Source organism: Enhydra lutris, unplaced genomic scaffold, assembly GCF_002288905.1.
Source record: "Enhydra lutris kenyoni isolate GAN:26980312 unplaced genomic scaffold, ASM228890v2 scaffoldscaffold98, whole genome shotgun sequence".
In the NCBI taxonomy this organism is placed as follows: domain Eukaryota; kingdom Metazoa; phylum Chordata; class Mammalia; order Carnivora; family Mustelidae; genus Enhydra; species Enhydra lutris.
In genome coordinates, this window is record NW_019154182.1 from 751,844 (window position 1) to 1,040,201 (window position 288,358).

The following is a 288,358-nucleotide window of genomic DNA, read 5'->3' on the forward strand; positions in this document are numbered from 1 at the left end:
CCCTCCTTGACAGGCTAGTGTGAACCACACCGTCCTCTCGGCCACCTGGCTGGCCTCTCCGGGACCAGTTCTCCTTCCTGGCTGAGTGGACGGGGACAGCTGCTGACGCAGGAACGAGAGGAGATCCCAGGTGAAGCTTGCTTGGGCAATGGCGGAGCCAGCTGTAAGCAGAGAATTCACGGGGGAAGTTTTCAGAAAGAAATCATTGTTCTGCCTGTGAGAAAGGCCAGGTGTGTCCACTGAGGCCAGTCGCACAAGCCTCTCAGCCAGGAGCCCTCAGAGGCTACTGCTTCGTTTTCTCAGGCGTTGAGGAAAAGAGTCTTCTCTCCACTCCCGCTTGGCTCTGCGTCTAAGGGAGGGCTCAGTGGTACAGGTATTGGAACTTTTCTCCCGTTCCCTTGATGGACCGACAGTGCTCCTGTAATCTTACCATTTACCTTTCCAGTTGGTCTCCTTCCCAATCAGATATCATACAGCCCCTTTGAGAAGGAAAGGCATAAGCACCTACTATGTGCCAGGCACTGTGTTAGGCACTTTTAGAAATATACCCTCTTTACGATGAGACTAAGGGATGAGGGTATCCCCTATTTGAGGCCCCCATGTAATGGACAAACAAAAACACTTGAAGGTGAGAAAGTCTTTCTTCAAAGATCTGAGGCAAGATTGCCTTCAGTCCGAGGTTTGTTCGCAAAGACCCATCACCCACAGTATCCTCCCACCTCCAAACTTTTTATCCCTCTCCCTCGTGATGTGCTCCTTTGCACTCCTCAGACGGTAGGAGGGGTAACCTGAGTCCTTATAGAATTTGTGGACCAATAGGATAGGTGATGTGTGTAACTTTCTTTTTAAAAACTTAAGTAAAGGGGTCTTGCTACTTTCTGCTTGTTGAGTCCTCTTGGCATTCATTTAAAAAGCCAGCATCTCACTATTTATTGACAGGTTGGGTGTGTGTGTATGTGTGTGTGTGTGTGTGCGCCCTCGTGTGTGTGTGTGTGTGTGTGTACATTTCCAAGTGTGCCTCCTGTAGCTTTTAAAAAGGAAACTCAGTTGTCCCACTACTAATTTGACATCTTCTCACGGTTCTAGTGTTTTGGCCATACATCAACAGAGGGATTTCATTTTCCAATGCTGATGTGTTCAGGAAAGGCTGGGTCAAATTCTGAGCGGGGGATGGATGGGGAGGGAGAGAAGAAATCGACATTTATTTTATTATTTATTTAAAATGTTTACATCTTTGTGTTGTACCAAGCCTGATGAGAAACAGCATTAAAATACTCAGTTCCTCTCTCCCTCTCTTTCTTCATTTTTTTTTTAATTTAGGCTAATGATGCTTTTTTTGTTTCTAAAATGATTTGTGACATGTGTTGTATAAACTGTATAAAAAAGGTTCTGTTTTTAAAGACGGATGGTCATTCCTCTGGGGACAGTGGTCACCAAGAAAGTTCTACATTGTAAGACAATACAACGAAAAGATCCTGCCCTGTTCCTCAAAAATCATTTTCTCTGTATGATTAAAAGTTTATTCCATTTATTTTAGTTTGTGGTTACTTGATGTTGAGGAAAAAATACTCGCCTTTGTATAAAGAATAGGTATCAGGGTGTCTTTTCTGCAGTGAGAGATGTATATATCGTATTTTGGTATATAGTGGAAAAGCCCAGGCTTTGTGCATCTGTATTTGAGATATGTCAATGATGTGGAGTAAAGTCTGCTATAAGATCCTGGAGGCAATTATAGCTCTATGGGGGAATTGAACTACCTTTCTGAGAATCTTCTTTTTCTTCTCTCTCTCTCTCTATCTCTCTCTCTCTTTTTGTAAGTATTGGTGAAATGGTCCCGTTGGGAAGGTTACTAAATAGACCTCTCCTGGCAGGACCCATGAGCTCAAAAATCTTTGTATAGCTTTGAAAATTGAGGAGTAGCTCTGCTCTGAAGCATTTCTGGTGGTGTTTTCCGTTGTTTGTTATTTTACTGTAAAATAAGCCTACAGTATTTGCACTAAAGAAAGCTTGTTAGAAAAAGCTTGCTGCTATGGAAGAAAGAACATATTAAAACTTTTTTTTTTTTTTTTGGTTAGCTTTTCCACTTTCAATTGAGTAGTTTTTGTAGAATAAAATGAATTAAGATTGAAGAGGCTCTGATGGTTGGTTTATTCCATCCTTTTCTTCCCACCTCTCCTGTCCCTTCTCTCTTTCTTCTAGACTTTTCTACCTTTAGCCTTGGCGGTGGGGTTGGTCTCTCTGGTGGGTGGACAGAGCAGGGAATGGCCTCTTTCTGCAAAACGGTGCAGTGGGCTGCTGGCTGGGGTGTAGAGCTGCTCCATTTCCTTCCCCTCCCTTCTCCTGCTTGTCCTCCTGCCCCTCTCTCAACTCCCCCGAGTCCTGTTCCCTCTTCTCAGGGCCTGACTCTCAGCTAGCTACCAACTACTGCCACGGTGTGAGCCAATAAAAGTTCAGGGTCCTGTCCTTCCCTGGGGCTATTTTGTTTGAACAGGTTGGCTCTGGAAACCCTGGAATCTTCAAAGAACCAATTAAATGCATTGCTAAGATTGTCCAGGTGAGCAAATGAGATCTCGGGCGGGAGAGGCCTCCGTGGACGATCACATCTTCAGATTTTCTTTCCGAAAAGACACAGGTTGTTAGGTGTGGAACTGAGAGGTGTCAGCCCAGATCCCATGGCCCTGGGTAAAGTGGGCACATCTGTTTGGGCTGCTTTTCCTTTGCAGCATAAATGGTAGGGGGGCAAACCCGTCCTGAGTGCATGCTTGATGTGATTGGCAGCTGGCTGAGAATTAGCCCCTGAAATTGCACCGGTCGCCGCAGATCTGCATCAGACCAGTTTGGTGTGCAGGCCTCATTCTCTGGAGGACCCAAGAGCGCTGGACTGAATCAGAAGGGCCCTAAATTCCCCACCTGCCCCCACTGCTCAGTGGCTGTCGAGCTCCAGGAGAAAGCCATTTAACTGCTCCGAGCCTTCCTCCTTTGGAAAGGGGGAGGGTAACGGCGGCAGTACCATGAGAGCACCCGCCCCAGGAGGATTAGGGGAGCTCTTCCTTTCCTTTCTAAGAGGGTTTGGAGCCTTTGGGGACGGAGCACTCAGAAATCTCTGTGCCGGGTCTCCTAGGAGCCTCTTAGCAGACACCACAGAAGAGATGTCTGATTTCCTGGGTGCTGGATGTGTCCCCTTGTTGTGTTAAGTGTCGAGGCTTGCTGGGAAAGTTTGTGTGGACTTCTGTTGGCTTCGGGGACTATGCTGCCTGGAGACAGGCCTGTGCTCACGTGTCTCTGCGTGCTTCTCATGCCTAGGCCCTTCTAGAACAACTTTCATCTTCCACTAATACTTCGAAACCTACTTTGTTTAAATTTCCACCTCTTTGTCCACACGGCAATTAGAGAGCCCGATGACAGGCACTTAGGAGGCAGAGTCAGAAGCCTCTTTGGGCAGCTGTAAATGCCTTAAACATATGGGCAGATTTTCAGTCTTTTTATTTTTTTAGTTTTTTTTCTTTTTTTTTTAAGATTTTTTTAAATTTATTGGAGAGAGAAAGAGAAAGGGCAAGAGGAGGGGCAGAGGGAGAGGGAGAGAGAGTCTCAAGCAGATTCTGCGGATACAGGGCTCCATCTCACGACCCTGAGATCACGACCTGAGCGGAAACCAAGAGTTGAATGCTTAACTAACTGCCACCCAGGCGTCCCCCTACCCAGTTTTTTGAGAAAACCAGTAAGGGGCTGCCACCATTGGGTCCCTAGACCTACCAGGCTCTGTCAGGGAATTTTGCTGTCACTGCTAAATCCAGGCTGTCCTGGTCCGAACCCCATTGAGTGGCCCGGGTTGACGGTAAACCGTATTGTTGACATGCCCAGCAAAGTTGGAGTTTCCAGGATTAGGTGGAGTCCTCTCCCCTCAGAAAGATGTGTTGGTGACAGATTCTTGGGACCCTCCTCTGCTGCAGGACCGAGAGTCCCCAGGTGCACAGAACTTTGTCACCAGGCTTTCTCTGTTCATGGAACTGCCACCACGTGAAGGAAAAGAAATCCCAGAGCCGGTATTTTCCAAGATGTTGAGCAGCATTTGTGTCTTGGGCTACTGAATGGTGCCACGTGTATGAAGGCATATGAGGGGCTAAAATCATGAGGTTAAAACCCATAGACCTTGGTTAGAAAGCTGACTGATGCATCCTGCTTGTGATAGCCCCTGGGCCCTGGGCTCCAGAGCCATGTTTGAAGCAGAAGGTGCGAGTTCCCTTTGGGCCCCACGTGTTTAAAGGCTGGAGGGTCTGTCTGTTCACCAGCAGCCCAGCCTCGGTTGGCCCCGGGCCCTCCCCCAGGCCCCAGCAAGGAGGAGGGCGGATGACCTCCCATCCCGGTCAGCCTCGCTCCTGATCCACGATGCCGGGCTTGCTTCCCGACAGAGAGTCTGTTCCTCCCTGGACAAGACAACGAAGGACTGTTTCCTGAGAAGCTGTGAGCTGTTAGGACAAGTCCAGCCACCCTTTCTACAGTCAGCCCTTGCCTTTGTAGAAGCTGTGGCAAGTGGCCACGGACGAGGAGCCCAGACCTCTGCCCTGGGGGCAGGCTCCTCCTGCTTCCTCTGCAAGGGGGCCTTGGGGGACCGCTGGCCCCGTGAAGTGTCCCAGGGGTTCTATCCACAGTCTGTGGGTTGTTGTCCCTGGAAAATTCCACTCATGTAAAGGAAAAAATGAAATCCACCGCAGGCTCTACCTCTGAAACTAGGAAAGTCCTTAATCAGACAGACTAAACACACCTTACCACGTCCTGGTGTCAGAAGGAAAACACAAATGCTCAGCAGCGTGGTGCCTGGTTTGTGATGGGACTCAACTGGGTGTCTCCAAGGACGCTTGGAGGACATGGACCTGCTTAGACGTGGGCGGTGGAGGGCGGTGGCGGGGGGGCGGGCGGGAATCTTGTTCCTCATCCAAAGGTGAAGTGCAGGGGGCTGTGGGGCCTTCAATCTAGGGCTGTCCCAGAATGCAGCACTGCCTTGCCTTGTAGGACATTCAGAAAGGTACTGTTATTTATCATATGTAACATTTTAAATTTAGGTGAAGTTCACATAACCTAAAAGCAACCCTTTCCGAGGGAACAATTCTGTGAGATTTAGTACCTCCACAGTGTCATACGGCACACGCTCCTGCCTACTTCCAAAACGTTTCCTCACCCCAAAAGGAACCCCGATGCATTAAGCAAATGCTCCCCATTTCCTCCTGCCCCCCCCCATTCCTGGCAACCACTGATGTGCTTCTGTCTCCATGGATTTATAGTTAGGCAGTATTCTTTCAGAATCCCAATGACTCTATTTTCTGGACTAGAAAACAATCGGGAAACATCAGCATGGAAAATAAACTAATTAGTATGAATAGCAATATAGTCGCCCCCTCGTTGAAGTGTTTCATAGGTTTCAGGTGGCTCCACGTTCATGGTCTTGTTCAGAAGCCCAAGAGACAAATGTTACTGAACGTGTTGGAAATTATCAGCTGCAGGAGAAATTCCTTTTCCCTTACGCAGTGGCGTGTCTGGTACACTGGCAAATACAGTCCCTACCTTGATGGGTTGCATAAGGCACGCATTTGTTCCTCAAGTAAAGATGGAATAAACCTGAAAAGACAGACTCTGTTCACTGGGGCAAACAGATGTCTTTTTCATGTGAACACAGGACAATGGCATCTAAATTAATTTCCAAAACTGGTGTGTAGACAGAGACTGTCATCACCATATTCCTATGGATACGAGGGAGAAAATAGCTTACTCGTTGAAAAATATTTTTGTGTCCCTACTAAGTGCATGACACCATGAAAGTCACCACTGGGGACACAATTGTATCAGGCGCTATTTCTACAAGTGTTCCAAAAGGTCGTTCTTTGCTCCAAGATCAAACATTTTCATTTGATGTATCAGTTAACTACAAACTGGAAGTTTACCTTGAGGTTCTAGTCTGATGGGACTGAAAGGATGGGGGAAGGCAGGCGTTCTGGAAGCAGATGCTCTGGGGTTTGGCATGTGGCAGGTGGAGGTTTCAGAGAAGAGTCCGCAGCAGAAGGGCCCTGGGCTAGAGCGGGGGGTGGTTCACATCTGCAGGAGAGGGACTGGAGCACAAGGACATGAGCAGAGGGAACTGTTGGAGCCAAGACCCTGGTGCGACAGGAGAGTTGGGGGGCAGCTTTGGAGCTGGAGAAGGAGTCCCCAGGATCTGAAGCATGGGCTGATTAGGGGGTGATGGAAATTTAACCTGAGATCCAGAGGGCTTGACAGGCTTGTCATTAGTTGGTCAGGCGGACAATGTCCTCATGCTGGGGAGATGGGCGTGATAAGGAAGCATGTGCCTGCGCGTGCGCGTGCGCGCACACACACACTCCCTGCCCTTGTTAATGATGGGGGATCGAGTAATTACGGAGAGTCTCAGGGAAGACTTGTAAGGTGTCACGGATACAGGTCCCACTGGGACTTCCCCTAACCTCAGGAAGCTGCCCAGAACTGGTGGCATTTAAACCAAGATCCTGAAGGTAAACAGAAAGGAGAGCTTTTTTTTTTTTTTTTGAGGTCCTGGGAGTGGATTTGAATGTGGAGTGACACAGTGACAGTCTCATTCAGGGGAGCTGAAGGCACCAGATGTGCAGGACAGGAGTGGGTGGTGAGAGGAAGGAAGGAGGCCAGGACGACCAGGGAGGAGGCCCTGCCTACAGCCCAGGAGACAGCTAGAGCTTGCAGTAGGGTCCGAATGGAAAGGAGGTGTTCCTGGGGAGTCCAAGATAATCTGGTTCCAGGAATCAAATGCAGAGGAGCAAGAGGACAAGAGGAGGAGTTGGGTGGGGGGGGGGAGGTATGTGAGCACAAAGGTGGGCCTGCGGCTTGGAGTTCAGGTGGGCCGGGAGACCCAGACGAGGAATTTCCTTCTGGAGAAAACCACATAGCCTTGCAGATGGGTGCTGCCACCCGCGCACACTTCCAGCCCAGTTTGAGTCTCACACTTTCTGCTTCCCTGGCCAGTTCTCTCTTGTGTTCCTCAGAAAGGGGGTACTCAAACTGCCTCCTCTCTCTCGCGGATCTTCTCCAACCCCCTCACTTACCACAGATGACGTCATGGCCACTTCGCAGAAAACAGAGGCCATCGGAAGGGGATCTCCTCATCCTGTCATCGCTAAATCTACAACCCTATCAGCTTGTCTGCTGCCTTCTTTCCTTCTGCTGCTATAAGAGAGAAGCTCCCTCCCGCTCCCCCAGGCTTGCCCCACCGTCCAGTTCTGGGTACCATGGGGTCCTTGTTCTCAGAGAGCCTCGGAGCCTGTGTTCTCTTCCCACCCCGTCATGGACTTTTGCCTCTCCAAGGTCCCTTGCTTTCCCACAAGCATGAAACAAGGTGAAGTCTCAACCATCCTAAAAATGCCAAGAACCTCCCTGGATCCCTCCTCTCGGAGCAGCTTCCCAGCCGAGGGGGGCCTTGGTGGCAATCTCTTTCCTTGATGGGCTGCTTCCTACCTCCTCTGCCCTCACCCCGCAGCAGTTGGCTGCCCCCGCCATGGCTCCAGCACTGTGTCCCTGTGTCCAAATCACAGCCAGCGCAGCCCACATGCCCTTGACCCCAAGACAGCCACAGTCCTGCTCCCCACTCCTTGGGTCTGCCATTTTCTCTGCCTCCCTCTTCCTGCCCATGACCCTGGACTCTTCCTCATTGCCCATCTTAGGGCAGCACACTGCCCCGCCCTCCTCATCTGCTAGGCAGGTTTCAAATCTGAATGTTCTAGCCAGGCCCCCTGTCGCCGTGCTTGTCCACGGCCCACCCCTCTTCCCCGGGACACCTACAGCCATATCCACTCCGCACACTGCTGTCTAAACTGATTTTGTGTGTTCATACTCTGTTTCCCGCTGCTGCAGGATCTGGGGACCCTATCACCCAGCTAATTACGTAAGTCTCCGGCTCAAAGCCTAGCCTAGAGATCTATCAGTTAGGATTCCTTTCAGCTGCCTGGGAATGAAAACCCGGATGAACAGAACCTGGAACACGAAGGGTTTTATTCTCTCCTACAACAGTCTGGAGCCAGAGGTGAAGGACTGGTCTGAGGGTTTCATGAAGTCATCAGGGGCCAAAGTCCTCCAGCTGTTTTTTCTTATTTATTCCCACGGTTGGACCCTAATTCCCATGACCCAATTTCCAGCAAACTCCGGCCGTTGTATTTGTTTTCCACAATGCAGTATAGAAGAATGGGAGAGGGGCACCCCCTACCTCCTTTATTTTATCTCCCCCCCTCTTTTTTTTTTGAGAGAGAGATGGCACAGGCAGGGGTGGGGCAGGCAGAGGGAGAGGGAGAGAGAAAATCCTAAGAAGGCTCCATGCCCAGCTAAGATCATGACCTGAACAAAATCAAGAGTCAGATGCTTAATTGACTGAGCCACCCAGCTACTGCCCCCACCCCCACTTTTGCTTTGACTCCTTCCCTGAGAAATAACACTTCTGTTTATATTTTATTAGCTAGAACTTACTCCTAAGGCCAGAGCTCACTGCAAGGGAGTCTGAGATGTACAATCTTAAATATAATCATAGTCATAAAACTGGGGGTTATATTCATAAGGAAGAAGGGCAGAATGGATCCTGGAGGAAGAAACCAGAAGTCTGTCATTGTTGGCCCTTTGGTCACCCGAACATTCATTATGCTCCCCTCTTCCCATGTATTGAATTAGCCCCTTCCCTCTCCGGGGGGGCAAACCCCAAAACCTCATGCAGATCAAGGCCCAGGATTATCAGGCAATGTGCAGTCCTCTCCATGGGCTTCAGGTGTAGCTGTACCAGGTGGACTGGAAATGTGGTATTTGTGATGAAGACCCCCCCATTCGGGAAAGGGAGCATGTCAGGCACTGGTTCATTAAAATCATCCAGTGCTGGACGCCTGGGTGGCTCAGTGGGTTAAGCCTCTGCCTTCAGCTCAGGTCATGGTCTCAGGATCCTGGGATCGAGCCCCGCATCGGGCTCTCTGCTCAGCAGGGAGCCTGCTTCCTCCTCTCTCTCTGCCTGCCTCTCTGCCTACTTGTGATCTCTCTCTCTCTCTGTCAAATAAATAAATAAAATCTTAAAAAAAAATCATCCAGTGCTAAAAGGCTGGTGGAGTAAAGTCCTCCCTCCTGGGCAGTGAAGTAAAATGCTTGGCTCCCCCCCACCCCGGCAGCCCCTGTTCTGTTCTCTGGGAAGAATTCTTCTGTCCGTTGTCTATGTCTCTGGGCTTTTCCTTCCGGAAGGTTCTTCCTGGTCCATCGTCCCCCCGCAGCTATGCTTGATTGAAATGGACATTAGGAGCTTCAGAGAGTTCCCAGTCTCCTTGCTGTTGCTGTAGGTTCTGGGGCTCAGGGATTGTACTAGAACTAGCTGTTAAATGACCAGCCATAGTCAGTACTTGTTTGATGCATTTTTTTTTTTTTTTTTAAAGCTTAGGCTTTCAAACTATCTGCTTCTGGTTAGTTTCTTATACAAAACCCACAGCTAAAGATCTAGTGTAGCCATCATTGTAACATGGGTGGCTCGAGAAGGTTAAATTCACCCTAAGTGGGGCTTGAATGCACAACCACAACAGATAAAGTTGAATTCAAACCTTCCCCGTGCCTAACCACACGGAAGTTTACTTTGATGTGAAGACCTCTAGATAGATACGTACAGAAATCTCCTCCCCTTGTCACCCATCGAACACACATCTGCTTGGGACTTCAAAGGGAAGATGGGTGATTAGGACACACACCTGACTTCCTTCCACACTTGTTTCCTCTCTCACCTCCTCCCCAGGACCCTCCAGACCTAGGAGCAGCGCTCTCTCCTCTGTTCGCTTCCTGAAGTAAAGCTCTACCATCAGTTCTGCTGGGCTTGCTTCTTGATATCTTAAAGAGGAAGTTAAAGACATCCAGAACCCCCTATTTCTTAACCAACGACTGTCTTTCAAGACTACTGTCTGACTGAAAAAATTCTGTTTTGTTTGTCCGAAGCTAAATAGTACATATCTCCTTCGCATTTTTTTTTCTTTGCTAATCCTAACTTCACCTCCGGAGCAAGCATATGGTTGTGGTGACCAGGAAGAAAGTCACATGCGCAGCCGCACAAAAAAGGAATGCATTTATCCCATTCTTCAAAATCGGATCCTGCTTACGTCATTCAAGACTTCCTATTTGACTTAGGGTAAGTCCAAAATGTGTAAGAATGTTCTTTGGGGTCTGAGCCCCATGTATCTCCTAGCCCCATCTGATCAAACTCCCAGCCTCACACTGTGCATAACAGTCACACCAGACTTTTCTCAGTTCCTTTAGCACGTTTTGCTCCGGACCTTTCTGAAAGTTTTTGCGCAGTCTGGAAAGCTCTTTGTCTCTCTTTAATTGACCAAATCTGGTTCATTTCTCAGGTTTCCATCTTTTTTTTTTTTTTTAAAGATTTTATTTATTTATTTGACAGAGAGAAATCACAAGCAGATGGAGAGGCAGGCAGAGAGAGAGAGAAAGAGAAGGAGAGAGAGGGAAGCAGGCTCCCTGCTGAGCAGAGAGCCCGATGCGGGACTCGATCCCAGGACCCTGAGATCATGACCTGAGCCGAAGGCAGCGGCTTAACCCACTGAGCCACCCAGGCGCCCCTCAGGTTTCCATCTTAAAGTCACTGTCTTCAGGGCATCCCTCAGAACACCTCGTGCTCTTGTGACTATTGAATTAATTATTTTAATTAATATTAAAGTATAATATACCTTAATATATATAAATATTAAGTATATTATCATATTAAGTAAAATATTAAAATACATTTAATACATTAAGTACCTCTGTTTCCCATCGAAACATCAGCCGGTGGAGGACAAGAAGGATGCCTGTTCTGTCCGTCTGGCCCAGCATCAGATCATTATAATCTCTAATCCGGATTAGAAAGATGCGTTTCTAGAATGCAAATCTGCGTAAAACCCTTCCTCTTCACAATCAGGTGAAAGTCAAGCTCCTTCATGTAGCTTCCAAGGCTCTGCGTGCTCTGGCCTCACCCCCCAACCTGCCTCCCTCCTCCCTTCCATATTCATCTAGACGAAGATGTCTTTCAGTGCACTAGAGCAGGGAAACCTTCGCCTATGAGATTTCAGAAATTCCAATCAGATTTCTTTTTATCCTGCAGCTCTTAGCTGAGAGCTGCATTAATTGGTTAATTGACTTTTCTGCTTATCCTGTTCTATGTGCCAGGAACTGTACTAAGTCCCGAGGAAACAGGTGAACAAGACAGGCGGGGGCAGTGTTCCCTTCGCTGACCACCCTCATCCTGAGGATGGGTAACGTACGGGCTTCCCTGCCTCTCTGAAAAATCCGTAGCATTGCCCGATCACACCGTGTTAATGACTGTCTCCCGTCTCCCTTGCTCGCTCGTGAACGGTTCGTTGACTGCATTTAGGAACCGTCAAAGTCCTTTGCTCATGACAAACAAAAGAAACAGAAGTAGAATGGACAAACTGGATCACAGACAAGGTGGGCAGGGAAGGGCAGGGTCCGAGGCAAAGGCAACAAGGGAGGTCTCTGCTTCTCCTCCTTCCCCAGGAAGTTACAGGAAGTATGGTCTGAGAAGTGTGTGTGGAACCGGACACGGATTCTGTTTATTCCGTGACTGGAATAGGTAAACCCAAAGAGGCAAATGGCTGGTGGTTGCCAGGGGCTGGGGAGAAGGAAGAAGGGGGAGTGATGACTTGTGGGTGTGGGGTTTTCTTTGGAGGGCATGATGAAAATGTTTGAAAACAAAGTAGAGGTGGTGGTTGCACAGCATCGTGAATATTCTGAATGCTGCTGAACTGTATGCTTTTAAAATGATCACTTTCTTTTTTAAAAATTTTTTTTAAACTTTATTTATGTGACAGAGATCACAAGTAGGCAGAGAGGCAGGCAGAGAGAAGGAGGGGGAAGCAGGCTCCCTGCTGAGCAGAAAGCCTGATGCTGGGCTGGATCCCAGGACCCTGAGACCTGAGCCGAAGACAGAGGCTTAACCCACTGAGCCACCCAGGCACCCCAAAATGATCACTTTCATTATGTGAATTTCACCTCAGGAAGGGAGAACAGGAAGACCTGGAGTTGGACTGAGGGGTGGGTGTGGGGGCCATTTCTTTTCCTCTGCGTGTCCCTGGTAAGGGCACAGTGACTCCTAGGACTCTGGGGCTGGCTGGGTTGGCTCTGAAAGGAGGAGGCGCTTCCCAGAGCCGCCTGGTTCTCCTCTAGGTACAGATGAGCTTGGCACACCTGGACGCTGGCCTCTGGATGCACTGGGCACAGTGCAGGAGCCTCACAGGCGTCTCAGGTACAGGGACCAGAAAGACAGTGGGCTTCCCTGGATGGGGCAGAAGAGGAATCCTTTGGGATACATCCACACCAAGATTCGGGTTTCAAAAGCAACAGTGAGTAAGCTTGAATGTGTTTGTGAGGACAGGAGATGGGCTTGTCTAGCTGACGGGCAACGTGGTCAGAGAAACCGCCCATAGTGTGGAACCAGAAGGATTGCTTTTTGGTCCCTGTTCTGCCAGCTAATGGCTGTGTAATCTCAAGCAAGGCACTTTTTATTTCTGAATAAAAATAAAAGCCACAGTCATTGGTGGTGGGAATGCAAAACGGCACGGCCACTTTGGAAGACAGTTTGACAGTCTCTCACAAAACTAAACATAACTTTTATGAACGCACAATGGTGCTCTTAGGTATTTTTACCCAAACGAGTTGAAAACCCTAAACACAGATGTTTGTAGCTGCTTTGTTCGTAATTGCCAACCAAGGTATCCTTCGGTTGATGGATGGAAAAATAAACCGTGGTCCATCCAGACAATGGAATATCATTCAGCGCTAAGGAAATGAGCTACCAAGCCATGAAGAGACGTGGAGGAAACTTAAATGCCTCTTACTATGTGAAGAAAGCCAAACTGAAAATCACACAGCTATGATACTGTGTGATTCCCACTACATGACTTTCTGGAAAAGGCAAAACTATGGAGTCAGTAGAAAGATCAAGACTTGCCCGGGGTTAGAGGGGAGGGAGGACTGGCTAGGCGGAGCTCAGAGGCTTTCTAGGCAATGCAGTTACTCTGTGTGATGCCGTCACGATGGAGAGATTGCATCATACCTTCACGCAAACCCACAGAACGTACCCCACCAAGAGTGCACCCTGATGTGAACTCTGGGCTTTGGGTGACAATGACGTGTCATTGGTGGGCTGATGTGACTGATGCAGGTTCATGTCAGCTGTGCTGCTTTGGTCGAGGAGGTTGTGCATGTGTGGGGTTGTGAGCTAGATGGGAAATCTCTGCATATTCCTCTCAGTTTCGCTGTGAGCGTAAAACTGCTCTAAAAAAAAAGTTTATTTTAAAAAAGGACCTAGGGGGTGGGGAAGCTCTCATTGTTGAGTGTTTGCTCTGCCCATCCACTCTGTGTTTCATCCTTCTAAGCATCCCAGGCTATAGGTGGGTAAGCTCAGGTGGACAGGTGGGTGACTTGTCCAAGGCCACCCAGCTGATCTTTGCAGAGCAGTGACACTACAGACCCTGCTCTTGGCCACCTGTCTGCCTCAGTGGACTATGAAAATGATGATGGTGGTGATGTTATCCGCTGGCTGAGACAGTCCTGAGCCCTGACTGGAAAGGTCCTTTGGAGAGGTTTCTATGGAAGTTATTATCGTCTTAAGTGGAAGAGTAAGGAGCCACTGTGTAAAGGATACGTGTGAGCTCTTGGAGAGAGAAGCTCAGGGTAAACTCAAGGCAGTCCCCTTTCTCAGGCCAGTGAGGACAGAGCAAAGTGTGCCTGTTGTGAAAGTGTGGGGGTTCTCGCCTCTGCCCCTCACACTCTGGGGGCCTGGTGGCGGGCCAGGGCCATCCCCGCCTGGTCCCTGCCCTCCTGGCGCAGAGCCTGGCTCTCGTGGCCTCTGCAGCCGGCTCTGAGTTGGAGCTCAATGACACCCAGGTGGCTTCCCTGATTTTTCAGGCAGAGGATGGAGTGCAGAGCTGACCTGCAGGGGTGCAGCGTAGTGTTAGCGGCCATTGAAGGCTCTCAGCCCGCACCGGGTCTCTCATTAGCTGAATGGCCTTGGAAAAGTTACATAACCTTTGCATCCGCAAGAGGAGGACTCAGATACCTCCTGCCCAGGGTTGTTGGAAGGCTTATGTGAGATAGCGCGTAGAAGGTCACCCCGCCGTAGTACGCCCGCGTCATGAGTAATGCTCTCATTCTGCAGCCGTCCTTCCTGCACGAGGGAGGGGGAGCCCAGAGAGGAGCATGTCAGTCGAGGCCACGCAGCTAGTCTGAGGCAGGCCCGAGCTTCCTCTGCACTCATTTCCACCCCTGCCTCAGTCAAGCCTTTTCTGAGAATCCCTGACCCGTGGGTGAACTGATAGCCTGCCCTTCACACCTGAACGACATTGGGCAATGGAATTAGAAAACCACAGCCTGGCACTGTTTCCCAGGTCTGGTTTTGCTGAGCTCCTCTGTACTGAGGCTCTACACCACTTCGTGTGAGATGGGCCTCCCGGGGCAGATGGTTGGGCTCCAGGCCATCAACATGCCTCTCCTCTCCTTGAGTGGTTTTAATACTCCAAAGCCAGAGCCCTCCCACCAGCCTCTCCGGAGGGGAACCCAGACTCCTCAGCATTTCCCTGACCTGGTGACACTTCTCAAAAGGGCGGCCTGGCGTACAGATCTTCGGTCCGGTTAAAGTGGCTTAAGAATAATTCTATTTGGGAATGTTGGCAACAGCCCCCAGAGATAGTGACAGACACCTCTGGCTCCCGTAAAGCTGTCCCTGACACCGCAGAGCTAGCCATCTGCTGACCAACGGCCTTTGCCCTGGGCAAACCTCCACACTGGGGTCTCCACTACTTTGGAATCCTGGCTCCCTCCTTCCCCCGCCCCCCACTCCCACCCGCAGGGCCCATGGCTACCGTCATCCCCACCCCCAGAGCCAGCACTCCTTTCCCTTCCCAGGACCTCCCCATGGGCCCCAGGAGCAGGTGTGAGCGAGTGGCTGGTGGAGGGTAGGATCTGGTACCGTGACCCCAAAGGGGCCCTTTGCCTGCTAGGCGCAGCTGGGACCTCATGGGGAGTCCACAGGAATGACCATCAGCACTAAGCAGCAGGCCTCCGTAGGCTCCCGCTCTTCCAAACACTTACCAGACAGTCATCCAGGAGGCAGTTACTATCATTGCCCCACTGTAGAGATGGGGAGACTGAGACCCAGAAAGGTTTAGTAACTTGTTCAAGTCACACAGCTTGAAACTGGCAGAGCAGAGTTTTGAGCCAATCATCTGGGCCAGCATGCCCCTGGGCACCGCCTCATCTGATCTCACGCACCCCATCACCTCCTCCCTCTGCCACGGGTGGGTGCCTTCTGTCATGTCCACAGTGACATCCTCAGGACACAGCTGCAAATCAGGACAAGCACACGGGGTAGAAGGCTGTAGTCAAGGCCCCTCTGCCCGCAGACCCAGCCTCATTCCCACCTGGGAACCCTGCAGGGGTGCCATGATCTGAATGTTGGTTCCCCGCCAACTCATATGCTGAGGTCTAAGCCCCGAGGTGTGGTATTATGAAGTGAAGCTGTTGAGAGTGACTAGGTCATGAATGGGATTTGTGCCTTTATAAAAGGGGCAGCACAGATCCCAGTCACCCCCCTCCCACCACGTGAAGACACAATAAGAAGCCAGCAGTCTGCAACCCCGAGGGGGACCGTCACCCAAGCATGCCAGCACCCAGATCTTAGACTTCCAGCCTCTAAAAATCTGAGAAAGAAATTCTGTTGTTCATAAGCCACCTACCTGGGATAACTCTGTTAGAGCAGCCCCAAAGGACTACGAGAAATGGTCTAGTCCTGTCACCTTACTGCCGGGATGACCTGGGCCAGGTCTGTGGCCAGCTGCCTTGAGGGGACCTAGAGGCAGCAGGTCTGGGGTCAGGCCTGGAGGCACCCTCAGCCCCTTAGAGAGGCTGCCTGAGATCTTGACCGGCAACTGCACCTGCCTGGGGGCTGAGGATGTGAATGGGGCACCCAGAAGTGGGATGTGGGGCGAGGGAAGGTATTGCCTCCAGCACTGGCCCCCTGGTCCCTTCTTTACTCCTCCTTATCTGCATCAGCCGCTCCAGGAGCAGACCCTGCCCAGCTGCCTGCCACCTTCTCCTGTGCCTTTCCATCCAGGGCAAACCCCCTCTTCCATCAACATGCACAGCCTTGGTTCCCTTCCATCCAAGGAGGACATGCCCACAGCACCACCGAGCACAGGACCCAGCAGCTAGAGACTCAGCAGCTGCAAGCTTCCTTGCCTTCTACCCATCGCCTCTCCATGGGCCTAGCCTCAGCCATGGGCCGAGACAAGCACCTTTCGGCCTGTTGTCATGGGCGATACTCCTCTCCCTCCTCTCTGCCCCGGGAAACTCCTTCTCTTTCTTCAGAACTCAGCAAAGATGTCACTTCAGGCAGAGAGGGGCCCCCTCCCCAGCTGCCATCGTGCTCTGCTCCTGCTTCTCAGAACGCTTACCGAGAGGTTTTGATGCTGTTGATTTGTCTGATGTCTCTAGACCCACCTCCGCAAGCATGAGTGCACATCCCTTCCTTTTCTTCTCTGGATTATTTAAAATTTCTAAAAATTCCACAAGTAATTCATGAATATGTGCATACTGTAAAAAAAGAAAGAAAGAAAGAAAGAAAGAAAGAAAGAAAGAAAGAAAGAAAGAAAGAAAGAAAACAATACCCCAAAGGGAGAAGCCTCAAGTCCTTCCCCAGAAAAATCTCACAGTTAATAGTTTGAGTTTCTCTCTGCATACATTGATTTGGTATCTTCTCACATAAATGAGATTAACCTCTTACTCATTGTTCTGTGGCTTCCTTTGTCACTTGATAATTGATTGTATGTGTGGTAGGCAGGATAATGCCTCTTCCCCGAAAGAGGTACGTGTTCAGATCCTCCAGATCTGCGAGTATACGACCTTCTATGGTAAAAGGGACTTTGCTGATGTGGTTAAGTTAAGGACCTTGAGACTAGAAGGTTATCCTGGACCAGCTGGGCTGTCCCCATGTGATTATAAGGGTCTTTATAAGAGGGAAGCAGGAGGATCAGAGAAAGATAGATTTGAAGACGCTCCACTGTTGGCGTTAAAGTGGAGGAAAAGCACCAAGACAAGGAAGCCAGGTGTCTTCTAGAAGCTGGAGAAGGCAAGGAAATGGATTCTTCTCTGGCGCCTCTAGAAGGAACGCAGCTCTGTAGAACCCTTGATTTAGGCCCAGTGGGATTTTGGCCCCACAGAACTATACGATAATACACGTGTGCTGTCATGAGCCAATAAGTTTGTAATTTCTTACAGAAGCAGGAGGAAATTAATGTGGTGTGCATACAGCTGAGATAAACAATAATATTTATGGGAGTAATTAGTACTTATTGAGTGTGGACTTGGCCAGACACCGATCTAGTGCTTGAGGCACTGTATTAGTCGGCGAGGGCTGCTGGGGGGGCTTCACTGACAGAAATGGATTTTCTCACAGTTCTGGAGGCTGAGCGTCCAAGATCAAGGTGCCCATAGTGTTACTTTCTCCTGAAGCCTCTCTCCTTAGCCGGCAGATGGCCATCTTCTTGTTACCACCTCACACCGTCTTCTCTCGGTGTGCCTGTCTTTTTGTGTCTTCCTCTTTTTCTAAGGTTACAAGTCAGATTGGATTAGGGTCCTACCCTAATGGCCTCATTTTAACTTACTCACCCCTGTAAAAGCTCTGCCTCCAAATAAATTCAAATTCTGAGGGACTGGGGGTTAGGCTTCAACGTATGAATTTGTGAGGGACACAATTCCACCCATAATGGGCGGATGATCTTATTCACTAGCCACAGTAACCCAGTGAATTAGAATCATTTTAATCCTAATTTTACAGATAAGGGAACAGTCACAGAATGGTTACGTTACTTGCCCAAATTGACCCAGCAAATCAGGTATAAGGCCTGGCATGGGAATTGCCTGTTCACGTACTTTGTCCATTTTCCTATGAGGTGATTGTTCTTTTTGGTTTGTAGGTGCATGGGTTTTCAGTAAACACTGATTGATTGAAGGAATGAATCCAGAACTCCTAGAAGAACATAGACCAGACTGGGCCAAGTCTGGGTGCCCCGATCCCTAACCTCTCCAGGTTGGCAATACACACCTCCAGGGAAAAAAACAAAAACCAGGCAGGAGGTGAGTGTCCACAGAGGATGGTGGGGGTGGGGAGGTATACTGCCTTCTATTCATCAACTGAATACAATCCTGGGAGACTTTCTGGAGGAGGGGGATGGTCTGGTATCTTAACCCTCAGGGAACCGTGGCAGACAGTTCTGTAGCTTGGGGTATCCCCTGGATGTTCCTGGGCTGCTAGTGCCGGATCTTTCCACCTGAAATTCCGCATTCTGGATTCCAGGTGCACAAGTGTCCAAGCTCTTCCTCAGTGTGAAAGATCCAAGCCAGCTGCAAAGAAATGGCTGATGACTCAGCTAGCTATCTCCTGGACATAGGTAGCTGGCCAATGCTCATGGCCAAGGCGGGGCTTGTCTTGACCTAGTCTGATAACTCATTTTGGTCACTGTGGCAAAGGGGACAGCTGTTATGGGCTTAGGCAGACCTGTGGCTTCCTGCCCAAATCAATGGGAATACCCCAGTTACCTCTAGGAAGGGCAAATAATGGTGGCCTTAACACACTCTGCCCGCAGAGCATGGAGCTCCAGAAGGACCTTCCCATGTCAGACTTTGCTATGGATTGGCGGCTACTATACTCATCCCCATCCCTGCTTTCTGACCCTTTCCCTCCATTCCAGTCTGTCGCAGCAGGCAATAGAGACACTTAGCAGAAGCTTTGTCTTGATCCAATATGGTGCTCATAGCAGGGAGTCTGAGAAGCTGAAATAGAATAGAAATAGAAATAGAAGCTGAAATAATTCCCATTTTGTCATAGGCTCTTGGTATGAAGAAGTGTCAATATCATGTAGTTCATTCTTCCCACTTAGCATTCTAGGGCTTGAGTTTCCTATAGAACATTTTCAGGGCGGAATGGTTACTTAGTCTTTGTGTGAACTCCTCCACTGACGGGGACCTTACCACCTTACAAAGCGGCCAGTTACATCCCCAGACACTTCTCACGGCCTGAGAGTTCATCTTTATGCTGTCCTTCCTTACACTGTGTTCCATCTCTTTCCTGATCCTTCTGTCCACAGTCCCCACAGAAGATGGCCATTCCCTGTCCCTCATGGCTTTTCAGAGATTTGAAGGCAGCTACTGGGTCACTTCCTCTAAGAAAGAACATTATGGGGTTTAGCAGGAGGAAAATCCAATCCTTTCAAGCCTGGGGGAAGGCTTGCCCTGAGTTTCATATCTGCTACAGAGAAACTGCATTAATGTCCTTCGTTTGGACCCGGGCATGGGCCCTGGGCAACAGTAGGGTGGTTCTCTAAGCCTTTGGACTACAGACACATAGCAGACACATAGCCTTGCTAGCTGGGAGATCCCCAGCCTATTGTCTGAGTTCCAGTGGAATCTTTCTGGGTCCCTGGAGCCTGGAGACAAGTACATGGTGTCCCAGAAAAAGCACTGTTCTTACAGTTCCTGACCACCAGGTTCCCAGTCCTGGTTCTTCCACTTCCTGGTTGAGATCCTTTAAGCAAGTTGCTTAAACTCTGGGCTTTTGTTTTGCCTTCTATAAAATAGGAAATATCTCATCGTGTTGCTCTGAGGATCAAGTGATATCACATATAGAAAAATGCTTTGTCAATCAAAATACAGTCTACTAATGATTAGCCAATTCAAGTGGTAGGTAAAGGGGTTCCAGAACCTGGAGGTTCTTTGGTCTGGGCCTTCCTCGGGAAAGACTTTCAGGAGCAGAGTTGGTTTTAAGAGAACTTCTGACTCCTTCTCAAGCCCTGTGGCTGGTCCTTGGCACCTCGAGGGGGCTCTCTACTGAGGGCTCCTGGCCCCCAACCTGCATGAACCATGCGGAGCCTCTGTGCTCACATCTCCACGGGGAGAGGGGAGGGGGACTCTGGCCCAACTGCCTTAGCCCAGGCTTTAGAGACCTGGGGAGAGTGGGTAAGCCTCACAAAGTCAAGGTTTGGGGCCAGGACTGGGCAGGAAGTGCAAGCCAGGTTTCCTTGGCTCGCAGTCGGCTCTCCACTCTTCTCAGGAAGCCCCAGGGCTGCCTGCCCAGGGCTACACCTGCCCAACCTCTGCCATCACTCCCTGCCTGGCCTTTAATTTAGACAGAGGTTAATTCTAATTTCCCAACCTGAATGGGTTTTATTGAGAGATGCAGTAGAGGGACTAAGAGTCAGGGAACCCAGCCTAATGACAGTGGAGGATCTCATTTACTCCAACCCCCTCATTGGACAGATGAGGCCCCAGGAGGGGAAGGCTGACCCAGGCAGGTAGTGGCCGGGTTGGGTTTTCTGCATTTGTTGTGTTGGGGTTTTTTGAGTCCCAGGCCAGGGCTCGCTCCCGGCACCTTCTGCGTCTCCGTGCCGACTCTGTGCCTCCAGCCTGTGGCCTGTGAGTGACTCCATCCGGGCTCCCCGGCCAGCTGGAGTCTGACTGGGCAGAGATGGCCACTGCCCTCACCCTCCCGGTGTCATGGGAGCATAAAGGCCAGGAGCCTCCACAAATAGCAGCATGTTGCCACCTGCCTAACCCCAATCCGGTTTAGCCTGAGTTAGCAGAAGCACCCGTGAGATGTACTTCCCAGGCGGGGCCGGGCTGGGCAGCCCCCGTCCTTCCTCATGCCGCTCTGTGCCCTGAGGGCGTCTGGGCTGCCAAAAAGGCGGTGGGGTGGTGGGGGACACTGGAGGAAGGGGAGCCAGATCTGGGTTATCTGAGTGGGGCCAGCTGAGGTGGGGCTGGGACACAGTCAACCTGTTTCAGCCTACCCCACCCCTATAGGGCAGCACCTATCTCAGGGGCAGGAAGTTGGGCCAACAGGGACATTTGTCTGGCTGGGTCCACATTCCGGGCAGGCTGGGCTGTGCCAGGGAGGGTGCCTCTCTCTTCCTGCCTATCCTCTCTGCTTGGGCTCCCCACCTATAAAGCAGGAACAAGTCCCATCCCTTACCCGCCTGGGGGGACATTGAGCAGGAGTGAGATAATGTCTGCAGGCTCGGCCCTCCACTGAGGGAGGCAGCCTCAACACACACGTCTATTTTCACTGCCTAGAGCTCTGCCTGGCTTCCTCTGGGGGCCCCTGCTGCTCCCTGGTCCCCAAGGAGACGGGAGCCTGGCCAGTGGGAAGGCCTCACGGACCCGTCCCGGGCATAACGAAGGGAGCCCCTGAGCTCCAGCACCCAGCTCTCAGGCAGTGGGCCTGGATTAACTCCTGGCAGTCCATTGTTCAGGGTTCAAGGAGCCCCCGCCCGCTCCTGGCATTCCGGCTCAACCAGGAGTCTGGGTGGCTGGGCGTGGCTGGGGCCTAACGAGCAGGGTGTGCCCCGAGGAGTTGTTAGGAGCTGGGTGACAGCTGTAGGCAGGTCCCCACCCACGGCCAGTGGGCGGGCCGGCTTGCACAACAGTCACCTGTGTCAGGGGCCCCTCATGACATCTTCGCCAAATGTTTATTTTTAAAAAACAAATATTCATCTTTGGGGGTAGGGGTGGGGAAAATTTCTAAATACTTAAAAGACAATGTGCTCGCACTTTTTAACCCCCAAATCTATTGTATTAGGAAAGGTGATGCAAGTCTGTAGGGTTTCCAGCCCATGATAGAGGGGGTAGAAAAGGCCCAAACCGTAACGGGCTTCTTGTCTTCTCCCCAGTTAACACCCTTCCCCGGGATTTTCAAAAGCAAAGGGCTTCTGCAGTCCCCGGGGAGTCGTGGGTAGCCGGGCCTCACGCCTTGGCCATTCCCCATACCCCTGGTTCTCTGTGTGCAAACGCGACTGTGGCTCAGGCCCCCCCACCCCCCCGCCCCGTCCGCTCAGGGATTGAGCCCCGGTGGCAGGAGCCCTTGAGGGCCGCCCAGGGCTGCCTGGTTTCCCCGCACAGGGCTGTCACCCAAGCTCTCTGGCAGCCCACGGACTTCTTCTTTTTAATATTTTATTTATTTGACAGAAATAAATAAATAAATTTATTTATTTAATTTATTTGACAGATAAATAAAATATTTTTAATATTTTATTTATTTATTTGACAAATAAAATAAATATTTTATTTATTTATTTTTTATTATTTGACACAGCGGGAGAGGGAACACAAGCAGGGGAAGCAGGAGAGGTAGAAACAGGCTCCCGCTGAGCAGGGAGCCCATGGACTTCTGCACCAAATCAGTCCTCCAAGGAACGGCCAGGCGGACTCAAGGAGCTGTCCATTTGCCATCGAGCGTCTTCAGGAGACACTTGGCTGTTTCCAAGCTGCTGATACCCTGGGCCTTTCAGCACAGGCCAGTTTGGTGGGCGTGTGGGAGAAGGTCCGCGGAGAACTGCGGCTGAGCTACCTCTATGTGCACCTGCAGTCTTGCCTTCCGGGTCCTGCTGTGCACTGGGAGGCCTCCAGTTTAGAAATGGGCTTGGGGAATCAGAGTTCTTGATGGGAGGGCTGCGGGGAAGACAAGGGCAGGCCAGCCTGAGGAGCTCCGGAATCTCAGGAGGATGCTGCCGGGTCCAGCAGCCCAGGGTGAGACTCCGGAACCACCAGGCTTCTGTGTGGCACTGGGCAGGGCCCAGAAGAGAGGTTGTTCCTCTGGACTCTCTTCCCCATATCACAAGCTCCCAGGCCCCAGCGAGTGCATCTGCTAAAATTTCCTTCATCAAACAGCTTTGCACCTCGCTGTGGTGGGCTCTGCGGTGCTGAGACCCAACCTTCCTTGGGGGAGCTCTTGTCAGAACGACTTGCATCTAGCTCCAGCCCAGATCTCTCTTTGGAGCACTAGACCCTGCTGAGCTGCTCCCCTGACCCAGCGCAGTGGCTGGACACCATCGCCCCAGCTGAAAATGCCTCTTCCCTGTCCCCCACCACCCTCTCCCTCAGTCCCTAGACTCCAGACATAATGCACCCCCACCCTGCCCAGACTCTAGAGCATTCTAAGCTCAGCCTTCCATCTGTCTCTGCAACACACTATAGTTGCTGTTCTTACTTCTCTTTTTCTCATTATTTCAGAAAGATGAAAATCCCACCTTCCCTCTTCTGGGGAGCAGTCTTCAGCCAAGCTCTGGAAATCTGTCTCTGTGGAGGGAGTTTCCATCCCCAGCAAGGGAAGGGGTTTGTCAGAAGGACCTGGAGGTTAATTGCTAGGGCAGGCGACAGCCGTAACTGGAGGGGTCAGAATAGAAAATCTAGAAGTATCTTCAGTCTTATTTGTAAGACTGCCTTCAGTGCGGTGAGGGAGGCAGAGGCTATGCCTAATTTAGTAGGAGAACTTGGGCAAGTCCACGCCCCGTTCTGAGCCTCAATTTTCCCATCTCCAAAATGGGAATGATGAATCTCCCTTCCCAGGGTATTGAGGACCAAATGACCCAACCATTGCGAAAGCTTTAACACAGACCTGGCACATGGGAGATGTTTCATACATGCCAGCTCTCTTTCCCTCTCCCACAGGACAGCTGTCCCCTCCAGGTGTCCCCAAAGCATGTACTCACCCCAGGGCAGTCAGGACTGAGGAGGAGGTGGGGGCACCATCCACAGACCTGGCAGGGACTATAGAAATGGGGGTTAAGCAAATTGCCCAGCGCAGTGGCCCTCATGCTCGCCTCCTAATTAGCTCAAGTTAATGAACAACATGATTTGTGACTCGCTGCTTCTCAAGGGTGCCCTTCCTCCCATCTGGGCCCCACAGCTGCACCGCCATTCTACCAACTGCACAGTCCTCAGCTGCACGGTGGGCCTGGACATTGGCTATGCATGGGGATTGGCTCTCTCAGTCCCCTGGGCCCTCAGCTCTGCCCCAGGCTGGTTCCTAAACAGGCAGGGCCAGTGGGGAGTCCCAGCCAGTGCTGAGGAACTCAGTGTAGAAGGCTCTGAGCTAGTTTCTGCACTACACACTTTTTTTTTTTTTTAAAACAGATGATAGACTTGGCATAGACCATGTAGGGTATTGTCTGTGGAGTCCAGGCTAGAGGCTGAGGCCTCCCCAGGGCAGGGGCTTCTCATGTCCCCTCACCTTCTTCCTTCCGTGGGCCCCTCCACAGCAGACACACAGCGGAGGCAGGGCCTTCTCTTGGTCTGAGCAAACCTCTAGGGTACTGGCTAGGCTTGCAGGGCCCTGTTCTCAGAAAATGGGTCCATGGGAGAGGCTTCCTGAAACTTCCAGCTCCATCTCTCTCTCTCTCTCTGTCTGCGAGGTGGGCAGAGACTGAAATGAGAAGGGTCCACAGTGTTGCTCAGCCCCAGAGCCAGGCCGCCCTACAGTGAGCCTTCGTGGCCCCAGTGGCGCTCCCTCCCTTCTCCACTCCACCAGGGCCACCTCCCACGCCTGCCACCATGACTCCGGGCTGGGGCAGGAGGAGAAGATTCACACTGAGTGCACAGCTATAGCCGTGATGGAAGTAGAGAACAAGGCCACAGTCTCCGGAAAATTCAAGACCCTCTCCCCCAACTGCACATTCTCCTGAGACAGAGGGGAGGATGGGCTGGACCCAGCATCCTTGTCGGGGATGATGTCAAGTGTGTCCCATGGCAAGCACGGATCCCAGTGCTTCAGGGCTCAGGGTGCCCACAAGCCAGCCCCATCCCTGAGCGGCCCACAGGGCCCAGAAGGCGGAATGTGGGAGGAGTCCAGTCACCTTCACCAACACTCCTTGACTGTGGGAGGTGGGAGTGGGGTGGAATTTGGGAAGAGCAAGGGTGGAAAAGACCCAATACAGAGACACAAGAAACCAGGCTCTTTAGGGTGAAATTCACCAGGAAGTCCTTCTGGAACTTCTCTCCCCTAGTAGTACAAGCTGTACCAGCATCTGAAAACTTCCCTTCAAAACCCACCGTGGTGCAGCCTGGAAAGCCAGCACACTGCGGAGCGACACTAACTGCCAACACTCAGCCAGCCAGGGATTGGGGGCCCCAAGAGTGGGATCATGGCAGTACTCACATGTTTTATTTTATTTCCTGTCATACTGTATTGGGGTCAAATATAACCTACAATTTACCTTGTCTCTTCTGTTTCAAGAGACGACATAAATATTACATTAAGAAATTAGGCTGTTTGTGTTCGAATCTTCATGAATAAGGTTTGTTAGGTTGTTCGTGGTAGCATATATTGTTTGACTGTAAAATACACATTATGTAAAATTTACCTTATTAACCACTTTAAATGTACAGTTCAGCAGTGTTAAGTATATCCACATTGCTATATGATCGATCTCCGTATTTTTTTCATTTTACAAAACTGAAACTCCGTATCCATTCAACAACTCCCCATTTCCCCCATTACCCAGCCCATGGCTACATTTTTTTTTTTTAATTGAGGAATACTCTATATACAGTGAGATGCATAGATCTTAAGGGTAAAATCTGACAAATTTTGACAGACGCATACACCTGTGTAAATGTATCTCCAATCAAGTTACAACACCTTCCCATCCCCAATGAAGTTGCTGTATTTCCCTTTTTTTATTTTTCATCTTAACTAGAATTATAGTCACCATGTGATGATGATTTCCAGAATATTAGATCCCCAGAACTTTTTTGTCTGTCTCCCCATCCCAAGGCAACCAATGTCCTGATTTCTATTATCATGGATTGGTTTTGCCTGTTCTAGATCTTCATAAAAATGGAATCATCCCATTGGTACTCCCTTCCTGCTTCTCCTTCTTTCAACATGATACTGAAATTTAGCCATGTAGCATCTATTAATAGTATATTGATTTCCATTGCTGAGTAGTATTTCATTATATGAAGATAACAGAGTTTTTTTTTTTAATTTTATTTAGTTACTTGACAGAGAGAGAGAGAGAGAGAGAGATCACAAGCTGGCAGTGTAGCAGGCAGAGAGAGAGGGAGAAGCAGGCTCCCTGCTGAGCAAACAGCCTGACATGGGGCTTGATCCCAAGCCCTGGGATCATGACCTGAGTCGAAGGCAATCGCTGAACCGACTGAGCCACCCAGGCTCCCCGACAACATAGTTTTTTATGTACCCGCCTACAGATGGACATTTGGGTTGTTTCTAGTTTTCTTGCTATTATCAATAAAACTGCTGTGATGATTGGATTTTTGGATGATTATTCTTGTGGATATGTGTTTTCATGATTCTTAGATAAGTACTTAGGAATGGAGTTGGTATATCATAAGGTAGGGTATATTTCGCTTTATAAGAAACTGCTAAACAGTTTTCCAATATGGTTGTACCATTTTAAGCTTCCGCCAACAAAGTATGAGTTCCAGTTGCTCCACATCCTCACCAGCATTTGGTATTGTTGCTCTTTTTTTTTTTTTTTTTAAGATTTTATTTATTCATTCGACAGAGAGATCACAAGCAGGCAGAGAGGCAGGCAGAGAGAGCGGGGAAGCAGGCTCCCCTAGAGAGCAGAGAGCCCGATGCAGGGCTCGATCCCAGGACTCTGAGATCATGACCTGAGCCGAAGGCAGCGGCTTAACCCACTGAGCCACCCAGGCGCCCTTATTGTTGCTCTTTTTAAGTTTAACCTTCCAGTGGGTGTGAAATGTTATTGCACAATTCCCAACACAAAGATGTTGAGCAATTTTCATTTGGTTACTGGCCACTTGTAATCTTTCGTGACATGTCTGGTCAAGTCTTTTGCTTGCTTGCATTTATTATTTATTTATTGTCTTTCTGTTATTGATTTGTTGGTATTCTTTATATATTCTAGATACCAGAACTTTGTCAGATACATATTTTGCAAATATTTCTTTGTGGACTGGCTTGTCCATTTTTTTTTTGTAACAGTGTCTTTGATTTTAAAAAAATTTTTTATGAAATCCAATGTATCCATTTTTTTAATAGTCTGTAATTTTGTGACCAGTTCAAGAAAACTTTGCCTTCTTCGAGGTCATGAAAAATTTCTCCTCTGTTCCCTGTTAGAAGTTACATAGTTTTAGGTTGTGTGTTTAGGTCTGTAATCCACTTCAAAATAACTTTTGAGTATGATGAGGGATAAGAGGCAGTGCTCATTTTAAAATATATGAATATCCAGTTGTTTCAGCACCATGTAAAATTAAAGAAGACTTTCCTTTCCCTACCAAATGACCTTGATGTCTTTGTTGACAATCAGTTGACCACATGCGTGTGGATCTACTTCTGGACTCATCCCTGATTGCATTGTCCATTCTTATACCAATATAGAATGATCTTTTTCTTTTTTTTTTTTTTAAGATTTTATTTATTTATTTGACAGACAAGAGATCACAAGTAGGCAGAGAGGCAGGCAGAGAGAGAGGAGGAGGCAGTCTCCCTGCTGAGCAGAGAGCCCAATGCGGGGCTCGATCCCAGGACCCTGGGATCATGACCTGAGCCAAAGGCAGAGGCTTTAACCCACTGAGCCACCCAGGCGCCCCCCAGAATGATCTTGATTACTGTAGCTTTCCTGCAAGCCCGAAATCAGGCAGTGAAAATCCTCCATGGGGAGCAAGTATTTGAAATACCAACCCATCCCCTCCAGTATTTATCCTTTGCCCTTAACACCAGCACTTAAGCAATCATTTGCTGATTGGGAAGGGACGTGAGCACAATCCCAAGATGCAGGGCAGAAAAGAAAGGGGGGGGCCTTTCTGGCTTTGGTTTTGAAAACCTAAGTTTTTAGGGGAATGGAGACATAAAGTTGGGCAAAAATAGCATCCTAGAGAACACCCCCCCCACTTGCCACCCTCTACTTCCAGTTAACAGCACTTCTAAAACTAGAGAAAAATCCCCTAGGCAGTGTAGAAGGAATTAGAGCAACTATGCACCCCTAACTCTGGGGTCAGGACCTCAGGAGCCATGGAGACCTCAGGGAGGCATGGGGCAGCTTGCCGAGCCCCACTGTCTCCGATGGCCCAGGAATCTCAGAGTGAATGCTGGGCACTCCCAGTGGCCTGGGGAGAGAGCTGAATCTTGAAGCTGCGGCCAAAACAATGGCTGTCCCAGCAGAGGCTAGGCCAGGTGGCCTTGAGGAAGGTCACCTCAGTGTCTTGGCTTCAGAAAACCAGTCACAATGCTAAGGAGGAGGGGGTCATGAATCAACTGTGATTAACGTTCTGCCACTCTGGCGGCGGCAAAGGTGTCTCAGCAGAGTTCCGGGAGAAGAAAGAAATCTCCCTTAAAACCATCTCTGAGGGGGCACCTGGGTGGCTCAGTGGGTTAAGCCTCTGCCTTCGGCTCAGGTCATGATCTCAGGGTCCTGGGATCGAGCCCCGCATCGGGCTCTCTGCTCAGCAGTGAGCCTGCTTCCCTCTCTCTCTGCCTGCCTCTCTGCCTACCTGTGATCTCTCTCTCTCTGTCAAATGAATAAAAAAAAAAAAAAAAATTAAAAAAAAACAAAAACCCATCTCTGAGTTTACTGCTTAACACATATTTTGCCTTCATATGGATCTTCTAACAAACTACATTTAAATGACTAAGTCTAAGGGTGGGGGGTGCCTGGGTGGCTCAGCTGGTGAAGCGTCCAGACTCTTGATTTCGGCTCAGGTCATGATCTCAGGGTCGTGAGATCGAGCCCCAGGCAGGGTTCAACCTCTGTAGTGTAGAGTCTGCTTGAGATTCTCTCCCTCCCTCCCCCTCTGCCCCCCCACCTCCCACCTCTCAAATACATAAATAAATAAAATCTTTTAAAAAAATAAATAAAGGACTAAGTCTAATGTTAAAAAAGAGTTGGGGGGATGGGTAGAGGACCCATCCTTTCTAATGGAGAAGACTGTCCCCCCTTCCCCCCGGGAAGGATGGGGTGGGGTGTGGCCAGTCAGGCTGTCTGCATTGCTTGTGTTCCAGCCCCCGCCTTCAGGACCTCAGACTTCACTAAACAAGTCATCCTCACCGTATGTTCTTCGGAATTCTGGTTCCTCCATCCTAAAGCACCTTAATGAAGTCCTCACATGTCAGGCATGGCTCTTGTCTTGAGCATTTAGAAGGATGCCATGGTGGGCCCCCAGCAACACTTCAGTATCCTCCTGGAGCAGAGCTCGGGGGTGAGGCCTGTCCCCCATACAGGAGTGATTGTCTGGGGATCTGAGGCTCAGATCGAGGACAGAGGACACGAAGGTGGGGCTGCCTGGGGCTCCAGATCCTGGCGTTACTCTCTGTGCCGTCCGTGTCCTGACCACGCCCGTGTTAGGCATGGGGAAACCGATGCTTCAGCCCTGTTTATTAAGAGCCAGGACGGTCTCTTCTAATAGCATGTTCAGCCTGTACCTTAACTCCAAGAACATAAAAATAGGCATTCCGAAACGCATTGAATTCATACACACCTTTGCTGTGATCCCATTTCCGCCAAACGCTCAGAAATGTGACACATGGGAAATAGAAGACAGACCGAAAATATTTGCTTGACTGGCACCACAGGTTAGGGTGGACAAGGGAGGGTAAACACACACACCTTCCACACACACACACGCACCCTGCAGGTCGGGCCCTGGACTGGGGCCCTTTCAAGGCCGTTGAGGCTAGGCTGCCAAGTTCAGGGTTGCCCTGGGCCATGCTGTGCTGGGGTGAGGCCAGGGGTGCTCAGGTCAGAGAAACACAGCGTCCTGGAGCTCTGTGACAGCCCCTGCCCCCACTGTCCAGGCCTCCCAGAGAGGCCCTGGGGCGGTCACCCTGAGCTGAGAAGGCCATCGCCATTCTGGGGTTGGAAAAGGGGGAACGGTCGGAGGACTTCTAGCTCATTGCTAAATAAAGCCTAGCTCCTCTCTAGGGTCCCACGGCCCCTTCCCCCAGAGCCCACTCCCAGCACACGTCGCAGCAGCCTGGCTCCGGGGAGCACTGAACCCGCTCACCCTGCCAGCAGTTAGGCTGTGACGTGCCAGGCCTCTTACTCATCCTGGAGTCATCAGTCATGTTTCCAGGAGTGTGAGTAATTCGGGGAGGGTGGGAGGGGGGAGGGCTCCCAGGTTGGGGCAGGAGATGTTGAAGTGGCAATGGGGGCCTCGATGAGCCCTCATCCCTCTTGCTGCAAAGCTGGAAAGGCTCCTCCTTTGGAGAAGGGATGCATCCTTAGTCTGCTTTTGTGTGTGGACTGTGTGTGTGTAAATGCAGGAGGTTTAAGGAAATTGGAAGCCAGAGCGTCAGGGACTTCCCCCTTCAGCCTCAGGCAGCTGAGAAAGTGTGGTAGCCCAGACGAGGGATGCTGGTACGGCGGCTCTGGGACTTATTAGTAATCTACGAACTCACATGTGTCTGACATGTTTCGTGTGTCCCTCTGAGGGGCTTGAAGGGCAGAGAGGTCAAGTGAATGCTAATGCCCCAGCCCTGGGAAATAGCAGGGATGAGAGTAGAACCCAGGTGCCTTGGCTAGTCCAGAACTTAAACCTCTGGACCAGGAGGGCTTTCTGTGACCAGACGGCTTTGCTAGCCTTTGGACTTGGTTTTTTCTGCAAGATCCGCTTTCCACAGCTGGGCTTGGCCTGGCCCAGACAGTTACCTCCCAGCTTTCTCACAGCACACTCTCACAGAGGTCCCAGCAGTGGCGGCTCCCGGGAGGTCCCGGACCATGTTTCCCTCCTCCAGTTCTGAAGCTTGGCTGCCTTTGGGGATGGGGGGAGATAAATTCCAGGGGACTGATGGGGGTGGGGAGGGGAAGGCACCCTGGGTTGGAGTGTCATCCATCTCCGGGCGCACTCCCGCCACCAGAGAACAGTTGTGATACAGCCTTCCTTTCCTGAAAGAAGAAACCCTGCAGAGAACACACCTGGAGAAGAAACTTCTATTTTGGGAGCACCTACTGTGCTGCCGGACATCGTGCTCTGTCTGAGCTTTGTGGTTCTTTACAAAAATTCCCCGTGAGGCAGGCAGTATTATCTTCACTACACAGACAAGGAGACTGAGACCTCAGAGGCTTTATAACATGGGCAACATCACTCGACTTGTGACTCAAGGAGGCAAACTTTAATCCAGATGGGACGGCTCAGCACTCAGTCCACAGAATCATCCTGCCTTCAGTAAACCTCCAGCATCCGGGGATTACATCCTAAACCATCCTAAACCTCCTCTCTCCGATGCCAACCTCAGATAGAGATCAAAGAGACATTGTCATGGGAGAACGACTTTTTGAGATCAGAGCCTCTTATCAGGTGAATTGTGTGCCCCTCCCCCAAATATGCTGAAGTCCTGATGGGCCTGAATTTGGAGATAGGGTCTTTAAAGCAGTCATTAAGTTAAAACAAAGTCAAAGGGGCCCCAGTCCAATGGGACTGGTGTCCTCGTAAAAGAGGAGGACACAGACACAAACATGGGGAAGACCACAGCAAGACACAGGGAGAAGGCAGCCACCTGGAAGCCTTCAAAAACAAACCAACCAACAAACCCAACCCTGCAGGCCCCTTGATTCTGGACGTCTCTCTCCAGAACTGTGAGAAAATAAATATCCACGTTTAAGCCATCTGGCCTGTTACGGAAGCCCTTCAAATGAATACAGAGCCCCTTTTAAAAATCCCGGTTGTGTTCCTAGCTTCTGCATACAGTAGGCGCCAAATCCATGTGGGTCAGTGGGCTGAAGGAAGAAAATACCAGGAACACCGAGCCTCTCCGACAGGCAGAGAGAATTCAGATTTTGATTTTTATGACCAGCCTCCGTCCTCCTGTTGAAACTTCCTGTTTCTGAGGAACAGAGATTTTTACAGATCCCAGAGGACATCCAGTAAACCCAACAGCTATTACCAAATAATTCTGGTTTTGATGAGCTCAGCGGGTATGAATCAGAAGCAGGCAGAGTGGCGTTTCCTTTGAAATAGACCCAAGGTTAAACGTTAGAGGGAGAAGCAAAAATACATTTGGGGATTTATTACTGGCGAGGAAATAATGGCAATGTTGGCACCTGAGGCCAGGTGGAAATGGTCTTTCCTTCCCTCTGTGGGGGCAGGAACCGCCGCAGGCCCAAATGAGGGGGACGCTGCCTTTGCTCACACAGAAGCCATCTCCTGGTCTCCAGGGGCCCATCCTCAAGGGTCTCACCTGGGTCTCCTATTTGTAAAGGAGAATTCCAGGGGGGGAGGGTCCTTCCTGGGAGCCCTCGTCATCTTGGTGGGCTATGGCCTACAGGAGGACCTGACTTCAATTCCCTCAGGAGGAGCCCCGGTAGCGTCACCCAGGTTGTGGGGGTTGGAGGCAGGGAGCTGCGCAGCCCTTGGCTTGGGGAGCGGGGCTCTTGGACCAGCAGTGGGATCAGAGAGGCATGGCCGAGAGGGCCGCACTGCACAGTGAAGCCTGGCTGTTTTTAAGGGCACCCTGTGCCACTGGCTTTGGCAGAGAGGAGCTGCTAAGTCCTGCGGAAGGGGAGTTCAAGCAGGAGGCCCACAAGAGCCTGGGTGCCTGAGGGCTTTGGGAGCTCGGACAGCCCCGGCTTCTGATTCTGGCTCTGCCACGTGTTGGCTGAGAAGCCGGGGCACCCTCGATTGCCTCCTGTCCCCTGCCTTTCCATCCATCCGCTGGTCCTCTGCGGGTCACTGGAGGGTGGCATGGGGGATGTGTGGCAGCACTTTCAGCACAGGTCGGACCCCTCTGGAGCGCCGTCGCTGAAACCCGTCCTGTGTCCTGAGCAAACCTGGCGTCTGTCTGTCAGCCCTTTGCTTAACCACAGGAGACTCTCCTCAGCTGCGGTGGGGGGCTGGGTGGGGGGGTTCTGACCACACTCTCCAGGGCTTTCCCCTTCAGGGGGCCTCACTGCCTGGAAACAGCCTTTGAACTCCTTTAGGACCTGCCTCCTTTACCCCCCCGCAAGCTCCTTTCTCCCCCACCTCTCCCTTCACCCTCTCAGGAACTACTTACAGTTCCCCAAACCTCCCCTCCCACCCTCCCTGCCTTGAAGCACGGATCTTCTTCCGTGGCCTGAAACTCCCTACCCCTCCCTCCTTCCCCTCCCTCTGCCTGGCTTCGGCCTACTCCTCCCCCAGGGGACTTATCCCACACATCCCTTCCCCACCTTCCGCTTCCCTCACCGGGCATCTTTCCTGACAGCTCCCTCTGAAAGGAGCCTTGCCTCCCTCCCCCAGTCCCTTGCACACCTACCCCCTGTCCTCTCTCTCCCTCCCTGCTGCCTAGTCCAGGGTCTGAAACATAATAACACCTCAATAAACACGTGTTGACGGAATTAGTGACTTACTAAATGAATGACTTCTGGTTACAGGGGCCAGGCTCGTCACTGAGTCACAGGGCCCCAGTCACCATGCTTTGCTCCCACCCACTGACCTGGGTGAAACACTCCCCATGATGACATCGCTAGCTACCCTCAATTCTCAGAATCACCCATGCCTTTTTCTTCTCCTTTTGCTCCTGTCTGCTTCGCAGCCCCTCCTCCTCCTTCCTTTTCGTCCTTCTCTAGGTTGGCACATCTAAATAAGGCAACACTCCCCCAGGACCTGGGTATTGTCATGATTTTCACCCAGTTATGAATCCTGGGTAATGGTGATCTAGAACCATGAGATCTGTCCCCGGGTGGGAGGTGGGACGGATGTGATTCCTGTGGGACACTTAGGGCTGGACAGACACAGGGACCGTTGTAGACGTGGGACTGTCCGGCTCTCCAGCTAACAGAGGGGGACCTGGGAGGACACAGGTGGGGGAAGGAGGAGGATGTGTGGTATGGGGTGCAGAACCTGGCAGATGGTTTCAGCCATATTCCAAGGCATCTCTGGTCCTGGCATGGGTGTGGAGGAGGCACAACCCTCGCCCACACCCTCACGCCTGGCTGCCTACCATCCCTTGGGGAGGGCAATCACTGTCCCCCAGGAGCCTGAAGGTGACTACTCCAGCCATGAGCCCCAGCCAACCCCAGGGACATCACTGCCTCTTTCATTTCCTTTTGTCTTCGTTTGCCCCTCCTTTCCTTTTCCCCAAGACTCCCCCCCATTTCATGAACTGCCTGGTTGTGTTTTAGCATAAATAATGAGGGGCTGGCCGTTCAGAGCATGCCTCTAGATCACTGCTATTTCCCCGTCATGCACTTTTCCAGGAGAATGAAAAAATAAATTAGGAAAATTTCTGGAAAATTGAGGTTTATAGGATCATAGAGAAGACAGGGTATTTGTAACTGTTTTTTTTGTTGTTGTTGTTGTTGTTGTTGTTGTTGTTTTTGTTGTTTTTGTTTTTAAATACCACAAGTATTTGAATAGAAAGTAGCTTCTGAGACTGGAGAAAAGTAATATTATGACAAATAAAAAGACTGCGACTTCATGTATCTGGTGGCAAGAATTGACCCCAAAAGGTTAGTTTGTAAATAAGTAAAACTACCTAAACCCAAGAAGGTAGATAAATCAAAGGATGGTTCTTTGTAGGTTCTTTTTTTTTTTTTAAGATTGTATTTATTTATTTGTTCACTTATTTATTTATTGAAAGAGAGGTGCAGGGTGCCTGGGTGGCTCAGCACGTTAAAGCCTCTGCCTTCGGCTCAGGTCATGATCCCAGGGTCCTGGGATGGAGCCCCGCATCGGGTTCTCTGCTCAGCGGGGAGCCTGCTTCCCCCTCTCTCTCTGCCTGCCTCTCTGCCTACTTGTGATCTCTGTCTGTCAAATAAATAAAATCAAGAAAGAGAGGTGCATGCACAGATGGGGGGAGGGGCAGACAGAAAGACAGAAAGAATCTCAAGCAGGATCCCCACTGAGCATAAAGCCCAATGTGGGGCTCAATCCCATGACCCTGAGATCATGACCTGAGCTGAAACCAAGAGTCAGATGCTCAACCAACAGAGCCATCCAGGTGCCCCGTTTCTTGGTAAGTCCTTAAGGGGCAGGGGGACACTAGTTGGTCACGCCGCAGGACCCCAGCCCCGCCTTGTCACTCTGCATTCCTGTGCCGCCTTGGAGGGGAGCCCTGGAGGGCAGGGGCTGTGTGCATCCCCAGCGCCTGGCACAGGACCTGGCACAGTAAGTAGGGTGACCATATAATCCATCACCCAAACTGGGACACTTCAAGAGTGAAAGGAGGTGATTAATAATGACGTCAGGACAACAGTTGTAATTTGGGATGAATGAATGAATGAATGAATGAATGATTCTTTAAAAGGTAGAAGCTGTTGGCACCACAGCTGCCTACATCTATTGGTGTTACTATCCGATAGAAGATTCCACTGTGAGGACCACGTTGCATTTTCAAGCCTATCTCTGTCTCCTGCAGGTAAGAACTCCTGTGATGGGGGGAGCTGAGCTGGGGCAGAAGGCCCGGGCTGGTGCCTCTCTGAGCCTTCTCCACGGCTCGCCTGGGCGCCAGGCGCTGAGCTGGGCGCTTTCTGTTCTTTATTGCCTGGAATCGCCACACCGGCCTTACGAAATGGATACTCTTATTACCTTTTGCAGATGAGTCATCTGAGGCTTAGAGAAGTTAAATGATGGGCCACACGTCACACAGCTACCGATGCCAGAGCTGCAACTGGGCCCAAGTCTGTTGGACACCTGAGCACTTAGAATACTTCCTAGTCCTGCCCTCAGTACAGCCTTCAGGAGGCCTGAAGACAGACGTCTGGGGCCTCCTGTTCCAGGAAGCAGGCCTGCGTGCCCCTGCTCTGTGCCTTGGCGCCCCACTCATCTCAGGTCCACGGCTGGAGCCATTGGGGCCAGGAGCAGGGTTCTGTCTGAATGGGAACAGTGTGCCCCCTCCCCGCCTCCCGGAGGCGATCCTGTGTCCAACTGTGATAGCAGGGCAGTGTGCTGGTGGGGACAGTGGCCGGGCCAGGATAGTGAGAAGTGGGCTCTTCGTGGGACGCAGACTTCTGGTCCCTCCAAGGACACTGAAGGCAGAGCGTTGTGCCTGAGTTCTCAGGGTGAAGGAGGGCGGGTCAAGGACAAGGCAGATACCCACCCCTGGCCCAGTTCTCTATCAGCCCTTCCACTGGCTGCCTCCTACCCTCCTCATTCTCACACCGGGCTCTTATTGGGCTGTGGAGTTTCCTTCACACCTGGCCTGATCGCTTCCTCCAGAACAGCCACCTACATACAGCCCAGTCCCCACCCATTGGGACAGCACGCCCCGTGGTCTGAGAGGTGTCCAGCCCGGGGTGAACCACACTGCGCTCGAGATCCTGGGGGAGAGATTGGCAGCGGCCTGGCCAGGCCAAAAGGGAGGAGAAGAGAACAGTGTCAAGACCCCTCTTCCCTAATAGGATTCCCAGGTCCCTGGAGGGCTCTGCCTGCTTAGGAGCTCTGGGAGGTGGGTGGGGGACACGAGAGGAGGTGGGCCAGGCTACGTCTAGGCCAGGAAAGGCCTCAGCCAGGGCTCTGTCGGGCACTCTACCCCCTCACCGCACCTCCCCCTTCCCCAACCTGTGGCCTCTGCTCCCCCAGATGGCAGCCGCGCACTCTGGAGACTCGGAGGCGAAGCACAACTGACTGGCGCCCTCTAGTGTCTGCCTCTCAAGGCCCAGGTGCCCTTCTGGGGAGCAGGGCGCAGCGCACCCCACTCCCCCGTGCCAGGCTGGGGAGAATCCCCCGGACCCGTCCTTCATCTTCCACGCCAGGTCACTTCTGAGAGTGACAGGGGGCTCTGCAGACACATAATGGGACTGCCCGGGGCAAGTCAGGGCGCTGGGTCAGAATCGCCCCCTCACCACAGTAGCCACCAGAATCATCTCTGGGAGTCAGCCCGTGGAGTAAATGAAAGCACTCGTGAAGTCCCGAGCCCAAGGCCTGGGAGAGGAGGCAATCAACACGCATGGGATAGATAAAGAACTATGAGCTCCACTTGGCGGTAACCATGTTTGGTCTGGCTCTGGGGCCCATTTCCAGCGGGGTAAACGGGGAAAGCTGCATCCTAAGCTCCTTCTGAAGCAGGAAGGCAGAGTCTAAGTTCTAGAGTCTGGCACAGAGCAGGAGGGCAGGTCGTAGGGCTCAGCGCGCGACGATGGATGGAGCAAACCCAGAAGGTCGCGCGCGCGGGATCAAGACCGCCCTCCTCTCGCTATTTCCGGTCTTGCCGGGGAGTCCGGAAGGAAAATCGCCCCTCCAGCAAGAGAAGGACATCCTGACCCAGTGCCTCTTCCCACTGGTTTTGCAGATGGGCCCTCCCTCTTCCCACCTGTCCCGCTCGCGCCAGCCCTAGAGACGACTTCTGCTCCGCTGGGCGCTCTCGGTGACTAACACAGGCAAGTGTGTGGGCCGCCACTTGTCCTGGCCTCGACCCCACCTCCTTGCCCTATGTCCTCATCGCTGCCTTGTGGCTTCTGGGGGAAGGCCTCCGGGTGTTGTGATGGTCCCCCCCCCCCCACCAGATCTCCCTGCAGTGGGCGTGGGCTAATGCAAGCTGGCAGCTTCTCTGACCCCTGCACTGGGTCGGCCCAGCACCGGGCTTGAGCTTAGCCCCAGGGAGTTGGCAGCTTCTGGGGAAGCAGTCATATATGCATAAACAGGGTGGAAGTCTCCAGTGGTCGGAGCCGGGGCAGAGGGCCCACAGCAGGCTCTGGAGCGTGGGAGAGGGAAGGCACCTTAGGCCCAGAAAGAGGAAGAGATTCTGCAGGATGAGTACAAAAGATTTCCACAGGTGGAGGTGGGTGAGGGCAGGACAGGGCTCCGCTTGGGGGCTCCCAAGGGGAGGAATCTGGGGGGGCGCTTCTGGTGTGTGTGTGTGTGTGTGTGTGCACGTGCGTGCATGTGTAGGTATGATTTGGGGTGGCATGTAAGTGACTTTGTTCAAGTCCGTGAGATTTCGAGCTGGGAAAATGTCATTTGGAAGATCTCTCCTTGACGTAGGGGTGAGGGGCAGGTACGTGCCTTGTGCGGGAAAGGAAGCCTTGAGTTGGCTTTTGTATTCCTGAAACCAGTTTGCCCAGATCCTTGGCTTCTGTGCCCCATGAAGGACCCGTGTGGAGCCCTGCGTGTCTGGGCCTGTGGGGCAGTGGTGCCTATGTGAGGTTAGCTGTCTCCCCAGGAGCTCTCTGCGCGGGGTCCCCCGCCACTGTTGGAGTGGCGGGGCATCTCTGCCCCATCCCCCTGCTGCTCACGTAGCCCCCACCCCCAGCCAGCAGGCACGGGCTCAGCCCCAGGCAGCCCCCAGCGCAGACAGTGCTTCTCTCTATTGCCCCCTTTCTCTCCTCAGGGCCTGGCTCTTACACAAGGTTTCCTTCTCCTGCTCACACTCAAGAGTTTGCATGACCGGCAACACACACAAGCACGGGGTGGAATGAAAGAGGTCAGCTTCCGCCCTCTACCAGCTATGTGGCCTTGAGCAGGTCAAATGCCTTGAGCCTCAGTTAGCTCATCTGTAAATTGGGGATAATAACATTTAATGGGACTTATCTCATGGGGTTGTCATGAGGAGCACTTGAGATGACGCATGTGCAGACATTTCGTGGAGGGCTCCGCTGATGGAAGGGATGATTATTGCTGTGTCCATGCCACTCATGACCCAAGCAACACTCACCGGAGAAGGAAAACACGTGTGCTCAGTGTGTTCGCTTCACTCCCTCAATAACTATGAAGCCTACTGCCTGCCGGGCACTGTTCTCAGCAGGTGGGATGCACAAATAAATAAAACCCAAGATCCTTGCTGTCTTGGAGTTTGCTTTCTAGGGGAGGGATCCCCCACACCTCAATCTACCCAGCACACATCGGGACCTCTTGCCCACACCCACAAACCCAGCCAAGAAGGTCAAGCAATGTGGGGTCGCTAGGAATTCTCTCCCTGAGTGCCTTGCAGCCACCCAGTGGCCTGGGCAGAAAAGCGCTTGAGTGGACTATCAAGGTCCTTCGGACGCTGGCTGGGACATTCAGAGCCCTGCAGCAAGAAGAGAGTTCCATCATGAAGTCTGATCGCCCATCTTACAGATGGGGAAACTGGGGTCCAGAGAAGTTTAACCGCCTTGCCCCAGGTTCAGCAGCTGGCCAGGAATGAGATTACTTAGTCGGTCAAGAAGCGTTTGTTCAGCTCCTGCCCTGGGCCACCCAGTGTTGTGAGCGCTAGGGACAGTCTCCACCTTGGTGGGGCTTACATTCCACTGGGCGGCAGTGTAAACGAGATGATGTCAGCAAGGAGCTAAGTTCAGGTAGTGACGAGTGCTGGGCAGAAAGCCAGACGGGATGATGGGCAGGACAGAGGCTGGGGGTTAGGGTGGTCAGGGAAGACCTCATCGGGAGGTGACATTTAAGCTGGAGGGGAAGGGAGGACTTGTAGGACTCCAGAGTGCTTCTCTCTGCTTTACCCAAAGGCAAAGGAATGCCTGTTGTTCCTGCCCGCGGGAGAAAAAGAAACATCAGAAGAGAGAAAGGGGCTGGGAGCTCTCCTGTGGGAGAGCTGGGCTTTCTGAGCCTGGGAACCGCATAGCTGGTGTGAAGAGCCAGCGGGCAACTCTGGGGGTGCTCTTGTTTTGTTCTGTTTTTATTTATTTATTTATTTATTTATTTAGTAGACTTTTTATTTTGGAGTGTCTTTAGGTTCACAGCAAAATTGAACAGCGAGTGCGGAGTTCCCATGTACCCTCTGGTCCCACCTATACCCCCCTTTCCCCCCTGCAAGCACAGCCTCCCCCACCATCAACACCCCCACCCCACCCCCGCCAGAGTGGCGCATCTGTCCCAGTGCAGGAACCTGGTCTGACACATTGTGATCACCCCGCATCCACGGGTTTCATTATGGTTCCCTCCTTGGGCTGTGCGTTCCATGGGTTCTGACACATGTCTGACAACACCTATAGAGTCGTCTCACTGCTCTGAAAATGCCCTGTGCTCACCCTATGCATCCTTTTCTCTCCCTGCCCCCCCCCCCGCGCCCCATCCCTGGCAACAATTAATCTTTCTCCAGAAGGTCTTATCCCTGGAAACCTACAGTAGGGAGCCTCTTTAGATAGGTGGCTTTCACTTGCTAATTTGCATTTAAGGTTCCTCCATGAATTTTTACAGCTTGATCACTCATTTCTTTGACGCCCTGGATAAAATTCCATCGCCCGGATGTAGGGGCTGCTTTTGGTTTGATTTGGTTTTTTGTGGGGGCTTCTGTCTAACTTCTCCTGAAGTGATCTCAGCCAGCAAGCCCTTTTCTTCCCCCCCGCAAGGCTGCACCACCCCCAGTGCCCAACAGGTGGCCACACCACCCTGCTTCGGCTTTGAGCTGTCAATGGCTACGCAGGACACGGGATTCTTGGGAGACTGTGTGAGGGAATGAAGGAGAAACTGGATGCTCCTCACGGGCCACCTCTGTCTCACTCCCCTGCCCAGGCAACTGGGAACAGCTGAGCTACACTTCTGGGTTTGGGGAAGGAAGAGGACATGGAACATTTTGCCATTTCTGTTCTTCAAGGAAAGAGAAATTCTAGTGCCTGGCCCTCACACCGTTCTGTCTTCTAGAAGACTAGAAATTTCTAGAAAGTCTGGTCCTCATAATGGGATCTGATCCCAAGTAGGTAGTTCTCTGTGAAGGCAGCCCTGTTTGTACAGGGTGTTTGGGGCGGGGCGGGGGGGCTCCCTGGGGTAAGGAGAAAGGATGCTGGTGTATTTTGATCTTGGGGCTGACAGCCTAAAAGGAAAAATATTTCTGATGAAGGAGGCTGGTGTCTTTTGCCAGCAGGTTTGAACCACGGCAACAATGAATAGATACACAGAATGTAGTGTGTGTGTGTGTGTGTATACATACACATATACATACACACACACAATGAATATTATTCAGCCTTAAAAAGGAGTAAAATTCTGTTAAATGTTACAGTGTGAATGAACCTTGAAAACATTTTGCCAAGTGAAATAATCCAGACACAGAAGGACAAATATTGTGTGATTCCACTCATGATGTATCTGGAGTAGTTAAATTCAAGGAGACAGAAAGTAGCATGGTGGTTTTCAGGGACTTGGAATGGAGAATGGGGAGTTATTGTTTAATGGGCACAGAGTTTTAGTTTGGGATGACAAACAAGTTTTTGGAAAATAGACAGTAGTAATGGTTGTACAGTCTTGTGAATGCATTTCATGCCACTGAATTGTACATTTAAAAATGATTAAAATATTAAATGTCATGTTATACAGATCTTCCTCCATATATGATGGGATTATGTCCTGATAAACTCATCATAAACGGAGAATGCCTGAAGTCAAGGGGTGCCTGTGCGGCTCAGTTGGTTGAGCCTCTGACTCTTGGTTTTGGCTCAGATCCTGGTCTCTGGGTTGCGAAATTGAGACCCAGGTCAGGCTTCATGCTCAGCATGGAGTCTGCTTGAGATTCTCTTCCCCTGTCCCTCCCCACTCTCATGCGTTCTCACTCTCCCTCTCAAATGAATAAACAAATCTTGGGGGGCGGGGGGGGGGAGAAAATATCCTAAATAGAAAATGCTGAACATCATAGCTTAGTGTAGCTGAACTTAAATGTGTTCAGAACACTTACATCAGCCTGTGGTTGGGCTAATCACTGGAGGAAAAGCCTATTTCATAATAAAGTCTTGAGTATCTTATCTAATTTATTGAACACTGTACTGAAAGTAAAAAAAAAAGCAACTCAGAGCATGCATATGGTTACAGAGGGTTGTGAGTGCGTTGATTGCTGGCGCTCATGATGGTGTGGCTGACTGGGAGATAAGGCTCGCTGCCAGTGCTCAGCATCACGAGAGGTTATCTGTGTATCACTGACCTGAGGAAAGACCAATAGTCAAAATTTGAAGTATAATTTCTACTAACTGTGTATCACTTTCACACTCTCATACAATAGGAAAATCATAAATCAAATTATAAGTCTGGGACTGTTTATATATATTTGATCAAAAAACGCTTTTTTGTAAAGCTGATTAAACCAGGATTACAAAGTCCACAGAATTTATCTTGTTCTTTCACCATTGTTCATACACACGCGCACGCACGCGTGTGCGCGCGCACACACAGACACACACACACACACCAATCTGACATGGAGTTCTGTGTTTGCCATCAAACACTTCAAGGCTGGACATCTCACTACCTTGAAAGAGCACTGATCCACAGGTGGAAAGTCCTGTATTGGTGTCTAATAACTGAGCCTTTTCTTCCTCATATGTAAATGGGGGAACTAATACTTGTCCCATCCTAGTTAGAACTGTTCAGGATCCATGAGGTCATATATATGAAAGTACTTTGTAAACTCTAAACCCCTCCATACCAATAAAAGATCATTAGGTTATCATCCTGTTGACCTTACAACAGCCAGGTTTTCTTCCCAGCAAAATGAGTTTATTCAGAAATCAAAAAGGAATTGCAATTCGGGACAGGCAAGCTAAATAAAAAGCCCTAGGCAAGTGGGAGAACAAAGGAGAGGAGCCCTCTTGTATTGAATAAAAGGGGGAAGTTGGGAGGGGCTTCTTATAAATGAAAAGTCCACTGGAGTAAACTGGGAGTTTGAAATGTAATGCCTTTTCATTGGCTGAGTTGTGAGTCTCTCATTGGCTGGGCCGTTGCTGGTCAAAGAGAAAATCTTCCTTCCTCTTCCCTCAGTGGTCAAGTAGGCTTCTTCTAGTTCAGAAGTTAAGGTCCATCTCTTCCTGTTGGGTCTGCAAAGCAGTATGTGTAGTCTAGCCTGAGAGCTCCCCCTTCTGGCCTCCCAACTCCATTTTTAATGAGGTGCCCTTGACTCCGTTCACAGTCCAGGTCATTGCCTCCAGCTGGGGACAACTCAAATTGTTGGGAAGTTCAGGCAGAATTGTGAAACAGAAGACGTTGCTCTTGGTATCACTTCACCTCTTACATAATATGTCTTAGAATGTTCCTTTCCTTTTAGCAACTTCATACTGCATCCAACCACTTATAATCGTGAGCAGTGCTAACCTGCCTATATCTTATCTCTTGGAACTAAATGTCTCCTTTATTCATGCTGCTATCACACTTGAAACACTTCTGATATTGGCTGTGTGGTTCCCCCCTACACACAAAGCAATTCTATAACACCAGTGGGGTGTCCTGTAATTTAACACAATTCTACATTGTCTACCTGGAGGTAGCATCAGGTCCCATAGGTTAAGGGCTCAGTCCTACAAGACTGCCCCACCCCCTCACTTCAGATGCCAAAAGAAAGTCCAGGTTGTCCTCCACGCTTCTTACTGATTAGCTGTAATTCGGAGGTTCCCACGACCACCTCTTCAGGTTTGATTTATTTGCTAGAGCAGACCACAGAGCTCAGGAGAACAGTTTACTTACTATTTGCTGGTTTGTTTTATTTATTTTTTAAAAGAGTTTATTTATTTATTTGAGAGAGAGAGAGAGACAGTGAGAGAGAGCATGAGCGAGGAGAAGGTCAGAGGGAGAAGCAGACTCCCTCTGGAGCTGTGATCCCGATGCAGGACTCAATTCTGGCACTCTGGGATCATGACCTGAGCTGAAGGCAGTCACCCAACCAGCTGAGCCACCAGGCACTCCTGCTGGTTTTTTTTAAAAGGATATGATAAAGGATACAGATGAACATCCAGATGGAAGAGATGCATAGGGCAAGACATGTGGGAAAGGGTGAGGAGCTTCCATGCCCTCTCTGAGCACTCCACTCTCCCAGCACCTCCATGTGTTCACCAACCTGGAAGTTCTCCAAACCCAATACTATTGGGATTTTATGGAGGCTTCATCAGGTATAATCAGTTATTAATGCCATTTCCAGCCTTTCTCCCCTCTCTGGAGAATGGGGTGTAAGGTTGAAAATTCCAAGCTTTTCCATCATGGCTTGGTCTTTCTAGTGGCTAGCCCCCATCCAGGAGCCCACCAAGAGTCACCTCAATAGAACAAAAGACACAGCTGTCACCCAGGAAATTCCAAGGGATTTAGGAACCCTGTGTCAGGAACGAGGGTCAAAGACCAAATATTAGAAAAAAGATGTTCCTAGAGCTCTTATCACTTAGCAAATTATAAGGGTTTTAAGAGTTCTGTCCTAGGAACCAAGGGTAGAGACTAATATATACATTTTTTATTATTTTACAGAAACCAAGGTGCCACATACTCCAGAAAGCCTTTCCAGGTATTCCCTCCCTCTTCCTTCACCTGAGCCAGATGGAGTTTGAGAATCTGTGTGATGAAATGAATATACAAATGAAATTATAATGACCCAGGTTTGAAATCTGCCATCATTTGCTATGCACATAACCTTGACAATCACTAAACCTCTCTGAGCCTCAACATCTTTCTGTAAATTAATGGCAGCAAATTATTTAAGAGAATGGTCACGAGGATTAAATGATATAGCATAGCCAACAGTGCTAGAAATAGTTGATGCTCAGTAAATACTAGTTTCCTTCTTTGAGCTCTCATAGACCTTTATCTGAGATTCCAGCCCTGTATTATAGGTATTTGTATCATTCATTCATTCAACAAACATTTAAATATGAAGGCAATCGTGTTATGAAGAAAACTAACATAAGATGATGGAGGAAGACAATGGGTATTGTGCTGTTAGCTTATTTAGGATGGTTAGGAAAGACTTCACAGACAAGGCATCCTGTAGAGAGAGAACTGAGCAAGTGAACCCTGTGGATATCAGAGTATTGGGGTGAGAGGTAAGTCCCTGGGGCAGGAGCATGCTGATATGTTTGGGAAACAGCAAGGAAGCTAAGGTAGCCGGATCAGAGTGAGCAACAGAGGGAGGGAGGAAGGGCAGAGAAGTAGCAGGAGCCACACCACACAGTACCTTTTTAGACTGTGACAAAGACTCTTCTTTGTTTTGGGTGAGGTGGGAAGCCAATGGAGAGTGTTGACCAGCAGAGTGAAAGAACGGACATAGGTTGTCGAGGGTCTCTTGGCTGCTGTGTAGTGTTGCTATTGACTACATGGTAGCAAGGGTTAAAATAGAGAAGACTGATTGGCAGCCCTATTGCATTAACCTGGGTGAGAGATAGTGGCTTGGACCAGGAAGGCAAATAGAGGTAGAAAGAATGGTAGAATTCTGAATATATATTGATTTGAATGTAGAGCCAAAAGTACTTGCTGGGTGTGAGAGAAAGAGCTAATGCCAAGGGTTTTTTTGTTTTTTGTTTTTTGTTTTGCCTGGGGAAGTGTGAAAATGGATTTCTATCACTGCGATAAGCAAATCTACTGGAAAAGCAGGCTTGGGTGGGACAAAGTGGTCTGAGAAATTTGGTTTTGTATTCACCTCGTTGTTACCATTTCCTATGCTCTTCATTTGTTTCTAATGATCCAAATTTCCCTCCTATATTATTTGCCTTCAGCCTGAGAACTTTCTTTAGCATCTTTTGTGTGCATATTTGCAAATGGTGAATTTTTTTTTCTTTAGTTTCCCTTGATCTGGAAATATATTTATTTTACCTTCATTTTTGAAGGATATTTTCGCTGGATATAGAAATCTGGTTTGAAAGTTTTTACTTTCAGTTGTTTAAAGATGGTGGTCCACAGTTTCTGGCCTCAAATGTTATTTTGCTTTTTTTTTTCCAGCTTTATTGAGATATAATTGACAAAATTATAAGATATTTAAAGTATACAACATGTTGATTTGATATCTATATACCTTGTGAAAGGATTCCCCCGTGGAGTTTATAATTAACACATCCATCACCTCACCTCTTTACCTTTTTGGGAGTGCAGTGGTGAGACCATTTAAATTCTATTCTCTTAGATAAGTTCAATTATACAGTACAGTGTTATCCACTGTGACTAGAGTCACCATGCTAAGATCCTGAGATCTTAATCATCTCACAGCTGAAGCTTGTAGTCTTTTGCCAACCTATTTCCCCTATCCTCCAGCCCCCTGGCAACCACTTTTCTTCTCTGTTTCTATGAGTTTGATTTTTTTTTTTAAGATTCCACATGTAAATGATACCATACAATATTTATCTTTCTCTGTCTGGTTTACTTCACTCAGCATAATGCCCTCCAGTTTCATCCATGTTGTTGCAAGTAACTGGATTTCCTTTTTAAGACTGAATGATATCTCATTGTATAAATATATCACATTTTCTTTTCTTTTCTTTTTTTTTTTTAAGATTTATTTGACAGAGAGAGAGAGATCACAGGTAGGCAGAGAGGCAGGCACAGAGAGAGGGGGAAGCAGGCTCCCCGCTGAGCAGAGAGCCCGATGTGGGGCTCGATGCTAGGACCCTGAGATCATGAAGGCAGAGGCTTAACCCACTGAGCCACCCAGGCGCCCCTATCACATTTTCTTGATTCATCTGTTGTCAAACATTTAGGTTGTTTCCATGCCATGGCTATTATGAATAGTGCTACAACAAACATGGGGGTATAGATATCATTATAGATAATGGTTTTACTTCCTTTGGATATACACCCAGAAGTGGGATTGACAGATCATATGGTAGTTCTATTTTAAATTTCTTGAGAAAACTTCGTATTGTTCTCCATAGTGGTTTTCCCAGTTTGCATTTCCACTAGTGGTGTATGAGCATTCCCTTTTCTCTACATTCTCACTAGCATTTTTCTCTTGTCTTTTAGACAATAGCCACTCTAACAAGAATGAGGTGATATCTCATTGTGGTCTTGATTTGCATTTCCTTGATGATCAATTTTTTTGAATACCTTTCCATGTACCTATTGGCTATTTGTATGTCTTTTTTGGAAAAAATATCTATTTAGGTACTTCACCCGTTTTTAAAATTGGGTTGTTTTTCTGCTATTGAGTTGTAGGACTTTCTTGTGTAGTTTGAATATCACTTTTATCAGATATTGGTCTCCATTGTTTGATGAGAAGTTGGGATCATTTGAGTTGTTCCCCCTGCCCCCATAGGAAATGTAATTTTTTTCTGGCTACCTTCAAGATTTTCCCTTTATCTTTGATTTTCAGCAGTTTGACTAGTGTGCTTAAAGGAAGTTTTCTTTGTATTTATCCTACTTAAGATATACTGGTCTTCTTGGATCTGTAAATGCATGCATGTCTTTCACCAAATTTGGGCTATTATTTCTTCAAAAAATATTTTCTGTTTGTTAGCCTCTCCCTTTCCAAAGGATTCAGTTACATGCGTTAGACATTTTGGGGTTGTTTCTGAGTCTGGGTTCATTTTTTTCCCCCCAAGCTTTTTTTCCTCCTTCTTCAGACTGGATATTTCCTACTGATCTAACTTCAAGGGCTTTGACTCTCTCTGAATTTTTTATTTCAAATATTGGGGTTTTTTTGGGTTTTTTTTTTTTTTGTTCTAGAATTTTCACATAGTTTTTTTTTTAATAGAATTTATTTCTCTACTGAGGTTCTCTGTCATTTCATTTGTTATAAACATGTAATCCCTTACCTCATGAAGCGTAGTTATAACAGCTACTTTAAAATTATGATCTGCTAATTCTAACATCTGAGTCATCTCAAGGTCAATCTCTCTTGATTGTCTTTTTCCTTGAGAATTGGTCACAAATTCCATTTTCTTCATATGTTGAGTAGTTTGGGGTATTCTTGACATTGTGATAATTAATTTGTAGAGACTCTGGATTCTCTTATATAGTTTTCCCCTCAAATGCTGACTTGGGGGTTGTTTGAGTAGGCAACTAACTCGGTTGGATCAAACTGTAAATTGTCTCTTGGGCCACAGTTCAAATCTCAGTTCAGCACTTTTATTTTTATCTGGGCCACTTAAGCCTGACTCATGCATGCATGGTTCAGAAATTGGCCAGAGATCTGTACCGAGTTTATATACAGAATGGTTCTTCCTTTCTGGGTCTCTTTTCCTGGATTCCTCCCCTCACTTTCCAAAGGCTGTGGTTGCCTCAAACTCTATCCTTTGATTCTTCAGGTCAGAAGTACTGCAGGTTTTCTGTCACTTTATCTGTCCTGTGTGAATCTACTGTGGCCTGCCTTTAGGTTAATAGCCATAAAAAAAACCATGGAAAGTCATCCCATGCATTCATTTTTCCAAGTTTTGACTCCTCTCCAGAAACTCCATGTTTTTGTTCACTCTCCAGAGTCTTCAGGTAGTTATTTTTGTGTATTTTGTTCAGAGTTCATCATTTTTACTTGTAGGAGTTTGTCTACTAGGAGCTTACTGAGCTACCCTGGAACCAGAACTATCAGTATTTTTATTTTGGACATATTAAGTTTGAGATTTCCATTAGACATCCAAGTAGAAATGTTTACTAGCCAGTTGGATATGCCCTGGAGTTCCAGGGAGAAATAACTTAACATTTGGCAGGATATAGTAGAGTATAGTCATGGAAATGGATAAAACCAATCAAGATATTTGTATACATGTAGAAGAGAAACAAGCCCAGAACCAAAGTCAGGGGCATTCCAGGGTGCATGATAAGGAAGAATTAGCAAAGCAGATCAAGAAAGAGTGGACAGTGAGCGAGGGGCAAAACTCCAAGAGAGTGTTGTCTTGAAGTCCAACTGAAGAAAGTACTTCAAAAAAAGGCAAAGTAGTCAACTGTATAAAAGCTGCTAATAGGTTAAAATAAAGATTGAAAACTGACTCCTGGATTTAGCAATATGAAGGTCACTGGTAAACCTAAAAATAGTTGTTTTGTTCAAATGGTAGAGTGAGAACTCACTGAAATGAAGTGAAGAGTTGGAGTCCAGGAACCTGGAGAATTCTTTCAAGGAATTTTACCACCAAAGAGAGGAGAAAAATGGGATTGAAGCTGGAGGAGGCTCTGAAGTCAAGGGAAATTTTGTTTTAATCTTGGAGACTGGGAAAAATCATACCATGTTGGTAGGTAAAATAGGGCATAGTTGAGAGGGAATAACTGGTGTGTGGAGAGAGAGAGAGGAAACAGGAACCTGTGCACAACTATCTTTAGATAGAATTATGAAAGCATGTAGAGATGCTGTTGCACACTGGATGTGATGAGGGTGAGGAAGGGACCATGGGGGTACTAGCCTAGGGGGCACTCGAAAGAAACAGCGGGCCAAAAAGAAATCTTTTTTATTTCTTTTCTTTTTTTTTTTGAGAGAGAGTGTACATATGGTGTGGGGTTGAGGGGACGGTGATGGAGGGAGAAGAGGGAGGAGCTGAGGGTGGGGGAGGGAATCTTAAGTAGGCTTCATGCCCAGCACAGAATCCAATGCTGGGCTTGATCTCTTGATCTCAAAAGCCTGAGATCATGACCTGAGCCAAAATCTAGAATCAGATCCTTAATCACCTGAGCTACCCAGACACCCCTCCTTTATTTCTTAAGCCAGTTTGTACTGGATTTTATGTGGCTTAGAACCAAAATCTTCCTAAATGATAAATGTGGATTTTATACCTATTCCAAAAATGATTTATCATAGAACAGAGTGCTATTATTTATAAGAAATGACTACAAAGTAATGAACCTTCGTTCTAATAGACCAGAAAATCTGAGTCTGAATGGGTATCTGCCATTCTTTCAATTAGTTCTGGGGAGCTGTTCCAAAGACTATTGCCACAATCAAAATATTTTTGGACGGTTTTGCTTTGAATTCTTTCTAAAATCTGAGTTACATGTTTTGAATATCTTCAAAGACAACAAATCATGGTCTTTCATTGGTGCATTTGCTGTTTGATACAGACAAAACTAGCTAGAGTTGAGTCTAGCAAATACCCATTTTAGATGAAATTCTAAAGTACTCCAATGTACTTTAAAAAGTCCAGTGTACTCCATAGCCCGAGCATAGAAGAGAAAACAGCATGCATCCTTTGGAACAAAAAGTCGCCTCTTAGATTCCTCTTGGTAAACCTGACTGTTCAACCTTGTGGAATATTTTCAGTAGAAACCGTATTACTGATGTCAAGGAAAATAATCAATGTGCAATGTTTCTGATGTGCAAGAAGTTAAATTTTCTTCTTTGAGGCTATATGTCAAAGTCTCAGTGAAGACACTGATAATCACTCAACCGTGTGTGAGCCAAGAGAGCCACGGAAGGGCCTCACTTCCCTGACTTTCCACAGTGAGTCTGCATCTTTAACTAAATTAAAACCACAGCAGGCATTTGGACTGCCAATTTCCCCCAAAACTTTGCATTCTTCTGAAGAAACTACAGCATCTAGAAGGATGGGATGAAAATTAGACTAGGGTCAGAAACATACAGGCTTAGTTTCAGTTCTTCTGTTCATTGGCCCTGGAACCCTGGACGAGAAACACGTTTGAACCTCAGTTTCCTCATCTGTAGACATTAGTAACTAATATTCTACCCAACAAGATTAAAAGGGGAAAAGTTCACAAAAGTACCTCATCAAGGGGTTGTAGTAGTAGTCAAGGGCTTGGTTGGGCGAGAAAGGGGAAGGAGCGAGACTTGGGCGTTTCACTTGCAGTGAGGAGGTCTCCATCCTTTTGTTCTCTGAATTTTGTCATGTGTCTATATATTACCTATTACAAAAAATTATAGAAAATTTTAAGAGTTTTTGAAGCATTTGCTGATTTATTATTGGCATTTGACTATAAGACAAGCCCATCCTAGGGTCAAGCTACATGAGCTATACAGCATCCTGCTTTTTAATGCCCATTCAGGGAACTTGCTACAAAGCAGAGTGGGTAGAAATGGGCTTTTGATGGAAAAAATTCCATCAAAAGGCTTTGGCCAGCTCCAGTGTTTCTAAAATGGAACTTAAACAACCTGTTCCAGCACTTAGGTGAACCACAACAGGGTACTGCTGCCATACAAATATTGATGGTCAGGGTGTCTTCCAGAAGGGTCCCTGTGGAGCAGCTACTCCTGGTAAGACCATTACTGCAGGGAGAACAGCTCAGCATGGCTCTGCCACAGATCACACCATTGTTCCTTTTTGGGGGGTCAGTTTGTTCAGTCTGCAGATAATAGAAAAAAAAATAAGCCTATTCAACAGGTTAAGTAATTCAGCAAGCTGGAGGGAGGGGTATGAGTTATGCAGCCAATTCATTGACATAACTCGGGGATTTAGGCAGTCTGGGGCAAAAGGCATCAAGGGGTTGAGATGGAAGGGTCAATGACACAGATCTGGTTATGGGGCAGACTCTGTAGTTACAATGAGCATAGAAGCTTCTGGTTTAATCCTGGGATAAGGCAGGGAGTGTGGTCAATATGAAAGCACCAAGATGGTAGCTGTCATGGCACTGTATATCTATCAATTGGCAAGACTCTCAGGGAAATGATCTTATTCAAGAAGATTGGCAGCTTCTTCCTGAGGGAAGTCAGGGATCTTCCCCCTGTGTCTGCCACTGCCTCCTCAATTGGGAACATAACCCATCAGAGGCTGGTCCTGGACCTGGCTGTCACCTTGCTCCAGTCAGGACTGCCCTTGGTGGCCATCTTGCTCTGAGCCTGGCCTGATGAAATTAATCTGGGATAGGATTTGGCCCCCAGAACAGGGATGCTCCCATTCTGTTTCTAATATAGTAGCTTTCACCCTTTTTTTCCCCCCAATTTTACATCAGTGCCCACACACCTCTGATATTTATACTCACCCATCATTGAAACCAAACTTTAATGAAAGTTTGTACCAATTACTTGTGATGAATGCAGATATTTTTCTAGTGTGTGTGTTAACTCTAGTTATAATCAACCAAACTGATTGCATAATTCACCAATGAGTTCTAACCAACAATTTGGAAAACACCACTTTAACCGTATAAGCTAGTTAGCTTTGGTCTGTCTGATTCTCACATGGTGGTGAGCCATGTAAGGGCCCCAAGAAGCCTCACTCACGATTGACTATCGCAGCCTACCTGTCCGTTCCCAAAAGTCTGCATATCCAAACTTCAGAGTGTGTCTGCATAAATGTGTACTTCGTCCTCCTGGAGCTGACCTCAAACACATGCACTCTTCTGCCCACTGACGGCCATGGAGCTGAGCTCACTTCTTCATTCTCTTGGTTCTCTGTCTGGTAGAACCCGGCATTCCAACTTCGCCAGTTGGTCCCTGGGGGAGGGGGAGGGTCCCTGAAGTTAACATATTTGGAACAAAGAATGTCAGGGGGAAAGACCTTAAGAATCTTAATTAATTTAATAATTAATTCAAAAATTAATTAAGAATCTTAATTAATTTAATAATTCAAAATTAATCAAGAATCTCAATTAATTTAATAATTGATTTAATAATTATTAAATATTTAATGATTTAATAATTTATACAATACAATAATTTAATAATTAATTTAATACAACCACCCTTGTGATGACATTCAGTCTGTCGAATCTGCTTGCATTCCTCCAGAGACAGAGAGCTCACTACTTACTGTGACAATCCATTCCAACTTTGGACAACAACTAAAATTTTTCTTCCTATGGCTTCCATTTCTTAGTTTTTATGTCAGAATTACTCATCATGTATACCTGGAACAATGCCTGACACATAGGAGGCACGAAAGATTTCTCACTAGTATTATTAGTGATAGTCACGTTAGTGCCATTAACAGTGGTAACTAGTATCACTCTTTTCTCACATAACTGCCTTTCATGTTGAAAAGAAAGAATCCTATCTCTTGGGGCTCCTTTTCATCTTCTAAACATCCTGAATTCCATCCTGTTGTACTGTGGTTTCCTGGCCCTTCCCACCTAGCTCAGGGTCCCCCCTCCAGATTCAGGCAGGTGTCTAACAGGTTTGACATTTCTCTGAAAACACCAGCCCTCAGAATTAGATACGAGACTTCTCATGCAGGGCATCAGGACCGAGAAGGGAGGTTCTTACCTCTCGTGACCTGAGTGCTTGGGAGGCTAATAATGCTGCCAAAGATTATTAACAGTCCACATCAGAGCAGAATGAGAGAAACCTGTAAGCACAATTAAAGGAGAGAGGGAGGGGTGGTGTCCCTCCCTTCAGAGCGCATCCCTTACAGGAAATTAACTGGCATCCGGGGAGGACTTAGACCTGCAGGAACGTGGACAGCCCTCCAGGAAGAGCCGGCTATCTGATGGCTGCACCACGTTATCTCAGACTCAAGCAGTTACGGGCAAAGAGAGGAAATAAAGTGGCTCTGATGACCCTGGGCGGCCCATGTTCCAGCTAAGGCAGGAAGCATTTACTCTGCTCAAGCCAGTTGTTGCCATACAGGAATGCGGGCCCCTGAATGCTTTGAGATCATCTACATTTTCCAAAAAGAGGAGCCAGAATTGTGAAGTTTTAAATATAGAATCATCGGGGCGCCTGGGTGGCTCAGTTGGTTAAGCCTCTGCCTTTGGCTCAGGTCATGGTCTCAGGGTCCTGGAATCAAGCCCCACGTCGGGCTCCCTGCTCAGCCGGGAGCCTGCTTCTCCCTCTGCCTGCTGCTCCCCCTGCTTGTGCTCTCTCTCTCCCTCTCTCCCTCCCTCTCTCTCTGTCAAATAAATAAATACAATCTTTAAATAAATAACATGTAGAATCATGCCATTTTTAAATGTCAAATAATTTAAATTTTTTCCAAAATATTGTGTGAGGCATCAGTGTCCAGGCTAAGCCAAGCCACTGGGACCCTCGGTTCTCCTTCTGAACCCTGTTCTCTACCTGCAGAGCTGGGGGGCTGGGGCCAGGTAGAGCCTGGTGACTGGCCCAACGCATCTTTTACTCCATTCTTTCCAGACATTTCTCAAGTCACTGGGCCAGCCAGAGGCCACATTCAGGAAGACAACTACATTAACTGAGCGGCCAGAGCAAGCTTGCCTGCGTCTCACGCCTAGTGTTTTCTGGGCAGGTGGAAGGAGCAATCGAACCTACAATGCCCTGTGGAAGAAAGCTTTGAGCGGAATCTGTTCTGCCACCCCCTACGGGGCAGGAACATTACCACTGGTAAAGTATACCAGCTTGTTGGGAGAAGGAAGAAATCAGGCCCTTCTTGGTCTCTGGCTTCCTGGGTGACTTCATAGTCTCCTTCCCAAAGTCTCTGTTTATCTCTTTGCAAAGTAGTGAACCTGTAAACGCTTTGTGTGTTTTCAGATGCAAAACGTGCGAGGACATGGTAAAATGTGGCTGCTTATAAGATTTACACTCCTCATGGGATCCATAGAATCAGACTTCTAGAACAAGAAGGAAGCTTTCACCCAGCAAGCTGGCCAAATCAGGGACACTGAGGCAGAGTAATTCACCTGGAGTCTTGCTGTTGGTTCACTGGTTTCTCCATTTCAGATAATCCTCCCAGCACCTTGGGAAAATGAGCCACAACAGCCCCTCACCCCAACCCACCCACTCGCACACTTGCATACGCCTGATCAACTCACTTCAGAGATAGTATCGCATTTCGTGCACAGTGGAGGTGTCGCATAAACTATTAATGAAAATTTTAAGCTTTTATTTCAAAATAACAGTGAAAGTATTAATGAAGCCTCCATTTCTTTTTTTTTTTAAATAAAGATTTTATTTATTTATTTGACAGAGAGAGAGAGAGAGAGCGAGATCACGAGTAGGCAGAGAAACAGGCAGAGAGAGGGGGGGAAGCAGGCTCCCTACTGCGCAGAGAGCCCATGTGGGGCTTGATCCCAGGACGCTGGGATCATGACCTGAGCTGAAGGCTTTAACCCACTGAGCCACCCAGGCGCCCTGAAGCCTCCATTTCTAAGCAATCATGAAATAATGTGAGTCCTCAAAAGTTTTGAAAATTCATCACAAATTGGGTAATTTGAAGCCTCTGGCGGGCCAATGGAATTGTCAGCTGTGTCTGCTAATGTCACACGGTTGACACAACTTTAGCCGGGAAACAGAAACTACTACCCTACGTTGTCAGGATCGGTTTCGGTTTATACTGAGTTTTAAAATGTACAGGTTTTCACAATGTATCTTTTACATGCAGTGAACTGCCTAAAACTTCACTGAACAGGTTTCATTGTTCTCCCCATGACAAAGCCTGATCTGGCTTGAGAGCTCATGGTGATGTGGGAGACTGGCTGTCTTCCCCGAAGGTGTCCCTCCTTCCTACCTTATGAGCAGAATCTCGGTCTTGTTTAGATATTGATCAACCATATGCCCAAGGAAGGTGGTATCAGCCCTTGGGGGTGAGTCATGAGAGGTCTAGGCCAGTGATGATAATCCCTTGCCAATGATTAGTTGAGGAGTGGTGATAATGTGACCCAGTTCTCTGGTGAGACTTAGTGCCAAAGTGTTGGCTGGAGAACTTTGGGAATGATTTCCTCTGGCAAAACCAGAAAGACACACACACACACAGAGGCATACAAAGTTGCATTTTCTTCCTACCTTTGGACATAAAGGTATATTGCTATATAAAAATGTGATGCTGGTATGGCACCTGGGTGGCTCAGCGGGGAGCCTGTTTCCCTTCCTCTCTCTCTGCCTGCCTCTCTGACTACTTGTGATCTGTCTGTCAAATAAATAAATAAAATATTTTTTAAAAAATGTGATGCTGAAGGTGTGGCAGTCATTTTGCAACCATGAGGGAAAGCAAAGAAAATCATTGAGAACACCTACTACATGCCAGACTGAAACATGTGTTCCATAGAGACAATAAAAGGGACAAAGGAAAAGGTCTAGACACAGGAAGGTGAGGCATATCGAGACAAACCTCCCAGCAAGCCAAGACATAATCTGACATAATATCAGGCTCCTACTCTTAGGGCTTGAGCTCTTTGTCCTATGCTAGATTATGAAAGAATGCACTTGGAGTGGGAGCAGAGGGCACTCAGAAGGTGTGGGGGTGGAGACTCAGCGGGTCGTGTGTAAGCAGAGAGGTGTGTGGGGAATACGGCATACATTGTGCCCCATGTGCTATAGCAAGAAACTCGTGGTGCCCCACAGTTTTGAGTGCAGTTGTGTGATAATGTGGAACGCCCTTCGGAAATTAAGCATTCGTAAATTCACTCCGTCACTTTACTAATTTGTAAAATGCTGATTGAGGACCACACCCCGTGCTATTTCTCTTGGGGATGCAAAGAATCAGAACACAGGCTTGTTGCCTTTTTGGAGCCTGCAGTCCTCCACAAGGAGAGGACTCATGCCTGCAAATAATTAGGAACCAAGACAGGACAGATCAAATGCCAGGTGAAGGGACCAAGCAGTTAGGCCCCCCAGGGAATGGTACCTGGGACTGGGGTAGTCAGGAAGGGCTTCATGGAGGAGAAGGACAAGAAGATGAAGGAGTTGGATGGTGGAGATCTGGGGTCTGGAATACAGGGAGAATGAAAGACAGAGTTTGGGATGTCAGGGAAAGGAGACTTCGTATTACTTCTTCCTTGCACCAATGGGAGAAGTTTAAATTCTAAGCCTCATTCTACATTCTAATCCATGGCCTCATTCAATCCAACACATTTTTATTGAGTGGCTGCTGTGTGTGCAGGTAGGTACAGGCCGCTGGGCCTGTTGAGAGGCAAATTCGTTAAGGAGCTCTGCCTCCATGTTGAGACAGACCTGTGCCAGCCAAGGACTGGCGCTAAGTGCTGTCACAGGGGAAGACACAGGGTGCCACTCTGGGACACCAAGGAAGGTCAGGGGAATGACAGGATGGTTTTATAGGGACATAGACTGAAATTTATCTCGGGGTTCTAGGGAATCGTCTAGGCTGGGGAGGTTGCTGGCCTCATCCCCAACTCAACTTTCTATCACAATCCCATTCCCTTGGACAAGGGCTCACCCTTGCCTCTGTGTGGTTGACACCCCTGATCAGTGTGGTTATTTTGGTCTCTTATCTCAGAGGAAGGGGGCTGAATGAGGAGAGACTCTGCGTCTCCACCCCGAGTAGACTCTCTTTGCTTTGAGTTGTGTGGACGTCTGTAAATAGACACCCACTGTCCTGGAATGAGAAGGGATGTGACCGGATGGGGTGGGCCCATCCTTCTCACACCTTCCTTTGTAGGCAGAGCTTGAAGGCTGCTGGGAGGAGGTGGGCAGTGGGCAGCGACCCTGTGCTGCCTTCAGAGCCTGCCCCCTGCTTGTTGGGGATTATCAATGCTAACAGCTCTAGAGGATAGAGGTGGCTCAGTGAGAGGTCAGCTGGTAGAAAAGAATGTCAGGGGTCTTAAGAAGGAAACTCTTAGAGCGTGGCATTCTGTTTGCAGAGTGTAAAGAGATGAGGCCATGTTGAGTGGTCAAGCTGGTGAGCGGTCAAGCCCGTCCACGATCAAGTTGAGAAGTAACCTTTGGTCAGTGTCATTGGAGGGATGAGGAAGGGACAGGGTCTGGGGAGAACCATGCCATCGATCCTCAGGATCTACCAGGACACAGCTTCTTCTCTGGACATTGTTGGAGGCCATCTCTGCTCAGCCAGGCACAGTCCTGCCCAAGGTCATTGCACTGGACCGATAGGAGGAACCAGGAAGTGGCTGAAGTGGTCTGATTCTCCGAGATAAGGTGTGGGATGAGTTGGTGAGCTGGTCTGGGGATCGGAGGGCAGGTGCTGGCCTTTGTTTTCTGGGCATCTTTTGCCACAGGGAAGTATTTGCTCTTCCCAGGACAAATCATTACAGGTCCACCAACAATTTCCATTTCCATTCAACAAATATCTTCTGCGTAAGACTCAAAAAAAGAGCTCTGGCTTTAGAGGAGTTTGCTGCCGGTTGGGTGCTGATGGAGAGACCCAAAATGTTCTAGAACTTCAAAGGAGAGTGAGATCATAGCTGGTAGGAGTGGACTGGAAACCAGCTCCGATAGTAAGCATTTCTGAGTCCCTGCCAGGAGCCAGGTGCCATGCTGAGCGCCTCACGTACAGGATTTCATTTTCTCCTCACCTCTCTAGGGAACAGATCGTTCTCCTCCTGTTATAGATTGGGAAACAGGCTCAGGAGACATGAAGTGACTTGCCCAGGGATACGGGGCTGGAAAACGGCCAAACAGAGATTAAGTTCAGATATCTCTGACTCCAAAATGCATTTCCTCCTTCTGCATTTTGCAGTCAGATATCTCTGACTCCAAAATGCATTTTCTCCTTCTGCATTTTGCTTGGCTGCCACAGGAGACAGGTGGGTTTGACATGAACCTGGAGGATTGGAAGGAACTTGTGATGAAGACAGGAGGAAGGTGCAGCTTGGGAAAAGATGCAGAGGCCGGTGTGGTACCAGACATGTGTGGTGTGGCTCAAAGGGAGTCCTTGCAGATCAGGCCAGAGGGAAGGTCTAGGGTCACTGTGGAGGGCCTTGAGGGCCTGGGCCAGGGGCTTGTGCCCTTTCCAGAGGCCACAGGAACAGGTGGAGGGAACAGGCCTGAGGATGAAAAGAGGAAGTGAGGGCAGAGAAGGGAAGAAGCAAACCAAGACTAGAGGAAGGAGAGCATTCTGGAGATGTGGGCTGGAGTCCGGAGAAAAGGGGCGGAGCTGCCCCCTCCTGTGGGCAGCGGAGTCTCTGAGAGCCACCCAGAGAAGCTTGTCCTGGCTGGGAGGTGCAGCAGGCTGACCTCAGGGAGGAGCCCGCAGCACCCACTACCTTGGCGAGGAGACTGAGAGGCCCGACGTGAGGCGGAGGAGAAGAGGAAGAAGGGTCTATTGGTGGTCAAGGTGAGAAATGATTTTCTGTGTGTTTGGTTGGAGGGATGACGAAAGGATGGGGTCTGGGAAGAACCATTCTATTGATACTCAGGTATTTCCCTCAGACCCAGCCCTGCCTAGGGATGTGTCTGTGAGTCTGCATTTCTTGGTCAGAGCAGAAGTGACGCTGGGGAAACAGGTTCCTACAGAAGGAGATCTGCAGTTGCTTGTCCCGAGTGGCATGGGTCCTGCAGTGTTGGGGCTGCACCGGGCCAGAGCCCTGGACCCCCACGGAAGTAGCCATGCCCACACTACCATCTCTGGGAATCCCCATCCCACCCAGTCACACCTGCCAGGCCAGCACCTTATCTGTCCACTGGTGGCTGACCTCCGTGCCTGTGCTCACCCTCCTCCGGTCGGCAAACATGGCTTTTTCCAGACCCGCCTCAAGGTCTGCCTGCTCCCAGCGGCTTTCCCTCATGGGTCTGCTGCCTCCTTTTCCCTTGGTGGCTTTGTGTGCATCTATATATTCTTTCCTCTGAGTTGAAGTTTCTTGATTTTATTTTTCGTGTCATGTTTGTCTTATTTCCCCAAAGAGATGACGAGGTCTTTGGAGTCAGGGATCACATCTTAGGTTTTCCTGCCTCTCACATAACAACTAAAATGGGTTCACAGAAGGCCCAACACTTGTGGAAAAATGGGAATTCCCTTCCACCTGCACACGAGCCCTGTGACTCTTGGGGGATGACCTGTAAACCTACTGGGAGGACAGGCTGAGATGAGGCAGGAGTCAGGCCTGGGAGATGCTGAAGTGTGAACCGCCCTGATACTTCTCTGGAACGAGGCTTGGCTGGGGGACTGTGGTGCTGATCCAACCCCTTGACCCCACAGGTGGGCAGACAGCAGTCCCAGGTGGGGCACACATGCCCCAGGGGCTCTGAGAAACAGCACTAGGATCAGTGATGACCTGCTTTGCTACCACTCTGTTTCCCGGGCCTCAGACCCTGAAATGTAACAGCATCCCCCATTTTATTATTTTATTTTTAAATATTTTATTTATTTATTTGACAGAAAGAGCGAGCACAAGCAGAGGGAATGGCAAGGGGGAGAGAGAGAAGCAGATTCCCCTCTGAGCAGGGAGCCCAACGCAGAGCTCAATCCCAGGACCCTGGGATCATGACCTGAGCTAAAGGCAGAGGCTTAACCGACGGAGCCCGCCAGGCGCCGCTAGCATTCCCCATTTTAGAAAGGCCTCTCTCTAAGACGCAAACCTACTTCTCCGGCCAGTTTTCCTTGTCTCCTTTGCAGGTGTTTTTCTTCTCTATCCAACTGTTTTATCTCAAAGTTCCTCGGGATGCGGTCCCTGGATTTTTCTTGGTCGACCTCTCTCCTCCCTCCTCAGCAGATGCAGCCCAGGGCCGCATTCGACGCCTGCGGAGCTCTGGCTCAGGGTTCCCTTCTGGGTCTCCCATCCATCCCTCTTTCTGCCTCTTGGGCACCTCACACTGAGGATGTCCAAACCCGCACCTTCCACTCCGCATTCTTCCCCAGACCCCGACCCAGCGCAGCGATCCCCGCAAACCGCTGTCCCATGCTGGAAATCCAGCATCATCTTTCCTCCCCTCCTGCACCAACCATCAGTTTTACGACCTGAGCACCTCCTTACCCCCGTCCCCGCACCTCCACTGCCGCCAGTGTGCTCCAAGTCCCCTCCGCCTCCTGCTGGGGGGAAGCAGGGACTGGAACCTGGCTGGGACCCCGGCTCCGTCCATTTCTCCCCCGCATCCATTCTCCACACAACATCAGGCACCTTTTTAAAACATCAGGCAGATCCCACACACCTTTCTCCCCCATCCATTAAAACCCTTTATTGGCTTCTGGTTTCTCTTAGGATAAAGGCCCAGATGTTACCAAGGCCTACCTCTCCCGCCTACACCTGTCTTCACTGTGCATTTCGGCCACCTGGCCTTACCCTTGCTGGAATTCCCCGAGATCCCGCCAGCGGGAGCCCTGACCTGAGCCTTGACCTGAGCACAGAGGGCGCCTGGGCACACTTTCCATGCTGGCATTTCATATGCATTTGTGACACTAATGTTTCTTGCCCTGCCTGTCTTTAGAATTATAAGCTTCTAGAAGTCAGGGGCCTCACCTGGAAAGGAGCTCAGGACATATGCGCTGAGCCTTAGGCCTTTCTCAGGGACTACACTCCCGGGTTCCCGTCAGCAAGCTACGCAGAACAGGTGCGTGTTGTTCCTGTGATGGGCAAGGTGTGCGCACCTGGACCCAGCATCTGGGGCAAAGCAGGGGGAGCGAGACGGCCTGGAACACAAGGCTCCCGGGAAGCTGATGGTCCCAGAGAAAGAAGGTGATGGTCTAGGGACTTGGCCTTGAATTGAGGAAAGAATTATTTCCTGGCAAAATGAGAAAGGAAGAGAGGAAGTCTTCTTTGACCCTGTCACAAGGTGGGTAGCCCTTGTTCCCTCTAAATCATTGCCACACATCAGTCGCACCTTCTTTTAAGGCACCTGACTGCTAGGACAACCACGGGGACCCTCCAAGGCTTTCGGCAGGTGGGGTCTCCCTGGTGAAAGAGGCCAAGAGGGGCTCAAGGAATGAAGGCTCAGCACGGCCCGGGCAGGGAAGGGAAAGGCCCGCAGGTCCTGTTATCCCAGAGGCTGGCCGGGCTCTTGGGCGGCCTGCAGCACACGGGGTCTGGTACCTGGAAGGTTTGGGGAGCTGGGGAAGCCCTTTCCTGATACCGGCGTTTTAAAATCTTCAAAGGGACAGGGAACATGTTCAGATCACGCCAGCTGGGCTGCAGCATGAAACCACAAGAGGCACAGATAAGGCCCAGGTTTGACGCCGGGAGGAGGCTCCGTTCACGTGTGTAGAACGCAGGCTGCTAAGGCCAGCGAGCCAGTGAAAAGCCCCCGGAGCCTGCTTTGCTGAATGAGCCAGACTCATGGCTCCAGCGGAAAGTACCTTCATTCTCTCAAGCCAGCCCCAGCAAGCCCTTCTCTGGTCCGCTCTTCCTACAGGGAAACTCAGGCAGCCTCCCCCCGCTGTTCTGGTCATTCTCTGGTGATTAATCCCTTGCCTGAGGTTATCACAACTGCAGGCTCCATTCTGTTGAAAGCTTCTCCCTCAGCAAGCCTGGCAGGGGAAGTGGCAGGCACAGAGACAGTCTAGTTCTCAGGCTTTGCCCTCCAGCCCCTACGCCACCCTCCCACCCCCACCTCTCGGAGGGGGAGGCTGTTCCTGGGGGAAGGGGGGGTGCAAGGAAGGCCAGCCTGATGTTTCACAGCTGTGTGCCCTTTTAGCGCCGAAGATCCGGCCCCAACTGCACAGCTCTTTGGCTCTTTTATCTATGGTCCCCACTGCACGTCCCCCCCCCCCCCCATCCCCATCTCTCTGGCTCCACCTGTCCTGGCCTCATCCCTTCGTGGCCCTCTTCTGCAGGGTCCGATCTGCTCCCCACACCCATCCTTACTGTGATTCATAAGAAATACAGAGTTACAAAATCATAAGAAATAATGAGTGAACAACATATTTCTAAAAATGAAAGAGATATATGACACTCTCATCCGGTTATTCAACAGTAAGGATTTTATCACAAAGTATTTTGTGACATGAATCTGTATTATAATGTGTCAATGTACTATTTGATTATTTGATTTTTATGTTGCTCATGCATCGAAATTTACCTAATAAGATTTTTAAGGGGACAAATGCTGAAGACAAGTGTGATGATTAATTTTATATGTCAATTTCACCATGGAGTTATTCAATCAAACATTAATCTGTGTATTGCTGTGAAGGTGTTTTGTAGATGCAGTTAACATCCACCATTATTTGACTTTAAATAAGAGATTATCTTCAGTAATCTGGTTGGCCACTTCAAATTAGTTGAATGAGTTTAAAAGCAAAACTGAAGTTTCTATGGCAAGAAATTACCACAGTCTCAGATTCTGCCAGACTAGCCTTTCCAGACTGCCTTCCCTGACAGCCAGTCCTACAAATTTTAGACTCGCCAAGCCAGGTCCTACAGTTGCGTAAACACGTTTAAAATAAATTTCTATCTCTCTCTTATGCATGTATGCATGCATATATGATATATCATTTCTTATACATATAAGTATATAGATGTATATATTATAAATATGTAGATATAAAACTATATATAATTTATATATGCATATAAAATTTTATTTTACATAATTTATATATTTTATATAGAAAGAATCAAACCTTAACTAACACAGATGTATATAAAAAGTTAATTAAGAAATGGTTATAAGAAAAAGAAAAAAACCTGATTAGAAATTTAAAAGTACACCTATTGGTCATTTAATTTGATATTTATAAACCTAAATGTGAAAATCTTTTGCAATTATAGACCAAAAGTGACGGTCAACATGTCTACAACAAAGCAATTAACTTTTAAATTGTCAAAAGCCTTGCATTTTGATGACTCAAGAGCATGAAGAAGAACCAGAAGTAATGATTAGTGGAATCTATTTGAATATTTGAAATCAGGATGCAGTATTTATAAGATTAGGTGCTTCAGGTTCATTCGTGTGAATTATAATCAGAGGATATTGCCTATTTCAGGCATATACCTTTGTTTTACCACCAGGAAATTATGGAATAAAAACAAGGGTGTGCTATGTTTAAATTACCAAATTACCAAATTTTTAATAAAAAAAAAAAGTACAGAGTTAGCGTTCAGCTCAGCTCTGTTCCTGGCACAGGGCTCCTAAACCCCTTGGAATTTCCTAAGTGTTGGGAGCCAGACTCGTTATCTTTTATTATGTTAATGAGGGATGTTTTGAAAGTCCCCTAGGTCACCTCTGGCTGGGGCTGGCTGCCTGGGGAACCAACCACGTGATCAGAAGGGTGGACCTCTCCCTCCCTGCCCTACCCACCTGCTGGGAGAGGAGCCCGGCTAGAGACTGAGTTCCATCACCAATGACCAATGATCTCATCAACCTTGCCGGTATCACAAAGCCTCCAGAAAAAAGCCAAAAGGATGGGGTGTGGTGAGCTTCCAGGTTGGTGAACACCTGGAAATTTGGGGAAAGTGGTGCGTCCAGAGAGAGCACAGAAGCTCCCGTACCCTTTCCCCAAACATTGCCCTTCACATCTTTTCCCTCTGGCTGTCCCTGAGTTCTATCCTTTTATAACTGGTAATCTAGTAGGTAAAATGTTTCTCTGAGTCCTGTGAGCCACTCTAGAAAATTAATTGAACCCAGGGAGGGAGTTGTTGGAACCCGTAATCTATAGCTGATGGGGTCAGAAACGTAGCTGACACGGTACTTTCTGGCACGTGACGCGGGTCTTATACATGTAAGGAGGCAGTGCTGTGGGACGGAGACCTTAACCTGTGGAATCTGATGCCATCTCCAGGCAGATAGTGTGGGAACTGAATTGGATTGTGGGACACCTAGACGGTGTCATGGAATTGCCCCTGCCCCACAACTGGTTTTGGTAGTGTGGGAAAGTCACGTTGACAATAAAGGAAACACAGGGAGAGGTGAGGTTTTCCAATACTTTGGAAGCTCACACCCTTCCAAGCCAGCACTTGTTCTCTCAGTCACTCCTGTTCACTCTGAGGCTCTGGGAGTTGGGGTGATGCCCAACACAGGGATAACTTCCCATTGGGGAAAGCCTGGCGCATGTCCCATCAGTCACTGGAGGACCTGGAGGTGGGGTGTGGGCTGAGAGTGGCCTGATTGATTCCAGACTCTTTCTCCAATAGCAGAGGTAGTCCAGTGTCCCAGGCTAGGAAGTGGCATGCTTGGATCCTGCTGAGTGGTTCTTGGCTACTGGGTACTCTGCCCAAATGTGAAGACAAAAGGAAGGGTCACCAGTACCCTCCTATTTCATGAACATCATAAAAGGCAAGGATGTGCCTTGCCAAAAAGTGGAGGCAGGAGGTAAGGAGAGTACAGAGAGCCCAAAGCATGAGAGGTGCAAGCAGAGGTTGAGGAGGGAGAAGACATGGATGGAAGCCATGAAGAAGACCTGAACCTAACACGTACAACCTAACCAACTGCTCCTGCCTTGTGCTCCCTCGTAAAGTGTTCTACCAACCCTGGGGGAAGATGGTCCCATTTTACAGATGAGGTGGGAAAATTGCCATTCCCCGAAGGCCGCTGACTCACGGTGTAAGTAGCAGAATTTGGGTGTTTAGGCCAATATATCTCTTAGAAGGTGCCAGTTGTTCTCTTTCCCCCTTAAGAACAATTTCTAGTTACACAAGTAATACTGGAATACGTTATTCATGTTAAAAAGGTAAATAAAACTGTACTGGTAAAGACCCCTGGGACCACCACGACTCAAGTATCACTACTGTGATCATATGGTATGACTTTTTAAAATAGCCTTATAGGCCTTTTTCTCTATATTTAACACACAGACACACTCACATACATACACACATGTAGTTTTCCGTAGGAAAAATATACTATTTTTATTGGTTGGGTTTTTGTTATTCTTTTTACAAGAAAGATCTCTTACTGTGCATAGCTTTTGGCTGCTTCTTCGTTTCTTCCCTCAACATTATACCCTGAAAAGCTTTGTTGGTAGGTGTGGCTCAGCCCTTTCTTTCCAATATTCTATTGTATGGATGTCCCACTGCTCATTCAACCCCTACTGAGGGACCATTTAAACATCTCCAGTATTTTAACAAGGGATAAAAGACAGGAATTCCGGCTGGGGAATTCCTGGGTCAGGAGCCCTGGGTCTGACTGCAGATGTGCTCTCTGAGGGCAAGCCCGCTTCCCTCCTCTAAGTTTCTGTTTCCCCTTCTCTAAGACAAAGGGGTAGGATGACAGTATGGTTCTCAACCCTGGCTGCTCATTGGAATCACCCGGGGAACTCTCAATAAAACAAAAAAAAAGATAAACCCTAACAACACAAACATACCTGGGCCCCACTCCTGCAGCTCCTGATTCCTTTGGTCTGGGACCGGGCTCTTCCATGTGTATTTCTTTTCTTTTTTTTTTTTTTTTTTAAATTCTGAGTATGTAACACAGGTTGAGAACCAGTGTTCCAGACCAGGGTTTCTCAAACTCCACTGTGCATACAAAACTGATTCAGACGGTCTGGGCAAGCCTGAGATTCTGCCTTTCGAACAAGTTCCCAGATGACTCCAGTATTCCTGGTCTGTATCATGAGCACTGGATCCTTTCTGGTCTCTTTCAATTCTAATGTCCTTTCTCACCGCCCTAATTCCATACTGAGCTTCAGCCAACTAGAGGATGCCTGAGAACTCAGGGGCAAAGCAGTTTGGTGCCCCAGGGCCAAGCAGGGCAGCTAGGAAGGCCCAGGGGGTTGGTCCCAGGTGACAGCGTATAGAGCCCAGAAGACAGCGGGCAGAGGGCTGGCAGGGCGCCTATCTCAGCCACAATTTCGGCAACAGTTGGCCCAAGGGCTTCCAACAAGAGGCTGCAGTTCCAAGTCTGCCTCCAGACCTGTTCCAGGTCTGAGCCAAACTACAAGGAATTTACAGCAGGAAGCTCTCACCTGGGAGGACACCTGAATCTAGGCAACTGAATTAATACCAGGAAGAGGATTTCCCCTAACAACACTGTGTAGATAAGCTCAGTCTTTTTTTTTTTTTTTTTTTTTTTTAAACCAGTGCCCCTGCTGTTTACAATATTTACAGCCATCTTCATCACTGGGGTGGGGGGTGTCAATTAGAATTAAGACCACCTAATTGTTTTATCTGCAAAATCGTGCATTTTTTTTGTATGTTTTATGTTGTTTCTGTTCTGAACCAGTGTTCTGAAGTCCTTTCCAAGTATTCAGCTGGATGTTTTAATTTAGACAGTGGTACTCTCCCCCCATTCTGCTTTCTGCTTGCACACCAGAGCTCTGATTTCAGGTTTAACCTGTTTAAAAATTGAGATGAGAGGCTTGCTTTTGCATCAGCTCTGAAACAGACTGCTGAACCTTGTTGGAAGGTCATTTCCTGTCTCCAAAAATCTCCTCTTGATTCATCTTTTCTCTGCTTACAAGACTGAATCAAGATCCGATTATTTTTATGTTATTTTTTAATAGACTTTATTTTTTAGAGTGTTTTTGGGTTTACAGCAAAATTGAGAAGAAAATACAGAGAGATTCCATCCCCTCCCTGGCTCCCCCATGCACAGCCTCCCCCACCATCAACACCCCCCACCAAAGTGACACATGTGTTCCAGTCCACGAACCTGCCCTGACACATCATGATCACCCCCGCATCCACAGCTTTCATTAGGATTCACTCTTGGTGTACCTTCTGTGGGTTTTGACAGATGGATAATGACATGTACCCACCATTATAGTAGCACTACCCTAAACACCTGTGCTCTGCCTATTCGTCCCTCCCTTCCCCCTCCCCCTGGCAACCACTGATTTTTTTTTTTTTTTTTTTTTTTTTACTGTGCCCATCATTTTGCCTTTTCCAGAATGTCATAAAGCTGGAATCATACAGTGCATGGCCTTTTCAGATAGGCTTCTTTCACTTAGTAATACGCATTTAAGTTTCCTCTGTGTCTTTTCATAGCTTCTTTATTTTTAGTGCAGAATAATATTCCATTGTCTGGATGGACCACGATTTAGATCTCCACCCACCTACAGAAGGACATCTTGGTTGCTTCCAAATTTGGGTAATTATGAATAAAGCTGCTGTAAACATCCATGTGCAGGTTATTGTGTGGATATAAGTTTTCACCTCTTTTACGTAAATACTAAGGAGGGTGATTGCAGGAATGAATGGTAAGAACATGTTTAGTTCTGTAAGAAACTGTCTTCCAAAGTGGCTGGGCCATGTTGCGTTCCCACCAGCAATGACTGAGAGTTCCTGGGCTTCACATCCTGTCCAGCATTCGGTGTTGTCAGTGTCTTGGATTTTGGCTGTTCTAATACGTGTGTAGTGATCTCTTACTATTGTCTTAGTTTTCATTTCCCTAATAACATGATGGTGAGCATCTTTTCATCTGCTTATTTGCCATTATTTGTGTTTCTTTGGTGTGGTAACTGTTCAGTTCTTTGCCCATTTTTATATCAGGTGTTCATTTACTTCTGAGTTTTAAGGGTTCTTTGTATATTTTGGATAATGGTCCTCTAGCAGAGATGTCTTTTGTAAATATTTTCTCCCTGTCTGTGGCTTGTCTTCTCATGCTCTTGATTCCAATCAGTTTTTTACAGAGAAGTCCCAGAAGTCACTTTTAATAAACTCTGACCTGTTTTTTGGGTCCTACATGCTGCTGGTTTTATATGCATGTGGGACCCCTTAAGTCTGACCCTGGATTGGTCTATCCAGCTTTTCTCATTGATAATCTAGCATTTGGTCTTCCTACTAACATGCCAGTTAGTTGGCAGAGATTGGATTATAGGCCCCTGGGAGATTCTGAATTCATCAGTAAAGAGGTATCTATCTTAATCAAGGTTTGGGAAAATCTCAGATAATAGCTCTTAGTTCTGCTGAGACCAGGGTTTAAACTCTATGGTTAAAGGCATCTGTGATTCTCAATTAGGATTTTTTTTTTTAAAGGAAACTGATGTTCTAAAGTGTCGGGGGCGGGGGGCTTGTTAAGGAAAGGCAAGGGATCCAGGCAAGGGGAAGAGAGAGATGGAGGGGTTAGAGGGATTGAGGTTAGATCCACGTGGAAGTGGAAGAGAGGGCATGATAAAGTGGGGGGGTGCTCTTGGTCACTGTCAGTTGGAAGTTAGTCAGCTGAAACTCTTCCTACAACCTTGTGTCTTGGGGCCTGACCTAATGGCCAGCCACCTCTGAACACCAACAACCCAAGTCCCCAACAGGTGGGAGATATCAGAGAGAGAGAAAGAGAGAATGTCCCTTCTGAATCAAAACCAGACTCTCAGAACAAATGGCCAGGATGAGAGGACAGTCTCATCTGGTTTTATTGGCGACCCACAGCCAAGTTTGTCCTCAGAGGGCGCTGGTCTGGGGAGAACTGCCAACTCTGCAGTGTATGAGGTCAGCTTCAATAGCCAGTTTATAGGTATGATGTTTGTATGCCACTATGTGATTCTCCTCCTTGTGACAAAGCAACACTTAAGGACACAGGACAAAACAAAGGGAGAGGTGGAAGCAAATCACCAAGGACACAAACCTCGAAGGAAACATTAATTAAACATGTATGCCCAGGATTTGGCAAGTTCATGAAATAACCAAGGAACTCAGCGTAAAGAGAGTGGACGGAGTTGAAGTGCAGTGGAGACTTACTCGCTGATGTGGACGGTGTTCCATGGGCACAGTGAGGCCAGAGAGACCTTGGTGGGCACCATACCTGGACAAGAGCCAAGGTCCACATCAACAAGCAGGTCAGGCTGCATGTGAGCCACAGCACCAAGATTACAGCTCCAAATCCAACAAGACCAGAGACAAAATTAGCTATGGCTATTTATTTATAAACTCGCAGCCACAAGGAAACCATCCGCAACCACTTACATTTCAGCAGGGGTTCAAAGGTGTCTGAAAGGAGAAAAAAAGAGGAAATATGGACAGTCTCTGATTGGCAAGCAAGCATTTTACTGATGTGTGGGAGGGGACGTTTGGAAACAGGGGGACTCTAATTGACCTTCAAGCACACTTGGCAGTCCTTGATTGGTTTGCTATCTGTAATTTACAAGACTTGGGAAATTTTCAGGCTTTCCTGTTTTTGTTTTGTTTTGTTTTTTTAGGAGGACTATTTTAAGAGATTTCTTAACTCTGGGGGGCATAGAAGGATATCTGGGCCAGGTAGAGGCCAAGCAGGAGCCCCTTCCTTTATAGCAATGTGTTGATCTCTTGGGACAGTTTCCTACTGTGCGCAAAGCCACTATGTTAGGAACCATGCAGGTGTAACAAAGAAAATGAAGCATGGGTCATCTCTTTCTAGCAAAAGAGACAGCTCCCACTGGCCCATGTTTGGTTACTAGACAAGATGAAGTCAGTGGTATGATGGACCTACAGAGAGGGCAGGAGCAGTTCATCTACTGTGAGGTAGGACTTGATTCTGTACCCTGGGGGCCCCAGAGGAGTGACTGGAAGGAGACTGGGCATCTTCATACATGCAGCAACTGTTGAGTGCCTGCTGCTGTCAGGTCCTGTGCTAAGGGCTGGGGACACCGCAGGAAACCATTTGGTCCTTGCCCTCCCAGGGAGCTCATGGTCAGACAGGATAGACTCAGCACACTTGTAATTGCTTGTTCAGAGTTGGAGGAGCAGCACTGGAGGCCAGGGGAGCATGAGACAGGACCTTACATGGACTAGACTTGAGAAAGACTTTTGGGAAGAAATATTTACATTGAGCCTGAAAGGGGAATCAGTGAGGCCAAGAGATGGGGAGAACATTGACGTGAACTGACTTCCAGGCAGAGGGACCAGCCTGTGTTAAGGCTTTGAGGTGGCAAAAGATGTCATGTTCAAAGAGGTGAAAGGAGCCCAGTGGGTCTGGAGTCAGAGAGAAAGGGGGGAGTGGGGCTTGAGGCTAGAGAAGAGGAGGAAATCAGGGCCTTCTAAAACATTCCAAGATGGTTGGAATCTGTCCGAAGGGCTGTGGGATGCTATTAAAGGGATTTATGCAAGGTTGTGACAATTGGGCTCGCACTTTGAAAAGATCATCAGGCTGCTATGTGGGGAAAAAAGAATAGACTTGGGAACAGCTCTTGTAGCCACTTGGGGGGCAGAGATGGGCCCAGGATGGAGCAGAGAAGATGGAGAGTGGTAAATGGGCTCACAAGGTAGTTTAGGATATAGAATTGACAGGACTCAGCAACTGATGATCTGTTGGGGCTGAAAAGAGGGAGTTTTCAAGGATTGTTCAAGGGTCTATCTAAGATCACTGTTGCCCTTTCCTGTAGGAGTGCAGATGGGCAGAGAAGAATCATACATTCAGCTCTCAACTCCTCGAGTTTGAGGTGCATATGAAACAGCAAAGTGAAGATGTTGAGTCAGTGAATGAGTTTGCAGGGTTTGAAGGTTAGAAAAGAGGGATGGCTGGAAATTGAAATGTAGGAATTATGGGCACATAGATTTCAAATGAAGCCATGGGGTGTATGTGTGTGAGATCACCTTGAGAGATGGAGAGAGGAGGATCCAGGACAGAGTTCTGAGGAGCTCCAGCAGCAGAGCAGAGGCTGGCAAAGGAAGCTGAGAAGGCACAGCTGGAAAGAAGAAACCAGGAAAGCAGACAATGAGAGATCAAGGGAAGTTTTCTGAGAACAGAGGCAGAGGTCAGCTGTCAAATGTCTCTGAGATGTCAAGTAAAATGAAACTGAGGACCTTGCTATCCATGGGATTGAACAAACTGTTGACTGTAGAACATTTCTGGCAAAGCAGTGGGAAGGGAAGCCACACTGAAGAGAGGGATGGAGACCAGACAGTGGAAGGCGTTTTGAAGGGTCACCTCAGGGATGGGATGGGTGGAGGCTTGGGGTGGCCAGCCTCCAGGGATTGGTCCCGGAAGAGATGTTAAATTTCAAGAGTGTGGAACCTCATTCAGGTTCAGGAAACATGGCTCTCAACGTCAACAGAGAGGAATACTTGGAAACTTGGCTCAAGGAAGCTCCCAGAAGCAAAGAAGGAAGGGAATGGGAGGTAGAAAGAGCCATCCGGGATTCCCACAGAGACCACGCCAAGATTCCAGCTACCCATGGGAGAGCCTGCGATCAAGGCCCACATCACTGCATGTTCCTGGTCATACGTGCCCCTAGGAGGCCTCTCAGGTCAATGGAGGAACAAACTGAAATGAACAAAGGTGAAGAAGCATCTCAGGTTAAGCGAACTGGCCTTTGGAACGGAAACACCGGTATTAAAAATCTGCCTTGCTGGCTGCTCTCTGTGTGACCTGGGGTGAGTTTCTAAACATTACTGTGGATTATAAGAACTATGGAATGTGAAAATTCCTTTTCCTCATGTTTTCTCTTTTGGGTGCTAACCCTCGAAGGCCCTTCCTGAACCGGAGAAGGAACCCTTGGAACAATAGGCTGGCCCGCCTCAGCCAGCAGTGCCCAGAGGCAGAGGCACAAAGGTATTCCCTCAGGATGGAGGAGTTGGGAAACAGAACCTACTGAACCAGTCTGGCTGTCCTGACAGCTGGAGCACTCTAGAGATTCCACCTTGAACCCAGCCCAGCCTAGCCAGCTCAACTGCAAGAGGGTCCTGGGAGGGAAGGCCAGTCTTCCTTTCTCCCCTACTGAGGTCCTCTCCCCAGGTGGTGCCATCAAAGGTAAACAGTGGGCCTGTCCAGGGAGCTGGCACAGCAGGCACACTGTGCATCACCATCATTACTGAACCTATTAACACCAGGTGCAGCGTGGGTGTCAGGGCTGAAAGCCCAGCGTGGTAGCAAGCAGGTGACGCCATGCCTCAGCAGTCCCCTGCCCAAAGTCAAAGGCCCAGAGGGACCCATTCTGGAGAGGCAGTGTGGTTGGAGGGACATCCCCAGATGGTAAGTTGCCCTGGCAGGTGGTAGAGAGGCTGTCTTCCTTCCCTGGACCCCCAGTTCAGGAGAAGTCTTCCTAAGCAGGTACTCTGCTCTGAACATGGGCCAGGGAGGCATGTGGGGTCAGTGCATGGTGGTTGGGGCTGCAGGAGCCAGGAGCCTCCCAGCAGGGTCTGGAACATGTGAGATTCCTGGGAATTCTGGGAGACTTTAGTTGTTCCCTTTGGATTTGGAGAACTGGTCACCGCTCTCATGGACGGGATACAAAGGGAATTGAGTAAGGGAAAGATTAGCCATAGCAGAAGTTCCTTGGGATCCTTGGGATCCTCCTGGATCCCCCTGAGAGGACTCCACCAGCTCTGTCACCTGGGGTCTTAGCTCTAGAAGATCCAGGGAAGAGCTTCTCCTGCATGCCAGTGTCTACACCATGATGGCCAGCCCATTTCCATGGAACCTTTCTTCCCAGAATGGAGATGCAGACTCTGGGCTTTATGTGGTATCTGCTAGGGTAAGGTCTGTGCTGAGTTCCTCTGGCTTGAACTTAGCCACTGCTGGGCTGTGATGGGGAGGGCAAACTTCCCTCAGCAGTTGAACAACCTTGGGCAAGTTACTAATCCTCTCTGGGTTTTTAGTCTCTTACCTGTGAAACTGAACTAAAAATTCCATTGCTAAAAGTCAGGGTGATTCAGTGCTACATGATGAGTGGGAATGAATCAGGAAATCCAGAACTATCTCAGGCTCCTGTCACAGACTGGCCCTGCCTCTTTCTTTGTCTCAGTTTCCTCTTCTGTGCAATGGGGATGAGAGAGGACTGACGGTGTGGCTGTTAAGGTCCAGGTGCCCTCTGACTAGTTCTGACCTCATCCCTATTGTTTTCCTGCCTCTGGGTGGGATTCTTCCCATGAAGGGAGAGGAGGTCACAGCAGGCCTGAGATTCACCAGCTGGGATGGAGCAGAACATCCCTGTTTGGTTCTCTGGTCTTCTTGAGGTGGGACCAAGGAGGACAATGCCTCTGGTGCCTCCACCAAGAGAAACCACATTTCCTCTGCATGTTAGTGCAGGCCCTGGCTGGGTGGTGGTCCGGCTGAGTGGTCCACTCATACTTCTCTCCCAGGAGGGAATAGTCACACCACTAGACTCCCCTGCCCAACTGAGTGCATGAGTCATAGGCTGCCCTCCACCAATGCAGAATGCAGAGCCTTACCTGGGTTTCTCTCCGGAAGGGACTCTTAAGGCCATTTCACCAGGAGCATCTCTCAGTCATGCAGAGAGAAACTAACAGGTATAAAGGGAGAAGACTTGGATCAGAAACTCCTTTTTACAACCTACTAGTTGAGTGACCTTAGCTGAGACTTTTAACCCCCTGAGGAATGTGGCTAGTATTAAATAAGATAACGTTATGAGTTCAAGTAGCAAGCACCTAGTGGGTGCTCAACAAATGCTATTTAAGTCTTCGCCTAGAGATAAGTGCACTAAAGGGTAGAGATGGGCAAAGACATTGATCCCCCTAGAGGCCCACCAGGAGCAGGGCTTGGGGCTGTCCCAGACTCCCAGCTGATCATCTCAGGCCACAAATTGCCCTGTCTGCTCACCCTGTGTGCTGCGTGAACAACACCATCATCCATGTGTTGGGGGACATAAAGGTTGGGAAGCACTGGGGGGCTGAGTCTGAAGATGGCAGAAGGGAGAAGAGAGAGAGGGAGCAATGCAGTATAACTGTGTGACTTAGAGGATGTCAGGGCTCAAGCTGTGAATGGTGGTCAGCTGGGGCGGTACCATTTCTATAGTAATGGCTGGTGCAAGAAGGGGAGTACACCGTATGCTTGTGGTAGAGAGCTCCTCCTACCCTTTCCCCACTCTCCATGGCCCTATTCTTCACACTGCACATCAATGAATGGAATTTCTGTGTCAACCTCCCAGATCAGGAAACTAACACATGAGGAAGAGGAAATGGCTGTAGATAATAATGGGTCATATTGTTGATCCGGGACTTTGATCCACATATCCTGGTGATTGGGGACTGACCCTCTCCAGGCCCCAGAGTCTGGCCGTTTCCCCATTTACTCCCCGACCTCTGAGACGTAAGTCCCAGCACTCCCCTCCCCCCCTATTTCTATGGGGCTTCTCCCTAGACAGGCCACCAGTCAGTCCGACTTTGTTAGCTCTCGGTAGACTTTTGAGGCATTGTCATGTGGACCTCTGGCTTGTCTGCAGCAGGAGAGATGGAACCCTCTCCATCCTTCAGTGCTGGGCACCAGGCAGCCCTGGCTCCACTGAGTCCTAGCCCTCAGCCCTGGCTACACACTGGGATCCATCAGGGAATTTTAAAAATGACCCATGACCAAGTCCTACCCTAGACCAATTAATTCAGAATGTCTGTAGGGTATTTGCACAGGCAGGGGTATTTGTCTTAAAATCTTCTCAGGTGATTCCAATCTGCAGCCAGAATGGAGAACCACTGTGCAGGAGAATAACCGTGTGACCTTGGGGAAGAGCCAAGAGCTGGGAGCCTCCATGTTGCTTCTCTGTTGTTTTCCGATCACACTTCATGGGATTGGGGCCACAGGCCTCTCTTTTTCCTCAGTTTTCTATCCTAAGCCATAATGTTTACCCCTTTCATCTTTTCTATTCTGTTCCATTGAGCTGATCTTTTTATAGGAGTCTTGGTGTCTTCCCTTTTATTCCACTCTTCATTTATTTATTCATCCAACATCTAGTGAATGCCTGCTACCTCAGGCACAGTACTAGCTCCTGGGATATAGCAAAGAACAAGTCTCATGGAGCGTATGTTCTCCTGAGATTTGCCCTGGTGTTCTTTCTCTTTTTATTAATAAGGCTGGGATATTTGAAAATGGTATTTTTTGGTAGATGTATGTTACTAGTCCCTTCTCAATTTTGTCTGTTATTTTTACTCCTTAATTAAACTTCTTGTTTGATTATAAGCAAAGCCTCTGCCCAAAGGAAGCTAAATAAGCTCAGTTACTTGCATGGGACAATGTTTTACATGTGTGTGTACACACAGGTCTTGAGTTGTGTAAACACACGAACACTGGCTTCTGGATGATGTTTGTGTTTAGAGATTCCTAAGCCAAGGCACCTTGAACTTCTGTGACTGGGAAGGGTCTTGGAGAACACAGGCTTGGTCAAACTAGTTGTCTTCTTACCTCTGAAGACTACTCAACCAATGAATGAAGATTTGGTGAGGGCCTCTTGTACATAGGGCATTGAGCTAGATGCTCTAGTAGGAAGAGTTCTAGAAGTGCCCAAATGGCAAGAAGGAAAAGGCCCAGCTTCTCCCTCAGGAAGCCCACCAGGGATATAGGACTCTTTCCACCCAGAAGGTGTGAGTGATACAAGGCTATCATGGTGAGGGCAAGTAGGTACTTCAGAAAAGTCATCATTTGGGGCAGACAATTCTCAGGGCATTACTGGACCAGTGCAGATTATTCGAGACAGGTCGTCCCACCCCTCCCAAAATTCTGATGTGTACCTTCCTCTTCAACCTGCAGGTCTTCCGTAAAACAGGCATCAGTGGGAACTGGTGCTTTCCTAGATGATAGGTTGCTGACACATACTTCCATCACAACAGCAGAGCTCACCGTGGAGTTAGGGGCTAGGTTTCCTTATTGAAAAAAGAACAGTTTCACTTAGTCTCTTCTCACAACTGCTAAAAAGTTTGACTTGTGCTTTCTTCCCAAGTCACAGTGTCACTCACAGGCACTGTTTTTAGCTGCCAGCACAGGGAATTTGGTGTAGTTGCATCTTTAATCAGAGAGAAGAACAAAACTGTTTTCTTTTTCTTGAAGCCTAGGGATTTCTTTGTGGAACTGATCTACTGCTGTCTGAGGGAGTGATATTCAATTTCTTCTTTACTGACCCATATTAAGAAACACATTTCCTATCACCACCTATGAGTACAAGTTTCCCAAAAACATCAATTACCCTTACTATAGACAGTGCCCTTAGATATTTCATGTTCTGTTTAATTTTTTAAATGGACTGATCAGTTCACCAAATTAAAATCATGGGATAATAAAAGGTTGTACCCAGGTTGAAAAGAGGAACGCTTCAACAGCCAGGGCCGCTTTAATCCCCATGGGCCCTGTGGCTGAGGCTTAGTCTAGCACCCCCTTGTGGATTTCTGAACAACAGCAAGTGCTCAGCTCTCTTCAGTCACCAAGATGCCTCCTGAGGGAGGCTGGAAGATTTTAATCCATGGGCCTGTGCCTATGATGAGTACTGGTCCCCAAGTTTTCACAGCTGCTAATAGATCACACAGATACTCTATGCTTATTAAGCTGATGCAGGTGAAGTGCACCCACAGTGCCTGGTAAGGATGCCTGAGACACTTTATTCCCCCTCTGCCTCACAGCTGATGAGGACTCAATGTGTTGACAGGATTCCAACATTTCTTTTACCTAAGTCTGGCCTATACCAAATGCCTCACAAAGGCTGAAAGTATTTTAAGTCACGTCTCAATGTTTCTAAATGTAGAAGAGGTTAAAGGTTGGTGTGTTTGCCAACACAGCTGGGCCATGGTGGTTGTGCAAAGAAGCATTAAGAGGTAGAAGCAGATGTACGGATTGTAAAGCTGGGCTATTTTTCTTTTCTTTTCTTTTTTTAAAAGATCTTATTTATTTATTTGACAGAGAGAGAGAGTACAAGCAGTGGGAGCAGCAGGCAGCAAGAGAAGCAGGCTCCCCATAGAGCAGGCAGCCCAATGTGGGGCTCGATCCCAGGACACTGGGATCATGACCTGAGCCCAATGCAGATGCTTAACCATCTGAGCCACCTGGGTGCCTCAAGACAGCCTAATTCTGCCCAGTTCCCATGATGTGTCCTACCCTACCTCTAACAGGCCCAAGCTGAGTGGTGAACATTGACCTTTCATTCCATCCATGTAGGTTCAGGGATACTCCTCAAAGCTGCTGGTGGCATGGAGGGACTCCTGCCATCCTTAGTAGTGGGACAGTAGCTTTGAGCTTTGGGTCTCTTGTTGAGCTAATGAGCAGCTGGTAAAGATAACGAGTGTCCTATGTTCAGGAGCTTCATGCCCGAATGGCCCTTGCAAGCCCCTCCGTGGGTATATCTCCCTCTTCCTCCTCTGCATGTATTGCTCTCTTCCAGGCTCTGGACCCAGCCCATAGCCAGCCGGGCCCATCGAGGCAGTGCCCACACACGTCTGGTGTGACCCAAGCCCTCCGCGCAGCTCTGAGGCTGGAGGTTTTGGCATGGCTCAATCAGTGGTTACCCACAAGTCACATTTTATTGAGCAGATGACAAAGGAGGGCAACATCTTAATGTCACAGAGCCAGGAACGAAGAAGCTGCCCACTTAGATTTCACTTTGTACTCAACACAGCCAACCTCTAACTGTGATTTGAAACATACTGAAAAAATGTCAGCAGATCGAGACCCGAGGTTGAACAATAGAAACCAGCTCCAGACTCCTAGCTGGAGCTCAGAAGTCTGGCTCTTGGCCTTGCTGCCATTAACAGTGGCCAAAACGCAAGGATGATTTAAATATATTTGTCCATATTATCCAAAGGCAAATGTTACTTGATATTTGTGGAAAATATTTGAATTTCACCCCCGAGGTATTTTGGCACCCAGGCTCTAAATTCCAACTCTGCCTGACTGGTTTAGACCCTGCCCGGCATTTCAAATTCGATTGCCTGAAGCAAAATGCTAATACTGTCAGATGAGTTCCAGTGGCTCACCTCTCTGGCTTGCATCTCTCCATTCAATGTGCAGACAATGGATGTGTGACATGCACGTCTGTCCAACACTCCCGCCACTCATGGATTTGGAGGCGGGGCCAGAAACCTCTGGATCATGCAGACCAGGGAACCCAGCTGTGCTCCTCAGACACCGCGGGAACACATTTCACACCAAGAGATGTCACATTCGAGGGGACTTTATGGTTTACAGTTGTTACCAAGTACTTTCACTCCATTTATGGCTTTTATTTCCCTAGCTTACAGCTGAGAAGCTAAAGCCCCCATTAAGGGACTCACTCAAGCTATTGTCAATCTGGGATTCCAGCCCTGTATTTCCAATCCCAGGCTCATCTCAGCAGGCCAGAGCCCCAACCCTGGAGAGTTTTGGACATCTACGATCCTGGGAGGCCATACAAAGGGGAGCTATGGGGTCCTAGCCTTTTGGTGCCTTTGTCTAGGACATGCTACCCATCCTTGACCTATCTACTTTGAGAAATCTGCCTAAATGATAATATTTATCATTTACAGCTGGCCACTGCCCCTTTCAAAGGTGAACACGGTAAAATTTATGACAGGCACGTTATCAGACCACAGAGGAGCATAAAACACTGGGACGAGGGGCAGTCTCCATCTGTGCAAGTGATCTATCCAAGGCTGGGACACAGGATCCTGGCATGGGGCTGCAGCCACGCATCTTCCTCCTGGGGCTGCTATTGCTTCTGGGCCAAGGTAAGTCTGCCTTTTGCTCAGAGGGCAACCGATGGGTCAGCCTGCTGGTGTCCCATATTGCTTGGGCACAGAGCTTGAGAGAAGAGTAGATCTTTTTCATGAGCACAAAACACAGTTTAGAAGCAGGCAGGCTGGAGTGCTGAGGTTCAAGTGCCCATGGCTGTGGGGCAAGAGGCATGTCTGGGGCTAGGGGAGGAGTGCTGATGGCCTAGAGCTCTGTGGTGCAGGAAAAAGCCATAGGTGCAGGGAGCCACAAAGAACTGGGTTCTAGTTCTCCATGCTATGTGGCCTTGGGCAAGCTCTAGCTTCCTGGACCTTGATTTCATCTCATCCTTAAAAAGAGGACACTACTATTTATGGGCTTTACGTTGTTTTTGCTAAAAGGCAGGTTTCAGGATGATGAACTGGAAAGGATGGCCCACATTCTTTAGTGTTCCTGACCCTGATTGAATGAGGGGGCTCCCAGTCAGAGCTCTGGGTTCCTTCTGAGCTAATGACTCAGGGAAGAGTCTGCCTCTGTCGCATTCTTCTCTGCCTCTCTTCTCCTGACCCATACCTAGCCCATCCTTCTTTGTTTGGAAAGCCATAAAGATGATTTTTCACCATCTCCAAATGAGACATCTGGGCCCAGAGTGGGAGAGCACTTGCTCTCAAGCCCCCAGAAGCCTGGCTGGGGTCCTCGCACCCTCTCTGATTGGGGGTGAGGTGAGGTGAGGTGGGAGGGGTGTGTAAAGGTCAGTGAATGACGTGCAGGGGTGTGGAGTGCCAGGCTGGGTGGGGGGGTGCTTGGTAGGGAGAATGATAAGGCCTGTTATGCTCAATAAACAGGCTGATTGTATTTTTCTGGTTGCTAAACGAGGCCGAGCTTTTTTTGATCATTTAAATTCCTCTTTTGTGAAGTGCCTGTTCAGGCGTGTTTCCTATTTTCCTCTGGGTTTTTCTTTCTTCCCATTGATTTTTTTGGGTTTTTCATCCAGGTTGTGCACTTGCTCTTTGAGGGCGATGTGTACAGTAAACATATTCTGAAACTTGTCTTTCTGCTCTCTTTATGGAGACTTTAGATGAGCAAAATTCTGAATTTGGAGGAGGTTAATGATGATGACCCAAATAAGAACAAATGGAGAGGATTCAGAGGTTGCTGAAGCAGCGGAGATAACCACCATCACTCAAGTCTGGCGGAGACTTTAAGGCAGGCAGGGGAGTGGGAAAGCTTATAGTGAAAAAGGGAAGACCTCGGGTGTGTTCTGATTAGAAGCTGTGGCCGTGGGGAAGCTGGAAGTAGGATGAGAAGTCAGGCATCTTATGTGATTGATTTGGGAAATGTATTTGGCTTCCTCTGGTCCTGATTTGGAAGCAGGGACAAAAAGGAGGGAAACTGGGATCACTGTGCTAGCCTGCTGGCTATAGGGATGGCCGTTGGTCTGCTTGGTATTCAGTCTCTCTGTTTCTAAAGTTTTTAATCTTCTGCTCTGGTTTCACTTCAGATCCATAAATCTTTCACATTTTACTAAAAGCTTTTCATCTTTTCCTTCATGGTTTGTACCCTTTTTGTCTTATTTAGGAACTCCTTTCCTTCCTTGCAGCTCTGACGATATTATCCTATATTTCCTTCTAAAACTTTGCAAATTTGCTTTTCTCGTTTAGGTCTTTAGTACATCTGGGGTTGGTTTTTGTGACTAGTAGAAGAGAGGAACCTAATTTTACAGTTTTCTTCCCATGAAAGTATGTAGTTGTCCCAGGGCCATTTATGGAGAAGTCCATTGTTTCCTTACTGCTGTGAGGAGACCCCTCTGTTTCTATACAGGGAGCTTGGATTTGCTTGCATCTGTATCAAAACTTGGCTTTATCTGTCCATCTGTCCATCCCTGTGCCGATAGCAGGTTGTCGTAATTCTACAGCTTTATAGTAAGTTCTGTTATTTGGGAAAACAGGTCTTTCTAGTTTTTTCTTCTTAGAAATGACTTTGACCTTTCATATAAATTTTACTATCTGTCACTTTTTACCCCCCAAAAAACCTGTTGGGCTTTTGATCGAAATTGCTTTGCATTCCATGAATCAGGTTGGAGAAAGCAAACATCTAAACAAGAACATGTTTAGATCAGTCTTCTTTATTGCGTCTCAAAGTTTTGTAGTTTCTTTGGTGAGATCTTGTATTCATTTGGTTTAATTTATTCTTAGGCATATGATATTTTGTTGTGTGATAGGTAGATTTTTAAATTTTTATTTTGCAAATGTTTATTATTGGCATACAGAAGTGATTTTTTTATGTATTAATTTTGAACCTGATTAAATTTTTATAGATTCTAACAAGTTATCTGTATATTCTTTTGGATTTTCCCTATAGTTGGTCCTGCCAGGAATGACAGTTTTGTTGCTCTCTTTTCTATCTATGTAACTTTTTCTTTCCTTCCTGTGCTGCCTCCACTACAACTTTTCATGGAAGTGATGCTAATTCCCAAGTTCAAAATGAAAGTGTTTAATGTTTTGTCAGTACGTGTAAATGTCTGTTATCAGCTTTTCTGTAGATACTCTTTATGAGATTAAGAAGATCTATTTTATTACTAATTTGTTAAGAGGTTTTTTTAAAAAATCATGATTGGGTATTGATTTTATCTAATACTTTTTTCTGCACTTTTTCTGAGATGATTATGTGATTGACTCCTTTAAACTTGTTAATGTGATAAGTTAATTGACTTTTTTATTATTTTGTTGATGTTTTCTGTCATTACTTATGAGATTCACTGTGAAGAACACAGATTGCATTTACTTGTCCTGCCTTTTCCACCTCTTTTAATCTAGAACAGTTCTTTAGCCTTTGGTTGGTTTGTTCTTTTGTGTCACTGAAAATTATAGGCTGGCTTTTTGTGTATGTGCATTTCAATTTGGATTTATCCAAGTTATTTCTTTATTGCTGGGATCAGATTAAACTCTTTGGGCAGAAATACAAAATAAGTCATGTTGTGTCCTTGATACCACTGGGAGATACATGTGATATTGGTAAATGCCCTACTTGGGTGACATTAAGTTTGGTAATTTAGTTCAGGTGTGTTTGCCTCATTTCTGCCTTGTAAAGGTGCCTTCCTTCATGTGATTTATAAGTTATTTGTAAGGAGATACTGTGATACTCTGTGACTGTTCTTATATTCCATGGTTTTCCCATCACTGATGATTCTTGCCTGAATTGATTACTGCCAGGGTGATTATAGAATGGTGATTTACGAATATCTCTCATTCCTCCTAATATTGTTAGTTGGCACTCCCCGATTTAAAAAAAAAATTCTCTTCTCCATCCCACTCTTTTTATCTTTTCAAAATAGAAGATAAAATTTTATCTTTTTAATATGAAATGCATTTATGGATTCTCTTATTAATCAGAGTACTATGGCCAGCAAGTCCCCTTCACATGGCCTCCTCTTCCCCCATTCATTTTTTTTTAAAGCACGTTTTAGCTTTATGAAACAAACTAGTCCAATGAATCCTATATTTTTCCTTTCTCAGCCACATAATTAGTCATTTCTTCAAGGTTCCGGTAGTTGGGGATTTTATTTAGAAACCAAGATCTAGGTGGTAGGGGTATTCATTGCTGCTGGAATGTCATTATGTCCAAGCTCACTCAGTGAACATAGCTAGAAAGTACAGTTTTCTTTTTAAAATATGTATACACCAAAAATACAAAGGGGTGCCTGCACCCCAATGTTTATTGCAACAATGTCCACAATAGCCAAACTATAGAAAGAGCCCAGATGTCCATTGACAGATGAATGGATAAAGATGTGGTGTATATATAACTACATATGTATATGTATATATACACATATATATATCTGTACATAAAGATATATACACACACACAATGGAGTACTACTCAGCCATCAAAAAATGAAATCTTGCCATTTGCAATGATGTGGATAGAACTAGAGGGTATTATGCTAAGTGAAATAAGTCAGTCAGAGAAAGATAATTATCATATGATCTCATTGATATGTGGAATTTAAGAAACAAAACAGGATTGTAGGGGAAGAGAGGAAAAAAATACAAGATGAAACCAGAGAGGGAGACAAACCAGAGATTAAGATTAAGAGAGACTCTTAATCATAGGAAACAAACTGAGGGTTGTGAGAGGGGAGGGGGTGGGGGATGGGATAATTAGGTGATAGACATTAAGAAGGTCATGTGATATAATGGGCACTGGGTATTATGTAAGACTGATGAATCATTGACCTCTGAAACCAATAATATATTATATGTTAATTAATTGAATTTAAACTTTTAAGAAAGGAAAAAAAAATAAATGTGTATAGATTATCTCTAACTTCAGTTAGAGTTGGACTTTCATCTCCTTCCCCCATTTCAGAGTGGTTTTGTCCTTCTCCCACAGTGCAAACCAAGGTTTCAAAAACATCAATAAATCTATTCATTTACTGAGTCCTATGATACATACAGCATAACATATGAATCACTCTAGCAATAGGGGCACCTGGGTGGGTCAGTCAGTTGGGTGTCCAACTCTTGATTTCAGCCTAGATCTTAATCTCAGGATCATGAGTTCAAAGCCCCACATTGGGCTCCAAACTGGGCATGGAGCCTACTTTAAGGAAAAAAAAAAAAAAAAAGAATTGCTCTAACAATAGCACCACCACAATTTCTTTACCATTCTTTCGTCCTTTGAATACATCCCATTCAGGGTGTATAATCAAAATACTTGCTCAAAATCACTTGGATTAATTCTTTTTCTTTTGTTCTCTCAGTATGGTTATGCTATCTCTTTGACATATAGTTAGGTTTGTCCCCGTTTATATTCAGTTAAAGGTTTTCTCCCATTTTCATTGATTTTACCTTATTTTTTTTGAATATATAAAGCATTGTTCTGACTTTTGAACCATGTTAATGTAAAAAAAATACTTGAAGTCTCATCCCTTTCTCTAGCCCTTCCCTCTACCTCATTTCCACCTATTCTTGTAAGTAAGCAATTTCATTATTTTCATATTCTTTCTATATTTTTTGCAAATAAACTTTCTTATTTTTTTTCCTTCTTGCACAAATGATAACCTATTATACACTTTCTTGCATCTTAATTTTCTTCACTTAATGTATTCTGAAATTCTATCATATTAATTCAGATATTTTTCATTTTTTTCCAAGTGTAGAATATTCCATTATTACCATATAGTCAATGAGCCTCCTAATGTAGGCATTAGGTTGTTTCCAATATTGTGTTATTATAAGTAGTGTTGTCATGAACAATTGTGTGCATGTCTTTTTCATGTTGTTGGTGGTATAGTTTAGTTTAAGTTCCTAGAACTGGGATTTCTGGGTCAAAGGGTAAATACACATAGTTTTGTTAGATATCATCAAATTTCTCTCCATAAGGATTGTACCATTTTTACATTCACATCAGCAATATCTGTGAAAATGCCTTCTTCCCCAATAGTTTGACAATGAAGTATATAACCAAGCTTTAGAATTTTTGCTAAGGTCACAGGTAAAAATGGTATTTTAATTTAAATTTCTCTGTTAACAAATGAAGTTGAATATCTTTTCATATTTTTATTTTTAAAAAAGATTTTATTTATTTATTTGTCAGAGAGAAAGAGCACAAGCAGGGGGAGAGAGGGCACAGGGAGAAGCAGACTCCTCACTGAGCAAGGACACCTCCCCCCCCCCAATGCAGGGCTCAATTCCATGACCCTGGGATCATGACCTGAGCTGAAGGCAGATGCTTAACTGACTGAGGCACCCAAGTGTCCCTCTTTTCATATTTTTAAAGTTCACATGGTTTCGGGTTAAAAAAAAAACCACAAAACAATGAAAAAGGGTAAGTCCCAGTGAGCTAACACTTTTCAAGACTGGGTGTTGAAATGGACACCTGGGTGTCCTGGGTGGCTCACTCAGTTAACATTACCAATCTTGATTTCAGCTCAGGTCATGAGCTCAAGATCCCAGGACTGAGCCCAGTCTACGGCTCTGTGATGAGTGCGGAACCTGCTCAAGATTCTCCCTCCTTCTGTCTCTGCCCCATTCCACCCCTGCTTGCTTCCACACGTGTGTGCTCGTGTTCTCCCTCAATAAATTAATTACTTAAATACAATATATAAATAAAATAAAGTACTATTTGATAATGTCCCATTGACTAAAGCGATGCATGTGGCCAATCCCAGATTTAAGTAGGGGAGAAACAGACTTTCCCTCTTGTTGGAAACAGCAGCAAGGTTACATTGCAAAGCGACATGCATTCAAGGATAGGAGGAATTTATGGCCATTTTGCAATCTAGTTCACTTACCTTCTTTGCTCTTTTCTTCAGGGTTTTTAATAGCTGTTTTTACATGTTTATTTTTCCAAATGAACTCTAGATTCAATTTGCCTAACTTTAGAAAAAAAAATCCATTGGTATTTTTATTGAAATTGCCTTAAATTTGTAAAGTGGAACTAAGCTTATTCAGAAGTACTTAATTTTTTCATTATTTTTTTTCTCTTCCACTATACTTCTGACTGGGCCAGCTCATTTGTTGATATATACAAAGGCTTTTACTTTTTGTATATTAATTTTATACTTTCTATCTTGCTAAATTATTATACTGTTGAATTAGTTTTATCATTAATTCTCTGGAGCAGGTATACACCCATATCATCAACAGTAGAGATAGTTTTCCTTCTCTTCCAATTCTTCTGCCTTTATTTATTTTTTCCTGATTGTACTGGCTTATATTTCAATACAGTGTTAAGTAGCAATGGTGATGGGGGGATTCTCACCTTGTTCCTAACCTTAGTAGGAGGCAAATGTTTCCCTATTCAGTTGGATGGTGGCCTTTGGGAAACAGACATACATACATAAAGACATATACACGTATATGTGTTTGTGTGTGTTCACATTAACAAAGTGTCCATAAATTTCCTTGAGTATTTATTTATGTCAGGAAAGGAAAGAATGTTAAAGTTTGTTGAAAGTCTTTTCAATGTTTATGGAAATAATCATATTTCCTCCCTTAGATTTATTATTATTTTTAATTATATTACTAGATTTGCTAATATTGAGCCGTTCGTGCTTTCCTGAAATAAAATCAAGTTGGTCACGGTGTATTTTGTTTTTATGTACCATTGACCCTAGAGTAACATGAATTTGAACCACGTGGGTCCACTTATTAAAATTTCTTTAGATACACTTTTGGGAAAATTTTTGGAGATTTGCAACAATTTGAAAAAACAGACAAAGCACACAGCCTAGAAATATCAAAGACATTAGGAATAAGTTCAGAATGTCATGAATGCATGAATTATATGTAGATACTAGTCTATTTTATCACTTACTACCATTAAAATATATATAAATCTATTATAAAAAGTTAAAAATTATCAAAACTTACAGACAATACATTATCTTTTCATTCTTGATGTCTGTTATTTGTAAGACCTACACCATCTGCAGTGTTTCGTATCCTCTAAGCCAATATTGATGAAGGTATTGCCAGATGGTTCATCTTATAAACAGATGATGTCAACTTATGGTATTGATAAACACTGTACAGTTCTATAAACTTATTTTCCCTTCCTTATTTTAACATTTGCTTTTTCAAATTTTTTTTTAAGATTTTATTTTTATTTGACAGAGAGAGAAAGCACAAGCAGGGGGTAGGGGGGAGGGAGAGGGAGATACAGCCTCCTCACTGAGCAGGGAGCCGGATGCAGGACTTGATCCCAGGATCCTCGGATCATGACCTGAGCCAAAGGTGGACACTTAAATAACTGAGCCAAGCAGGCACCCCTTAACATTTGCTTTTCTCAAGCTTACTTTATTACAAAAATACAGTATAGAATACATATAAAATATGTTAGTTGATTATATTTTTGGTAGGACTTCTGGTCAATAGTAAGCGATTAGTAGTAAATTTGGGGGGGAATCAAAAATTATACATGGATTTCTATCAGTGTGGAGGGTCCTTTTCCCAACCCCCACATTGCACACAGGTCAACTATAATGTTGGATTTAATGTGCTAACATTTGTGTAGGATTTTTTTTTTTCTTACATGTTCATGAGTGAAATTGAAGCATCATTTCTTTTCTCCCTCTTCCTTTGTTGATTTTGGTACCAGTGTTGTACATTTTCATAAAATACTTTGGGAGTGTTCCTATTTTTCTGTCTTGAATAGATTTAATATGAATGGAATGAGGGGCACCTGGGTTCCTCAGTTGGGAGATCATGTGACTCCTGATCTCCAGGTTGTGAGTTTGACCCTATGTTGAGGGTAGAGTTTACTTAAAAAATTTATTCCTTAAGAATTTCTTTTTCTTGGCAGTAGAACTCACCAATAAGGCCGTCTGGGCCTGGAATATTATTTTTTGCTCGATTTTTGACGACTGACTCAATTTTTAAATGGTTATAGAATTCATATCTTTTATTTCTTATAAATATGTTTTGGAAAGTTTTGATTTTCTAGGACTGTGTCCATTTCAAGTAAATTTTCAAGTTTTTTGCATGAATTGATGGAGGATTTCTGTTGTTATCTCTTTGATACCTGTAGCTTCTGTTGTCATACCCTCTTTTTGTTTCCAATACTGGCTATTTGTGACTTCTTCCTTTTTCTTTAATTCATCTTGTCATAGGCTTGTCTGCCTTATTCGTTTTTTCAGAGAACTAATTTTTGGCTTTGTTGATCTTCTATGTCATAGTTGTCCAGTGCTACGGAGCAAATTACCTTAAATCTTATTGACTAATGGCAACCATTTTATTTGCTCACATTTCAGTGGATCTACAATTTGGGAAGACCTCAGCTGGGGTGTCTTGTCCCTGTTTCATATGGTATTGTGTGGGACTGACATGGAGGGTCTAAAACGACATGTCTGAGGACTTGGTACTGGAATGTCCTTGTGCTCCCCCACACAGCCTTCCTATAAGGACAGCTGGGCTTCTGTACCTGGTGACTCAGGGCCTCAGATGAGCAAAAAGAGAAGCCACAGGACCTCTTCATGCCTAGGCCCTAGAGTCATTGCTACTGATTCTATTGGTCAGTCAGGTTTCAGGGTCAGCCTAGATACAGGGGGAAGGAAATAGACTTCACCTCTTGGGAGGAATGGCGAAAGTCACATTGCCAAGGGGCATGCAGGATGGGAGGAAATGTCATGGCCATCTTTGGAAAAGTAGACCACAGTCTAGACTGCATGTTTCCTATGTCATTAATTTCTGTGAATTAATCTTGCTTGGAATTTATAATATATTTTGAGTCTATGGCTTGATATCTTTTATAAATTTTAAAAATTCTCAGCGGGTATCTCTTAAAATATTGCTTCTACACCATTATTTCTGTCTTCTGTAATGTCAATTAAATGTTTGGTTTTCTGTATATACCATGTCTCTTAGCCCCTTGTCCAACTATACCATCTTTTTTTCTTTCTGTGTTGCATTCTAAATAATTTGTTCTGACACATGCCCTAATTTATTCATTCTCTCAGTGGTGTCCAATTTGCCATTAAGCCCGGTCATTGAAGATTTTGAAAACTGATTTTATTTTTCAAATTTAATTTACATTTAGTTCTGTGCCAAATTTACAATGTTACTTTTAAAAATAATTTTGTATTCCCCTAAATATCAAGTTTTCTTTCTTTTTTTTTTTTTTTTAAATAGTAGTTTTATAATTTTGGTCTGATAATTTCAGTATCCAAAGTTTTGGATCTGTTTCTGCTCTTTTTTTTTTTTTTTTTCTCTTGCTAAATCTTGCTCCTGAATACCTTGTTTCTTTCTGTGTTTAGTTATTTTTTATTGTGTGCTGCTCAGACTCCTCCAAAAGTTATTTGTGAGACTCTCTGGGGCCTCAGATGAAGACAAGACGCCTATCTCCAGAAACTATGTAAATGTCATTCTGGTGGGCAATGGAGACATTGACTTTTGAGGATCCCTTCAAACTAAACTCCTAGTGTGAGTTTCCCTAGAAGAGCCAGTCAAGCCCCACTCTAACCACTGTCTATATATAACAGCTTTCCTATAAGAGGGATAGACTATGGTCCTTATTTTACAGATGAGACAACTGAGACTCAGAAATTAACTAACTTCCCCAAGGTCATCTAACTGTAAGTACAGGAGCCGGAATTCAGTCCTAAGCCAGGGCTTCTCCCCACCACCCTGCATTACAGGCCAGCCCAAGGGAGGGAAGAATCATAATTTGGCTTTTATTTAAGCTTTGAATGGGCTAGACCAGCAACACACATGGAAATAGGTTCCTGTTCTGAAAGTTCGGGTGTATAAAACTGAAACAAGATTATCTCAAAACTGTAGTTGGCAAGAAATCACTGTAGCTAATAAAGCACGATTTTTGCTAGAATTTCATTTTCCTGGAATGGGTCAGCAGTTCCCGGGGAGACTGTCAGGCTGGGGAATGAAAACTCACTGCCTTGGTGTGCACCCACGCCAGGCCTGTTGCCGTCAAGCCGAAGGTGGGAGCTGGGTGAACCCATCATGTGAGGAGAGGAACACCTCTTCCCTTATTAGAACAGGTAAAGCCTGTTTGTTTTACAGGGGCCTGGAGTCCTTCCTGGAGGTTGTCAGTCCAGCCTTCTAGAAATACTCTCTCCAAATAAGAGTAGAAAGCAACACTGGAGAAATTTCTGGTAGCCAGATTCTTTGGTTATTGAGGAGAGAGGGTAGAGACTTGCTAGAGTCCCTTACCGAGATGGTGACCCAGCCATCCCCAGAACTCAGGCGTCAGACTCTCTCCTACAGCAGACACCTCAGTCCCCATCCCTATCCCCCCGCCCCAAACCCCACTCACTTTCCTCTAAATTCCTGCTCTGAGCAGCATGCCTGGCTTAGGCATTTTCTGGGGGCGGGGGGCATCTCAGGAGTCCTCCTTTCCCAGGATGTCATCTGTACCTTGTAGATTTTTAGGACTTTATTGTCAGTCATCCTTTTCATCAAGTTGCATTCTTGCTACTGTCAGCGAGGCGCGTGAGTAGCCTTCCAGGAACCTGAGCTGAGCTAAGCCAGGCTGGTAGTTGATAAACCAAAGGAAGGAGACAGAGAGAACTGATTTGCATAAAATCACTGGAGAAGAATTAAGCACCAAAATAGGTGAAGTAGCTGTACTAAAAGCAACAGACTTCAGAAAACGGAGAGGTGAACGTGGGCTGGGGAAGTTTTCACGTGGGCGGGAAACTCGGTGCTGCTCTGGAGGCTGCCTGAGATCAAGATAAACACTGTGCAGGGAGGGCAGGCAAGTCCCAGAGCAGCTTGCTCACAGTGGGAGTCTGGGCTCAGCAGGCCTAGTGCCAGGAGCAGGGAGCAGGTCCCCTGAGGGCAGGGCAGGGTAGGTGTTGGGGGAGGATTTTGAAATCCGAAAATGATCAAGGTTCTCCTAGCCCCTTTTGTCTTAAAGAGATTTCTAAAAGGATTAGAACCAATCTTTTTTTTTTTTTTTTTTTTTAAACAAAAACTGAACCCTTGGGCCAGGTTAAGTGACCTGCCCAAAGTCACACAGCAAGCCTGGAATTTGGATTCACTATCATGGGAAGTGGGGAGCTATTAAAGTTTCTTCAGCAGGGGATAGCCTAATGCAAGTGGTGTTTTGGGCAAGTTGAGTCTGCCAGCTTCAGACATAAACGACCATGTATGGTAAGACGCGGCACCTTGGTGAATTCGTGTGCCTGGCTCCAAGAAAGAGGCCTGCGAGGGAGTTTGCTTGGCTCTGGCAAGGCCAAGTGCTTTTCTCTTGCCTTAGGGAACCATCTCCTCCTGTGTTCTTGTCTTTCAGTGAGAACAGTGTTCCTCAGGCCACGCTCTCTTCTTTGCACCAGGACCTCTGAGTTGTCTCTGGGAGGAGACCTTCCTGAATGGGGGTGGGGTGGGGACCATGGGGCCCCCCCCCTCAGCTCCCAGAGATTCCCTTCCTGTTGGAGCTCACTAATGACCGCTAGCTACCCTGGCATCGAGCTTTGAGGGTCCCTGGTCCCCTTTAAAGCTCTAGCAGGGGTTGCTGGAGCTGGGAGTGATCATGGAGGAGATTAGTGTGGGAGAAGGAGTCCGGGCTCGGGCTGCCAAGCGACCACTTGTTCACCTTCACTATGGGACTCTCTTCTTTGGATTGTCCCTTCTGGCTCTGGGCCTGCCTCAACGGTTACCCAGAGGAAGCCGGGAAAAATAGCCTACAAGCCAAACATTCCTCATCTGAGAGGTCATAAAATGAGCCAGGGGCAAAACCTCAAGTCAGCTGTGAATCCGCTCTCTCCTGTTTAGAACTGCTCCCTAGAAACTTCTTCCCTCTCCTGTAGCGCAGGGTGTGTGATGTTGGATACTGGGTGGGCCTGGGGAGATGGAGACAGGAGGGTGCACTGGCCTCTGCCTGGAATGGACTCTGTCCTGGGTGGTGCTCTCTCCCTGGGGTCATCAGCTCAGGACAGGGAGTATTTAGAGAATGCTGGTTTGGGACTTTCCAGATCATCTGTAATGTGTTTTGTAACAATCATCAGACTAGAGGATGTGTCTACTCAGAGGTTGTGACGGCGTTAATCCTATACCATTCTCTGGCGCCCTCATGATGAGTTAGGGCAGCTGAAAAAACTGGTCTTAAAGACAGGACAGAAGAATACAATTTCCATATACCGGGAACTCAGGCTACAGAACAACACACACAATAAGCCTTTTTTAGAACTTTCTTTCAAAAAGACTTTGGTCCCAAGGAAAGCATATCAGACAAGGTTAGGGAAAAGTCATGTCACACCATGACCTTTTTAGTAACTTGCTGAGGGATCTTGGCCAAGTTTGCTAACGTCTCTGGGTCTTAGTTTCCTGAGACATTAAACGTGATGGTATCAGAGATCTGGCCACCTTGGCCCTTCTAAGACAAACATTCAGAGGTCAGTCTAGCTATCCTAGAAAGCTTCTCTGGTCTTCCATGTCACCTTCCACAGATTATGGCATGGGACCACCAAAGCACCACACCGAGGGAAGGACACTGACATCCTGTGAACCTCAGAGCACAGGAAATTTTGGTGTTGGAGCAGCAGCCAAGCATGGCTTGTGGTTTTGAACCCAGGACCCCCAGGTGGTCATGTGGGGTGCTGGTGGACAAGAGACCACACCATTCCATGGGCCCTGTGGTGTGAGTGGGAATGAGGTGCTACTTGCGGTGACAGACATAGCCCAGAAGAGCTGCTTACAGTCCACACAGTATAGGGGGCGAATACTGGCTCACAATGATCACCAGGACAGCTCACTGCTCCAAGGGTGGAGGGCGGTGCTGGCCTGAGGCCTGTGTGCCCTGCCTTGCCAGTGTTGTCTCCGTGAGCTGGTAGAAGTCACCTAGCTTCTCTGAGCTTGTAAACATGTTAACAGGGTTATAAATCCTGCCACTACTTACCCTTTAGGGGTGCTGTGAGGACATTACACTTTTCAAAGGGCCCGAGAATGTCACGTACACTAAAGAGTGGCCTTAATTCCATAAGTATTGGCCTTGAAAGTCCTCCCCAGCTGCCTAGGGCAAGCACCTTCCTTTCATCCAGGGAGACAAGTCGCCTCTAGCTTGGGTACAGCCCTCTCCTATTCACACGGTGGTTTCTGTTCTTTGATCCTTAAGACAAGCTCAAGAAGAAGGCCAGGAAACTAGCTATATCCCCATTTTATAGGTGAGGAAGTTGAGGTTCAGAGAGATTGATTCTTTTTTTTTCTTTTTAAAGATTTTATTTATTTATTTGACAAACAGAGATCACAGGTAAGCAGAGAGGCAGGCAGAGAAAGAGGAAGGGCAGCAGGCTCCCCGCTGACAGAGAGCCCGATGCGGGGCTCGATCCCAGGACACTGGGATCACGACCTGAGTCAAAGCCAGAGGCTTTAACCCACTGAGCCACCCAGGCGCCCCCAGAGAGATTAATTCTTGGTCAAGGTCACAAAATGACTGACTTTCCTCTAGTCAGGGATGGGGGTGGAAAATGGTGCTCCAGACACAATGTGAGTGGAAAAACATAAAGGAACTGTATTAATAAGGAGAGCATAAGCTGTTTCACTTTTGTTTTTGAAATCACCCTGCTTACCCTGGCCAGCTGTTGGGCTAACACACTTTGGGTTTCCCTGAAGAGTTGGGGCTCTCAATCTCGAAGGCACATCACTCAAATGATCTTTAAAAACTGCTAGTGCCCAGGATACCCAGACTCTACCCCAGGCCCATCAAACCTGAGCGTCTGTCTTGAGGTGGGTGTGGGGGGCTAGGCAGCAGGTGCTGGGTAGAGAACATCTGCTTCAGAAGGTGCTTCCCTCAGGAGACTCAATTGCGACCTTACTTAGCCCGGTCTGACGTTCCAATGGCTCCTTGTTGCTTCCAGAACCCCAGTGGTCGTGGCTCTTCCTACTTGGATGACTAATTTCAGCCGAACCTGTTTCTCCCAGTGTGCACAGATGTCTTTCTCTTTCATTCCCATCAGGGTGGAAAAGTACATGGTTTTTTCCCTTCCTGACTTTATTGAGATGGGAGTTTTTCAGGGAGCTCAAAGCCCTTTGTAGAACCAGGAGCTTGAGGCTAAGACAGCCTTCCAAATGAGGAAAAAACCATGGGCTTCAGTCATGCCACAAGAGCTTTGATCATTTCTTCCACAATACCTCCGGGTGCTGTGGGAATAGGCAAGAATTGTTCTCCCCATTTAGCTGGTGGGAAGCAGAGGACTGGAACGAGGGCAAAGTCACTCCAGGGTCTGTGGGTATAGCACCCCAGGGAGTTCTGAGTTTCCCCCTGGGTCTTGTGATCTGAACACCTAGTGTTTAAATTCTAGACAGTTACCCCTGCAGTTACCACAGACGATTGATTCCGATCAGCAAGTTAAAACATGGCCTCTCTAGTTCTATGAGGAAATGCGAGAATGTTGAGGTTGAAAGGTTCTGGAAAAATGGTCTGTGCTAACCATCTCTCTGATATAGAAATGATAATACTGACAACTACCACTTACTGGACCTTTGCCAGCCTCAGATTACCGTGTTTTATGTTTGCATGCATTTAATCCTTCCAGCAGTCCCACGAGGCAAGTAGTATCAAACCTCATCTTTAGGTGAGGAAACAGAGGCACAGAGAGACTGATCAGAGCAGGAGTGACCAAGCTCCTAATGTCTGCCTGGTGTGTGTGCCCCCTGCCTGCCCTGATCCCTCACCTCTGCTTGGACCACTGTCCCGAGGGGCCCATTCTTGTTCCAGAAGCTCTGGCTTTTCTACCAAAGATGACCTGTCTCCATGGGTCCACTCTGGCCTTGGAGATCACATGGAACAAGGCCAGCCCCCCTTTCGAAGCTGAAAGAAGTTCTCCTACACCCCTCTTCAGCTTTTCTTCTCTGGTCTTCCCAAGTGTGTTTAAATAGGATATCTAGGGGCACCTGGGTGGCTCAGTCGATAAGCATCTGCCTTCGGCTCAGGTCATGATCTCAGGGTCCTGGGATCAAGCCCCACATCAGGCTCCCTGCTCAGCCTCTCCCACTCCCACTGCTTGTGTTCCTTCTCTCGCTGAGTCTCTGTCAAATAAAATCTTTAAAAAAATTAATTAAAAATATATACATATAATAAAAATAAATAGGATATCTAACTATTTAGGTTCCAATGTGTCCTATGTTCTTTTATGACCTTTTCTCCTTTCTTGCCTTCTTTGGATTACGTAATTTCATGGTCTGCCCCACCCCGCCCCCCATGAGCTTGCTGATCATATGTGGTTTTGTTGTTATTGTGGCATTTACGATCTCAACATGCATCCTTGATTTATTCAAATCTAATTAAATGAGTACTTTCATCATTTCCCAGATGAAGGGAAACCTTGTCAGTGTGACTCCGTTTACTCTGTCCAAATCTGCCCACACAGCAAGATGTTACATATGCTTTAAACTCCACACTACATTATTTTTATTGGGGGGCAGCAAATTTTTTCTATAAATGGCCAAACGGTAAATAGTTTAGGGTTTGTGGCTCATGCGTGGTTTCTACCACATACTCTTCTTTGTTTTTTTAACTTTTAAAAATGTAGAAGCTGTTCTTCTCTAGAGAGCCATATAAAAACATGCTGTGGGCAGATTTGACCCATGGGCCATAGTTTGCTTTCTTCCATTTCATACGGTCGATATTATTTTGGATTTATCTACATATTCACTCTCTCTGTACTTCATTCGTTCGTACATCACTATGCTTCTGTGTGGGATCATTTTCCTTGTAACATTTGGAATGTGTCATTCCACCATCTTCTGGCCTCCATTGTTTCGTATAAGTTGACTGTGAGCCATATGACGTTGGTTTCCCATATGTGATTTTCTTCTGCTGTTCTTGAAATTTTTTCCTTGGCTTTGGAGCTACACCTCGACACATCAGTTATTACAGTTTATTACAGTTAAAGGATCTAGATAGAATTCTCTTTGTGTTTTTCCTACCCAGAAGCTTTTTGTTTGTTGTTGTTGTTGTTTCCAGCTTCTTTGATCTGTGGCTCAAAGTTTTTCTTCAAATGTGAGAAGTTTTTAGCCATAATCTCTTCAGATCCCTTTCTGCCTCTTTCTCTGCTGCTTCTGGGACTCATTACCTCTATGTTTATGTGTTTGGCAGTAGCCACAGATCTCTGAGGCTCTGTTTATTTTTCTTCAATCTTTTTTTCTGTACTTTTTAGAAATGTACCTTCTATTGATCTATTGATCTGTCTTGAAGTTTACAAATTCTTGTTCCTACCTTCTTAAGTCTGGGGCTGAGCCAGTCTAGTAAATCTTTCAGTCTTGTATTTTTCAACTCTAGATTTCCTTTATTTTGATAATTTCTATTTGTTGAGTCTTTAGTCTTTATTTTTTCTTTAATTCCTTGAACATTGATATAATAGCTGCTTTGAAAACTTTGCCTGCATCTGGGCCTACTCAGAACTGATTTTCATTGACTACTTTTTTTTTTTTCCTGTACAAGTCTCACTTTTCAGTTTCACAGCATGTCTAGTAATTTTTGGTTGCAAATTAGACATATTTAATAAAATGTCAAAAGTCTGGATTCGTTTGATTTTTCTGAGGATGTTGGGTTTTTAGAAACTTGCCTAGACTTAAACTTTGGAATGGGTCTCTTTCATGGTATGTAGCCACTGATGTTTTGATCAGGTTTATATTTCTTATTTTTTTATTTTTATTTTTTAAAATTTAATTTAATTTAATTTTTTGTGTGTGTTCCAAAAGTCATTATTTATGCACCACACCCAGTGTTCCATGCAATACGTGCTCTCCTTAATACCCACCACAAGGCTCACCCAAGCCCCCACCCCTCTCCCCTCCAAAACCCTCAGTTTATTTCTCAGAGTCCACAGTCTCTCATGGTTTGTCTCCCCCTCTGATTTTCCCCAACTCACTTCTCCTCTCCATCTCCCAATGTCCTCTGTGTTATTCCTTATGCTCCACAAGTAAGTGAAACCATATGATGATTGACTTTCTCTGCTTGACTTATTTCACTCAGCATAATCTCCTCCAGTCCTGTCCATGTTGATACAAAAGTTGGGTATTGGATAAAGAAGATATGGTCCATATATACTATGGAGTATTATGCCTCCATCAAAAAGGATGAATACCCAACTTTTGTATATTTCTTATTTTTATCTCTTTAACCTGGCATCCTAGTAGCCATCCCTGGGTCTGCACACTTGAGTGATCAGTCAGTGACTCAGACACAAGTCATGCTTGGACACCTGGGGTTTGTAAGGCTCTGTTTATGGTCTGTGTGTAGGTTGGGGAAGTAACACAAAGATTCAAAATTAATGCCCAGAAGATTCCACAGTGGTTGCAGGAAAAGATGTAGGGATTCATCTATTGTCTTCGAAAACAGGCTCCTCTGAGCCCTTTAAACCCTATTAGATCTAGAGTTAGCAGATGGAAGCTCGCAATCCAGTTCTACTTCTTGAAAGAAAAAATTTAACTTTTGCTACTATAAAATGATGCTAAGAATGACATATTTCTCTCTGGACTGGTTTGATAACAAAAAGCACTTTTCATCAAAATGAACATATTTCTGTGTGTATTTGTGCAGGCACTGGGCTAGATTTTTCTGCTTCTATTATTTGATTTAAAAGTTTGTTTTTTGGTTTTTGTTTTTTTAGAAATTATAGAGTGCTGAGTGTATTTACAGTCATAAAAATCTTGTTTATTTTTATAAAAAATCTTTTTTTTAAGGAAACTACTTTTTTTTTTTTTTAAAGATTTTTTATTTATTTGTCAGAGAGAGACAGAGCACACATAAGCAGGCAGAGTGGCAGGCAGAGGCAGAGAGAGAAGCAGGCTCCCTGTGGGGCAAGGAGCCAGATGTGGGACTCGATCCCAGGACTCTGGGATCATGACCTGAGCCGAAGGCTGTGGCTTAACCAACTGAGCCACCCAGGTGTCCCAGGAAACTACTTTTTATGGCAGGGAACTGAAGGTTTTCTTTAGGGAGAGATTTTTGTGTGTCTCAGGCTTGGCGCCTGGAGGACTGGGAGATGTCCAGAATAGGATGTTTCTCAAAGGCTAGAGGATACTTGGCTCTGGCATCAGCTCTCCTTTACCTGGCAATCTGCAGGTAGGTCCCAGGCTCTTACCTGGAGCTCTTGGGGCTACAGGCTTTTGCCGATCACCAGAGACGCCATTTTCCTGTTTAACCTTGCTGATCTCTTTACAGTAAGCAGAACAGATCAGGCATTGGTTGGCAAATAACAGCCAATGGGCTGAATCCAACCTTATGCCTGTTTTTATATGACCTGTGAGCTAAGAATGGATTTTACATTTTTAGATTCTTTTTTTTTTTTAATGTGGATGTCCAGTTATTCTGACACCATTTGTTGAAAAGACTATCTTTTCTCCATTGTACTGCCTTTGTTTCTTTGTCAAAGATCAGTTCACTTTATTTACGTGGGTCTATTTCTGGACTCTCTATTCTGGCCCATGGATTTATTTGTCTGCTCTTCTGCCAATATCACATTGTAGCTTTATAGTAGATCTTGAGGTTGGATTGTGTCGGTTCTCTGACTTTTTTCTCCTTTGGTATTCTGTTGGCTATTCTGGGTCTTTTTGCCTTTTCATATAAACTTTAAAATCAGTCCATTGAGGGACACCTGGGTGGCTTGGTCGGTTAGGCATCTGCCTTTGGCTCCTGTCATGATCCCAGACTCCTGGGATCGAGTCCCGCCCATGTCCGGCTCCCTGCTCAGCAGGGAACCTGCCTTTCCCTCTGCCTGCCATTTCCCCCCACTTGACTTCACATTTTCTCTTTCTGACAAATAAATGAATAAAATCTTTAAAAAAAAATTAGTTCATTGAAACCTGCAAAGGTTTTTAAAAGTGTAAATGATTGGGAAAAATGGAAGGGTAATTCATGACATATGAAAATTATATGAAATTCAAATTTCAGTCTCCATAAAGTTAATTTGTTTATATCTTGTCTGTGGCTGCTTTTGCGCTCCTCCAGAGCTGAGCAGCGACAGACAGTATGGTCTGTAAAACCTAAAATACAGACGGTGAGGCTGATCCCTGATCTGGATCTTAGGCTGTGACTTAGACTTAGCTTGCTGGCCGTGACCACAGCCGACAGAGCCAGGCTGCCCATTTTCAAATCCTGCTATTGCCATTATTAACTGTGTCACCTTTAAAATGTCACTTAATCTTTCCGAGCCTATTTTATCTACAAAGTGGAGATAATGGCGTTTATCTCCTAGAGCTGTGGTAGGGATTAAATGAATTATTTCATGTAAGGATTTAGAAGGCCCGGCACAGAGAGGCTATATATTAGTGTTAGCTCTCATATACATGTTTAGCCTAGCTTAAAAAAAATATTACAACCATAATCTCACCTCTCTGCCCTGAGAATTCATTAACTTCACTACTCCCAGAGCAATGATCATCTTGAAATACATGTTAACACTCATCTTTCTAGAGAGCAGCCTGACTCCCTGTTGCTCATAGAGAAGCCTGGTATTTGCAGCTCCACAGCCCAGCTGCCCTCCTCTACCCCCCTTTCCCTGCCTCCACTTCCCTTCCCTCCCGTTACAAACCTGCTCCAGGCTTTGCTAGCTCTCCGAGTTTATCCGCAGCTCTGTGCCTTCCCATCATGTGACTCTTTCTGCTCAGAAAGCTTTCTTCTGGGAATTATAATTTGCCACTGAGATCTGGGGGCAAGTTATAGCCATCCTTCCCGCTAGGAGCTCCAACATGGAAATCAGCATCTGATCTCACAGTGGGCAGTCAATGAAATATACTCCTACTGCTTGTGAAACTCCAGATAAATTCTTTTCAGGGTCAAAAAGGAAAGCTGCACATCAAAAGAAATGAAATCTTGCCATTTGCGATGACGTGGATGGAACTAGAGGGTATTATGCTTAGCGAAATAAGTCAGTCAGAGAAAGACAACTATCATATGATCTCCCTGATATGAGGAAGGGGAGATGCAACATGGGGGGTTTGGGGGGTAGGAAAAGAATAAATGAAACAAGATGGGATCAGGAGGGAGACAAACCATAAGAGACTCTTAATCTCACAAAACAAACTGAGGGTTGCCTGGGGCAGGGGACGGGAGGGGGGAAGGGGGTCGGGAGAGGGTGGTTGGGTTATGGACATTGGGGAGGGTATGTGCTATGGTGAGTGCTGTGAAGTGTGTAAACCTGGTGATTCACAGACCTGTACTCCTGGGGCTAATAATACATTATATGTTGATAAAAAAAAGAAAAAAAAATGGAAAGCTGCAGAAGGTTGAGGTAGAAAAGAAATCAAGCCCTCTCCCCGCAAGTCAGCCCCCCCCCCTGCTTTGGGCACTCATGCCGTTTGGGAGTTCTCACAAGGTATAACCTGACCAAGAGTGTGTGCCCTGGGCAGAGAACTGGGTGGGGAGAAGTCCGAGGTCACCAGGGACGGGGATGTGCGATTACATATCAGTATCATAAACGTATCACGAAGTGGTTAAACAATCAAGATGACCTAGCAACATGAAAAATGCTCAGGATGTAATATTAAGGGGAGCTTGCTGGATACAAGATTGCATCCACATTGATTACAACTAAATGGACAGTGTGCCCATTCTGGAGCCTGATGATAGACCTGAGAGTGTGAACAAATCCCTTTTGGTTATTGGGGTAGTAGCCCTGTGGGTGAATTGGTTTTCCTTTACTTAGAGCGCTGTTAATTGTACTACACTGTTTTTTTGTGTGTATTTAAGATGTTTGTTGGGAAAACTTATTGGCTTAGACACTTAAGACGAGTCTTTTATCATACATAAATTGTATCTTTAAAAGGTAAAGAAAATGCAAATATTTTTAAAAGACTGGCCCAAAATAAGCTGGGATGAGTATAGCATCTTTGCTGTTTCTCTATCTGCCTTTTCTTCCCCTTCACCTCACCCTCAATAAGACCACTCCAGGCAGCCCCTATCCAGCCGTGGTGTACAGTCACAGCCCCTGGGAACCCCACAATTAGCTCTTAAATTCACAAAACCCTTCAGACAATTCCAGAAGGTCGTTTGCCTTCCCTGCTTTGTCCCGGATTCCCAAACAACAGCAGGTGTTTGTTCAACATGATCTTCCTCAAGAGTTCTGCCCTTTGCTAAGGAACCAATAAAGGTATCTGGGATAACATGCTAGATAATAACGTGATACAGGGTTATTACTGACCCCTCCCAGATAACACTTTTGCTCTTCATCCTGGGGGTTCTCCCTTCATAGGCTGCATTAGTAGAAGCATGTGTCCCAGACAAAGGAGGTGATAGTTGGAGGAATGAATTGAAATGGATGAATGTTGGACTTTCTGAACACAAGAGAATTTACTGAGCTGGGCACATAGGTAGGGCTAAGCGGAAGGTCAGGAAAGCTACAAATCTAGGTGGGTATTAATTCTAGCTAAATAATTTGAGCTATATTTGCTTTCTTCTAGGACCCACCAGGTCCCATACCTCTCCTGGAGAGAACACATTGGAAGAGCAAGGATTGCCAGAGGTGAGGGCTTTGTCCTGATGGAAGAAGTTGAGGGGAGTGGTTTTCCTTTCTAGTGGGTAAATCCCATTCTTGAGGCAAACTGGCAGGTCCCTTCCTGAAGCCTGGAGGGAATGGGCTGGAGGAATGGCTTCCCCCAGGGATAGTTGGGTGGGCTGGCACAGCAGAGGGGACACAACTGTATCTCTGAATTTGGGGCTCAACTGCAGACTAAGCTGGTGGTTCCCAGAAATGTCCAGAAAGAGTTATAAGTGGGCTTGTTATCTCTATGAACTTTGAAGCAGATGCTATAAATTATCTGAAGGCATCTGGGTGAAGTCTTCCCAGAACATCCACAAGATAAGAGTTGAGAATAAATTCTTTATCTCTTACGGAAATTAGTAATTCAAGAGAAATTAGCTTGTGTCTTGTGACAGAGAGATGTGGTCAAGCACCTTATTTACTGCTCGTTTTTCCCTGTTGGAATAGTTCCCCTTTCTTCTCTTGATTCTTGGGAGAAAACATGATCTCCCTTCCCAAAGCCTTTTGTGGGATTCACAGAAGCAGAGGCCGCTCTGGGCATGCATGTCACCCAGTCCCTCCTTGGCTCTCAGCAGCTCCTCTGGGCTTGGGACACACCAGCCTGGTGGGCACTCGAGAGTTCCCATTTTCAGCAGTAAATAAACATAATGCCTGCTGTACCTGCTCTTGTGTATATCATCAAATTAAAAGAGGGAAAGTAGAAAACTTTAAAAACATATGATAGCGAAGAATGGATCTGTTTAACTTTTTAGTCTATATACCTGGGTCTCTTAATTATATTTTTTATTGTGGGCAAATACACATAACATAAAATTTACCAATTTTTACCATTTCTGAGCATACAATTCAGTGGCATTAAGACAATCCCATTGTTGGGCAACCGTCGCCACTGTCTCCAGATCTTTTTCATCAGCCCCGAAAATTGATTTTTTTCTTTTTTTAAATCTTTCCTCCCTGCCCCCACCACACCCCAACCATTCTGACACATCCTCGCCTGCCACTTGCTAAGATCGTTGTCGAAAGACACACATCCCCTTTCACCGTGAACCCGGTGTGGAGTCAGATGGACTTGACTATGGAGAATCGTGGTCGCTTCTGGATTTTGAGCCTAGAGGGAAAAGTACGTGGTGAAAGTACACCGAGCTTTCGGGACCTGCGATATTTCTGTACAAGGCAGTTGATGTTTCTGACATTTGGTTTCATCTGCAGACCCGGAAGAGTTTTCCATTCCCATGCAACTCAGAGACGTCAGGATCCAGCGTGCCACCCAAGTCAGGTACGGGGCCCTGAGCCATGAGCTTGGAAGGCTGGCATCTTCTCCCTGGTGTGGCCAGCAGAGGCTCCAGCCCTCCTCCTCTTGCATCCTTCGGCCATTCAGGCCTCTTCTCCAGCCCCCACCCTTCACACCCCCTCTCCCCTCAGCCGTTTCTGTAGAGGGCCACCAGAGATCTCACCAACATGGCGGCACAGGTGATGGGGGCCCCGGGAGCTCACCTCCAGGGCTGTGGTCGGTGCCTCAGGAGCTGGGGCTTGGAGCTTCGTCCTTCAGCTGCCCTCCTGGACGTAAGCTGCACTGTCTGCCGTGGACATTTTTCTCCTATGATGGGCTAGATTTGCCTGACGCCTGGGTGATATGAGCGTGGCTCTGGACCCGGCTGTCTTCTCTGGCTTTACCCTGTCAAATGGCCTCGTGACAGCCCGTGTTTCGTGGCTCTGCTTATGTTTGCATTTCCAGTTAGCACGCCATTCTTACCCTTCCATTATATAAGGAATGTAGCTAGAAAAAGAAATCGATATACCTCTTAGGAAACAGTTTATTTAGGAGGTTTCCTTTTAAAAGCCCTGTAACATGATCAGGAGGTCTGTGGTTTCTAGAAAGACTTAATCCTCAAAGAGTTGGTGGTCCAGGAGGGGGCGGGGGGGCGGTCAGGGAGGCTTCCTGGTGTACAGTTTACATACAGTTTACATCTGCTGCTTATGGGTGTTCACAGACTTTGAGTGATGTTCTCTGGCTCTCTTCAAGCTAACATTATCCCTTTTGTACCCAGGTAGTTTTCATTTTAACTTGTTACCCTTTACCTATTAATGGGGGTTCAGAAATGCAGAGCCAAGGGATAGAGGGAAGCAAGGGGCAGAAAGAAGTCCAGGCAGGAGGGAAAAGGAGGGCCACGAGCGACCTGCCCTGGGACACCTGTGGCTTGCGGAGAATAGTGAGCCTCTTTCCACTGGGGTTCCTATGGGTCGCAGTGACCTCTTAATCTTCTGCCTTTCACCTCAGGCTGGGGGATGTGGGTCTGTCCCTCCCAATTGGCATCTTTGGCTCATATCTTCAGGAAGGTGGACCTGACCTTCTTCAATGGGCTCTTGTCTTTGCAGTCCACTCGGTGAGACCTTCTGATATTAAATTTGTGGCCGCCATCAGCAATGTGGAAACTGTGAGTATTTCAAGGAGACAGAGGTGGGAGTCAGGGTTTGGGACGGGGAGTCTCAGAATGAACTCCTGGTGGCCAGGCAGGAGAAGGAAACATTCATTATGGGAGAGGGGAACATTCTCCGAGTTGAGGATATTCTAAAATCTAGAGGGCCTGTGTCCCTTTTTTTTTTTTTTTTTTTAAGTCACATGAATGCCTCCCGTTCCATTAGGATGAGGAAACTTTCAGAGGGTCTCATTAATAAATTAAATCGATTGATCAATTAAGTCAAAGATCACACAGAATTTTAAAAATTGTTTCCTGAGCTTTATTTATGAGATAAAGGAAAAAACGTCCTCACCTGCTTGGTTAATTTTTTTAAAATCGACCCAGCTTTGCTAATAGATTCTAAGTGGTCTATTTTATACGGTTGGGTAAAGAAGAATGAAAGCAAGGAGAGAGGTGGGAAGAATGAGGAGAGAGGGATAAGCAGAGAGAGAGGATATGGAGGGCTTTGGTTGGAGAGCAGTGTGGATGCCAGCGTGATTCCCTAGTCCGTGCTGGCCTCCCACAGCCCTGCCTGGCCTGGTCACAGGAAGGGTCTGTGTCCCTGCTGCCCCCCAGGGCCAGCAGCCCTGGCTAAACAGAACACCCATCGGGCCAGCATTCGCTCTGCCTCACAGCCCCGCAGCTGCACCCCTGCACCAGACCAGAGATATCCCCACCCCACGCCCCCTCCCGCCATCCCCTTCAGTGCCTTCCTCCCTCCCTCAGCTACCAGGCTCCTTCCCAGTGGCCCTCCCCTGTCCCTGTTGCAGGCTGTCCTCCCTGTAACCTCAACCCTTTCCCTTGGGCCCCTGCCAGCCACCTCGGTCACCTCGCTGCAAGCCCCGACCCCCTCCCCAGGCACCATGCCACCCCTCCAGAAAGAACCAGGCTTGACATTAGCAAACAGATCAGGGGCCAGTGGAACCTGGCAGCAGGGACTCCCACCCTCGCCCTCCTTCTTGGTGCTGGGTGTGACTGTCACGGTGTGTGGATGGGCACAAAGGCGAGGTCTACCGGCAGGAGAGAGGTGGAAGGGGAAGCAAAGGAGAAAAGATGCTTCGTGTCACGGAGAGCACCTGGCGTTTGTTGGGCCCCTATGCCAGGGATGTAGGTGACACTAGCTGGAGGTCTGGAGCACGTTCCCTTCTGGGTCGGGAATTCACTGAAGGAAACGTGTCAGGCTTCTAGAGTTCCAGCTGTTTACCCTTGGTGACTTCCCTTCTTTGCTGGCAGCTCGCAAGAGCTCTCTCGCTCATGAATTACACTGTGAGTTGAATTACACAGAATTCATGTGTAATGAATTACACATGACACCAGAGCTCCTGCCTATGACTCTGCTCCCCTTTCTCCTCCTGTGCACTGGCCTGGCACCCCATCCCAGATCACTACCCTCACACGATGGGCACCCCAGCCTCCAGGGTAAAACCTGAGAACGCGGTTCCCTGGAGTCAGTTTTCCTGTGTGCCCAGAGCCCGCAACGGTGAACTTACCCTGGTCTATAGAAAGTATCAGGCTGGGGAAAAATCCAGGAAAGCAGTGAACTTAGAAAGAAGAAAGTTCATAATTCTGGTGCCTTTCCCCCCACCATGTTCCTGGAGCTTTCTGTCACCAAGGCACAATCTTCCTTACCTGTGCCTGTAGCTTGTGTTTGTTGAATTGCTCCAGACAACTTTTCCTCACTGAATGTCAAAGATCAGATTTGCAAATGCTTGTAAAAATTATTTGCAAACTAACATGCACGATACGTGTTCAGTATAAGAAAAAAATCAAAGCATACGTATACAGAATAAAAAGTTGAAGATTTCCTTTGATTACCTATTCTGCTTCAACACACACACACACAAGCACATGCCCCTATATATACAGTGAGACAGAGGGAGAGTAACCAAAATCGGGTTATACGGCAATATACTATCTGTGACTTGTTTTTTGTTTTGCATCGTTTGCTTAGCTAAGAGTTCAGACATTTTCCATGCCAGGGAGGTTATAATCCACTGTATCAACTTCCTTGAAGACAGGCTTTGTGTCTTAATTAGGTTTGTATCTCTAGCACCATCATGCATTCAGCCAAGGAAGAATATGGCTCCCGCAGGCAAGATGGAGGCACAGGAGCTTCCTGGGTTTGTCCCAGGTTCCCTTGCTGGGACTCCTCCCTGGGCTCTTCCCCCACCTCCGCACCTTGTTCCTCTTGTTCTCTCCCTTTCCTTCCCCTCAGCAGCCCCAACAAGCTTATCGTAGGCAAGAACTCTGCCATCATTCAGATCCCCTGTGGTTGGGCACAGGCTGTCCGCTTTGCCTCAGCCCAGGAGCTGCCTTCCCTCCTGACTTCCCCTGCCTGCCCTCCTGGTTTATGGGTCCTGACTAGCACTGGAGTGTGATTTTTGTTTAACTTGCTGCCTTTCCCTGGAAATTTTGCCTTTCAAACTCCTTATTGAGGAGTAAAAGTCTCCATCGCACTTGGAGGAAGGTTGTGGTCAGCCTACCTCCCAAGAATGCTCCAGAGGGGTGACCCAGTTCTATAGACTGTTTGTCATTCGAGCTGGAAGGTGAAGGACAGACCCTTTAAAGAGAAGTAGCAGAGGACTGCGTGTAGGCAGTGCGGGTACAGTTGTCACCTGTCACCACCAAACCTGGAGACACTGTCTTCGAGGAATTTTGAAGAGAAAATTTGTGTCAGAACTCAGGAAGCTACTATGACTGCCAATAGCTAATATTTACCAAGTACTTTCTACACGTTGGGCGCAATTCTGAAGTTCCGGAGGACTCTGCAGAGGACACAGTTCCCACGTGACTTACCAGGGTCCCGCCTCAGTCTTCCAGCCAGGGAACCTCTTCGGCAGTCCGTGTCGTGTGTTGTCCGGCATTTTACTGGGACGAGAATCAGGAACTTACTTTGTTCGTTCAAAAAATATTTAACCAACAAATATTTATTGAATACTCAGAATGTGTCAGGCACTGCCCTCAGTCCAAGGAATACAGTCCAGAACAAAACAGACACGAACTCCTGCCTCGTGGCACTTACATCTGAGTCGGAGAGACAAACAAGAAACGAAATTTCAGATTAGAACGGTCACACAACAAAACAGCCCCTCGTGCATCCATGGAGAGGTCAACGGTCTACAGGGCCGCATTTCAATCCAAGCTCTCCTGTCCCTGTCTTCTGTCCTGAAGAAAACATTCCCACCTGCTCAGCCACCTTCCTCGCTCATGCCTCTCATCTTTTCCATCTTTTCCAGCTTCCAGACTCAGGAACCGTCACCCTGAACAAGCAGAAATGGTAATTGCCCTGGCACCACACTCTCGAGCTGAGAGGGGCCTCGCACAGGATCTGCTCTCCGCTCTTGGCTTCACTGATGGGGAAACCCAAGGGTTGGGGAGGAGGTGTTTGTTCCAGGTGCCCTCCGGAGCAGGTGGCCGCACGAGGACAAGAATCCAGCCTCCTGCCTGCCAGCCCAACACCCTTCTGCCCACAGATCCCCCTGGGTCCTTTGGGTGACTAGGGAGGAAACGTGGGAAGGGCTGACTACTAAGTTCTTGCTTCCCAACACCTGTCTCCTTGCTTTGCTCAGGGCCCACGGGTGGGCCAGGATCTTGTCTCCGTCTACACCAGGGGCTGCACCCCCTTCTAGTTTTGAACCAGACTAGAGGAAGATCCAACAAAGCTGTCCCCCTCCTATTTTGGGGGCTGCATAGCCATCTGCAGTGTGTCTAGCTCTGGGAAGGATAAATCCAGAACCAGAGCAAGGCTGAGCCGCAGCTTGTTATGAACGAGACCACACCGGTCAAGGGAAAAGGTTGACAAACACAGTCTGTTGCTTATGTGTCTGCTTCTACCTGCAGGACTGACCAAAGGCCACAGCAGGTATGCATGGAAGTGGTGACAGGTGAGTCCTGTGGCTTCCAGGCCAGTTTCCAGATTGTCCCCATCCCTCCCAACACAGCCATGTTTTGGTTAGTGAAGACAGAGTATCCTAGTGGCCACTTCCTCATAGAGCCTGAGGAGAAGTAGGGAAGCATTTTGAGAAGACTGATAAGAAGCAAGGGTAGGACAAGTCACATGCCCTAGAAGGTGGGGGGTGTGAGAAATGTGTCCGAGGGTCTCTGAGTGACAAGAGGCCAGGAGGCATTAGGGTAAGGGATCCTGGGGTGGAAGGGACATCAGGGGCAGCAGAGTCCTGAAGCTCCTTCTCCCCCAAGACCACAGGGCTGGGCTGGTAGCACTTCCTCGACGGAAACCACCCACCATTCTCCCCTTTCCCCGCACCAAGAAGACCCAGGTCTCATGCTCAGTCCATTTCATTTCACAATAACTCCCTTACTTGTAGAATAAACACATCAATCAGGTTCAGGAAAATGAAAAGAAGAAAATAAAAATTAACTGCAATCCCACTACCCAGAGATGATCCTTGTTAACATGTTGGTCTTTTTACATATGCATGTGCTTATGAATATGCAATTGGTGGCCTGGTTCTTTGCATTTACTCTCTGAGACCCCTTACGACTTTATTAAGTCATTCAGAAGCCCCCAAGTCCCTCATGCCAGCCGAATTAGCCTTGCGGGATGTTAGTCGCCTCTGCTTGCTGCTCACTAGGCAAGAATGAGGAAAGCACCTTTCACTTCCTAATTAGAGCGGGAAGCCTCTGGAGTTGATACCCCAGCGGGCACAATGACAAGTAAGGTAGATAGGGCCCTGTCAATCCAGCCAGCGACTTTCTCCAAGAGCCTGGGAATTATTAGGTTCTCTGCAAAGGACAGGGAGGCATAAGATACTACCCATCCTTTCAGTCGCCACCCTCTAGCGGGGAAGGTTGAGGCCAGGTGTCTATCCCACCAGGATCTGATTGACAGCTGAGGGGATACTGGGGACCAAAATGGCAGGCGGGTCCCCTTGCAGAAGGTCAAAGCATTCCAAAAGAGGAGTCCTCCGCTGACTTAGTGATTGTCACAGCTCTGCCTCGGTTTGGCCATGTTTACCTTTAAATGGCAAAAAATAAATAAATAAATAAAAAGATATACTGGTGTATTTTGGGGGGTTGGGAAGATGGGATGTAGGTTTGACTCTGAAGCACAAATACAGCTGCTGCTTTGCCTGATTTCTCAACTTGTCACCACTGTTTGGTCCCTCCCCCACGTGGTAACAAGTCCCTACTGCCCTTCATTCGGCACAGAGTGCCCAGGAGTCCCACCGGCCAGAGCTGCCGTGGAAGGCAGGGCGGCAAGGGCAGATTTTGCACCTGAATGTCCCCAGAGGCAGAACTCTCCCATAGCTACTGGTGGATCCAGACCCCCTACTGCACAGGGAAAGTGGGGGGGAGCAGAGTGCCAGACCCGGGAGTTCAGTGGGGCGGCCAAGCCAGCCGAGGAGCAGTGGGTCCGCCGAGGGGAAGGAATTCCAGAGACACCCAGGCCAGTGCAGTGGTATGTTGGGCTCGGCCCCAACTACATCTGGTTCAGCCCACCTGTCCTTTAATCCCCAAACCACCGAATTCTTCAAATCCAGCCATGTCCTCTCCCACATGGCCATTTTGCAGATGGGGAAACTGAGTCTCGGGGGGGTACACAGACGTTCCCAGGGTTACAGGATCAGTATATGGTGCAGTGCCCACAGCCTGGGCCTTTTGTTCTGACCCCACTGGAAAGCAAGAGAGGTGGCAAAGACAGACAAGGCTCACAGCAGACTTAAAGCAAAATGACAGAAGGATTTGTGTGAAAAGCTCCACGGTCTCATCTGATCACAAAGCAGCAATGCAGGGCAAGTGCGTTTCTGGAAGGCTCTTTCAAACACCTAGCACCAGGTATCATGTTTGACCGTTCGCTCTCGCAGACTCTCCTGCGGGGAGGGAGGGACGGCGTCCTCCATCCCCAGCACCCCCTCACCCGCAGGGGCACACACTGGCCGCGTTGTCTGCAGCTGGCCTCCGAGCTTCCTGTTTTGTCCCCACGTGTGGGAAGGGGCTCTTCCTTCAAGTCGCCAGGACTTAGAGAAGGAAGTTCATTAGCTGGGGTCGAGGATGAAGCCTGAGTCACCCATGACCTAGGCGGCCGCCCAGGCAGACCAGTCCAAGAGACTGGTCTCCTGACTCCCTGCCCGGCTCTGCCACCACCTCGCCATCTGCAGCTGCCACAGGGCCAGCCCCCTTCCACCCCCGCAAAGCCCAGGCGCATCTGCACAGAGGCAACAGGGAAGGAGGACCGGGTGCTGCGGGGACGTGTCTCCTTCCCATGACACTCTCCGGGCTCTGCCCTCTCCTCTCTCGGGAGCAAGGCACGACTTAACTGCTCCTGACAGCGCTATTTTTAGCGGTCCTCTGGCTGTCAGCTCTGGGACGTGCGTTCCCTGGAGCTTTCCCGCCCTGCTGTCACTCACAGGAGGAGGAAGGGGGCGCTGGGAGGCAAGCTTCCCCCGGGGTCCCTGTCCCAGCACACTTTCCCTAACGAGTTGATGGCGCACGACAGCAAAAAGCTTGGTGATTGAAAGCTCTGGTTCCAATCCCAGCAGCTTCTGTTTACTGTGCAACCTTGAGTAGCTTGCTTGGCTTCTCCCAGACTTAGTTTCCCCTTCACACGTGGAAGGCCCTTAGCCTTGATGCTAGCTTTTAGTTCCATTCACGTCCAGGGGCGCACTTGGAGGCTGACCCCACAGCCGATGGTGGCTGTGAAGGGCGTGCTTTGGAATCGTGGCAGCCACCCTCGCGGCTCAGCCCACGGGAGTCCGCCTTTATGGGTCCCCTCCAGCCGGCCGGGCCACAGCCTCAAAGCAGCTCTCTCTTCAGTCCTTTCAGACATCATCAGATATTTCAACCCCTCTGTTCTGAGGCCTCTGTGCACCCCTGGGAAGAAAGCGGTACCCCATATTGGTGTCAAGTAAGTCTCATTCCTGGCATTTTCTGGGCCGTGTTCTCCTGTCTGTCTCAGGCACCTGGGCAGGTGGTGGGGCAGCTGTGGGCAAAGGCAAAGAGAAAGGTCTGCATTAAATCAAAGTCCAAATGTGTCTCTGGCATGGATTTCTGGTCCATCATGCCTGATGGGCCTCGTTTTAAAAATCAGGTCAATGTCTGCCCTGCAGAAGAGGGCAGGGCGGGGGGGGCGGAGCCATGTGGCCTCAGGCTCTGAGACCCCCCCCCCCCCCACACAGGCCGGAGCAAGCTTCCGGCCCTCGGAGACGTTCTAGCCACCTGATTTTTCTCTGCCCTCCCTCTGTGCAGAGACTGGCGGGCACAGGCAGAGGAACTGGTGAGGAGCATGAAGGAGGACCAGGTGAGGACCCGTCTCATTGAGGTAGGGGCTGCCCATGTCTGCTCGAGGTGGAGGTGGGGGGGCTGCTGAACCCAGCAAGCAGTGCAGCTGGGACCCCCCCCCCCAAAGATGCCCTTCCCTTGGCGAGTCTCTGGGGTCCATTAAAACCCAGGGCCACTCCTTATGTTCACAACACAGTGCTGCCCAATGTCAGCAGATAAAAGTGACTTTGCACTTGGGAGATAGTGGAGAGCTTGGGTGCCAGGGGGTACGGTTTGAGTGTGAATCCTGAAGTCTCGACATGTTAGCTGTGTGATGTTGGGTGAGGCCCTTAACCCCTCCAAGCCTCAGTTTCCCCATTTATGAAATGGGCAAAATTACAGAGCCTGCAGCACAGGATCAGGGAGGATTCAGTAGGGTGTCAGATGTGTCCGGCACAGACACGTTGCTCAGTGAAAGCCTGTTATTGTCAAAGTCATTGGGGTGATGATTGCTGTCATTACCATATTCTTCTTAGTTCTTGGGTGGAAGTCATGTAACGGACAGGCTGCGGTCTTGGTACCTGCTCTCCTAGCAGTTCAGACACTCTTTACTGGGTAACTCATATGAGTTTGTAATAAGCACCCTCTGATCTTTTGTGTCCTCCTTATGGGCAAGGACCAAATCAAGGCAAGCCTTAGCTATCCAGCTGGCTGTCACTAGGCCCTGAGCCTAGACCCCTAGAACCAGGGGAAGATGCCGTCTCAGCCAGCTGTACATTCATCACAGAGTTCGGGGATTAAAACTACAGGAACAGTGACAGGTACAGGAGATATGCATCCTCCTACTGGGAGAATTCCAGAATTTCCAGAATAGTCATAACCTTCTGGAGAATGGCTAGGCGATCCTAAACCCAATCCCGTAATTTTACAGATGAAGAGACTGAAATCCCAAGAAGTCCTGGGACCTGCCCAAGTCCACACAGCTAGTTACAGCTAAAATCTAAAGTGCCTGAGCCACACTCCAAGGTTCCTCGAGTGCACTGTGTTGCCTCTTAAAAAACAAAATGGGGGCTGCCTGGGTGGCTCAGTGGGTTGGGCCTCTGCCTTCGGCTCAGGTCATGATCTCAGGGTCCTGAGATCAAGTCCCACATCGGGCTCTCTGCTAGGCAGGGAGCCTGCTTCCTCCTCTCTCTCTCTCTACTTGTGATCTCTCTCTCTGTCAAATAAATAAAATCTTAAAAAAAAAAATGAAGGTTTATTTGTTTGTTCTGCAAATAATACATGTTCATTAGAGAAAAATCGGAAAACACATATAAACAAAAGGAATATTAAAGCCATCCTTCAACCTGATACTCAGAAATCATAACTGGGAACAAATTGGTGTGTATTCCCTTCCATGTTTTTTCTAAGCATGTATATCTGCATATATCTGTATATGTTTTATTAAACAGGCATGTTACTAGATGTAGATACTTTTTATAACCTGCTTTGTCTCCGTGTAACATTTCCCATGACAATAAATACATTTTCTAGCATCCTTTTTTTTTTTTAAGATTTTATTTATTTATTTGACAGAGAAAGAGAGATCACAAGTAAGCAGAGAGGCAGGCAGAAGGAGGGGGAAGCAGGCTCCCCACTGAGTAGAGAGCCCAATGCGAGGCTTGATCCCAGTACCCTGAGATCATGACCTGGACAAAAGGCAGAGGCTTAACCCACTGAGCCACCTAGGTGCCCCTCTAGCATCCTTTTAACAGCTACATCTTACAAGCTTTCCACAATTTACACAACAATCCCCTAATTTAGACACGTATGTTGTTTATAATTTTTCACGCTTAGAAACAAGACTTCATCATTGCAACTAAATCTCTCCCTGTATCCTTGTTTCCTTAAAATACATGTCAGGAAATGGAATTATTAGATCGAGGGGTATGCCCTTAAAAAATAGTTTTGATATATTTTGCCAAATTGCCTTCTAGGGAAGTTATACAACTTTAGATTCCTATCATGTACTTCTTTTGAAACAAAATCATAAATATGATTGTATGGGTGTGGGTCATAAAATTGAACAACTTGAAAAGAAAACAGTTCTTCTGATGCCAGTTATCACTCTGTCTTTTCATGTTCTTGCCCTTTTTTTCAGCAACTTGACTTTCAAAATGACTGGAAGCTCATCAACGTGTTTTTCAGTAACTCAAGCCAGGATCACCTCTGTCCTTCCACCCAACAGGTGAACCACAGGCTGGGAGGCAGAGGGTGGCTGGTGTAGGCATGAAGGCAGTGGACTGGCCCAAAGCCCACCTGGTCTGTGACCTGTCAGCCTGGGCCTGATGGTAGCTATTTCAGAACATGGGCAAACAGATGGATAATGAGTGGGTGTTGGTATCTAAGGGCTCAAGGAGCCATATACAGGAGGAGTGTTTTTAACATACCGCCCTTCGTATCAGGAAAAGGAAATCGAGGTGTAGAGTGGCTTGAATCAATGTTCAGCCTGTGACTAAAGCAAATCAGCATCCTAGTTAAAAATCATTTGCTTCTTGTGGCTCTGACTGTATGTTAGCACCGAATTTGGGAAATAAAACAGAATATGTGTGCTCTTGTGGCATGTTGGCCCATGGCCTCTGGTAATAAGGGAGAGCTGGTGTTTGTGTAGGTAGACTGTAACTTCCAGGCTCTTTGGCATGCCTGGGAACAGGACATGAAATGTGTGACTTTGCTTTATATTTATGTAGGTGACTATCTATGACTTAAGTCTTTACTGGAGATTAGTCCCAATTAGGATCAGTTGAAAGTATAAGGGGTGGCTTAGATACCCAGGCTCTGGTGACATAAATGGCACACAGACTCCTCCTCAGGAACTGACACCTTAGGCACATAAGCCCCTTGTGGCAGACCAACTCCCTGCCCACTGTGCAATCAGCCACCACCCAGGGCCACCACCGGGCCATGGCCCAGGCGTGGGTGGGGTTTCTTGAGGTGCTGTCCTCCTTCCTGCGGCCCCTGTCCCACAATACCTGCTCTTGCCTTCCTCCAAATTCCCCGTGCTCCCACGGACTCCTGGCCCACCATTAACCCCTTCCATTACTGATGTTGGGCCCTGGGAGGATGCTGACAGAGGCCCACCTTCCCTGACCAGCTTTGGTGGAACAGTATTCCTGCAGATCTCCTGGGTTTGTAGCATACAGATCTTGAAGCCTTATTTTTCTGCTTTACTCCCTGTTTTCTCCAGCACCAAGTGCCTTGTTTATTCTCTGCTCTGGTCATTATATACACCAATATTTATTCATGAATTTACACATCCACACATTGAAGTGCTCCAATGAGCACCTAGGCATTGTTGCATTCCTCTGCGTATCCACTCATCCACCCATCTGTCCATCCGTCCGTCCGTCCGTCACCTCGTCATGCACAGATCCTTCCTCTCTTCCTACATGCATGCTGTTGTATTTATACTGAGTTTGCATATGCTAGCATTTGTTTGATTTGTTTTAAATGTTTGAATGCATTCATTGGTGCTTCCACTCATTCATGACTCCTTAAAGATAAACACACATTCCTTGCACTCCAGCCTTCCTATGACACGGACTCTGGAGTTCTTTCATGTGTGTGTGCCTTTAAGCATTCTTGCCTACACAGCGCCTTTCCATGTGTACGCATCCGTTACGCACTATTCACTTTTATTTTTAGTTGGACAAACACTGCACACGTTCTTCTGCCTTTAAAAAAACTGAAACATTCAAGTCCAAGCTAAAATATCCTTTTGCCACCACCTCGACTAAGGAGTTGCTATAGCAGGGCTTGCCGTCAGGGTCAAACCAGGCGGGGATGCCCCAGGGTCCCTAGGAAAGACGGAGGCCCCGAGTGTGGAAAAGATGGGCAGCAAGGACCTTTCTAGGCAGAGTTCCCAAGACTCCTCCGAAGGGAAAGTGCACTGCTCCATGTCATGTTCAGGAAGACCCTCACTTAGCCTGCAGGGAGCAGACAAAATCTTGCTGGCTGTGGCAACAGAGCAGGCTGAAGGGCCTTGACAGGACACCTTTGCATCAAAGCAGGGAGGCGGGAGTAGGAGCTGCCCTTCAGGGCTCCTCCAGCCCTAGTGATTGACAGCTGTCTCCAGAGTGCCTGCCTGCGTCCCCCCAGGAGACAGAGAGGGAACTCGGCCTCCCATGTCTTCCTGTCTGAACCAAGTCGCCCCAGGGGACAGCTGGTTTGCAGGCTGCTTAGGAGTTTGCCTTGTTGTAGAATTTATTAATTTATTATTAGTTTCTTTCTTTCTTTCTTTCTTTTTTTTAACCCTGAAAAGGTAAACTAGGGTGATTTTTGAAGTCCTCTCCTTTGTTTATTTATTTTCATGACCAACAAAGAATTGGAGAGGTAGGAGGTGTCTTTAAATATTCAGAAACAGGGGCTGGCTAGGATTCTTTCCCTGAGCCCTTTTCTCCCTGGGGGCCCATGTGGCAGCAGGGGCGGGGTGGAGGGGCTGTGATAAAAGGGTACCATATAGAAGTTTTGAGAACCAGCTGGGTCCTTAAGTCCAGGGATAAATTTGTTCCTTCTTTGTAGTCTGGGGCCCCCTCCCTCCTTGTGAGCTTTAGAATGGCCCTCACCTTGGTTTGCCCTTCTTTGGCATGGAACTTCCCATTGGGAGAGTCTGGATTTTCCTTAGTGAATAATGGGTTGGGGAAGTCAGAGAATGGACAAAAATCTGGGACCAGACTCACTCCCAAAGCCTAATGGAATCACTTTTCTCTGAAGAAAATCGGGTCCAAAGGGGGAACCCTTTGGAACTCCTGGATTTAAGGACTCTCATAGGATAGGGGGTGGGGAGAGAAAGGGACAGGCCGGCTGGAGCCTGCTTGTCCTTGGCCCCACATGCCCATCCCCCCTGTGCTCAGCCCGTTTCTCCTCCCCCAGCAGAGGCTTGCGGAGGGACGCCTGGACACTCTAGCTGGGGCTCTGGACTACCTGCACCAGAAGGTAAGACGTGCAGCCCGTCTGGGCCCGGCGGCCGCAGGCCCTGAGCTGCCGTTCCTCGCGGACATCTTGGGCTGGGAGGAGGAGACCGCCCTTCCAAGGGTTGATGGGCCAGGTGCCACTTTATTCCCAAGTGGCCTCCACTGAGCTGGGGAAAATGGACTCGGGAGGGAAGCCAACACCCAGGGGGAAAGCAGAGGCTGTGGGGGAGCCTGTCTTCTCACCTTTTAAGGAAAACCGGGTCTGGTATAGAGCTCTTGATATCAAATATTTCTGAGCCAGACTTCTGGGGAAGAAGAAGGGATAGAGCACAGTTCCTCCCTGGGGTCTCAGTGACCTTCCTCTTTCCTGAGGCCTCTAAGTCTAGGGCAGGGACAGCCAAGACCATTCCCTTTCTAAAGTGACCTTTATAAGCTCTGCAGTTCTGAGAACAAGGGGACCTCCCACCACACACTTTGCTCCCCAGGGAGCCAGCTTTTCCATTAGTGCCACTGCCACCAACGTCTCTCTCCCTGTTGACGTGCCGGGGATGGGTGGTGAATGACGCCTTTCTTGTATGGCAGAGCTGGCTGTGCCTGCAGCTTTGGACAGCCCCCAACCAAATGCCTCCCAAAGGACGTTTTTAACCAAGGAAAGGCCCCCCACCGTGTTTGACCAGACACCAAAGAGTCCCCAACCCAGGATTCCAGAGAAGCCCCTGGGTAGCCGTGGTGACCTTGCCAGTGCTCATCATTTCCCTCGTCCCCTCCTAGGTCCCCAAAGCATTCGTGAACCTGGTGGATCTCTCTGAGACTCTGGTGGTCTCTCACTGGGACCAAGGGACTCAGCTCAGGTAAAAAGGGAGGTGAAATGAAACCAGCATCTGTTCATTGATGGCCGTGTATCAGCTGCAGTGTGGGACGTAGGCATCTGTCCTGTGAGGGCGACCCTACCCTTTATTCTCCTCCAACGTGTGTCTCCTTCCTTCTCCGGCACCTCTAAGACTTCCAACTTCTCCTTCCACACTCCTTAAGCAACTCGCAGGATGTCCCCCCTGTCCCTGGCCCCATCCTTCCCCTACAAGCAGCCTGAATGGCCGACACAGCACCCACGCTCTCATTTCTCGTTCGTTTTCACTGGCAGTCCTGCGGCAGAGCCCTGCAGAGACTCAGGAGAGACCTCAAAGCTTTCCAAGATGGTGACACAATGGTCCTATCAGGTGAGCCCTCCCTGGGAGGCTGGCTGTGGTTCCCCAGGGGCAGGTGGTCCTGGAGGAGAACAGGGATGACAGGAACAAGGAGGGAGCAAGCTTCTTAATGTCCGACTTCTTCCACTGAACCCAGCACTGAGAGTCAGGGACCAAAGAGAGCTGCTCTGCATTCTCTTCCTAGCAATGCTCTGGTGTTCCCTTGTGTGAAGTGGGGACAGTTGGGGGGTGGGGGTCGGTGGTGGTACCTGAAGTCAAAGATCAAGAACTCTGCTGATTCATTCTGAAATGCTTTTGGTTCTTCTAACCACCTGTATCATGCAGCGGTGGCTGGTGAGCTGGTTTGCCCAGGTGGGGCTTGCTTCCCAGACCGCAGCCCCTGACCAAGTCAGGATTCTGGAAGGTGAGCCGTTCTAGCTTAGAGAAAGGATTCAAGGGAGCATGGAGGGCTCAGTGGACACCATCATCCCTGTCGGCAAACAGCTCACAGCACAGGTTCCTCCTGACCTGTGCTACCATGATGGTTTTGATTTAAGAAGCAAGTCCTACGTGAAGCTGCTTATGGCTCTTCTCACTTGGGAAATGACATGTTTGGTTTTTGTTTGTTTGTTTGTTTTTTATACTTAAACACATACATATTTGCACTTTCTTTTTTTTAAATTAACATATAATGTATTATTAGCCCCAGGGGTACAGGTCTGTGACTCGTCAGGCTTACACACTTCACAGCACTCACCATAGCACATACCCTCCCCAATGTCCATAACCCCACCACCCTCCCCCTATCCCCCTCCCCCCAGCAACCTTCAGTTTGTTTTCTGAGATTAAGAGTCTCTTACGATTTGTCTCCCTCCCCGGTCTCATCTTGTTTCATTTTTTCCCTCCCTTCCCTCCATGAGCACCCCCACCCCCGCCCTGCCTCTCAAATTCCTCATATCAGAGAGGTCCCATGATAATTGTCTTTCTCTGATCGACGTATTTTACTCAGCATAATACCCTCTAGTTCCATCCACGTCCTTGCAAATGGCAAGATTTCAGGGTTTTTTTTTTGATGGCTGCATAGTATTCCATTGCGTATATATACCCCATCTTCTTTATCTGGAAATGACATCTTTGGAGTGGCAACTAGCACCCCCCTCGACAGAAGCCAGCCCTGGAGGAGAGCATGGGGCCCTAGCACGAGCTGGCCTGGCGTGTGCTTCTCGAGCTCCCAAAGAATATATTTCAGGTCCATCTCGCGTATCGCCTATTGCTGGGGCCTCAGAGGAAAATGAAAACCTGGTTTAGTTCATCAAAGGGCCCCAATATGTGAGACGATGGGGAGCGTCCGAATAGCGTTTAATTCTGAACAGCGCAGATCAGTGATCTGGGCCTCGGGGCCGCTCAGAGCTCCCTGGTCAGAGGACGGGCAGACTGGTTCTTGCTCAGGCTCTGGGTGCCCACCTCCTCACTCCCTTCTTCAGGAGACCTGGGACCATCTCCTGGCCACCAGCAAGTACAACGAGCAGGAGTCCTTCGTGGTGGTTTTCCAGCCTGCCTTCTACGAGACCCCACCTTCGGTGAGTGAGGGCTGCCGTGAGGAGCAGGGACCAAGCCTCCCCCCGTCACTGTCTCCTTCACAGGAGACCCAGCCCGGCAGGGCTTCCCCAAGCCCAGCATATGCAGTGTTGGGGGAGAAGGGCTGTGCTACCCTCTTATACTTTCTTGACAATGTCCCCCACAGGCTTGGGTAGCCCCAGGAGACGGGCTCCTAGACGCACAGCAGCCCAAAGGTAGAGCTTCTCTCTCCCTGGGAGGGACAGTGCTTGGATTGCCCCCACTCACCCTGTAGTCACTGGGCGAATGCCTCTTGCCCCACTGGGGCGCCCAGACCACGAGCACTTTGGTGGGTTCACATGTGCTCCCCAAGTTCTCTCAGAGGATGTAGCACTGGGCATCTGGGACGGTCCCTCCCTTCAGGCTCCGATCCTGCCTGTTGGAGTCCTGGTGTCCCCTCTAGGACCCCCAGGATGTTCCGATAGTGGTTTAAAAGGAGAAGGAGGAATATTAGCTCCCATCCTCCCCACCCCCACTCAGACCAGCCCTGAGCACCTTCCCTGTCACCCGCTCCTTCTGTCTCGCTCAGTATGTACAGACTTCTGACAACAAAGGGCAGCCAGGCATCTGACCTCCCCCTGTGGGCCCCCACCTCTGAGCCCTGTCCCCAGACAGGGTCCTGGAACTACGCACCACTATTGGTGGGGTTGGGGCTGAAAGAGAGTCTGGGCAGGTGAGGTCCACCCCGTCTCTGCCAGGGAGAACTTCAAGGTGCACATCAGGTCACCCCATCCTCAGGGGAGCACAGGGGTTCTCATCTGGTTCTCTTTCAGGGGGAGCGATCACTCCAGGACCCCAGCACACTCGCCTTGAATCTCTGGAACATCATGGTGAGTGGCTGGGGGTCCCGGGGGGCCACTGTGCCAGCTGGGGGGTTGGCACACTGGAAGAGAGGCAGGACCTCCACCGCCACACCCACTGTGCCCACTGCTCTGATGGAGGGGCTGCAGGGTGCCCGCAGGACCCCAGGACAATGATTCGGGGCCACCAGGGGCCCTTCCCATACCCGGTGACAGCCCAGCTCTGATCTGGGGGAGTTCACCTTATCTCAGCTCTGGGCCACCGCATTCCTGTTCTTCCCAGAGGCGGGGTGTCTCCTCCCAGTCTCTGCGGTGATGTCAGTTGGAGTGAGGCACTGGGGATCAGGTTCACTTAACATTTCCACGATCGTGTGGCTCAGAGGCCCAGGGTGGTACCCATGATGAGCACAGACTTGGAATGACGGAGACCTGGGTTCAAGTCCTAATTCCCCCTCCTCATTAGCTGTGTGAATGTAAGTCCTCAGCATTCCTTCTGCAAACTCCTGGTCATGACCCCTGACCCGGCCCTCAGTGAGTACTCCCCACGTGTGGACCCTTCTTACTGTACCTATGACAGGCTTTCCCCAGACTATGGGGTCCCTCAGGGCCAGCTGGGATCAGTCTGTGGATGGGACAGAACATCAAAACCGAACATTTCCGGGGCACTGGACAGAGACCTGATTTTGTCATTTTTCCCCCCATTCAGATTGCCCTATTTTTAGAATTCCAGTGATAGAAACTTGGTTTTCTTCCTCCTTGGTTCGAAAAAATTCATCTCCTCAGCTAATGTGCTGGGCTGAGAACCATGAGCAGCAGCAGTCAGCATGCATTAGTCAGGAATAAGAGGCACAGGCAGGGTCCCCAGATGGGTCATGGCAATGGGTTCACACCATCCCTTGGAGAAGACAGGGATTCGTTTTTTGATTTCTTTGAACAAGAACCCTCTTGTGGGTCTGACCCTTGGGTAGGCTATTTCCTCAGAAAACCACTCTGCTGCTGGGATGGTCAGAGAAAAGGAATGTGGCCCTTCCTACAGGGGCTGCCCTCCCTCTGCCCTCTCTCCTGAATGGGGGTATAGAAGGGCTGATTCCAGTTCAGCCAAACCTCTCTCCTCCTCCTTCTATGTCCTCTTTCTTCCAAGCAATGGAAAGGCCCCTACAACATGCCCTGCCCTGCGCTGGGTCCAAGGAGGATAACAGAAGACAAGCCAAATGGCCTCTGCCCTTGTTGAACCCAGGGTGTGGCTGGAGGGGTCAGACAACCCAGAAGGACAAGAGTAAACTTGAACTCAGTGGGCAGTGATGTGCTAGACCATGCACCCAAAAATGCTGTGGGCGAGAGAGCCCCACAGGGATGGGATTCCAGTTGGCTTTGTAGGATGTGTTGGATGAGGTCAGGGTGGGCGTTCCCAGGCACGAGGACTTTCAGGAACAAAGAGCATGGAGAAAAGAAACAGCTAATGCATTAGCAAGAGGCGGTATGAGGGTGGTCTGCTGAGAGAGGAAACATGGGGATCAAGAGCCCTGGGAACAAATGAAGACCCTCAAATGCCAGAGAGAGCAGATCCAGGGAAAAGGCTCCTCTCCCTCCTCTCCCTCCCCCTCCCACCCCTCACCCCTCTCCCCTTCCCTCTCCCCTCTAGCCCTCCATCTTGCTGTCGATCATCATGGGTGACCATGGCCTCAGTGATATAATGAACCACCGTGACGGAGGGCGAGCTCTGACCTTCACATTCACATGGGCATGCAGCACCATGGTGCCCTATGGCCCACTTGAGCGTGAGAACGAGGATGGCCTGAGCAGGCACACAGATGGGAATGGAAAGGTTCACACTCAAGGCCAAAGGGCTAGGACACAGTAGGTGTCAACAGGGCTCAGAGGAGGAGGAGGAGGCAGCTTTCCTGGGTGGGCTGTTACCCCCACAGTCTCCAGACCCATCCAACCAACCTCCAGTCATTTCCCAGTGAGAGCTCACGAGATCCCTGCCGCCGGGCCCTGGGAGACGGAGGGCTTCCCCGGTGTGTCTGTCCGCTGGGTTCCTTGTGGGGGAAAGGCAGACCATCCAGGGCTCCCAGAGAAGACACAGCAGCTAGAGCACATGGGCCGCTCCTGCAAGCCTGGCTTAGTCCGTAAGAAATGGTGAGCACAAAGGGTTCTGGGTAAAGAGCCAGCAAACCTAAGTTCTGGTTCCAGCCATGTTTTGGGCTATTGCTTGAGCTGTGTGGTCTTTCTGGGCCTCCATTTTCTCTACTGGGCCAAGGGGGTGTAATATCCCTCAGGCAGCCTCAGAGGGCCATGGCAAAATACATGAGTGGTTCCCCCTTGGGTTCCCTCTTGTGTCTTCCTAGGGACACGAGGAGGGCAAGGAGTGTCTCTGCCTCTACCTCCCTGAGTCTCTGCTGGGTTGGGCTCCACTGAGACCATCTCAGACCACTGAGATGAAAGTGAGCTATGTCCCTCCAAGCCCACGTTCACATTCACAGACAGCCCTGAATGAGGGCACCCCCTCCGTGGGGAGAACTGAGGGGCCAATACAGTCACTGTGACCACAGGGGCTCAAGTCCCCAGGACACCACAGAGGGGACAGTTGTGCGGGCTACACCCGTATCTGCTTCCCCCAGCCGAGCCCCAGCAGACATGTAAGCTCTGTGGGCCGGCAGAGGAAAGGACCACATGCCTGCAGGAGAGGGGGTGCACAGGTCTGCCCCTGAAACACCCCTGGGACTGCCCCAGCCTGACACACCCACAGACGGAAGCTGGGCTCCTGGCACAAAGCTGCAGGATTCTGTGTGGGAGACATCATTCATTCCCTTGGCCCTTCCTGCGACCGCCTCAATAATTTCTGATAATTCTTATGCAATGCTAGTTCTGAAGAAACCCACACTTGGGGAGCTCGATTCCCAGATCCTTCCAGCAATCACCGACAGCCCCCCACCACCACCACACACACTGTACTCCAAGCCCCATGCGAGGCATTGGAGCTATGGGGCCGGGTGGGAACCCTCAGGAATTCTCCTGGGAGAGAATGTCTAAGGTCATCCCTCCCACATTCCAGTTAGTTCCTGTGTGGCAGGGAGGCCATGGGGAGGAAAGGTGGGTGATTCTGGGACTGAGAAGCAGAGTGAGAGCACAGAGAGCAGCCCCCTGCCGGTCCCTGGGGCGGACATGCACTTGTGCAGGGCACAGAGCTGGGGGAGGAAGGACAGTGGGAGGGGACTTTTGGATGGGCCACGTCATTCTCCATGGTCTCTGAGCACTGAGGAGGGTAGAGGGTCCAAGCCCACGTGAAGGGCATTAGAGGAGCAGAAGGATATAGGAGACTAATGAAGAGATTTTAGGGAAAGACTCTTAAAGGAAAATATTGAATCAATCCTCTGAATTTCCCTTTTGAAGGCTCTTTAAAAAAAAGGGGGGGGCTCTGCTATGTCCATTCCACCAGAATTAGTAAGATGTGATTAAATTCTTAGAAGATGGGAGGCGAGAAGAAGGCAGGCCACGGCACACTCCCTTGCAGAGCACAGCCTTGAACGTTCCAGGTAGGACCACCTATTTCTAGGTGTGTCCACCTTCAGAATAAAACTGAAAGAAGATGGGAACCCCAGTTCCTTCTCCAGACTTTGAGCTAAAGGGTTGCCATTCCTTTTCCAAAAGGTCAAGCTAATTACCCTCTCTTATCTGACTTTGTCCATTTGGGTGAAGAGCTAATCCCAGGAAGGATAAAGTTCTCTCCTCGCTTCTTGTTTATGGGGCACAGATGCCGGGATAAGATATTGCTGAAGAATCTAAAATCTTCATGGAGCCTGAGCCAGACAGGGCACTCCATCTGGTAGCCTCTGGCCTTTTGTGTCCTTTGTCAAGTCATTGGAAGGGAGATGAGGGACAAAGAGCCTAGTACCTGTGGGCAGAAGGGCTGACAGCAAACATGAGTTTCCCAAATGGCAAAATAGCTGGTACAAGAGGAAATCTGTGTTCTCTCAAATCTACCTCCTCCTTCAAGTGTTCACGTATGTGTGTAATGACCATTTAAAGAGAACAAAAGGAACTTGAGGGGTGCCTGGGTGGCTCAGTTGGTTGAGTGGCTGACTCTCGATTTCAACTCAGGTCATGATCTCAGGGTCCTGGGATCAAGCCCTGTGTTGGGCTCCAAGCTCAGTGGGGGGGGGGGGTCTGCTTAAGGATCTCTCTCCCACACCCTTTCTCCTGCTAGTGCATGGTCTCTCTCTCTCTCTAAAATAAATATTTAATAAAAACTAAAATAAAAAAGGAACTTTAAAAAAAAAAAAAAAGCCTGGGACACCTGGGTGGCTCAGTGGGTTAAAGCCTCTGCCTTCCGTTCAGGTCATGGTCTCAGGGTCCTGGGATCGAGCCCCTCATCGGGCTCAGTGAGGAGCCTGCTTCCTCCTCTCTCTCTCTCTCTGCCTGCCTGTCTGCCTACTTGTGATCTCTGTCTGTCAAATAAATAAATAAAATCTTAAAAAAAAAAAAAAACCCATGGGGCACCTGGGTGGCTCAGTCAGTTAAGTATCCGTCTGTATTTTGGCTCAGGTCATGACCTCAGGGTCGTGGGATCAAGCCCTGTGTCAGACTCTGTACTCAGCAGAGTCTGCTAGAGATTCTCTCTCTCTCTTTCTCTCTACCCCTCCCCCTCCCTCTCTCCCCCTCTTTTTCTCCCTCTCTCTCTCTTACCCTCTCTTTTTCAAAAAACAAGCCCTCTCTCCACTGTCCCCACTGAATTCTTTAAAAAAATTTTTTATTGTGTTCTGTTAGTCACCATACAGGGCATCATTAGTTTTTGATGTAGTGTTCCATGATTCATTGTCCGTGTGTAATACCCAGGGCTCCATGAAATTCATGCCCTCCTTAATACCCATCACCAGGCTCACCCATCTCCCACCCCTCCCCTCTAAAACCCTCAGTTTGTTTATCAGAGTCCATAGTCTCTCATGGTTCATCTCCCCCTCTGATTCCCCCCCGCTTCATTTTTCCCTTCCTTCTCCTAATGTCCTCCATGCTATGCCTTAAGTTTCACATGTAAGTGAAACCATATGATAATTGACTTTCTCTGTTTGACTTATTTCACTCAGCACAATCTCCTCCAGTCCCATCCAAGCTGATGCAAAAGTTGAGTATTCATCCTTTCTGATGGCTGAGTCATCTCCCCACTGAATCCTTCCGCTGCCTTCCTTTTCCCATCTGCCTCTCAATGCTTGAACCTGAGTGTGTCTCGTGCTGCGCCCCCTGCTGGTGCACCAGGCACGTCAGTCTGTGTTCCATGGGCTTTGGTAATCAAGAAGTTGCCTAGATCAACCCTGAGCCCACCATCACTCATTCCAGAACCTCTAGACACTCAAGTTGCTTGGGAGTGGGGGGCTGTGCTGTGCCTCATGTCTGTGTCTCTGGGCCCCGGTTAAAGACATGGGACTTGAGGCAGAGCCCATAGCTGGCCTCACTCACAGCCACGAAAGCCGTCTTCAGGTAGCAGAGGCTTTCCTTCCCTACTGGATGTGGGGGTTCATGAACATAAAGGGAGGGGGAGCCCTGGGGAGAGGTTGCATGCCTTACACATAAGCCAAGTGTTTGGCCTTCCTTCCCATGTCTGCTCTCCTCTCTGAGGGAAGTTTCATCAGTGATGGTGTTCCCGTCCCAGCTCACTGTCTCTGGCATTCTGTGTCTCCTTCTGGAACATCAGGAGGAGAGGGGTAGGAATCACTGACTTCTCTCCTCTGGGCACTTCAGCAGGAGCATGCCCTGGGATCTCCTGGAGGGCTTGTTAAAACGCTTAGAGCTGAACTGTAGCCCAAAGTTTCTGACTTCTGTAGGTCTGGGATGGAGCTGGAGATCTGCATTTCTAACATGTCCCTAGGTGATGCCAGTGCTGCCTGTGGGCCCAGGTCACACTCAGAGAAGTGCTGGGCAAGTGAGCCTGTCAGTGCTACCCCAGGAGGTGGCCCCCTATGCAAGACTTCTCTGTTCTAAAGATCACCTCCTTTTCCAGATGAAGCCTGTGGGACAGAAAGATGAGCCATTTGGTACAAGAGAGAGAAGGCCAGTGACCTGTCCCTCTCAGGTAGGTCAGAACTCGGGTGGGGGGGAAAATCCCTGGCTGAGTTGGGAAGAGAGATAGGGCCACGAAGAAGTGGGCTTTTCTGTGACAAGGGGTCTTCCCTGACTGAGACATGAGCCCCATTAGAGTTTTGGCTTGGCTCTTCTAGGCTGGGCACAGCTTTGCGTACCAAACACACCTAAAGTTTACACCTATGGGTCAGGGAGTCATGATGCCAGAATGGAGGCCCACACCTGTGGAGGGCATAGGACCAAAACCACAGCTTATCCGGTCCCAAATGTGAGGATGGGTGTCTTAAATAACATGCCTAAAATATAGCAGGTATAGAATTAATGCTACTGAATAAATGAACGAGAAAAGAAAAAAAACTGAGCACAAATCAGAATTCCTTTTTATCCTTTGACGCTGGTTAAATGTTTGGCTTGCTGCATTAGTTTTTATTACGAGGCTATAAGAGCTATATAATTCACCCATTTCCCTCTTTGCTTTGGCTGCCAGGAAGCTTACAATTAAGTTCTCTTTTTGTGGAAATACATGTACTTTGGTAGCGTGAAGCTTGGGTAGCAAGAGATGCTGACAGTTGGAAACCGGAAACTTCAAAGTATTAATAAGCTCCTTCAGAGAACTAATGAGCAGAGAAGAAAAGCCAGAGAATGGTTTTGGCATCATTTCAAGGGGGGTATGAAATTTTTTTCAAATTGGCCAAAGGCAAGGCTGGATGACACAGCTGTGATGAAGGAACCATAATGATTTCCAGGTCATGGTTACAATGTATCCCCTTCCTCTGCAGGAGAATCCCTATCTGTTCACCTACAAGAACAGCAACTACCTGCCCAGGCTGCCAAAATCTCAAGAGAAGCATGAGGTAGGCTGAGGTTTTCTGTGACCGACAAACATGCAGATGAACCAGGGGCGGGACTCCTTGCTGCGTCTTTGGAAACTTCCCCATGGTCCTCTAGGTTCTGGAACCCCGTGAACAGGCTGGAAAGCGTGAAGGGTCAAGTGTGTGGCCACTTCACCCCCCTCCCCCCCGGTGGTTGAAGCTGGTCTGCGGGGTCCGCAGAAAGCTCTCCCTGAGGCTTCAGGGAGGCCTTGGGGTGCAAATCTCTGGCAACAAGTCCTTTTAGACTCATCTGAGCCCTGAATCTGAGGAGAAAATTAAGAAAAAAGCAGAGAAGTGTGGTAAAGTCTGAAACCAGACGGCACGGAGACCCAAATGCCTGCAAAGTTGGCGCACACCTGCGGGGGCCGCCTCACACTTACTCCTCTCACGGGCTGCCTGTCTCAGGAGTCTCTCTGATATTTCCTGTCAAGATTGGATAGGGCAGCCCGCGAGCCTCTGAGGAGTCGGAAAACACTTGAAGGCCAACGTGCTCATTCATTCTCAGAGGACTGGGGGCCAATACGAGCTGAGACCAGTTTAGTACTTGTGCCTCCCTGTCTCCCTGTTGTGTAAAAGAGGGTGAGACTTACTCCAGGCGGCACAGGCAGAGCTGACCCACCACAGAGCTTGAGAGATGGAGTGCGAAGGACCCTTGATTTAGCAACACGTCCCACACTTTCTAACAAATACCTCAGCCATGAGGAAACATCCGGGAGGCAGCATGGTACTGTGAGGTGAGAAGACCGGCTGTGGGTTCAAATCCAGACTCTTCCACTTACTGGCTCTGTGTCACTGGGCAAGGCACTTACCATCTCTGTGCCTTGGTGTTTTTTAAATCTGTGAAATGATAGTCACAGCCCAATCTCATAGAGTTGTTAATCAATTATAATACGTTAGTAAGTATAAAGCCCGTCTGCTGGTATCTGGTATGCCCTGAGTTCTATATGACTGTTGCTATTATCATCATCTGATAAGGGGGAGCAACACATTCTCTCGGGATACATTTATTGAATACCTTCTGTGTACGCCTAGAATGTGGGGCCTCAGAGCAGGTGCCCAGTCACTAGTTGTCAAATGACAAAATGGGTGGGTGGATGGGGGAATAGCAGGCGTAAGAGAGAAAGCCATGAATAAAATACATCACACATCACAAGGAGCTCAGCCCAGTGGAACCAACCAGCAATTGTAGCATGGTGGAGTGAGTCCTATAATTAAAGTTTCCATGGGTATTCTGGAACACAGAGGAAGCAACCAACCAGAGAGGGTTGGCAAGGCTTCCCAAAGAGTACAAATGATCCCAGCCTTGAGGGATGACCAAGGGTGGTGACCAGGTGGATGGGAGTGTGGGAGCCCAGAGGGAGGGAAAGGTAAAGGGGGGATGGAGGTAGACTTGGGCAGAGGCACAGAGAACATGAGAACTGAGCCAAGAGCTGATGGTTTAGAATGTCACATCCTCTTGGGATGTGCTAAGGAGGACGGACTTCATGCTGATGTCAGTGCAACAGAAATGTAGTTTTTTCAATGAACACATATTCATTGAGCATCTACTATACCCTGTTTGGGGCTGTAAGGATACAGTACATGAAACAGACAAAAATCCCTGCTCTCACTGAGAATGTGGGCAGGGGGGTGACAGAGTTCTGTTATGTTGGGAGAGAGAGCAGGCCATCTGTCTGGGCTCTGGGGCTGGGGAGGAAGCCCACGGGACCGAAGGCTGTGGATCCTGCAGTATTCCAGGAAGGAGTCACACAGGCCTGGGCACAGGCCTTGGTGGAGGGACTAGAGTAGAGGGGACAGGATGGGGAGCATTTAGGAAAGGGTGTCAGGGGCACGTGGAGAGGCGTGTTGAAGGAGAGGGAGGATCTTAAGCCATACCTAGGTTTCTCCATTGACTAGTGTTTTCCAAATAAAGGCCTTGCTTCTCATCTGATTTTCTACGTCGCAAGATCCATTTCTCCTTCTCTGTGCTCTCATTGCAGGTGAGAGACGGGATGGAAATCACCTGCCCAGACAAGGACCCCTCCAGCACAATTCCCACCTCAGGTACGTGGCTCGTCAAGTGGTTTTTAACCTCTGTGGAGGCCTGAAATCATTGACAGAAGGACAACCTTAACGGGCCTTCCACGCGGTCTGAGGCCTGCCTGAGAGGTTTTCCCCAAGGGCAGTAGAAAGAGAGCTCTGGCTGTACATTTGTAAGTTCATGCTTGTGTTTGATTCCTCTTTAACTAAAAGAGGAGAACACCATTATCAGAAAGCCCTTATTAAGCATTAACTGGCGGCCAGGTCTTACTCTGCAGAGAGCCCAGTGTGAGCTGAGTGAGCTGCTGTCATTGTCCCGGCCTTTAAGCCTCGATGAAGTGAATCTGTTCTCCAAAGAGCAAAACTATCATTAAGCGGGAAGCAAAAATAACCAGTCCATCCTGCGTGTCAGAGCCATATGCAGGATGCACTCAAACATTGCACAGAACAGGAAAGCACTCCGTCTTATAAACATGCTGTTCTCGTTGCTTCTCAGTATTTCCAAAGTGACTACTGCTGGGCCAGTAAAATGAGACTCATGGAATGTTCCAGGCAGACACCCTCCCCAAAAAGAGATGTCTTAGGGCCCTTTCCCTCCAGGTGAGGCAGCCTGAGAGTGAAGGCTGTGAGCCCATGACCATGGTGGTCATGGGGAAGTGAGGGGAGGCTGTGTGTTGGCCTACAGGACTCAAAACATCAGCTCAGGAACGTTCCCGCGATAGTGCAATAGGTTCCTGTGCTTGCTTGGTCCTAGAGGGTGACTCATCTGTTCACTGACTTGTTCGTGTGTTCATTCATTTATTTGATGATTGTTGAATGCCTCCTAGCTGCCTTCCAAGGTAGGAAATCAGATTTGGGGATGTCACTGTGCCTAGCAGGATTCTTTTGGGGACATAGATCTTTGTAGTCTGTTCCCTTTTGCTGAGCACTAGAACAATGAGCTGTCAGCCTGACCCTTCCTGGGTGTCTGAGCTCTCCGTGCACAAATTAAGTCATAGGACTAGCAAGCTAGTTAAAAATGCTTGTACCAAATCTTCAGTGTATAGCCAACTCTTGTTCTAAGTTGCAGAGGTTGGAATAGGTGAGAAGGCGCTCGTGCACACATCCATTTAGTCTTTAGAATTTTCCCTCCTTCCTACCTGGTGACGACTCTTCCCTATTGGCTAGTTTACTAGCAAAACTTTAGCAGCAGAGACAAATTATTAGCTTCCAACATAGACTGTCCTACAGCAAAACCCCAAAGATGTACTTATATATGTACGTACGGATGTAGGCAGGAATAGGAAGGCAGAATTTGAATGTTGCAATCACTGTAGTCTTTATAGAGAAATGATATCCATCTCCTTTTTAATCTTATCACTCTGAGAGGATGAGCTATAAAACATTTTGCAATCTGCCTAGATTATGTTCCTGTCACGTCGATGATAACCAACCCATCCCGTAGAACATATCTCAACATCAAAACCCAAATAAAAATGTGAACCTCTTCTTTATTCCCTGACCCCAGAGATTATTGTGCTCATTGGCATTTGAAGATATATGCACAAGAAATCTTAAGACCTTGAGATTGAAGATACTCTGGTGATAGGGACCATCTGAATAAGCAAATGGATAGATTTCGGTCTCCTTGATCTAAGCAAGTGGGCATGGAACCAAAACGCTGGCTCGCTCCAGCTGGGGAGCAGCCCTCCTGAATGAGAGCAGGTTCTGCCCTTCTGAGTCCTGCCTGAAAGCTGTCATTTAAGAAAATGGCCACAGCTAGCTGGACAATAATGAAAAACACGTTTCATCACTGCACGTGATATCTGATTAGACATTTTAGCCATCCTTGGGATTGCCGGGGTAGTTAAAAAGACTTTGCATGGGGCCACATCATTAGTTTTCCTTGATAATTGTCATATTTCTGGTAAGATCGTTCACTGCCCTGGAGATCATGTTTGCAATCTCTAATTGAGATGGTAGCCTCTGATGCGTACTTACGAGACCAGGCCATCTCATCTTTACACCTCCAATGACTCAGCACATACAGGAGCCCAGCAGATGTTCATGGAATTAATCTAAATGAGTATTTTTATTTTAGCAAATCTACAGTTCTGAGTTGAAAAAGATCTTTCCAACTGACCAGATCTAAGTGCCTTCCATTAAGGCAGTTTTTCAATAAGATTCTATATAAAATAACTGTTGTGTTTCAGAGTTCTTTTCAAAAGCCTCCCTTGTCACCTCCTTCCCTAGTGTTTCTCTCCAACCACCCACAGATACCCCGAGCTAACCAAAAGTGATGTCTCAACATTGGGGACTGCCTTCATCAACAGGCCACAGTCCCAGCAACCTGGGGGCCTTACTCATTCCCTGTGGGACCCACAGGGGATGAACCCCTTCCACCAATCAATGAGGCTTTGGGATGAGATATATAAAGTTGATGTAATTTTTTATGACCAGTTGGTATTTGGCAGCTAGAGGAATCAATAAAAGCCACCCATTTTTCCTCCCAGTCAGTGTATATGTGCATTTTGTGGAGGTCTATCTCCTGTGGGCTTTCTTTGTACATGCTTGCGTCATTTGATTTTTTTTAAAGATTTTATTTATTTATTTGACAGACAGAGATCACAAGTAGGCAGAGAGGCAGGCAGAGAGAGAGGGAGGGAAGCAGGCACCCTGCTGAGCAGAGAGCCCGATGCCCAGGACCCTGGGATCATGACCTGAGCCGAAGGCAGAGGCTTTAACCCACTGAGCCACCCAGGCACCCCTTGCTTCATTTGATATTACCCCATGGCCTGCCCCTAGTGTAGTTGGGATGAATAAGAAAAATACCTTGCGCCTTGCAGCTGACCTGAGGCTTTCCCAGGGAGAAAAAGAGTAGCCTTTTGCAAACAAAAGAATTGCAATCAGGAGCCTGGAGGACAGTGGCTCTTGGCTCGCTGCTAAAGTTGGCCATCTTGAAGTCAAGGGGCTAATTCCACGCAGAGGGAAAACTTCATAGGATTTGAAAATAGAGATCCACAAATAGAGATGCCACTGTCACCAACAGTACAAAGTCAGAACAGTTCATTTACATTCATTGAATACATCGATTCCTTTCTAAGTCCTTGACGTCATTCATTGTACCCATTTGACTAAAACCAACGATTCAAAAGCTGGTAGGAAAAATGCCCAAGTTACAGCACCGGCTGAGTGCTAAGGGTTTTGCTTTGCTGTGAGCCTACCGTGTAACATGCAGCGTAGGCCCTGGAAATGTTTCTCTCATCACACCACCTGCTCATGGGTCTTGGGGCTTAACCTGGAACTAGGAAGGAAGGAACGATGCCCCGCAGGGATCGAGAGCCTGCTTGCCTCCCAGCGGGACCAGTCAGCTGAGCATATCCAAAATCAGCTGGAGACACTTGGATGAATAAGTATTTCCTCTCCCTGTAGTTTCCATCATTTAAAGCTTTGAGAGCTGCAAAGTCTCTGACACAGAGCCAGTAATTAAGCCTGTAACTCAACTGAGCGCATTTCTTGAGCTCCTGTGTGCAATGTGCGTATTTCTTCAGATAAGTCCACAGTGAAGCACTTCCAAGGCAGAAGCAAGGTTCTAACCTTGTCCCAGCAGTTTACCACCATTGCAGGAGTCTTCACGTAGGTCCCTAAAATCAGAGAGCCGTGGGTAAGGCAGCCCTTAGCTAAAAATTAAGAGAAGGCTGGTTTTATCGGATGATGGCCCCAGGTGGTTTAAACTGTTGGGTTGTACAAGACAAAACTCCAAAGTGTCCAGTCTTTTCCCCATTCTATCATCTGCCATTTCCTCATTATTCAGGACATTCCATCATAGCTTGGATGGCCTTCTGATAAGAGGCCCCCCCTCTGTAGAAATCTTGATGTGTTATTGATGTATTTATCAGCTCTTTTCAGGGTGGTGGACAGTTTGTACCAGATAATGTTAAGCTAATCAGACCATATAAATTTAATCTTATCTCTAAATAGTTCTTGGTCCAAGGAGAGCAATTGCTAAAGCACTTTTCTGGGTTTGCAGGCTGTGTCTTTGTCATACATGATGATATTAGCAAAGCTCAAATCAAGGTCTACAGGATAGTAAACAAATGAAACATGTGGGACTCTGTCTTAATAAAATCCCAGATAAGTCAGACTCCTCCCATGTAGGCTTGGCTCATTTGGTTTCTTATCTCTCAAAGGAATCCTTCATGGCCAACAGGAGGACCCCCCACCCCGCCCCCCACCCCTGCCATTGATCGATCTACACACACACACACACACACATAGAGGTGGACATACATGCACGCATGTATGTGTGTATGTTTCCTTTGTCTGCTACAAATTTAGGTGATGGGATGACCGGTTTCAGCTGCCTCTTTAGCAAACTGTAATGTGCTTTTGAAGCAAATCTGTCCATCTCCTCCGCATTTTACCAGCTTCAAAGAGTTCCCCGAGCCTTTGCCCACTAACAAGTGCTCACAGTATTCACTGTGTATGTCACACGTTATGGCAACAAGAACAGAGTGATTGACTGTCATCACCAGAAACTAAAATAAGCCCTCCGGAGTTGAGGGAAGGAGGTCTTATTTTCTGTTTTGTTGCCTTTTTTACCCATAGCCCAATTTCTCTGAGAAGAGGTCATTTTCAAGTTCTCAGGCTCAACCCCATGGATGTGTGCTAATGTGTGCAGCTGGCTTTGTGATTTGATATTGTTCTTCTAACCACATATCCTTAGCCCACCCCCTCCCACGACCTACTAAAGCAGAACTCTGGGGGTAAGAAGACCATCTGTGTTTTAACAACCTCTCCAGATGATTCTGATGCATGCTCAAATTTGAGACCACTGATCTATATGTTTTGCACACACACATTCACAATTACGCGTGTGTCGGTTTGCATGCTGTCATAGGAAGAGGCAGGGACTTTTACTTTTCCAGTGAGCGTATCCTCCATGGGAGCAACAGCTCCCCATCTGCAGATGGTATAGAAGTCAGGTAGAAAAGATGACTCTCGGGAAGGAGATAAGACTTGGAGATCCCTTTGAACATTGTTTCCACTGAGTGTTAATACGGCTTCTGGTGCAGATAGAATTCTACAACCATGATCGGATATTGATGGGTGAAGCAGGCTCCGTGTAGTCCCGTGGGTCAAAAGCAATGGGTCAAAACCATCTGGTGCTCTGTGTTTCATTGGATGCCTTACTGAGAGTGTAGGAATTTAAGTTGTGGCCCCCAACATGCGTTTGTGTTCATGTTCATCTCTGTATTAGGTCAAGGGGTAGATAGATACAGTACAAGTGTATATATGCAAGTAATTATACATGTAGCAATAGTCTTGTTACTGGGCCTTTAGCTGGGCATAAAAGGCCTTGGCCCTAACCTACCTTTCCAATGTTATCTTGTGCTAGGTTCCTTTACAGACCCTCCACTTAAGCCAAACTGTACGACTGTCTGTTCCTTACAGACATCTCTCACTTTACCATACCACAGGCATTCCTGATGCTTGTCCCTCCAAACCCCGAACTCCCTCTCCCCCATCCTTATCTCGTCACGTCATGAGTTCAAACACTACCTTCTCCATGAAGCCTGTTCTGAACCACCCCCCTCATACACCCCCCACCACGAGGGTAAATAATTCTTGCAAGTCCAGAACTTCATGTCACTCTCCGTCTCCCACAGGGTTTGTCAGCTTATAGATAATTATAACTGGACGGTTCTTACTTCTTCCTTAGCCTGTGAGTTCCTGGAGGGCTTTCCCCATTTCTGATCCCTCTGTCATCTCCAGAGCACCCGGCCACTGACTGGTGGTCAGCATGTTTGTCAGATGAGTAAATGGCTGCTGGGCTACATTACAGTATGTGCTCAAACTCCAAAGATGAACAAGATAGAGTTGGGCTGCCGAAAACAGTTTGGTGGTTCCTCACGAAGCTAAGCCCAGGCTTATCTTAGGATCGCCAATTCCACTCCTCAGTATATACCCTAACTAATTGGAGACAGACATTTATAAATAAATGTTTGTATTTATTTATAATGTGAATGTTCATAGTAACATAGCTACAAGACCCAAAAGACGGGAACGACCCAAATGTCCATCAGCAGGTGAATGGATAAGCAAAATGTGGTTATATCAGTACAATAGGATATTATTCAGCCAAAAAAAAGGAACGAAATTCTGGCATGTGCTGTAACACGGATGGACCTCAGAATCATTATAGAAAGGGGAAGAAGCCAGGACGAGAGGGGTCAGATGGTGTGTAATTCCATTTATATGAAATACCCAGAATAGGAAAATCCACAGAGCACCGACTCATGATTCTCGAGGGCATGGAGAGTGAGGGCTTAATAAGTACAGGTCTCCGTTGGGGTGAAATGAAAGTGTTTTGGAGCCAGATGGAGGTCAGGGTCATACACCCATTGCAGGTGGGCTAACCACCCCTGAATCGTTGATTTTTAAAATGGTTAATTTTATGTTACATGAACTTCACCTTGATTTTTAAAAAAAAAAAATCAGTCACTGGTATAAAAGCATGTTCCTTTTCACTTTAGAAAAACCGAGCTGATTCTGTTCATCAATATATGGATGATATAAAATTTGATCCCAATTATCAGTAGATCCTAGAATAGATGAAGGGTTAGTTGCATCTCTGCCACAATTCCTGCCTCATCCTCAGACCGAGTGGCCAGGGGCAGCTTCAGGCCCCAACGGGATCTGCTCACCTGGTGGCATCAGCTCTCGCCAAAGGCCCCGGACACCATGCCCCGCCCCCACCCCCAGCCCAAAGATGGGTCCGCCGTCCAGCTCCCAAGCCTCTGAGGGCGTCCTCAGGCGGAGAGGGCAGGTGGACCCTGCGGCTGCTACCGTGGAGCCTTATGACAAGGATGGGCTCTTAGACTCTCTGTCCAACTGAGTTGCTATTACAATTGGACTTCCTCTCAGTCTTCTGGGAAGGTCTTCATTCATTTTCATTCATTCATTTTCTCTCTGCCATTCACGGGTGTGTGTTTTCAGTTCATAGGCTGAAGCCAGCTGACATCAAGGTCATAGGCGCCCTGGGTGACTCTCTCACGGTGAGTTACCCCCACTGTGGAAGGCAGTCTTGACTCCTAGGAGACCCCGGAGAGAGGAACTCTCCACTACGGCCGTCTCTAGCCCTTCTCCAGCCCACCTGCCCTGGACCCAGCATTCCTCGCCCCTCACGTTCCCCCACGTCCAGCCTAACCTCGTGTTCCTCTCCCAACACTGGAATGAAGGAGCGAGTAGGAAGTGGGGGGACCTCAGAGGAAGCAGCTGGGACAGATCTCACAGCCTGGCAGGGGTGGGCAGATCGGACTAGGTCTCCCCTGTGGTGTGAGGCTCCTTCAAAGCCCTGGCACTTGTCCTGGAGGAATTTAAAGGAGGGAGAAGAGAGGAGGACACAGGAGCAGGTGCTGGTGGGGCGGGGGTGGGGGGGTGGGAGAGAGGGAGGTACAGAAAATGGTCCCCGCCCATTCCTGCAGCCACTCCAAGGTGACCCTTCAGGCCTGCAAAGTGCTATCCAGGAAAAGCAAAATCGGGCCCTAGAGAAACGGGGTGGAGGGTCCCAGAGGCTCCCAGACGCGCGCTTCTGCTCAGTAGTGACTCATTACAAATGTTTCCAACCACTGCTCTCTGGGTCAGTAGAGTTCAGGGCCTCCAGCGGAATCTTCCAGAAAGGCCAGCAGGCACTGTTCAGATCTGTGGCCGCCCAACCTTTGACCTGTCTCATTTCGCCTCACCCACACAATCCTGTGAAAGGCGATTAAACTTAACCCATAAGGGAGGTGAAGCCGGGCAGGTGAACTAAGTGCCCACGGCCACATAGCTCCCAGATGCTGGACTCGCACCAGCCCGACTCCAAGTCCAGATCCTCTCCCTGTACTGCAGCTGTGTCCCCACGACCCCTCAATGACTCTTCACCCCCAACCCCTTGCTGCTCCTAACTTTCTGGAAGGATAGGCAGACTGGTCCTTAGCATGGCTTATCCCAACCACTTCCTGCTGGGCATGGCCTGGTATTGCTACCCTCCAACCCCTGGTCCCCTCCAAGTTCTCTCAGGATAAGGACTCATCAAGAATCCGGCACAGTTCTTCGGGACTTCCTGGGAGGCACCATTTGGAGGGTAACATACATGGCACGTGGCAGAGGAATGGGGCCCCAGAGAGCAGCAGTCCCCACCATGGGCTGGGGGAGGTCCTGTCATGGAGGCCAGCCTCTCCCCATGCTGTCCGAGAGACCAGTCTTCAGCATGACCTTTGCCATGGCCCTGCTTAGAAGTAACACGCTTTAGGCCAGGGACACGCTCCTGCAGAGTGTGTCCAGGCTGAGGTTTTAAAAGACCAGGCTCTCTCTCCAACTGAGGGGTAGGGACATGACATTTTATTTTCTTCTATTTTTTAAATTGTGTGTACATGAGCTATATTGATATAAAAGGACTGCGATGGGCTTTTGTTTCACAACTTTGAAGAATGAGGCAAATGGGACCCTGAAATGTGTCCTTTGGAAAAACGGACACCGCTGTCTAATTTCCAAAGCAGTTCTGCTAGCCTGGTGCACCTGATCTGGGTCCGGGCAGGGTTTCTTAGGGTGAGGCCACGCTGTGGTTGGCGCCAGGATTTCCAGTGGGAGCTCTTGCTCACTCGTGTGAGGCAGGAGGCACATCAGGACTGGGGCCTGTCTCGACTCTGGACTCTAGGGGGTGCCCAGGCATTCCCAACCAGACCCAGAATGGGGGAGTTTCTGGCCAGCAGGCAAGGAAACTCACCCTTCCATGTTCCCTGTCAGGCAGGTAATGGGGCCGGATCCAAGCCTGGGGACATCTTAGATGTCTTGACTCAGTACCGAGGCCTGTCCTGGAGGTGAGTAAGAATGTGGTAAGACCCTGAATGACCCCTTCATTGCAGCGGGGGGAGGGGGGAACCTGGAGCATCCCAGAAAACCATTCCTCTAGCAGGCACATGAACCACCCGATTAGTGATTTTCAATGAGACACTTCTGGTTTACTTGGAGGAAGGAAAGCAAAGCTTCCCCAAACCACTACATCTCCCAGGACAGGAACTGAGACCTGAGCAGGAGGAGTTTGGGGGAGAAACTGCACAAATGTTTGGTTTGAAAATCTTCCCTAGCTTTCATTTCTCCCTCTGGGGCATAAGCTCAGAAGGGGCAGTGGCCTTTGAAACCAGAGTTGTGCCTGAATCCTAGCTGCCCAGCTCTGTGCAACCCTGGGCAAGTTACTTAACCTCTCTGAGCATGTCTCCTTACCTTCGGTGCTGGGATGCTAATACTGCCTGAGTACTGTCATGAGGATTAGAGTTTAAGCCTCCAGCATGGTGCCTGACACAAAGTAGATCGAAATGGTAGCAGGCATCATTATTAAAGGGGCTTCATTTTCCAGATGAGAAAGCGAGGCTCAGAGATGGCAAGTAACCTGTCTGTGGTCACACAGCCAGATGGCAAAAGAACAGAAAGTAGAGCAGATGGTTCCTGACCCCTAATCTGGCACATTCCCCCATCATGACTGCCTCATGCTTCTCCTGCTTTGGCTGTAATCAAATCCAGGCTGCAGGGAGCTGGACTTGTGCTTTGAACACCCGGCTCCTGCCAAGCGTGAGAGGGCAGGTTTGCTGTTTCCTCAGCCTGGAATCTGGCATCTCTGGCCCCAGACTGAACCGGAGTGTTGAATCCCTGGCATCCTCCCTTGTGACGTTGCACAGAAATAAACCCCAAACATTTTGAGACCCTTTTAAATGTTCCCAGACATACTTGGCAGAGAATGAGGGGATATGGAAAAGCAGGGAATCCAATAAACTTTGGAATGTTCCATATTTTCATGCCTAGAAACCCATCCAACTCTGATTTCCTTGGAATTTTAGAAGCAGCTTGGAAGATGGGTTGCACCCTAGAAAACACCCTTTTACAGCAGGTTTTCCCAAGCCAAATAGAGAGGATGAGAGGGCAAACCTCTCCACTCTGTTGTCAGTGGTAATAGCCATGCCCAGCAGCTGTGGCTAGTGGGGCACCACAGGGCTCGGCATCCAGGGAAGGGTCGTTTTGCCTTTAAAAATGGGGTGAAGAGGCCCACTTGGTTCCCCGACCCCAATGTCAACACTCAGAGTTAAAAATCAACAAAGTCTGTCGTGCCCTGTAAATCCATTCCTGGGCTGGATGTTCCGGTTTGTGGGGACAAGGCAGAGGAGTTGCTGTGTCCTGGTTTGTTTTTCCACTGCAATAATAAGGAAACGACAAGCCCAAGCCCCCGGGTGTCTCCCAGAAGGAGAAAGGCCTGTCTTGGCAGTGTCTGAGCCGTTCTGGCGTCGCCGGCATTCTCATCCCTTTTCTTTTCTGTTCCCCCCACCACAGTGGCGGAGGCGATCACAACCTCAGCAGCGTCACCACCCTGCCAAGTGAGTACGCGCTGCCCCGGGTTGGGGGCTAGCAGGCGGGCAGCGCCTCCTGGTGGCGGCCGTGGGCTCGGCAGGGAGCCGGGCGGTGCCACTCTGCCGCGTTCGCCAGGGGGCGCTGCGTCCCCGAGGCAGGGGGGCCCTGCTCCACTTGGTGAGCGTGGGGAAAGCCTCAGAGAGATGTTTTTTAGAAGAAATACTATTTGTCCAAGGAAGGAAGACAGTCAGAGAGAAGAAGAGAGTTCAGGCCAAATCTTAGTGCAAGTCATCAGGAAATGAGTCTAGAAAGCAGGAAAGGGCACCCGCTTTGCCTGTCATTCTGAGCAGAGCAACTTTGTGGGAGGCGTTGACCTGGGTCCGGGCAGCATGGAGCACCACTGCAGGCAAAGATGGTGAATTCCTGTGTGTGGCTCTAGCAAACGCCTCTATTGCCACCGTGAGGGCTAAAGCGACCTTGTGCAGGCTATGCAAACACACTGGGGTTCGGGGCCCGAAAAGTTTCCCTTAAGTCACTTCAGCGACGGCCTGCTAGGAACTTTTTTTTTTTTAGGCCTGAGCCACATTCTCTGAATGGTCTTTTTAGGCGTCCTTTTCTTCTCCTTAGCGCACACACATCACAGTGTGTGTTCCTAAAGCGTGCGCGCTTATCGGTACATTACTTTCCCTTTACATCTTCTACCTAATAATCTTGCCTAAGAAACTTAACTGGTCCCAATATCATTGACTTTTCTTGTAATTACCCCTTTGCAATATGTGAGAGTCTGGAATATATCTTGGTTTGTAATGCAACTGAGAAGTTATCTGAGGTTTAAGGCTCTGAGACTTTGATGGTAGACTTTGATGGCTTAATCTCCACATGGAGGGGGGGCTACTGATCGGGCCTCATGTAGTGTTATTGGTTTTGCTCTTGCAAGGGGAGGTGGTCTGGGCTGCTTTTGTGACTGTGATCAACTGGGCAGGAGCTGGCCCAGCATGGGCCCACCAATTCCCACTCTATTATCCCACTCTATTATCCCACCCAATATCCCACTCTATTCCCACTCTATTATCATGGAGAAAATAACTAGAAATGGCTAATGGCTCAAGACCTTTCGCTACAGTGATTCAAGAAGGACTGAGAGGGTCCTCCCCCCCCCATCCCCCAGGTGGACCCCCCGATGCACTTGGCCCAGCAATGGATCATTGCCTGTTCAGATTCTTCCTTACTAGAGCTTTGAGGACAGTTTGACTGTAGGGGCCAGATAATCCCCACAGAGATAACTGCTTTAAAATGGGTTAGAAAAATTCTGAGAACATAGGGTCAGAATAGAAGCTCAGTTTGACTCCCTCTTCAGTTTAATCCAACAAAGAATCCAGTTCTGGCTGCTTGGGAAGTAGGAGCATGAACCAAGGTCCCTGCCCTCATGCCATCATCACAGTTTCTTTGGGGTGCGTCTCCCTAAAGACAGGCCCGTGTACCAACAATTAGAGCTACGTACATGTTTAAGGGAAAATAAATAGGAAGGTGGTTAAAGCTGCCTTCTGGAAAGCTGTTTTAAGAACTAGAATTCGTCAAGAAAGGAAAGGTAATGGAACATTCTTGGCATAGATAACCACATAAACCAGCAAGTTCTCACTCTAAACAATGTGGAGTGCCTTTCTATGGTTTTCCTGATAGGTAGCTAGCTGGCCTGTGCTGGTTTCCTCCAGTAAAGGGGAACCTAGGATAATCCTTTCTATTTCCAGATGGCTTTAGTGACTTCACAGCTCTTCCTTCTACTGAGTTGAAATCAGAGTAATTTCTATCCATTGAGCACAATGTCCCCAAAGCCACAAGGAAGGAGTCCAATGCCTCTGTGTTGTGTAGGTCCTATTGCAGGACTTGGTCCTAGAGAAGACTCTGCTGCCTGGCCTGATGCCTGGATGGCTGGTGCCTTGCCCATTCCTTTCCCATATCCTAGCTGATTGAGAGACCAGGGCAAAATGCCCCGTATTGGAGCTGAGAGAGTAGAGTTCTGGCCTGGAATCCTTTCTCAGTAACCCCATGACTTGTAGCACACCTCCCAGGCTTCATCAGCTTTGCGTCATCCTTCATTCAGTCCACAGGCGTTTGCTGAGCGTATGTGAGAGTCTGGGGTGTATATGGAGCCTGCTCTCAGGAGTTCTCAGCAAAGCTGGAGAGATGGAAAAGTGACAATCAAGTGCAGATCCAGTGTGGTAAAGACGTTAGAGTACATGAGATTGAACAGATCATGCACTCAAATGACAAGTCTTTAACCAGACTGATCAAGGGAGATGAGAGGAGGAGAGCGTCAGAATTGGGAACAGAAGAGGAGACATTACTGTGGAAATAAAAAGGATTATGAGAGTATTTTGAATAATTGTATGCCCATAAATGAGATAACTTAGAGAAAATGGTAAAATTCCTAGAAAGACGCAAATTACTGAAACCGATTCAAGACAAAAATAGAAAATCTGAATAGATACATAACAAAGTGATTGAATTTTGAAATTGCCCAACAAAGAAAGCCCAGGCTTTTTTGGTTTCACTACTGAATTCTATCAAACACTGAAAGAAGAATTTACATCAGTTCTTCATGAACTCCTCCCAAAAATGGAAAGGGAAGGAATACTGCCCAGTTCATTCTATGAGACTTAATAACAAAATAAGACAAAGATATTACTATCTTAATAATAAAAATTATTATCTTAAAAACAAGAATAAGACAAAGATATTACATATTCCTAAGTATTTTTTATCTTAATATCTTAACTTATTAACATTATTATCTTAATAACAAAAATAAGACCAAGCTAGTACAGGGAAAGAGAACTACAGACCAATATCTCTTTTGAATGTACATGCAGAAATCCTCAACAAAATACTAGCAAGCAAAGTACAACAATATATAAAAAGGATTACACCCCATGACTAAATGGGAATGCAAAATTAGTTTCAAATAAAAAATCAATTAATATAATACATTATATCAAAAGCATAAAGGACAAAAACTACATGATTATTTCGATAGATAAGAAAAGGTATTTTATAAAAACTAATATCCTCTCATAAAAAATATTCTACATGCTAAAAATAGAAGGAAATTTTCTCACTCTGATAACGGGCATCTACAAAAGCCCACGGTTAACATTATACTTGATGAGGAAAGGCAAGATGCTTTCCTTCTGAAATCAAGATATATATCCTTGCCACTTTTATTCAACATTATGCTGGAGGTTCTAGTCAGGAACATTAAGCAAGAAAATGCAAGAAAAAGCATCAAGATTAGAAATGGAGTAAAGCTATTTGCATTTGCAGGTGATACAGCCTTATATATAGGACCCAAAGGAATCCACTAAAAATTATTAGAACTAATAAATGGGTTCAGCAAGATTGCAGGATACAACATCAATATGCAAAAATTAATTGTATTTCCCTACACTAGCAATTAACAACCTCAAAATGAAATTAAAAGGTAACATTCCATTTACAATGGAATAAAAAAATACATAAGAATAAGTTTGACAAATTTCATTTTTATACTTTTAAGATTTCAAAACATTGCTGAAAGAAGTTTAATCAGAGCTAAATAAATGGAAAGACATCCTATGTTCATGAATCATAAGATTTAATATTGATAAGATGACAGCATCCCCCAAATTAATCTGCAGATTCAATATAATCCTTATCAAAATTCCAGCAGGCTTCTTTGCAGAAATTGACAAGCTGACCCTAAAATTCATGTGAAAATGCAAGAGACCCAGAATAGGCAAGATAATGTTGCAAAGAACAAATTCAGTGGACTCACAGTCCCCGATTTCAAAACTTAATAAAACTCCAATAATCAAGACAGTGTGGTACTAGCATAAGGATAGCCATATAGATTAATGGAATGGAATCAAGAGTCCATAAATAAACCTTCATACGTATGGTTACTTTATTTTCAACATGAGTACCAAGACTAATGGGGAAAGAATAGTCTTTTCAATTAATGGTGTTGGGATAATTATACAGCCATATGCAAAAGATGAAGTTGGACTCCTACCTCATACCGTATACAAAATTAACTCAAAATGGATCATAGGCTTAAGAGCTAAGAGCTTAAGAGCTACCCTTAGAAGAAAATATAGAAGCAAATCTTCATGACCTTGGGCTAAAAAAGCCTCCTTAGATATAACACCAAAAGGACAAGTGACAAAACTAAAAATAGATTGGACAAAATGAAATACTTCTGAGCTTCAAAGGATACCATCAAGAAAATAAAAAGAAGGGTGCCTGGGAGGCTCAGTGGGTTAAAGCCTCTGCCTTCGGCTCAGGTCATGATCTTGGGGTCCTGGGAACGAGCCCCGCATTGGACCCTCTGCTCAGCAAGGAGCCCGCTTCCCCCCGCCCCCAGCCTGCCTCTTTGCCTACTTGTGATCTCTGTCTGTCAAATAAATAAATAAAATCTTTTAAAAAAATAAAGTAAAAAGAAAACCCAGACTGAAAGAAAATGTTTGCAAATCATATCTGATAAGAAACTTGTATCTAGAATATACAAAGAACTCTTATAACTCAATAAAAAGACAATTTGATTTGGGCCAATTAAAAATGGCCAAAGAATCTGAATAAACATTTCTCCAAAGAAGATACACAAGTGACCACCAGACACATAAAAAGATGCCCGACAGGAGTAACCATCAATGCAAACCAAACCATAATGAGATACTCTCTCACATCCACTAGAATGGTTATTTTTTTTAAAAAAGATAAAGGTCGGTGAGGATATCCAGACATTAAAACCCTCATACGCTCTTGATGGGAAGGTAAATTGGCACAGCTCCCTTGGAAAAAAGGTCTGAAAGTTTTTCAGAAGGTTAAACAGAGTTGCCAGGTGATCCAACATTTCCACTCCTAGATATATATCCAAGAGAAATGCACGCAGAATCAGGTACAAAAGCGTTCACAGCAGCACTATTCATAATAATCCAAAAAAGTGGGAACAGTCTAAATCCTTCAACTGATGAATGGGTAAATGTGGTAGATCCGTGCGATGGGATGTTATTAGGTGAAGAAAGGTATGCAGCACAGATCTCTGCTATAACTTGGAAGAACACTGAGAACACGGAGTGAAAGAAGCCGGCCCCAAAAGACATGTCGTGTGATCCCATTTATGTGAAATGTCTAGAATAAGCAAGCCTATAGAGAGATATGGTAGATTAGTGATCACCACAGGGTTGGAAGGAAGGGGGAGGGACCGCTCCTGGCCACAGGGTTTCTTTTTGGGGTGATGAAAATGTCCTAAAGTTGGTTATGGTGACGCTTGCACAACTCTGAACATACCAAGAGCCATTGAAATGCACTTTAAGTTGTAGATTTTATGGTATGGGAATTCTATCTCCAAAAACTATTGTATACATAGAAAACAAAAAGAGGGGCCCCTGGCTCAGTCGGTTGAGTGTCTGCCTTCAGCTCAGGTCATGATCTCGGGGTCCTGGAATTGAGCCCCAAATCAAGCTCTGTACTCAGCAGGGAGCCTCCTTCTCCCTCTCTCCCTGCTCATGTTCGCTTGCTCACTGTTTCTCTCTCTTAAATAAATAAATTAAATATTTATTTTTTAAAAAGAAGAAGAAAACAAAAAGAAAAATGCATGAGAGGAGCACCAAACCCAGACTCACGTTTATTCAGCAATAATTTGTTAAGCCCTGGTTAAGCATCAGCCTACTGGACACTTTCTTTCCAAGCTGAGAGAACAGTAAGGTTAAGGGCTTTAAGGGTGAGGGTCCCTTGTCCCTGACATGCACTGGCACTTATCAAAGGAATCTGAAGACTATTTGGGGATAGTTACTAAATGTGTCTCTTCTTTGTGTTTCCAGACATCCTCCGGGAATTCAACCCTTCCCTGAGGGGCTTCTCTGTTGGCACCGGGAAAGAAAACAGCCCTGGAGCCTTCCTAAATCAGGCCGTGGCAGGAGACCGAGCCGAGTGAGCAGGGGAGCCTGGGGGGGAACCACACAGATCCTCTGGGGACCTAGTCAGAGGCTTTGCCTGGACTGGGGTGTATGGCTGAAGGCTAGGGAGGGGGCCTTGGTCCACGGGAGAGCTCTGGGGGTCAAAGACTGGACTGGGTGGGCTCTCCTGGGGTGTCCCTCACTGTGGGACACAGAAACCTATTAGCCCACCCCCAATACCACCCCAGGAACTAGTCACAGTTTACTCTGATGCCCGGCATATGCTTAGAGCAAATTACTTTACTCTTGTCCACAGAAGATGGCAGTGTAAGAGGGCCGACTCTCAGACTCTCAGTTCCAGTTTTTATGACTCTGTTAATGCTCCATCTATCCTGTCCCTCCCTTCCCGGGGCTGGGTAGGCGGGGGGACATGCTTTCCAGGCAGTCTTTGCAGGCTCTACATTTTGCATCTTTGCTGGGTCATTGAGAGAGCCCTCCCAGGAGGGAAGCCATGCATCTGAGTCCTGGCACACACGTCCCACCCCTGCCCCAGCCTCTGAAGCCTTAGCCTTCGAGATAGGGCTGGCGGTGAACCTGTCCCAGGGGTGGTTATGAGGCCAGATGCCGTGTTGAAGCTGGAAGTTCTGGGGGGTGTAAGTCACACACACACTAGCATAGTCGTGCTAGTAACGATGCAGTGGGGCTGTGGGACCTGCCTGGGGAAACTGTTGGGGAGCAAGGGGACCATTATCGTGGTCCATGCACCCTGAATGGCAGGTTCCTGAGAGCAGGAGAGCAGGGCCAGCTTTCCTGGGTCCTGCACCTCCATTTCTCTCCCTGATCCCCAAGCCTAGGGTGCTTTTTCGGATTTGCCACCTGGTCAGACAAAAGCAAATACCGCACCCAATCTAGGAAAAATATGGAAAGATCCTCTCTGTTTTATAATCTATTTTTCTTCCAGAATAATCGCAAACCTCTTTGCCATGTAGTTCCTCGGGATTCTGTGCTTAGTTCCCAGATTCCCTGACATCATTTAACCAGCTTTCAACACCATCCCGAATCTACAGTTCACCTGAATAACTCCCATTTATTCAGGACGGGAGTCATCCAAATCAGAGATTTTTCCAAAACCTAATCTGTTTCATAATAAGTTCTGTGGCTTCGCCTTCCTTTTGGTGGGAGAAGGGTGAAAGGCTATCCAATTGACTGCCCCCAAATTTTGGCATTAATATTACCATAATTTTGGGTTTTTTCCAAGCATATGTCAGCTAGTGGTATCCGGAGAGGCGTTTGTAAGCTTGATTAGGTCAGGGAGGCGTCCAAGAAGGAGTCCTTGGTGGAGAACATAAAGTTCATGATTCATATGACCATGGATCTCTCTCCTGCTCTCCTCAAGGCCGTGGGGCCCTTTTGTACAAGTAATCCACCCGTCCGAGCACTTCCTGAGTCATAGGGAGGGGTTAGTGACGATTGCTCCCATATTACAGATGAAGAAACTGTAGCACAAAGAGGCAAAGTGGCCTGAACAAATGTGTCACCTCGACCACATGACCTGTAGTCCTTGTGCCCGGCAGGCCCTAGCCCAGGTCTGGTAATAACCCGTCATACATACCTGCCGTGCCCAACCTAGCAGGCACCCTCACGTTTACTAGCCCCGTGTTCTGTGCAGGTCACACACCCAGTTTTTCTTAACGGTGATATTGAGGCTCAGAGAGGTCAAGTAATCATCCAGCTCTGGTCCTCAGAGTCCATCAGGCGTCCTGATGGCTTCCAGTGACGAGGGAACCAAGACGCAAGGAGATCCCCACCCAGGAGATCTGATACCTGCCTAGTCCCCTGTGACGAAGACCAGGCCAGCTGAGCTAATAATGAAGACATGACAACCACTGTTTCCTGCTGGGGTGGTGCCAGAGACCGGGGATGGTGGTAGTGATAGGAGATGGGATTCAGTGGATCGTTGCTAATATGGAGGCTTACCACGTGCTATTCTAAATTCTCTATTTAATGCATCCGACAACTCAGTGAGAAGGCGTGCTTCCCGTGCACAGCTTACACAGGACCAAACTAAGGGTTTGCAAGGTTAAGCACTCTGTCAAGCTCTCCCGGCTGGTTGGGGCTGGGCCCAGGATTCAGCCCCGTGCTGCCTGGCTCCAAAAGGGGGGTCTTAGTCCATGAGGCTTCTTTGCTTGCCTCATGTGCTTCTCCTCAGGACCCTTGAAGATACAGGGTTTTATCTCCATGTTTGCAGTCTTTGGGAACGGCACACTTAGGTTATATTCCCTCAGTTAGCAGGAGGTGACTAAATGTCAAACCTGGGTATGTCTGACTTGACCTTGATGGTGCGGGTGCCCTGCAGGCAAAGCTCACGGCACCCACATAGGCAGGCTCATACCAAGCCATGCGTGACATGAAATGCACATGCAGCCTTCTGTCTGCCCTGAGTGAGCCTGGCCTGGAAAAGAAACATGCCGCTAAGTCCCCCGCTCACATGTTGAGTGCTCTGCCTGTTCCGAAGCGAGGTCATAATGCCCCCCTCTCCCCCGCCCTCCACCTCCAGAGGAGGCTGGATGGAAAAGGTGCTCTGGGATGGGAGGGTGGCCTTCGGTCCAACTCTTCTGCTGCCTGTTTGATTGCTACCGTCTCCACCAAGAACCCTCCCTGCCCCAGCTTCATGGTCTCTGCTCATTACCTGACTTCTGTCCGTATGTGTCCACAGGGATTTACCTGTTCAGGCCAGGAGGCTGGTGGACCTGATGAAGAATGACACGGTAATTCACAGTCCCAGTCTCCTAGGCCCGCTTGAGCTAGCATTCCCCGGAAGAGGGAGTAAGCCGGAGAAATCCATGGAGACAGAGAGGGTCAGGGTCAGGGACCACATGGAAGTGCAGAGAACCCACTTTTAAAAGCCACAAGTGATCTAGCTCCTCCAACTGGTGACTATGACCTCAGGACCCCAAAACCACAGAATAGAAAATAGTGATATTCATTAAACCCTCTGGGAGGTGAGGACCCATCCCTGCCAGGGTTTGGTACTCTGTCTTCTTGACTCAGCTCTGGAGCAAGGCACTTACTTGTTTGTTTCTTGTTCATTTCAGAAGCTAAATTTTCAGGAGGATTGGAAGATAATAACCGTGTTCATAGGAGGCAATGATCTCTGTGATTTCTGCAACGACCCGGTGAGCCTCTAGGCCCTTAACTCAAGACTCCCCCAGGGAGGGATTTCCACACCAGGTGGCTAGAGCGAGTGCAGCAGGCTTGGCACTTGGGGCTTGTAGCCTGGAATTAACCCTGAGACCAAGAGTGCACTCACCTCTAGGCAAAGACTCAATAGAACTGGTTATAAAACTGATCTTGATTAGGTTTTATAACAAGGGAGCCTGATCATATCATTCTAGAAACCAAGGTCACATTCCAAGGATCTAGAAAAATCAGGCATATATTCATATAGATCATTAAAGCTCAGTTCCTTTTTCCAGCATCGAGAACTGCCTTACCATCTCTGTTTTGAATGGAAAAAAAAAAATGATTTCCTAATGCAAACATTTAGGCATGGTTCAGAGCCAAGTCATTCCGAACTGATGGGAACCCCAAGAGCCAGGCTGCTGCCCTGTGTGTGTATGCTTCTTCCTGGAACCCCAGAATCTCTGAGCTGGACAAACCCCACAAATCCTGTTGACTGTTCTCCCACCTGCCGCAGGAATGCCTTCCAGAGATCCTAGCTGTTGATATTCCCAGTGACGGAAAAGCTTTTTAACTTGCTCTCATTAGTACTATAAGCAAGTACCAATTTTTTGGTAGTGTTTGTGTCAAACCCAAATTGGCCTTCTTGTAACTTCCACCTTTTCTGCCTATGCTAGGCGTGCCTGTACCTCTTCTACCTTCAATTCAGCTGACTTTAAAAATAATAGGTTTTTAATTTTTTTTTAAATTTTATAAGCAATGCACACTGGAATCTCATCAAAGCACAAAGAAAAAACATATTTTCTGTAATTACAACACCCAGAAATGCCATTGCTAACATTTTGTTAAATGTCTTTCTGGCATTTTTCTCTGAAAAGGGAGAAGTTACTTTATTATTTGCTAAAAATAGCTTCCTTCTGGAGATATTGTTTGGTGATCTGCTTTTTTTTTTTTTTTCAGTAGCAATCCATTAAGAAGATGATCCTATGTCAGTAGTCTTCCATAAAATAATTCTTAATGACCATATAACTAGTCCATAACCCGTATTGGCCATACTTTCCTTAACTGTCACCATTTACCGTGTATTTAGCTTGTATTGCTTCTAATTATGCCTATTATAAATAACACCAGGAGAAACATCCATCTCAATGGGCACCCCTAATAGTTTCCTGATACATGCCCTGAGTAGTAAGACTTTTAGGCAAGAAGGGATGTACATTTCCCTTACTGTTTTATCACAGAAATTTCCAAACATACTGAGAAATGCAGAGAATTATGTAGTAAATGCCCATCTACCCACCGCCTAGGTTTTACAGTTGTTACCATGTTGCCGTATTAACTTAGCACATATCTATCTCTCCATCTCACTCTGGGGGGACGCTGCACATTTTCAGTGCCTTGGATACAGATAGCCAAACTGCTTCCAGAATGTTGGCATCAATTCTGCCTCCTTCCTCACGTTCCATCTGGCAATGTATGTTATTTGTTCTAATAGCTACTAATCTAATAAATGAAAAAATGGTATCTTCAAAATTTCCATTTATTTGATGAGTAGGGAGGAAGAAGCCTTTATGTCCCTTGTTTCATGCTCATTTGAATTCCTCCTGATAAATTCTATATGAAGGCCATTGGCTACTTTTTGTTTAGGTATTTATCGTTCTCTTACAGATCTCTAAAAACCCCTCATATTAAGTATACTAACCCTTTATCAAATATGCTGCCTGTTTGTCGATTTCCATTTAATTTTGTCTATAGTGTTTTCTGATAAACAGAATGTCTTTAATGTCTGGTATCATTTCCTGGGCATGTATTATAGGCCAGGCACCGTACTAGGTGCTGAGCCTCGCAGCTCTGTCCTCAAGGAACTCACAGTCAGGGAGGGAGGTACAGAAAATGCACCATAACACGGTAAGGACAACATGGTGGCCCCAAAGTAAGAATTATCATGGGAATTTGTGTTTTGTAGGGTGGTGGGGGTAGTCAGGGGAGTACAAGGAGCAGGAGTCCTTCCAACTAGGGCTGGAAAATGACATTCAGCAGAGCAAAATCAGGAAGTGGGGAGTCCTGCTGAGCCTGGGGAGCTTCTGTCCCGAGGGGCAACCCTGGTCCCCAGACCCATCACAGCCTCAAAGTCACCAGGGTTTTTCTGGGATGTGACGGGCTCGCTGTGGGCATGCGGCTGTCAGTGAAGCAGGTAAGGAAGTTGGACTGTGGCCTCTGCTCCACTTTTGAGTCATTTGATGGAAATGTCTTGGTTAGATTTTAGCCACAGAAAGGGTTCCACTTAAAAAAAAAAAAAATTAAAAATCACCAAGTATGGAGATAAGAAAAAATAACATAAAATGTGTTTATTCTTGGGGGAAGGGATTCACAGGACCCCCTTCCCCTACAATCATGTCTTTAAGTGATCTGATGGGGCAGCAGGTCCCCAGGCACTTTGAGACTTGAAGGCAGAAGAGCTCGGGCCATGGGACCAGAGAACATTCAAACCGCAGGAGATCTGAGAAGTCCCGTGCTCCAACACCCTATTCTAGAGGGGCCCAGAGATGTGAGATGCTTTAGCTAAGTCCCTGCATCTAATTAATGCAAAGTGGATCCAAAGCTTTCCATAACTTTATGCAAAAAACAAGGTTTCTGGGGAGGTCACAGCCATGACCAGCCTAAGGATGGTGGGTTTGGTCTGAAGGCTGGAGGCCCCCTAGACCAACCTTATGTTTCAATGTCGCCCATTCTGGCTAACATACAAGAAGGAGGGGACCCAAGACATGAACGAGCCTGGTCCACAGAGAAATTAGGTGGTGGATGGTGTTAGACCTTCCCTTTTCCCGCAGGCCCGCTATTCTCCTCAGAACTTCACGGACAACATCGGGAAGGCTCTGGATATCCTCCATGCTGAGGTGTGTAGGCTGGACTGTGTGGCCTCTGAGCAGCTCAACCAACGGTCTTTCTTGGGCCTCAGACGTAGCCTGGAGGGGCTCTGACTTCCTGCTCACCTTTCCCTGGAAGCCAGCACTGACAGTGCCCCTGTCCTGATCCCAGAAGCCTGAACACATAGGTGTCAAAAGCAGGAGGGAGGGAGATGGGGAGGGATGAAGGAGGTGGATGGGGCACGGAAGACCCCAGACCCGGTATCCAGCAGGAGAGGCTGGCCTAGACCTAGATGAGGGACTGGAGCCGCCAGCCGCTATCCTCTTGAGGACTGGCCTTGCCTTTTCTCAGGTTCCTCGTGCATTTGTGAACCTGGTGAAGGTTCTGGAGATCATCAGTCTGAGGGAGCTGTACCAGGAGATGAACGTCAGCTGCCCAAGGCTTATCCTCAGGTGAGAAGGAAGCTTCTCCCCCATTCCCTAAAGCACCAGGGGATCCTCAGCAGAAACCAACTCTGATTCATTAGAAAGTCCAAGGGCAGGTGTGTGAGGAGGACTAAGCCCACCCCATTTTCTAATCTGACGAGGCCTCATGGGTTTTTGTGAGCCCAGTGTAGACCTCAGCTAACCTCGGGGTCTGTGTCACCACCCGACCATCCTCCTGGCTGTCCTGGGAGCTCAGGACACCCTTCAGTTCTCCTGGGAGGCAAGAGTAAAGCGTGGGGAAGGGAGTGGGCCTTTGTGGGCCGGGTCACGGGTCACCAGTCAGTGTAACCAGAACGTCCCCCCATCGAGCCCCATCTCTAGGACAGAGGGAATCTCTCTCTGGTGGGGGTGTCCTAGGCTGGGCACTCACAACTATGGTGCTACGGTCACTTGCTGGAGGAGAGGATGTCACATTAGAATCAGGGAACAATCTTTTCTGAGCACAGAGAGGCCTGGCCCTGGGAAGGCCCTGGAAAGGCCTTTTTCATTCCCCGTCTCCAGAGCCAAAGGCAGCTCCCTCTCTGACATGATACCTCTCCTTGACCTTCTGGATTAAGATGTCCTTCTAACCTGAGCATGGTCATTTCTGCTGGCATTCCTTCCTGCATGGCCTCCCCTGGACCCTGAGCCCAGGTCCTGCGGGCTGAGCCCCACCCCAGCGTCCTCCCCGGCCCTGTAACCCTTGATGGGCCCCCACGACAGCCCCGAGCACAGCACGTGGTGATGATTCATGTGCCTCTCCCCGCAGCCCTGCACACCCCCCCCACCGCCCCACATGAGTCACGGCTCACACAGCAGAGCGCCTGTTTGCTGAGGGAGTGAATGAATAATTCACAAGGGCCAGATTTGCTCTTGCAAATGAAGCGACACCTTGGCTACTCCCCTGAAGATGCGTCCCAGACCTCAGCTGGGGGCCCAGACCGCACAGGTCTCCCCCCAACCGGGGAAGACCTGAGAACCCCGTGAGTGGGAGGACGGCTGCCGCGTGACCTGTGCCTATGAAGGCAGCCGGTGTCAGGCATGCTATATTGTCAGCGGCTGACTCATCCCCTGGCTCCCACTTTCTCCAGTCACTGGGCCACCCAGGGGTTCAGTGGATTCGTCTCAGCGCAGCTTACCCAAAAGTCTCTTGCTGCCCATCACTGCAGGGTTTTCAGACAATTAAAGCTAACAGTTCAGAAGAAGGCATCTGCCAGGTCCCTTCTCAGCCCTGTAATGGCCAAGTCACTGACTGCCAGGTGAGGCAGACTCGGGGTCACCTTGTCCTGCCACCTCTCCACTGTTCTGTCTCCGTGGTGGTCCTTTCCTTGGAGGCACGAGTCTCTTCTGAGCCACGCACACTCTGATCCCCTCACCCTGTGCGCCCCCCCATCCCCAGACCAAAAGCCCAGATGGGCAAGGTGGCCAACCAGAGCAGAGGTACAGACTGGACAGAAGCAGTTTAACTAGGGATTAAGAGCTCAGGTTCAGACCAGACAGACTAGAGTTCAAGTCCTGGCTCCCACACGTAGTCTCCATGTGACCTTGAGCAAGTACTTAACCACATGGAGCCTCAGTTTTCTCCTCTATAAAATGGGGATGATAATACAACTTCTTGAATCGCTGAGAGGAAAATCAAATGGATTAATACCCATAAAGCTCTTGGCATGGTGAGCATCAGGACATGTGAGCCCTTATTCTGAGCGTTGCTGCCACTGTTATTATTTAAAAGTAGGTGTGCTTTACCTTTGTTGCCTGGACTGTCCTTACACAGTCATAAGGTAACCAGCTCCGGAAGTCTTTCCTGCAGACGTCAGAAGTAACTGGCTCGTTTTCATGAGAAAATGCAGCGCTGGGGAACTTTCTCCAGCTTCATCTGGCGGGGCCTCCATTAGCACTGACTTCTAACACCTCTAGGTCAAATAGATTGTGAATCTCAAGTCCATGTCGTGCATTTGGACAGTGATCTTGGTGAGGTGAGACATCTCTTTGGTTCGGTCCGCAGGAACCTGTGCCCCTGTGTCCTGAAGTTTAAGGATAACTCAACAGAACTTGCCGCCCTCATCGAAGTGAATAAGCAATACCAGGTAAGCTGAGAACGGGTTCTGAGACGGCACCGGAAATGCTGTGTGGTCTCATTGCTCCAGTGAGAAAATGAGGTCATGCTTTCATTGTCATGACCCCTGCTGTCCAGTGTGAGGGTGTGAGGTGACCAGTGAGCCGTTTGCAGATTTGAAGACACCTTGAAAGACCACAGGGACTGTGATTTGGTTTATTTGCACTAAGTTTGTAGAGCCGAGTCACTGAACACACTTCACCAAATCTCCGTTCCTGGCCTTACACACACACACACACACACACACACACACACACACACACACACACACACAATATTTCCATTTGGAGAGTGGCAAACTCCTGGTCATGACCCCTGACCCGGCCCTCAGTGAGTACTCCCCACGTGTGGACCCTTCTTACTGTACCTATGACAGGCTTTCCCCAGACTATGGGGTCCCTTAGGGCCAGCTGGGATCAGTCTGTGGATGGGACAGAACATCAAAACCGAACATTTCCGGGGCACTGGACAGAGACCTGATTTTGTCATTTTTCCCCCCATTCAGATTGCCCTATTTTTAGAATTCCAGTGATAGAAACTTGGTTTTCTTCCTCCTTGGTTCGAAAAAATTCATCTCCTCAGCTAATGTGCTGGGCTGAGAACCATGAGCAGCAGCAGTCAGCATGCATTAGTCAGGAATAAGAGGCACAGGCAGGGTCCCCAGATGGGTCATGGCAATGGGTTCACACCATCCCTTGGAGAAGACAGGGATTCGTTTTTTGATTTCTTTGAACAAGAACCCTCTTGTGGGTCTGACCCTTGGGTAGGCTATTTCCTCAGAAAACCACTCTGCTGCTGGGATGGTCAGAGAAAAGGAATGTGGCCCTTCCTACAGGGGCTGCCCTCCCTCTGCCCTCTCTCCTGAATGGGGGTATAGAAGGGCTGATTCCAGTTCAGCCAAACCTCTCTCCTCCTCCTTCTATGTCCTCTTTCTTCCAAGCAATGGAAAGGCCCCTACAACATGCCCTGCCCTGCGCTGGGTCCAAGGAGGATAACAGAAGACAAGCCAAATGGCCTCTGCCCTTGTTGAACCCAGGGTGTGGCTGGAGGGGTCAGACAACCCAGAAGGACAAGAGTAAACTTGAACTCAGTGGGCAGTGATGTGCTAGACCATGCACCCAAAAATGCTGTGGGCGAGAGAGCCCCACAGGGATGGGATTCCAGTTGGCTTTGTAGGATGTGTTGGATGAGGTCAGGGTGGGCGTTCCCAGGCACGAGGACTTTCAGGAACAAAGAGCATGGAGAAAAGAAACAGCTAATGCATTAGCAAGAGGCGGTATGAGGGTGGTCTGCTGAGAGAGGAAACATGGGGATCAAGAGCCCTGGGAACAAATGAAGACCCTCAAATGCCAGAGAGAGCAGATCCAGGGAAAAGGCTCCTCTCCCTCCTCTCCCTCCCCCTCCCACCCCTCACCCCTCTCCCCTTCCCTCTCCCCTCTAGCCCTCCATCTTGCTGTCGATCATCATGGGTGACCATGGCCTCAGTGATATAATGAACCACCGTGACGGAGGGCGAGCTCTGACCTTCACATTCACATGGGCATGCAGCACCATGGTGCCCTATGGCCCACTTGAGCGTGAGAACGAGGATGGCCTGAGCAGGCACACAGATGGGAATGGAAAGGTTCACACTCAAGGCCAAAGGGCTAGGACACAGTAGGTGTCAACAGGGCTCAGAGGAGGAGGAGGAGGCAGCTTTCCTGGGTGGGCTGTTACCCCCACAGTCTCCAGACCCATCCAACCAACCTCCAGTCATTTCCCAGTGAGAGCTCACGAGATCCCTGCCGCCGGGCCCTGGGAGACGGAGGGCTTCCCCGGTGTGTCTGTCCGCTGGGTTCCTTGTGGGGGAAAGGCAGACCATCCAGGGCTCCCAGAGAAGACACAGCAGCTAGAGCACATGGGCCGCTCCTGCAAGCCTGGCTTAGTCCGTAAGAAATGGTGAGCACAAAGGGTTCTGGGTAAAGAGCCAGCAAACCTAAGTTCTGGTTCCAGCCATGTTTTGGGCTATTGCTTGAGCTGTGTGGTCTTTCTGGGCCTCCATTTTCTCTACTGGGCCAAGGGGGTGTAATATCCCTCAGGCAGCCTCAGAGGGCCATGGCAAAATACATGAGTGGTTCCCCCTTGGGTTCCCTCTTGTGTCTTCCTAGGGACACGAGGAGGGCAAGGAGTGTCTCTGCCTCTACCTCCCTGAGTCTCTGCTGGGTTGGGCTCCACTGAGACCATCTCAGACCACTGAGATGAAAGTGAGCTATGTCCCTCCAAGCCCACGTTCACATTCACAGACAGCCCTGAATGAGGGCACCCCCTCCGTGGGGAGAACTGAGGGGCCAATACAGTCACTGTGACCACAGGGGCTCAAGTCCCCAGGACACCACAGAGGGGACAGTTGTGCGGGCTACACCCGTATCTGCTTCCCCCAGCCGAGCCCCAGCAGACATGTAAGCTCTGTGGGCCGGCAGAGGAAAGGACCACATGCCTGCAGGAGAGGGGGTGCACAGGTCTGCCCCTGAAACACCCCTGGGACTGCCCCAGCCTGACACACCCACAGACGGAAGCTGGGCTCCTGGCACAAAGCTGCAGGATTCTGTGTGGGAGACATCATTCATTCCCTTGGCCCTTCCTGCGACCGCCTCAATAATTTCTGATAATTCTTATGCAATGCTAGTTCTGAAGAAACCCACACTTGGGGAGCTCGATTCCCAGATCCTTCCAGCAATCACCGACAGCCCCCCACCACCACCACACACACTGTACTCCAAGCCCCATGCGAGGCATTGGAGCTATGGGGCCGGGTGGGAACCCTCAGGAATTCTCCTGGGAGAGAATGTCTAAGGTCATCCCTCCCACATTCCAGTTAGTTCCTGTGTGGCAGGGAGGCCATGGGGAGGAAAGGTGGGTGATTCTGGGACTGAGAAGCAGAGTGAGAGCACAGAGAGCAGCCCCCTGCCGGTCCCTGGGGCGGACATGCACTTGTGCAGGGCACAGAGCTGGGGGAGGAAGGACAGTGGGAGGGGACTTTTGGATGGGCCACGTCATTCTCCATGGTCTCTGAGCACTGAGGAGGGTAGAGGGTCCAAGCCCACGTGAAGGGCATTAGAGGAGCAGAAGGATATAGGAGACTAATGAAGAGATTTTAGGGAAAGACTCTTAAAGGAAAATATTGAATCAATCCTCTGAATTTCCCTTTTGAAGGCTCTTTAAAAAAAAGGGGGGGGCTCTGCTATGTCCATTCCACCAGAATTAGTAAGATGTGATTAAATTCTTAGAAGATGGGAGGCGAGAAGAAGGCAGGCCACGGCACACTCCCTTGCAGAGCACAGCCTTGAACGTTCCAGGTAGGACCACCTATTTCTAGGTGTGTCCACCTTCAGAATAAAACTGAAAGAAGATGGGAACCCCAGTTCCTTCTCCAGACTTTGAGCTAAAGGGTTGCCATTCCTTTTCCAAAAGGTCAAGCTAATTACCCTCTCTTATCTGACTTTGTCCATTTGGGTGAAGAGCTAATCCCAGGAAGGATAAAGTTCTCTCCTCGCTTCTTGTTTATGGGGCACAGATGCCGGGATAAGATATTGCTGAAGAATCTAAAATCTTCATGGAGCCTGAGCCAGACAGGGCACTCCATCTGGTAGCCTCTGGCCTTTTGTGTCCTTTGTCAAGTCATTGGAAGGGAGATGAGGGACAAAGAGCCTAGTACCTGTGGGCAGAAGGGCTGACAGCAAACATGAGTTTCCCAAATGGCAAAATAGCTGGTACAAGAGGAAATCTGTGTTCTCTCAAATCTACCTCCTCCTTCAAGTGTTCACGTATGTGTGTAATGACCATTTAAAGAGAACAAAAGGAACTTGAGGGGTGCCTGGGTGGCTCAGTTGGTTGAGTGGCTGACTCTCGATTTCAACTCAGGTCATGATCTCAGGGTCCTGGGATCAAGCCCTGTGTTGGGCTCCAAGCTCAGTGGGGGGGGGGGGTCTGCTTAAGGATCTCTCTCCCACACCCTTTCTCCTGCTAGTGCATGGTCTCTCTCTCTCTCTAAAATAAATATTTAATAAAAACTAAAATAAAAAAGGAACTTTAAAAAAAAAAAAAAAGCCTGGGACACCTGGGTGGCTCAGTGGGTTAAAGCCTCTGCCTTCCGTTCAGGTCATGGTCTCAGGGTCCTGGGATCGAGCCCCTCATCGGGCTCAGTGAGGAGCCTGCTTCCTCCTCTCTCTCTCTCTCTGCCTGCCTGTCTGCCTACTTGTGATCTCTGTCTGTCAAATAAATAAATAAAATCTTAAAAAAAAAAAAAAACCCATGGGGCACCTGGGTGGCTCAGTCAGTTAAGTATCCGTCTGTATTTTGGCTCAGGTCATGACCTCAGGGTCGTGGGATCAAGCCCTGTGTCAGACTCTGTACTCAGCAGAGTCTGCTAGAGATTCTCTCTCTCTCTTTCTCTCTACCCCTCCCCCTCCCTCTCTCCCCCTCTTTTTCTCCCTCTCTCTCTCTTACCCTCTCTTTTTCAAAAAACAAGCCCTCTCTCCACTGTCCCCACTGAATTCTTTAAAAAAATTTTTTATTGTGTTCTGTTAGTCACCATACAGGGCATCATTAGTTTTTGATGTAGTGTTCCATGATTCATTGTCCGTGTGTAATACCCAGGGCTCCATGAAATTCATGCCCTCCTTAATACCCATCACCAGGCTCACCCATCTCCCACCCCTCCCCTCTAAAACCCTCAGTTTGTTTATCAGAGTCCATAGTCTCTCATGGTTCATCTCCCCCTCTGATTCCCCCCCGCTTCATTTTTCCCTTCCTTCTCCTAATGTCCTCCATGCTATGCCTTAAGTTTCACATGTAAGTGAAACCATATGATAATTGACTTTCTCTGTTTGACTTATTTCACTCAGCACAATCTCCTCCAGTCCCATCCAAGCTGATGCAAAAGTTGAGTATTCATCCTTTCTGATGGCTGAGTCATCTCCCCACTGAATCCTTCCGCTGCCTTCCTTTTCCCATCTGCCTCTCAATGCTTGAACCTGAGTGTGTCTCGTGCTGCGCCCCCTGCTGGTGCACCAGGCACGTCAGTCTGTGTTCCATGGGCTTTGGTAATCAAGAAGTTGCCTAGATCAACCCTGAGCCCACCATCACTCATTCCAGAACCTCTAGACACTCAAGTTGCTTGGGAGTGGGGGGCTGTGCTGTGCCTCATGTCTGTGTCTCTGGGCCCCGGTTAAAGACATGGGACTTGAGGCAGAGCCCATAGCTGGCCTCACTCACAGCCACGAAAGCCGTCTTCAGGTAGCAGAGGCTTTCCTTCCCTACTGGATGTGGGGGTTCATGAACATAAAGGGAGGGGGAGCCCTGGGGAGAGGTTGCATGCCTTACACATAAGCCAAGTGTTTGGCCTTCCTTCCCATGTCTGCTCTCCTCTCTGAGGGAAGTTTCATCAGTGATGGTGTTCCCGTCCCAGCTCACTGTCTCTGGCATTCTGTGTCTCCTTCTGGAACATCAGGAGGAGAGGGGTAGGAATCACTGACTTCTCTCCTCTGGGCACTTCAGCAGGAGCATGCCCTGGGATCTCCTGGAGGGCTTGTTAAAACGCTTAGAGCTGAACTGTAGCCCAAAGTTTCTGACTTCTGTAGGTCTGGGATGGAGCTGGAGATCTGCATTTCTAACATGTCCCTAGGTGATGCCAGTGCTGCCTGTGGGCCCAGGTCACACTCAGAGAAGTGCTGGGCAAGTGAGCCTGTCAGTGCTACCCCAGGAGGTGGCCCCCTATGCAAGACTTCTCTGTTCTAAAGATCACCTCCTTTTCCAGATGAAGCCTGTGGGACAGAAAGATGAGCCATTTGGTACAAGAGAGAGAAGGCCAGTGACCTGTCCCTCTCAGGTAGGTCAGAACTCGGGTGGGGGGGAAAATCCCTGGCTGAGTTGGGAAGAGAGATAGGGCCACGAAGAAGTGGGCTTTTCTGTGACAAGGGGTCTTCCCTGACTGAGACATGAGCCCCATTAGAGTTTTGGCTTGGCTCTTCTAGGCTGGGCACAGCTTTGCGTACCAAACACACCTAAAGTTTACACCTATGGGTCAGGGAGTCATGATGCCAGAATGGAGGCCCACACCTGTGGAGGGCATAGGACCAAAACCACAGCTTATCCGGTCCCAAATGTGAGGATGGGTGTCTTAAATAACATGCCTAAAATATAGCAGGTATAGAATTAATGCTACTGAATAAATGAACGAGAAAAGAAAAAAAACTGAGCACAAATCAGAATTCCTTTTTATCCTTTGACGCTGGTTAAATGTTTGGCTTGCTGCATTAGTTTTTATTACGAGGCTATAAGAGCTATATAATTCACCCATTTCCCTCTTTGCTTTGGCTGCCAGGAAGCTTACAATTAAGTTCTCTTTTTGTGGAAATACATGTACTTTGGTAGCGTGAAGCTTGGGTAGCAAGAGATGCTGACAGTTGGAAACCGGAAACTTCAAAGTATTAATAAGCTCCTTCAGAGAACTAATGAGCAGAGAAGAAAAGCCAGAGAATGGTTTTGGCATCATTTCAAGGGGGGTATGAAATTTTTTTCAAATTGGCCAAAGGCAAGGCTGGATGACACAGCTGTGATGAAGGAACCATAATGATTTCCAGGTCATGGTTACAATGTATCCCCTTCCTCTGCAGGAGAATCCCTATCTGTTCACCTACAAGAACAGCAACTACCTGCCCAGGCTGCCAAAATCTCAAGAGAAGCATGAGGTAGGCTGAGGTTTTCTGTGACCGACAAACATGCAGATGAACCAGGGGCGGGACTCCTTGCTGCGTCTTTGGAAACTTCCCCATGGTCCTCTAGGTTCTGGAACCCCGTGAACAGGCTGGAAAGCGTGAAGGGTCAAGTGTGTGGCCACTTCACCCCCCTCCCCCCCGGTGGTTGAAGCTGGTCTGCGGGGTCCGCAGAAAGCTCTCCCTGAGGCTTCAGGGAGGCCTTGGGGTGCAAATCTCTGGCAACAAGTCCTTTTAGACTCATCTGAGCCCTGAATCTGAGGAGAAAATTAAGAAAAAAGCAGAGAAGTGTGGTAAAGTCTGAAACCAGACGGCACGGAGACCCAAATGCCTGCAAAGTTGGCGCACACCTGCGGGGGCCGCCTCACACTTACTCCTCTCACGGGCTGCCTGTCTCAGGAGTCTCTCTGATATTTCCTGTCAAGATTGGATAGGGCAGCCCGCGAGCCTCTGAGGAGTCGGAAAACACTTGAAGGCCAACGTGCTCATTCATTCTCAGAGGACTGGGGGCCAATACGAGCTGAGACCAGTTTAGTACTTGTGCCTCCCTGTCTCCCTGTTGTGTAAAAGAGGGTGAGACTTACTCCAGGCGGCACAGGCAGAGCTGACCCACCACAGAGCTTGAGAGATGGAGTGCGAAGGACCCTTGATTTAGCAACACGTCCCACACTTTCTAACAAATACCTCAGCCATGAGGAAACATCCGGGAGGCAGCATGGTACTGTGAGGTGAGAAGACCGGCTGTGGGTTCAAATCCAGACTCTTCCACTTACTGGCTCTGTGTCACTGGGCAAGGCACTTACCATCTCTGTGCCTTGGTGTTTTTTAAATCTGTGAAATGATAGTCACAGCCCAATCTCATAGAGTTGTTAATCAATTATAATACGTTAGTAAGTATAAAGCCCGTCTGCTGGTATCTGGTATGCCCTGAGTTCTATATGACTGTTGCTATTATCATCATCTGATAAGGGGGAGCAACACATTCTCTCGGGATACATTTATTGAATACCTTCTGTGTACGCCTAGAATGTGGGGCCTCAGAGCAGGTGCCCAGTCACTAGTTGTCAAATGACAAAATGGGTGGGTGGATGGGGGAATAGCAGGCGTAAGAGAGAAAGCCATGAATAAAATACATCACACATCACAAGGAGCTCAGCCCAGTGGAACCAACCAGCAATTGTAGCATGGTGGAGTGAGTCCTATAATTAAAGTTTCCATGGGTATTCTGGAACACAGAGGAAGCAACCAACCAGAGAGGGTTGGCAAGGCTTCCCAAAGAGTACAAATGATCCCAGCCTTGAGGGATGACCAAGGGTGGTGACCAGGTGGATGGGAGTGTGGGAGCCCAGAGGGAGGGAAAGGTAAAGGGGGGATGGAGGTAGACTTGGGCAGAGGCACAGAGAACATGAGAACTGAGCCAAGAGCTGATGGTTTAGAATGTCACATCCTCTTGGGATGTGCTAAGGAGGACGGACTTCATGCTGATGTCAGTGCAACAGAAATGTAGTTTTTTCAATGAACACATATTCATTGAGCATCTACTATACCCTGTTTGGGGCTGTAAGGATACAGTACATGAAACAGACAAAAATCCCTGCTCTCACTGAGAATGTGGGCAGGGGGGTGACAGAGTTCTGTTATGTTGGGAGAGAGAGCAGGCCATCTGTCTGGGCTCTGGGGCTGGGGAGGAAGCCCACGGGACCGAAGGCTGTGGATCCTGCAGTATTCCAGGAAGGAGTCACACAGGCCTGGGCACAGGCCTTGGTGGAGGGACTAGAGTAGAGGGGACAGGATGGGGAGCATTTAGGAAAGGGTGTCAGGGGCACGTGGAGAGGCGTGTTGAAGGAGAGGGAGGATCTTAAGCCATACCTAGGTTTCTCCATTGACTAGTGTTTTCCAAATAAAGGCCTTGCTTCTCATCTGATTTTCTACGTCGCAAGATCCATTTCTCCTTCTCTGTGCTCTCATTGCAGGTGAGAGACGGGATGGAAATCACCTGCCCAGACAAGGACCCCTCCAGCACAATTCCCACCTCAGGTACGTGGCTCGTCAAGTGGTTTTTAACCTCTGTGGAGGCCTGAAATCATTGACAGAAGGACAACCTTAACGGGCCTTCCACGCGGTCTGAGGCCTGCCTGAGAGGTTTTCCCCAAGGGCAGTAGAAAGAGAGCTCTGGCTGTACATTTGTAAGTTCATGCTTGTGTTTGATTCCTCTTTAACTAAAAGAGGAGAACACCATTATCAGAAAGCCCTTATTAAGCATTAACTGGCGGCCAGGTCTTACTCTGCAGAGAGCCCAGTGTGAGCTGAGTGAGCTGCTGTCATTGTCCCGGCCTTTAAGCCTCGATGAAGTGAATCTGTTCTCCAAAGAGCAAAACTATCATTAAGCGGGAAGCAAAAATAACCAGTCCATCCTGCGTGTCAGAGCCATATGCAGGATGCACTCAAACATTGCACAGAACAGGAAAGCACTCCGTCTTATAAACATGCTGTTCTCGTTGCTTCTCAGTATTTCCAAAGTGACTACTGCTGGGCCAGTAAAATGAGACTCATGGAATGTTCCAGGCAGACACCCTCCCCAAAAAGAGATGTCTTAGGGCCCTTTCCCTCCAGGTGAGGCAGCCTGAGAGTGAAGGCTGTGAGCCCATGACCATGGTGGTCATGGGGAAGTGAGGGGAGGCTGTGTGTTGGCCTACAGGACTCAAAACATCAGCTCAGGAACGTTCCCGCGATAGTGCAATAGGTTCCTGTGCTTGCTTGGTCCTAGAGGGTGACTCATCTGTTCACTGACTTGTTCGTGTGTTCATTCATTTATTTGATGATTGTTGAATGCCTCCTAGCTGCCTTCCAAGGTAGGAAATCAGATTTGGGGATGTCACTGTGCCTAGCAGGATTCTTTTGGGGACATAGATCTTTGTAGTCTGTTCCCTTTTGCTGAGCACTAGAACAATGAGCTGTCAGCCTGACCCTTCCTGGGTGTCTGAGCTCTCCGTGCACAAATTAAGTCATAGGACTAGCAAGCTAGTTAAAAATGCTTGTACCAAATCTTCAGTGTATAGCCAACTCTTGTTCTAAGTTGCAGAGGTTGGAATAGGTGAGAAGGCGCTCGTGCACACATCCATTTAGTCTTTAGAATTTTCCCTCCTTCCTACCTGGTGACGACTCTTCCCTATTGGCTAGTTTACTAGCAAAACTTTAGCAGCAGAGACAAATTATTAGCTTCCAACATAGACTGTCCTACAGCAAAACCCCAAAGATGTACTTATATATGTACGTACGGATGTAGGCAGGAATAGGAAGGCAGAATTTGAATGTTGCAATCACTGTAGTCTTTATAGAGAAATGATATCCATCTCCTTTTTAATCTTATCACTCTGAGAGGATGAGCTATAAAACATTTTGCAATCTGCCTAGATTATGTTCCTGTCACGTCGATGATAACCAACCCATCCCGTAGAACATATCTCAACATCAAAACCCAAATAAAAATGTGAACCTCTTCTTTATTCCCTGACCCCAGAGATTATTGTGCTCATTGGCATTTGAAGATATATGCACAAGAAATCTTAAGACCTTGAGATTGAAGATACTCTGGTGATAGGGACCATCTGAATAAGCAAATGGATAGATTTCGGTCTCCTTGATCTAAGCAAGTGGGCATGGAACCAAAACGCTGGCTCGCTCCAGCTGGGGAGCAGCCCTCCTGAATGAGAGCAGGTTCTGCCCTTCTGAGTCCTGCCTGAAAGCTGTCATTTAAGAAAATGGCCACAGCTAGCTGGACAATAATGAAAAACACGTTTCATCACTGCACGTGATATCTGATTAGACATTTTAGCCATCCTTGGGATTGCCGGGGTAGTTAAAAAGACTTTGCATGGGGCCACATCATTAGTTTTCCTTGATAATTGTCATATTTCTGGTAAGATCGTTCACTGCCCTGGAGATCATGTTTGCAATCTCTAATTGAGATGGTAGCCTCTGATGCGTACTTACGAGACCAGGCCATCTCATCTTTACACCTCCAATGACTCAGCACATACAGGAGCCCAGCAGATGTTCATGGAATTAATCTAAATGAGTATTTTTATTTTAGCAAATCTACAGTTCTGAGTTGAAAAAGATCTTTCCAACTGACCAGATCTAAGTGCCTTCCATTAAGGCAGTTTTTCAATAAGATTCTATATAAAATAACTGTTGTGTTTCAGAGTTCTTTTCAAAAGCCTCCCTTGTCACCTCCTTCCCTAGTGTTTCTCTCCAACCACCCACAGATACCCCGAGCTAACCAAAAGTGATGTCTCAACATTGGGGACTGCCTTCATCAACAGGCCACAGTCCCAGCAACCTGGGGGCCTTACTCATTCCCTGTGGGACCCACAGGGGATGAACCCCTTCCACCAATCAATGAGGCTTTGGGATGAGATATATAAAGTTGATGTAATTTTTTATGACCAGTTGGTATTTGGCAGCTAGAGGAATCAATAAAAGCCACCCATTTTTCCTCCCAGTCAGTGTATATGTGCATTTTGTGGAGGTCTATCTCCTGTGGGCTTTCTTTGTACATGCTTGCGTCATTTGATTTTTTTTAAAGATTTTATTTATTTATTTGACAGACAGAGATCACAAGTAGGCAGAGAGGCAGGCAGAGAGAGAGGGAGGGAAGCAGGCACCCTGCTGAGCAGAGAGCCCGATGCCCAGGACCCTGGGATCATGACCTGAGCCGAAGGCAGAGGCTTTAACCCACTGAGCCACCCAGGCACCCCTTGCTTCATTTGATATTACCCCATGGCCTGCCCCTAGTGTAGTTGGGATGAATAAGAAAAATACCTTGCGCCTTGCAGCTGACCTGAGGCTTTCCCAGGGAGAAAAAGAGTAGCCTTTTGCAAACAAAAGAATTGCAATCAGGAGCCTGGAGGACAGTGGCTCTTGGCTCGCTGCTAAAGTTGGCCATCTTGAAGTCAAGGGGCTAATTCCACGCAGAGGGAAAACTTCATAGGATTTGAAAATAGAGATCCACAAATAGAGATGCCACTGTCACCAACAGTACAAAGTCAGAACAGTTCATTTACATTCATTGAATACATCGATTCCTTTCTAAGTCCTTGACGTCATTCATTGTACCCATTTGACTAAAACCAACGATTCAAAAGCTGGTAGGAAAAATGCCCAAGTTACAGCACCGGCTGAGTGCTAAGGGTTTTGCTTTGCTGTGAGCCTACCGTGTAACATGCAGCGTAGGCCCTGGAAATGTTTCTCTCATCACACCACCTGCTCATGGGTCTTGGGGCTTAACCTGGAACTAGGAAGGAAGGAACGATGCCCCGCAGGGATCGAGAGCCTGCTTGCCTCCCAGCGGGACCAGTCAGCTGAGCATATCCAAAATCAGCTGGAGACACTTGGATGAATAAGTATTTCCTCTCCCTGTAGTTTCCATCATTTAAAGCTTTGAGAGCTGCAAAGTCTCTGACACAGAGCCAGTAATTAAGCCTGTAACTCAACTGAGCGCATTTCTTGAGCTCCTGTGTGCAATGTGCGTATTTCTTCAGATAAGTCCACAGTGAAGCACTTCCAAGGCAGAAGCAAGGTTCTAACCTTGTCCCAGCAGTTTACCACCATTGCAGGAGTCTTCACGTAGGTCCCTAAAATCAGAGAGCCGTGGGTAAGGCAGCCCTTAGCTAAAAATTAAGAGAAGGCTGGTTTTATCGGATGATGGCCCCAGGTGGTTTAAACTGTTGGGTTGTACAAGACAAAACTCCAAAGTGTCCAGTCTTTTCCCCATTCTATCATCTGCCATTTCCTCATTATTCAGGACATTCCATCATAGCTTGGATGGCCTTCTGATAAGAGGCCCCCCCTCTGTAGAAATCTTGATGTGTTATTGATGTATTTATCAGCTCTTTTCAGGGTGGTGGACAGTTTGTACCAGATAATGTTAAGCTAATCAGACCATATAAATTTAATCTTATCTCTAAATAGTTCTTGGTCCAAGGAGAGCAATTGCTAAAGCACTTTTCTGGGTTTGCAGGCTGTGTCTTTGTCATACATGATGATATTAGCAAAGCTCAAATCAAGGTCTACAGGATAGTAAACAAATGAAACATGTGGGACTCTGTCTTAATAAAATCCCAGATAAGTCAGACTCCTCCCATGTAGGCTTGGCTCATTTGGTTTCTTATCTCTCAAAGGAATCCTTCATGGCCAACAGGAGGACCCCCCACCCCGCCCCCCACCCCTGCCATTGATCGATCTACACACACACACACACACACATAGAGGTGGACATACATGCACGCATGTATGTGTGTATGTTTCCTTTGTCTGCTACAAATTTAGGTGATGGGATGACCGGTTTCAGCTGCCTCTTTAGCAAACTGTAATGTGCTTTTGAAGCAAATCTGTCCATCTCCTCCGCATTTTACCAGCTTCAAAGAGTTCCCCGAGCCTTTGCCCACTAACAAGTGCTCACAGTATTCACTGTGTATGTCACACGTTATGGCAACAAGAACAGAGTGATTGACTGTCATCACCAGAAACTAAAATAAGCCCTCCGGAGTTGAGGGAAGGAGGTCTTATTTTCTGTTTTGTTGCCTTTTTTACCCATAGCCCAATTTCTCTGAGAAGAGGTCATTTTCAAGTTCTCAGGCTCAACCCCATGGATGTGTGCTAATGTGTGCAGCTGGCTTTGTGATTTGATATTGTTCTTCTAACCACATATCCTTAGCCCACCCCCTCCCACGACCTACTAAAGCAGAACTCTGGGGGTAAGAAGACCATCTGTGTTTTAACAACCTCTCCAGATGATTCTGATGCATGCTCAAATTTGAGACCACTGATCTATATGTTTTGCACACACACATTCACAATTACGCGTGTGTCGGTTTGCATGCTGTCATAGGAAGAGGCAGGGACTTTTACTTTTCCAGTGAGCGTATCCTCCATGGGAGCAACAGCTCCCCATCTGCAGATGGTATAGAAGTCAGGTAGAAAAGATGACTCTCGGGAAGGAGATAAGACTTGGAGATCCCTTTGAACATTGTTTCCACTGAGTGTTAATACGGCTTCTGGTGCAGATAGAATTCTACAACCATGATCGGATATTGATGGGTGAAGCAGGCTCCGTGTAGTCCCGTGGGTCAAAAGCAATGGGTCAAAACCATCTGGTGCTCTGTGTTTCATTGGATGCCTTACTGAGAGTGTAGGAATTTAAGTTGTGGCCCCCAACATGCGTTTGTGTTCATGTTCATCTCTGTATTAGGTCAAGGGGTAGATAGATACAGTACAAGTGTATATATGCAAGTAATTATACATGTAGCAATAGTCTTGTTACTGGGCCTTTAGCTGGGCATAAAAGGCCTTGGCCCTAACCTACCTTTCCAATGTTATCTTGTGCTAGGTTCCTTTACAGACCCTCCACTTAAGCCAAACTGTACGACTGTCTGTTCCTTACAGACATCTCTCACTTTACCATACCACAGGCATTCCTGATGCTTGTCCCTCCAAACCCCGAACTCCCTCTCCCCCATCCTTATCTCGTCACGTCATGAGTTCAAACACTACCTTCTCCATGAAGCCTGTTCTGAACCACCCCCCTCATACACCCCCCACCACGAGGGTAAATAATTCTTGCAAGTCCAGAACTTCATGTCACTCTCCGTCTCCCACAGGGTTTGTCAGCTTATAGATAATTATAACTGGACGGTTCTTACTTCTTCCTTAGCCTGTGAGTTCCTGGAGGGCTTTCCCCATTTCTGATCCCTCTGTCATCTCCAGAGCACCCGGCCACTGACTGGTGGTCAGCATGTTTGTCAGATGAGTAAATGGCTGCTGGGCTACATTACAGTATGTGCTCAAACTCCAAAGATGAACAAGATAGAGTTGGGCTGCCGAAAACAGTTTGGTGGTTCCTCACGAAGCTAAGCCCAGGCTTATCTTAGGATCGCCAATTCCACTCCTCAGTATATACCCTAACTAATTGGAGACAGACATTTATAAATAAATGTTTGTATTTATTTATAATGTGAATGTTCATAGTAACATAGCTACAAGACCCAAAAGACGGGAACGACCCAAATGTCCATCAGCAGGTGAATGGATAAGCAAAATGTGGTTATATCAGTACAATAGGATATTATTCAGCCAAAAAAAAGGAACGAAATTCTGGCATGTGCTGTAACACGGATGGACCTCAGAATCATTATAGAAAGGGGAAGAAGCCAGGACGAGAGGGGTCAGATGGTGTGTAATTCCATTTATATGAAATACCCAGAATAGGAAAATCCACAGAGCACCGACTCATGATTCTCGAGGGCATGGAGAGTGAGGGCTTAATAAGTACAGGTCTCCGTTGGGGTGAAATGAAAGTGTTTTGGAGCCAGATGGAGGTCAGGGTCATACACCCATTGCAGGTGGGCTAACCACCCCTGAATCGTTGATTTTTAAAATGGTTAATTTTATGTTACATGAACTTCACCTTGATTTTTAAAAAAAAAAAATCAGTCACTGGTATAAAAGCATGTTCCTTTTCACTTTAGAAAAACCGAGCTGATTCTGTTCATCAATATATGGATGATATAAAATTTGATCCCAATTATCAGTAGATCCTAGAATAGATGAAGGGTTAGTTGCATCTCTGCCACAATTCCTGCCTCATCCTCAGACCGAGTGGCCAGGGGCAGCTTCAGGCCCCAACGGGATCTGCTCACCTGGTGGCATCAGCTCTCGCCAAAGGCCCCGGACACCATGCCCCGCCCCCACCCCCAGCCCAAAGATGGGTCCGCCGTCCAGCTCCCAAGCCTCTGAGGGCGTCCTCAGGCGGAGAGGGCAGGTGGACCCTGCGGCTGCTACCGTGGAGCCTTATGACAAGGATGGGCTCTTAGACTCTCTGTCCAACTGAGTTGCTATTACAATTGGACTTCCTCTCAGTCTTCTGGGAAGGTCTTCATTCATTTTCATTCATTCATTTTCTCTCTGCCATTCACGGGTGTGTGTTTTCAGTTCATAGGCTGAAGCCAGCTGACATCAAGGTCATAGGCGCCCTGGGTGACTCTCTCACGGTGAGTTACCCCCACTGTGGAAGGCAGTCTTGACTCCTAGGAGACCCCGGAGAGAGGAACTCTCCACTACGGCCGTCTCTAGCCCTTCTCCAGCCCACCTGCCCTGGACCCAGCATTCCTCGCCCCTCACGTTCCCCCACGTCCAGCCTAACCTCGTGTTCCTCTCCCAACACTGGAATGAAGGAGCGAGTAGGAAGTGGGGGGACCTCAGAGGAAGCAGCTGGGACAGATCTCACAGCCTGGCAGGGGTGGGCAGATCGGACTAGGTCTCCCCTGTGGTGTGAGGCTCCTTCAAAGCCCTGGCACTTGTCCTGGAGGAATTTAAAGGAGGGAGAAGAGAGGAGGACACAGGAGCAGGTGCTGGTGGGGCGGGGGTGGGGGGGTGGGAGAGAGGGAGGTACAGAAAATGGTCCCCGCCCATTCCTGCAGCCACTCCAAGGTGACCCTTCAGGCCTGCAAAGTGCTATCCAGGAAAAGCAAAATCGGGCCCTAGAGAAACGGGGTGGAGGGTCCCAGAGGCTCCCAGACGCGCGCTTCTGCTCAGTAGTGACTCATTACAAATGTTTCCAACCACTGCTCTCTGGGTCAGTAGAGTTCAGGGCCTCCAGCGGAATCTTCCAGAAAGGCCAGCAGGCACTGTTCAGATCTGTGGCCGCCCAACCTTTGACCTGTCTCATTTCGCCTCACCCACACAATCCTGTGAAAGGCGATTAAACTTAACCCATAAGGGAGGTGAAGCCGGGCAGGTGAACTAAGTGCCCACGGCCACATAGCTCCCAGATGCTGGACTCGCACCAGCCCGACTCCAAGTCCAGATCCTCTCCCTGTACTGCAGCTGTGTCCCCACGACCCCTCAATGACTCTTCACCCCCAACCCCTTGCTGCTCCTAACTTTCTGGAAGGATAGGCAGACTGGTCCTTAGCATGGCTTATCCCAACCACTTCCTGCTGGGCATGGCCTGGTATTGCTACCCTCCAACCCCTGGTCCCCTCCAAGTTCTCTCAGGATAAGGACTCATCAAGAATCCGGCACAGTTCTTCGGGACTTCCTGGGAGGCACCATTTGGAGGGTAACATACATGGCACGTGGCAGAGGAATGGGGCCCCAGAGAGCAGCAGTCCCCACCATGGGCTGGGGGAGGTCCTGTCATGGAGGCCAGCCTCTCCCCATGCTGTCCGAGAGACCAGTCTTCAGCATGACCTTTGCCATGGCCCTGCTTAGAAGTAACACGCTTTAGGCCAGGGACACGCTCCTGCAGAGTGTGTCCAGGCTGAGGTTTTAAAAGACCAGGCTCTCTCTCCAACTGAGGGGTAGGGACATGACATTTTATTTTCTTCTATTTTTTAAATTGTGTGTACATGAGCTATATTGATATAAAAGGACTGCGATGGGCTTTTGTTTCACAACTTTGAAGAATGAGGCAAATGGGACCCTGAAATGTGTCCTTTGGAAAAACGGACACCGCTGTCTAATTTCCAAAGCAGTTCTGCTAGCCTGGTGCACCTGATCTGGGTCCGGGCAGGGTTTCTTAGGGTGAGGCCACGCTGTGGTTGGCGCCAGGATTTCCAGTGGGAGCTCTTGCTCACTCGTGTGAGGCAGGAGGCACATCAGGACTGGGGCCTGTCTCGACTCTGGACTCTAGGGGGTGCCCAGGCATTCCCAACCAGACCCAGAATGGGGGAGTTTCTGGCCAGCAGGCAAGGAAACTCACCCTTCCATGTTCCCTGTCAGGCAGGTAATGGGGCCGGATCCAAGCCTGGGGACATCTTAGATGTCTTGACTCAGTACCGAGGCCTGTCCTGGAGGTGAGTAAGAATGTGGTAAGACCCTGAATGACCCCTTCATTGCAGCGGGGGGAGGGGGGAACCTGGAGCATCCCAGAAAACCATTCCTCTAGCAGGCACATGAACCACCCGATTAGTGATTTTCAATGAGACACTTCTGGTTTACTTGGAGGAAGGAAAGCAAAGCTTCCCCAAACCACTACATCTCCCAGGACAGGAACTGAGACCTGAGCAGGAGGAGTTTGGGGGAGAAACTGCACAAATGTTTGGTTTGAAAATCTTCCCTAGCTTTCATTTCTCCCTCTGGGGCATAAGCTCAGAAGGGGCAGTGGCCTTTGAAACCAGAGTTGTGCCTGAATCCTAGCTGCCCAGCTCTGTGCAACCCTGGGCAAGTTACTTAACCTCTCTGAGCATGTCTCCTTACCTTCGGTGCTGGGATGCTAATACTGCCTGAGTACTGTCATGAGGATTAGAGTTTAAGCCTCCAGCATGGTGCCTGACACAAAGTAGATCGAAATGGTAGCAGGCATCATTATTAAAGGGGCTTCATTTTCCAGATGAGAAAGCGAGGCTCAGAGATGGCAAGTAACCTGTCTGTGGTCACACAGCCAGATGGCAAAAGAACAGAAAGTAGAGCAGATGGTTCCTGACCCCTAATCTGGCACATTCCCCCATCATGACTGCCTCATGCTTCTCCTGCTTTGGCTGTAATCAAATCCAGGCTGCAGGGAGCTGGACTTGTGCTTTGAACACCCGGCTCCTGCCAAGCGTGAGAGGGCAGGTTTGCTGTTTCCTCAGCCTGGAATCTGGCATCTCTGGCCCCAGACTGAACCGGAGTGTTGAATCCCTGGCATCCTCCCTTGTGACGTTGCACAGAAATAAACCCCAAACATTTTGAGACCCTTTTAAATGTTCCCAGACATACTTGGCAGAGAATGAGGGGATATGGAAAAGCAGGGAATCCAATAAACTTTGGAATGTTCCATATTTTCATGCCTAGAAACCCATCCAACTCTGATTTCCTTGGAATTTTAGAAGCAGCTTGGAAGATGGGTTGCACCCTAGAAAACACCCTTTTACAGCAGGTTTTCCCAAGCCAAATAGAGAGGATGAGAGGGCAAACCTCTCCACTCTGTTGTCAGTGGTAATAGCCATGCCCAGCAGCTGTGGCTAGTGGGGCACCACAGGGCTCGGCATCCAGGGAAGGGTCGTTTTGCCTTTAAAAATGGGGTGAAGAGGCCCACTTGGTTCCCCGACCCCAATGTCAACACTCAGAGTTAAAAATCAACAAAGTCTGTCGTGCCCTGTAAATCCATTCCTGGGCTGGATGTTCCGGTTTGTGGGGACAAGGCAGAGGAGTTGCTGTGTCCTGGTTTGTTTTTCCACTGCAATAATAAGGAAACGACAAGCCCAAGCCCCCGGGTGTCTCCCAGAAGGAGAAAGGCCTGTCTTGGCAGTGTCTGAGCCGTTCTGGCGTCGCCGGCATTCTCATCCCTTTTCTTTTCTGTTCCCCCCACCACAGTGGCGGAGGCGATCACAACCTCAGCAGCGTCACCACCCTGCCAAGTGAGTACGCGCTGCCCCGGGTTGGGGGCTAGCAGGCGGGCAGCGCCTCCTGGTGGCGGCCGTGGGCTCGGCAGGGAGCCGGGCGGTGCCACTCTGCCGCGTTCGCCAGGGGGCGCTGCGTCCCCGAGGCAGGGGGGCCCTGCTCCACTTGGTGAGCGTGGGGAAAGCCTCAGAGAGATGTTTTTTAGAAGAAATACTATTTGTCCAAGGAAGGAAGACAGTCAGAGAGAAGAAGAGAGTTCAGGCCAAATCTTAGTGCAAGTCATCAGGAAATGAGTCTAGAAAGCAGGAAAGGGCACCCGCTTTGCCTGTCATTCTGAGCAGAGCAACTTTGTGGGAGGCGTTGACCTGGGTCCGGGCAGCATGGAGCACCACTGCAGGCAAAGATGGTGAATTCCTGTGTGTGGCTCTAGCAAACGCCTCTATTGCCACCGTGAGGGCTAAAGCGACCTTGTGCAGGCTATGCAAACACACTGGGGTTCGGGGCCCGAAAAGTTTCCCTTAAGTCACTTCAGCGACGGCCTGCTAGGAACTTTTTTTTTTTTAGGCCTGAGCCACATTCTCTGAATGGTCTTTTTAGGCGTCCTTTTCTTCTCCTTAGCGCACACACATCACAGTGTGTGTTCCTAAAGCGTGCGCGCTTATCGGTACATTACTTTCCCTTTACATCTTCTACCTAATAATCTTGCCTAAGAAACTTAACTGGTCCCAATATCATTGACTTTTCTTGTAATTACCCCTTTGCAATATGTGAGAGTCTGGAATATATCTTGGTTTGTAATGCAACTGAGAAGTTATCTGAGGTTTAAGGCTCTGAGACTTTGATGGTAGACTTTGATGGCTTAATCTCCACATGGAGGGGGGGCTACTGATCGGGCCTCATGTAGTGTTATTGGTTTTGCTCTTGCAAGGGGAGGTGGTCTGGGCTGCTTTTGTGACTGTGATCAACTGGGCAGGAGCTGGCCCAGCATGGGCCCACCAATTCCCACTCTATTATCCCACTCTATTATCCCACCCAATATCCCACTCTATTCCCACTCTATTATCATGGAGAAAATAACTAGAAATGGCTAATGGCTCAAGACCTTTCGCTACAGTGATTCAAGAAGGACTGAGAGGGTCCTCCCCCCCCCATCCCCCAGGTGGACCCCCCGATGCACTTGGCCCAGCAATGGATCATTGCCTGTTCAGATTCTTCCTTACTAGAGCTTTGAGGACAGTTTGACTGTAGGGGCCAGATAATCCCCACAGAGATAACTGCTTTAAAATGGGTTAGAAAAATTCTGAGAACATAGGGTCAGAATAGAAGCTCAGTTTGACTCCCTCTTCAGTTTAATCCAACAAAGAATCCAGTTCTGGCTGCTTGGGAAGTAGGAGCATGAACCAAGGTCCCTGCCCTCATGCCATCATCACAGTTTCTTTGGGGTGCGTCTCCCTAAAGACAGGCCCGTGTACCAACAATTAGAGCTACGTACATGTTTAAGGGAAAATAAATAGGAAGGTGGTTAAAGCTGCCTTCTGGAAAGCTGTTTTAAGAACTAGAATTCGTCAAGAAAGGAAAGGTAATGGAACATTCTTGGCATAGATAACCACATAAACCAGCAAGTTCTCACTCTAAACAATGTGGAGTGCCTTTCTATGGTTTTCCTGATAGGTAGCTAGCTGGCCTGTGCTGGTTTCCTCCAGTAAAGGGGAACCTAGGATAATCCTTTCTATTTCCAGATGGCTTTAGTGACTTCACAGCTCTTCCTTCTACTGAGTTGAAATCAGAGTAATTTCTATCCATTGAGCACAATGTCCCCAAAGCCACAAGGAAGGAGTCCAATGCCTCTGTGTTGTGTAGGTCCTATTGCAGGACTTGGTCCTAGAGAAGACTCTGCTGCCTGGCCTGATGCCTGGATGGCTGGTGCCTTGCCCATTCCTTTCCCATATCCTAGCTGATTGAGAGACCAGGGCAAAATGCCCCGTATTGGAGCTGAGAGAGTAGAGTTCTGGCCTGGAATCCTTTCTCAGTAACCCCATGACTTGTAGCACACCTCCCAGGCTTCATCAGCTTTGCGTCATCCTTCATTCAGTCCACAGGCGTTTGCTGAGCGTATGTGAGAGTCTGGGGTGTATATGGAGCCTGCTCTCAGGAGTTCTCAGCAAAGCTGGAGAGATGGAAAAGTGACAATCAAGTGCAGATCCAGTGTGGTAAAGACGTTAGAGTACATGAGATTGAACAGATCATGCACTCAAATGACAAGTCTTTAACCAGACTGATCAAGGGAGATGAGAGGAGGAGAGCGTCAGAATTGGGAACAGAAGAGGAGACATTACTGTGGAAATAAAAAGGATTATGAGAGTATTTTGAATAATTGTATGCCCATAAATGAGATAACTTAGAGAAAATGGTAAAATTCCTAGAAAGACGCAAATTACTGAAACCGATTCAAGACAAAAATAGAAAATCTGAATAGATACATAACAAAGTGATTGAATTTTGAAATTGCCCAACAAAGAAAGCCCAGGCTTTTTTGGTTTCACTACTGAATTCTATCAAACACTGAAAGAAGAATTTACATCAGTTCTTCATGAACTCCTCCCAAAAATGGAAAGGGAAGGAATACTGCCCAGTTCATTCTATGAGACTTAATAACAAAATAAGACAAAGATATTACTATCTTAATAATAAAAATTATTATCTTAAAAACAAGAATAAGACAAAGATATTACATATTCCTAAGTATTTTTTATCTTAATATCTTAACTTATTAACATTATTATCTTAATAACAAAAATAAGACCAAGCTAGTACAGGGAAAGAGAACTACAGACCAATATCTCTTTTGAATGTACATGCAGAAATCCTCAACAAAATACTAGCAAGCAAAGTACAACAATATATAAAAAGGATTACACCCCATGACTAAATGGGAATGCAAAATTAGTTTCAAATAAAAAATCAATTAATATAATACATTATATCAAAAGCATAAAGGACAAAAACTACATGATTATTTCGATAGATAAGAAAAGGTATTTTATAAAAACTAATATCCTCTCATAAAAAATATTCTACATGCTAAAAATAGAAGGAAATTTTCTCACTCTGATAACGGGCATCTACAAAAGCCCACGGTTAACATTATACTTGATGAGGAAAGGCAAGATGCTTTCCTTCTGAAATCAAGATATATATCCTTGCCACTTTTATTCAACATTATGCTGGAGGTTCTAGTCAGGAACATTAAGCAAGAAAATGCAAGAAAAAGCATCAAGATTAGAAATGGAGTAAAGCTATTTGCATTTGCAGGTGATACAGCCTTATATATAGGACCCAAAGGAATCCACTAAAAATTATTAGAACTAATAAATGGGTTCAGCAAGATTGCAGGATACAACATCAATATGCAAAAATTAATTGTATTTCCCTACACTAGCAATTAACAACCTCAAAATGAAATTAAAAGGTAACATTCCATTTACAATGGAATAAAAAAATACATAAGAATAAGTTTGACAAATTTCATTTTTATACTTTTAAGATTTCAAAACATTGCTGAAAGAAGTTTAATCAGAGCTAAATAAATGGAAAGACATCCTATGTTCATGAATCATAAGATTTAATATTGATAAGATGACAGCATCCCCCAAATTAATCTGCAGATTCAATATAATCCTTATCAAAATTCCAGCAGGCTTCTTTGCAGAAATTGACAAGCTGACCCTAAAATTCATGTGAAAATGCAAGAGACCCAGAATAGGCAAGATAATGTTGCAAAGAACAAATTCAGTGGACTCACAGTCCCCGATTTCAAAACTTAATAAAACTCCAATAATCAAGACAGTGTGGTACTAGCATAAGGATAGCCATATAGATTAATGGAATGGAATCAAGAGTCCATAAATAAACCTTCATACGTATGGTTACTTTATTTTCAACATGAGTACCAAGACTAATGGGGAAAGAATAGTCTTTTCAATTAATGGTGTTGGGATAATTATACAGCCATATGCAAAAGATGAAGTTGGACTCCTACCTCATACCGTATACAAAATTAACTCAAAATGGATCATAGGCTTAAGAGCTAAGAGCTTAAGAGCTACCCTTAGAAGAAAATATAGAAGCAAATCTTCATGACCTTGGGCTAAAAAAGCCTCCTTAGATATAACACCAAAAGGACAAGTGACAAAACTAAAAATAGATTGGACAAAATGAAATACTTCTGAGCTTCAAAGGATACCATCAAGAAAATAAAAAGAAGGGTGCCTGGGAGGCTCAGTGGGTTAAAGCCTCTGCCTTCGGCTCAGGTCATGATCTTGGGGTCCTGGGAACGAGCCCCGCATTGGACCCTCTGCTCAGCAAGGAGCCCGCTTCCCCCCGCCCCCAGCCTGCCTCTTTGCCTACTTGTGATCTCTGTCTGTCAAATAAATAAATAAAATCTTTTAAAAAAATAAAGTAAAAAGAAAACCCAGACTGAAAGAAAATGTTTGCAAATCATATCTGATAAGAAACTTGTATCTAGAATATACAAAGAACTCTTATAACTCAATAAAAAGACAATTTGATTTGGGCCAATTAAAAATGGCCAAAGAATCTGAATAAACATTTCTCCAAAGAAGATACACAAGTGACCACCAGACACATAAAAAGATGCCCGACAGGAGTAACCATCAATGCAAACCAAACCATAATGAGATACTCTCTCACATCCACTAGAATGGTTATTTTTTTTAAAAAAGATAAAGGTCGGTGAGGATATCCAGACATTAAAACCCTCATACGCTCTTGATGGGAAGGTAAATTGGCACAGCTCCCTTGGAAAAAAGGTCTGAAAGTTTTTCAGAAGGTTAAACAGAGTTGCCAGGTGATCCAACATTTCCACTCCTAGATATATATCCAAGAGAAATGCACGCAGAATCAGGTACAAAAGCGTTCACAGCAGCACTATTCATAATAATCCAAAAAAGTGGGAACAGTCTAAATCCTTCAACTGATGAATGGGTAAATGTGGTAGATCCGTGCGATGGGATGTTATTAGGTGAAGAAAGGTATGCAGCACAGATCTCTGCTATAACTTGGAAGAACACTGAGAACACGGAGTGAAAGAAGCCGGCCCCAAAAGACATGTCGTGTGATCCCATTTATGTGAAATGTCTAGAATAAGCAAGCCTATAGAGAGATATGGTAGATTAGTGATCACCACAGGGTTGGAAGGAAGGGGGAGGGACCGCTCCTGGCCACAGGGTTTCTTTTTGGGGTGATGAAAATGTCCTAAAGTTGGTTATGGTGACGCTTGCACAACTCTGAACATACCAAGAGCCATTGAAATGCACTTTAAGTTGTAGATTTTATGGTATGGGAATTCTATCTCCAAAAACTATTGTATACATAGAAAACAAAAAGAGGGGCCCCTGGCTCAGTCGGTTGAGTGTCTGCCTTCAGCTCAGGTCATGATCTCGGGGTCCTGGAATTGAGCCCCAAATCAAGCTCTGTACTCAGCAGGGAGCCTCCTTCTCCCTCTCTCCCTGCTCATGTTCGCTTGCTCACTGTTTCTCTCTCTTAAATAAATAAATTAAATATTTATTTTTTAAAAAGAAGAAGAAAACAAAAAGAAAAATGCATGAGAGGAGCACCAAACCCAGACTCACGTTTATTCAGCAATAATTTGTTAAGCCCTGGTTAAGCATCAGCCTACTGGACACTTTCTTTCCAAGCTGAGAGAACAGTAAGGTTAAGGGCTTTAAGGGTGAGGGTCCCTTGTCCCTGACATGCACTGGCACTTATCAAAGGAATCTGAAGACTATTTGGGGATAGTTACTAAATGTGTCTCTTCTTTGTGTTTCCAGACATCCTCCGGGAATTCAACCCTTCCCTGAGGGGCTTCTCTGTTGGCACCGGGAAAGAAAACAGCCCTGGAGCCTTCCTAAATCAGGCCGTGGCAGGAGACCGAGCCGAGTGAGCAGGGGAGCCTGGGGGGGAACCACACAGATCCTCTGGGGACCTAGTCAGAGGCTTTGCCTGGACTGGGGTGTATGGCTGAAGGCTAGGGAGGGGGCCTTGGTCCACGGGAGAGCTCTGGGGGTCAAAGACTGGACTGGGTGGGCTCTCCTGGGGTGTCCCTCACTGTGGGACACAGAAACCTATTAGCCCACCCCCAATACCACCCCAGGAACTAGTCACAGTTTACTCTGATGCCCGGCATATGCTTAGAGCAAATTACTTTACTCTTGTCCACAGAAGATGGCAGTGTAAGAGGGCCGACTCTCAGACTCTCAGTTCCAGTTTTTATGACTCTGTTAATGCTCCATCTATCCTGTCCCTCCCTTCCCGGGGCTGGGTAGGCGGGGGGACATGCTTTCCAGGCAGTCTTTGCAGGCTCTACATTTTGCATCTTTGCTGGGTCATTGAGAGAGCCCTCCCAGGAGGGAAGCCATGCATCTGAGTCCTGGCACACACGTCCCACCCCTGCCCCAGCCTCTGAAGCCTTAGCCTTCGAGATAGGGCTGGCGGTGAACCTGTCCCAGGGGTGGTTATGAGGCCAGATGCCGTGTTGAAGCTGGAAGTTCTGGGGGGTGTAAGTCACACACACACTAGCATAGTCGTGCTAGTAACGATGCAGTGGGGCTGTGGGACCTGCCTGGGGAAACTGTTGGGGAGCAAGGGGACCATTATCGTGGTCCATGCACCCTGAATGGCAGGTTCCTGAGAGCAGGAGAGCAGGGCCAGCTTTCCTGGGTCCTGCACCTCCATTTCTCTCCCTGATCCCCAAGCCTAGGGTGCTTTTTCGGATTTGCCACCTGGTCAGACAAAAGCAAATACCGCACCCAATCTAGGAAAAATATGGAAAGATCCTCTCTGTTTTATAATCTATTTTTCTTCCAGAATAATCGCAAACCTCTTTGCCATGTAGTTCCTCGGGATTCTGTGCTTAGTTCCCAGATTCCCTGACATCATTTAACCAGCTTTCAACACCATCCCGAATCTACAGTTCACCTGAATAACTCCCATTTATTCAGGACGGGAGTCATCCAAATCAGAGATTTTTCCAAAACCTAATCTGTTTCATAATAAGTTCTGTGGCTTCGCCTTCCTTTTGGTGGGAGAAGGGTGAAAGGCTATCCAATTGACTGCCCCCAAATTTTGGCATTAATATTACCATAATTTTGGGTTTTTTCCAAGCATATGTCAGCTAGTGGTATCCGGAGAGGCGTTTGTAAGCTTGATTAGGTCAGGGAGGCGTCCAAGAAGGAGTCCTTGGTGGAGAACATAAAGTTCATGATTCATATGACCATGGATCTCTCTCCTGCTCTCCTCAAGGCCGTGGGGCCCTTTTGTACAAGTAATCCACCCGTCCGAGCACTTCCTGAGTCATAGGGAGGGGTTAGTGACGATTGCTCCCATATTACAGATGAAGAAACTGTAGCACAAAGAGGCAAAGTGGCCTGAACAAATGTGTCACCTCGACCACATGACCTGTAGTCCTTGTGCCCGGCAGGCCCTAGCCCAGGTCTGGTAATAACCCGTCATACATACCTGCCGTGCCCAACCTAGCAGGCACCCTCACGTTTACTAGCCCCGTGTTCTGTGCAGGTCACACACCCAGTTTTTCTTAACGGTGATATTGAGGCTCAGAGAGGTCAAGTAATCATCCAGCTCTGGTCCTCAGAGTCCATCAGGCGTCCTGATGGCTTCCAGTGACGAGGGAACCAAGACGCAAGGAGATCCCCACCCAGGAGATCTGATACCTGCCTAGTCCCCTGTGACGAAGACCAGGCCAGCTGAGCTAATAATGAAGACATGACAACCACTGTTTCCTGCTGGGGTGGTGCCAGAGACCGGGGATGGTGGTAGTGATAGGAGATGGGATTCAGTGGATCGTTGCTAATATGGAGGCTTACCACGTGCTATTCTAAATTCTCTATTTAATGCATCCGACAACTCAGTGAGAAGGCGTGCTTCCCGTGCACAGCTTACACAGGACCAAACTAAGGGTTTGCAAGGTTAAGCACTCTGTCAAGCTCTCCCGGCTGGTTGGGGCTGGGCCCAGGATTCAGCCCCGTGCTGCCTGGCTCCAAAAGGGGGGTCTTAGTCCATGAGGCTTCTTTGCTTGCCTCATGTGCTTCTCCTCAGGACCCTTGAAGATACAGGGTTTTATCTCCATGTTTGCAGTCTTTGGGAACGGCACACTTAGGTTATATTCCCTCAGTTAGCAGGAGGTGACTAAATGTCAAACCTGGGTATGTCTGACTTGACCTTGATGGTGCGGGTGCCCTGCAGGCAAAGCTCACGGCACCCACATAGGCAGGCTCATACCAAGCCATGCGTGACATGAAATGCACATGCAGCCTTCTGTCTGCCCTGAGTGAGCCTGGCCTGGAAAAGAAACATGCCGCTAAGTCCCCCGCTCACATGTTGAGTGCTCTGCCTGTTCCGAAGCGAGGTCATAATGCCCCCCTCTCCCCCGCCCTCCACCTCCAGAGGAGGCTGGATGGAAAAGGTGCTCTGGGATGGGAGGGTGGCCTTCGGTCCAACTCTTCTGCTGCCTGTTTGATTGCTACCGTCTCCACCAAGAACCCTCCCTGCCCCAGCTTCATGGTCTCTGCTCATTACCTGACTTCTGTCCGTATGTGTCCACAGGGATTTACCTGTTCAGGCCAGGAGGCTGGTGGACCTGATGAAGAATGACACGGTAATTCACAGTCCCAGTCTCCTAGGCCCGCTTGAGCTAGCATTCCCCGGAAGAGGGAGTAAGCCGGAGAAATCCATGGAGACAGAGAGGGTCAGGGTCAGGGACCACATGGAAGTGCAGAGAACCCACTTTTAAAAGCCACAAGTGATCTAGCTCCTCCAACTGGTGACTATGACCTCAGGACCCCAAAACCACAGAATAGAAAATAGTGATATTCATTAAACCCTCTGGGAGGTGAGGACCCATCCCTGCCAGGGTTTGGTACTCTGTCTTCTTGACTCAGCTCTGGAGCAAGGCACTTACTTGTTTGTTTCTTGTTCATTTCAGAAGCTAAATTTTCAGGAGGATTGGAAGATAATAACCGTGTTCATAGGAGGCAATGATCTCTGTGATTTCTGCAACGACCCGGTGAGCCTCTAGGCCCTTAACTCAAGACTCCCCCAGGGAGGGATTTCCACACCAGGTGGCTAGAGCGAGTGCAGCAGGCTTGGCACTTGGGGCTTGTAGCCTGGAATTAACCCTGAGACCAAGAGTGCACTCACCTCTAGGCAAAGACTCAATAGAACTGGTTATAAAACTGATCTTGATTAGGTTTTATAACAAGGGAGCCTGATCATATCATTCTAGAAACCAAGGTCACATTCCAAGGATCTAGAAAAATCAGGCATATATTCATATAGATCATTAAAGCTCAGTTCCTTTTTCCAGCATCGAGAACTGCCTTACCATCTCTGTTTTGAATGGAAAAAAAAAAATGATTTCCTAATGCAAACATTTAGGCATGGTTCAGAGCCAAGTCATTCCGAACTGATGGGAACCCCAAGAGCCAGGCTGCTGCCCTGTGTGTGTATGCTTCTTCCTGGAACCCCAGAATCTCTGAGCTGGACAAACCCCACAAATCCTGTTGACTGTTCTCCCACCTGCCGCAGGAATGCCTTCCAGAGATCCTAGCTGTTGATATTCCCAGTGACGGAAAAGCTTTTTAACTTGCTCTCATTAGTACTATAAGCAAGTACCAATTTTTTGGTAGTGTTTGTGTCAAACCCAAATTGGCCTTCTTGTAACTTCCACCTTTTCTGCCTATGCTAGGCGTGCCTGTACCTCTTCTACCTTCAATTCAGCTGACTTTAAAAATAATAGGTTTTTAATTTTTTTTTAAATTTTATAAGCAATGCACACTGGAATCTCATCAAAGCACAAAGAAAAAACATATTTTCTGTAATTACAACACCCAGAAATGCCATTGCTAACATTTTGTTAAATGTCTTTCTGGCATTTTTCTCTGAAAAGGGAGAAGTTACTTTATTATTTGCTAAAAATAGCTTCCTTCTGGAGATATTGTTTGGTGATCTGCTTTTTTTTTTTTTTTCAGTAGCAATCCATTAAGAAGATGATCCTATGTCAGTAGTCTTCCATAAAATAATTCTTAATGACCATATAACTAGTCCATAACCCGTATTGGCCATACTTTCCTTAACTGTCACCATTTACCGTGTATTTAGCTTGTATTGCTTCTAATTATGCCTATTATAAATAACACCAGGAGAAACATCCATCTCAATGGGCACCCCTAATAGTTTCCTGATACATGCCCTGAGTAGTAAGACTTTTAGGCAAGAAGGGATGTACATTTCCCTTACTGTTTTATCACAGAAATTTCCAAACATACTGAGAAATGCAGAGAATTATGTAGTAAATGCCCATCTACCCACCGCCTAGGTTTTACAGTTGTTACCATGTTGCCGTATTAACTTAGCACATATCTATCTCTCCATCTCACTCTGGGGGGACGCTGCACATTTTCAGTGCCTTGGATACAGATAGCCAAACTGCTTCCAGAATGTTGGCATCAATTCTGCCTCCTTCCTCACGTTCCATCTGGCAATGTATGTTATTTGTTCTAATAGCTACTAATCTAATAAATGAAAAAATGGTATCTTCAAAATTTCCATTTATTTGATGAGTAGGGAGGAAGAAGCCTTTATGTCCCTTGTTTCATGCTCATTTGAATTCCTCCTGATAAATTCTATATGAAGGCCATTGGCTACTTTTTGTTTAGGTATTTATCGTTCTCTTACAGATCTCTAAAAACCCCTCATATTAAGTATACTAACCCTTTATCAAATATGCTGCCTGTTTGTCGATTTCCATTTAATTTTGTCTATAGTGTTTTCTGATAAACAGAATGTCTTTAATGTCTGGTATCATTTCCTGGGCATGTATTATAGGCCAGGCACCGTACTAGGTGCTGAGCCTCGCAGCTCTGTCCTCAAGGAACTCACAGTCAGGGAGGGAGGTACAGAAAATGCACCATAACACGGTAAGGACAACATGGTGGCCCCAAAGTAAGAATTATCATGGGAATTTGTGTTTTGTAGGGTGGTGGGGGTAGTCAGGGGAGTACAAGGAGCAGGAGTCCTTCCAACTAGGGCTGGAAAATGACATTCAGCAGAGCAAAATCAGGAAGTGGGGAGTCCTGCTGAGCCTGGGGAGCTTCTGTCCCGAGGGGCAACCCTGGTCCCCAGACCCATCACAGCCTCAAAGTCACCAGGGTTTTTCTGGGATGTGACGGGCTCGCTGTGGGCATGCGGCTGTCAGTGAAGCAGGTAAGGAAGTTGGACTGTGGCCTCTGCTCCACTTTTGAGTCATTTGATGGAAATGTCTTGGTTAGATTTTAGCCACAGAAAGGGTTCCACTTAAAAAAAAAAAAAATTAAAAATCACCAAGTATGGAGATAAGAAAAAATAACATAAAATGTGTTTATTCTTGGGGGAAGGGATTCACAGGACCCCCTTCCCCTACAATCATGTCTTTAAGTGATCTGATGGGGCAGCAGGTCCCCAGGCACTTTGAGACTTGAAGGCAGAAGAGCTCGGGCCATGGGACCAGAGAACATTCAAACCGCAGGAGATCTGAGAAGTCCCGTGCTCCAACACCCTATTCTAGAGGGGCCCAGAGATGTGAGATGCTTTAGCTAAGTCCCTGCATCTAATTAATGCAAAGTGGATCCAAAGCTTTCCATAACTTTATGCAAAAAACAAGGTTTCTGGGGAGGTCACAGCCATGACCAGCCTAAGGATGGTGGGTTTGGTCTGAAGGCTGGAGGCCCCCTAGACCAACCTTATGTTTCAATGTCGCCCATTCTGGCTAACATACAAGAAGGAGGGGACCCAAGACATGAACGAGCCTGGTCCACAGAGAAATTAGGTGGTGGATGGTGTTAGACCTTCCCTTTTCCCGCAGGCCCGCTATTCTCCTCAGAACTTCACGGACAACATCGGGAAGGCTCTGGATATCCTCCATGCTGAGGTGTGTAGGCTGGACTGTGTGGCCTCTGAGCAGCTCAACCAACGGTCTTTCTTGGGCCTCAGACGTAGCCTGGAGGGGCTCTGACTTCCTGCTCACCTTTCCCTGGAAGCCAGCACTGACAGTGCCCCTGTCCTGATCCCAGAAGCCTGAACACATAGGTGTCAAAAGCAGGAGGGAGGGAGATGGGGAGGGATGAAGGAGGTGGATGGGGCACGGAAGACCCCAGACCCGGTATCCAGCAGGAGAGGCTGGCCTAGACCTAGATGAGGGACTGGAGCCGCCAGCCGCTATCCTCTTGAGGACTGGCCTTGCCTTTTCTCAGGTTCCTCGTGCATTTGTGAACCTGGTGAAGGTTCTGGAGATCATCAGTCTGAGGGAGCTGTACCAGGAGATGAACGTCAGCTGCCCAAGGCTTATCCTCAGGTGAGAAGGAAGCTTCTCCCCCATTCCCTAAAGCACCAGGGGATCCTCAGCAGAAACCAACTCTGATTCATTAGAAAGTCCAAGGGCAGGTGTGTGAGGAGGACTAAGCCCACCCCATTTTCTAATCTGACGAGGCCTCATGGGTTTTTGTGAGCCCAGTGTAGACCTCAGCTAACCTCGGGGTCTGTGTCACCACCCGACCATCCTCCTGGCTGTCCTGGGAGCTCAGGACACCCTTCAGTTCTCCTGGGAGGCAAGAGTAAAGCGTGGGGAAGGGAGTGGGCCTTTGTGGGCCGGGTCACGGGTCACCAGTCAGTGTAACCAGAACGTCCCCCCATCGAGCCCCATCTCTAGGACAGAGGGAATCTCTCTCTGGTGGGGGTGTCCTAGGCTGGGCACTCACAACTATGGTGCTACGGTCACTTGCTGGAGGAGAGGATGTCACATTAGAATCAGGGAACAATCTTTTCTGAGCACAGAGAGGCCTGGCCCTGGGAAGGCCCTGGAAAGGCCTTTTTCATTCCCCGTCTCCAGAGCCAAAGGCAGCTCCCTCTCTGACATGATACCTCTCCTTGACCTTCTGGATTAAGATGTCCTTCTAACCTGAGCATGGTCATTTCTGCTGGCATTCCTTCCTGCATGGCCTCCCCTGGACCCTGAGCCCAGGTCCTGCGGGCTGAGCCCCACCCCAGCGTCCTCCCCGGCCCTGTAACCCTTGATGGGCCCCCACGACAGCCCCGAGCACAGCACGTGGTGATGATTCATGTGCCTCTCCCCGCAGCCCTGCACACCCCCCCCACCGCCCCACATGAGTCACGGCTCACACAGCAGAGCGCCTGTTTGCTGAGGGAGTGAATGAATAATTCACAAGGGCCAGATTTGCTCTTGCAAATGAAGCGACACCTTGGCTACTCCCCTGAAGATGCGTCCCAGACCTCAGCTGGGGGCCCAGACCGCACAGGTCTCCCCCCAACCGGGGAAGACCTGAGAACCCCGTGAGTGGGAGGACGGCTGCCGCGTGACCTGTGCCTATGAAGGCAGCCGGTGTCAGGCATGCTATATTGTCAGCGGCTGACTCATCCCCTGGCTCCCACTTTCTCCAGTCACTGGGCCACCCAGGGGTTCAGTGGATTCGTCTCAGCGCAGCTTACCCAAAAGTCTCTTGCTGCCCATCACTGCAGGGTTTTCAGACAATTAAAGCTAACAGTTCAGAAGAAGGCATCTGCCAGGTCCCTTCTCAGCCCTGTAATGGCCAAGTCACTGACTGCCAGGTGAGGCAGACTCGGGGTCACCTTGTCCTGCCACCTCTCCACTGTTCTGTCTCCGTGGTGGTCCTTTCCTTGGAGGCACGAGTCTCTTCTGAGCCACGCACACTCTGATCCCCTCACCCTGTGCGCCCCCCCATCCCCAGACCAAAAGCCCAGATGGGCAAGGTGGCCAACCAGAGCAGAGGTACAGACTGGACAGAAGCAGTTTAACTAGGGATTAAGAGCTCAGGTTCAGACCAGACAGACTAGAGTTCAAGTCCTGGCTCCCACACGTAGTCTCCATGTGACCTTGAGCAAGTACTTAACCACATGGAGCCTCAGTTTTCTCCTCTATAAAATGGGGATGATAATACAACTTCTTGAATCGCTGAGAGGAAAATCAAATGGATTAATACCCATAAAGCTCTTGGCATGGTGAGCATCAGGACATGTGAGCCCTTATTCTGAGCGTTGCTGCCACTGTTATTATTTAAAAGTAGGTGTGCTTTACCTTTGTTGCCTGGACTGTCCTTACACAGTCATAAGGTAACCAGCTCCGGAAGTCTTTCCTGCAGACGTCAGAAGTAACTGGCTCGTTTTCATGAGAAAATGCAGCGCTGGGGAACTTTCTCCAGCTTCATCTGGCGGGGCCTCCATTAGCACTGACTTCTAACACCTCTAGGTCAAATAGATTGTGAATCTCAAGTCCATGTCGTGCATTTGGACAGTGATCTTGGTGAGGTGAGACATCTCTTTGGTTCGGTCCGCAGGAACCTGTGCCCCTGTGTCCTGAAGTTTAAGGATAACTCAACAGAACTTGCCGCCCTCATCGAAGTGAATAAGCAATACCAGGTAAGCTGAGAACGGGTTCTGAGACGGCACCGGAAATGCTGTGTGGTCTCATTGCTCCAGTGAGAAAATGAGGTCATGCTTTCATTGTCATGACCCCTGCTGTCCAGTGTGAGGGTGTGAGGTGACCAGTGAGCCGTTTGCAGATTTGAAGACACCTTGAAAGACCACAGGGACTGTGATTTGGTTTATTTGCACTAAGTTTGTAGAGCCGAGTCACTGAACACACTTCACCAAATCTCCGTTCCTGGCCTTACACACACACACACACACACACACACACACACACACACACACACACAATATTTCCATTTGGAGAGTGTTGTGTGAGTTTCTGACTCCTGGCTGGGAAGCCCTTTCCACCTAAGAGAGTCTAGAGGATTCACTGAGATGACTTGCATGTCCTTTGCTGTCCTCTCCCAGGGAAGCAGATACTCTGGGGGAGCACAGGGAGAAAGAGAGTCAGCCGATGATCTCCAGACATCCTGTGCATTATTCATTTGGGGCCTTTTTCCATCCAGTCTTTGGCCAGAGCAGCTGGCTCCCTTGACGACCTTCAGTTTCCCCCAAAATAATCATCCAGTCACTCAAGAGGACAATGGTACCCTTCTGGTTCTTCTAGAGTAGGCTACAAACAGTAACCAGGATGGATCTATCCTTCAAACTCATGGACTCCTTGGAACAGAACCACTTCCCATCAGGGGTATCAGGGCTTGAGGGAACGAGCCTCCATCTATCACCCTCTGGGTGACTCCCCAGCTGTACTTCCTTCTGCTGTGGGCAGGCAGAAGTCCATGGCCTGTACTAGGAGAAGGAAGGCAGCCAAGGTTACAGCCATGAGAGCAAACCTGTTCCAGGTAGAACAGGTTCTTGGAGGCAAGCAATGAATATGTATGTGATGCGGGTTAATTTAAGCAGTTGGATTATTTAAGTAGACGGTCTGGAAGAGTTAAAAAGCTATGATCAGAGGTGGGGGCACCAGAAATCATGGCATCATGAATTCTAGGGACTAAGTCATAAGGATCAAAATCAGACTAAGGAACTCGTTCAGTGGAGACACTGTGGACACCACTGTCACTGCTGCTTCTAGGAATCGACCGCAGCTGCCACCCTTAGCAGAATGGATTCTGTGCTGTCCCTCTTTCTGGCACTAGCTTTGGAGGGCCCCTGGGCATGTGCCTAAGTCCGAGTGTGGGGATCACTGGGAAAGTCCGCATTTGTCTTCCTCATTTTGTATAGTGGGAGGCGGGCTGCTCTTCATACAGTGGAGTTTTTCCAAACATAGGAAGTGGGTTCAGATGCTGTTCCCAGGTCTAATGTTGGTTACCACTGAGATCCAGGAGAAGTTCACGGTTCACCGCAGGAGGCCATCACGCCCACTGGCGGAATCCTCTCCCTACTTTCTGCAAAAGCTATGACTCCCATCTCTCTCCATGGAGATGATCATTGCTATTCATGACCACCATGTGCCAGGCATTCTAGACACTATTTCTTTCATTTCCCAAGAGGGGCCTGATTCCACTGTGGGCGATTGTAGCTATTCGCAGGGTAACCAGTAGCACTGAAAGGGAGCTAAGGGATGGTCCAGGCCTGGCCAAACATCCTCCACTTACAGATGAGGAAAGAGAGGTCCAGAGAGGGGAAGCATCTTGCTGAAAGTCACACTGCTATTCAGTGGCATTGCACTCTCTTTCTGGCTGTCCCCAGGGGGAAAGTACATGTGGCGCCTTCGGTAATAACCCCACTGATGTTCCTGACTGCCTGTTCCAGCCAGGGTCCTGGCCCCAAATGGTAGAAATCCTGTAAGCAGTGAAAATGGCAGAGGCTGGCAGAACCTGGAGCCTGAACTGGGCTAACTTGTCCTCCTGGAACCGAGCCCAAGGGGGAGCTCTGAGAGTAACAGCTCTGTTACTTTCCTGGGCAGACCTGAGGGTCTCAAAGGAGGGTGTATGCACGGGAGCATGCCTGGCCCCCCAAACACACACCATGCACAGATGATATAAATGGGCATTAAATATCGTTGCTGATTCACCTTTGAGTTTCTGAACAAATGTAGGACAGAAATAAATTAAATGTAATGATTATCCCAAAAAAGTCATTACATTGAATTCATGCCCTCCCCCACCCCCTGTCAGAAGCTTCCAGAGGAGATCAAGCTGATGGTCTTGGGTTTTTCCTTGCCTTTCCTTTTTTTCCCCCACAGCCTAGGTCAGATACACGCCGCTGTGAGCGGAGGTTGGGGTTGAGGCGGAAGTCTGATCTAAAAAAGTAACTAGCTGGTTCCTGATCAGTTAAGATTTTGTTACAGATTGATTTCACTCCAGGGGCGGACTCTGTTCAATTCTATGGCAGTGAAAGAGGTGGCCCACAGCCCGAGCGGAGGTGGGGAGGCCCCCCTGACCCCTGCCCCCTTTGCCTCCTGCAGGAGGGGACTCACCGGCTGGTTGAGAACGGTCGGTACGACACAAGAGAGGATTTTACGGTGGTCGTGCAGCCGTTCTTCGAGAAAGTAGACATGCCAAAGACGCCGGTAAGGAAAATAAGCCTGGTGGATGTAGGGGAGCCCCACAGAGCCCGGTTGGTTCTGAGTGTCATTTGTGTCCCGGACGTCCTCCAATACGGACCCTCCTTTATGCCCTGTGACCAGGACGGGTTGCCGGACAGCTCTTTCTTTGCTCCTGACTGTTTCCACTTCAGCAGCAAAGCTCACGCACACGCGGCCAGCGCCCTCTGGAACAACATGGTAAGATGACCGAGGTAGGGAAACCTATTCTCTCCCTGTAGGAGAAAGACTCTGGCGAGCTTTTGAAGGAGTTCAGAGGCCCATCGCTCAGGCTGTATGATCCCCCGCCCCATTGCGATGACAGACCCCATTGCCTGTGTCCATCCCTTCCTTCCCTAGCCCTGACCTGCAGCCTGACCTCTCCCTTCTTGCCATCTCTTTCCACTTCTTGCTTTAGCTGGAACCTGTTGGCCAGAAGACAACAGAGCACAACTTTGAATACAAGATCAATATCACCTGTCCGAACCAGGTAGCACGCGAACCGCGTCCTTGTAAACGGGTCTGTTTATCTGAGGCATCTTTTCCAGGATTATAGCATCTCTCAGGTTTCTCAGCTCGTTTCATCCCCAGTTCCCACCCCCACCCCAGACTCCAGGTGATCGTCCACAAAGCCCCATCTGGCTGGACCATAAGGGGGCGACAGCCCCCTGTGGCCAGGGGTGCCTAGTGTCCCTTTGTCTCTCCATGTCCCAGGGAGCCCCAGCACGAGTCTGGGCTGCACACACCCAGGAAGGGGAACATGATAGCACCTTCCAGCTCTCATTTTGGAGACTAGGGGCAGTGGAGCACGTCAAGACCAGGATGAGGCAGAAAGGATACCCTGTCTCCATGTAGCCACTGTCTCTGTGGCTAGATAGAAAGATCGAGGAACTGAGACCTGGAGTATCTGCTAGGGCGATGGGGGAGGGGCTGGTCAAATTGGGGGTGGGGGCTGGTCAAATGGAAGCTGGAGCTAGAAAATTAGACATTACCTGGGAAGGTAAAGCAGGCCCAGCACCCCCCCGCCCACCATGTTCACTCGCAAATGGCCAGACGGATACTTGGACCTCTGCAGCTGATCCCTCCCCTCTACGATGTCCTCCACTGGGAACCTCTGAGCCAGGGCTTACATGGAGCAGGACCTCAAAGCACCTGACTTTCTTGCCTGGGCAGGGTGGGAGTGGCCCGGGGTGGCAAGGGGTCTGGGGAGTAGGCAACATGCACTTACCGAGGCAGTGGCTGGGGTGGGAGGGTCAGAGGCGGGAAGGAGAGGGGATGCAGCCACCCCAGCCAGCTGTGAGGGGAGCAGAGAACAGACTTGCTCACCTGGGAGCCACTGCGGGCTTTATGCTAGCTGTTCCTAAGAGTTCAGGTTGCAGAGAAGGCCCAGTGCATCCTGGGAGGGAGCCCACAGTGGTCAGCCTGGCAGGTAGGGGCTTGGGCACATGGGCACGGGAGGCTGAAAGTGTCATGTAGAAAGCCAGCAAATTTGCTAGAGTTGCTCACCGCCCTCTTCTCACAGGTCTGGCCGTTTCTGAGCACCTACAAGAACAGAGTGCAGGTACCGGCTTGCTTCCTCCTTGTGGCCCTCCAGCCAGCAGGGTGGGCAGTCCCCAAGCTGGGACTGGCCCCACAAGGTGGCGGGGGAGGCAATGTGGGTAAGGGTCCTGGTGGGCAGCCAAGGGAGATTAATGCTCTTCTATAAGGTCTACTGACCTACACCTTCAGACCAGGCGGTGGGCAGGATGAGCCCCACTGGTTAACAGCCCAGGTGGGACCAGCCAGTCGGACCGCTTCAGAGACCTAGGTGATGAGAGTTTCATCCTCGTAAGGCTGTAGAATCAGAGATGGCTGGGGTGGGATAGGATTGTTGTGTCAATGCTCCGATTCTTGCACTGGATGGTGGGCGATCTGAACTAGGTTAGCGGATCCCAGCCTAAGATCACCTAGGGAGCCTTCTCAAAGTGCCTTTCCAGGTCCCTCCCCAGGGTGGGACCCAGGAATCCAGGTGTGTTTGGTGAAGCTCTCCAAGTGAGTTTGATGCCCAGCCAACCTCTCCTGTCCCTTTCGACCCTGAGATTCTACGATTTGTTCTATGCCTTTAGGGTCATGGGAGCCAGCTGCCTTGCAGGGATAGAGCCCCTTCTTCCTCGACACCCACCTCAGGTAAGCCCCTTACGACACATCAGAACCCAGGGCCCCCCCAAAGCACTCAGAGGCCAACGAGCGCTCTGACAAGACTTGGCATGTGTAACTCAACGGCAGCTTTAGGGCTGGGGCTTGCTTCCTATCTAGGTGGTTGCCTGGAACAGGTCCCTGCTTTGTCCCCCTCTGCTGTGCAACGATGTCTTTACCCCACAGGACCCAAGGTGACCAGGGCAAGAACTGTTTGCTGCCCTCAATTCAGCCTGTTAGTCGATGATCTCCAGGAGCTCCCCCTTAATGGCCCAGCCTAGTGGCGTGACCTCCCTGAGGCCAAGAGCTGGGGGGGGGGGGGTTTGCCCAGCAAGTCCCAGGAGCGAGTCAGCTCTGCAGGGTGCCCTGGGGCCCCAGGCTCTCTGATCACTGCTCCCTGCAAGAGGGCCAGAAATTTCCATGGAGGCTTCAAAAGCGATCTGGGACAGGGCAAGTCCTGACATGAGTCTTTCTCAGACTCTTGGCAGAAATTCAGAACGCAGCTGTAAACGGGCTGGGCCTCAGACCCTATAGCTCATCTCACATGGTCCAGCACCCAGGTGGCCCTGCCCTCAAGGTCACAGCTGGCCTCCCACCCCACCATGTGTAAATTCCACTCTCCTCTCCCCACCGTCCATCCACCCTGCCACCACCACCCCCACGTCGCCTCTGCACCGCTCTCCCCACAGGCCCAGGATTGATTTGTTGGGTCTTTTCTGAGGAAATCCTTCATATAACCTCTGTCTCCATGGCCCAAACACACATACAGGTCATGCCTCTGGTCCCGCTTCAGGTCAGAAGCCCTAGACTTTGAATACAGGTTCCTTCCCCTGTACTCAAGTGTGTCCGCTTGTCTTTCCAGTGCACGCCCTGAGACCGGCAGACATCCAAGTCGTGGCTGCACTGGGGGACTCCCTTACTGTAAGGGTGCTTGGGCCCCAGGTGGGGGGTAGGGGATGGGGGAAGCTGCACATGTTGGTCTCAGGGCCTGCACCCCTGACTTCTGCCCCTAGCCTGGCCCTGTCCATCTCAGAGGGTGGCAATGGTTTGATTTTGCAGTCACTTTCTCAATCAGGTGTGCAAGGGGACATCTTTTTCAGGAGCGAACACCTCACAATTGCTTTTTTTAACAACTGCAGAAAAGATGTCATTTCAACTCAAAATAACCTTCTGAACCCACCTGTGTGGGTGCTCCTTTCCCTCTGGATTACACTTGAGGAGTAGCTCAGACCCTCACGTATATTCTGTCTGTGCACCTGCGTGCAAAGCAGGAGACTCCACAACCGTGGCTTAAGCTCTGCTGTAAATTTCCAAGAAACAGGGCTCCAACCCTCCCAGATGACCACTTTCTGGCAGCACTTCTGAGGCCACAAGATTGCCTTACAGAATGTCCCAGAGGGAAAGAGGAGAAATGTGACGTTTATGAGAAGACTGCCCACTGCGGTCCACTCCAATCTAGAGATAGGCTCCTTCGTGCTTCTAAGAGAAGTTCAGAGCGTAGGGCTTGCAGTAGTAATATGGCCATGTCTCATACATGCAAAGCACTTCGGAGTTTGCAAAGCTGTTTTTGCCACCATGATCCGATTTCGTCATCAGAGCAATCCTGTGGGGACCAGAGCTCAGCAAGTCATGTCCTCGGGTCAGTTAGGAGGCAGCTGAGAGGCAGGGAAGGCAAATGACCGGAAAGGAGCATGGGAGAATGCAAGCCTGTTCTCGGGCTCCCGGCCCAGGGTCTGCTCACGCCACATGATAAATGCATTGGGAACTGCCCGCCTCCCTTTCCTCTGACTTATTCATTTTCCTATGGACTTCGGTGTGTTTTCAAAAGGCTGGCAATGGAATTGGCTCCAAACCGAATGACCTTTCTGACGTCACCACGCAGTATCGGGGACTGTCATATAGGTAATGCTAACCCTTCACCCCCTCCCGCCCCAGGCTCACCCCCAGAAATTGGGTGAGGGGATTGTCTCTTGTAAATGTGTAAATACTCAGGAGCCAGGACTGGATCTGGAAGGGGTTTCAGAACGAAAATTGATGTATTTCTGCAAAATGTGACCATAGGGTGAATAGAGAGGATATTTTATTGTTGATAACTTTTTTTTTCTTTAATTGTACAGAAGAAGAAAACCAGGGTTCTTGTCAGACTCCTGGGTCAGCAAATCCAACATGAAATGCACCTGAAAAGCTCCAAACCTCTGAGTCTTCACCTGCCTGTTTACATGTCTGTGCACACGTGGAGATCTCCGTCTGTTTGCTGTCTCTATGTATTTGTTCATGTCATTCTGTGCTCACACCTCTGCCTTCACATATATGTCCACGTCTGTCCAGAAAACTCTGAAATGCAACATACCACTTCAGAAGGAGAGGACTAAGACAGACTCACCAGCCTTGAGCCCTCCCGGGTGCCTGCACCAGACCTGGCACTGAGCCGGGTGGGCGAGGGGGTGGACGGGAAGCGCCCGCAAATGCTCGAGCTCCATGGGCATGTGCTGCTTGAAAGTGAGATGCCTGAGGGCCCCAGGGATAGAGAGGGCGGTAAAGAAAGCTCCCAGAGAAGGTGGGAGTTGACAGATTAGCAATCAGATGAGAAAGGGCATTCCAGACCAGAGGTAGAAAAAGCTCAGAGCGGGTAAGGTGAGTGGTTGGCGTGGGTGGGTGTTCTTCAGTTTTTTTCTTTTCCAGTGAAGTTCGTGTTTATGTGTATTTCACAGTCATTGGCAATTAGCTCAGAATTCCAAACAACAAGGCCAGCCAGGAGAGGGCAGAGTGCTAAGACGTTTTACAGCCACTTCACATGCTTGCCTCCTCCCTTCTTCCGCCCAGTGAATTCAGATGGAAACTTTCTTCTGGAAAAGTGAGAGGGAACAGGGTGGGAACAGTTGAGACGAGGGCAGTTCTCTGGCCAACCCTGAAGACAGCCCCAGAAGGGAAGGTGTGCCTGGGTGGGAGGAAGGGAGAAAGGACCCTAGGCATGGGGAGCAGGAGGACACCAGCCGCTCTGGTAAATGCCTCCCAGCTCCCCTGGGCCCCCACTACCCCCCCCACCCCGGGTGGATAGAGGGCCGCCAGTGGGCTGCACAGAACAGAGTCTCGTCTCCTAACCACTGTGCCCCAAATGCTACTGAGGCTGCAAGAAAAAGAAAAGCCAGAGGGGAAGAAAGCAAGCGGAGCTTATGACCTACAATCCAAAAATGGCTTGAGCTGGGCGCAGATGCGCTCAGTCTTGGCTCGAGAAGGCAGGGGTTTTAGGTCATAGTGTGGGGAACCGCACGTGGTGGGGTAATGTGGGGAGGCTCAAGGTCCAACCAGACAGATTCCTGGCATTCAGATACAAATAGACAATCTTCTGCTAAATGTTTCTCTGTAGCAATGAAAACATTCTGCCATTGCTCTGTTTCTCCCTGTAAAGGAGGCCAGGTGTGGCCTAATGTTTGAATCTTCTGGTCCTAGTGGAAAGCCTTGCCCAGTCCATGGCTGCTATACTTTAAAATCCCTTGTTCTAAATGTTTCAAATACCTGCCCCAAGGTCCACCTGTGTTAATGATGGGAACTTGGTCAGAGCCTGAGATACGGGGTTGACACTTGGGTAGAATAGACTGGTGTTTCCCAAAAAGTATTCCGTGGAACACCAGCCCCTGACACGTTCCTGAAGAGGGCAAAATTATTTACACTAGTGAGGGAACATTACCCACCATGACTGCCTTATGGAGAACTCACATGTATGTATGTTATCATTAAAGGCTCTGAGAAGCCCTGCAATGAAGAAATGTGTTTAAATTGTATCTGTTTAATCCTATGTTTCTCTTAATCCCAGAATCTTTTCTTTGTTCACAAAACCTGTCAGCATCCCCTGGACAATGTCCATGTATAGGTTGACCTAAGAAAAGCAATTTTCTGAAGCCATAAAGCTTCTGGTTTGGAAACAATAGGCAATGCATGGTTCCAAGTAAATGAAGACTGTAATTTGAGCCTCTTCCTGTAGGAGACAAAGTGGAGAGAAGGGGCCTCATAGAGTCAGACAGGGGAAGATGTTTGTTGGGAGGTGTGTTGCTGTGGGCAGGACCTGTAGGATGAGGCTTGGCGGTGACTATTTCCAAAGCCCTTGACCTGAGAGAACCATATGTCAGGGACAGGTGCCGGCTTTGTCTAGCTTAACTGTGTGCCAGGGCCAGAGATCTCTGGAGCATTGCTGCTTTTTTTTTTTTTTTTTTTGGTTAAAATAAGTTTGCTTCTTTGGTACCAAAGGACCAAAGTAAAATTTGCTTACAAAAAAAAAGCTTTTTTGAAAAATTAATTTGGTGTTCCATCTCACTGAAACTCCTTCCACAAATGTCATTAAGTGTCTACTCTGTAATTCTCTGTGCACTGTGGGTGACAACAGATGAACAAAACCCAGCTTTTGAGCTCATGGTTTAATATAAATTGCATTAATCGGAAGGCTCTCACACTAACTAGCTGTTTCGTATGGGTCTCTTTTCTTTCATGTGTCACATGGTTCTCAATGAAATGAGGGCTTAGATATTTTTGTTTGTACATCTTGATTTGTGTAATTCTCTTTCTCCTAGAAGTGTTCACTCAGAGATTTCTAGAGCCTGCTAGTCTTGATCAGCTGCGGGACTTGTTTTAGAACAAAGATACTTTTAGACAAATGACAGTAGGGAGTACTTGATGTGTGCGTGTAGGTTTATCTCCATGTTCGTGTTTATATGTTTAGTGAAGAAGAAAAGGAGGCAGAGTGAGAACACAGTGACTGGAGGAGGTATATGGATTTCTAATTCCCTTTCAAGTACAAAGTGTTCTGAGTAAACACTTTTAGTTGCAAGAAAGGAAGATCAGGTAGTAGCTGAAGCAGTTAGCTTCAGTCACAGTTGGAGTAGAATCAGAAGCTTGAACAAAGGTCCAACCAAAGGCCAAGTTAGGTTCGACATCAGATGGGAGATGGGAGAGAGATGCACCTGAGTCAGGTGATGGCAGAGCTCACCTGGCTTCTTTCTCTCCATCACCTGGGGCTACCGAGCCCCAGACTCAACTGCCCTCATCTGAAAGAGTTGTCTTCATCCCAATCAATTCCTTGAATGAAGAAGAGCCATGACTTTGATTCATGGCCTGTCCTTTGGAAGTCCGTGCTGGTGGGCTGGATGCAAACACGGTGTTCCCAAAATCCATTGGCCTGGAATAATATGCTGGCATTGAGGAAGGAAGTGCAGGGAGAAAAAAACAAAACAGTAAATACAGTACATTTGAACATTGGACTTTGTTCAAATAGAAGTACTTCTCTCCGGGCCTCCCACATGTATTCAATTTAAATGCATGAAAGGAAATGTAATCTTGAATGGGTCTTGAGGTTAGATTCAACAGCATGAAACTACATCCAAGTAGATAAAATCAGATTAGGCATTGGAAGGCAGTAAGGGACCCGCTGGTGAAACTCCCAGTGGAATTGGCCTCCCCACTGGGCAGAGAAGAGTTAATCCATTTTCCAAAAGCTTGCAGCTCAAGCTGGTTTTTAGTTACCTTTCAAAAGTTCATTAACCTCTATGCACCTCAACTTCCTTTTCTGTAAAATGGGAATAGTTGCATCTGTATCAGAAGCTTGTTTTTTGGGAAGTGTTAGGTATCTAACGTAGAGAATCTAGGGCGTGCAGGCACATAGTACATGCTCAGCTAAGTGCTTTCCTTCCTGATTTGGTGGAAAAAAAGAAACAACTCTTTTTTGCCTTCAAATCCTGTTTGTTGGGGGGGGAACCAACACTTTGGGAAATGCAGACTTTCTCAAGAGTTTCTCCAACACAAAGAGACCAATGGGTCTGGCACATCTTACAGGGGCCGATGGTTTGGGCACTAAGAAAGATGGGGTGCTCTTTCACAAAAGCCTAAGTATTGATTCCCTCTTTCTCCCTGGTGTGTTCACTCCCTACAGTTCAGGAGGAGACAACTCTCTGGAGACCGTGACTACCTTACCGAGTAAGTAACCGCCAGGGGCTCAAGTCTGTCCACCAGTTCCCCCTGAGCCCCGGCTTCCTAAGAATGCCCCAGCTAAGAGAGGAGGAAGTCATCTTTGCATACTACCATTGAGTGGGGGCAGAGGCCCAGGGACAGGTAGCTGAAGGGGGTGTCCTAAACACTCTATTTGGAGCCCTGAGGCCTGGGTTCAAGTCCTGGCTCTTCTCTGTACTTGCCAAGTGACCTAGAGCGAGTCTCCGAACATTCTGAGCCTCAGGTTCTTTCAACGGCCCAGGGGGTGCAGAAACCATCCAATGAGATCGTGAATATGCCCTGCACTGTGAAGGGATGGGAGGGAGGGACAGAGGGACAGAGGGACAGAGGGACGGAGGGAGGGAAGAATGGAGAGGAGGGGAGGGGAGGGGAGGGAAGCTGAGAGGCCCTTCCTGCCTTGGCCCACCGTGTCATCAGGTCATTTCCGCTCAGAGAGCCCCAGTCCCTGCCAGGCACACACCAACCCCCAACCACCCCAGCTGCATGAAGATGGTAAAAAACCCACTCTGGGGAGCCTGGAGCAGAAAAGATACCCTGCCCCTCCCTCTTAAATTCTCCGTGTCCTGTTCACCCCCTGCTCTTCCAGACATCCTTCGGGAGTTTAACGGAAATCTCACAGGCTACGCAGTGGGCACGGGCAATGCCAATGACACAAATGCATTCCTTAATCAGGCTGTTCCTGGAGCAAAGGCTGAGTATGGCATTTGGGGAGGAGGGCCTGTTGCGGGGGGTGGCAATGAGGGGGAGGTATGTGGTCCCCTTTGAGATGGTGAGCCTGACCTCCACGTGCCAAGGGGACATTTCTCCATTTATAGCAATGATCCGGGAGGTCTTCAGCCACTCTCTTCCCTGGCTGCCTCTGTGACTAGGGCTGCAGCAGGGAGGCCAGAGAGGCTGCCACTGGGACAGGAGCCATGGCCCTAGAGGCTGAACTCCTGACCTCGCTCCTTGGGCGGCATGTTCTAATCATGCAACTAACCGACTAACCTCATCCAAGTTCTGATTCTCACCATGACATAATGGTGCTAGAGAGATTTGCTCCTCCCAAGAGTCACAAGTGGCAGTTCCCCGAAAAGATCGGGGAGTGCCAACAGATGAATGGGCAAGCCAGAATCTCCAGCCTTGGAGGCTCCTGGGGCAATGCACCATGGCCTGTCCCTAGCCCCCTCTGGAGTGAGTAGGAAATGCAGTTGAGAAACAGGACTGCTCAGCCCCCCAGGGTGGTCTCGGGAGGCCCCTCACCTTGCTCTTAGTGGCCCCTGCAGCCCGGTTTCCTTGCTTCTGGCCTGGCCATCTGGGCCCCCAACACACTGTCACTCCCCCCACCTCTGTTGGGCCCACGCCTTTCTAGCTGATGGGCACTGCCTGCCAACCTGGGAAGACCCTTCTTGGCAATGAAAACATCTGGGGACAGATGGACCCAGTGGCAGGTCCCAGGAAATCACTGTGCCATGGATCCAACTCACCCAGACCCATAACGGGGGCCAGAACTAGTGGGGAGCTTAATATGTGTTCATATCAAGTGGGATGCTTAAGATCTAGTCTTTCCATGATTTATAAACCCAGGCATGTATACAGTGTATACTTACTCCACCACCTCTTTCTAAAAGAAGCATCTGGCTAAGTTTACTGAAAAAAAAAATAGCACAAGGAACATGGACGTAAGTGAGAAAAGTCACAGCCACTGGTAGCAGGGGGATGGGGAAGAAGGAACCGGGTCAGGAGGAGCAATCCTGCAGTTCTTCTGCCTGACTATCAGACTCTCAGCTTCCTGGCAGCCAGGGGGAAAAGAGGAAGTATGCTAAAATGCTAAAACCTTCATAGATCTATTTTCATCACCTAGACTAGTCCTGCAAAGGAGACAAATGGTTTCCCAACATGGAACCCTAAAAGACACATTGAATGTGGAATCCTAGAAAGGAGACCACGAGTAACAAATAGAGTTGACAGTACCCTAGACTGTGTGGCTTAGGACAAACAGATAATTGGCACCGATAATTGGCTTTTCGATGGGTTATTTGTTGTAATAACTTTCCAGAACAGGCAAGTGGCTCCTTGTCCATGAACCTAAAGGTCTCTGGCAGGCCAGGCAATGGGGATAATGCCATGGAAACCTCCAGTTCAGGCTCTGTAGAAGGAAAAACCCAGGCACTAGTTCCCCCATAGGACTGCTTTCCTCTCCTTCCCAGGGAACTTATGAGCCAAGTCCAGACTCTGGTCCAGAGGATGAGAGATGACCATGTGAGTCGAATTTACAGTTATTTTTAAACACTAATTTTCTAACCCACTGAAGTCCTCAAATGGAATGGTCCGCCATGAAAACAGTGAGCCATGGCACTCTAGAGGCATTTAAGCCATGGTAGGACGGCCCGTGTCTGAGGCCCTAGAGGACATTACGTCCATGGCGGTGGGGGGTGGGGGGGGTGGGCTGCCCCCGATCACAGTGATCTTGAACGTCCCTCCTGATGCTAAGGTTCTGTGGTCCATAATAAGCTTCCAAAATTCTTCCAGCTCTGAGATTCTGATTCCATTATTTTGAGTGGGCAAGGAAGTCTTAGAGGGCTGAATGGATTTCCTAGGGCTGTGGCATTTTTGTTTTTTTGTTGGAAGTCACCGAGCATTTTCCTCCTCCCGTGTAGAGAGTGAATTTCCACAAGGACTGGAAGGTCATCACCGTGCTGATTGGAGGCAGTGATTTATGTGACTACTGCACAGATTCGGTATGGGGGGTCGGGGCCAGGGGCAGGCAGGCCCACTCATTGTTCCTGACATTGACTGGGAGGCCTTGGAGGTCCTCTTGGAGACTAGTCCCTTGAATCGACCCTAGGATTGTCCAGCGACAATTATCCTCCTTTTATCCCATGAGCCTCGGGTTTCTGCCTCCACCCACCTCTGTGTCCCAGCGGCTGTGAGGTAGCAGGTGGCAGGAATGGGGCTTCTAGTCCCCTCTTACAATTCCTGAGAACTCAGGAAGCAGAGAAACTGTGAACCCCGGCAGTGGGAAGGGAGGACCTGCACGTTCACTCCTAAACAGAAGCTCTGGCTGAAGGTTCCAGGCTTCTGGCTGGCCCATCTCTGATAGTAACGAGGAACCAACTGCTCAGATTCTGACATGATGAGCTGGTCAGAGGGAGAAGGCAGAGGAAGAAGTAGTCCTGGGGGTAGAACCTGCGGGGGGTCTTCAGCTGCCCCACTGCCCCCTCTTCCGAACCAGCTCCTCCTCTCCCTCCTGTGTCTTCCCAGAATCTGTATTCTGCAGCCAACTTTTTTGACCATCTCCGCAACGCTTTGGACATCCTGCATAGAGAGGTGGGTGGAGGCTCGGACAAGCTGGACACAGCTCAAGCATGTGGGTGGGGGGAGGGAGGATGGGGGAAGGCAGGCGAGACATCCCCTCCCCTGAAGGAGACAGCCAAGGGCACGGGCGCCTCCCCTCTCCAGAGTTTGGGGAAACCTCTCCCATTTGGAATCATCACAGAAGGATTTCAGGCTTGATGACAAGATAGCTGGCGTGCTCATTGCTGCCCGCCCCCTGGTACCCCCCGGCACCTGAGACCTTCCCTCGTGGCCACAACAGAGTGCCCCTCGTGCTGCCCACTGAGCCATAGCCTGTATCTAGAGCAACCCCTCTCTGGTCCTGCTCCCAAGAGCTTGTTGTCTTTCCACCCCCGGACACAGACTAGGGGTTCCAGCTGCCTGGGGGGAGCCCTCCTACTATCCAGTGCTTCTCGGGGTGGCCGAGTCCCCAGGCCTGCTCAGCAGAGCTGGTCCATGTTGGGCTGGAGGGAAATGGCAAATAGGGCACCTGGCTCAGCCAATCAGAAGCTCACTAGCTGATGGCCGAATGGAGCTGAGCTGTCGGCCGAATGGAGCTGAGCTGTCGGCCTTTAGACGCTGGTCCACCATGTTGTCCCTGCCAGGAGGTGCTGCGCACCCCGCAGCCCACAGCGGGCGGCATAGCCGGCAGGGCCCTAAGCAGTGATGTTGTGTCCACGTCCTCCCAAAAGCACACTCAGGGACACGTGAGCTGGAGTTCTGTAGGGAGCCACTTCTCAGGGCCCTAAGGCAGCTTGAGGAAGGCCCCAGGGCCCCTCTCTCACCTGCAGCCTTGCCCATAGGTGCCCAGAGCCCTGGTCAACCTTGTGGACTTCCTGAGCCCCAGCATCCTGCGGCAGGTGTTTCTGGGCAATCCGGACAGGTGCCCTGTGCAGCAGGCCAGGTAGGCAGGGGCTGGCCACCCCCCTCCCCCACCCACCCCCCCTCCCCGCCCCTGCCAGAGAAGCGCTCTCCTCCTGGTCTCGCTTTCACAGTGGTGACTCTTCGGGGTCTCTGTGACTCGGTGTATCCATGGATCCAAGTCTGCAAAGGGGGTCTTGTGTCAGGACCACCCCCTTCTGAGAAGCTGGAGATGGGCTCCTCCCTTCCCCAACCTCAGGATGCCACGAGGGAGCCCTGTGACATGGGAGCCCCAAGGGAGAGGGTCAGGGCTGGGACCAAGGCTGGCGTTTGAGACACAGCATGGCCCAGCCAGCAAAAAGGGGAAACGTGCGGTTGTATACGTACATGGTCGTATTGAAACAGAAAGTAGGGAAACGATGCACATCATTCGGTGACCTTTATGGGGACGGAGCACACCGGGGACTTCAGAGGGGAGTGTTCTGTTTCCTAAGTGGGGTGAGCGGCACGTAGGTACGTGTTTAGGTACGTGTTTTGTCTTCCTACCTCATACTTTCATTTGTTTCTTTAACAAATAGTTTTACAGAACCTACTGTGTGCCCAGCACTATTCTCAGTGCTTGAGAGATAATACCGGTTTGTTTGTTTTTTTAAAGATTTTATTTATTTATTGGTCAGAGAGAGAGAGGGAGAGCGAGCGAGCGAGCATAGGCAGACAGAGTGGCAGGCAGAGGCAGAGGGAGAAGCAGGCTCCCTGCCGAGCAAGAAGCCCGATGTGGGACTCGATCCCAGGACGCTGGGATCATGACCTGAGCCGAAGGCAGCCGCTTAACCAACTGAGCCACCCAGGCATCCTGATAATACCGGTTTTAACATGAAGCGTATTGCATGAGCATGAAATAATTCATGATGGAATTCATCCAGATTCGTTCTGAATGCACAGTTCATGATGAAGGGGGATGCTAGGGAGAGCTAAGGAGGCATGTGAGGGCAGGAGCTTCAGAGGCCCCCGAATACAAGCTCTGATGCCCCAGGATGCATTTTACTTTTATTCTTAAAAATTAAACATCAGATTTTCATTGCCTAAGGTCATTTGTTCCGCATACTTTGCCACAGGCCCAGTGCCTGCCATCCGGTGTTTGTGTTCTATCGCTATGAGAGGCTGCTCGGTCGCCTGCCCTCAGGACTTTGTCCAGTCCCTGCGTCAGGCCTCGAACCTGCCCCAGAGAATGAGCATCAGAGCCCCAGGGCCCGTGTGCTCCTAAGCCAGGGCTCAAGAGAACCACCCCACAGAGCTGGGCCCTCCCATCTCCCCCTCTTTGTGCAGCGTGTTATGTAACTGCGTTCTGACCCCTCGGGAGAGCTCCCAAGAGCTGGCCAGGTTGGAGGCCATCAGCCAAGCCTACCAGGTGAGACCAAGAAGGGCGCCAGCACAGGGAGAGCTCTCCCCCTACTCGGTCAACACGCCCACACTCAGGGAAGGGAAGAGCTGGTCAGGGTTGGAGGGACGTCACCCTCAGGGCCCCTTCCTGTGCCCCACCTGGCGGAAGTGTCTCGGGCACTCTGTTAGATTCATCCCAGAGGAATCCATGTGGCAAAGCCCCCCAAGCCCTCCTGCCCTCATGGCTTAGCCCCATGCTTGGCCTAAAGAGGTCAGTAGCTCTGAGTGCTCCATGGGTGGGCCTTCCCCTTCCCTGCACCCCAGGGACTCCCTTCCTCCCCTCCTCAAGAGACAGGCCACGCAGGCACGAATAGGGAGGCGGCTGGTCCTGAGCCCCCAGGGGCTCCCTGGAGACTCTCCCCGGCTTCTTACCCCTTGTGGGACTTCCTGCCTTGACCTTCAGAGCTGGCAGTTCACTCAACAGCAAACCTAAAGGTGAACCAACCTGTTTCCAATTCTCTGGAAAGAGATTTGCCATCACGTGTGTCTGTGTTCTCAGGGGAAGGGTTGAGTCACCCTCTTGGGTAGGGAGATGGGGGCAGAGGTGTCAGCCGCCACACCCTGGCCTCCCGCCAACAACTCCCCGGTGGCCCCGGGGCCTGTGCTGAGGGCAGCCTGCTTGTGTCCGCAGAGCAGCATGCGGGAGCTGGTGGAGTCTGGCCGCTATGACTCCCAAGAGGACTTCTCTGTGGTGCTTCAGCCCTTCTTCCGCAACGTCCGGCTCCCCCTCCTGGCGGTAGGCTCCCTGCCCTGCTGGCTGGGGCTCCTGGGAAGGAGGAGGAAGAAATTCAAGACAGAGATGCCGAGGGCTTTCCCGAGCGTGTGAAGACGATGGGAAAGGCACGGGCAGCTCTCCAGAGTCTGGTCTCGTGGCACAGCCTCCTGGAACACCTGAGCTGTGTTCCTTGTGGCAGCCTGATGTGGGATGCACTCATTACCGCGGACAGCAGCCCCCACTTTGTGGAGCACCCCTCCCCCCACCAAGCCCTGTGTTTGCCTAGGTAAACCGTTCACAATGACCTTGTCATGAGTTTCTTCATCCCCAGGTAATAGAGGCTTAGAGGTGTGCAGAATCCTTCCTAAAGTCACACAGGGAATAAGGGACAGAGAGGCATGGGTTGGACATATCCAACTTCAGATGATTCCCTTTCTGTCACCCACCCACCACTGAAGTACTGAAGGAGGGTGCTGGGGAATGGGGTCTCCGCACCCTCTGGCTATGCTCTCCCCCTGACACTTGGAGGAAACGAACTCTGTGAGCTCACCAGGGTGGGGACTCAGTTCTCTCCTCCTGAGCCTCCATGCTAAGGGCCTTGCCTAGATGGAGGGAAGCTGGAAGAAGCCTTGGGCACCCCTGATCACCTCCAGAGAGATGCGGGTGGCAGGTGTCCCCATGTTGACTTTGCCCAGCCTGTCCCCTGTTCTCCCCACCAAGACCGCTAGAACCAGCTGGCCAAAGGCTGGGAAGTAGCTTTTCCTGGCTGGCTAGCCAAGAGTTCCTCAGGGACTAGAATCTCATTCCCTAGACCATGGCATGGGCTAGGCATTGCACAACTGTGCCTAAAAATAAATATAATGCTTTTAAAACACATTAAATAAGGGGAATTATGGGGCCAGAAAGGAGGGTGGGGGCTGGGGTCACCCAAGGCTGTTAATCTGTGGGATTGTTCTTCTCTCCCTCTCAAGGCGACACGGTCCTATAAAAGGCCAGTGGCCTGGAACTTCTCCAACGGGATGGGGGCACTGAGTGGTCAATCCCAGGGGTGAGGCCGACCAGCTGCAACCCCCTCTCTACTCTCTGTACCAATAGGATCTTGAAGAAATCCATTTCTCTTTCAGGATGGGCGCCTGGATATGTCCTTCTTCGCGCCAGACTGCCTCCACCCAAGTCAGAAATTCCACTCCCAGCTCTCCAGAGCCCTTTGGGTCAATATGGTAAAATCAGTGGGGGCATCCCTGGGTCTCTGGGGCTCTAGTCTGACAAAGCAGCAGCCCTACAGAACAAGGCTCGCTCCTGGCCTCCCTTTGCAGGCACGGTAGAAAGGAGCAGCAGCTGGCATGTCTCTAGAAGTCTGTAGAACTGAAAATATGCAGTCCTTAGTTTTCCAGCATCAACTTCCCCCTCTCCTTTGCCCTTTGACCTGGGGACGAGGGGGCTCTCCGAGGAAGGCAAGACCCCTCACGCTTATTCAACATTCTCCACGTGCCAGGCGCTGGGTGAGGCCGTGTGAGATGTGTTACCCAAGCCTCTCGCCAGCCCTGCCAGCCAAGCTCTAGGACTTTGCGAGGAAGGGAGAGGCTTGCCCAGCGCCCCACAGCCAAGCTAGGAGAGGAAGCCAACCCCCCGGACATCAGGCTGGGAGCTATCTCCAACACAAGGTGCTGCTAAGGGAATGCTCACTTCAGCGGGCCTGTCTTGTCTCCCCCCTGTAGCTTGAACCGCTAGGAAAGAAAACGGAGAGCCTGGACCTGGCAACAGATATAGCCCTCTCCTGTCCCACTCAGGTAATGGGGGAGGACGTGCACTGCCCTTCCCCAGAGCCCGCAGCTCAGACCTCGCCCTCCCCTGTTCCCACACCACAGCCCCTCGAGTGGGTGCGCAGGAGAGCTTCGGAGGATGGGAGGGAGTCGACGGGAAGTGATAGGAGGAGATGGAGAAGAAGCACTTCTTTGAGAATGGGAGAAGCCGGTGGGAAGGGAGGCCTGGGCTCCAGCAGAAGCAGAGGACCAGGATAAGAGCCGTGGGTTCCTGGTGGTGCGGCAGCAGGGGCGCCAAGAAGCCAGAAGTGTGGCAGGAAGGCTCATTTTGGCTACAGCCCTTGGGGCCCATGGGCGAGTCTGCCCTGGGGTCAGAAACCTTAGTGGGAAGCCAGCCAGCTCTGAGGTTGTGATTGGTGGTCTGAGAGCCTGGAGGGTGAGTTCCCAGCAGGGATAGGGTCAAGGAGGAGAGCAGCAGAGAGCATGGGGAGCTGCGTGGAGGAGGGGCTGGGAAGACCAGCCTTGCCACTGGGCTGGAGGAGGCAGCTCAGGGCTCCTTTTAAGGAGGAAAATGTAAGTGGTGGTTCAACTTGATTTCAGGCCTAGGGTGGGGGCAGGTTAGTGTTCCCACTGCTTTCGGCTCCCTTTCCTAGGCCCTGTCTTAATGGTTTTTTAACCAAATAAGGCTGAAGCCAGATGGCCCTCAGTGGCTGTAAAAGCAGAAGGACCTGACCCAGTCTGGGAGGCTGGGTTTCTCCCCTGGGGTCAGGCTGCCTCAGCCTCTCCAACCCTCCCAGCTGAGCAGCAAATGGGCCTGCAGCTCCCCCCTGTGTCTGCCGGGGCTCCAGAGAGGATGGGCACCCCTGCCCGCACCCATGCTCCCACCTCCCCGAGCCCAGCCTCCGTCCCCAGCAGGAGAGCAAGGGCCAGGGGAGGAAGGGATGGGGAAGTGAGGCCGGGGGGGTAAAGGGCTCAGTTCCTGGGTCTAGAGCTCGGAAGGAAGGAGTAGTCACATGAGGTAACACAGATGCCTCCAGCTGGAGGGCCGGACCCAGTCCTGGGGGACCTCCTGGGCCAGGTGTGAATGGTTTAATTACTAGATCCTGAGCCTGTCCAGGAGTGTTTGGGGGGAAGGACCAGGCAGCCTGGGTAGTAAGGGCATTTGGGGACTCAGAGCAGTGGCTGGAAACGATACTGGAGGTAAGCATTTGAGTGTTTAAACAACCTATATGGCCATCCTGAAAAGCAGCCACGGAAAATCCTCTCCAATCTGTCGATTCTCCTGCCATTCAAGAGTAAAAGTAATAACCGGTTCCAGGGAGCCGTCCTGTTCCCTCCCTTCCCCAGAAACATGTATTAAGTACCAGGCTGGAGCCTCAGCACCTGGTCAGGGAGCAGGGAGGGCCCGGTCACCACAGTCACCACGGGCCTCAAGGTCACCTGAGCCACTCCCTGTCCCAGACCCGGCAAGGAGTCCCAAAAGGGTGTGACTCTAGCCACAGCGGGCTCTGCTGCTTCTTCTGGACAGAGCCTGACTGAGCCATTGGTAAGCGGAGGAGAGCCATAGAAGCCCAGCCTGGGAGAAGCCGTTGCCAGGCAACCCCATTCCAAAAGGATCCATCTGTTGGCCAGCCCCACTCCACCACACCAGGCAAAGCGGCACTCCGAGTTCCTCGCGTCCCATCTGCTCCCTCCCCTGTGCCGTAGAGCTCTATAAAAGTCCGCCAGCATCTCTGTGTGAGCTGACAGGGGCCAGGAGGCACATATTTCAGTCCTCAGGGTGTCTAAACATAGAGGCAACAGGCAGGACCCAGCGGAGAGGAGGAGGCGGGATGGAGCCTCCTCCCTGCCCCTCCGGGCTCCTCCCCCTGCTGCAGATTGTCAGCCAGGCCAGGCCAGGCCCTTAGCCTCACTCCCTGGATTTCTGTTAGACTTCTGATCAGCCGCCCCGTGGACTGTGACCATTGTCCCCTTTCTGCTCTCACTGCCTTCCCTAACCCAGGACAGCTGGCTGTGGCTCCTCCTCGGGCTTTGAAGACCCACAGTCTTCTCCCTCCCCTCTTACTCCTCTGACCTGCTCTGAACACTCATCAGGGTGAACCATGGCCTCCGTGGCCTCCGTGGCCTCCGTGAAACCCATTTCCGTGGGCATTCCTAGCTGTAGTGCCTCCCCGATGGTGCCGTTCTTCTAGCTGCTGTCCCTTCTTGTCCCAAAAATGGGGACAATCTCCCACTGTCATGTGCCACCTCTATTCTGTTTTCCCTCTCTCCACATCCCCTTGCTCTGAGGGTTGTCTGTTTCCACGGTTTCCTGGTAAATATCTGTGCTCAGGACCACCCGTGTCTTCACCTCTCCTTTCTCAAACTCCAGTTCTGTTCTTCTAACCTTTAAGAGAGCTTCCCCCCGGGATGCCCTGGGTGGTGTAAGGTTGCCCCGAAGGTGTCTTAAATGTGTTATCAGGGGACTGACAAGAACAGGGCCCCAGAGAGAGGCACTGGGAGGGGGGCACAGAGAAAGAGAGAAACTGAAAAAATTTTAAGGGTTATCTCATCCAATATTTCATCTTTACAAAAAGCAGAGGTCTGTTGTGCTCTCTTATACTTACTTTACCATTTAGCAAGGTTTGTATTTTGAAATACACATGGGGGACACTGTCACCTTTTGAATGCTGTGGATTTCTAAGTCTCCTAGCCTGCCTCACCCCACCATCACCCCAAACTCAACACACATCCATTCAAAGACTAATTTTTGAGCCAGAAACGTCAAAACAGGGAAGAAGTATTTGTCTCCCCCACCTCTCTGATCCTCAGGACTTCCCTCTTTCTGTCTGTATCACTGTGGTTTATACAGTTTAGCGGGTGTGGGACGGGAGGTGCCCTATCTGATGGGACCCTCCCTCGTGCCCCCCACCAGTCCCCATCCTCTTCCTCCCACCCCCGTTCACATCCTCCTCACGCTGTGTGCTAACGGCCATGTGGCCCTTCCCATCGTAACCACAGAGAATTCTATAACCCAAGGATCCCGGTGAGGAGGGCCTCAGAGTCCCGTCCACACTCCAGGTCCTGTGGTAGAGGAGTTTCTCCATTCCCCTCCCCTCCCGAGGCACCAGCACAGCCTCTACTGAAGCTCCCTTAGTCTCAGGCAGTGCTTCTCTGACTACCATGTGGCTGTCCCTGGACGGGTTATGAAATCAGCCTCACAGGTCCTGAGCCAGCACACAGGGACTGGCATGGGATCAGGTAGATGTGTCCGAGGGCACTCCCTGTCCTTCTGTTATAACCTCTTTCCTGTCACTGCCACCCCCTTTCCCTGAGCCTTCCCGTCCCTTCCCTCAGCCAGAGGAGTCTTGCAAACCTGGCATGGTACTCATGTCACCCTGGAACGGACGCCCGCTGGGGGTTGGCCCTGGCCTTGACTGTGCCCCCCAAGGGCAGTGTGAGCCACACAGAACACCGCCACTCCTTCACCACAGACCTGCGCACGCGGTAACACGACCAAGAGGGGCCTGACCGTCCCTGCAGGCCGCTGACTCACACGGCTGACGCACAACAGGAGGCTGTCCTGGCACTGCCCGCCCTGCCCCCCAACCCAGGCAGGCCACAGCATCTTTGTAGAACACTCCTGTGATACAATCATTTGGCTTCACTTTCTAGCCACCGGTGCTCCAGATCTAGCCCAGGAGAGCTGCAGGCTAACTCGAATCTCTTTTTACATGACCTGCTCCACTCTGGGCCCCTACACCGCTCTGACTCACACATGCCTGATGGCGTCAATGGTCAGCGAAGACAAGCCCTGTCTCTGGCCTGGACCTGTTCTCATGGTTCCTGCTCTGGCTTGGCTCCCCACTGCATTCCACTGTCTCCCTGACCTCTGACCCCTTTGACTCCCTCTCCCCTCTCTGGTCCCTCCCCCAACCCTTGGGTCATGGGACCAAATAGACCCCCCCCCCCCAGCCTGACTTTCAGCGCTCCCAGGAGAGCAGGTGAGCCTTTGCTCTCTGGGTCTTCCCGTGCTGGCCACTCTGTGACTAGCTCCAGCCACCAGCCCCTATTCCCGGTCAGGGCTCCCTTGACAAAGGGAGAGTGATAACCAGCGACTCTCCACACACAGCATCTCCTCTACGAGGTCCGTACACCCCCTCCAGCCCGATCTTGCAGCCATTTCTCAGCAACTACTGGGCTTCCTGGGCACACTGGTCCCTGAGGCTTCACTGTGTCCTGGGGTCTTGTGCTCTCTGCCTGACCAGCACGAGCTTTATAGCCTCCCCTCATCCTAGCACCTGGAGTGGGGCCCTGAACACACAGGGTGCTTCCACCCATGGCGCAGTTATTTCTAAAATGCTCCCACATTGCCGTCCTCGGATGGTGAATGCTCAGGGACTGCTGTGTAACATCCACTGGGACAAGCCCGGTTGGTCACGGTGACATGGCATGGTAAGTCCTCGATGGCCTTGCACGCTTCTGCCCTCAGCCCTGAGTAGTCCTCAGGCCCACCCTTCAGCTAAGAACACCGAGACTTGAGACTCCAGAAGAAGGAGAAATGCTTCGTGTCCCAGGGATCTGGCATCTGTGCCACGGGCTAGGAGGGTCAAGGCCACTGCTGAGCCCCTCTCTCCCTCTTCTTCTCTGCCTAGCCTGACCCTAGTGTGAGGAACAGAGCAGAAAGGCCTGACCTGTCAGGCACTCACTATCGCTCTCTACCTGAGCCGGGTCCCTCCCCCATCCTGGATCTCTGTAGTTCTTCATCGGTAAAATGGGGGCTTTCTGGGGTTGCAAATTCTGGTGCCATGGCGGGTAGAGCACAACTGGGTGAATGGGACCATGTATGTGGCAAGAGGAAGGGGTAGGGCCAGAACTGGAGACCCTATACCTCTTCTCAAAGCATTCAGACTCTTCTCTGCTCCCCCCTCCCCAGCTTCTTTTTTAACACCATTCAGGCCCAAGTAAGGCAGAACCAAACAAATGTCTCCTGACTAGAATCAGCCCACAGGCAGTTTGCAACCCACTGGACCGGATCCCCAGTGGGCCCCCCACCCCAACATTCTGGTTCTTCTTTCTCATTCCCATTTTCTTCCCAAACATTTAGAACAAGGCCCTTCCACTCCACTGAGCACATCTTGGGAAAGTGCCCACAGCCCCGGGGCCACTTGTTAGTTCCTGATCTCAGTCTTATTAACTCCTTGCTTCCTATCATTTTCGCCTGTTCTCATTACGTTGCTCTTCTCCTGTTTCTCCTTTGCCTGTTTCCTCCTCCTCCCTAACCCTCACCTGTGACTGAACAGACTGGAATCTTAACTGGGCTTGTGAGCAGGAGCTGGGTAAGGAAGGAGGAGAATGTTCCAGGAGAAACATGAGGCCAACCTGAAGGGAGTAAGACATGTAGTTCGAAAGAGGCAAAGAAAAAATAAAATAAAATACAATATATAGATAATCAATACTTTCTGGAAAAGAAAAAAAAATGATGTCATGTGACTCTCTCGCCAGAGAGATTACAAAGGGAAGAAAACAGATCATTTTGAGGACTGGGTGGATGTTTCATGGCAAGGGGGAGGAGCCAACCCTTGGACCCTGAGTAGAGCACACACAGAACCCTTCTGAGGCCTTTCCCTGTGCACCCTGTGCCAGAGCTGTTATGTAAAACCCTCGAGAGAATGAATTAAATTACGTTTGTAGGGTTCTTACTATTTACATGCAGAAGTCACATTAAATCATTCTGGAGGGCAGGATTCGTAGTTCTCTTTCCTAAGTAACCTTCGATGCTGTCCAATAACCTCTCCCTGTGGTTTCTGTTCTCTCGTAGAATGAGCCCTTCCTGAGAACACCCCGGAACAGTAACTATACTCCCCCCACCAGGCCGGCCATTGAGGTAACTCCTGACACACACGTCTGCCTCTCTCAGTGACAAAGCATTTCTACCTGCCGGTGACTCAGGGTGTGGCACGGGTTTCAGAGTGTGAGCTGAAGCAGAAGCATACCTTTCTTACATACTAGAAATTGGAATGTTTAAAAAAAAAAAAAAGTTCCTGAACCATGAAATTTCAGGATTGTCCTAACATGTTCTCAAGTGCTGACTAATATCAGCAACCAGCTAGAGGAAGTGCCCATGGAGGGGTTTTCTTCAGCCTTTGCACAGACCTTGTTCCTGATTAGGCAGCTCAGTTTTTCAAGATGGGGGTTGGGGGGAGGCCATGGGTAGTATGTGCTATAGACTTCCAGTGAGGTGGAAGCTGGTGGAAGAACCCTTCATTCCAGGCGCTGGACCCAACCGGAAGCTGACACATACCCAGGTGGGCCCCCAGGACAGGAGCCCCACCCCCAGTTTCAGCCAAGCACCTCTGGTATTTGCAGTCTTGTGGAAGGTCCGGGCGGAATTCAGTCCTGTCCTTGGGGAGTTAGAGGTCATTCCACACTGAGCATCTACTATGTGCCTGGCGGTATCTGAAGGAGATAGAGGAGGAGACCAGACAAATGGGTCCTACCTCTCAAGGAGCCTAGAGTCTATTGGAAGAGGCATCCAGTAAATAGGTCAACAGGATCCTGTCAGCCGTGGCGACAGGTCTGAGGAAGGTGATGTGAGGAAGCGTGATGGGCCGAGGAAGGGATGGCAAGTTCCCATGAGCTACGCAGGCCAACCCTCTCTGAGGAGGCAAGCCGAGAGCTGGGACTTGCACGATGAGAAGACTCTGGCCATCTGGGGAGCCAAAGCTGGAGTCCCTGGCAGGACCATGAGTGCAAAGGCTTGGAAGTGGGGCTGAGTTCAGATATCGGGGAAGAGAAAGGTCAGAGTGACTGGTGGGCATGGGAATAAGGTGGAGTGAGCGGTGATGAGATCAGAAGGGTTGTCAGGACCCAGGTCCCATGGAATCCAAATCTCTGAGGAAGAAGGCGGGGCTTTAGGTGGAGAGAGGTGGAAAGCCATCGGAGGTTCTGAGAGAGGGATATACAATCGGCTTCACCGGGTTAAGAGATCTCCCTGACCTGAGTGGCAGATGGATTGAGAGCAGCAGGAACAATTGAGGAAAGACCTTTTAAAAGCCGGTCAAAGTACTGAGACTAACATATATGAAATTATTGAAGGACTGTTAGATGCGGAGCTCTGGGGGATGCGCCATGACATCTCCACGGCTGGGTAATACCACTGTCCGGCTTCTCTGGATTCTCTCAAGCTCAAATTAGCCCCATGGAGACTTGTCCCAGACAAACCATGGGCCAAAATCTACTATGACAGAGACGTCAGCTGCGTCTTGTCAAGCGGGCCTTTCTTTCTTTACCACTTGCTTATTTTTCGGGTTCCCAAGTGGAGCCGGCCCCATGCTGAGTGCTCAGTATCCGAGGTGAGCAAAGTGGGTCTCTGCCTACCCTCTTAGATCTTATAGTCTCATGGACCTTTACTTCTGCTTCCCACCCCAACCTTCCCTCCAGCACCTGGGAAACGTGCGCCGTGTTCCAGAGACAAGGGAATTTGACTCCAGGCCCCCAGGTTACAGAGGCATTAATTTATACACACACACAAGGAAGTGGTTGGCTATGACGTTACATATGCAAAAGCAGAGAGGCACGTCCAGGAAAGATCTGCAGAAACCAGGAATTTTACAATTGTAAACATTTCGTGGTATTTTCCTAAAAACATCCTTGTTCTTGCTGCAAGCCCATTATTATAGTCAGTGTCCATTAGCTTAATGGTAAACAGTCACAGCAAAACCCGCGTGTGGTCTCTTATGAGACCTGCAAATCTACGTGCCTTTGGGAGATCACCGTTCTCTCCCCGCTTTGCTGTGACTGCCGGCTCCCTGGGAAAGTGCGGGTAAACTGAGATGGAAAAAAAATGTCTGTGTAAGTGTATGGGTGCCCACGCATTCTGTGTTTTGTGGATGGTGGGGGGAGCCCCGTTTCTCCTCTCTCACTTCCCTCTTGGACTGTCTACAACGAGCCGTTCCTACCCACCCATGATCCCCTACAGGGGCATAGTTCTAGCCTCCACCAAACATTCCTCCGCTGCTTCTTGTTGGACTAAAGCTCACCTTCCTGCACAATGAGAGCCGGGCATTGTCTCTCTCCTCCTGTTGATTTAGAACTGGGGCAGCGACTTCCTGTGCACAGAGTGGAATCCTTCCAACAGTGTCCCCACGTCAGGTGAGTGCAAACATCCTCATCACCCCCTTCTGTTAAGGAATTGGCTAAGTTTCCAGTTGGTGGGACACCCCACAAGCACACACCGTGGAGCCCTGAGCAGACCTTGCCAGCTCCCGTGCAATGCAGTCTAGGTGGTGGGCAGCCCACGAGAGGCCAGCCCACGACCACCAGCCTCTCTGCAGCTCGCACTTCTCATCTCCAGTTAGTCCCAGTGGCAACCCCTCAGGCCTCCCGGCCCTGCAGGGAAGGTACAGTCAGGGATAGGGCTGTCTCTGCTGTTGCTCGTGACTCCCACAGCCAGCACTTTCCCGGACTACCCCAGCATGAATGTGGCTCCTCTCAGGATGGATAAAAGCCATCAAGCCCATTATCAACAGGGCCTTGGTTGCTCCAAATAGACAGAAGAGGCAAATTTGCTAAATCTTAGGTTGGAAATAAGTGTACCGGGGGCCTGTGGGACTGGAGCAGAAACTGACTCCTAGTCAAGCTTATACTTTAAAAGGAAGACTCCCCCTGACCATCTGTCTTTTTGCCTATCTCTCCTAGTCCATGAGCTCCGGCCAGGAGACATCAAAGTCATGGCCGCCATGGGTGACTCGCTGACCGTGAGTACTGAGCTGGGACATGCCTGGGCACCCCAGAAGCCAGGCCCCGTGCCGAATGCACCCTTCCTCCACATTGGCTCTGGGTTCAGCCTTTAGCTGACAAGATTGAGAACCTACCTGTGGCAAGCACCGAAACACAGCCAGGCAGCCACAAGACCTCACTGGGCAATCTAGAACACTCTGCCCCCTGCCCTTCAACAGTCCTGCTCAAACACCACCTCTTCCACGAGGCTGCCCCTCCATTCCCCCTTCCCCACTGTTCCCAAACATTTGATCTGCATGTGGTGGCAGATTTATCTGAGTCTGCCTGTCTTCATCAGGGAACTCATCTCCAACTACCCAGACTCAAAGAGTGGGGTGTGCGGGGTTACCCACATACTGCCCAGCACCCCTCACCCCATTTCAAGAGGAGTTCTTTAGGGCAAAGGGAGCCCAATTCCTACGTTTAGTGTAGTTTCTCTACATGAATCGTGTTAGCCAACCATGTAGCTATCGCTCTACACAAGACAAACTTCTAACAATTCTGAGCTGTAATCATAACCCTTAAGAAACTTGTCAAGCTGGGAAAATAAGCAACTTACAGAGAAGGAGGTACATAATCATGGAGGTGATGCAAATCAGGTACTTGTTTCTGGGAAAAGCAACTTCCCCATATGTGTGTGAATGTGGTTGATTTTGATATTAACATGGAGAAAGTTCTGAAAGGAAACGCCCCAGGTATATTAGTTACACATATATCTTAGTTCTGGTGACGTATCTATGTGGGTAAGGGGCAAGGAAGGGATATAGAACCTGTGGCAGGAGGCACGATTAATAAGGTGGGGGGAAATTATGAATTTTTAAAAGAATCTTTGTATCATTTCACTAGTTATGGTGAATATGTATTACTTTTGTAAGTTTCAAAGAGGACTTTCTCCTTTTTTTTTTTTTTTTTTTAAAGATAAGGCATTTAGAGAAAGCTACATATAGGAGATAGAAACTGAGAAGGGGCTTAGACAAAGAATTAGAGATGTAAGGTTTGGAACAGAGAGAGTTCACATTCCCAGAAGGGATGGAACTGGGCAGGTTGGTCCAAGGTCTTCATGCTTCAGATCGATCTGCTTACACATGAGGGTTTGTGTGGACCAGAAAGCAGGGGGTGAACAAGGGAAAGGAAGTGGAAACCAGACTGTGGTGACCTCAGAATGTTGGGGGCCCTTCCCAGCACTGTCAGCCTGCACCTGGGCCCAGCAAGGTTCTGGAGACTTCTCTTTGCCTTTCACAGACAGCACTGGGAGCCCGACCAAGCAACTCCAGTGACCTGCCCATGTCCTGGCGGGGGCTCTCTTGGAGGTGAGAGTGTTCTCCACTCATTTTCTGCTGATGCTGCTCCCCTGTCACCTCCCCAGAGATAAGCCCTTGTTCCCAGCCTCTGGCCCTGAGATCTAAGGAGGCTCCCCGATGCTCATGTCAGTCCCGAGGGTGGTAGGAATCATGTGCCAGGGGGAGACGCTCTGGTTCTGACTCCCGAAACATGATGACTGGTGGAGTGGCAGGCCAGGGTGATCATAACAAGTGTGCTTTCTCTTCCCTAGCATTGGAGGGGATGGCATCTTGGACATGCACACCACACTGCCCAGTAAGTAGCAGCGCGAAGAAGCACCATCACTACAGCCCTAACGACCCCTGGCTGAGGCCAGGGCCTCTCCCAGAGCAAGGGCAGAGAAGGTTATCTGCAAGGAGGGAAGTCAGCCAGCCCTGAAAAGACCCAGCATCGTCCTGCCCCACACCTGGGCCCCAAGGAGGGGCCCCCATCCCCTCTCACCTGTGATGTCTGCTTCGCCCTCTTAAAAGACATTCTGAAGAAGTTCAACCCTCACATCGTCGGGTTCTCCACCGGTGCCCTGGAGGAGACAGCAGGGCTGAACGTAGCCACGGAGGGAGCCAGAGCGAGGTGAGTAGCGGTGGGTCTGGGAGGGAGCGGAGGGCAAGGCTGAGAGATCAGGGTGGGGAATGGGAGGAGGAGAGAAGGGTGGTGTCTAGGAGCCTGGCCCCAGATGGGCGATGAAAGCCACTGAGCCCTTCTGCATGCCTGACCCCCCCATGTGGATCCCTTCCCATAACCCTCATACCCTTCGAAAGGGGTATCAACATGAGGACATGGAGATTTAGAAAGCTTCCTGAATAGCCCAAGGTTGTCAGGGGAGCTGGAGTCCAGCCAGGCCCGCTGGGCTGTCACCACCTCTCAGGGCAGCTAGAGCCCTTGAGGGTGGCCCAGCCCCGTCCTGCTGGCTCCAGCCAACCTCCCTTCCTTGGGGTGGCCTGGAGCAAACGTGCGGAGTGCCGAGAACTCCCTGCATGGCCCCACAAGCGCGGCCCCCCCACCTCTACCCTCGCCTCGAAACCTGGAGTCCTTGACTCCGAGAAAGCAGTCTTTTGCCACTAGGGATTTAGAGGTGAAGGCCCCCAAAACAGCATGGCCGCTGTTTGTTTTCGCTCCGAACTCTGCTGCCGACAACAACCCCGATAATTAAAGCTGGAATGCCTGACAAAGCTCATTGATTTTCTGCACGGAGTGTGCCGGGTATTTGCTTTGTAGAAAGATTGATGCGCTCAGATCACCAGGGAAACGACTCTGGCTTGACTCATTCTGTTTACACGGAGCGTTCCTTTCCGACATGGTAAGGAGGGCCCCACGCTCCGTTTGAGTCTGAGCCACAGGAAGCCGTGGCAGTTCCTCAACGTCACAAGCAGGAAGCACTTATTTTTCTGCAAAAGAGCTCGGATTCATGGGGCTGTAAAATCAACATCTCATCGCGGCTGTTGCTGTCGTTGTCGCCACAAATCAGCATCATTTTCCTATTATTTACCCCGCCCAGGCTACATCCACCAGCAGCTGGTCCTTCAGTCTGCTGACATTCAAGCCCCTTCTCTTATTTCTCTTACTCCTCTTACCGCCTTCTCCTCTGACTGCTGCTGGGTGCCTGCCCCGGGAGTTGGTGGCAGGGGAAGTAGCCCAGACATGCAGCTCCTCTTAGCGTTTCTGATGTCCCGTGATAAGGGAAAGGAGAGTAAGCCATTGACTTAAGTAAGCAAGCTTGGAAAGTTGCTCTGTGACTCTCCTTTATCTGCAGAGTCATTTAGTACCGTGTGGGATAAGGAGGAGCGCACCCCAAGAGAAAGATACCACAGCAGGGCAACTAGGCTAATGAGACCTGAGGTCAGACCGCCCGTGTCCAGATCCATCTCCCAGACATGCTAGCCATGTGACCTTGGGCAAGTCACTCACCATCTCAGTCTTAGTTTCTTCATCTATAAATTGGGATAATAATGGTGCCACCGTCTCGGTGTTGGCATAAGAATGAAATGAGATTAACAAACCATGGAGAACACCGAGTATAGTATATAATATATATGCCGCCCCCAAAAAAGTTTACCATTATTAGGATATTTAGTTTCAAAGTATTATTCAACCTCTAAATTGTCCTTGCATCTATCAATAAGCAAGAAGTCAAGGGAAGCCTGCAAAGGACTGAGCCCCAAGGTAGTTACTGAAAGATTCAAAACAATCAAAAGGTAAGTTCCTTGCCTATTCAATGAGCTTGCTGTCTGGTTTAAGGATGCTAAACAAACAGGAAATAACTTTTAGGGGAAAAAAAAAGTGTCGCATATGGCAACATTGCAGACTGCAATGACTTTGTACTTTGGAGATGTACGAAAGAGAACAGCGTGACATGGGAGCTGGGCAGCCCACATACAGGTGAAGACCCAGAGCAGGGGACCCCAGGACTCATCTCGTCCAACCTCCTCTTTTAAAAGATGAAGAAATTTGACCCTAGCAGGGTTCAGTAACTTGGGCGAGCTCACACAGCAAGTTAATCGCAGAGCTGGAGGAGAACCCAGGACCCCTAACTCCCAGAGCAGGGCTCTTCACGCCAGGACTAGAAAAGGAAGCAGAAGGTGTGTGGATAAAGGTGCTCCGAGAGAAGGCTCACAGGGTGGGTGGTGGGACTTGCTCTGAGCCTGAGGGGTGTGAAGAACGTGTCTGGGAAGAGGGGAGGAAGTGAGCGCTCCTAACTTCCCCTCACGCTCATGAGGGCTTATCACCCATGATTTCCCCTGCTCATGTGTTGAGCCTACTGGAAGGTTGTAGACACTTCTGGGGTCCCCTTTACCCAGGACAGGCTTGCTTTCTAGCTTTCCGATGTATTGTCTCAATAGCAATAATGTTTGGGCTGTGATCCCAGACGTATAAATGAGACTCGTCCACGTGCCCAGCTCATCACAGACAGGCAAAGATTTCCAACACCCTTCCTGTACCAGTTACTGCTTTTATGACTTATTCCCTGGAATCCTCCATTGGCTGTGTCCCTTTGCCCACACAGCTTTTCATATACTTCTCTGTTTTTAAAAAGCAGCTTTATTGAAGTGTAATTGCCATGCGGTTCACTGCACATATCTCAAGAATACAATTTGATAAGCTTTGCGTGTGTTCCTAGCTGTTAAACGTCACTCCAGATGACACCCATCACACCTTTGGGTGTCCCTGTGCCCTTTGTAACCCCTCCCTCTCCCTCTGGCTCCTCCCATCTCTACCCCACCCCTGGGGCCCCAGGTAGCCTCTGACCTGCTTTCTATCTCTAGAGATCAGTTTTCCTTTTCTGGAATGTTATGTGGAATCCTACACTGGCTGCTCTTGTCTAATGTCTGTCACCCAGCAGGTCGTTTTGAGATGCACCCATGTCGTACAGATGGACAGTTTGCTCGTCCTCGCTGCTGGGCACCATTCCCTCCACCTGTTTCACTCTTACCCACAGCATTCATTTTCCTTATTCGTGGCCGACATCTGGAAGATGCAGGGAAAAGTAATCCCACTCGTCTCTCCCCCCCCCCCCCCCCCCCCCCGCCGTCCTCCTGTGCCAGCAGGGGGAAAAAGCGAGGAGATGGGGAACGCTGTAGAAGCCCAGAGTAACTACAGAGAAGAAAAAAGGATTAAAGGAACTGAGAGTGGGATTTAGAAGTGAAGGTTAAGGAGTCATGACTCCTGGAAAGAAGGCAGAAGGATAATTTAAGGCTGTGACTTTTTTCAAATATACAAAAGGTTATTTTTAAAACAGGCACCAGACTAAGATCTGAACAGGCAGGTCTTGCTGTGAAAGGGCCGAGGGGAATGTCAGGGACCATCTCTGGGGAAAGCTGATTGGATCCCCAGCACCTACCCCCCCATCCCCCACCCCTGCTGGCCACGGAGGACCCACCTGTGCAGAAGGAGGGGGCTGGAGGCAGGCTAGCCCCTGGTGGGGTTTGCATCCATGTGGCTTCGAGGTCTGTGGCAGATCTTTGATTTTTCCTGGGTTGAGATTTCTTGAGACTGAAAAAGCCTTTGGATACATTCTGAAAGGAAAAACTTTATATACATTTCTATTCTCAAGGCCCCTGTGTCTCCAGGCCCAAATCCCTCGGCATGTGCCCTGGCTGGTCAGCCACCGCTCAGGTTCTTTTCTCTTCCCCGTCTAGGGACATGCCGACCCAGGCCCGGGCCCTGTTGGAGCAGATGAAAAACCACCCTGTGAGTACAGGCCCCGGGGCCACCCTGGAAGGTGGGGCAGCCTCCAGCTGTCTGGAGCGGGCAGGAAGCTCCCCACTGTTTCAGTCCCTGCTTATCTTTAAAGAGGGGCCAAACTAGCCCTAAGAAGCAGGCCTTACTACCACCGAGGCACCCTCTCTGCTGCCCGTTCCTGGGCTCTGGCACCCCCCATCCCCAGGACCCACCACAGGAGGGAGCAGAGCTGGCCTTGGCCTCTGGCATTTTCCCACCTTACCCAAGAGCTGGCTTTGCAGAGCCCTATTATGTAAACCCTGGGTTCTAAAAATAGGCTTCTCATTCCAATCCCTCCTCCTTCCCGCTCACCCGGCCCCTCTCAAACTTCTCACTGGCACTTTCTGAAATTCTCTGTGTCTTGGAATTGGAATTCAGAATCCAGCACCGGGCAGGACTCCTGTTATGGTGGTGGCTGGGTCAAGGCAGGCTCCTCGAGGGCCTCCCTAGCCCCCACCTCCCCTCTCCTCCAGGCCGGGCTCTTCCTCCAGTCCCCACCAGTCCCTTCTCCTTGGACCCAGACCGGCAGAGCTCTCCCAGGAGGCAGCTCTGGGTTTCTACTTCTATTTGCATCTTTTGCCCTCTGCTCCTTTGAAGGCCTTTAGGTCACATTTCACGGGTGTGTTAATACACTCTGCGATGCCCTGCAGCTTTCTTAGGATTTATTAGGATGATCAGGAAAAACAATCCTCCTCCCCTGTGTGAGCAGAGCCACACACACGTGCTCACACACAGTCCACTCTCTGGGGCTCCTTGCCAGGCACCAAGGTGAAGGTCAGGGAGGCTCCCCTTCGCGTCTTCTCTCCATCAGGGTACAGAGATGGTGAAAGGCAGTGGTGGGGGGTAGGGGGGCTGCCGTCTGGCCTGGTGAGCATCCCCTGCATGTGCTCCCCCCTTTACTTCCCCCACCAAAGTTTAGACTCAGCGCCTTCTGTCCCTTCAGGAAATTGACCTTGAGAGTGACTGGAAGCTGATCACGCTCTTCATTGGGAGCAACGACGTATGTCATTACTGCGAGAGTCCGGTAAGCCCCTGCCCAACCACATGGGAGTCACACTGGCCTGTTCTCCCAGACACTCCAGCCTGCCCGGGGCAGACCCGGACCTTTCCCACTGCTGAGTGGCCCCTGGGACAGCAGCTGCATTGGTTCCCCGATTTCAGAAGGATCTAGATGCACTCACTTTTCAGGCCCTGCTCTCATGCCCACAAATACTGTTCTTTGGTATCGAAGGAGTAACCAGCAAGCCTCACCCTACCTGTGCTTGGAATCCCTACCCATTTGTTTATGGAGGTGGTTTGGGGTGGGGGGGCGTGCACATGTGTGCGGGGGGAGGGGTGTTGAAACAATGTCATCAACAAAGTTCAATAAAATTAAACCAGTCCCAATAGGACAGCTTGCTGTCCCAAGGACTTTGTGAGTGAACCAACCTCTCTGCCTGCCGCCCTGGGAGCCCAGCCTGTTCCTGATGTTTCTATGGGGAAATAGGTCTAGATGTCAAGTCTTTGGGGAGCTGTCACTTTAGGAATATGTCTTGTTCTATGTTGGGGAGGTTCCGGATTTTGTTTGGCCGGAAAAGAACAGCTGCCGTAACGCAGATATCACAGTAGAATGTTTGAAGTCACAGGCGGGGGGAAGAAGCTTGTATCATTCCTTACGGTTCAGACCGTCTACCCAATGCTAGACGGGAATTACCCTCCCACACAGAGAGGTCGGGTCTTCGGAGCCTCCTCCCCTCCATCCTCCCCTTTGCCGCCCACCTCCTGAGGCAGAAGTGACCCAACCCCAGGGGTTTCAATGCCACTGTGTCCTAGACTCAACAGGGTCCAGGAGGCCAGAAGAGACCCCCCCTCAAAACTGCCTGTGGACCCTTGGTCCAGGAAAATGCCTCTCCTATCCCCAGAGGACCTGCCCTCTTGCAAAGTCAGATTTATACCCCTGAAAGCCTCTTTTTGTGGAAGAGACCTGGAGGCCCCCACCAGGGTGAACTCAGGCCACGTGTGAGGAAGGGGCTAAATCCACTTCCCGGTGAGAAATGGGTCAGAGGAGGAGACTCTTAAACCAAGTCAAAAAGATAGAAGTTAGGGGGAGGCAATGGGGCCAGCATGGGCCACAGCCCAAAGCAAAGAGTGTGTGGTCATCAGGGCACAGACATGGTTCAGAAGCCTGAGGCTGGTAACAGATGGGATAAATGAAGGGGCAGGGACCAACTCGGTCACAGTCTGCCCTTGCATTTAAGATACTGTGGATTGAGGTGGGAATTGTTCCTGCTGTCTAGTAGGGGTCAAAGGAAGACTTGTGTCTCCCAGCAACATGGGCTGGGCTCCTCAGCCTGTCCCGTACCATTCTAGCTCCTCTTACTACCAACCCCAGGCCCTCCGGTGCTGGGCACCAGACCACTGCCCTCCTCTCAGAGTAGAACCCAGGAGCTGATAAGAGCCCCCTTCTCTTTCCACAGGAGGCCCACTCAGCTGGGGAGTACATTCAGCATATCCAACAGGCCCTGGACATCTTCTATGAGGAGGTGGGGTAGAACAGCACCAGGTTTCTGGGCCCCATTCCCTGCCCGCAACCGCTCTCCTCCCACCCTGGGTGCATCTAGGCAAGCGGTGTTCAGTGAAATGCATGCTGGATGGAGTTCCAAGGGTGGGGGGAACACCTGCAGGGGAGGCCAAGGTGGGGGTGGGCTTCCGAATTTCCTCTGCAAGGGAAATGCTAACTGGGGCAGACCGTGGTGGCCAAGGGTTGGCCTCCGGAGCCAAATGGCCTAGTCGGGAGCCAGGCAGGGTGGCTTACTAGCAAAGCGACTATGGACAAGTGACTTCTGTCTCCGCTTCCCAAGCTATAAAGGGGGCTATTAAAGAAGATCGAGAGAATACAAGCCACATCCTCCTCTTTGTGCCGTAGTTTATTAGCAAAACGGGGGAGGAGGAAGTTAGATTGTAGATGAGCCCCTAGGTTCTTCTAGAAGTAACCAGCATCCCCCCAACACCAGGCTGGGAATTAACACAGCCCATCCCTCTAACCCGCCCACAGCTTCCAAGGGCTTTCATCAACATGGTGGAGGTCATGGACTTGGCTGGCCTACATCAGGGCCAAGGTGGGAAATGTGACCCACCCCTGACTGCTCAGTAAGTACACAGCCCAGGGCAAGGGCCCGTGGGGAGGACAGGACTCATAGACACTCTCCGAGGAGACTAGTGCAGGCTAAGCCAGACGATCCTGTCTCAAGGACAGACATCAGCAATCAGCCCGGGGCTTGAAAAATCGTTTGGAAACACTGCTAAGGTATTGAATGCCTACTGGAGGCGAGTCACTTTATTTCTCTGGACCCCAGTTTGCTTGTCTGTAAAGCAAGAAACACAGACCAAGAATCCTTAAGATGCCCAGCATGGTCTGTGATTCTAAACTCGTTACCGCTCAGTCTGAGAGGCAGCCTCAGGCAAGGAGCTTCCACGACAGCAGCCCATCTGGCTCTGCCCTTTAGGAGCTGTGGGACCGTGCACAAACGACATACCCTCTCTGGGCCTCGTAGGTCTCATCTGTAAAATCTTGCAAAGTAGTAAGGTCTAGAAGAAATAAATGCATATAATGTTCTTGGGCCCGGTGGGGCAGGCTCTCAGTAAAGATTAGCTCTTATAACATCTTGAAAGCCAGGCTTAGAGCTAAGGTCTGTTGAACAAGAGCCCAGTTTCTGTTGGGGGCTGGAACTTATTAAAGCTCAGCCGTGACCCTGGCAGGAAACTGCCATCCTCTGCGGCCAGAGGGTCACCCAGACTTCCTGTGACCGTCACTCTGCAAGAAGAGATTCCACAGGGGGCCTTGGAGTCCTAGCTGGGGTCACATGGGTTTGCTGGCGGGGTGACAGCTGCTTCCCATTCTTGTTGGGCTCTGGGTGGAAGAGCTGGGACCCATGAAGGGCTCCTCCAGAATCTTCAGGCCTCCCATTCTTCCCTGTCCGTGTGTCTCGAACGGGTCGAGCCTCTTCAGCTTCCCAAGAGACTCCCCACTCTGGAGTCCTGGCAGCAAGTCCTAAGCCACTGGAGGTGGTGCTGGGAGGTCTCGGGAACGGGAAGACAAAAGACAAGGTCACCACAGCGGTCTTTCCGAAACTCCAGCCCTTTCCTGGGAGAAGCCCGGGCTGGGGCCTGAGCAGCCACAGGGGACAAGGGGACCCAGATGTCAGGGGTCAACTCTGCCACCTTCTCTTTAAATGAGCGCCTGCTAGACCGTAATTCAGGGGCACAAGGGCTGTGACCTGGGCCCGGGAGTCACCCAGACTGTGATGGGGGGTACCTGTGTGTGTTGTGGGGCAGCAGTCAGCCACCCGGGCGCCTCTCCACAGGAGCAACTGTACCTGCCTCAGGCGCTCCCAGGACAGTTCGCTGGAGCTGCAAGAACTGAAGCAAGTGAACTGGAACTTCCAGGTGAAGCTGCCTCCCCCCCCCACCCCGTCCCAGCCGGGACCCCCTCCACTTCCGGAGAGCAGGGGGTTGCCGAGAGCAAGGCTGCTCCCTGAAGGCAGATCACAGCCCCTGAAACATTTCTCCAGGGGGAAAGGACACCACACTGGGGAGCGAAGAAGCCCTGCCTCCCAGCCCGGGGGACTGGAGTAGATCCCATGTGCCTGGCGCCATCCCTCCCCCAGAGGAGGGAGGGGAAGTGTTTACGGCCCTCCTGGGCTCTGCCCCTCCACCCCCGCACTGGCCTCAGAACATAAGGCTTAGCCCAGCTAAGCAGACAACTCAGTGTCTGCCTCTGCTCACGCTGTCCCCTCTTGACGTGCCCTCCTCAGCCCGTCTGCAACTGCTCCCCCTCACACATGGGGCAGGCATTCTCGCCTCTTCTGAGAAGCTTCCCCTGACGAAACTTGACCCTCAGGTATCTCCCCGTATCGGCTTCCATCTACCTTCATGAACCCTGAAAGCTCTAGAAGGTTCTTGTGTTTTTTCTACATCCAGTCTCATGTTTCAAGATGGATTGTTAGTTCCTTGAGGAGAAGCACATCTAACCCTTGGACATGGACCTTTATCCCCCAAGTGCACAGGCGTTTTGGGGAGCTGGTGTTGAGAACCCCAGGTTCTCATTCAGTCTTTATGCCATGAGGCGAGAGGAGGCCCTTTGGCCCTCGTAGCCTGTTCAGAGGCCCCAATCCCGCCTCCCAGAGACTTCAGGCCGCGGTGTGCTCATGTCTGGGTGCAGGCGATGTGGGAGGAGGCATGAGCACTGGAGAATCCCCTGAAGTCACCTCTCGCTGGGGAGGGGCTCCCACCCATCACAGCCAACCTGAGGCGGCAGGACGAGAGCTCGTCTGGCCAGCCCTGCCAGGAGGGTTGAGGAAGCTCTCCCCCCTCCACAGAGCGGCATCTCCAGGTTGTCTTACGGGTCCCGGTACCTGCAGCGGGAAGACTTCGCCGTGGTCGTGCAGCCTTTCTTCCGAAACACTCTCATCCCCCTCAACAGTGTAAGCAGCGGGCACTTCTGGGAGGCGCGTGTAGAGGGGCCCTTCTTCGGTGATGTACTTCCTTCTACGCCTGAGCTTTTTCTGGCCAGATGCCTCCAAGAGGGCTCCTAAGATTTTGCTTTTTCTGTTTTTCCTTTTTTTCTTTTTTTAAGTATGATTGGAACTTAGATATACTTGGAAAGAAAAGGAGAAAATTATCAGTGACCCCAGACCTGGCCCTGCTATTTTCTAGTTTGGAGTAGAATGGAAAGCTTCCTAATTTTTTTTTTTTTTTTCCATCTATTAGGGCAAGGATGTGGAAGGAAAAGGGATGGATAGTGGGAAGCTACAATTCAGCTCTCTCTCTTTTTTTTTTTTTTTTTTAAGATTTTATTTATTCATTTGAGAGAGAGACAGAGCACAAGCATGAGGAGCAGCAGGCAGAGGGAGAGGGAGAAGCAGGCTCCCAGCTCAGTAGGAGCTCAGTCCCAGGACCTGGAGATCATGACCTGAGCTGAAGGCAGACACTTAACTATCTGAGCCACCCAGGCACCCCAATTCAGCTCTTTTTAAAAGTTCCAAAATTGGGGAGTTTTTCCATCAGTCTCTGAGCTAGGTGGCAGCAGAATTGAAAGGAATGATGCCCAGGACATCTACAGGGGTGGGAGGCGGTACCTCACTCCCAAGGAATGTAATCCCTTTGCCTTTGGTCCCAGAGAGGGGGCACTGACCTCACCTTCTTCTCCGAGGACTGTTTCCACTTCTCAGAACGTGGTCACGCTGAGATGGCCATCGCACTCTGGAACAACATGGTGAGTGCCTGACCACCCCATGGGTTGTGCCAAAGGTGGCCCGCAAGGGGCTTTGACCAGTGCCCAAAATAAAAAACCTACTGGCGGACAAATCTCCTTTCTCCCCAAAGCTCAAAATGGTGGCACAACTTCTTTGTCCTGACAGTTTCGATTATTGGAGAAATTTCCCAGTACTGGGGGGGGGGGGGGGGGGGGGAGGAAACATAATTTTGTAATCAGATAAACAGGATGAAATCAGCTTCAACCCCTTACTCTGCGACCCTGGGCAAGTGTTCTCTCTTTGGTCCTCTGGATCAATATCCATAAAAAACAATGATAATGACACAGATCTCAGAAAATTAAGGTACCATATGCTCAGCACCCAACACGATCATTAGCATTCAGAGAATGCCAGCCCCCCTTACCCTAGTCTCAACACATTTCCCGATGATTATTTCAGCATCAAAAAGAAAAGAGCTACCAGCGTATATGCCCAGGCTGTCCCCTATCCCAGTCCTTTCTGAGGGGACGATGGGGACCTCAGGAAATGCACATATGGCTGAGGGGCCCCAGGGCCACCTGGCCTTGTGCCTTGGCTCTCAGGGCCGGCCACTCCTCTGCAGCCTGGTCTGCTGGCACAGAGCTTGACCAGTAAGCCCCGTGGCCGTATCCCGTTGCGCAGAGCAAAATGAAATGCCTTTCCAATTCAGTGGCTTCTTTTGATCTTGGCTCAGTGGGTAACTCAATCCCAACCCCAACCTGCATTCCCCCATTTCTCCCCTGGTGACTAAACAAATCCACACTCTTGCTTTTACCGCAGTTTTGGGCAGGCTGCCTCTCTGCCCGGATTCCCCTGTGCGAAGATTCCCACCCCTGCCGCCTCACCCAGCGTGCCCAGCACTGCCTTCCCCTTAGCCACACCTCCCCCTCCCCCAGCAGCATGCCGGAAGGTTCCATCCTTGGCCCTGTTAATCACGGACTCAGCCTTCCTTCTTCCTTTGTTTCCCTGCTGTTGACACCACACTCTGCCCACTCCTAAAGGTTTTGTCGCACTCTGTCAGCCCAGGACTCGGAACCACAGTCAAAACACCACTGAGTTCCCTCCCACCCAATCTCCACGGGAATCTTGTTCAAAGTATGCACAACATAATTCCTGAGAGCAATTTCGAAGTCCAGTTTTCCTTTACAGAAGGAGTCCATAACTTCATTCCTTTTAAATCCCCCCCCTAAAAAAGAGTAGGTATCTGTGCACAGTCCCATTTGTCCCCCTGAGATCTCAGGGGAATCCACAGATTCTGAGAAGCACCACGAACGCCACTCTCCCTTTCCTTCCCAGCATTTCCATCCGGGGATGGGAGATCTTCCTACCTGGGGGCACTGCCAGCCTGCATAACACCCAGGTGCTCTGGGAGCTCTCTGGGGCACGATGGCCAGATCTAGGACCTGAACACGATCAGGCCTGTTGGTCTCTTTCTGCAGGGATTACCACCACAGTTCTGGTCTCCTCTTCCAAAGCAGCTCAGTGGTTCTCCCCACTGGCCCAGGCGAGAGGCTTGTTATCATAAAGGCAAGTGGGAGGGGATTAGGTAGGAAAGCAAAAGGTGAGTGCTGCCATGGAGCCATCCTGGTGACAGCATGGGTATGTCCAGGGCTCCCAGCCACTGCTGTCCTAGCCATGCCCCTAAGTTTCAAAAACAAAGCAAAACTACACTGAAATCATCTAAGAGTGTCTTGTCCTGTGCTGTATAATTTGGGGAACTAATTATATAGTGCTGTGTTTTCATCCAAAACCATCTCAGATACAAACCCATTACATCATGCCATCTTCTCAGATCACCACCTTCTGGTGACCCCTAGGGCGACATATATAATAGGCCTCTAGAACTGGAGAAGATCTGGCAGGTCATCTGGCCAGAAGGCTCTGTAACTAGCATACAGAGAGAGAAAGCACTTCACCCGGGAGCACACGACCAGTTCACAGCCAAGCAGGGACCAGAACCCATGTCAAATCCTTCCTAGTGTCCTGGCCACGGCACCAGCCGGCCTCCCTGCCCCCAACCGGGTCAGCACATATGTAGCCAGTGAATTCACGTCTCACTCTGCGAGTCCGATGACATAGCGTCTGCAGCCTTTGGCCGACGCTCACAGGCTACCCCACTGCGGCAACAGACACGCTTTCAGCCCATTCCATGTCCTGTCCCTCCACTGAACAGATCGTGCCTCCTCTGGAGGAGACCTTGGCAAAGCTAAAGCCAGGAACACCAGTAGCACGAGGGAGCATTTTCCTCTTCCTTTTTCCTTCTTTCATCTTCTTGCAGTTTTTCCTTTTTTTTTTTTTTCCTGACACTATTCCCCCACGGCCACCTGCTCCCCCTTCCCTAGACATCTTGCTGTCCTCCAACGTTTGCATCTCCCCGGGTGCTGGGTGACCACACGAGCCTCCCACCTGGTGTCCCTGGCGCTGGGCTGACCACTACCGGTAGAACAGCATTGCTCAGCTCTGGCCAGAGGTTAGAATAACCTGGGGACGAGGAATACCAGCAGCCCGTTTGGCCTACCCACAGAGGCTGAACCCAGAGAGGTTCCCTGTGACCCAGCGATCCCGTCCCTATGTGTATCCCCAACAGAAACATACTGTGGGCCCACCAAAAGATGCACGTGAGCATTTTCCCAGCAACACCATATTCCCCAGGCAGGAAGCTCCCCAGATGTGCACCAATAGAATGGATGATTAAAATGTAGCACGTTCATACCACGGATGCCTCACAGCATGAAGACGCAAACGTCAACCGCAGGTAGCCATGTCTGTGAATTTCAAAACCAAGCAAATTAATACAGAGTTTTTGGGTGCGGGTGGAAGGCGGGGTAAGTATAGTCCTGGAAGAGAGTTGGGGGGAAGCTCCTGAGTGCTGGTCATGTTCTATACCTCAATCTGCATGCTGGTTACAGGGGTTCATTCATTTATACCATTTATCAGCGTTCACCTGTGATTTTTACTTGTTTCTATACGTATACTTGAAAACAATAACTCGAACAAAACACCAGTGCCTGGACCTCATCCCCAGACATTCTGGATTAGTCTGGGGTGACATCTGGGGTCAGCAGTTTTCAGAGGCTCCCGGGTGATATTTTCCAGGGCTCGCAAACCACGGACTTATAACTCTGCCACAGGGCAGCCACAGGAATCTGTGTAAATGAAGATCCAACCCAGCTTCCAAGGCCTGCCCCTCCCTGAAGGGAAAGGCCTGGCCCTTTAGCACAGCACACGAGGCCTTTGGACGCTTGGCCCCACTTAACCTCTGCAGCAGTCACTCCCGCTCCCCGCTGATGGGCAGTTGGGCAGTCGGTAAGGACTGCAGTTTCCCGCACCACCCATGGTATCTCACGTCTCTGTGTGTCGGCTCTTGCTCATCCCCTTATTGGGGACTGCCCTTCCAGCCTTCTTCTCCTGAGTAACTCGTGACTGCCACAACACTAAACTCAGGTGCCACCTCCTACAGGAAGCCTTCCCTGAATCCCCAGAACAGATTAGAGGCTGCCCCAGCCCTGTTATTCACCACATCGTTGATATCTGCGGGATCTGGCTTAGGAGAGGGGGGTTCTGGGGAAAACAACTTCATCTTCTGTGACCAGCCCCAGGCCTTCTTGCCTGCGCTGCTCCGCTCAGGATTCTGGGACTCTGGTTCATCCATGCATTCCCTCAACAACTATTTATTGACCATCACTCCGCCATGGGGACTGCCCCAGGCGCTGGGGAAAAGGACATCCTTGCACTCATGGGGAAAGGACGGACAAAACCCAACAAATCACTAAGACTTTCTGACCATAGTCAGGGCTTGAAAGAAAGAGAAGGAAAAGCCAGGTAATGTGACAGAGCAATGGCGGGGGAGAGGGAGGTGTCTCTGATGAGTGACCTGTGAGCAGAGAGCTGAATGTCAAGAGCCTGCCAGGCAAGCCGAGGTCTAGGGCCAGGGTGTTCCAGGCAGAGGAAAGAGGACCTGTGTGGGCCCGGAGTCAGGAATGGGCGTGAAGTGTCTGAGTGGCAGAAGGGCCAGTGTAACCTGAGGGAGGTGAACAAGGTCAGAGAGGTGAGTGAGAGCAGGGCCAGCTCCTTGGATGGCTTCCAACAGGGGAGGCAGCTGCAGGATAGCCCTGTCCTAGAGGGAAGGAAGAGGGGAATTAGACCCAGAGCCCAGGTGAGAAATGGAGGTGGATGGGCCCAGGGTGATGACAGTGGAGAAGGAGAGAAGGGGTCAGATTTGAGATCTGTTTTGGACTAGCAGGTGGAGGAGGTTAGAAAAGAAACAAAGACCAGAGGGAGGTGAGTGGGGGTGGGGCGCTGGGTGAAACAGGTGATGGGATTAAAGAACACTTGTTGCGATGAGCTCCTGGTGCTGTATGGAAGTGTCGAATCACTATATTGTACACCTGAAACCAACATTCCACTGTATATTAACTGGAACTTAAAATTCAGACAAAAGGAACAAAAGAGGACTCTTCCATTTGGGGTCAAGGAAATTGGGTAGATGGTTGAGGTGTTGGAGAGAAATAAGCTTGAGGAGAAAAAAAATCAAAAGTTCTCTTCTGGCCACGGTAAGTGTGAAGCACCTTCTGGAAATCCACCTGGAGGCATCAAAAGTAAAGCAGTTGAATCTAGGAATCTGGAGCTCAGGGACAGGGTCAGGAATGGAGATTCAGGAAAAAATGTGGAGGTCGTTCATGGGAGGCATATTCGAGGCCATGGGGTTGATTAGGTGTTCCTAGAGAAGAGTAGGTGGGAAACAGCGGGGACAAACCACCAAGCCCCAGGGCCTTCATTCCAACTTCTGACCCCAGTGACAGATGAGAATGGGGGAGTGGGAGAGACGAGTGCCCTGTTCCAGGAGTCCAGACGGACAAGTGTTTTAAGAGGGAGGCATCAACTCTGACAAATGTTGATGAAAAGTTCAGCAAGATGAAGATGACGAAGTGAGCATTGGGTCTGGTGAGATGGAGGTCATGGTGACCTTGACCAGAACATCAGTCTAGTGGTGGAGACTGAAGTCTTGACGGGAGTGGGCCTTGAACAGGAGGTCAGGAAGTATAGCCAGTGCCCACAAATGAGTCTTCCTAGAAGCACAGGGAGGGGTGGTGAAGGTAGCTGGAGGGGGAGCCAAGAGTAAGGAAGAGATTGATGCTGTCCTCAAACCCACAGGATCCTTACCTTCCTCTGTGCCAGTTAGTTTCCGGGTTGCTGGGATGTCAGGGAATCAGCCAACCTGATCTTGAGCATCTATACGGTCGCTTGATGGTCATTCCATTCCAAGAAGCTTGTGCTTCCTCAGCTCTAAGTACATAGAAATGACACATAAGTAAACCACCTCCTGCTTGTTATCATGTCATCGTCTCATCTGATCCTCACAACAGCCAAATACGGGTGGTCCAGGCAGCTCAGGAGCCTGCCTCACACCACACAGCTCTCAGCAGCAACAGAGCAAGGACCCCAGGGGCTGTGTCCGAGGTGCTCGGTCAGACACCGTGGGGGTCTCTCTTGGAACAGAGCAGCTGTAGGACAACAGAAAGCAAGATCACAGGCAAGGTGGGGTCATTAGCAGACATAGCATCCCTTCACCTCCCTCGTAGGCAGTAGCTGAGGGTCAGGAGGGGAGGCTCTCAGGACCGGGCAGGGAAGCAGACACTAAGGGCAGAGACTACACAGTCAGGATCTACAAATAGGCGAGAGCACCAGGGGCCCACCCTTCTCCGTGCTGGCGGCATGTCAGGGAGCAGGCTGTTGGCTAAAGATGGTGGGAAAGCGGGTACACCAGCTTCTAACTCATTCTCAGAGGGTCTCAGGACTAAAACAATTAAGCAGAACCTCTCTGAACAACACTTGGTGGGACGTTCCAAGTAAATCTCTACATCTGTGTGAAAAACATACAAAGTAGCTCAAGTGAGAAACTTCAGTTTCTTGAGGTTAACAAATCAAGGACAATAACCTAGATGTTTTTAAAATTTCTCTGAAACCGACCAGCCCCATACACTTGAAGTTGGTAAATAGAATTATCACCATTTTATAAAATTGTAAATGCGGCGTGTGTGTGATCCCAGCCATCAGAAGGGAAGCAGGAAGTGGAGGTTCTGGGCCAGGCCCTCGTGCACACTCCCCGTGCTGGGACCCATCAGTCCTCTTTGGTCAAGCCTGGGGACAGATGCAGGGTCCTGCCCTGCCTGATGGACTCTGACCTGCGCCTCCTGAGGCATAAGTCGGGTCCAGCTCTGGCCCAGGGCAGCGGGGGTCTGCTGAGGATGTTGAATTTATTGCTGGTGTTAACCCATGCTGGCAGAGGGAGGGAGTCTGTTGGAGATCCTCCTCCCACCGGGAGGTCTCGGCCCCCCGTGGAGGAAATCACGGTTTCCTTTCTCTCTTCAGCTGGAGCCAGTGGGCCAGAAGACAACCTCCAACAACTTCACCCACAGCCGAACCAAACTCAAGTGCCCCTCTCCTGTGAGTCAATGTCCTAACACCCTGCCTGTCCTCTCCGGTGTGAAACAGATGCTTGGGGGGCTGCGGTGGTCCCTCAAACCGGGAGGAACCAAGGAGGTCCCTGGGAGCTGTATTGTCACTCACCTTCATTCCCTGCCACCATTCTCCAATCTCACCACTCCTCCTGGTCCCTGACACTTGGCAGCTCCCCAGGGCATGGGAGGGAGGAAGCATCAGTTCCCATGCAGGGGAGTTCAGGGGAGGTGAATGCGGGGGCAGTGGTCAGGTTGGGCTGTACAGGGAGAAATTAGACTCCAGGCCTGTTCTGGGGACCTGTGTGCCTCTTCCTCCCTTCCTGCACATTCTCTTCCCCGACTGCCCTCACCTGGACAGCTGACCATGCTGCTAACACGCCCCCCAGCTCTTCCCTCCCTTCCCTGTCCAGCCTGTCCCTGCTGCCAGGCACCGTGCAGCTTACACGGAAAGTCACTCTAGGCCACTGGAAACCATTCCCTGGTCCCAGCTGCATCCTGGAGTGTCCAGAGGGGAGGCCTAGCTTCCTCTAGGGCCTTAGACATGCTATGCTCCTGGAGACAGGGTCGGCTCCCCAGACACGGCCTGCTGTTGCCAGGTCTCTGCCTTCTGGAGGGTCGTCCCCATCTCTGCCTACCAGAGATCACCACATCCTTCAAGGCTCAGGGGCGCCCCTCTACCCCGGGGCTACTGTTGCCTTCCCTCACCCTACTGCTGCCACCTCCGAACACACCTGTGTTGGTCTCTTTTCTGTTTGCACCTCTCAGAAGACACGACCCAGGCTCCTTTGTGATGCGATTGTTTCTGAACATGGCCTATCGGGGCAACAATGAGAGCAATCACATCTTAGTTCTTCGGCACATCTCTCAGCTCCCACATAGGGCTCCACGCTTGTGTTCACAGAGGAAGGAGAATCCAGGGAGGCTGGCCCAAACGTGTGCTCTCCGGGCCCTCCTCATGCTCGGTTCTCTAACCCACCCCAGGACCAGCTGTCCTTCCACACCCACTGTCGTCCTTGCTCCTGGGCACTCCTGAGGTTGGGGGATGGGGACAGCTGTCCAGTGGTGGCCTAGAGAAGACAGAGGCAGGGGCTCTGCAGCCCGGAGGTCTCTATTCCTTTGGTTGCCTGTCCATTCCCAATCTTTCAAAATCAGGTTGACAGGAGAGGGGACGCTGGTGAGAAACTGAAAGGAGGTGATAGCGGGCTATTGGCCACTTTGGAGACCCATCCTCGTTCAGCAGGTTTGGGCACAGTGTAGAGGAAGAAGCCTGACAAACAGGGACGGACTGTGAAAGCAGTGTTAGGGCACCACCGCCGGGATAGGGACCACACAAGCCTAAGGTGAGCCAGTGGATGGTTTTGTGAGGCCCTTAACCCCTGACCCTCTCCTCCTCCTCCTCCTCCACAGGAGAGCCCTTACCTCCACACCCTGAGGAACAGTCAGCTCCTCCAAGACCGGTCTGAAGCAGGCCCCAACACACTGTCCTGGGCTGTGCCCGTGGCGGCAGGAGGCGGCCTCATCCTTGGGGTTGGCACCATGATGGTCTGGAGAGCCATAAGAGGTCGTCACCAGGAAATGCTTCCAATAAGTATGAACACTATGAGCTTCTAGGCCTCCCGCCACGTGGAGGTGCTCATCTTAAATTCCCAGCCACACTCCTCACCAGCTGTCTACCTCAGCCACCTTGACCACCACAGAGAGCATTTGCTCCAACATCCGGTGACACTGGAAGCCAAAAGGGACAGTCACAACTCCTTGGGGCCTGGGGCCTACGCTCCCGAAATTGCCAAATTTAAATAAAAGCCAAAGCTATTCTATTCTTGGGTTAGCCTGCTTGAAGTGCTCGATTTTCACTGGTGGTGCGACACAGGTGTGGGAGCTGGAGGCTTTTGTGTCGTCTTAGCCAGAGCTGCCCGAGTGATGGCCAACAAGAGCACAGAGCGGCCTCAGTCAGGCTCTAGCCCAGCACCTGAGGAGGCGATCCTCAGTCACTGAACCCACTATTTAAGAGTCCGGGAAAATGGTGGCCACAAGGTGGTGGCTGGAATATGGGAGCTGGCTGACCACCATGCAGGCTCTATCCAGCACCTAGCTTTCCTGCAGCTGTTTTATACCCAGGACAATGTGGAGGTTCGTGGGAACTCCCAAGGTTGTGCGTGTCACAGCCTGGCTGAGAAGACAGATTTCTCCAAAGAAACAAGAAACTCTATGACATGGAGTAATTCTGTTCCAGCGCATTGATAGGTAAATGTGTCCTATCACTCTGAGAATAGGACGAGTTCCTTGAGCAAAGTTAGCTGGAAGAGAGAAATTTTGAAATGTCTAGGAAAAAAAGATTGAGACATGAATACTTCATTTATCCACAACCTGATTTTCTCAAAGAGCTAACTTCAGGAAAGAAGTCCTCTTTCTACACCACCAGAATCTGGAACGCTCTAGGGAGAGTACAGGAATACAGGCTACATTCACTGAACGTGGGCACAAGGCCCAGACCTGGATGTCATACGTAGATTCTCTCTCATTTTGTGCAAAATCCCAGGAAAGGAGTGAGGAACAACAGACGCCTTGATTGTGCAACATTGTGAATGCACTAAATGCCACCAAATTGTTCCCTCTAAACTGGTGAATTGTAGGTCCTATGAATTTTGCCTCAACAAAAAACAAAAGAGAATCCCCGTTATCATCAGCATTCAAATTACCTCTCTGATCCCAAAGCTTGGGATGACAAAGAAGGGGAGTTAGAAAACCCAGACATATCCCTTGAATGTGTGGCCTTCAGAGCAAACCCCATGAGCAGCGGGAGCCCCAGTTTCTCAGATAGCTCATCTATAAAACTAGAATCACAGTACTCATTTTGCATGCCTCACAGCACTGCTGGAAAACAAACATCTACAAAAATGCTCAGCAACTCTAAAATGCTGTACACATAAAAGGGGACTGGTTTCTCCTCCGTGAAGAGTGGAGATAGGATCTAGGTTGTCAGGGAAGTGCAAAGGTCCGGATATGGGTTTGGGAATTGGGCAGGACTGTACCAATGAAGATTGCCTGCCTGCCTTCCATCATCTTATCTCTTTGGCAATCAGAATGGGAGTCCCCAGAGAACCAGATCCAGATCCAGTGTTCCTTTGGGCTTCAAGTTCTGTTTCTGTACTCCAGGAACAGCATACCTGCCCCCCATTTCTTCCCATGGATCAAAATACATAGTGACTGAATCACACATGTCCTAAAGACCCACCGTATCCCACCTTGGGCTCCTGGTAAGCCACAGTTAACAACAAAGATAACCCACTAATTCCAAGAGTCTAGTGCCTTTTTCTTATTCCTCAAGTTTTCATTTCTCCAATAGTTCCCACCTCAAAGAATCCTGGAGTTCATCCTCACTTGGGTTGGAATTTTTGTATGCTTCCTGAGTAATCCAGGAGCCCCCAGTCTGAAAAATTAAGGAAAAAAAGCGGGGGGGTCCCAGCCTGGTGACCAAGGAAACCCTTGGCAGAAACCAAGAGACACAAGCATAAGCCAGGCCCTGAATTCCCCCTAAATACATACTAAAAAGCCAAAATTTTTAAAATATATGAGAGTCATTACTTGTAGCCAGTGGTAATATATCTACATTGGATCTGTGCCATGTTCTTCCCCATGGGAAAATGGTCAGTCTAATTAGGGGGACACCCAGAGCCACGCCATGAATGAAACCACCAAATCCTGAGAACGCTATGCTCCATGGTGATCTCCACAGAGGTTTTGAATTCAAAAGAGATCAGTGTGGATTAAACTTGGTCAAAAGCCTTCTTCATAAAGGACATGGAAGCTTGAGCTCTGAAGAATGGCAAGAGGACTTGGTCAGAGGCCACCAAGAATGGGTTTGTTGAGATTAGGCAAACTCCATCTACATGGAGAGGCAAATGAGCATGGTGGGCACAGGGGACAATGAGCAGCTGGAAAAACAAGATGGCGGAGCCAGACACAGCTGAATTAGGGAACCCCATGGAGAGGGCAAGGAGTTCATAGTGACCTGATGGTTGCAATGGTTGCACTATCAGGCTGCATTTAGATTTGTACGAAAGAGTAATACAAAGAAAAGTAATACCAATAAAAGTCGACAGGGTGCTTATACTAAGACACCACGGCCCACAGTAATTAAACCGCACGTCCCTATTATCCTCTTTTCACAGAGAAAACCCAGACTCAGGGAAGCACTAACTGGCCCAGAATTATACTCACATTACATAGCAGACATGACATGAATACTGGGGTCCAGCGTGGGGGAATAGCCTGGAAATATAAAACAGGTGATTCTAGAAGTGAAGTAGACCAAGTTGCAAATAAACGTGTTGTAAAATAAAACACCTAGACAGGGGAGATATTATCTTCCCAAGGCTACATAAAGACAACATGAGTTTCTCTGTTTCCAACTGGTCTGAAGAAGTCAGCCATTTCCAGTTAATAATCTAAGACTTTAAAAATTAGCTGTAGGGGCTAAGACTTATTTTGCTAGAGGATGTGAGGTTATAGCAGCAAGCTGATCTTTTAATTGGGAAAAAAAATGAACAAACAAGGGCTATAAGAAGCTGTAGACACAATTTACATAACAGTGGTGTTGAAGAAAAACCATAAGCGTGTTTAGAAGATTAAAGGCAAAGGAATTTAAAATATGAGACCAGAATAAAGTATTATTTAAAAAAAAAAAGACGGGGGAGAAAATAAGAACCAATAGAATTTCTAGGAATGGAATATATTGGTATGAAGGAAAAAGAAACTTCAGTAGAAGAGCTCAAAGAACAGATCAAACACTCAGTGAACCAACATTTCTTGTCTTTCAACTGCATACCAGCACTGTTTTCAGCAGTCAGTCTGTATTATTCAAGAATTCTTACGCTAGCCCAATGAGGTAGGCACGACTATTATCCCAGTCTTACAGAGATAACTAAAGCAGATGCTGTGTTTTTTCAGTTTTTTTTTTTTTTTTTTTGTAAGAATGAAACAAGATTAAAAACAATAGTTTAAGGGGCACCTGGTGGCTCAATTGGTTAAGCATCTGCCTTGGGCTCAGGTCATGATCTCAGGGTCTTAGGATGGAGCCCCACACCGGGCTCCCTGATCAGTGGGGAGTCTGCTTCTCCCTCTACCCCTCTGCCCTGCTCGTGCTTGCTCATGCTCTCTCTCAAGTAAATAATCTTTAAAAAGGGGCACCTGGGTGGCTCAGTCGGTTAAGCGTCTGCCTTCAGCTCAGGTCACGATCTCAGGGTCCTGGGATCGAGCCCTGCACCTGGCTCCCTGCTCAGTGGGGAGCCTGCTTCTCCCTCTCCCTGACACTCTGCCTACTTGTGCTCTCTGTTAAATAAATAAATAAAATATTTTTTAAAAAATAATGATCCTTAAAAAAACAGTGGTTTAGAAAATAGGTATTGAATAATTAACTACCTTCCCATAGCAGCATTCATTCTAACAGATTATTCAGTGGGCTCTGTAAAACCAACAAAATAACGAAAACATATTTGGCACCTTATAGTCTACAAAGCATTTTAATACATTCTCCTTTGATCCAAAAACTTGGAAGCAAAGTACACTATTGTTAAGAAAACTATCCCAGACTTGGAAAGAAGACAGAAAAGTGACCTGTCGATGTTAATTAACAAACTCATCTAAGAAATATTTAGTTATTGTGTTTGACTTTGCTCTTTAATATTTGATTAGAGCCCATACACTATGAAGTTCCGTGACCGGTTGATTTCTGACTGATTAAAAAAAAGATCACCTCAAGGTTACAGTTTTTTCTCCCTATCAGACATTAACCAGTTTTGTATATCAGCAACATCATTTTAGCATTCCTGTAACCAGCAATGTAAATCTCCAGTTCTCAAATTCTCCCTTGAACCAGACTTAACCATCCTAGTGATTCCCTCATTAACAATTGTGTTAAAGTCTTTGACGTGTGTTCATCCTATATTTGTATGAAAACTGCATTGTTACCTTTTTAAATATTAAAAAAATAATGACTTTTAAAATAAGAGAAAACAATTTTTTTAATTATGAGAAAATATATAAAACCTAAGGATATCTTATAAAAACCTAGGAACAAGTGGCAATGGACAAGCCAGTAATTCCATCTCTAGGAGACAGTTCCCAAAGAAAACATTTGCAAACGCATTTCTCCAGAGAGATGTGTATAAGAATGTTCATGGCAGTGTTTCATAAATAGCAAAACTGGAAACACGGGGATCAGTGTCCGTTGATAGCGGATTGGGAAAATAACTTCTGTTATGTTAATACACTGGAGCATTTATGCATCAGTGAGAAATGAGTCACGATAGCTACATTCATCAACCTGGGTGAATCTTACATATGATGCTGAAAGTTTCACAAAGAATCCATGTAACATGATTCTATTTAAATATGGAGACAGGGAGTGACTGTAGACAAGGAAATCAATGTAACAATATAAAAAAAAACAGTAAAGTTGTCACATTTGAAAGGAGGAGAGAGTGAGGAGGACAGATATACAGAGGGCTTCAAGGACACTAGAATTGTGATTTTAAGATTTTATTTATCTGAGAGAGAGCACAAGCAAGGGGAGTGACAGCCAGGAGAGGGAGAAGCAGGCTCCCCACTGATCAGGGAGCCCGACTCAGGGCTTTAGGCCAGTATCCTGGGATCATGACCTGAGCTGAAGGCAGATACTTAACCGTGTGAGCCACCCAGGCGCCCCTAGAATTGTGATTTCTTAACATGACCTTGCTTGAGAACTATTCTTTAAATTGAATTTACATGCACTTCAAACTTTTTCTACATATACATTTCATATTTTTAAGTTAAAAAAATTGAAGAAGAGGTTTTATACAAGAACCGAGCTAAATTGAGTTGCCTAGTGCATTCAGTGACCAGTTGGAGGGAGCGGTTTTAGGCTCTCAAGCCCAATGATATGCCCAGCAAAAATTCCCACTTTCTGAGCCAAGGTGCAAAGGCTGTTCCCAAGGGTCATGTACAGAACTTGGATGGGTATTCATCACGAAGTGGCCGCAGCAAAGGAAGCATAAGGCAAAGGTGACTTAAGAAAAAAGACCCGCCTCGGCACGCCCCAGATCCAGCTGGCCACGGAGCCAGCCTCCCAGGTGAGGGTGGCTTTGGGACAGGATCTCAACACCAAGAGCTCACCCGCCTGCAGCTCAAGGGCACACATCCTGGAGCTCTGCGCGACATCCAGGAAGCCTGTGTTAGGAACTTGTCCCACGACTCTGGCAGCTCACACTGGAACATGCCAAGGGCATGTGTGCCCTCCCAGAGAGGCCCCGAGTCCACCCCCATGAGGTCCCAGCTGCACCATCCAGTGACAAGCGGACGAGCGTGTTGCCATCAGAGGGCTCTCGAGGGGTGCTGATTGGGGAGGTGGAGGCAGGTGAGGGGAAGAGAGGGACAAGGAGGACAGGAAAGGAGAGAACAGAGGCTTCCCCTAAGTAGGTTCCTCGGGGAAGGAGCTTCCAGCATTTGAATTTCATTCTCCACGCCCGGTGACAGACTCGAGCACAGCCAGGCTCGGGGACTGAGGAGTCCACATGAAGCGGTGGGTAGGAGAGCGGGGAGGTCAGACGAGAGCAAGACGGAACCTAATCCTGGATTGTTAGGAACGACGCTCATTCTTAGCTGTAATCGAACAGTGAGAATGTCTACTTTAAAAGGCCGTTTGTGGAGGAAATGAGAAAACGTTATGGGAAAAGGGTCTGATGGAGGAGGGCTTGAGACGTGGGAGCTATCATGATTCTCCTATCCGGGGATTACCCCAAGGGAGGCCTGCCCGTGAGTCCTACTCTCCCCATCCTGGGCAGCACACGGCCCACTCTGGTTCTTCAACGTTCTCCACCTGAGCCTAGAAGAAAAGGCCTGGCCTCCAGGCAAAGGCTCAGGCTCGAGCTGGCCCCAAAGGGGAGGCCCCTCCCTTGGTAAAAGAACAGAGGCTAGAGCCCTGGGTCCCACACTCCAAGGGGAGCAAGGCTGCCACAGGGCAGGCCTCGGATGGCTCCTTTCTGAACATTATTAAATTCAACTTTAACTTGTGAGTCTTAACGGATATTCCAAAGGCCTATGAAAGAGGCCAACGGTACAGTCTCCTCTTAAGTGTTATCATCTTGGGTTGGCCCTGAACTTGGGGAAGATCCCAGGATCCAAGTAAAAGGGGAGCAGGCTCTCACGACCGGTTCCTAAATTCCCTGAGGGGCAGGGGTCTTCTCTGCCCATTCCATCCTATTACAGAGTCCCCTGGCAATGTCTGGTTTTAGATTAAGTTTATTTCAAACCTCTACGGCAAAGGTTAAAAATGGGCCAGGGGTCCACGGCAGCAGCAGCTGGAACAAGTCCCCTAAGCCAGCCCTCCCCAGAACTACCCCATCCCGACCTAGACACATTGTTGGCTACGTTTTTCACGATGTCCTGGACAAAATTAAAATACAGAGTCCCTTGTTGAAAAATTAAGAATTTTAAGATTGTGATAGAGCATGAAGAGCTGCATGGGGCCCTTCTGATAATGGGGTCCTCTGTGACTCACGGGTCACAGGCTCACAAACCTGTCCCCACCCCTAGCCCACGTAGTGCTTTGTGCTTCCAAAGCCAAAGTGACAAATCATCACCACACCCGTGTCACCTGTCAGGGTGGGGAGGGGAAAGGAGGCAGCCAAGGGGTGTCAACCACCCAGAGAGGAAGGTGCCCGGGGCCCTGTGGCAGACCAGAAGAGATCCTGCACAAAGGGAGGCCTATAAGGCGGCTTGGTTTTTTTCCACTTGGTAAAAAATAGCTCAGAGCCTATCTCCTGTGACCAGCAGATCGATGATAACGTCATTATAGGTGGAGGCTCCATTTTGACCTTTTTTCCGGTTCTATTTGTGTAACTCATTTTACACAGCAGGGGACATGCTCAGGATCTCTTTGGGTCTGAAATCCCCTGGGGACTTACAAGAACATAAGCAGTTTCCTGAATTGTCCCCAGGGCAGTCCTCCTTCTAGAAGGCCACAGGGGCACCTGTGACGACAGCCCAGGGCGGGCATGGCATGAGGAAACCTCCGCGAGGAAGACAGAGATCGCCTTCAAAGTTTTTACAGATTGCTATAGTGCCATTCTAGGTACTTTCAAATGATAGCACGTGGACCCCAATACCAACACACTTATTTCAAAGTTAAATACATAACTGTACTCCTTTACCGATCTTAAAACATTCACAAAAATAGGACATTTTAAAGATCAAAATGAAATACCCATTTTGCTCTTGGGCACATACTCATATTGGGGGGGGCATTTTGGTGGAATAGGGTCTCACTACTTTTTAAAATCTTGATTTAAATCTTTGTGAGGCAACTATTCATAGGTCTGGAATTTTACTACTAAACTTGATTTCAAAGATTGTCATAGCTAAGAAAAGATTTCTGGCAAAGATGAGTAGCTCCAAATAGAAGACAGACCTTGTTAGTTGTACTAAATCATGATTCTTACTCAGTTATACAAAGATTTTTGTTGAAACGTCACTAATAAAAGCACCTTTGGGGGCGCCTGGGTGGCTCAGTGGGTTAAGCCGCTGCCTTCGGCTCAGGTCATGATCTCAGGGTCCTGGGATCGAGCCCCGCATCGGGCTCTCTGCTCGGCCGGGAGCCTGCTTCCTCCTCTCTCTCTCTGCCTGCCTCTCTGCCTACTTGTGATCTCTGTCAGATAAATAAATAAAAAAAAAAAAAAAAAAAAAAAAAAAAGCACCTTTGTCCCTGAGTTCAATCTTTATTTAGTAACATCTAAGGTGTTCCATTTTTCACAAATGGGTTCAAAACCACACAGATACTCGTTTTGAAATTTCAGAAACAGGTATAAAAAATTTAATTCTTAGTTTTTGTTTGATTTACAAAGATAGGGTTTTTATAGATGCTCATCACGATCAGCTACAGAACCACACAACATTTCCAAACATCTGTTTTCAAAAATCAACTCCCACCTCCAACTTTGTTTTTAAAAAAGCGCCTTAACACACCTTATTCCGCAACTTACTTCCAAAAAGCAATCATTTCCTCCCGTTTTCCATAAAGTTTTTCTAAAATATTTGTTAGGTGACCTGTTACTGACAAGTAGTTGTCACACATAAGGTCGACAAGTTTGAAACAGTTGCCTATTAAAAAACAAAAAAGATGCATATTTCAAGTTTGATGGCTTTAAAAAAAACCATATTGCCAAAATACTTTCATGTGACTTCCCAGCTCATTAAAAAACGTTGTGAGGATTCCATTACATTTTAAAGTTTTGCTTTTGTAACAATTATCACAGTGTTAATATGTTGGCTTACCTGAGCCATCCTGACTTTGCTGCATGAGCTCACAGATGATAGGGTAAAAGAATTTCATCTACGGTGCTGTGTTTGTATTCTTACCCGGGAATCTTTATTCTAGTCAAAGCAGTAACCATTCCCAAGGAGGCTTCCAGGGTTTTTCCCAGGGCACTGTTTTATTAAAGAAGCAGTTTTCTATTGAGAATATATCTTGAACAGTACATTTTTTTTCAAGGTCACACACACACAGCAACTCTACGTATAACTCATAACAATCCAATGCCATAGGCTAAGACATGTTGGTATTTTGGGGGGTGCCTGGGTAGCTCAGTGGGTTAAGCCTCTGCCTTCGGATCAGATCATGATCTCAGGGTCCTGGGATCGAGCCCTGCATCGGGCGCTGTGCTCAGCAGGAAGCCTGCTTCCCCCTCTATCTCTCTCTGCCTGCCTCTCTGCCTACTTGTGATCTCTGTCTGTCCAATAAATAAAGAAAATTTAAAAAAAAAAAAAAAAGGCATGTTGGTTTTTTTTGATGCCATATTTTATCCAGATGCCCAACATTTCATAATTTGTTCTAACACTTGGCCGTGTTTTCTCTACATCTTCCAACAGCATATACAGACAAGTACCTATTTGTTTTTGTGCTGTGTGGTTTTCCTGGTTTTATTTTAGGCCTTGTGGCATGTGGCTCTCTGCCTCTGCTAGTAAGAAAACCAAAGGAAAAAAAAATAACTCTGGATATTTTTCACTGTGTATCATGAATTTGGTGAGGTCTTGAATTCCAAACCTAGGATTTCAAGCGTCACTTTTTTTTTTTTTTAAAGATTTTATTCATTTATTTGACAGAGAGAAAGATCACAAGTAGGCAGAGAGGCAGGCAAAGAGAGTGGGGAAGCAGGCTGCCTGCTGAGCAGAGAGCCTGATGCGGGGCTCGATCCCAGGACCCCGAGATCATGACCTGAGCCGAAGGCAGAGGCTTTAACCCACTGAGCCACCCAGGCGCCCCTCAAGCGTCACTTTTAAAGAGCGTAGTGTTTTGTGGACATGTACCAAACACCTCTTCTCTAAGCATCTTGTTAATGCACACAGCTCACATCATCAGCCTATATCTGAATGTACCACACACACCTAGGGATGGGCTTAGCATCACTAGGGAAGGGTGTATATAAATCCATACTCAATACAGACTTCTTGATAATTTCAGTGTTTTCTTCTTGTTGGGTCTGAGGACATCATCATTCATATTTCAGGATGAGCTCTGGAAAGCCATTACTGTCAGGGGCTATCGACACTGACATTTTTCTTGTTGCTTTAACTTGACTGACAGCTTGTTGTCAGACTTGAATGCTCATTCTATTACTTGCTAACTCTCTGACCTGGGAGGACAGTCATCACAGCACTTTCAACCCCTCTGTGTTTGGTGCACCCTGCCACCACCTGCCACCACTCATACACTATGTGACACGTGACACTTGAGAACCCCGGGGTCGAGACGCAGGTAAAATATTAGGAAGGCTGATAGAGCTTATGGTAAAAGGCATGTGAGTAGAAATTTTAAATATTTTTCCTCCTGCATCCTAATGGATCATCCTACATATTTCACTTTGGGGTCAGTCCTCAAATGAAATATACTGTGTCCCAGGGAGCAATTTATCAGAACCACAGTTATCACTACAATCCATTTCTCAAATATTCTTGCAACCAAATGTGCTTTCCTAAGCAAGAGACAATGGTCTGAAGTTAGAGCTGGTCTCTGGATTCCTGCTTAATGGGACACAACCACAGAGTGTCCCATGGGGTCAGGGCTGTTGTCGGTCTTGTGTAATGGTCATGAACCAGGAGAACTCCTGAGGCAGATGGAAAAGCAGACACAAATGCAGTGAATGCTGGAAGAAAAGGGCACTCAAGGGCCCATAACAGACCAAATAAGGAGAAATTCAGGAAGACCAGAGGCAATGGGACCTTTGAGCAAGCTTGGAAAGAAGGGTGAAATTTCAGCAGGAGGGAGAAAGCAATGGGGGCAGAATTGCAGGATAAGTGGTGAGATGTTTGGGGAACATGGAGATATCCAGAACTGATCAGAAGGAGATATCCAGAACTGATCAGAAGGAACAGAAGGTGGGCATGCCGAGGTCACTCAGTCGGTTAAGCATCCGACTCTTGATCTCAGCCCAGGTCTTGATCTCAGGGTTGTAAGTTCAAGCTCCCCACCACCCTCCCCCGCAAAAAAGGGGAACAGAAGGAGAAATTGGTTTCCTTATGGAACTAGAGTATACTCTCCAACATTAACATTGTACGGTGTTTTCTTGAAAGAGAATGGGAGATTTTTAAATTATTTCCTTGGTAAGAAACAGAGTCTCCTAGTGTTCGCCATCTTAGAGCTTAAGTCTGGACATTGTGAAGAAACCTGGAAGCCACGCTAAGAAGTTGGACTTCATCCAAGATGCACCTGACAGTATCTTATAGGTAGTAGGGAAGGGTTGCTTTTACGTAGAAATGAGGCAGGATTAGACACCTCCCACAGCATACTTGAGGATATGCTCAAATACAGTCTAAGTTCCATGAACATCAGAATCACCTGGAAAGCTTGTTTAAAAAAAAAAAAAAGCAAATTACTGGGCCCCACCCTCCTCTTCAGAATCAGAATTTCTAGGGCTGCATACAGATAGCAGTTTACATTTCAACAGACTCTCCAGCCACACTTTTTCTTTCCTGTATCATCGTCCTGCTGCCTCATCGCCACCCCCAAATAATTCAGGCACATGTTAAACATTAAAAACAAGCACATTATTGGTTTTATGAAATAACTGTGTGATTGGTTTGAGACAGAATATATCAGCAAGTTATTAGGTTTCTAACTTCGCATTCCTGACCGTTATCTCAACTCTCAAGTTTCAACTTGAAACTCCATGCTCACACTGTTTCCAACTTTAAACTTGGTATTAAAACCGTCTATTTTTTGCACCCCCCAAGCAAACTTTGATCCCTCTCTTTTACCTCATTCCCATGTTTTACCTCCATCATGTGGTCAAGGTCAAGTGCTTTACCTTTTAACATTTTGATCTTCATAGCATCATGAAGGTGGTTTTATTAGTCTCATTTTTTAAAAAAAATAATCCCGAAGCTGGACTGTAGAAGATCAGAAGTCTTATCCAAGTTTATGGGGTTAGCAAGTAGCAGAACTGGGATTTGAGATCTGTTTTACTTTGAAACCTGTGCTCTTGAAGTTAGAAAGACTAACCTGGTGGTTACCAGGGTTGGCAAGGAACAGCCATCCGATATTGTTGGGCATCTGAAGCCCACCGGAAAACAGCCTGACAGTTTTTCCTCAGGTTAAGTGTACCCTTATCGCATGATCCAGTAATATATTCCTGCACTTGCCCTCGCAAAAGGAAACCTACATCTACATAGAGTTGTGTGGTAATTCTGACCATAATAGCCCAACTCTGGAAACTACCAAACTGTCCAACGACAGATGAATAGGATAAAAATGCCAGTATACCCATACAATGGAATACCACTCCACAATGAGGCAGAACAAACTACTGAGCCTCACAATAATATGGACGGATCTCAAAAACATTAAAGAATTGGGACACCTGGGCACCTGGGTGGCCCAGTGGGTTAAGCCTCTGCCTTCAGCTCAGGTCATGATCTCAGGGTCCTGGGATTGAGCCCCACATTGGGCTCTCTGCTCAGTGGGGAGCCTGCTTCCCCCTTTCTCTCTGCCTGCCTCTCTGCCTACTTGTGATCGCTCTGTCAAATAAATAAATAAAATCTTAAAAAAAAAAAAAAAGAAAAGAATCGGGACACCTGAGTGGCTCAGTCGTTTAAGCATCTGCCTTTGGCTCAGGTCTTGATCTCAGAGTCCTGAGATCAAGTCCCACATCAGGTTCCTTGCTCAGTGGGGAGCCTTTCCCTCTACCCTTCCCCCTGCTAGTGTTTTCTCTCCCCCCTCTCTGACAAATCAAATCTTTAAAAAAAAAAAGAAGCCAAATATCAAAGAATACATGCTCTGTCATTCCATTATATGAAATTCAAGGAAAGGTAAAACACATCTACAGTAATAACAGGTTCTCTGGGCTGGGGAAGGGGTACAGAGTACAAAAAACCATGAGAGCAAAGAACTTTTGGATGATAAGGTTGTTTTATATCTTGATTATGGTGGGGTGACATATATCAAAACTCATTAAATTGTACATTGAAAATAAGTTCATTGTATCTCATATGATATACATCAATAGAGTAAATTTAAAAAACCAATTTGTGCTGTTTCCCTAGACCACACTACTTCTCCTTTTCTCACTCTACGCTGAATCACACACCCACCCACAGGATGAAGGAATGGTGTGGTGTGTTGTGGCTTCTACAATGGAGACCCAGGGGACCACACAGCACATTGCCCCAGTAATCTCACACCCAAAGCAAACTTGGTCACACCCAAGTTTATTACTTTATTGGGCTCTAAATGTCATTTAGCTTGAGTCCCCACCCATCAGGCACTGCCTTTGTGTTCCTTGTTATCTGTGCCAAGGAACTGAAAGGCAGAGTTTGCTGGAAACTTCTTCACACTGGGCTGAAAGGGCAGTCCCCTCAGAAGGATGAGCTACCTTGCCACTACCTTCCCCCTCCCCAGCCTCCTGCCAAGAAACCTTCCAGTAGAGCCCCAAGCCAAAAAACAATGGCAGAGTTATTGCCTACACTAGCCTCCTTCTGAGTACCTCCAAGCCTGGGAAAGGACCTCTGGAAGGCAGGGGGAGGACATATCCTCCATTCTCTGAAATGCAACACTTTCTTAGCTATCCAGAAGCAGCTTCAGGGAGCACCTTCTTGACTCCTTCTCCAACTTCTGACAGGAAGACTGCTCCCTTTCCAACCTCTGAATCTGCTTAATTTCCTTGACTTCTGATGAACAGCTTAATTTTACTGTATATGATATTTTCTTATTCACTATTGCTTTGTGTGTCTTCCCTAATGTCTCCAAGAAGATAGTTTTGTTTTATTTTCATTTTTACTGCTGTATTTACAAGGCAATGGTGCTATAATGATGGGCTGATGGATCCCACCTTTACCCCTGAAAAAATACCCAAAATACCCATGTTTGTCCCCTCTAAAATGCTTTAGCCATACCACAGAAATACAAAGGATCATGAGATACTATTATGAACAAGGACAGGTTTCTTCTGCTATCCAAAAGCAGGGTGTTCCAATGAAAACTTTCATAAGCCAAAATGGTATAAAGCAAAGAATTACCATTAATTTATATGGAAAAAAATTAAATTACCATTAATTTATTTGGAGAAAAAAAACCTGAGCATTCTCAGACCCCAAAAATAACATCTCAAGCTTTTCTCATACCTTAGAACACATCTTGCTATTGGATGCACAAAATCAATCGAAATGAAGCACAGATGCTCAGGAACACAATTCAAGGCTATGGCAGCTTAATGCTGTGATGCAGAGTGTAGTTCCTAGGGAAGGAGCTTAGCAGTGCCACTCTCACTTCTTGAGGTACATGCGGTCTGTAGAATGGCTTGCTACTAAACAAATACTGAATGCTATTTTTGCTTTCTGCCTTTTATTGTAAAAGTGAAGATCCTCTTCAGATTTCTATCATTTAACAAAAAAGGTACTAATGTAGGGCTCTCATAAAAGCTAAGTGGCATAATACAAACTTTCAAAAAAGTAGGTGTGTGGGTGGGGGTCAATAACTCGGTTTGCCAACAAATTGGACAACCTAGGGGAAAAAAAACCCCAAAACCAGATAAATTCCTAGAAACATACAACCTACCAAGAGTGAATCATGAAGAAATAGAAAATCTGAACAGACCAATTACTAGTAAGGGGACTGAATCCGTGATCAAAAACCTCTCAACAAAAAAAAGTCCAGGATCAGATGGCTTTGCTGTTGAAATCTATCAAATATTTAAAGTATACTAAACTTTCTCAAACTCTTCCAAAAAAATAGAAGGGAGGGGATACCTCCAAACTCATTTTATAAAGCCAACATCACCCTGATACCAAAGCTGAAGGACAATACAAGAGAAAAAAACAGTACAAGTCCGTATCTCTGATGCGATGTAAAAATCCTTAACCAAATACTAGCAAACTGAATTCAACAGTACATTAAAAGGATCCAACACCATGAACAAGTGGGATTCATTCCAAAATGTAAGGATGTTTCAACTCCTGAAAATCAATTAAGGATCACATTAACAAAATGAAGGATAAAAAGCCTATGATCATCTCAATGGATAAAGAAAAAGAATTTAACAAAATTCATCATCCTTTCATGATAAAAATCCTCAAACTGGGTATAAAGAAAACAAAGTTAAGGGCCAGGGGGCTTAGGTGGCTCAGTCAGTTAAATGTCTGCCTTGGGCTCAGGTCCTGAACCCAGAGTGCTGGGATTAAGCCTTGCACTGGGCTCCCTGCTCAAGGGGGTAATCTGCTTCTCCCTCTGCGTGCCCCCCAACTCATGTTCTCTTGTGTTCTCTCTCAACAACAACAAAAAAAAACTTAAAAAAAATTAAATTGACAGATTAATGGATCAAGAAAATGAGATACACACACACACACACACACACACACACACACTCGAATATTATTCAGCCTTAAAAAGGAAGGAAATCCTGTCATTTGCAACAATATGGTTGAAGCCACATGGCATTATCCTATGTGAAGTAAGCCAAAAGAACAACAAATACTACATGGGCATCACTTCTACGTAGAATTTAAATAAAAAAGTTTTTTTACAGGTCAAATTCATTGAAAGTAGAAAAGTGATTGCCTGGGGCTGGAGGTGGGGAAAATGGAGACGTTGGTAAAAGTAAAACATTTCAGCCAGAAGATGAATAAGGTCTGAGGATTTAATGCATAACATAGTGACTGTAGTTGGTAACACTGTACTGGGTAATTGAAATTTGCTAAGAGGTTACAACTTAAACGTTCTCACCAAAAATGATAAAAATGTAAAGTTATAGATGTATTAGTTAACTTGATGGGGGGAATCCTTTCACAATGTATATGAACAGCAAATCATCCCATTGTAGGCTTTAAATATTTTTACAATTTTGTCGGTATTACCTCAACAAATCCAGGGGAAAAATGCTATAACTATAAACCAACCATTGCCACAGACAGCTTCTCATCTAGTTTTGTATAGACGAAGTGGTTTGTGTATGTGTTGTGCCTTCAAAATCTCGAAGGGGAGAACTGTAAAATAGCTCACCAGGGAGCTTAACATAAGATTTCCTTTTTTCTTTCCTGGAGCGATTACCAGAACCTTATTAATATAAACCAAATGTAGTTTTTTGCCCTTTTTGCCCTTTGTCAACTGAGGCTAGATTTCTAAATCTTTTTATCTAGCAGTGATTAAAAAACAGCACAGTGGCTCAGATATCTACCCCATGTCAATGCTGGCAATGAGCTTGAATCTACTTTGTATAACTCACACGTAACGGGGTAGAGATGGATAGAGGAGTGAAGACTCCAAATCCTTGTTTCTGCTGTGACCCAGGAGGGCTCTGGAATGCACTGAGGCCTTGACACTTTTATCCTGGCATGGCCAGATTGGGCAGGGGACGTACCCAGAGCAAAGGCAAGTTGGAGCTGAGCAGAGACAAGGGGATAAGGCTGGAAAAGCAGCATCAGGCAATAGGACAAGAAGAGTGAGTGTGTAATCTGGAGACAGGCAAGGTGACCAGAGCTAGAGGAAAGACAAGGCAGAGCCAGGGGAACTGGGAGGAGACACTTTGGGATAGAAGCTTAGGCAAGAGGAGCATGAGTGGTAAATACATGGGTGGAGAAACCCATGTCTTACTTTGCATTCCAGGAAGACAGTCTTTTTAGAAGTGCTCCCCAAACAGTCCCTCCCATGGGGCGCTTGGGTGGCTCAGTGGGTTAAAGCCTCTGCCTTTGGCTCAGGTCATGATCCCAGGGTCCTGGAATTGAGCCCCACATTGGGCTCTCTGCTCAGCAGGGAGCCTGCTTCCTCCTCTCTCTCTGCCTGCCTCTCTCTGCCTACTTGTGATCTCTCTCTCTCTCTCTCTCTCTCTCTCATATAAATAGATAAAATCTTAAAAAAAAAAAAAGTCCCTCCCTAAAAAAAATTGGTGGAACATCAGGAGGGGCTAAGGTTGCCAGATAACCTACAAGACACTCAGTTACATTTGAATTTCAGAATAGCAACAAATGTTATGGTGTAAGTATGTCCTATGCAATATTTGGGACATATTTTTATTTTTAAAAAATCACTGTCTATCCAAAACTCAAATTCAACTGGGTATCTGGTTATCCTAAATGCATCAACGTTGGGAGGGGCAAATAATTAAGTTTTCTCACCAAAGAAAACAGGACAGAAAGTTCCCACCCAAGCAGTGAGAGGTTGGTACAGGCAATATTGAAAATAAAAGGAAGCACGGGAGAGAGGGTTTGAGGCGAGCAAGCAGGAGCATTAGGAAGTTGGAGAAAGAAAGAAAGAAAATAAAGTGAGAACAAAGATGTAAGAACAGGGCAGGAATGTCCAGGGAGGCCAACCTTACAGGGTATGGAGTTGGTTGCAGACGGATGCAGTAAGCCCAGGCTTATACGGAATGTGGACCCTCTCTCCTAAGGAGAGGAGGGAGCCAGCAAGATGAGCGAGGTCAAGCAGGACAGCCTGGATGGAGAAGAGAAGGGTGATTTCCTGACTCTGTAATCCTGAACAATCCAGTCTAATCCTTTTACCTTCCGAGCCTCATTTTCTCAGCTCTAAAATGGAGATGAAAAAATAGTTTCATACCCGAACTCCTGCACATGTACCATTACAGATTTGTTTTGCCTTTTCCAGAGGTCATATAAATGGAGTCATAGAACAGTTGCTCTTTGATGTCTGGCTGGCTTCTTTAGGGTTGTGGTTTTTGTTGTCGTTGTTGTTGTTTTTAGTATCCATCCAGGTTACGATTCTTTTTCATGGTGTTCTTTTTCATTGCTAAGCAGAATTTCATTATATGGATGTATCACGATGTATCACATTCACCCACTGGACATTTCAGTAGTCTCCAGTTTGGGACCATAGTGAACAAAACAGCTATCAACACTGTGTCTAAGTCTTATTGTATATATTTCCCTTGTGTTGGGATAAATACTTAGGAATGAGATTGCTAGGTCCCATGATAAGTGTATGTTTGAACTTTAGGAGAAACTATCAAGCTGCTTTCCAAAGTGGTGGTACCATTTTGTACACCCATCAGCCATGTAGGAGGGCTCCTTTTTCCCCCCCCCCCACATTCTCACCAACACTTGTTGTTAGTGTTAATTTGAAGAGCACAAGTTTTAAAGCCAGACAGACCTCAGATTCTAGTTCTGCTACTTATTAACCCCATAACACGTGGATAAAACATCTGATCTTATTGAGTCCAGTTTCCCCATTTTAAAAAAGAATATTCGTACCATGGAGTTTTATGTGGCAAGTGGAAATGAAAACGAGGTGTTCAAGTATTTAATTTACCTAATTATGCCCATTTTGTATTTATCAGTTAGCCTCAATTCTGAAGACCAATTTGTCTGAAGTTCTACTTTAAGAGCCCTATTAAGAGGTCTTCATGCAAGAATTACCTGAAATTAGATGCAGCCTGATGCCTGTGGGCTCACTACAGCCCAGCATCAGGTAGAGAACTTAATCACATGAGAACTTAATAAAATGACAATTCTCAGGTTCCATCTCAGACCTATTCAATCAGAAATCCTGGGGGTAGGAACCCCCAGGTGTGTTTTTAAAAGCCCTCCAGTTAATTCTGATACATGTCCAAGTTGGAGAATTATTCCCATCTAGAATGGGAATAATACCTGCCCAGCCCACCTTAAAAGAAAATACAGCAGGCCAGTAACCATTAAGGACCTTCCAAATACAGAAGGGCTGAGCCCAGAGTGGGAGAGCCAGGAAGGGAACAGCTTCCGGAGAGAAAAATCGGGGAGTACTACCGGGTCCAGGCCAGATGGCTAAGGTCACACATAGGACAAATACTGATCCAAATGAACCACGGGGTCTGGCTGCCCCCTACTCTGCTCTTTCCTGCTGGTTCCTGTTCATTGGGGTGAATCATATGGGCAGCTTCTATCTCAGTAATCAGAAATAGGTTGAGGTCCCTGGGCTTTGTTGATGTTTTATTCTGATTTCAGTATAGTTTAGCACACTGGCCAGAACTGGCTACCAACCCCCATGTATAGACACCAAACACTAGTCTAAAATGTAGCAGACTGTGATCCCCAAGCTTTAAAAATGTATAGAAGAAAAAAAAATGTATAGAAGAAGAAAACATGCCAAGTTAGAGACCAAAGGGTGGGCTAATCTTAAAAATCACAATGCTGTTTTTGGATTAGGTTCCTGTTAGGATTAGGTTCCTAATCCTAACCACTCCTTACTCAGCACACTCAGGAAGAGGGAAAGGGCTAGGGTCCCAGGGTGAAAAGCAGAAAGTGTTGCAGGTGTGGTCACTGGCCAAGTTAAGTTTCCCTAAACTGTGTTCCAGGAGATGTAACAGGTGTGCCAAGGTCAAAAAAAAGGGGGAGAGGTCAAAAATGTCTGGACAACTGCTTTCAACGCTCTCACCTAGAAATTCACACTGCGTATTTGCATATGAAAGGTGCTGAGAACTCCTGTAATAAGGGGAACCTGTTTAACTTCATTTGATCCAGTATTTCCCCTCTTCATTGGGTATAGACCCTTCCTTCTTGACACACACTGAAAAGCATCATATGGAATAGCATTCTGCAGAATGTCAGCTTGGAAAACACAACTCTACCAAAAATGGTCTATTGGGACGTCCTTGCTGTTCACCTCCTTGGTTCTCCAAGGGCAGTCCACCAGCCTGTTTGCCTTTCCTGCATGGATTCAGACCAATCTAAACACTTAAACCTAGTTCCATCTTGAACAGGAAGTCTAAAAACAGCCTCTGCTTTATGCAACCCTAGTAAGTGTCAGGCTCTATTCTTGGTGTTCTTGGTCTCTTGCCTAGGCACCTTTTTTTTTCATCCAGACTCTGTTGCCAGACGTGTGTCCTTGACGTTCTTCCTCCAGAATTCTGGGCCTGGGTTCTTAAAACCTAGATGCGACACCTGAGCAGTCTTGTGCCCTGGCTCTTGCAGACCTGGACCCAGCCTGCCAAGTGGCACAGCCTTGCCTGTTGCTCCCCACATCAGCTATCTCTGGGCATGACCTTGGACCTTCTGGTTCCCAGTACCTGAGCCCTTTCATCTAGAAGTATTCCTGCCCCTCCCCTAAGGGCAGGTCCTGTTCTCACTCAAATGCCAACTCAGCAATCAGAGTGCGTTGTCGGTAAGTTTCAGGTGTTTTTCTGAAGCGCTGTCTTTTTGGGTCATAAAATAAGGAAGGACAGTTGCTGGTAATAAATCTGCTAGGGCGTGGACAGCACGTCCCATGCGAAGTCTCTGCTGGATGGTGACACTGTGTCCAAGTCAGGGGACTGCTATAGCACATGCACATGACCAAGAGAGCACCAGAATTGGGAGCAATTTGTGCTCGGGACCTGCATCTGTGACCTTAAGGAAGTCCTTAACCTCTTTGAGCCTCAGTTCCCATCTATAAAATGGGAATAATACCTGCCCTGCCTACCTTAAAAGGAGGCATGAAGAGGATGGAGATGAAATAAAGTATTCTGGGCTCTTTGAAAGTTTTCATTGCCGTAACAACGTAACTCATTTATCACCAGTACTTTATGATTCAGAGTCTTTCTGCCCACATCACAGGCTCAGGACAGGGGTGGGGTAAAGTTTCGGGTTGTTTTGTTTTCAGGGGATTTTTTGTTGTTGTTTTTTTAAGACACAAAGGTCTTCCAAAGGTTAACTTTACAAACTTATGAATGGATAGTGACATTGCTGACCACGTCCCCCAGTCACCCCACTCAATTAGCTTAAGAGAAGTGACCCATTTGACCTGCTGCTTTGCACAGGAGCCTAGCCATAAACCCAGTGGGATGGCCACTCTGGTGAAGTTGCCTCTCCAGAAGCACTGGGCCCAGAGTAGGACAAATCTACACTTCTCCCTGCCAGGATAAAAGCCACAGGTCTATTGATGAAATAGAAGAGGGATGTGGGACCCCTTGGAGGAGACAGTAATAGCAGGTGACAGTTGCTCCAGAATCAGAGGACATGGAGTCCCAGCTTTGCCCCCTAATAGGGGACCTCAGATCTAAAACTTAGCCCCTATACTTCTAGCTGGAGAGAACAGTGCCTGCCCCATAGGTTGATGGGGGAGCACTGTCAAAGCCACTGTGGCATGAGGAGTGCAAGCCAGAGGTGCGGTCATGGGGCTGCTGGGGGAGAGGCCACAGCAGAAGTGGCAGGGAACACAGTGGTGGTAATGTTGGTGGAGGCAGACATGAAGGAAGTTGTATACAGCTGAACTGGATTCCAGAAGAGAAAAATCTGCTTCTGGGGATTGTGAACAGACCCATGTCCAAACTAGAAAGAGAACCTTGAATGTCAAAGGATCCAGACCACAGCAAAGATCTCAAACGAAACGGCCCTTAACCACATATATCCATGGGAATCCTAGTGACCACCTTGCTGGAGTCTAGTAGGCTTTGGTCACGAAGGGTGCTTAGTGGAGACAGTGGGGCACAGACCTCTCTGCGGCAGGGATGACCCAGGGGGTGTGCAGGAGGAGCCGAAAGTCCTGCTTTCTCTGTGCGGTCCTGGGTCACTGGACGGCAGAGCTCAGCAGCTACAGACAAGGCTGGGAACAAAAACCTATTTGAGTTCCAAGCTATAACCTTCCACCTCTGGTGAAGCCAGCTTCAGCCTTTCTTAACAACCATCCAGGGAGGCCCTTGTGGGAGGCATTCCTTCTAACCTCAGAGGAAGGCCAGGTCAGATCAAAGGACCACTGGCTAGCTTGTAGGAAAGACCAAGAGCTCTGCTGCTCCAAGTATGGCCTAAGGACCATTACCTGGGTTGAAATGCAGTCTCAGGCCCCACCCCAGACCTACTGAATCAGAGTCAGTATTTGAACAACCTATTTGGGGGTGTCAGCAGGGGTACACTCCTTCTGGAGGCTCTGGGGAGGGGGGAAATCCCTTTCCTTGTCTTTTCCAATCTGTAAAAGCCACCTAACTTCTGGGGCTCCAGACTCCTTGCTGTACCTTCAAAGACAACAGCAGAACATTCAAGAAAAATTGAAGAGCAGGAGTACAGTGAGTCGTGTCTGGACCTACAATCTTTCGGTCCCTGGAATGGTTCTTCCCCAGTATTAACTATTCGTTCCTGCTCATTCAGTAGATATTCAGTAAGCACCTAACTCAGGCCAGACATTGTGCTAGACCCTGGAAATAGGGCAGAAGACGTGGCCCAGTCCAGGTCCTGAAGCGCTTATAGCAGGTGTTCCAAAGAAATGGAAGTCAAGGCCAAAGTCATAGCCAATCTTCAAGGGCAGATGGTTCCCTGGCTGCATTCAGGGTTACGCCCAGAGCTACTTCCCCTTGCTATTGACAGGAGAGCAAGGGCAGTTATGACTGCAGGGGCTAGAATTGGTGATGTGCATGCAGTAGGAACATACTGTATGCACATAGAGCTGAATTGTTCAGCTGTGCCTAACTGCCTCCCCATTTTCTCTGTTGCTTCCTCTCCTCCCCTTTTCTTGTTCCTCTAGAATGTTCTTACCTTGAAGAGGCCTCCTTTCTTTCCTAACATGATTTTCCCTAGGTCTTCCAAAAATCTCCATGTACATTACACCAGTCTGTGCAACAGAAAACTGGGGATCCAACAGCTCTCAAGAGTTTAAGCCAGGATGACAAACACGCATCGTATACCCCTGACACACAGCTCTTAGAAACATGTATAGCTTTGTAACGTGATTCTTCCTTTTGAAGACTCTTTAGCTCAGATGCATAGTTGGGGCAAGCCAATCACCCGCCCACAGGCGCCAGGACGCTGGGACGCCTCCAGCGGCCTCACTCTCCGAAGATTAAATCCAGCTGTAATGCTCTGACGTGCCAGGCAGCCCTGCAGCTGGAGGTCCAAGGGACCTCCCCCTTTCTGGTAATAGCAGCAAACACAGCTGGGGAGGGGGTTGCGGTACGCAGAGGGAACATGGATGGAGCAGGGCTGTTTGAAAGGAGATCATCCGAATTCACATACAGGCTAAGAGGCAGGAATTTTAGAAATTCATTTTTACTGAAGAGAATAAAACCTTGGGTTGTTCCAAAATAGTGGCACAGGACAGATGGCTGGCCCAAGGGCCTGAGCCCACACCCCACCCCAGTTCTCCACAGTATGTGGCCAGAGCTAGGCTCCCCATCCACGATCAAGGTTATGGAGGAGGCCCAGACCACAGCCTTCCCTGGGATTGTGGTATTATGTGACTCCATCCCCAGAGGACCGAACCTGATCTGTAGGATAGGATATCTGGCATAGAGTCGGTCTTACTAAAAGGAAAAGAAAATGGCCTCTGGCTTTCCAAGTAGAAGAAATATAGACAAACTACTTCTCCCCAAGTCCCTGTTTACAACAAAGCTGACGTAAATGAGCCCTTGTGTGTTTATCCAAGGCACTCGTGTTTTCAAAATAGAGAGGAGCCTGAGAACTCTGGGATGTGTGCAGACTGGGGGTGGGGAACAGGGCGGAGAATGAGAGGGAGATCATGTCGATTCAGAAGCTCCATGGCTCTCCCTCCTTTGTGCTCACGACTTCAGGGATGCTTGGGAGGGATGCATGACGGGTCCCCTTGGAGAGACGGGGAGACACAAGCTCAGGAAGATGAAGAGCATTTCCCTTGAAACACCCACCTTCCTCCAGCAAAACCAAGATGTGGAGCCTGCTTGGCCTGACTCCAAAGTGCTTTCCTCTACAACCTGCTGTGCTTGGGAAGCCAACAAAACTCCAGAAACCTCCCCCAGGGAGGGCAGAGGTGGGGCTGTACTGGTGGCAGGTAGGCTTGTAATTAAAGCTTGGAAAATCCATGACGTCCTTGGGAACCGAACTGATAACTCACCGCACGTTGCCAAGCAATGGAACCGGGGCTCAGGTGCTGGCGGTCCCGCCTCCTGCAGGCCCGGACACCTCTCCTCGTCCCAGGCCAATCCTGGCGGGCAAGCAGCCGCCCCTCCACCTGCCCCAGAGCCTCACAGCAGCAGCTGCGACAGACAACCGTTTCCACCAGCCCTCTTTGAGCCAGCCAGTCACCGCCCTCATTCTGGCCGAGCTCTTGTTTGCAGGCCTGGAGAACCCCCACCACCACCCCCGCACCACCCCATCCTTTCCTCCATCCTAGCTGCAACGCCCTGTCCTGCCACACCCAGCTCCAAACCTGATGGGCTTCCCGGTGGCTCCCTGCCTACCCCTCGTGTGGCCTGCACGTGGGCCCTGCGGACCCTCTTCTGTTGTCAAGTGCACTTACTTTTGTGGACACAGCAAGTGTCTGACCGCCTCCCTCAGAATCCAACTCCACAAGTCGGTCGCCCTCCCCTCTGCAGGGCCCACAGCCACCGCAGAGGTCCTGGCAAGCCACCCAGGCCAGCGCACCCGAGCCAGAACCCCTGGCAGGTATAGCAGACACCGGTGCTGTCGTGACTGTGTGGCCCGTCAGAGGCCTTCTTTAGCATCGACGTGTAAAGCACACAGGACAGAGCTTTCGCTGCCCAACAGCAAACAGAGTTACGGGATTTAATCACAGCCCTGGGCCAATCAACGGTTTTTCACCAATAACCCATCCTAAAATGATTTACTGATTTTAGCATGACGCATCTAACACATGTCCTAGTGACAGCCTACTCATCCTCCTGTCCCCAGAATGACAAAGCCCTGGGAGACGGAGCTGGGAAATGAAAGCCCAAAAGCCCAATCAAGTAGACAGTGACAGTGGCCAGACATCCAGCTGCATCCCCCAGGGGAGGTGCGAGCCTGCTTTGCCCCATACGGGTGATGAGAAATAGAAGAGGTGGCAGGCATAGCGCGGAAACATAGAGAACTTGCATGGCTCCTTGGCAGTGTCGGTCCGGGCAAGGCAGCTCTGAACTACGCGGCCAGGGAACGGGGCAGGAAACAGTAACACGGACAGCCAGGCAGCCTAGAATGTCTGGCCCATACTCAGGAGCACAAGTGCGAGCTGGCCAAGAGACCTGATCTTCTCGGGCCTGGCCTGTTCCTGAGATCTTGGCCTGCCTAACCAGGGCTCCCTGACCTCACTGGCCGCTCTGTCCTGCTCCTCGGGGGCCCCCGCCAGTGTCCTTACCTGCTGTCCCCGGCTGGCCCCAGCTCCTTCACGCGGGGAGGGCCTTCTGCTCCCAGGAATCAGCGTGAGGCAGACGGACCCCCATGGCCCCCCATCCAAGCCAACACCGCAGACAGGCCAGGACGCACCTCCCCAGCCTCCCTGCAACCCGGAGACATGGCCAGCTCATGCTTGCTGCCCTTTTCAACTCTCACCTGGGCGCCCACCAGAGCAGTGCTTCTCGGAATCACCTGGAGAGCTGGTTAAGTCACGGATTGCTGGGATCCACTTGAATTAGTGAGGCTGGAGGAAGGCTAAGAATTTGCCTTTCTAACAAGCTCCCAGGTGATGCTGCCGCTGCTGCCAGCCCTGGACCACCTCCAGAGAACCACGGTGCCCTTGAGGCCCGAGTGCTTGGACTCAGTGCGAGACACAGCCGGCTCGAACCATCCACTTAGACACAGCCAGCTCGCACCGTTCCACACCAGTGACCGCTCCCGAGGCCAGGTCAGAGCTGGACAGGGAAACACATGAACGGCTTTATGCCCTTGTTCAGTACAAGACACTGTTCACCCCAAGCAAAGATCTGGCTCTAATTTGTCTTTGAGGTCCTGCTTTGGGTCAAGCAACGATCAGAGGAGACCTTTGGGGAGGGCAGCGGGCAGCCCCACCTGGGGAAGGCATTCTCTGAAGTTCCTCTTCGGACCCCCTCCAGAGCTGCAGTTCTGCCTGAAGTGGGCCTTCAGTGTTTCATTCATTTACAAAGCAAAAAGCCCGGGAGGCTTCATGCCCTGGGGGTAGAAGAGACACTGGGCTTGGAGTCATTCATCCCTGAATCTGTTGCTTCCTCTGTTAAGGGGGGAAAAAACCCTGTCCTAATTCTTAAGGTTATCACCAATGGCACAATGATGTATTATGACGTTATTTACTTATGACATTATTCATTAACATTTACTGTTATTTTTTCTAAAACAGGATTATTTCCCCATAAACAGCTTTCCCCCTGTTCAAGGACACTTTCTTGAACCCCTTCTTCCTCCTATATTTTTTCCACTGACAGCTGCAGTCATCAAACCCTTGTTGAGCCCATTCTCCTTGCCAAACACTATACCAAAGACTATAGTGCAAAAATGAAGCAGACAAGGGGTGCCTGGGTGGCTCAGTGGGTTAAGCCTCTGCCTTTGGCTCGGGTCATGATCTCAGGGTCCTGGGATCGAGCGCCACATCGGGCTCTCCGCTCAGCAGTGAGCCTGCTTCCCTCTCTCTCTCTGCCTGCCTCTCTGCTTACTTGTGATCTCTCTCTCTGTGTCAAATAAATAAATAACATCTTTAAAAATAAAGTGAAGCAGGGGCGCCTGGGTGGCTCAGTGGGTTAAGCCACTGCCTTCGGCTCAGGTCATGATCTCAGAGTCCTGGGATCGAGCCCCACATCGGGCTCTCTGCTCTCTAGGGGAGCCTGCTTCCTCCTCTCTCTCTGCCTGCCTCTCTGCCTGCTTGTGATCTCTCTGTCAAATAAATAAATAAAATCTTTAAAAAAAATAAAATAAAATAAAGTGAAGCAGACAAGATACTCTGGCTTTAAGAGCTCTCAGCTGAGTGGGAGTGATAGTATGTGTCAAATAATTCCATCCCAGCAGGATGAGTTGATACAAGCGTGTGCAGAGGGTCCTCAGAAGCAGAGATGGTCCTGTGGCTAATCCTACCCAATAGTCTTTGAAAGGCCCCCCAATAATGGGTCCGTGATTAAAGGAGCAAGACTGATACAAAGCGAAGGTCAACCAAAGCTTTATTTCGCGCCAAGCATCAAGAATCAAACCAACCGTCAAACCGACCGGTCGGGGCCCCGCCTTACAGAGAGGGCGACCCCTCCCTGCCTTACAGACTAACTTTTATAGAGCAAAGGCCATGTGGTTGGGCCTGGCCACACACAGGTGGCCAATGAGATTGTAACACAGAGAAAGCTGCACAGTCCTGCTAGGTCACTCGTAAGTGACCAATTGAATTACAATTTACCCTATAGGAGAATAGTAGACATTTGAACTAGCCTATCACCTTGGTCAGAATTGGTGCCCAAAGGGCTGGGCCCATACTCCTTGGTAGCTAGGGAGACAGTATGCGCCCCCCCACTGATTGGATGTCTCCACCTGGCCTGACCCATCCCTGCATTCCCGCTGTTATCTCCACCTGACCTGACCCGCCCTTGTATTTGGGCTCTGTTACCTGGGACTGGTTTCCCGGACTTGTTTTTTTAAGTAAGTTCCCTGGGTTGGAGGTGGGGGGGCAGGGTCAGGATGGAGCTGCTCGGGCTAAATAGGCCCTTACAGTCTTCCTTCTTCCTTAGTAATAGAACTCCCAATTTCTAGTTTGATGTAACACAGAATGAAGACTATGTATATTTTCCATCCTGCTGGGCAGCTAGATGTGACCATGTGACTAAGTTCTAGTCAATGAGATGTAATTGGGAATGGTGTGAGGATACTTCTAGGAGACCTCCTTAAGCAGCAATTGGCATGTACCCTATCCCCTTACCCCTGCCTCCATCCTGTGGTCTGGGATGCAGATGTGATGGTTGGAGTCCCAGGTGCATCTTAAATCACGAGGGTAGGGATGTTCTTGGGATGACAGAGCACTGCACTGTAGGGGGTCTGGATCTCTGCCTGCTTTATATTCTAGTCCTGGGCTGCCTCTCTCGAGAATTTAGTCACATGAGAGAAAGTAAACTTTTTAATTTCATTTTTATGCCACTATTATCTTGGGTTTTCTGACACATACAACAGAACCTAATCTCCATTAATTCAAAGCCAGATCATAAGTGGCCTGAGGACTTTGGACTTCATTATATGGGCAATGAGGAGCTATAGACAGTTCACTGTGAGGCAAGCTGATGTGGAGAAACAGAGGAAGAAGCAGTAGAAATGACCCAAGAACTAAGGAGAGACCACTGAGGTTTATTTCTATCACTAGACATGAGGAACCCTGATTAGAAGAGAAGGCAGATGAGCATGGTTTTAGATGTGTGGACTTCAAGGTGACTGTGATGATTTAAAAGTCCAAAGGGGAGCTGGAATGGGAGAAGCGAATTTTGAGAGAGAGGTAAGGCCGGGAGCTATAGATTTGCAATCACTCACATAAAAGTAATAGCTGACAGGCCACCACATGGTTGGACCTTGAGGACTGTAGGTTCAGAAACCGCTCAGGAACTTCCCGGTGTAATCTGAGTCTGACCCCCTGTATACAGAGGGCAGGGAGAGACTGAAGAAAGAGGCCACTCCACGTGGGTAGGGGGCAATCTTAGTAACAGCAAAGGGAACTTGCACATGAGGTTTGCCTTGGTAGCATCCAGATGAACAGATGCCCGCACCCACCCTCCACTTTTTTTTAAGATTTTATTTATTTATTTGACAGATAGAGATCACAAGTAGGCAGAGAGAGAGAGAGGAAGAAGCAGGTTCCCTGCTGAGCAGAGAGCCCGATGCGGGGCTGGATTCCAGGACCCTGAGATCATGACCCGAGCCGAAGGCAGAGACTTAACCCACGGAGCCACCCAGGTGACCCTACCCTCCACTTTTAAAAAGTCGACAAAGAGGCCCTAACGGGGCCCAGTCACATATACCAAACTTGCAGGTGTTTTCAACACCCCATCACTGTGTGCGTCAGGGCTGTGTCCTCGGAGCAGCCTCTGGAAGTGGGAAAGGCAAGTGGAACTCACATTCTGAGGACAGAGCAAGGGATGAGGAGCCCCCCAGTGCCCGGCTCCTGCCAAGAACATGGGCAGCCACATGTTCTTGATAGCATTCCCCAACAAGGACCTTTGCTAAGTGAGAAAAGCCAGGCACAAAAAGCACAAAAACTGAATGATTTCACGTAGAGGAGGGACCTGGAGTAGTCAGCTTCCTAGAAACTGGAAGGAAAATAGTGGCTGCCAGGGCTGTGGGAGGTAAGGATGGGGTCCCAGGATTAATGGGACCACAGTTTCAGCTTTAAAAAGAGGAGAAGATGGGCACCTGGGTGGCTCAGGTGGTTAAGTGTCTACCTTCTGCTCAGGTTATGATCCCAGAGTCCTGGGATCAAGTCCCACATCGGGCCTGGGATTCTGCTTCTCCTTCTGCCCCTCCCTGCCCTGATGCTTGAGCTCGTGCTCTCTCTCTCTCTCTCTCTCTCTCTCGCTCGCTAAAATAAATACATAAAATCTTAAAAAAAAAAAAAGAGGAAAAGAGTTCTAGAGACGGGGGTGGGGATGGTTGCACAATAGCGTGAATGTGCTCAACTGAGCTGTACATGTACAGATGGTCAGGACGGTAAGAAACAAATACATAGAGACAGGGAGGAAGGAAATGTCTGGTAACTTTTAAGAGTAACAGGAGTAGGTGAGGTTTTCCGAGAAAGAGGAAAAAGTGAACCAGAAGGGCTTACCTTTGAGGAACAGAAGAAGGAAGCTGGTCTGAATAAAGAGAGACCCAACTTTTGTATCAACAGGGATGGGACTGGAGGAGATTATGCTGAATGAAATAAGTCAAGCAGAGAGAGTCAATTATCATATGGTTTCACTTGCTTGTGGAGCATAAGGAATAACGTGAAGGATATATGGAGAAGGAAAGGAAAAGTGAATTGGGGGAAATCGGAGGGGGAGATGAACCATGAGAGACTGTGGACTCTGAGAAACAAACTTGAGGGTTTGGAAGGGAGGGGGCATGGGGAGATGGGTGAGCCTGGTGATGAGTATTAAGGAGGGCACGTATTGCATGGAGCACTGGGTGTGGTGCATAAACAATGAATTTTGGAACACTGAAAAAATATATATATATACATATATATACATATTTTTAAAGAAAGACTGTTGGCTTGAGAGGCAGGAAGAGAAGGAAAGATTTGATGTTACAAAAGGGAAAGTGGGAGAGAATTTGGAATAGGATCGGGACTTCCGGAGGGAAGCAATGCCAGAGAGAGAGGGTTCAACAAACTCTAGCCCAGTTGTTATGATAACAAAGGAGTCGCTGAGTGCAAGCCACAGGTGTCGACCATCTAAACTGGGTATTTCAAAGCTGGTCAAACCAAGTGTGATGTCCAGCAAGACCCAGCCTGTGTGAAGAACCCAGGCCCCCATTCCATGTAATTATTTTCCAAGTAAAAGGCTGTCTGCGTGAAGTACGATGGACCATCCATCAAATCAGAAGGCAGTTCCTGGGCTGATGTGAAAACTCAGAAATGCAGAGTAAAAAGTGCCTGCAGCATGTTGGGGGGTGGGGGTGGGGAATGTTGAGGAAGGGGGGCTAAATGGTCCCAGAAGGAAGAAGATTCTAGAAGAGGATCTGCTCTCTGGATCTGCTCACTGTCTCAAAGCTTCTCACTTGATTTTGAGTCAGTCTGGGGAGGTGAACTTTAACACTTGATTCATCTGCAGTCACTGTGCACATGAAGAAAAACAAACCAAAAACTCTTAGCTTTATTTCTGGGAACAAAATTCCTCACAGCTTGTGTGGGGGAAAACCCATTTTCTGTAGGAAAGTACATTTATAAAACTTCGGGTGGCAGGTATGACTAGAGGCACAGGTTAGTGGGAGGTAAGTGAACAAAAGAGAAGGTCAAGTGGAACTACATTGGTACCCAGGGACAGGACAGAGCTGGAGGACCAGTAGGACTGCAGAATGGCCCAAGAATTCCTAAGAAGAGGGGGGTTCTGCCAGTCCATCATTTGCAACTCTTTAGGGAAGACGCACTCCTTCTGTCTCCTCAAACACTCTTAAAGTAGGGAGATTTGAGTAAGAAGTGAGGAACAGAGGATGAATTCCATGTTGGCACACCAGGGTAGCCATAAAGGGAGACGCCCAAAGCCGGAGCAGACAACTTGAGAACTCACTGGAGACTGGAAGTTGGAACCTGAAGTGACCCTGAGGATGACCCTGTTCCGGTCTTCCCGGAACAGGAAGACCCCAGGCAACATCTGGGGTGAATTACCAGAGAGGACTGGCTCCTGAAACATCTGTGGTGGGGCTTGAATTTATTGTAGTAGCCAATGAATCTTTTTGGCAATCAACCACTTGTATCCTTATTCTGTCCTGTCCTGTCTCCTCCAATCCTACATAACAAGTTGCAAGGATAAAGGAACGGCTCACCATGTCAGGTAAAATGGAGAGATCAAAGAGGAGGAGAACTCAGGAAAGGTCATCAGATATGCAAAACGGCAAGCCACTGATGACATTGGAAAGAGGATTCACAGCAGGAGTAGGGCCAGGGTCACCACGGGTAAGGATGCACAAAGACAGCCCACCCGCCAGGCACCTCTCCCTTCCCAGGCATCCCAGAGTGGGCGTTCATGACAATTTTCCAGCCAAAGGGAGAAAACCATTTTGAGGAATGGGTCCCTCTTCTTAAGTAGCACGAAGGTGGCTGATGGGTGAGCAACAGCCTTGGTGGGGCAGAGGCAGACGGCAAGAAGGCTATGAAGGAGTTGCTGGTGAAGGACACGGACTGAGAGCCAAGTCTTTGGAGCTCCTACGCAGGGATGGATGCATGTCATTTCTCTCTTGCTGCATAACAAATTACTCCAAAACTTAGCAGCTTAAAACAACAAACATGTCTTTGCTCATAGTTCTGGGAATCAGGAAGCCAGGAGCAATTTAGCTGAGTGATCCTGTCTCAGGGTCTTTCCAAATGCTGCAGTAAAGCCGTCGGCTGGGGCTGAAGGACCCACTTCTGAGCTCATTCGTGGGAAGCTGGCAGGCTCCAGTTCCCCACAGGCTGCTGGGCTGAGGGTCTCAGGTCTTCACCACACCGCATGGGCTTTTCTGTAGAGTGGCTCACAAGTAGGCAGATTCCCAACCCCGCCCCCAAATGATGAGAGAGAGAGAGAGAGAGAGAGAGAGAGGAGAAAAAAGACAGAAGAGATGGAGAGGGGAGAATCTGATTCTTTGAACAGGTCAATAAGTCTGGTCCTCATTCAACAGGAGGGGACTACATACGAGTATGCATACTGGGAGATGGGGATCGCTGAAGATCATCTTGGAGGCTGTCTATCAGGATATAAGGGCTCAACCACTGTTTCAAAAAGAAGGGAAACTATTTCTTTCACTCTGGGGGCAAAATCAATAAAAGAGAACCAGAATTTGGGAAACATTCCAAGCTCACTTTAAGCAGGCACTAGAATAGTTAGTTAGTAGGCTCATTAGTAACCCAGTGACTGAATCTAGCCAGACAACAAAAAAAATTGCCAATGGCTGCCCCTCAGCAGGGATCTGGTCATCTGTCTCAAAGAGCCTTAGCTTTGGTGCCCACGCGATTGTCTGCATCTACCTTGTGTGGGTATGAAGGAAGTTCATGAACGCCAACAAAGGTTTGTAATCCAGAGGAACAGCCCATGCAAAAATCTAAAAAGGCATTAAAAAAAAAAACAAAGCAGCTCACAGGTCAGCTTTGTTTCTGCTTTCTGTGTGGGCAGACCTGTTCTGAGGAAGCCTGGAGGGAAGAAAATACTCCCCCGGATCAGCCAGTAACAGGCAGCACCTGTGTTCCACCAATATCTGGAGGTGTCAAGGCCCCCCAGGTGGCCGGGCTTGAGGCTTCCAACTTTCTCTAGAGACTCAAGTTCTGTATGACGAGTTTCTCATCTCCCCCTGATGCACACCCACCACAAGACTCTCTTTCCTTTCTTTTAAACTTCTGGAGCACAGAGAAGTCCTGGAATAAAAGAGGTAATCTCAACACAGAGCATACTATCGGACTACAGCCAACTCTTCTAGATTGTTCTAGAGGTTCTTGAAATTTCTGAACCACTCTGGAGTTGATTTGATTCATAAGTTTATATCAAGGGTCTATTATGATGGGTTAGCTCCAGGGTTGCCTCAGATGAAGTGGCCCAAGAAGGGACAGAACTAGAAAGTAGGCCAAGCAGGGGCGCCTGGGTAGCTCAGTTGTTAAGCATCTGCCTTCGGCTCAGATCATGATTCCAGCATCCTGGGATCGAGCCCTACATCGGACTCCCTGCTCCACAGGAAGCCTGCTTCTCCCTCTCCAGCCTCCTCTGCTTGTGTTCCTTCTCTCCCTCTCTCTCTCTCTGTCAAATAAATAAATAAAATCTTTAAAAAAAAAAGTTTAAAAAAAAAAAAAAAAAGAAAGGGGCGCCAGGGTGGCTCAGTGGGTTAAGCCGCTGCCTTCGGCTCGGGTCATGATCTCAGGGTCCTGGGATCGAGTCCCACATCAGGCTCTCAGCTCAGCAGGGAGCTTGCTTCCCCTTCTCTCTCTACCTGCCTCTCTGCCTACTTGTGATCTCTGTCTGCCAAATAAATAAATAAAATCTTAAAAAAAAAAAAGAAAGAAAGAAAATAGGCCAAGCTGGTGGGCGTGGTGGCAGGAAGCTGTCTTGCGTGAGACTACGGCTGGGGGTCTGGTCATCAGGGAAGGATATGTACAGTTACCATGAACCCAACATCAAAGTTTAGGGTGGAGATGGATGTGAGATCAAAGGGAAGACACACATAAGCTAGATTCTGTGTAATAGAGCCAAAGCTAATGCTCAACGGCTCCAAATGAACAGGAAAAACATTAATATCCCTGGCCAGAGAATAGAGGCCAGGAACCAGCAGGCATTTCTAAAAACAGGAGCCATGTCTGACTGGTTCATCATCCCATCCCCAGTAACTAGCACAGGGATAAATTCAGGTGCTCAGGCCGAGCAGGAGAACACAGTGGTGTGGGTCATCCACGTAGATACCCATAAATCACTATCTGGGGCCCGAGGTGGGCATCAGGAAACCAGCACGGAATAGTACAGATCCCGAGGCTGGGAAAAGCAGCTCAGGATCCAGAACAGGGCAGGTGGGGGCCACCTAACATGAGCCCGACCAGGTTGTGAATGCTGATTATCCAAGGCATTCTCAGGATTAATTATAGAATTAACTAATTCTAGGATTAATCATTTTAAGCAGCCTTTCTGCTTCTGCTAGACTGAGGACTGGATCCAGACTTGCCTTGCTTATTGGGTAGCCCCTGTTCTAGCACAAGGCCTTTTATGACAGAAGTACTCTGTAAATTTGTGTTGAGGAATCCACTTTTCCCAGAAATAAAAATGGGAATCTGCAAGGGGTAAAGGAACATGTCTAGGACACAAAAGGCATGGCTTAGTACAAAAGTAGAAATATTTTTCTTCCAGGTGAAAGGGAGTCAGGGCAAGCCAGCAGAGCCCGGACCTCAGATTGAGAGCCAGCAATGAGCTGTCAACCTTCTATTCCACATTTCTCACCCTGTGTCTCCTGGGTCTCCTTCAGAGGACAGCAGCCATGCACCGTTCCCAGGACTGATCTCCAGATTACGGATATGTGTAGGCAGAACCCAAGCTAACAACTTCAACACGAGACTGTAAAATATTTCCTCTACCCCAGCTAGGGGGGTGGCCCTGAGCAAGTCATTTAACCTGTCTCTCTTAGAGCCTCATTGTTTCCTCATCTGTACTGGGCAGAAGCTTTTTAGTTTGATGTAGTTCTACTTGTTGACTTTTGCCTTTGTTGCCTTTGTTTTTGGTGTCAAACCCCAAAAGTCATTGCCAAGACCGATATCAAAGAGCTTACCCCCAATGTTTTCTTCGGGGTGTTACAGTCTTACATTCAAGTTTTAATCCATTTTGAGTTGGGTTTTTTGTTTAGCATAAAATACAGATCCAGTTTCATTCTTTTGCATGTGGCTGTCCAGGTTTCCCTTACTATTTACTGAAAAAACTATCCTTTCCCCATTGTATATTCTTGGCTCCTTTGTTGAAAATTAATTGATCATATATACATAGGTTTATTTCTGAGCTCTGTTCTATTCCACTGGCCTATATGCCTGTTTTTATACCTGTTTCACATGGTTTTAATTACTATGGATTTGAAATGTAGTTTTAAATCCGGAAGTGTGAGGCCTCCAACTTTGTTCTTCTTCCTCAAGATCGCTTTGGGTATTCGGAAGCTTTTGTGATTTCATATAAATTTTAGGATTGTTTTTTCTATTTCTGTGAAAAATGCCATCAGAACGTTGATAAAGATTGCATTGACTCCATAGATTGCTTTGGGTCACATGGACATTTTAACAGTATTAATTCTTCCCGTCCATGAACATAGGATATCTAAAGAAAACCATCAACAATATGAAAAGGCAACCTGTAGCATAGGAGAAAATATTTGCAAACCATATATCCAATAAAAGGTTCATATCCAAAGTATACAAAGAACTCACACAACTCAAAAGCAAAAAACCAACCCAATTTAAAAATGAGGGAAGGATCTGAATAGACGGTTTTCCAAAGATGACATGGAAATAGCCAACAGGTGCATGAAAAGGTGCTTGACATCATTCATCATCAATGAAATGCAAATAAACCAAAACCACAGTGAGATAGCATTTCATACCAGTCAGAATGGCTAGTCTCAAAAAAAAACAAACAAAACAAACAAACAAAAAAAACAGATAACAAATACTAGCAGGGATGTGAAGAAAAAGGAACACTTGACCACTGTTGATGGGAACGTACATGGGAACAACCACTATGGAAAACAGTATGGAGGTTCCTCAATAAATTAAAAATAGAACTACCACATGATTCCCACTTCTGGGTGTATATCTAAAGGAAATAAAACTATTATCTTGAAGGGATGTCTGCACTCCTATGCTCACTACAGCATTATTCACAATAGTGAAGTTATGGAAACAATGTACGTGTCTGTCAGTGGATAAATGGATCAAGAAAATGTGGGTTATATGTACAGTAGAATATTATTCTGCCTTAAAAAAAAAAAGGAAATTCTGTCATTTGCATCAACATGGATGCACCTAGAGAAAATCACGTTAAGTGAAATAAAGCAAAGAAAGACAAATACGGCATGGTACCACTTAACCGTGTGATCAAAAAAAAAATTTTTTTTAAAGGTTGAACTCCTAGAAAGGGAGGGTAAAGAAACAGTTGGCAGAGATTGGAGGTGGGAGAGAGAAGGAGAGGTTGGTAAAAGGGTAAGAATTTTCAGCTATCAGGGGCGCCTGGGTGGCTCAGTGGGTTAAGCCTCTGCCTTCGGCTCAGGTCATGATCTCAGGATCCTGGGATCGAGTTCCGCATCGGGCTCTCTGCTCAGCAGAGAGCCTGCTTCCCCGTCTCTCTCTGCCTGTTTCTGCCTACTCGTGATCTCTGTCAGATAAATAAATAAAATCTTAAAAAAAAAAAAAATTTTCAGGTATCAGATGAATGAAGTCTGAGGCTCCAAGGCATGACACAGTGACTATCGTTGATAACACTGTACTGTATGACCAAAATTTGCTGAGAGTAGAACTTCGATGTTCTCACAAAAATAAATAAATAAATTCATGAGGTGAAGAACGTGTTCATTAACTCACCAGGGAAAAGCCTTTCGCAGTGTATCCATATACCAAATCATCACACAGTACCTTTAGATACCTTACAAATTTTATATTGCCAAGAAAGCCGGAAAACAAAACAAAACTACAAAACAATCTCCTCTTCTGTAGAAGGAAGGCAGTAGACGAGAAAGAAGACGTGGTGTTTCTCTTTCTTGTCTGATATTCTGTGAGTCAGTGATTCTGGTCTGTTGGGAAGGAGGCTACAAAGGAGGACCGACCCCCTGAGAATATAGGTGGCGGCTCACCAGCTTCTGAGGAGAAGTGGAGTGGGCCTAGAAGACATGCCCAGTACACACCCTCTCTGTTCTGTTTCCATGGAGTCTGGTTCTCCTGGAACACTGTGTCTGTGGAGGAAGGGAAGCATATTTCCTGTAGGCAGTTGCTTATGCTTCCTTGGCCCTCTGGAAGAGGCAGCATGACGAGGCCGGAAGCTCACTGGGCTTGAAAATGAGAAGACCTGGTTGTTGGTGCCAAGCCAGGCGTATGAGCATGGCATCTCCGTTTGCTCATCTGTACCTCACAGAGGACCTGCCCTGCCCACCTCCTGAGACTGTTGGGAAAAAGCCTCTCCAGAACATTAACAGGTGTGTAACGCTCTTAGGACACCCTAGTCAAAATGGCCAGTAGGACATGAGTAAATGTGGGGGTAAATGGGCCATAGTCTGGAGACACACGAACGACTTCTGAAACATTTGTACCTTCTAGAAAATTAAGAAGAGAGCTGGTCTTTGCGAGTCTGTCTGGTAAGAGACAACATGGAGTGGTTGTTGAACAGGTAATGCTGGAGGACCGCAGTTCCAACTTTGCCATTTTTCTAGCCGAGTGAATCTGTGTACATCACTTCAGTCTCAATTTTCTCATCTGTAAAACAGGTATAATATTCTTACCCTTCCTACTGCCCAAAGTTGTCACTGGATCAAATAAGGTCATGTTCCTAAAAGTGTGGCCCACTGTGAAGGCACACACGTGGGCGTCTGTGCTTCTACAAGGGTTGGATACTTAGCAGAGACTGAGCCAGTGAGACACATCCAGCCTTCAGCACCAGAGTCGGTGAAATAGACATCTTCATGAGAGGGTCTCATCTGTGTCTGATACTCTAAGGCCTCATTTGTGTCTGAAACTCTCCTCTCCTCCCAGGCTTGGAATCCTTCCCATTAGAATCACTCCTGTGGGGGTACATTCAGATAAGAGATACCTCAGAGCACCAAGGTGTCCAGGCAAGGGGCAAGGAAGGCTGGAATCCCACCTCAAGTCCACGGAGCAGGGCCTGTGCCTGCCTGCAGTATTCTCGAATTCTCACAGGCAGCCTGCCCTATGGACCAGCACATACCTCACCTGGCTGTTGGGAAACAAGAGATCTGGGACTAAAGGAACAATGCTTCCCTGGAACAGGAGGGTCACTCCTGCCCTGCCTCCCATTAGTAACTAGAGCTCTGGGAAGAGAAAATGCCAACCAGGGAACTTGGTCTGTTTGTCTGTGCAAACCTTAGCTCTCAAGGGTAGAAACTGTCATCCAGGAGGGAGGTAGCACGATGGTACCCAGGCAGGAAGCCCAGCATTAGCCCTGGGAGCTGAGAGGCATAGGTAAATGCTGGTGAGGGACCAGAGCAGCAAGCATTCGTTCTAGAGGGTTCTAGGGGGAAGAGGCAATATAAGCAAGCTGGACCAACACCAGACTTACCTGACCTCATACTCTTGCTGAAGGTGAGTCCCTCTGGCTCAAGCTATAGGGGAATAACTCAGTGTTATATTACCTGAGGGGTCACAGGGCTCCACTTCTGACCTCAGAGATGAGCCCTCAGCTTGCCCCCAAATTGATTATTAGAGCACTTCCTGCCCCCCACCCCCCATTTTGGCAACACAGTCAGACCCTGAGCCCTGCTGGATAGTTTCAGTCAACAGGAATAAGCAGCTACAGTCACTCCAAGGTCAAAGTGTCCATGTGGACTCTGGTGACTTCCGTGCCCCTCCTTTCTCTCCAGATGAGACACCTCATTGTCTGAGACTTGTGAATCCTCCAGGGAGTTCTGGGAACGAGAGGCTGGGCAATAAACAGAGACAGCGAACATGCCACCAGGGGAGGAAAGGAGGTTTTCCTGCAGGGATGGCTGCACAGTAGCCCAGGGCGTAGTTTCCTACCAACCTTGGCAGGGCAGCGTCACAGCCAAGGGCACACTCACCTCACAGCAAGAAGGTGAGTCTGCAGGCAGGCAGCTTCTCCAGCTTTCTAGACAAGCTGACAGGACACAGGAAAGGGCTTTCTTTTGGTTGAATGAAGGTTCTAACCTCACGCTGCCCTCGGGTGTCCATCCCCTCACCTTTGAGTCTGAGAAACTTATCCATGGAGAGAAGGCAAAGAAAGGAGACAGGCACAGGGCAAACTGCACACCCTCCCTGGACCCCTGATTTTGAAGAATAGGGAATAAAAGCCTGTTTATTATAATAAAAGACCTTGTTAGTGTGGATAAGACCTAGAAGTGAAGCCTTTACAGCATTTTCAAAGGTTCCTTCAATTTTAAAGCAAAATTGATCTTGGGGCACGTGGGTGGCTCAGTCAGTTAAGCATCTGACTCTTGATTTCGGCTCAGGTCATGATCTCAGGGTTGTGAGATAGAGCCCTGCATTCCACACTGAGTATAGAGCCTGATTGGGATTTTCTCTCTCTGTCTTTCTCTCTGCCTCTCTCACCCCACTCATGGGCTTTCTCTCTCCCTCTAAAATGAAAAAAAAAAATTTTTTTTTTAATTTAAAGCAAAATTGATCTGGGACCAAAGAGCTCTTTTCAAGAACAGATATTATGTTAACACAACAGTGCCGATGATTCTTCCAGTCCTACTTATAGCCTGTTCACATTCTCACACTATTATCTGTGCTTTTTGATATGTTTGAACATCCACAAGGTACTAGGAAAAAGAAACACTCAGCCATGTTCTCCCAGCCACCTCATTGAGGAATTCTCTGGCTTTTAAATCTGTTCTGAGGCTCTCACAATAGATCACCATGATGCAGGCCACCTCTAACATTTGTGGGGCGCAGCACAAGAGTTCAAATGGAGGCCCATACACATACGTCTAATATTTAAAACTTGTAGACCAAGCTAACAAGCAAATAAAATACGTTATACCATCCTATCCTGAAAAATGCATATTCACAGTGACTTAGAAGTCCACATGCAAATGTAGAACTCTTATCCTCCTTGGAATTCTGCTGTACAGAGAGAGCCTGCCCCCAAATTCTCATCCATGGGCTCATGGACTCCTCTTCCTATCCCCATTCCCCCTTGCCCATGTCCCAAACTACATGTCCAACCTCTAACCACACTTCCTATCAACAGCAATCCAGCTTACCACTCTCTGATCCTAGGGGAGCACAGACTGGCCATACTGGCTTTGCTCTCTGTCTTTGGTAGGATGGACCTAAAAAAGAGGCCTGAAGAAGACTAGAAGTAGGTTTGGGGCCATTTGGTCTGGGAATTCTAGGTTCCCTAAAGTTTCCCTAGGTATCTAGAGAACGTTCTCAAAGAGGGACATGGACTCTAGTTAGTCACAACTTCCTGGCCCTGTGGACTCCTTACTCATAAAGAGAGGCATGGCTGGAGGAGGGTTGTTGGGGGGGGGGTCCTCTAAATTCCAAGGGTAGGAGAGGGCATCTCAGGGTATTACAGCACTGTTAAAATTCCCAGACTACCAATGGCAATCTACAGATTCAATGAAATCTCTATCAAAATTCCAATGGCATTTTTCACAGAAATAGAAAAATCAATTCTAAAATTTGTATGGAAACACACACACACACACACACAAAACCAAAGAGCCAAAGCAATTGAGAGAAAACAAAGCTGGAGATACCATGCTCCCTTATTTCAAACTATATTACAAAGCTATAGTAATTTAAACAGTATGGTATTGGGGCACCTGGGTGATTCAGTAGGTTAAGCATCTGACTCTTGATTTTGGCTCAGGTCATGATCTCAGGGTCATGAGATCGAGCCCTGTGTAAGGCTCCTGTGTAAGATTCTCTCTCTCCTTCTCCCGCCCCCACCCCAATCATGCTCTCTCCCTTTCTCTCTATCTCCCTCAAAAGAGAAAAAAAGTATGATAATGGCATAAAAACAGACACATAGAGAGATGGAACAGAAGAGAGAGCCCAGAAGTAAACCTGCCATATATGGACAATTATTTTATGACAAAGGAGCCAAGAATACACGATGGGGAAAGGACAGTCTCTTCAATAAATGGTGTTGGGTAAACTGGACAGCTACATGCAAAAGAATGAACCTGGACCACATTCTTACACCAGACATAAAAACTAACTAAAAATGGATTAAAGACTTGAATGTAAGACCTGAAACCTTAAAGCTCCTAGAAGAAAACATAAGCAGTAAGCTCCCTGACATTGGTCCTGGTGAAGAATTTTTGTATTTGACACCAAAAGCAAAGGCAACAAAAGCAAAAATCAACAAATGGGACCACATCAAACTAAAAAGATTCCACACAGCAAAAGAAACCATCAAGAAAATGAAAAGGCAACCTCCTAATTGGGAGAATATTTGTAAATTATGTATCAGACAAGGGGTTAATGTTCCAAAATATATAAAGAACGCAATAGCAAAAAAAAAAAAAAAAAATCCAATCAAGAAATGGAGCAAAGGATTTGAATAGATCTTTTTCCAAAGAAGACATTCAGATGGCCAACAGGGACATGAAAACATCACTAATCACCAGAAAAATGCAAATCTGGGGCGCTTGGGTGGCTCAGTGGGTTAAGCCTCTCCCTTCAGATCCAGTCATGATCTCAGGGTCCTGGGATCAAGCCCTGCATTGGGCTTTCTGCTCAGTGGGGAGCCTGCTTCCCCCTCTCTTTCTGCCTGCTGCCTCACAAGCCTACTTGTGCGCGCTCGCTCTCTGTCAAATAAATAAATAAAATCTTTTTAAAAAATCTTAAAAAAAGAAAGAAAAAAGAAAAATGCAAATCAAAGCCACAATGAGATATCACCTCGCAACTGTCAGAATGGCTATTAACAAGAAGACAAGAAATAATAAGCATTGGCAAGAATGTGGAGGAAAGAGAACCCTTGTGCACTTTTGGTGGGAAGGTAAATTGGCACAGCCACTACAGAAAACAGTAGGGAGTTTTCTCAAGAATATAAAAATAGAACTACCATATGATCCAGCAATCCCACTTCCGGGTATGTTTCTGAAGAAAGTGAAAACATTTGCTCAAAAAGATACCTGCATTTCCATGTTCATTGCAGCATTATTTACAATAGCTAGGATATGGAAACAACTTCAGTGTCTTTTAACAGAGGAAAGGATAAAGAAGATGTGTCACACACACATACATACAATGGGATATTACTCAGCAATGATAAAGGAAATCTTGCCATTTGTGACATGCATGGACCTTGAGGGTGTTATGCTAAGTGAGATAAGTCAGACAGAGAAAGACAAGTACCCTGTGATCTCACGGATATGTGGGATCTAAAAATAAAGACAACAATTCAAGCAAGCTCATGGACACAGAGAACAGACTGACGCTGGGGAGCAAGGTGGGTGGAAAGGGTGAAGGGAGTCAGAAGGTTATAAACTTCCAGTCATGAAATAAATAAGTCATGGAGATGGGACGTAGTGTGGGGGCTCTCATGAATAACACTGCATTGCATATCTGAAAGTTACCAAGAGAATAAATCTTAAAAGTTCTCATCACAAGGAAAAATATTCTGTAATTACATATGGCGACAGATGATATAACTAGAGTTATCACAGTGATCGTTAGAAATATATGCGAAGAACTCATCATTACGTTATACACCTGAAACTAAGATAATGTATGTCGATTATACCCCCATTGAAAAAGGAAGGTGTTATTGTTATGTTACGTAAAGCCTTAATCCAGGAACTCGGGGTGTTCACCCAGATCACTCCCCGTATGACTCTGGGCAGGCTGCTTCAACCCTCTGGGGCCCAGTGTATTCATCTGGAAAGCATGAGGTTTGAGTCAAGACGTGTTAAGTTCCTTTACAGAACAAAAATCCATGCTTTCCTTCTAAAGTGAGTTCTAGGGACACCTGGGTGGCTCAGTTGGTTAAACCACTGCCTTCGGCTCAGGTCATGATCCCAGGGTCCTGGGATAGAGTCCCACACCAGGTTCCTTGCTCAGCGGGGACCCCGCTTCTCTCTCTGCCTCTGTCTGCCACTCTGCATGCTTGTGCTCTCTCTCTTTCTCTCTCTCTCTCTGACAAATAAAGCAATAAAATCTTTAAAAAAATATATATCTTTCAAGTGAGTTCTAATTACACGGATGGAGTCCCTACTGTAGGCCAGACCCCGCGGTGAGTGCTTCTGCACCCAGATCTTGTTTAGTCCATCATTCCATCACTGCACACAGACAAGGGCTGTGTCCACGCTGGAAAGCCCACAGACGGCCAGACGGAACGTGATGCAGTGCTAAGTGCATGGGCACCCAGGAGGGAGCGCCCACGATCTGAGGAGACACGCAGGCCACCTGCAGCAGCAGTCCTGGGGGGCAGGGCAGAGCGGTGGACACTATGCAAAAGACCCAGGGGACAATGGGTGCCTCCAGTCTAGGCTACAGGTGGGCAGAAGCTGTTCAGGCCTGCAGTTCGGACATTATTCCAAGCCCACAAAAAGCAACTGAAAATTCCTGGGCTGTATTTGCTCCTGAAGGGAAAGATCTGGAGCAGGCCAAGAGCAGTAGTGGGGAGGGGGAAGCAAAAATGGAAGGAGGCATAAAGATTGATGCCACGATCCTTGTGGGAAGACTGAGACCGGCCTGCAGGTGTCTGGGAACACGACTTCTCAACACTTTTTGTTTCCCTCAGCTTCCCCAGTGCTTCACAGCCCCAGCCCTACAGAAGTCCCCTGTTCTTGAGGGCATGTTGACCCACATTCCACTTCCCCTTGGTTAGCTGACCCTCCTCAGATCACAGCTTCCTATTTGACCTTGAGCAAGTCTCTTACTTGTCCAGGCCTTGGTTTTCTCAGCTGTAAAATGAGCCCTTCTGAGGACTAAAGAAAAGACCCGTTAGTGCCTGACCTAAGCGGTCAGTAGTTGGTACGTATTACCATTATTTTCCTCTCAAATGGGAGCAAGAAAAGGAGAGTGACCAATGGGGAGCCAGATCAGCCCTGCTGTCTTCCCTAAAGGGACACCTGGGCCACTCCTCCCCGTAGGAGAGAGGTCTTGGGGCCTGTCACATCAGGCCCAGGACAGCTTGGAAGTCACACAGCAAGCAGCCAGCCAAGTGCACGGCAGGGTCCAAGGCCTCATCAAATATTAACGCTGTGTATCATGTCTTCGGAACACAATACACCCCTTCGCAAACAGAAGCCTGACCTTCTCTGACCCGTGAGGAGGCTTCTTCTAAGTGGCTGCCCATCTAGTAAATCATCAGGGGCCAACATCCTGTGGGCCAACCCTTCCTTGGCAGGATGAAAACTCCAATGTCTGCTTTTGGGTTTTTCCTGCTAACCCAGTTCCCCAAGCAGGGAGGAGGAGATGAAAAGGAATGTTGGCAACACCCTCTCTGTGCCCAGCACCAGACAGAGGGCCAGGCAGGCGTGATCAGATTCCATGCCCACAGGAACCCCATCAGTGGGAAGTGCTGGCGACAGTTCATAGATGAGGGCCCTGAGGCAGAAGGGGCTGATAGGCAGCCCCAGCAAGCCCACAATATTTGTCCAGCATGGAGCTGAGATTTAGAACGCCTTTAAAATCCATGTGCTTCAGCCGACGCCACTCAGGATATGGAAGCTAAGAAAGGGGAGAGATGCCCACAACCCCGGCGGGTTCCTGGGACCACTGCCTGGGGTCAGACCCACTTAGAAAACTAAGCCCCAGCACGGAGCAAAGTCAAAATTTCTACTGGCCCCCGCCAAGCAATCCCTGCCCAGATCCCCTCTTCGGACCCTCAGAACCAAATTTTGGGTTCAGCTTCTTTGCAAACAAAATGACATTTATTTCTTAAGAATCCCCATTAATAACCAACATTTACTGAACCACTCTGTGACAGGGCCCTGTGCCAGGCTGGGGCAGGACAGGATGGAGGAGTGGCCCATCCATTTCTTAGCACAGCTGAAAAACAAGATTGCCCTCACATTTTTCATAATCCAATTACAAGTCACAAAAATCATCATAATAATTAACTTTTATAAAATGCATCTGAGTTAGACATTAACTCCACAATAGAACACCAGCAAAGGAATATCACGCATCTTGTGTGATCTTTGACAAGCCTGAGTTCAACAGGGGTTACATGAGGTAAAGTAGTCACAGAGTAGTTAAGTGACTGTCCCCGAGTCCCACAAGCTAGTCAGTGGCTGAGTCAGGATGCGAACACACGTCTGTCTCACAAATTATAGGAATCACCATTTAGACCCAGCCATGTGAGAGATTAAAAAATAAAAACTAAACATCGAGGCACAGAGAAATGACGTGGAATGGCTTGCCCGAGGTAACCCAGCTAGCTGGGATTTGAACCCGCAGAGTCTGGTTCCAGAGGCTCGGTGCTTAACTATGACTCTCTTTCCTGTAAGAACTTAATTTCTACACCAAGTCTCCCTCCCCAGGGAAGCATAAACCTAAGTTCTGTCACTTCATGATTCTTCTTGCCTTTCTCTGAGGTGGCCAGAAGTTCTGGGGGGCTTGCAAAGTGCCAAGGGGGCATCTCGTCCACAGGTTGGTCTGGGGTTCACTGACACATCTAGACCTCAGTTGACATGCCCCACGCAGGTTGCCCTAGCTGTTCTCTATTCCTGTCGTTCCATGCATAGGGCAGGGGACTCATTCCCCTATTACTCTGTGCCACACTGGGCCTAGGAAGTTCTGTGAGGCCATTCAAGGCCTCACTGGCCAAGGTTCACCCTGAAGTCATCCCCTTAGAAGGCTTTGCCACCTGCAGGGCCTCCCCTCTCTCGCCCCCCAGCTCAGTTCTCTTGCACTTCCTCAAGTGTTTCCCCCAGACCCCCAGTCTGTGCCCAGAGTCCCCTCAGGGATCCTAAAGTTTATGGTGTCCCCAAAACAAGAAGATGCCTTTGTTTCTTCCTTCACCCTGCCACATCGCCCCCTGAGGTGACAGGTTCAGAAAGGCCAGGCTGCTTGGCAGGGGGAGGGGGGCATTATAGCAGGTGAGGGAAATTGTTGGAGAGGGGAAAAACAAAAACAAAAAACTTTGAGTCATACCAAAAAAAAAAAAAATATCGAAGGAGATCTGAGGGAGTGAATTTAGGAAGACTTCACAGAATAAATATCTGAGGACAGTCTTAGAGCAATGAAGCTTCTGTCAACAGAGAGGAGAAGAAAGAGGACTGTTTCTCCCTGGCAAGCCGAGGGATACCAGTCCTCACGGAGCCAGAGAAGTTGAGCGGTTGTGTCCTGCATGCTCAAATCGGAGCAAAGGTAAGAGCCCAACATTAGTCATTCCTGAGGACCTACTCTGTGCCTGGTCCCGGGGGATTCAGCTGAGAACAACAATGACACAGAAGATGAGCAGCAGGCTCAGGACATGTGCCAGGCCGAGAGGGCCAGCATTCCAGGTGGATGCCCTGGCCACCTGTCCTCCCAGAGCGAGCGGAGCCCGTGAGGTCCCATAGGAAGAGCTCCGGGCAGCGTGCCCGCCCACAAGCAACACCCACCAAACAGCAGCTGTTCTCATGATTACCCCTGTCTTGAGGCTTCCCCACTCAGGAGCCCCTCACTGTTTGGGCTCACAGGGGCACCTCTGCTCTAGCCAGAGGCCAGGCAGAGGGAGTCAGATACTCTCCATCACTCTCAGTGGCCCCAAGGACCGGAAATCCCCCTGTGTCTGAGGCACCATGGCCCAGACATTAACCTTGGCTCAAGCACTCTCCAGGCCCCGGAGCCTAGAGTGAAACCTGCTTCCCAGCACGACTCCCACATTCCTTCTGGGTGGAATGCCTTTATATGGCCAGGTCCCGTGGACAGAGGTTTCATTAACTCTTTGCATACCTTTACAGAACCCCCTAAGGGAGAACAACTCCTCCACTACCCTCAGAAAATGCTGGTGCCAAAAGGATGTTTTTCTTTGATAAGTATCCCTTCTCCTCTTGCTGAGATCCTGTAGCACCCAGGCCAGGGAAACGTCTGAGCACTTGGCACAGGACTGAAGAATCACTGGAGTCAAGGAGAGTTTGTTTCCTTGGGTTTGTAGTTGGCAAGACTTGCGCGCCTGCTACGCACAAAGCAAGGTGTGAGGTTGCGGAAGGCTGTGGAAAAGACAAAATTCTTGACTTCCAGGTAGTTCCTCACCCAAGAAAGTAAATCAATACTGGTGAATAATAAGGAACAAGTCACTCTGTAAACAGCATGGGCTTTAGAAAAAAGAAACAAGTCACCTGCAAGGGAGGTGACCCCCTTGACCATCAGACACGCGTAAAAAGTCCCAGTTTTGAAACAGAGAGCTGACTGGAAAGGGACAAGCCAGGTGCAGCTATTTGATCCACACACACCCACCCCAACCCCGGCCCCCGGATAAGTGACTGGATAAGGTCAGGGCACGAGAGAGGACCCTGCTTATCTGTGACAAGTCTGCCCAACCAGCCTATGTAACCTGGCCTTCTTATCAGGAGCGCTGTCGGCCACAGCAAGTGAGGGTCAGCACAGCGAGGAGGGTGGCAAGGTGGATCCAGGTCCTTTTCAGGAAAACGATCACTGGACTATAGTGACCGCCTTCTGGAAGGGCTCCCTGGTGCCAGGCACTTCCTACCTCAATCCATAGGAGGTGGGACTTCCATTCTGAGCTCTAAAAGCCAGTTTGAATCACGTCCTTGTCAGTATGTCTCCTGCCCCAAACCTTCAGTGGCTGCTTCCCACTGCCAAGCTCTGGTTTGAATTCCTCAGCCCCATACCCAGGACCCTTTACGATCTGACTGCAGTCTACCTTCCTGGTGTCACCCCTCCTCGTGCTGGTCCCCCACATACAACACCCTCCCTTGGCTGCACCTGTTGAAATCCTGCCCTCTGGGGGGCTTCCCTGGCCCACCCACAGCCTCCCTCCCCACCCCGCCTCCTGGAATGACCGGATATCTTATACCTGTCTGGTGTCGCCTGTCCCACTCCATGTGGTGTTGGGCCTCCCATACTAACTGCATTCTCTCTTGGAAGCTCCCGGAGGCCAGTCTCTCTCTATCTCCCATCCCCAGACCCCCACACATTAAGGGAGTTCTCGGTGCTGTTATTCCCTCCGAGTCTCTCACTGTCTGTGTTCCCCTCCACCATCCGCATCTGCTCCCTCTCACAAGGCAATGGGTTAGGGCCACTGGAAGACACCCCTGGAGCTTCTTCCTCCGTGATGTTGCTGTTGGTCAGCTCTGACATTTGCATAGAATTAAATTGCTATGAAGTCCTCGTGGGCCCCTCCCACCTCTCCTTACCTTGAACAGCTTGATTTATCACTTGGTACCAGTGAGTGGACTAGGGAGCCCGTGTGGTCATTCCTCCAATATGGACTTTTTGCCCAGAACTGCCACAGGAAGTAGGCCCACTCCTGAGTCAAGGAAGCTTTCTCAAACTCTGGCTTTTCTTCCAAGACACCTCCTTTGGTTCTCATCCTACCACTCTAACTTCTCCCTGGGGACCTCTCCACCAACCCCCAAGTCCCTTTGGTCCTCAGCCCTCTTCCCTCCCTGCTGGTCCCTCCCTCAGAGGACGGACCCACTCCCTCAGCGTCGGCTACCTCTTCAAAGTTGTTGACCCCCAAACCTCCGGAATTCAAGTACGTATCTCCCAGCAGTCTTCTGGGTGCTGGTGATTGCACCTGCAGATGGCGTCTCAGACTCAGGGTGCTGTTGCACCCAAACACCCCAAATCAAAAGTGAACCACTCCTCCTATACTTCCCTGTTTCTAACAATAAAACTGCCCAGTGCGAGCAGGGCCATCAAAAGCCCACCCCGTCCTCAAGTGCCTAGAGCGCTCTCAGAAGTGGCCACGCTCAGAGCCCATTCCTGAGCCACCCTTCTAGGAGCCTGTGGCCCCTCTGGCCTGGCTGCTGCCTCCCATCCCTCTTCCTCGGGCCACTCCTCCAGCACATGCCCAGATCCCCCTCTTCCCTGGCCGTCAGTCCACTTGCCATGCCCCAGCCTCAGCCATGAGTTCCCTCCTTACCAAGTGTGTCTGCAGGCTGAAGATAGACCAAAAGACCTTCCTTCAGCTGGGTCCTGGGTCCTCACACTGTTCCCTACTCACAGTGGCCCTGGCCAGGCTCGGCTATTTCTCAGACAGAGACCATCAGTGTTCTAGGCTGGAAAGCCCAGAGCCAGCTCTAACCCATCCCTGTCCTTTGGTGCCCAGATCCACTCTCCCTTCTAGCATAACGACTCTGGCATCTCCCTCTTCAATTCTACCACCCTCGTTCCTCATCACCCTCAAACATCATCCCATCATGACTTCATCCCTCCACAGACTCCCCTGGACTGTGGTCCCATTTCCGTTCCAGGGCTGAGCACTTGGCTATGAGATATGAGACTCTGTCTCCCTCCACACTATGAGGTTGGAGAGGGCGCTCATCAATCCTGTGTCCCGAGTGTGTGGTAAAGGTCTCCTCATATCACAGGTACTCGATTAATGAAGACTGCCGGCCCCCCTCCATGTGCAAAGTTGGGAGTGAATTACCAGGTGAACCCACAACACCCGTCCTCTTGGAATGGCTGACTGTGGGCCCACATGATGGGTCACAGCAGTGGGACTCCACAGGAGAGTTCAGACTGAGTGCTGTAGGACTTCAAAGAAAAAAGAGGTGAACAGAGCCTAGGACTTCAAAGAAAGAAGAGGTGAACAGAGCCTGGGCCTTCAAAGGTATCCAGTAAAACAGGTAAGTAGAAAGAGGGTGAGGTTAGTGCAGAGAAGAGAAGGGGAGCAGAGAGGAGAGTTCAGGAGGCAAAATGGCACAAGGCTAATAAAAGATAGTAAGTAGACCTGTTTAGGGAGGCCAGGACAGAGAGATGATGGGCTGGAGTTCAAGGGCTGGAGTCCAGGGGCAGATAAATACCAGGCTGATAACAATAATTTAGCTACCTTTTATTGAGCATTTACTAGATACTAGATCCTAATCTCTGTTTTATTCATAAATTATCTCACTTGTTCCTTACAGCATTCTGAGGTAATTTCTGGGAGGAGACCCATTATATAGATGGGGAAACAAAGGCACAGAATGGTTGTATTACTTGCCAGGGTCACACAGTGATTAAGTGGTACAGCAGGAGTTCAAACCCAGACAGTTTGAGGCCAGATCTCACTCCCTTTTCTTTATCCTCAACAGCCTCTCCGGATGATAAGACTTGGTCTTTATCCTGACAGTAGCATGGAGATATTAAAAATGACCAGGAAGAAAAAGAGAAAAAAGGGCATCACATACCCATCAGAGGTTTGGTTTTCATATCTACAGTATAGATTTGAAAAGGAAGCTTGAAGTCTGTGAAGTTAATTCAGAAGCAAAGAGAGAAACAATGCTGAGAGGGAGCCCTGGACTTCCAAGGGAAATGCGGGTTTGAATTCTACCCAGTACTGATTCAGGCAACTCAATCCTTTCTTGTTGACTCAGTTTTCCTATCTGTAAACTGATAGAACTAGGGTCCCTTCCAGCTCTGAAGTTCTAAGGTTTTATGAGGACTCTGCGATGTGAGAAGTTGGCCACCCGAATAAACCCATGGCATGGAATCAGCCCCACACCCTTTACCGACACTTCTTGGTACAGCCTCTAATTCATGTGCCCTTGTTTGCACCATTGGTCACTTGGCATACACGGTCTCATAATATTGTGGCACTTTGAGAGTGTGTCCTCAACTAACTGCACAGTCCCTGGAGGCCAATATGGTCCTGGAGTCTCCTACCTCTCTGGGTTTCTCTCCCAGCATCCAGCTCTGTACATGCACACAAGAGGTCTTACTAAAGACACTGAATTCTGAATAACCTATAAGGTGTGCAGGACTAAGGTTACCTCGTCTGGATTTTTGGGTCTGTCATTTACATCATACACCAGCTACCCAGGACATTGTCCTGTGACAGAGTTCCAACCTGCACGAGCTTTTTACCCTTGCCACAGTCACAGACCCCTTCCGTGGATTCAAGGCCAAGCAATGTCACTTCTGGGCTGAGTGATTCTTAATCCCTTTAAGTGTCCCTCATCTGTAAAATCCAACTAGCCATACCTACCCTTAATGGGATGAGAATTAATATGTGTAAATGCATGTTGTATTTTATGAAATGCTATCTAAATATTAGTTAATGTAAACTTGACAAGGCCCTGAACCAGGTTCAAGTTCTGACTCCAACGCTGGATGACTTTGGGCTAGCCATTTAATCTCTAGTCTCTTCCATCCTCTACTGCATGAACTTCCTGTAAAATGTCTGCACTCCAACTTGACGTGCTTTCCCACTCCTCCCCACTCCAAGGCTCTGAGGATCAATTTCCTTCTCAGCCTTCAAAGCCTGGCTTAAGAATCCTGATGCCTACCCAAGTCAAAACGGATTCTTTCTTTTTTGGGGCCATCAGTTTAAATGACTCACACCTTTCCTGAAACTGGCTTCATCCTGATTATATCCATCTTCTCCTCCAGACATAGGTGTCAACAACCTTTTTCTATAAAAGTCCAGATAATAATGATTTTGGGGATGCCTGGGTGGCTCAGTCTGTTAAGTGGCCGACTCTCAGTAGCAGCTCAGGTTCTGATCTCAGGGTCATGAGATCGAGCCCTGCATTGGGCTCCATGCTCAGTGCTGAGTCAGCTGGGGATTCTCTCTCTCCCTTTCCCTCAGCCCCTCCCCCGCTCATGCAAATGCACTCTCTCCCTCTCTCTCTCAAATAAATGTATAAAAAAATAACTCTTTTGGACTTTATGGGTCATATGGTCTCTGTTGCAACTAATTGATTCTGCTCTTGTAGTACGAGAGCAGTCATAGACAGTATGCAACTCAATGGACATGACTGTGTTCTAATAAAACTTCATTTATAAAAAAAGGCACTAGGCCAGAATTGACCCACAGGCCATAGTTTGCCCATCCCTGCTCTATACTGTCAGCTTCCTAAAGTACTGGCAAGATCCTCTTTATCCCTGAGCCTTTACTTGTGGCCTCGAGATCTAAGCTCAGAGTCTAGCCCCAAGAGGTCCCAAATAATTAATAAACTAATAAGTAGCAGTTATAATAACGTGTCCTTTTACTGAAGTCCTATTAGATGCAAACTACTCAGAACTCTATAAGGTATCATCTATTTCACAGATGAAGAAAATGAGGAATTAAGTAATTTGTCCGCATAGCTGCTAAGCAGGAGAGCAGAGATTCACACCCGGGTCTCTGCAAAGCAAAACCCCCATGCCACACTGTGTGCACTTGCAAACGTTAATTGCATTGAATTTGAGCAGTATGGTTGAATTAGGCATCTTCTAGTTCTCCCAGCAAAGCCAGCAAAAGGATCTTCAAGTCCCAGCATGGCTTCCCATGCAGTCACAAGCTATACCACGTGGGAGTGGGGAAGCACATGGAATTCATTTGTCTCCTCCTCCCTTGCCCAGAGCCAGACCTCATGTCTGCTCTGGCGCACAGAGCTTGGCAGCAAGCATCCTGAGGCTGAACATGAACAAAGCCTGTCCAGGGCAGGGGGCAGGAGGGGGGCGCTTGGCCCTTTTGTGCCTTAAGAGCCTGACTCCTCAGGAGTTCTCTCGGTTCTCTCTCTCTCAGGAGCCCAGAGTAGGAGGAACCCCTGTGAGTGAACTCCAGGCTCCTGGCTTGGGGCTACCATTCTAGACTTTTAAAGAGCCAAAAGGAATTTATAGAAGGAAGAAGAGCAGACAGTAGTGTCAAGGGCCAGATCTGAGCTCAGGTGCCCAACTTGCATTTCTCTAACCCAGTCTCAAATCACAGTTGGCTCCCAGGCCTTAAAAGGACAAAGATAATGGGGCACCTGAGTGGCTCAGTCAGTTGAGCATCTGTCTCTTGGTTTCAGCTCAGGTCATGGTCTCATGGCTCGTGAGACTGAGCCCCGCATTGGGCTCCTCTCTCTCCCACTCTCTCTTTCTCTCTCAAATGGATAAATAATTTTTTTAAAGGACAAAAATAGAAACCAAGGAAGCACATTTAGGGATCAGGACTGAGGGTAAGGAACATCTCTTATAGGTAAACTATCCCCTCACATGTTCTAGGAGCAGGAAATGGTATGAAAAGTCCAGACTGAAAGTAGGTACTAGAGGCTTGTAAGTAGTCGACAGAATTTCATCACTACCTGTCGGAGAGGCACTAAAACATTTGGCTCAAGCTGCTGAGATTGTGATTTTGGAAAAGTCTCCTGAAGCAGTGGTCAGGAAGACTGCAGGTCAGGAAACCAGTTGGGAGGCTGTTGTCATAGGGGAGCTACTTGGAAGCCCGGAAGCAAGGTGACAGCAGTGGGAATGGAGTCGGAGGGCCAGAGAGCTCTGCCAGCACTACCCACACACTCTCCACCTGTTCTTCCGCTTCCCTTATTCTTTCATTCATTCAACAAACACCAGTTGAGCCCTACTACATAAAACACTGTGTTAAGCACAAACAGACCTTTTTACTCTCTCTTCCCCACCTCGCTCTTTCCTTTCCGGTCTTCTCCACACTTCTTATTCCTTCCCCTGACGTCCCCCTTTATGACACTTTCCCAAAGGGAACTCAGGAGCTGAGGCCCCACCCCCATATCTCCCCCAGAAGCAGGGGGCTGGGGACAGGGCTCCCGCAGAGTCACTCAAGTCCAAGGGCCTGTTAAGCGATACCGAACTTACACAGAGGCCCCCAGAGCTCAAACTGAGCAGCAGTGCAGTCTGGCTGACCAAACAATTGTACTCAACTCTCCCCACCTGGTTTAAACATATACACCACACCACCTTACCACTCATAATCAACTAGAAAAAGACAAAAATAAATACACCACCTCCTCCAGTGCAATACTGGTGAACATACCCCCTAGAGTGGTCACCAAACAAAAGTGGTATATTAGGGCCCACACAAGAGAAAGCACTCTGGATATTTACAAGGGGTGTAATGCGGGGAGTTAGTTACATGAATGACAGAGGAGCTGAGGCTTTGCTGAAGGATCTCCAAGCCTCCTCCAGCAGCTGGAAGTGACTCTCATCCCTGAGGGCGAGAAGGACAAAAAGAGGGAGAGGCAGAGTTACCTGAGCCCAGGGGCCAGGGTCACCTGTCCAGAGCTTGATAGCTGCACACCTATCTGGCAGGACCCAGAGACTCAAAGAGTCACTGCAAGAAATGCCATGAGGCTGAGAGATATACTGTCACTCCCCTTCCTCTCACCTTCCAGTCTCCCCCCCCAACATGTCCAGCGGGCAAGCCCAGCCAGAAGCCACTGACATGAAGCCTCCAAGGTCAGGCCCCCTGTGATTCAGAGCAGAGCAAGAGACAGGCAAGAAATAGGTCCGGGAGCAAACGGGCTGGTTTGGCTTTTCATTTTCTCCTACCAGGTACCTGAGCCAGGCCTCCAGAAGCCCACTTTGCTTTGCCTTTGATCCACAAGGTTGGAGCCTGGGAATCAAAGAGAAGTCACATAGTGGCTTCTTCATTCTAGTGACCAGATGCCACCTGGGCTTCATTCCTCTGCCCCTTGGATGGTGCTTCTGGATTCTCAGTCATTTGTTTCCAACATAGAGTCCTTCCTCCCTCCATCCTACCCTCCCTCTTTGCTTCCTTCCTTTCTTCCCTCCACCTTCCTTCCATCCTTCCTTCCTCACTCACTCGTCTGATCACGTATGGATAACTGGCTACCTGTCAGACCCTGTGCTGGGCGCTGGGGACATGTTGGAGGATGAAAAATACTCCCAGCCATCCAGGAGCTCACAGCCTAGTGACGACGATTCCACCAAAAAAAAAAAAAGGACATTTTCAGTGCAGGTCCGTATATATAACCCATTAAAGTAGAGGAAGGGATAGTCAGTGCTGCCTGGAGGATGGCTGGGAACAGCTTGCAGAGGAACCCATGTTTAAGCAGACTTTTTAAAGAACATCTCACAGCTAAGTAAGCCCACATAAGGCTTTCCAGGCAGAGGGAACAGCATATGCAAAGACATGGAGGCAAGAAAGAGAATTATAATCTGGTGGGGTAGAGAGGGTGTGACAGTGAGGTGATGGGGTGACATCAGAAAGATAGACAGGGCCAGCTGCTGGAGTGCCAGGGGAGAATATATCTCCTGGGAGCTGTCCAAGGCTTTTAAGTAAGAGGAAGCTTGTCAGAACGGAGCTTTAGAAATATCAATGTGGATGCAGTGTGGAGAAAGGACTGGGGTGAGATGCGAGGTTCAGGGAGAGAGCTGGTGTATGTACAGGAGTCCATGCATGCAAAAAAAAAAAAAAAAAAAAGTGAAATTAGCATCTCTGAATCTCTGAGAGGAATTCACAAGGACCTTGTTATAGTAAAGGTTTTGATGATTTGAAAAAAAGAACCAAGGAAGGAAGGAAGAGGGAGGGAGGAAAAGAGAGGAGAGGGGAGGAGAGAGGAAGAGAAAAGAAAAGAGAAAACCTGCTCCAAGAAAGTAAAGCTGTTTTTCAGTAAATCAGTTGTCAGGGGCTCAGGTTGCTAAGCTACAGAGAAAGTGGAACAGCCCGCGCTAAAAGGAGCTTTGGGGGAGGTGGGTGTGATCAGGCAGGTCGCTCCCTCCTCCCGCCCAGAAAGCGGAGCCTTGCTCGCCCTACCCGGCCGCTGCGGGGAGGGACGGGCAGGCGCGCAGTTCCGCCTCCGGGAAGTCCCCCGGGAGTCCCAGGGGCAGCGGCGAAGCCAGAAGGGAAGCTTCCGGGCCTCCGCCACTTCTCAGCGGGAGCTGCGAGTGCACCTGTCGTTACTCACC

The 288,358-nt window shown here is 48.5% G+C and overlaps 1 protein-coding gene across 1 annotated transcript; it reads left to right on the forward strand.

Moving 5' to 3' along the window:
• The first annotated feature begins 77,854 nt into the window (after nucleotides 1-77,854).
• On the forward strand, nucleotides 77,855-233,311 carry LOC111139296 (phospholipase B1). The gene is given in 60 exon segments (XM_022491535.1): nucleotides 77,855-77,885; nucleotides 77,888-78,010; nucleotides 78,013-78,078; nucleotides 99,925-99,986; nucleotides 101,214-101,280; nucleotides 102,381-102,439; nucleotides 105,700-105,740; nucleotides 106,304-106,347; nucleotides 109,238-109,328; nucleotides 109,670-109,721; nucleotides 111,822-111,908; nucleotides 114,593-114,655; nucleotides 115,405-115,484; nucleotides 115,775-115,850; nucleotides 117,302-117,397; nucleotides 118,208-118,264; nucleotides 124,230-124,301; nucleotides 125,089-125,163; nucleotides 127,161-127,224; nucleotides 134,179-134,237; nucleotides 135,970-136,043; nucleotides 137,545-137,588; nucleotides 143,421-143,529; nucleotides 146,212-146,263; nucleotides 146,591-146,671; nucleotides 149,507-149,572; nucleotides 149,895-149,995; nucleotides 152,013-152,094; nucleotides 188,205-188,309; nucleotides 188,427-188,522; nucleotides 188,740-188,811; nucleotides 189,844-189,882; nucleotides 190,427-190,487; nucleotides 191,359-191,417; nucleotides 192,325-192,398; nucleotides 196,417-196,460; nucleotides 197,080-197,188; nucleotides 198,683-198,734; nucleotides 199,133-199,213; nucleotides 199,737-199,802; nucleotides 200,612-200,712; nucleotides 201,996-202,077; nucleotides 202,741-202,845; nucleotides 203,949-204,044; nucleotides 204,543-204,614; nucleotides 210,388-210,453; nucleotides 212,660-212,720; nucleotides 213,267-213,325; nucleotides 214,590-214,657; nucleotides 214,900-214,943; nucleotides 215,159-215,258; nucleotides 218,822-218,873; nucleotides 219,847-219,927; nucleotides 221,360-221,425; nucleotides 221,938-222,032; nucleotides 223,247-223,328; nucleotides 224,261-224,365; nucleotides 225,061-225,156; nucleotides 231,548-231,622; nucleotides 233,044-233,311. Coding segments are annotated over 60 exon segments (4,542 nt in total). The 3' UTR covers nucleotides 233,248-233,311.
• Nucleotides 233,312-288,358: the final 55,047 nt, after the last annotated feature.